Source organism: Plectropomus leopardus, chromosome 16 (genome assembly GCF_026936395.1).
Source record: "Plectropomus leopardus strain MGB_pleo_1.0 chromosome 16, ASM2693639v1, whole genome shotgun sequence".
In the NCBI taxonomy this organism is placed as follows: Eukaryota; Metazoa; Chordata; class Actinopteri; order Perciformes; family Serranidae; genus Plectropomus; species Plectropomus leopardus.
Genome location: NC_142191.1, coordinates 11,410,497 through 11,647,844, shown reverse-complemented (window position 1 = coordinate 11,647,844; position 237,348 = coordinate 11,410,497). Strand labels below are relative to the sequence as shown.

Here is a 237,348-nt window from a genome sequence, read left to right as displayed (position 1 = left end):
GCCTGAAGTTAGTGGTCGCCTGACTTAGTGTTTACTTTTTGTTTGGGCAGAAGCTAATGGCACTTTAATCACTTAAAGACTGCTTTAAAGTGTTAACAAGGGACAACATTGGTCTCACTAAAATCCTACGAGCAGCTGATTATTGTACTAGTTTGATCTTATGATAACATGTTTATAACTGTATTACATTATTCTGATTGCTTTCTTTGAATAATTTGGCAACTCGCTAACAATTGATAGATATAACCCTATAAAAGTCAGCTATCACTTCTGGAGTATACAGATTTATTACTTATTTTTCTTTTTTTGCAGAAATGAAAATACACTGCCAGTCTGAATGATGAGCAAAAAAATCTGTATTCCTCAGCGAGCTAAAATGTCATTATAATCTCTGCCAAGGAGGTTCATTTTGTTTGTTTGTTTGTTTGTTTGTCAGCAGGATTACGGAAAAACCACTGGCCTGATATTCCTGAAACTTGGTGGAAGAGTGTAGCATGGGCCAAGTAAGTACCCATTCAATTTTGGAGTGGATCCCAATCATGGAGCGGATACTCAAACTATTTTTAACTTTTGTTCCCATTGTGGGATCATTTGGCCTTGGCGGAGGTCTGCGCTCTCTGAGAGCCCTTCTCAGTTTCATTTTGAGGAGTAATTTAAGTTTTTTTCAGAAACACAAGTGTCATTATATTGTTTCACAGCGCAGTCCGCAGAAGGAAAGGTTGGCATTGTACGCTTCTGCAAACCATGAATACCTTGCATTCATCATACCAACATTTCTAAAGTAAGGTAATATATAAGGTGATCTGTCATTGGGAGATGGAGATGGGTTGCGTATCATCTGGGCGAAACAACTGCCAAGCTGCAAACCACCATTGGAGGCCAACGAACAACAAAACCTGTTGTTTTTTGGCAACCCTCCATCAGTGTTTTCAACAGCACATGACAGCATTTCCACAGGTGTTTGAGCCATCGAAAATAGGTATCTTAAGCTAACCATGATCTTTTCTTAACCAAAACCAACTCATTTTTGCCTAAACCTAACCACACGTAAACCACAGCATTGTTGAGAACGTAAAGTTTCAACGTATCTGTTATAAAATAAAGTGCAAATGTAATGTATCAGTGGTTTACAGAAACATTCAATGCAACTTTTTCCTGGTGATTTAAACCTGTAGTCATCTGTGATTTATCCAAATAGATTTAAACGCTGCTGTCTTACCCAACTTGCCCTGAAACTGGTGAAAGTAATAAAAAGGAAGCATCATCTGTCAAGCTTAAGCTGGTGCAGTAGTGTGTACTTGCATGTGAAAACATCTTTATTTAATGAGTATTTATGGGTTTTGGAGTTGCAAATGCAATTTTAACTTGTTTTAGGGGATGTCAGTTTAGAGTGATTTTGCTTTCAGTAGACCGACACCCAAAAACCTCTAACTAATCGGAAAGTTTTTCAAGAGAGATAAAAAAAACAAACAGAAAATGATGCGAAATGCAAGAGGCCTTTAATCTTATTTCTGCGCTCCACTGACTCATTGAGCTTTAGTGCTGCATTTCAAAGCACTATGGTGGTGGTTAAAATTGAATGTTTTGTAACATAAATATTTTGCCTTTTTTACATTTTCTGTTGGCTTTGCTGACAGATGGCCTGCTTATTGCATTAACATGCTGAAACATGGGGCCCATCCTCTGGTCTGCACTGGTTAGTTGAAATTAGCCTCGGCCACTCTGCACTACGCACCAACCAGAGCTAGCTAGCTGCAATGCTTATTCTGCGATTATAGCAGAAGCGATACTAGCTAGCTCCCACTCAACTTGGGTGGTGCGCAAGAGTAGTAGCAGCGAGCTTAACAGTGCAGCATCATTATGAGTTTTGAGACAGCAAATCCTGATCCCTCCAGGGAGGAAAACAATCCACTGTTCTCCAATGACTTTGTATTACATGAAGGTGACTCCCTGACATTTATGTCTGCTAGAAAACAACAAAAAATTGTCTAAAAGCTTTTGTGTGGTGGAACAAAACATTACCATCAGTGCAAATAACTCAGAACTAAGTTTTGTAAGCTGCTGAACTCAAAAAAAATTTTTTTTAAGAAGACAAAAGTGGATACAGAAGTGAGGGATCAGCAGTGACAACAGGGGGGGAACTGTGGGATCCTGACACTTAGTGAACCTTGAGCAGCAATTATTTTGCGAGTCTGACCGGGCAAACTGCGGAGGTTAAAGCTAACTATTACTTTTTACCTCTCTGGGAGACCATAATTTGCTAAATCAACCTTTTGACATGGTTATATCTAATGTTTTTAGCTATAGCTTCAGGCATTTTTTTAGCGTTTCAGTCCTTGTTTGTATATTGTGGCACCGATAGTTTCCCCTGGTGGGTGTAGCTTCCAGAGTATGACTGGCTGCACTCTGTCTCTATAGTGCTAAAAGCATACTACTGCTTAGAGTAGCAAACTTAACCTATAGCCCGACATGCCTAACAATTAAAAAATATTCTTAGTAGTTTGCTGATTAACAGTTGACCATTAACATCCCTAACTGGAGTCAAGTTTCCTCTCTGTGAGTCACACTATCTAACCTTTTGTCCACACTGAGAACAAACTACAGGAGATGTTTAAAGTTAAGATGAATCTAGCAAGCAGACTTTGGTATCACACAGGACTTTGACCAAAAACAAACTAATGTGATTAACTGTGGAAATAATGCGATCAATATAGTGACACTTGTTGTTTGAGCAAACTCAACAAAGGGGGCTGGATAAAAGAAAAAGCAAAACCTACACAATATAATGCAATCTAATATGCCACCATTGCAAACTTAAAAATGAGCAGAGAGCCAAATCAGCACCTATGTGACACAAACTGAACATTTTGAACTAGGGATGCATGATAACATCAGCACAAAGACTTTAAAATGAAATATTGACATCTGCCGGAAATAAATGTTTGTGCCGATCTGACAGGCCGATAAGATGACTCTTTATTTGTGCACCATTAGTTCGACAAAATTGGTCAAAATCGCCCTGATTGTGGCTATTTTCAGGACAGTCTCAGAGAGAGCATTATCCAAGCCTGTTTAAGTAGGAGGAATTTAAAATTTTTATTTAAAATGTTATATAAAAATAAATATGACATATTCTACATAAAACTTAAGTTGGAGTAGTTTTCATATTTTGACCAATGAATGTACCTGCATCTGCCCGTGCGCCATCACGACAAGGGTAGGCATGATATGTAAATTGCACTTCAGGAGAATATTGATTTTCTCTGTAGTTAGGAGGGAAAAAAGTGCATATATTGGTTTCGGCATCGGTAACTAGCCAAAATGAGTTGGAAAATATCGGCATATCAGATATCGGCAAAATATCGTGCATCCCTACTATAAAATTCACAACGGTAGTATTTGTTGTAGGCTGTATTACGGAGTAAATTAGATTGCATTAAATTGCATAGATGTTGCTGTTATTGTACCTGCGTTCAAATATTATAAACCTTTTTTTAATTCGTCACAGTTTAAAATTATCAGCACAGACTGTAGCTTATTGTGTATCCTTCACAGTTTGTATAGTTGCCAATATTTGCTGAACACAGACAGAAGTGAAGAGTGAGTTTAGTGTCTATGAGCAGAAACCACTCACTGAGACTCTGAGCTCGCTTGTTCAACACCCATTATTGCCACGTTATTCATAGATGCTTAGTGCAAACTCTTGTGAACTATGATCTCCAGCCAACCATTGTCCTTCGGTAAGCACCAAGTTGACTATAACCGCTGAGTCGATGAAGCTACTACGAGGTAAATATAGTACGAGGAAATCGAGAATCTTACAGACCCGTGGTGGGCGCCACTTTCTTTGATGACGAATATAAGAATATGTCGAACAATTCTCCCCTCCCGCCCAGTGCAATTTCACACAATATACAGTACACATATTATATGTAGACCAGTTAGAGACTATTGCTTTAACAACTGAGATTAGAAAATATGAAAGAAAGAAATACATAATGTGGCTACGTAGCCGTACGGCTCTTTAGGACATTTATATTAACACACTTTGATTTTGAGATGAAAATAAGATAAGAAACAAATTCACAGAAGCCTCAGGTGATATAGAGCAACGGGTCTCTGGTTATAACAAGACCGCGGCTGCCTGATTTCTGTACACAACATCTTTATATACATCATCATGATCCCGTGTGACTCAGGTTGATATTCACCCTTTTTTAAAACCATTTCAAGTCCCTTTTTTATGTTTATTACTGTTTAAAAGTTAAAATGACTCAGTAGTCCAAGCTTCATCCTTTTACTGTCAATTGGCACACCACCTTTATCTTTTATGGGCTGTCCCTCGCCTCCCGTTGGGTGATGCAGCTGTCTGTCAAACATCTGGCCCGGGTGTCAAGCCTTGGCCTCCAGCATCTCGAGGAATAGTTTGTGCATGGGGACTTTGCCCTGCATTTTGATGCTGTAGAAGTGCTGAACGGCCTTGGTGGCGGTCTGACGGAGCAGCGGCAGGGTCATTAGCAGCTTGCCCGCCCGCCGAGGGTCCTCTGGATGCTGGGAGCCCTCAAAGTCCTGCAGGGCCTCGTGGAGAGAATCCTGGAGCCTTTGGACGGCCTCGATGTTCTCTATGTGCATGGAGTCTGGAGCAAGAAGAGTGGTGGGGAGAGAAGAGAAGAGAAGATTTGAAGTGTTAGGACTGAATGTCCCTCAAACTGAGGTTATTCAACAGCACACTCCAAATCGAGTGTTATGAGAAATCAGCAGCAAGATGGCTGCGCAAGCAACAAAAGAAACCCACAAATGCATTTTCTCTGTTAATAAAGATTTGAAAATTCCAATAACCCATGTATAATCTTAGTTTAAACGTGTTGTATGTAACTCTGGAGAAAGACAAATTCAACAATTGGGGTAGTTGACGATACAAAGTCAGTATCTGACGACCTGTGAATCTGTCTCCAGTTATGTGCAGCACTTTCAGTGTTGTTTTAATGTATAACGGTCCTTTTTTTATAATTAGTGTAACTTACTTTACTTTACTTAGAGTAAGTAAAAAATTGCTTGTATGCAGATTACTTGATAGAGGTAGCTTTCTAGTTAAGACTGCATTATAATTGCTGATGTGTTCATGACAGTCCCTCATTTTGACAAATTCTCATGTTAAATTCCCTGGCTTTGATGGCTTACGATGCCTGAAATTTAGACCAGCAGTAAAGTTGCTGCACTTGTTACTGCTCCTCTTATTTAAGTGCGGACTGTAAGGGTCAGAATACGGATTGCTAACGTTAGCCTACAAATGAGTGATCTGAAAATAAAGCTGTGTTCTTTTTTATCTGATGACTTGTTTTATCCACTGATAGCATTAAACTTAACGGGAAACTTCAGTATTTCTTCAATTTGGACCATTTTCCCTGTTTTTGTGTCCAAGTGACTAATGAGAACAACAGCTTTTGAAATTGGTCCACGATTGAGAGAGACTAGACTGCTAAGTTATCCCTACGGGCAATTGTGCACTGTCAATGTTACAGCCACTGTAAGTGCTGGTTTTTGCCACTGACAGGTCCAGATTGTCACTGTAAGTGTCTGACCACATTTAGAAAAGGCCCTGCAGAGAAATAAAAAGTTTTTCTGTACACTGTTCACTGATCCTGTCTATTATGGCCAAGTCTCATTAAAGGAGAAGTCTTGTTCTGAAACCTCACAGACTTTTCCACATTGTCCAAATCGGCAAAAAATTCAAGCCATGACCCTGAAAATGTTTCAGATAACGCTGAGCTCTGCTTTCTGTACTCCAACACAACTTCTTGACACTCCTCTTTCTGACTCTCACTAACGCTTTTAACATTGTTTTCCTACAACAAATCACTTCTCCCAAGATTTCAGAACGAGACTTCTCCTTGAGCGAGACTCAAAAAAAAAGGTCAAAAAAACAAACATTTTTTTCTCTCTGGGGTCCTTTCCAAAATATTGTCAGACACTAATGTCAATTTGAACATATTAGTGGCAAAAACCAGCACTTTAATGGATGTACATTGATGAGGGAAAATTACTAAGATGTTATGTTGTAACCTGTTTCGCTGCTGGAGCTGGAGATGTCTCTCTCAATACTGGACAAGCTCCAGTAATACCATAATACCACAAACCTTGCCACATTTACTTCTGTTTATGTAAAAGCCATCAATGACTGCTGATGACGTATCAGGGTCTTAACTCTGTTCAGAGGGGCAAATGGGCACTCAAAAACAAAGGGTAAAAAAAAACAAGAAATGAGACTGGACCTTGGTGTTTTGAAGCAGCATTGGCTGGCTTTAAATTCTGCAGCTTGTCTTTGCAAACATGCAATTTTGGAGAGAGGTTTTCTCTTGGTAGTAGTTAATGACGCTCCTTAAATAAATGCCTGTGCGTGGCCAGGACTCTAGGGAGAGAGCGGGAGAAGGTACTGTAGGTCCGTATAAATATACGGTGGGACAGGAAAAAGATTCATTTCTTTTGGTATCATGGACCACATACATCCCCCCTGCTAATGAATTCAGATGGCTGCATTACTAGGATATCGTTCAGCTGAATGATGGCGGCAGATGGCCTTCATTTCCATAAGAAAGAGCAGTTGGCCCCCTTATGTATAGGCTCTAAAATAAAACCAGTTGAGACTTATTAAAAACTGCTCTCTATGTATAAGTCTACAAGTCAGAGGAGAAAAAAAACACAGGCTTGTCCTCCAAAAGGACAAGCTGACAGAGAGCGTTTTAATGGACAAGCAGTGGTTTGCTTTCAGCCAATTTCACCACACAGACTCACAGTGTCGGGTCTAATCTGTGTACGCATCATATCCACAATTCATTAACTGATAGATACAAATGTGCGAATTCAATTCTGCATTATAATTGAATCGAAACAATTCATCTTGGTATATCTGACAGAACGAGAGCGTCTCGTCTCATCCTAAACACGCCGCATTACCGAGGCTAAACCGAACGTGGCTGCTGATTGAAGTGTGTGAGTGAATTAGATCGGCCCTGCAATGTGTCATGAAAGTTGTGGAGTGAAGTAAGGCCGTGTATAAACATGTAAATGAGGCAGAAAAAAGGAAAGTACAAGGCTAATTATGTTCCTAACTGACTGATTAAGTCTCTTTTACCAGTCGCCTTCTGTGTAAATTGCGTTTCTATCTTGGGAAATTAACTAGGCTATGTGGACCGCACATGTGTTCCAGCTCTCTTCATTTGAAACCTTCATGTTAATACTGATCTGATCCTCGTTTGGCTGTGCGAGCATATGTGTGTGTGTGTTAGGCGGAGAGAGGAGGGGAAAGAAAGATTTTCAAATGTGTGTCAGTGTGTGTAAACGCACAGGGGGAGTGTGTTTTTTTTTTTTTAAATGTGTGTGTGTGTTGAAGGAGGTTAGGGGCGGAATGCAAAACTAACTTTGAAGAAACAATTTCCATGTAATCCGTCAGCAGCCTGGCGTCAATCCCGTCGATACTCCGCTAATTACAAAATCAATGGCCATGAATTTCCACAGCTGTCACACCCACAGGACCCCTGGAGCCGAAGCTCTCCGAGACTGTGTTCAAACGAGCCGAAGCTGCCCTTTCGCCCTCCCTGAGCCTCCCTCTCAACCCCTGCCTTCCTCTCTCACACTTCTCCCTTACCTTTACATCCCTGTCTTTCCATCACCCCCCCCTCTCCTCCCCCTTCCCTTTAGCTCTCCCCTCCCATTTATCCTCCCCCCTCTCTCTCCCATGGAGAGTTTGTCATCAGAAGACTAAAGCTCTGGGCTCAGCATTTTTCATTTTTCAGTCAGGCAGGAGAAAAGACTCCTAACAGGCATTGATTAGTCGGGGACAGGCCCGGCCTCATGAAAAGCAAACTGTCGATATGGGCGCAGCATCTTCACATTGGAACAAACGAGGCCCGTCGCTCCCCAACGCTCATTCCACTCCACTTAACACATTTTATTGACAGCCCCTGTTTTCCTAATGAAATGCTAAATATATCTCCCTCGGCTGCGGCGCGCTGGCAGCCACTGTTATGGAGATGGAGAGAATGAGAGCGCAATGTGACAGTCACACACACACGCAAGCAAGCATGCACGCACACACACACACACGCACGCACACATACGTGCACATAGATTAAAATATAGATGCACGCACGCTCTCGCACATATAGGGAGTGCTGAATTAAACAACTGTTCTCCTGACCTTTATGTCCTCTTATCAGGTTTCCTTCAGCGTGGAAGTGATCGGCTCACCAGATATAGACGACCACTTAACATTTTTTTTGTTCTATTTCTTTGTTTACTTTAATTAAATGCCGACTATCTAGATTTATTTAAGGTTTAACATAGAGATGTGGCTTTATGTCAAGCTCCTGATGCCTTAATGTTTTTAGAGAAAAATTATATGATATGAATTACTGAAATTTACAATAAACCATGAATTCAATTCATCGTTTTAAAAGTGATCTTACACATACATATTCATTACAATGTAAGCTCTGACATATTTTTTACTGTATTTTTCCTTTAATGTTCACTCTAAAGCTGGGGTAGGCAGTTTTATTTTGGCTTCATTTGACGGAAATTGTATAATAAATTTTGAGCATCTTGTAATTCAAGAGGACTGAGGGAAAACTGGACTTCTCCACCTCCTCTTGTTTTCAGTCTTTAGAAAATCAACTCTTGTGATGACAATTCTGTCCAATCACAGGTCATTTCAGAGAAAGGGCTTTCCTATTAGCCGTTCTACCTCTGCAAAAGAGTATAGACGTCCCTTCAGATGGTAAAAGCCTGATTCAACGGCTGAGAACGCTGCAGAGAAAGTTGCTGTTCCAGCATTGGCAACAACCTACACTGCAGAGCATCCCAGAGAAGGAAGACGGACCTATTAAAAAGAGTCTGACAACAAACAAATATATATGTTGCAACAACCTCCTCCACCGTCACCGTCACCTAGTCAACTTTTGACTGCGCCCTCTAGTGCCATCTATTGGCTGTATTAATGCCATAATAAAGATTGCATGAAAGTGTGACGTTTACATTGTTTAAAACAGACATATCTTGTTTTTTTACGTAAAGGGAGCATAAATAAGCCTTGTGAATCAGCTGCGTTCAAATAAATCAACATAAAGGAAACTAGAGCTGCCCCTTTAAAGTCGCAGATTCTAATCATCAATTCGAGACTCCTCAGTTGATGGAGACAGCTTTTTTGTTGTTGTTTTTTTGCTACTTAGCATGCTGTGCAGTGCACTTCTGGAGACATTTTGGTCTCCAGATTTTGTTGCAGAGTGAACGCTCTTGACTTTAAAACACTCTATGATTGCCTGACATAATTCTGAATTAGGTACAGGCCTAAAGGAAACAATAGGATGCTGGGAAATAACCCAATAACAGTGGGAAGCAACAAGCAGTCATAGCATCTTGCTAGAAAAGAGGCTAATACTGTGCACCCAGGTGTCATGTTTCCATCAATGCTGACTGGAGCTGGAGCTAATAAATAGCTGTTAAATAGAGTATTTTTTACTGGGAATGAACACTGATTGTAAACCTTCCTTTTTAAGACTACAGCCAGGTATTAGTTGTTAGCGGGTTATTCGTTCAGTGGGGAGGGGGCTCAAGACTGCGTCAAATGAAAGTATTCTTGGTGTGTTCCCATGTTTCCCCAAAGCTGCCTAAAATATTTGGTATTTTTGGAAACGCTGGTGTCACTGCTGGAATTCAGAATAAAGTTCTGTGGGTTTGAGCAATGTTTGGCTGCACTGTATCAGTTTATGAACCCCAACAGCAGGATCCTGGAGGTCAACTATACCAGAGTTGGCGAGGGCGATGGCTTTGAGCGTGACAAACTCCTCCTTTTCCATGCGCAGCTTCTTGTAGCGTCGGACCAGCGGCAGGATGGCGACATGCAGGTCCAGCAGGCCTGAGATCCTCGCCTGCTCCTCGTCCACCACGTAGTCCTCTGCGTACACGATCTCGTCCTCGCAGGGCAGCGAGCGAAACACAATGCTCAGCACCAGAATCTCCATCCAGGCGCTCTGCAGTAGACTCATCTGGTCTGCCAGCGAGAGAGTGGAAAAACCTGCAGAATTAAAAAGAAAATGTTATTTTGGGGGATTTTCTTTCCAGGTGTCGCTGCACACACACACACACTGTTTAACCACATGACAAATCATGAGATCAACCCATTAACCTCGCCGCATTGTAATTGGCCGACTCAAGTCCTCCATGTGTTTTACGGGCTGTGTATACAACCCTGTATAATCCCCAGAGAAGTCCAACTTGAAACAGAGGCCGATGACTGTATGCGGTGGCTTAAGAGAAGAATATAAATCTGTCAAGTACGGAGGCCTTTGAAACATGAGCCGGCTGCTTCAACCATCAACCGTCGACAGTCGGTCCTGCTGCAACCCACCACATAAGCACACGAGACACCGCTTAGTGAGGACAAATCCACTCTTAAACCCAACCACCTCTTATTCTTGTCATGGTACACAAGAGAGAATACAAAATTAATTCTTTTCAAAGCAAAAAACTGAAGCCTGGATTTAAAAATTGACAAAACGTCCCGATTCATCATTATTTCTGATATGTGTCACCATTTGTCATTATACTATAAAATTATTGATCAAATAAGGTGCAAAACTTCTCTCCAATGTAGCAGGTATCATTTCTTATCAGTGTTGTTTCTTAAAATAAAGGTTATAAATTAGTCATGTGAACTTTCAAGGAATTTTGGATTTATATAAAGCCACTTTCAGCACGAAACAAGAAAAAAAAGTGAGAATAACAAAATATATTACACCTGATAGACACCTTCTTGATCCTTTTGTCTCTCGTGTTCAACCTTCTAACATTTCTTCCAAGATCTCGAGGTCGACCCATCAACTCTCTTCTCTAACATTCACACACACCACATCAAACAGACGGACATCTGAAAGGACCTCCAGCGCCACAATACCTTTCACTGCTCTACAGTGAATAGGAAGGTGATTGGGGGGTATTGACCAGGGCCTTGAACCCAACACACTGCTTACTTAAATCTGAGGCTGTATGGATGGGAGTGGGGCAGGCTGACTTAAAAGGAGGTCCTCCCGATGGTTCTTATCAAGCAAATAGAGAAACGACGGGGAGAGAGAGAATGAGGGAGAGAGAAAAGAGTGCTGGGGGTGTCATTGATTAGTAGATTGTAATCAGTCCACCAAATGCGAAAGGGGGATCGATCCAAGCCTCAGATCTGACAAACAGACAGTTGATGGAGGACATCCGGTACACGTTTAGTGGGGGGATGGAGGAACTACGGGATCACTGAACGTAGATACTGTAGGCTGCATCGGGAATTCATGAATTTACTCTCCATCCCCAAAAGACGAGAAAATTAATGGCTTTAATCCCATAAGGTGTATTTAGAATAATGAGGGAGGATCAATGACTGCAGCATGTTACATGTGTGGACAAAGTGAGTTAGAAAAACCGATGTGAAGGAGCAATGATTCAGACAAGACTAATGCTTATTATTATGTTTCATACATCAAACCTCTCATTCAGTTCAGAATAAAAGCGTTAATAAATCAGTAGTACACCACCTTTTGGGGCATCGTCTCTTTTATATGCTCCGCCTTTTCTTTCTACATTTATTTTTACACATTTTCTGAAGGAAGCGTCACCCTCTTCAGCTGCCTCCTCCTTCTCTTCATCTTTCTTTTCCCCAGCCTGTGTTTTTTTCCCTTTCCACTCAATTTACTGAAGCGATGGAGTGACTTCCCGGCTCCCTGGGGGTTGCCCCGGAGCTTCAGGTGTGTCGCCCGGAGGTGGCTGAGTTAAGTGTCGCTGTGGAGGGTGATTCCCACTGATGAAATATCAATATTTCACCCCACTGATTTACTGCCGTTTGACCAAACATGACACAATATTGAGCAAACTGGGTAATGTTTATGTCTCCGTCTCTGCAGTTTTCTCCCCTATTGATGACAAAAAGCATGAGGAGACAGGAGGAACGACAGGTTTTCACTGCACTATATGAACAGGAATTATCTGTCACTCCACCCAACAAAAACGGAGAGCAGTAAAATAGAAATTAAGGAAAAGGAGTTAACCAGCACAACACAGAAGGGGTTGAATGCCTTCATTTGCTACCTTTAAGACTTATCATAATACCTAAATACCTAAAGATGCACTTGAAACAAAATGCAAACCTATCTACAGTTATATGCATTTAAATATGTGATTAATAAGGAACTTAAATACACCAAATTGAGAGAATTTTACTATAGTCAAAAGCTGAGATGGCAGAACTAAAACTCAGCTAAGCTTGGCGAGTTACCTTTTTAGTCAAACTAGCTCAGGTACGCTGTAGAGCTACTGTCATAGTAAGTAAGATAACAAACTAAATATCTCAAAATAATGAAAAAAATTTCTCAAAGTATTGGTTCAGAATCAGTAAGGGAGAGAGCGGGGTAAGTAAATTTAGCTTTAGCTAAATCAAACCAGAGTTCATCTACTGTGGTTTGGTTTTAAGATCTGTTTTGTAGTTCTGTAATACTAACATGCTGTTTTGGGATATGGGATTGTGCAGCATTGCACATATCTAATTTTTATTGGATGGAAAAAGGAACAAACTGGTTTTAGGATGTAAGAATGACTGTGCCCTGATCATTTTCTAGCTCTAATTTGTCACAAATTTGAGATTCATCATAATTAAGTGGGGTGGCATATGGGGGAAATAATGTGTGGAAAATGAACTAATGTTTATTTAATCAAATTCTTTCATTAATTTATTTGCTCCAAATACCTGCCCAGGGACTATGGGCGGAAAATAGAAGGTTGCTAAGACCTGTTACAATGCATCTCTCCTTATTTTATATAAGGTTAATGTTTTATTGTGCACTGTCCCTGTCTAAATAAAATAAAAATGCATTATATATAAAGATAAGAAGCCACTGAAAAAATTTCAGGGACCTCTGGTCTGTCCGTGACATCACACGGGCACATCAACAAAACACACACACACATACAAAAGCTAACAGAAAGTCAGACTTGTGTGCTGCAGTGGTGTGTTCACTGGCCGGGGAATGCAGTCTATCACCGATATTTAGTGGGTTTACCCGTGTTTGAAAAACCTGTGTGCATGCGCTAATTTTGGTGGGAAAGGGAGATTTGTTAGCATCAAAATCAAAATGTTCCCCCACCAAGTGTTATGTTGCCTAAACAATTTAACCACACGAGTCCATTCTGCCTTTGTAATGCTCTTTTGAATGATGGTGAATCCAATTTGGAAATTAATTCTTTATCCGTAACACTCCATGATATAATAGGACATACTGAACCATATGATTTAACACCATAGCATGTGTCTATTTCTATACGGTGCCCAGTCCTCAGCAGACTGTGGGCTGTTAGTGATTGTTTACAGAGAAGAAGAGTGCTCTGGCTATGCAACAGTACAGTACAGGTACAGATCAGATAAGTAGTTGAATCCCTATTCAGTACAATGAAGAGACTGAGTGGTTGGCAGTGAAGCTTGAAGCTGTCATTGAGAGCTGGGTCTAAAACAGACAGCAGTTCACTCTCTATTCATTTAGTATCATTACAGGCCTCCTAAGAGCCCTAATGGGCCTAATAAAAAGACAGAGGTAATAATGAGACTAGAGGGCCCTATATGAGCAGGAGGAGTAGGAGGGGGGAGAGCCAGGGGAACAAGAGAACAAGGAAGCCAGAGAGTGTGTGTGAGAGATATGATGAGTGTGTGTGTGTGTGTGTGTGTGCGTGTGTGTGTGTGTGGCAGAGGAAAAGCGAGGAAAGAGGAAGAAAGTGGTGCTGAACGGTAAATACAAGAGGGTGGTGAATGCTGTTGCCTCGAATATAAATCTACACATGTTGTTTGCATTTCCATGTCGGTGACGGCGTGTGTGTTAACAGCTGTGCGCAAATTAGCGGCCACCTCTGACCTCCTGGCAATCGTGCTGCGATTCTGTTTCCATTTTCATGACAGTGCATGTAACATCCAATCAATGGCTGCCTCGTGATGAGTTACAGCCTTCCTCGCAAACATGTCGGCTTCACAGAAAAACGTCTCGATGCAAATATTTTGCTTCTATATTTAAAGTAAACTCGGGCAGATTATAGTGGGAATATTCAAGCCTTTAAAATGACAACATGTAACAGAAATACGTTGCATGCTTCCTCCACATCTGTATGTTGAAGGACTTTTACATTAATGGAGCGATCTGCAGTAATGACTCTTATTACCTCATCGTTAAGGCCATTTGCGCAGTGGGCTATGAGTGTAATGGTGGGAGTGGACTGTTAAACTGTAGGGACCCCTTTTGTCTTAATCGTTACTTGGTGACACTCTGACCCGCTGGCCCCGGGTAAAATGTCCCCAGAGTGTCACATGCCCCTTTAATAACTCTGTCAAGTCTGGATTTAGATCTACTGCATAGCATTCAAGATCAATAGTTATGCATAGAAAATGTAACAGAGATTGAGGTCCAAAAAAATGATGGTGAATTTCATAAATTAATTTCTGCACCCCTGTAGCTGTGATTAAAATAGAAGAGTTTGATTGTGGATCACTCTCAGGAATTTAATTTTTTAATAAGCTATTTATAATATAGTTGCATTCTCAAGATGGAAAAACTCTCTTTGTTCCCATGAAAGCGTCTTCCCAGTGGTCCCAGTGTCCCTCGAAAAGCCAAATCTGCTGATCAGACCTCACAGCTCCCCTGAGACTTTTGTTAAGTCAATCCTCGAAAGGTTCCCAGGGCAGGTTTGGTAACGAAACACTTTTTAACCACTCCAAACTGCATTCATTAAGGCACAAAATGGAAATTTGATGATGAATGAGTGATTAGGGCTAACCATGGACAGACCAGACAAATGCTGCTGGTTTGTATTTTGCCAGCTGGGAAACGAGTGAATAAATCTCCAAACTAGCCATGTATAACTATGTAACATTACATTACGGCTTATATTATTTTGACAATTGATTAATTATTTCTAAAAAAACAACAACCATCAAGTGCTCTTTGATTCCAGATTCTTAAATGTGAGCATTTTTCTTTGTTTTACATCATTTTAAATGAAATATCTTTGGTTTTTGTACATACATAGACTGTATAAGGTCACACATGAACAAAATCAAAATAGTTCACTTCCATTCAGTGTGAGCAAAGAGGAAAATAATATATTCGCTTCTGGCGGCAAAGCAAATTTGCATCTTTGCATCACACCAAGTTCAACTTTAGTGAACTTTGACCAGCGAAGTCGCAGCCTCAACCAATAGCAGAGAAGTATATGTGGAGGAAACAAGGATTGTGGATTTGTCTAACAAGACAATTTTGTACAATATTTGTTTTTTACATTATTTTATTGGTTTTAACTCAGGTAAAACCATGACTCAGTTATTTTACTGTTTTTAGGGTTATCTATTATTTTATTTTATTTTGTTGGTTTTACACATGCTATAATCTTTTTTGGCCTATTTATCTTATTTTATTCTGTTTTTGTCCTTCAATTTATTTTAATTCATACATATTATACTTTAAATGGTCTACTTATAGTATTCTTATTTTATTAAATTTTAATATATTAATATAATATATATTAATAGTTCTGACTCACATCATTTTATCTTTTATTGGCTTATTCTCCATCCTGCTTATTACTTTATGATGTTTTGTTGATATTTTTAATGGATTTGATTAATTCATATTGTTGGTTGCTGGCTTTTGTTTTGCACCTGTAACTACTATCTCACACTTTGTGCAGCACATTGTGCTTCCACCTGAAATGAAATGTGCTAGAAAGTTTTTCTTGCTTGCTTTTCTTGTGCTCTGAGAAACTGTGATGAACATTTAATTGATCAGTAAAGAAAACAATTGGCAGTTAATTCATAATGACACTTGTTTGCTGCAGCGAATGAAAAAATTGTGGAATAGCCGCATGTGCAATTTTGTCAACGTTACATTTAACTGGATCAATGAGGTGTTTTTACTTTGAGTCTGACCTGTGCTCCCTTTAAACATACTGAGCCTAAAAGTGTCTGTTTCAACTGACAGAGATAAAAAGGAAAGAAGATCTTACAACATTTGCATAACAAGTCTTATTTAAGAATTCGTCAACAAGGGCCAGGGAAATCCATCAGTATTTCTCCAAATAAATCAATTTTACTGTGTAGTCTCCTTAAGTAAGTAAGAGGATTGCTTTCTTTAAGTCTGGGATTGAAATGGAATACATTGACATAGGGGCGGATCCCCCCTACAACCCCCCCAGACTCTCCTACCCTACCCAGTCAAATCAAAGGTTTCAGCTGCTCTTTATTGATTAGATTTTAGAATATGGGACTAGCTTCTCCCTTAGGTGCAGATGAGTAGCAGATGTTAATTATCCTGTGTGTGTCTCTCTCTGTGTGTGTGTGTGGTGGTGGGGGGGTGTTTATGTGTGTGCAACAGTCAGTGAACTACTTCAGTAATCTCATACTGTATCATTAAAGCAAATTAATGTTCAAATGCTGCTTTACTTCTTCGCTTTACCAACAGCATATCACCTAATCATTTTACCTTTCATGAATCCAGTTATTAAAACTCACAAATTAATGCATTAGAAATAGATTTTTAAATGTCACGAACCAAAACAACACATCAAATAATCCTAATCTATTTCTTATGTCATACAGTTATTTTTCTATGAGTTAAAAAAATGTATTTTGTTTTCATCTATTTCATCTATCTACAAAAAAAGTTCAAATAAGTGCTTAAAATTGTTAAAATGTTAAAATAAGAGATGGGTCCTAAAACCATAGCCCAGACAACACAGTCATTCATCAGCAGTCACGCCTCTCTACCTGGGATATGTTTCGCCCAGCCGATGATGACCACCAACTCGCGGTCGGCCAAGTCGCACAGCGTGGTCAGGGCCTTGATGTCTCCGTCAGGCATGGTGGGGTCAGGCATGGCATAGATCTTCTCTGGCTCCACGACCAACAGATGGGAAACAATCTTGGTCACTGAAAGAGGGGATGCAGGAATGGAGGGAGAGGAGAGAAATGTGGTGTGAGACAATTTTAGGGGACAGCATGTACAGTTTAAAAATAGAAAACAAAAAAACTGTAGGCTGGATTTAACTAGGGTAACAAAAAATATTATCATTCTTTAAAACATTATTTAACCACATAAAAACCAACAGAGATAAAAAGAAATCATTTTTTTAATGATACCCTGACCAAGAAGGCAGCAAAGTTACACTGAGTACATGTGGATTAAATATAAACAATAAAATACAAAACAACATTAATGTAGTAAAAACTACTGTCTATACATCCAAAGAATATATATTACATTTTCAAAATATTAATTCAAGATATAGTCTGGTACTTCATAATGTATGGTGCAAAGTCAAAAAAAGTTTGCAGGTCAGCCTGATGATGAATCTGACTATAGCATAACTGAAAACAGGTGTTTTTCCCCATCATAGCGAAAATCTACAAAAAATGTCACTGTGCATTATAAAATAAATACATTCTTAGTCCCAATTTTTTAAAAATGCACCAAGTTGTGAAACGACAGCTTTGATATAAACGCTAAATGAAGTCTTTCTGTAATGCTAGGGTTCCAATTAAGTCTGCAACATTCAGCTGACTGAGATAGAAAAACAATCTCTGTGACTCACGTGGCTTTTTGGCTGGAGGGGGGATGCTGAGGCCGAGGTAGGCGCTGTTCTCTGCGTCCAACCTCCGTTTGTACTTCTGTCTCCCCCCTCTCACCCGGTCCAGACGTACACCTGCAAAAAATATCATACATGTATAAATGCAGTGTCAGATGTGCCTAAAGGCGACACAAACCGGTTTTACCACAGCGATCGTGCTAAAGGGCCGCTATGAAGTTTGTTCTTTATGCCTCCTTTGCATTTTTGCACAGAACAATGGTGGTATCCAGTGTGATTTTAGACAGCATGCCGGTATTATGGAATCAAAAGAGGTGTGACGGGCGTGATGATAAACACAACAGTGTTGGGGTCAAGTGTGACATCTACAGCCATGCTTTAAAAATAATAACAATAGCATTAACATACCAATAACACTCATTGTTAATCTCTGTAACATGGCGGCTGATCTCGGAGATATTGAATCTCATTGTTTTCACAATTGGCGGACCTTTAAGGCTGCTGCTCTTCTTTGAAGTAGCCGCTAACTGCCACTGTCTGCTTTTTAAATCTCCTGCAATGGGTCGCATGATAACATGTCATTAAAACGTCACACCCGTCCTACCCATGGTCCTGTGCTGCCAGCTGTCTTGTTTATGTAGACACCAATTTGGCACCGTTACTACCTCTTGTGACAGCTCAAAGGTGAGACAACTTTGCCCCCCCCCCCATTCTGCAACTGTACCTTAAATAGAGAATGGCGAGGTGGCTTAACAGAACTACATTCCCACCATGAACAGGAAGTGTAAAAGTGCCTGTAGGCAAAAGCCATTAGGAATGCAGTACACAAAAAGAAATGAGAACAATAAGAAATTTGCAAATTTACACGTATCGTATTCTGCTATTGCCCTGCTACGTTTTTTGTCTTTATTGTTTGTTTACTTTGTTATGTATTTATGTGGATTTCTGATTATGCTCTTGTTCTTGTTTGGGGGCGTGTCAGGGGTCAGGGGAAGTTTGCCTTGGGCGCAAAATTTGCGAGGTCCAGCACTGTATAAACAGTAGCTAAATCCAAAGCAACTTTGATGCAGATTTTATGCATTTACATCTGCTACTGTAGCAATAACTACCTCTACTGACTAAAGCTATTTGCATATATTTTGCTGAGTCATGAAAAGGATTTCAGTGTTTTTTATTATTTTTAATTTCATGATAAAACTAAGGACTATTTCTTCAGTATCATACAGCTTTGCAAAGAAACATTTTTCTGGTTATATTATATTTCTAACTGGAGTACCAAGTACGTCAAAGAAGCCTTTCTTATAATGTAGTAATTATATATACGCATATACTTTACATTATTTTTTACCTTTAATCTGAAAGAGTCCTTGTTGCAGATGGAAGAGTGTAAGTACCTAGTTAGTATACAAACTGACATATGAGGGATTATCATGAAAGCCATCTCAGAGGACACTGCAGGCTACATCAGGCGCACCTTATGTGCTGGATTTACACCCTCGTATTAAAAGTTGTTTGAGCACTGAGAGAGAGCAAACAGATTTTACATGGTCAAGTGGAATTGAGTCGTGTGAGATTTCCCAGTGACTCGTATAAATTCCTTTGATTCCCCTGGAAACAAAAGAATCCGATTAGGATGGTCTTTCAATTTCCTGACACCGACTATCCACTAACCTAATTACCCAGCGTGCCCAGAGGGAGCTCATTCTTCCCAGCAAACACAGTGAGATCATTTTATGCCTGGCAGATTGAAGCTAAATCGAGAGCCCCTCTCCTAACACAGCTTTCCATTTGTACGCCTTAAAGTAATCAATAAGGCTTGCAAATAGACTTCTTGTTCTTTGAACACATGTGGATGCGGTTTTAATTAGTCAGTTAGGCAGCTAGGAACTGGGTTTTTGCGGCAGATGGAGCTTCAGTGGTTGTTCCTACCATTACTCTTGGTTAAGGTAAATTTAAAATTATAAATTGTGCTTCAGGGAAGTGTGCACATGCACTCCAGATATTTAATCAATTCAATAGCTTCTCTCTATTAAATGACACACATAGGCCTAATAAAGGGATATGCAGTTAGTAAAGGCTTTCACAACAACAAGCTTGTGTGATGCAAAAACTTAAAGGGAGAGTTCAGATTTTTTGGAGCGGAGTTGTATGAGGTACTTCTCCATAGTCACTGTATTACATACAGTAGAGGGCGGTCTGCACACCTCCAGTTTGGAGAAGCAGGCTGGAGTCCGACACGGAAGCAAAGCAATTTACTGCTGTGGATGGGGGTCAGCAATAAAATGTGCATTAGCCACCTTAAACAATGAGTCTCAATTTAATCCTTGAAACTGGCTGGATTTCTTTCAAAAACAAGGGAGGAAGGCAATGAGCAACTTCAGCGGAAATGACCCAGACATGAGCAAGAAATTAGTAAAAAGTACAGGTAAATTAGCTGAAAATCAGCAAAAAAAAAATAAAATAAATAAAAATGCCAAGCCCAACAACATACAACCAATCCATTGATGTAAAAAACAAACAATGGACCCGTGACCCACCATTTGGGAACCACTGATATTAAATACACTTGAACTAATACCCATTCTTTCACTGGAACCGATTTTTAAGTAGCTAAAATATGTTTTATTGCTGTCCCCATCCACAGCAGTACACTCTATAATCTGACAAGTTGATCTTACTTTAAATAATCATGGAATCCAAATGTCTTGAAAAAGGAAAAAAAATACAACTTCAAATCTTACTTTATGTTTACTTTATATCTGAGTGTTAAATTTACCTAAACTTAAGCTGCATTTACTTAATTTTGTGAAGGTGTTGCAACTTAAAAATGACAAGTGAGATTAGCTGTTTTTTTCTGAACGTTAGCAACTTCAGTAAACCAAGTTAATCTGACTTAACTTGATCATGACAAAGAGGATTTTGCCTAATGATGAAGTTAGAGTTCTGTTTCCTAGCATGTTTGAGAATATACAAATATGACTGACTAGTTTGCAGTTCACCAGTAAACTTGGTGAACTGAAGTTGTTAAAACTGTCATTTTTATGTTGCAACAACTCCCCAAAATTAAGTAAATATAAAAAATGTAAATAGTGAACAACCAGATATAAAGAAAACATCAATTAAGAATTAGCATTATATCAAGGCAATCTGTTTCCTAGATGTTTTTTTTTAAAAGTACAATCAACCTGTCAGATTTTACAGTGTACATTGCTTAGCTTCCATGTTGGACTCCTGTCTGCTTCTCCAAACTGGGGCCTGCTGACTGACATCCACTGTATGTTTGCAATTCACTGTAACAAGCAGGTGTATACACTAAATTCACATGCTGTTCAAATTGTTGCTGCTTTTGTCCCTGACACACATGCACACAGAAGCACACACATCCACATCCACATCCACAGACACAGATACACACACACACACACACACACACACACACACACACACACACAGAAGCACACACACACACACACACACACACACACACACACACACACACACACACACACACACACACACACACACAGGTTTCCCTGCTGCAGGCTGCAGGGTCATGTGGCTGCGACAAGCGACAAGTGACCAAACAGCCGGAGTTAGAATTCCAAGATCCGCGGGGGCTGTTTGAACTGGAACATCCAACTGGCCCATAATTAATAGACGCTGACAAGAATTAAGAGCTCAGCGCTAACCAGTTTCAGTTTACAGCTTAGCGGCGCTGCAAACGGCAGAGACCAGAGGCAGGAGGGCAGAGAGACTGACAGAGGGGGTCGGATAATGTTGAAGAACGGGGAGCGAATAAGACAGAACAAGCTGCTGTTTTTGGCTGAATGTATCAGTTTTCTGCAAGATCTCAATTTTTTTCTTCCTCTTCCTTCTGTCTGTCTCTTTTCCTCTCTCCTTTTCAGCATCGGGTGTAACATCTCCCTCCCTGACAGCCCTGCCTGTCCCAGCCAGCGCCTGATCCGACCAGCGCAGGATTATCTCCTCCCCATGTGATACGGCACAGTACTGAGAATCTGACCACAACAAGACAGCTGGATGAGGCCCCTTGTAGAGGGCTGCGGAGGGGAGGGAGGGTTTGTGTCACCGTCAGCACCACATTCCACACCTCAGGCCCAAAACCGCAGCAGCCTCAGTGCTTCAAGACAATCTGGTCCAGAGGAGAGCTCGTGTCTCGGCTGTGGGAGAGCCTGTGACACGGGAGAGGGTGGGGGTGGGTTGGGGGGCACAGATCATCTTAAAAGCATCCAGATCCATTTTTTACGGTTGCTGGCCCTTCATAAAGTGTGGCAGCCAAAATATGGATGCAGGGGTGAGGCTGTGGGGAATGAGTGGTGGTGGAAGTGTGTGTGCTGAATGTTACGAGCGTGGTAAGATCATACAGAGCAGTACAGACGGGCTGAGACACAAAGATACTGGCTGACAGTCGCTCCTTGCTCTGTGTGTGTGTGGAAAGACGATGAGGCATGTTTGCATAGGAGCAATCTTTACGGCCACCTGACCCCCGGCTTCCCTTTCACATTCAATATCTTTATTGACTTGTACAACCTTAAAGCACATTCCCGACTAGAGTGGCCGTGTTTTCCTTTATGTGGCGGCCGCTGTGTGCATGTGTCATGTGGTTTATTTCATTAATTTAATGTGTTTATTATTTATTTGGATCCCTATTCCTTTAAACCAAGCAGCCAATCTTCCTTTTATGTCCACATAAAAATAGTAATAATAATAAAGTCAAAATCTTACAAACACATTTGTAGACAGGTATAATTAATTCTCACCAATGAAAGATTTGACATCAAGTTTTGCTTATGAAAAACGTACGTATTGTGTCTCACATGTTGTGAGACATATTGATGAAAAGATGCATCACTCTAATGAGTCTTACAGCCTAGTACATTGTCAAATCTGATAAGTTGATGTTTTTTGAAAATAAATATATATATTAGTATATTGGGGGATTATTTTGAGCACATTTGAATATTTATACATATTATAATTACAGCTGAGGTCCAAAGATACTGGAATCACCATATATAATACCCACCATCCTAACATTTCAAGTTTTTCTAAAGTGCATATAGTGTATTTACATTTTTTATTATCATTATTTTTGAACATATTTTAAAATGTTTAATTTTTGTCATATCATTATTCATTTAACACCCCCCCCCCTTTTTTCCTCATGCTTCTGACTCTTGAGATGCTATAATGTGTACATTTTGTAAGTGTGAGATTAATTAAGTGTAATCTTAAGTTTTTGTTTAAATTATAGTATGTAACTCTTATGTTGTTTTTTAAAACCCCTTAAAAACATGACTTCTGTGACCTCAGTAGCTGCAGGGTCTGCACACTGATTAGAAAAAAGTAGAACAAATCAAACATAACCAATAGAGACAACGTGGAGAGAAGGGTGGGCAGTAAAAAAACATAAAAAAACAAAAAGTGATTTGGAAGAAAAATAGTTTAAAAGTCAAAACAGTAAGCTTCAGAAATATCTATTAGAGACTAACAGAGGCTCTACAGAGGACAGATTTCATCACGTGCATGTGGCTTATACACTGTGTATCAAGCTTGTGTGTTACTATGAACATGTGCGCGTGTATCTCACGCAACTATTTTCAGCCGCTCACCTGTCAGAGGCGCTTCTTTCTAGAGAATGTGTCAGAATTGGCTGGCTGGCTAACGCTGCCAAAGGGAGATTAGGAGCTCCCTATTTTAGCTGGGAAAAATCAGTGGGATGCAGCGTGCGCCCCCTCCTACACAGCCGCTCAGCCTTTACAAGGCGCAGGGACCTTACCCTTCCAGAGCTCCTTCTGAGGGCCGAGTCTGCGAAGAGCTGCAGACATCGGACAGCTTTTGTTTGATTGTAGCAAGAGAGGGAGGGAAGAGGGAAATGGGTACAGGACAAGGGGGAGGAAGGGGGGCGTTTCAGGATGGCGTCCCACCTGCTCTAACCCCCAGTGGGCTGACAAGACAAAGCAGGAGTTGTTCTCCCATAACCGCGCACACTGGCATCGCTCTCTTTATCATGTTTTACACTTTTCATAAATCTGAGCCGGCGTGTCCGCAAGGGGTATTACTGTGTATTACAGAGCCGCGCTGACCACAAATGTGCCTGTAATCGAAAACATCTGCGCGGCTGGAGATGGCCGGGTCGATTCAGGATCCCCCGGTGTGTTGGCGTAGCAGGCGTTTGGTTTGTGGCGTTCACACAAACTGTTGTGGGAGAAAAAGACAAAGAGGGAGAAGGGTGCCAGCAGGAAACATGGACCTCAAGGTCCGATCCCATGCCACTTGTCATGGGTGATATACATTTGGCATGTGCGTACATGAATATGTGTGTGTCTGTGTGTGTGTGTGTGTGTGTGTCAGAGGGTTGTAAAGAGGTCAGCACATCGCTAAATCCCCCTCTTCAGAGGAACACGTGTTAGCCTCCGTGTCTGATCTATCACCTGCCAGACAGTGAGGACAGGCCAGCGCGGAGCCTCTGGGTGGGCGCTGACTCTCAGCTGCAGTCTGCCAGCTACTCTGACACCCGAAAAAGCAAACAAGGCCCCAAACATGTGCTGTTAGATAGACAAGTTTGCAGTACAAGGAAAAATCAAGTAGCACGGGGTCAGAGGGGTCTCTCTTCGCAGTTTAACTCCTTGAAACCTGAGCAAATCGTCTTGATTTATTAAAAAAAAAAAAAAAAAAAAAAAAGGCAATGGGCAACCACAGACGAAATTAGTAAAAAGTACAAGAAAATTACCGGAAAATTAATTTTCAAAAAAAGGGGAAAAACAAGAAAACACAAGAAAAAGTGCTTAAAAATTATAAGAATTCTGTAACATAATTTTAAAAATGGAATTATGATAATTAGAAATATAGTTTTTCCCTACTTTTTTCTTTTTTCCCTAAACATTTTTCCCTAGCTTTTTAAAATAATTTCTTAAATCTACTAATTTCTTGCAATTTGTGGCACATTGCTGACCAAGTTGCTCATTGCTTTTTCTCCCTTATGTTTTTTAAAGAAATTGCACCAATTGGCTTCAGGTTGAAAGCTTAAAATACTTGTGAAGGGCATCTGAAAGCAGCACAAGAAAAATGATGTCGCTCGAGGTTTCAATGGGTTAACTCCCTTGAATACACAGGTTTTGAGTGCAGTTCAAACGTATCGGCTAAGACTTTAAAGGCATCCATACAGTATAGACTTCTGCTATATCTTTATTTTGATGATGTAATCTTAGTGTATAGATTGGTTTCTGATCTAAGCCTATTGATTGGAAAGGGACCTGACAGTCTGTGATATTGGATATGGCTTTACTAATCTTTTGTGTATGTGGCTGGAGGAAAATAAGGCTGTAACGTTACCCCGGTAGCCACGTTCGCTCAGGAAAGACTGCTGATCCCTATCTGTGGTCGGGCGAGGGCGAGACAGCAGTGTAGGTTGCCAAAATAGTCTGGCAGCTTGTATTTATCCACCACATTACAGTGGTGTCAGAAAAACCTCACAAGCAAAGAATACACCACAGGAACACTGAGCTAACGCTAAAACCGGCGCGCATCGACCTCAGAGGAGGAAAGGCTGAAGTGTCTTTTATTGAAATTGTTCAAAATGTCAGCCAGCAGGGGCTGTACACGTCTTTTTTAACTGGACATACTTTTTAAACATTCTGATTTGTTAACGTGAAGGTGCTATTACTTGACAAAAGCAACTTGTTGCAGCCCTCTGACAACAAAAAAAGCTAAAAAATAAACCTCCCATCTGAAGCAGAAAATACTAGGAGTGAGTCAAATCACAAAGCCAAAAAAATGCTAATTCAGTCCAAAAAAATTCTTGCATCATTTAACACCATACAGTAATGCTATGGGGTTATTAGCGCTGCTATTAGCTGCCGGCTCGGACTCCTGGCAGGAGTGACTGACACCATACCTTCCGCGAGTTGTAATTACGTGAGAGTTTTTCCATTGGACCTGTGACCTTTTATCAGCCTCAGCTGGACATTTAAGGGGTCACTGAGCGAGGCAGGCTTTCTCGAACAGACGCCTGTCGCTACCCTCCACACAGCTCATCCAGCTGCTCTGCTGAGAGGCAAAGCGGGATCTGGACAGAAGCCTCTGATTCGAATATTTTATCCAAGCATTTCTTTGATTTTCCTCTCACAAAAACTGGTCACTCGCAACCACACTCACGCATAACTATCAAACAGACCTAATATATAACAGCTGCAGTTGATGTTTTGGCCGACACCAGACTCCAAACACACCTGAAGCCACCAAAGCCAGTTTAAAAACTGAACTCGGCTGATTAGCGGCAGGTGTTGCAGTGAGGAGGGGCTTCCCATGCCCACCAACGGTGCTGGTCTATAACTGTGGCAGCTGGCACTTTATAATTCAGGATGGCATGCTTAGAGCGGAGCTTAAAGGGGTCCTTGTGGAAATATTAGACACTTTTAGAACGAGTGATCACATAAGTTCTCTCAACATCTTCGGCAGTGTGAGGCATTTCTTGTGATACTGCCGCACTGTGGGAGGTGAAAGCCCAACTTTGGGATAATGTGGGCAACGGTAATAAGAATTCATGAGGAAATAACTGTAAAAAATTAATATTTTGGTCTTTGGAATAGAATTAAAATAGAACAGAGGATAATAATGGCAGCATGTGGTTGTAATGTAATGCATATCTCTTAAAGGATAACTTTGGTATTTTTTTTAAATCTTGACCCTTATTTTAGCACGTGTTGTGTCCAAGTGACTAATGGGAATGGAAGTTTTTGAAATAGGCCCAGTAGTGAGTGAGAAAACTGCAGCCGGCAGTTGAGATTAAAAGCTGCTACTACTTGGGGTAATTGTGCACCGTCAAGTGACAACAGCTTGGACAGGATCCCTGCAGAGATGGACCTTTTGTTTAACCAGAAACAGCCCCAAAATTACTTTTGCCAAAAGTTTTATCTCTGTAGAGATCCTTTCTATAATGTCTTCAAACAATCTGAGCCCGTCTGTAGCAAAAACAGGCACTTTTAATGGACGTTAATTGAGGGTGCACGAAAGCCCAGAGTGGTTACAGTACAGCCTGTTTTGTTGCTGCTGGCTGCAGTGCTCTCGCTCAACGGCAATTTAAAAACATTTAAAAAACAGAGTTATCCTTTAAAACTAGTTTGATTCTTACATGACACCTGCATTCCTGTGACACTATGCGATTATTTCTTTTCCATGACCAGCGCTTGGCCACTTGTTACATGCTGATCTCATTACATGAAGTAGGGCAAGCCGCTGTCCCCCACTGATTCCATGATCAAAGCCCCCCCACGTCTGTGAGAGGCCACGCCACGGCACTACGCCACGATTAAATGTCCTTTTTCCTTTTAATTGAATGCCATCACTTTCAGAGAATCACCTACTGTGCCACATGTCGCTGTGGCTGTGATGCCGCGTCTCAGGAGCAGCAGGCGGTGGAGGCTACAGATTCCCCCTCACACACACACACACATGCTGACTGTCCACATCAACGGCTTAGCTCGGCCCGCCACAGACAATACCCCACCGTTTTTCCTCTAAGCACGCGCTAATAGTTTCAGCTTTATTTCTGAAGCAACTTTGTTTTTTCTGGCCGAGAGTCAAAGCCTCGGTGTGAGATATTTGGGCCGGGATGAAGACATCAAGAGTGGGCGCATGTATAAATAGTGTTGTAATGGCAATACAATGGATGACCCTTCATTGTGGGATGAACAAACACAGCTACGTCAGTACGTAGTGAAGTTGTATTAGTGGCAGTGGACCAAGAGGCTGACATACAATCTTGTGTTACCAGCACAGATTGCAGTTAACTGCTGCTGGCTTCTATTATGAGTTGTGTTTGGAGTTGGCAGAACACAACAAAACTGTGACTACGGGTTATTTTAGGAAATTAATGATGTTGTGTCTCTAAGATAAGTCTAGAAACAAATTCTTTAAACACCTCTTTTTATAGCAGGATATACAGGATATCTATAAATCATACAATCAGTGCTGATGGCAGTGGATTAAACTCCAGAACTTAACCTGCTGTGATCTGTCCTAAAACTGGGATACAACGTCGGACAAAACGGAGACATTTATGCCCCCTCACTGTGTTACTTTTATACTCAAGAAAACTTAAAAACCTCATGGTTCTCAGGCAAGTTTTTTGAGGGAATGTCTTTTTTTTGCTATGAATTTAAGCTTCTTTATGGACATTTATTTGGGGTGGAATGACATAAAGATTAATCTAAATATTTGTATATTAAATCTGCATTCAGATTTGACTGAATTATGACTTTTGGAAGGAGCATGAAATTTGAGGTTTTAAAAATTTGAGGCTTTAAAACCTAAGCAAATTGGCTTCATTTTCTTCAAAAAAAAAAAAAAAAACCCAAGAAATGGCTCCAAACATGAGCAAGAAACTAGTAAAGAGTTACTGTGCCACGTAGATGAAAAATATGAAGCTCAGGTCGGTTAAGCTTTAGGATCACTCCTCCTTTCACGACTGATATGAATGAGAGAAATGCTGGCAAAAATGCATTACTGTTAACTATACTGGTGAAACATTGCAGATTTCTGTTAGCAAACAAACCTCTTCCTGTCTTGGGGCTTTCAAACAAATCTTTATTGACAATTGTCAGTGGCCAGAGCAGACCGCAGGGGCTGCCAGACCGTTTTATTTTCTATTTATACTTGCAGGGTGAGCACTCAGGTGGCTTGACGATTGCAAAATACAGCGTGAGCGCATAAAATATTTGGTTTGGCTTCACATCACAGATGATTTCATTGTACAGTAGGAGTTGGAATTAAAACAACATTTCTAAAATTGCACAGTGTATCCAGCTTAACTTCCTGTTGCTTTCAGAACACCTGCATTCACCTGTCCCCTTCACCTCACACAGTGTCTTTGCCTCGCATATCTCTCTCTGTGCCTCACAAATAAATGACACACATAATACCTTCTTACACTCTTGCATAAGACTTATACTGCCACAATAACAAAGTGTATAAAAGTTGATAACACTTCTAAATATTTAATTTAAGCACCAATCCAACACAGTGAATAGAGAGGTACTGTCCATAATAATAATAGCTACATTTCTATAGAATTACCTTTTGTTTTTTGTGTCGTTACCTAACAATTGTCCATAGTGTGTTGGGACTTTTCTTATATTTAGTGCCACAGACAAACATGGAAAAGCTCCTTTAAGCTAAACACACAAATGTAAAAAAAAAAACAAACACAAAAAACCCTCTTTCCTTTGAAAAAAAAAATCCATCAGCTAGATTTTCCCTCACTACTCCCAAAGGTCTCTCTCTGGAGGAGAAACAACACATGCAGGAAGTGAGGTGGGATGTTCGGAAAGCATTTAGCGGATCAATACGCCAGGCAAGAGAGGGGAAGGCAGACAGACAGAGAGGGAGAGGAGGGTGAGGGAGAGAGACACCCAGAGCCCAGGGGAGAGGGAAGTCTTGGGGGAACAGCCTGTGCTTTTCAAGAGTAATGTTACACTTCTCAGTCAGTCTTGATAGGAACATCCAACTCAGTAGCTTTTTGAACGCGGCGAGAGGTTCGGCGGTGCGAGGAGAGGTGAGTAAGGTTTGTGGGTGATGTCACCAGTGTCTCCGACTGTAATATCTGATCACCGACCCCTCGTCTAGCTCCCACAGACACTGTTAGACTGTATTGGATTCACTGGCACGAGACAACCGACGATATTTAAAAAAATAATAATAGGAAGAAAACTGAATATATATATATACATACATATATATATATATATATATATATATATATATATACTCCTAAGATAAAGATGGAATGGATGTAGATTAGCTTGGATGTAGCTTTTATCATGTGTTTTGTTTTAGGCTTTTTCATATAACTGCCTTCTCTGCTTTATTGTTTTATTGTATTACATTATATATAACCTTTTACGCAGCTTTTACTTTTTCAATCATGTAAACTTGTGTTGAGGCAGATCCAACCCCATCTGCTTTGACTGGAAAGCCCTTTGGTTAAACCCCTGTTGTTTAAAAATGCGGCATATATACATGTAAAAGTGACTTGACTGTTGAAAATCTCACCAGGGCTGCAGCAAACAGTTATTCTAATTATTGAATGATTCATCTTTAAAGTGTCCTGAAATAGTAAAAAAGGCCGCCCAATTTTTCAGGGTTGCCAAGGTGAACTGTGTTTGTTTAAATTTTATGACATGACAAAGAGAAAAGCAACTACACTTTAACTTTGAGAAGCTAGAACGAGCATTTTTTATACATTTTAAATTATATCTATATATCTATCTATATCTATATAAGTGGTATTAAAGTCAGAAATCGTCATATGTTAACCTATTAAATCAGAGTGTGTCCTCTAAGTAGCCTCATGATACATGGGTCAAACACTGAATGCAAAAAGAAGGATTATTTGCTGCACTGCATCTACTTTTCATAATGTATGATTTGATGCGTAGCATTTGTAGAATGGTTTTGTTGTTTGGTTAAATATTTTTTTATTTTATTTAAGACAAATAGAATTTTTTTCAATAATAAAGTCAAATCAAACAAAAATGACCAGGTAATTAAATCAGCACTCACCTTCTTTCAACATGCCCACTTTAAGACATTTCATGAAGCGACAGGCCTGGCACGACTTGCGTCTCCTTTTGGTGATCTCACATTCATTGGTGGCTGGACAGCTGTACTCAATATTCCCTGCAGAAGGTTAGAAAACATGGTTTTATTAATTCTGTGAGCACAAAATGTAACATTTAATTTAAAATGTAATTTAAAATATTCTTAATTTGTACAAGTTTAACTATATTGTGTGCCGTTTTACCTTAATGTTGTTTGTCTTAACCATTTTACATACTGTATCTACATATTGTATTTTAAAAAAAATAAAAATTAGGATGCCTTTTAACATCAGGCCACCGATGAAAATTAGCTTCCCAGCTAACTTGGATGCATTTACATTTGTTCAAATGTGGATTAATGACAATTTCCCTTTTTAAATTAATAAATTAAAAAAGCCTGCACATCAGCAAATCAGAAACGGTAAACAACAGGCACACAAAGATGGTAAAACACACACACGCGCACACACGCATACACACATGCACACACACATACACACACACGCACACACCTGTCCCAAGGTGACCCCGTGTGACACTCCTGAAGGAGAGGAGGGTTTAGTGGCATTTTGATGGGACATGTAAAAAGCACCTCTCCGCCCCGGAGTCCCACCCCCATTTTGATTCACGGATAAATTAGCTTCATTAATGCAGAGCGTCCTCTCAGCAACGCTCACCACGACCCCGTGCAGCCCATCCTTCTTCACCTAAAGGATGATGGGAAAGCTGCCCTCCCTCAACAACACAAGGGCTAGGAGATGGACGCGCAGCAGCCGAGTGCTCTACATAATGCTCTCCGGTAAAGACCGAGAGCTGCAGTTAAGATTCGCCAATCTAAGGCTGCCATATCATGTAGCAAAGCTCGATGTATTATTCAAGTCCGTCTCGACGGTTGTTGGCTCACTATGGAAATATTTCCTATGCAATTTAATCACTCTGAGTCCAAAAAAAGCCAGAAAATGCAGACATATTGAATCTACTGCTGTCTGTTTTTACCACCAGTTTCCGGTTAACAATTTTTTTTCAGGGTTTATTACGCAGTCACATCAAAAGTTGACATGTCCCAAAGAATCCAATGACAAATCCTCATTCCCAGGTATCCAAATCCCTTGATTGAGTGTTTAAACAATTCCCCGTAAGTCCAGAGATGTATTAATGGTACCTAAAAACAGCAAACCAGGTGTTATCTGTTACAGTTCTGCCAGAGCGGCCCCTCACAACACACACACACACACACACACACACACACACACACACAGACACACACACACACACACACACACACACACAATCCCCTGTTGGTCAAGGAGAAGGTGCCAACATTTGTCAGGATCCCTGGCATCGATGGTGCCAGCAGGGTCACATGCACAGTGAGGGGCCCGGGGCACCACGCCAGCATGTTGGCAGAGGCTGCTGCTGGTTTCAGGGTGGGTGAAGTCTTTTAAACTGAGCTGCGTTAGCAGAGGGAACACAGAGTGGAGTGCAGAGCTCATGTGTAGAGACACATGCTGTGCACCACGTCTACACTACAGACTTTGCTTCATTTGCTGACCTTTCAGCGTCATCACAGGTTCATATAGACAACCGTTGTTAAATAGACTCAGTTATTTTGCTGTCATAATATCAACATGACGTCATGACTAAAAAGATGCCAACATTTAGAATAGACTGAAATGCAGCTGGTAGTATTAAATGTCAATCATAAGTAAACCACAACATTTAAAATGGGCTCAGAGTAACGAATAGACCCAAATTTAAAATATCAAAGCTAAAAACAAATAACTCTTATGACAAACTTATTGTATGCAGCATGTACTACTGTATATCTTTCATATTTTACTGTTTGTGCAGTTAAAATACTACAGTTGAATCAGTTAGTCCCAATTTAAGACTACGACAGGATTTGAATATGTGCTGTGTTTACATTAAAGTGAGAAATGAAGTATGCAAAAGTATGCATAATAACAGAGCACTTTTCTTAAGATCCTGTCGATGAACACTAATTTCCCACAATACACACAAGTAGTTCACACAAGAGATGTTGGAAGACAAAAGATGTATATGATTTCCTTAAAAAATGTTATTAGTGGTGGTATTTTATGATCATAGTTTGACTGATGGCACATTTTGGAAACCTGTATAAGTTTTTCTTTTATATTACAAAAAAATATGCACTTATGTCACAGTATACTGTAAAAACAGTACTATGACAATCTGCAGTACATAGTGTATATGAGAAGTATGTAGTATAAAATTTGGGCACACCTAATGTATTATTTTCTACAAGCAGAGAGTGATGCAATACATGTGCTGACAGGCAGTAAATCTGTCTTTCAAATGCCAATGTCAATTAACTTCACAAAAGCAAATGTTTTCTATTTATTGATTCTTTTTTTTTTTTGTTTTTAATACTTAGCAGTGCACATCAGTGTTACTGCTGTGTCCTCCTGTCACACTGCGGTACACTTTATCTAATGTCCATTTGCTTGAATTCTGAGTATGAAATTAGTAGTAGTACATACTGCATGTACACTACTTTCTTCTAACAGTCCCAAAGTGCAATGCATCACATTTTAGTGTTGTTGTCCATCTGTTAATCGCACTGAAAAGTGCTGATGATCCCTAAGCGCCCCAAAATCTCAATTCACCACTCACAAAGAAACTACAGAGTGCCTATTACCAGGGTTCCTACATCTTTTCCATAGCCTAGTTCAAGCACTTTTCAAGCTTTTTTAGGGAGCATTTTCAAGCGTTTCAGGGACCTTACAGCAGTGGTACATTACATATTTCTGAAATAGAGCTCTTTATTGTAAATGTTGGTAGTTTCTTGTTTGAGCTGTTCATTTGGGATTTTCTTTTTTATTCATTTTCTTGTCTTTGTCCACATGTTAGACAGGAAGATGGTTTCAAAGTAACAATGTGTTGTAATTCCATGTGAGATGGGCCAAAAAAAGCCATTACCTTTAAATGAAAATCAATTAATGGATGCATATACAGTGCTGTAAATACTAATGATTTCCCCTCTTCATCACATTAAATTAGATATTTTTGTTTGATAAATGATCAAAATAATGATTTGTGCCATTAATGTACTTTTCGTTTTTACGCCAATGCTCATTGAAACTGCAACCTATTGGCATGTTATTGTCTGTTCGCCTACCAACGCTCCTTAAGAGGAAACACCAAAAAACACTGACAGGTCACACATGCACAGAGTGGCGAGCGTGGCGCGAGCGGAGTCATCTTCATCTTGTGTGAAAGGCAAAAGAGAATTCCTACTTGTTTTACTTCTAAAACAGGAAATACTCAGTCAGATAGTGAATTATTATAAATGTAATGCCATTGCAATTATAAGCAGTTTCAAGCACTTCAAAAATTGAAAACGCATGTTTTCAAGGATTTCATACGAATCCTGTACTAGAGTAAACCTTGATAACGATTTCTCCTTTTATTTTTCTTTTATTCATAAACATAATAAAAAAAAACACAACTAAAAAAAGAATACAGAAGATTTTTCATCGTGTTAGAGAAGGTCACATTGATTTAATATTTTTCAGATTATTAAAGGAAACATTTTATTCCTGAACGGATCAAAAATAACCTGTGTGTGTGTGTTCATGATTATGTGTGTATGTGAAGGGTGCATTAGGGGTCCACAATAGTCTTAAATTGCCTACCTCTAAAAGCTCACTGTCGGCATACCCTCTTAGTTAATCAGGTCTTGTGTCCACCTTTATTTCTCAAAGGACATTTCAGCCACTCTAATATCCTTCCTTAACCTCTCTTATTTTCCCTCTAAATTTTGATATATTATTATGCCATGCTATTATCCACGCACTCATCTCCACTCAGGATGGACCTCTCCTTGTCCTCCTCCTTTACCGGGGCCGGGACCCCCCTTCCTGATTACCATTCCATTAAAGCGGCTTCTCCTTTCAGTGAATGACCATGTCCCCTGTCCCTTGTCCCTCTGCCTTTTATTTGGAGGACTCCTCGGCGTCTCTCTCCTCTCTCCCCGTCCTCTGTTATTGCCCTGATAACACGTGCCTGAGCTTCTAATTGGCCCCCCCATCTCCTCCCTCATGGGTGTGGGCTGGAGGGGCCCGGGGGCAAAGAACAGATCCACACCTCCCACCCTCCTTTCTCGACTTTCTCCCAATGAAATGCCTGGTTCTTAATTACAGTCACCCAACACTGATTGTTATTGACTGAAACTCCCGCGGCTCAGGACGAATGACGGACAGATTAGGTTCATTATGGGGCTGTCCTCCACGAAGGAGAGCGAGAAGAAGAAGAAGAGAGAGGGGGGGATCTTTGCAAGGCAACACAAAGTCACGCATGAGCGCTATTTACAGTCCGTCACTGTGTTGCTGGTCAGATTTAGACACATGGAGACTGTAAATGATCACATGGAGTGAAAATGACAAAGTTAGGCAGAGAGGAAGTCTCTGCTTTTTATTTAACCCTCTGAAACCTTTCAGATTCCTTTCACAATATTTATACCTTTTAACCCGGAGGAAAGTGATGTGATTTCATTAAAAAAACGTGGGGAAAAAACTTGGCAAGAAATGATTCACAAACTGCAAGAAATTAGTAGATTTAGAAAATAATTTCTAAAAAACAGAAAAAAATGTCTAGGGAAAAACTACTTATGATAATAATTATATATTTAAAATTATGTTATGAAATTACTGTATTTTTAAAGCACTTGTTATTATTACTTTATTTTCTTTCTCTAAAAAAAATCATAATTTTCTTGTACGTTTAACTAATTTCTAGCTAATTTTTGGAGTCATTTCGTCTTTTTTCGTCAAACTTTAATTTCAACTAATTCTATAGCTAAACAGTTCACAAATGTTATATGTTTCTGAAGAAAACATTTTAGGCAAAAAGCAGGAAATGCAGTAACAGAATCTTAAGTCATATTTGATCAGCGCTGCCTAGTTTGACCAAAGTTCACAAGCAGTGATCGACATGATTGAGTTAGAGACTCCTCGACTCTGGTTATTTTTGTTTATATGCAAACACCATTAAAAGCACTAAGAGGAGGATTTTTTTCCAACAGATTATCTGTTTCATGTATTGCTGTGTGGATGTGGTGACAATTTCAGCAAATATGCCAAAAAGTCTTTTTTATAAAAGTTATCAACTACAGCTTAAGAAAATGTTATTGTATGCAGTCCGTTTCATAAATGCCCATCTAGCAGCATTGTTTGAAGACTAACTGTTGTTGTCTCCACTTTTCTTTGTGATTGCTTATTCTGTACGTCAGTAAAGGCGGTCACACATCATCTTGTTGTCACTGAGATTGATTTTGTGTTTTTTGCAAAACCACAAATCAGTGAGTTTATCAAGAGTATCTGTGCAGAGGGAAAAAGAGATGAGTGGTTGCTCTGTACAATCAGACGTAGATCAAAAAAGTTTGTTGGGCACTATGAGAAGTTTGTCATGAAGATGCAAGTATGATTGATATTTTGTTACTTGATATTTCTTCTTCATTTAGGAGTATCTGGGTAACCTTCCAGTGTATTACTGTTTGAGTAGTCTAATAGGATACATGTCGACTGAGTCAATATTTTATACTTGTGCTGTATATCAGCAGAAATAGGAAGATTAGAAACACCTGTAACCAGCTACATTTTTTTAAATCAGCTATATTTCTCAACTTTTGCTGCCTATGATGCACTATAAATAAAATTAAAAAGGGAATGCAAAAGATTTTTGTGTTACTTCAGTGATTCAGAAGAGTCTAGACAGATCAAATTTACCCAGACCTCACTAACCTGCTGTCCAGCTCAATGTCTACAGACAAACAAATCCTGCAGATAAAATACAAAATTCTGCATTTCACTTTGCAGCACATTATCTCTGTCCAAGTGATTATTCTGGAGCGGCTCCCACACATGGCAGAGTCGATGCCAGACGTACGATTCACATGCAGACGCATCAAAAAAAAAAATCACAACCCAGAGCAGATTTACAGTCTGGGCCTAATGCCTGCTGTGGACTCTCGTAATCACTATCTCGTATTAGTCCCATATGAGCAGACGGTTGGATACCAGCACTGAGGAGCACGTGGAGCACATAACAATCAGGTCAATATGTTTTCCTGGCAATCACAACTGTCGTGGTAAAGCTAATAAAAAGTATTTAGAATCATCACGAAAAGGTGTGATAGTACAGCTCGGTTAAAGGATGAACACTTTCTTTGCAGAATATTCAACCACCTGGGAAATTACAGAAAATTTGATTATTCTCAGGTTTAACTGGGAGCGACTCAGGTGAGCCAGTGAAAGCAGTAAGAAGAAGTGGGAAATACCTTGTATCGTCCTTTTGAAAAAGGCTTTGCAGGCCTCACAGGAGGCCACCCCGTAGTGGTAGCCCGAGGCAATGTCACCACACACCAGGCACAGCCTCTTGGGAATGGCATTGAGCATGTACTCGCACTTGATCGGCGAGTCGTCCGCCACGACTCCGGAGCACTCTTCATAGCGGCGTAGGCAGGCAGCGCCTCCTCCGAGCATGCCTGGGTTGAACATTGGCGGGGAGTCCAGGGCGTGCGAGTGTCTGCTGCTGCCGTTCACGTAGCCGCCGCTGGCGTCAGAGTTGCCGCTGGGACTGTGGTGACTGCCGGTGTCTACTAGTGAGGAGGATGGACTGGAAGGCTCGGTTTTGACGTATGAACCACAGCTGGAGGATAGGTGTCTGTCCTCAGAGGGCATTCTGGTTAGCAACCTGGAGAAACACACACAAGGCGAGAACTGTGGTCAGTTTTGGGGGCTGAATTTGCAAAAAATATTGTGCAAAGTGGGGAACAACTGAGCAAGTTCAGGAATTGAGAATTATTTTTTGTAAGGACTCTGCAAGCCCAAGAAGTTTCCTAAATTTCTTAACTCGTCATGGATCTTTCAATTAGCCCTTTTTTTTACTTGAGCTTGATGTTTTTCAAAAACATAGGAAGGAGACAAGCAACTTAACAAGAAATGGCCCAAAAATTAGCAAAAAAAAATAGTAAAACGTTACATTAAATGGAAAATTACCTGAAAATATGCACAAAAAAGAGAAAGAAATAAAAAATAAAGTAAATAAAATAAACAAAAAAAAAGCTAGAAAATTACCTGTGCTGAAAATGTATGCACAATCTTTTTTGTCACATACTTTTAAGTATATAATTAAGAGAACCATAAATATAGTTTTTCCATCATTTGTTGATCATATCTAATAATCCCTGGGATATTTCTTACCAAGTTGCTCATTATGTTTTTTTCTGTATTTCTCAAAGAAATAAAACACATTTTCTCGGGTTTAAGTGTTTTAAATGGTAGTGAACGGCGTCTGAACGCAGTACAAGAAAACTGATGTGGATCGAGATGTAAAGGGTTAAAGTAAAAAAACTGGAGGGACTAGAATTTCAGACATCAGCCATATTGAAATGGCCCATGTTTTCTGCACATGCAAATAAGGACTGATTTTCTACAGACACAAAGAACCTCACATTAAAGTAAATGCACATCAGAAAACCCCGGTATCAGTGAAATTATCACCACTAACAAGTCTGACAAGATGCACTGAGCGTTGCTTTCTTCCATCATCTCCTGATCATTCTGCGAGAGATTCATCAGCTGTGATGGAGCGCGCCGCTCCGTCCCGGTTTGATAGATTATGTTACAGACACAACCATTTATGTGTTGGAATGCCAAGTGATATACTACAGCAGCTTATTTCTCTCAGGCAAAATGGTAACTAACGACCATGTCAACAGATGCCCCATACATCTTGCAAACAATGCCCACAATTGGTCGGCTGCCAGGAGTAAATGAATGAATGAAACTTCAGAAGGCTGTTAATGGACGGAGAGAGGTGTTACACTCAGCATATGGAGGATCATGGGTAATACATGACCCAATCAATAGTCCCGGTTAGTTTGCCAAAGGACGGTGCCGGGTTACGGTGGATTTAAGAGAGAGGTTAGAGAGGCTGAGGAAGAGGCGTTGACCCGGGATTAAATTACTTGATCCCAAATTTCATCATAAAATTTGGGAAAAGACAGAATTAATGGAAACAGTGCTTATGTACACAAGACAGATGACAAACTAATGGGCAAAAAGCAACTGTTTTGGTTGCAAGATAATTATTAAATATGATCAGATGTGATCAAAAACAGACGGGTCCTGGAGGACTTCTTGCAGTGCTGCTTAAAAGCAGATTTTATTTGTAAAGCTAAAAGATAAACATCAGGATTTTTCAACCTGGACCATATTAGCCCATTTTTGTGCCTACATGACTAATGGAAATGACAACTTTAAAAACTGGCCCAGTTTTGAATGAAACCACTGCAGCATTTAAACAAGCTGCAATGTAACAACTTGGCGCAATGTCAGTCATCAATTAACGTCAACTAAATATATGTTAAATATTCAGCCATGACAGTGAAAATCTTTTAGAAAGCATTCGGCTACCTTTTCTCTCTACCAAACCTCATTAATTCTACCATAGTTGTTTTTCCTGCATTTAGTCAACTCTCAGATTTCAATGCGAGATTTCTCCTTGAGCAAACAGACAGGTTAAAGAAAAAACTTTTAATTTTTATGTCCGCAATGTTGTCAGCCTGTCACTAGCAAAAACAAGCACTTTTTAGTGGATAAAAATTGACAGTGCCGCAGAGATTACATTGCAGCCTGTTACACCACTGTCGCCTGCAATGGTCTTTATCAATGCTGGACCAATTTCAAAAAGTGTTTTTTCCACTCTTTCTACTCAAATTAATACATTTGTGGGTTTTTAAACGCCAAAAATCTGTTTAAAATAGACTGTAGATTCTCTTACCATTGCCAGTGGACCAGAATCATATACACAGCTCTGTAGCAGATGAGTATGACTTTCTGTTTTTTTTCTGGTGTCAAGTTCGATATCATGGACGGGATAAAAAAAAACATTGTGTAGTGTATGTTGTATTTCCATCACTGCCAGTTGGAGCTGATAGGAGCTCGAAACAATAAATACTGTGACTACAGCATAGTCCAGTCACTGCCCAGTGGGAAAGGGGCTTTAGACACAAAAACATGGGAAAATAAGAAAAATAGTTTCCCTTTGAAGAGGACACATTTCTTTATTTGCCGTATTACATTTTGTGTAAGAAGTTATGACTGGCTGGGCATTAATCACAGCAACTGCTAATACTGCTTTTGTTGGCCAATATTTTTTTAAGGCAGTATAGCCTCTGTGCTGCATGCTGTTTAACTTGCAGTAGCTTCAATAACATCCTCTCAAACACAGCATGAAATGAGGCCTGGATCGGTGTTAGAACCGCTGACTCTGTCCGTCAGAGTTGGTGCTGATCTTACACAACTTGAGCCCTACGTGCTTGTGAGCTGTGAACGTGGGGTGAGAACAGTGGAAAACCATGTTAAGAATGTCTGAAACTAACAGGAAGCTGCTGCCGACCAGATTCCCCTGAACTTGTTGCCTTTTGGCTGCCCCCTGTTTTTTCAATTTTGGCGTTGTGGTTTGTATTTTCTCTCTGCTGCCTCTTTGCATAAGTGTTTAAATAAAGCCATGAAGTCATCAGGCCCCGACAACATGAAACCTCTCTTTTAACTGCTAACGGGTAGCCGGTGGAGGGAGGAGGAGGAGATAGCCTCTACCCCTGGGCCCAGATCAGATCTATTGATCCTCTGCTTCCTTCCTGTTCCAGATGAGGCATGAAAAAATAAACCCTCCTCTTACGGGTCCCAGACATTCCTTATGCATTTTTAATCAGTCAGGACTGTTAACATAGTGCGAGATGGAGCGATACATTATGTTAGTCTTCATTCTGACTCTATCGCGGTTTATAAAAGATTCACATGGCTCATGTTAAATCTTGTTAGCGATCAGCATGCACCTATAGTCAATCAGAAGGTATATTTTCTCCCATCTGAGGGAATTGCAGAGAGCGGCGTGGTAACAGTTAATACATCATCGCAGCCAGATAGGGGGATTCCCTATGGAATAGTACATTGTGGCATATGTAAAAAGTAGTTCATTCCCCACTTAGCACACAGTAACGCTGGGGAGATGTTTTTTGTTAGGTTTAATGGAAATTTCTAATGGGTCCTTTCAAATCTGTCGAAATGAAATAATGGCACGAACCACCAATTCGTGCCGACAGAAATAGCTTCATAGTTTCATAATTTGGTTTCTTCCTCTTATTATAAAGACAGTTTTCTCAGGCTGACTCTCCTGAAACCCGCCCCGCTCCCCTGGCAACACACACACTCAAACACGCATTGCACCTAATATCTAATGGGGTGGTGTTTGCTCTGCCGCGCAGAAAAATGGTACAAACCGAGCAGACAAGCAAGACTCATCAGACAGACGTGAAGGTCACCTGCCTTCTCTGCTCGGCTGTTGTTAGAGGCCCAGACGGTCCCGCAATGGACGCCTCAGAGCAGCAGCAGGCACAGGTTTCAGTGTGTCCACCACGCTGGAAGAACGAGGGCAGTGCCGTGTAAAAAAACAAAAACAAAAAAAAGAGCTGTCCATAATGTTTAATATGATCGAGACGCTGCCTGACTGGCTGAACACGCTCAGACCAGTGACCACTGTGTTTTATTTTCATTTTATTTTGGAGCCAAAGTGTGATGGGTGTGAAAACGTCCCAACAGAGCGGCTTAAAATCTCAAATGTTTGTGTGTGTGTGTGTGTGTGTGTTTGTGTGTGTGTGTTTTGGCATGCTTCCTCCTGCTGGCAGTGTTGCAGATCCCCTGCTTCCCTACATAAATCCTGAATCCATCCACCTCTTCCCTAAACCATGAAATACGTTTTCAAGCTTCCACATTTCTGCGCTATAAATTTTTACCAGCAGTCACAAAAATAAAATAAAAAATATATTTTAAAAATGCATATTCAAAGCAATTCTCCACAATGACCTCATGCTATTCTTGGCTCTACGAGTGAAGGGTTAAACTCTCCATATTTTACTATGCATTTTCCCACTGAGGGGAAATATTATTGTTAAGCTTGGGGTTAAGCTTGTAGCAAGGAACACAGCGTAAATCATGGTGCTGAACACACAGCCGAACATGGAAGCCGCAGAAGGACAGAGGCAAGGAGCCATGCATGAAATTAGTTCATTAATCTTTCTATGATAGGCTGTCCTTGTTTGGGGCAAACTCTATCAGCTTTAAACTGAGTGCCCCCTTCCTGCCTGACACATAGATTACACTGTTAGTCCGCAGCCGGGGTGTCTGGGAAATGAATGGTCATGCGAGCGGGAAAATGGGGTAGCGTGTGTTGCCCAAGTGTTAAGTAGTAACAACAACATGTGCGTGACATAGTGTTGGCACAAATGAAGGTCATCAAAAAAAAAAAAGTGTGCAAATTTAAATGCATTTATGCGCTGCTGTAGGTCGGGTTTTAGAGAGAAGACATTAGTCTAAATACATTTTTTCAAAGCATATTTTAAGGTTATTTGTTACAATGGAAACAGACATGTTTATTAAAATGTGCAGCCTGTGCATGTCTTCATCATCTTTAACTGTCCGCTCAAGCCTTGCAGCTTCAGTTAACACACCTAAATCACAGCCTCTCAGCCATAAAATATATATTACATATAAAAATCTAGTTACTACCTATCAAGTCTGGATTGTTGTGTCCATATACCACCTTAATGTCTGCTAATCAACGTCTGCTGGATTAGATGATGCAGTTGCTGCCTTTGCCTTTAAACTGTGGAAGAGTTTACCTCAATCAGTATGCATTTAAACAAAAACACTAGACAAACACTTATTTACCTGGCTGTTTTGGACTGAGGTCATTTCTCTTTTCTTAAATGTTATTCCAGGTCTGCCCTCATTTGGTTTGTTGTTTTTCTGATTTAACTTTGTCAGCTCTGAGCTGGTTGTCACAGCTATTTTATTTTTATTTTTATATAGCTTTTATTGTGTATCTGTCTTTTATGTAACGCACTTTAGGATTTTTTTTATACGTAAAAGGTGCTATGCAAATTACTTTACTTACCAATTTAGATTTTATTGTAATTTTTTGTACCTTTACATCTTGCCTCTTGGTGGTAGGTTGTGCCTGCTTTACATGTATATATATAATAGGTATATGTATGGTATTTATGTGTATTTATGTATGATATAAGCCTTTCTCTTACGAGAAATTGGAGAAATTAATAAATGAGTGAATGAATGAATTATCTTTGTCATTATACTCAAGTAGGCTACAATGATAGTAGTTTAAAATAGAATACAATAAAATAAAAGCAGTAAGAAAGCATTTAATTTTATTAATTTTATTTTGATTAAATTTACATGTTCAAGTGTGTGTGCATTTAGTGTTTCACCTCGCTTCAAGACAGGGAAAATAAAGTTTAGGGCTGGAGCTGATGATTATTTTCATTATTGATTAATCTGCTGATTATTTTGAAAAACAAACAAAAAAAAAAACTGAAAGAGAATCATCACAAGTTCATAGAGACCTAACGGACGCCTGTCTTGTTCTGTCTAATGCACAGTCCAAAACTCAAAGATAAGTAATCTATTATTATAGTAGAATAAAAAAAAACCATCATATATTCAAAACCGAGATGCTGGAACCAGTAAATGTTTGCCATCATTGCTTTAAAAAAATAATTCAATGATCAACTGATTTACAAAAAAGCCGCCACCTAATTTTGTAACTGTTTTAGCTCTAAAGATTCAAAGCTGAAGTTTGTATTTTGTGCTCTAATTGTGAAGGACTAAGTCAATTTTTCGGCAGTAATCAATTTAAGCATGCTTACTTTGCTGCCAGATCAGGTTCGAAAGCTTAAGAAGCATGGGCGTATATTTCAGGAGGGACGCGTCCCCTTCTATATTCACAACATGTGAATTTGTCGCCCACCAATAAAAACATGAAAATAGCAGAATACTTTAATTTTGACGAAAATGAAGAAATTTCCACCCAGCATTGATGCAGAAAAGGCACAAATTGGTGCATAAAAATTTAACAAATCCAAGTGTTTGATGCTCACGATTCCCTAATCCCCAACCCCTCGTTTTTACATGTGCCGCCCCCCCACAATAATAAAATGAAACTTATGCCCTTAGAAGAAGGTCAGGGGATATGGTTGAAAGCTCTGGGAAGAAGTAAGTTGACTTTAGAATATTTACGATAGGTTTATGTCAGAGTTGAATGAATAAATCTCCACAATCTTTGTCATTTTGCTGTACGGTTAAAATATTACTTTAAAGTTGTCACTTCTGACCAAGTTCAAGTACTCCATTTGTACTGCATGGCAGATTTACTTTGTTTCTGTGCCTCTGTCTCTCTAGCATGCACTCATGCACTCACGCGCACACACACACACACACACACACACACACACACACACACACACACACACACACACACACACACACACACACACACACAGAACTTCCAGCATATGGCCTCTTCAATGTCACTGCCACGAGGAGAGATTGCATAGATTTCCCACATGGATGATGTCTCCTTACCTGGAGTATCAACCCCCATCTACATACGCGTCCACCACCTCCAGGAAATTGCTCTCCCTGCAAAGTCAAACACACCCCTAACTGCCTTTTAAAAAGAGACAGAAGAAGGAGGTTATGGGGGAGAGAAGAATAAACGAGTGGAGACTTAAGCCGTCATTGGGAATCAGAGGGGGACTCATGAGGGACAGTTACGATATTGATTTCATAAATAAACAGAGATGGCCATCGATCCTAATGTTATTTTGCATTTCAATTACTGCCCAGAAACATAACCTTCAAACGTCTGCTCCTCCACAGTAATAACATCCACTGATAATCACAAGCGAGTCTTGTCCGGCGCAAATTGGCTTTTCTCTCTCTCTCTCCCTCTCTCCCTCTCTCGTTTTTTTTCCAAATGTGTAAATGACACAACTTTGCATTTGCCTAATGGTATTAGGGCATGGGCTGAATTTCAAGTGAGACTCAAGCTGATACAGTAAGCGCTCCGGTCAATTGACACAATGCAAATTAACGTGGTGAAGAGGAATTAAGTTCACAATGTGAGACCTCGTGAAGCTACGATGAGGCCCATTAAATTAAACATGCTGGCTGACCCACACTCGATGATTAGACGCACCGCTTCTTCTTCTTCTGTGTTAATTTCATTTGATCAATAAAACAAACTAAGAAGTCCTCTCTGCTGCTCACATTCGGCCTGTGAAAGCCACATACACGTTTTGATTGAATAGCGGCTGCAGAAAAGAAAAAAAAGGAAAAAAAAGGCGTCCATCTACATCCTGATGAATTCAGAGTCCTTGACGGGCTGCCTAAAGGATATATCTATATCAAGAGAGGGTCATGACATGTAATGAAGTTATTTCTCCTCTCATGCCGTCACACAGAGCTGGACCGTCCGCATGCAGCAGCCATTAATAAACACGTCAGGCTGAACACTTTTGAGTTATTTTTCTTGAACTTCTTTACGAAAACTTAAAGCTGGCGTTAAAAAGAAAAGTTGGTCGTAAAGAGCATTTTTTTCCCCAAAACTGTGAACACACAACTACTGTCTCACCAACTGCTCCATCCTTTCATCGACTTTCCGTTGACTCGATTTTTGTTACTTTTTGTATTTTGTGTGGATGTACTTCTGTGTCTTTATTTTTGGACGTATCTTAGTGTATTACTAGTAGATGTATTTGTAATATTTGTGCATAGATTTGCTGATATTTCTTTTGTGTACATACTTACGGATGCATTTTCTTTCCTTTTTAGCATTTTAATTTTTAACAGACACCTCCTGTGGAAGGGAGTTGCAAATCAGTGTTATGCTACAAACACTAAGCACAGCGCATCTGGTTCTTGTGCATAACTGAACAACTGTAATGTGACGGTGTACTGTAAAAAATAAACTTTTTGTTTAAACTTAAAAAAGTTAGTCTCAAGACTTCCTTTTTAAATTGACTGAATTTGAGAAGACAAATTGAATCACTGCAAAATTATCTCAACTTGTCTGCTCAAATTTAGTCAAATTTTTAAGGCAGTCCAGACACTATACCATCAGCCAACTATCATACTTAAAGATGTTTTTTTATTTACTTATTTCATTATTTAGTTTTCATAATTTTGGTACCAGTGACTGTGTCACTTTAAAGACAGTGAATTTCTGTTTCCATGCAGAGCAGAAAGGTGTGCTGGAAGCAGCCAAAACTGTCCACTCACTGCAGTGATGAAGCAGAGTGTAAAACACTGGGCCAACATCAGCAGTAATGTTACCAAGACTTAAAATTCAATTTACTGTTTCTGACGTGCACTTAAAGGCTTTTAAGGAACACAAAGATGCAGCGATAAGCCCCAAATATATCAGTGAACATATTAAATCTGTTCCACAACACTACGTGGCAGAAATTTCAATGTGGTCTGTCTGTGTCAGATATTTTTTTAGGGGGGGGAGTTTTATAAGATGGCAGATGCAGGTTAAAAGCCTTAACCTCGGCCCAACACATTACAACATAGCACACTATAACACTCCATGATCCACTCCCTTTGAAACCTGAGCAAATAAGCAACTTATCAAAATTGAAGCAAAATGTTACAAGAAAATTACCCTAACATTATTTTAACAAAAGAAACGTAAAACAAAAAACAAAACAAACAAGAAAATTACCAAATTGCTGAAAATAGAAAAAAAGTATATATTTTTTGAATTCTTATTATTCAAAATATACATATTATCATAATAATTTTAAACATGTTTTTTGTTTTCTTTTTTAGTTTTTTCTAAACTAATTTCATTTCATTTAAGGTAATTTATTTGTCACCTTTTACCAATTTCTTGCAATTTGTGGGAGATTTTCTTTCCAAGTTGCTTTGCATTGCCTTTTCCCACATGTTTTCAAAAGAAATCAAACCAATTTGTTCAGATCTCAAAGGGTTAAATAGGCATCTGAATATGATGTAGATCCAGGTCTTAAAGGGTTTAACCCCCCCCATTCCACATAATAAAAAATATTTTATTTCAATATTACAATTACTAAAGGAGTGAGTCTGATTAGGATATTCACCCACACATATAAGGGTAATATTGACAGAAAACCTATTGCTAGGATTTAATAATCTTTCCATAATGCACATTAAAATACGGTGGAAGAAAAAAAGGCAACTACAAGTTAACCGAAGATGACTGGTTAAACATATATAGGACACATTCCACCACCTCATGTGGCTCTTTATAACTTAAAAAATAAATAAAAATAATCACAGAGCAAAAACTGGTCAGTGTTGATATGTGCTAATATGTCTTATGGTCATTTTCAAATTTTTTGCATGTGTCTTAAAAATGTCCTCTTATTGGGCAGACGTGGTTACCCGGTGACAAAAATATTTTCTTTTGATTCAATGTTTAATATGTGAATAATTAGTCAAGAAAAACAAATATTTTTTTTTTTTTTACATATATATTAAATACCAACTTTCTTTATGATCTGGAATTATGAAGCCAAGTTAACACTTTTGACAAGACTGTGGTGCTTTTATCTATTTATTTTTCTGAATATTTATGACGCCAACTAATGTAAACGTTACATTTTAAACACATTATGACCATAACTCCTGTAATAAATGCAGAAAGCATGATGAGATCTGTTTCTCTTAACAGACACGGTCAGGTGTTTCCATGATATGGCACCGCTAAAATTAGATCCCAGGTCAGTGTGTGATTCTTTGCTCTCATCTGTATGTGCACGGACATATGTGTGTATGTGTCGATGATGTGTGTGTGTTTGTGTGTGAGTGTGTGTGTATGCATACATTTGAGCTTACGTGTTCCTGTTGGTTTGCTTGTGAAGGGCACGTGTAGGAAAAGCAGGCGGAACAAGAAAGAAATAAGCCAAAGTGAACATAAACAGCATTTAAACTGAAAGTGTTAATGATGCAGTTGTGAAAACGGCCGCGGCTAATTACAGACATAATAACGGTGAGCATTTTAAATTGGCAATAACTTGGCAAACATTTAAAATGTAAAATAACGTGTCTTTGTTTCATAATGAAGATATAAAATCCTATCACCTCTGTAAAAAGAAGTGTCCACCATGAAAAAACTAAGCAAAAATCAAAAGACATGTTTCTCCACAGAATTTTAAAATCATGTTGTCTGATTGAAAAAGTGAAGGAGTTACTGAGAAGGTTAATTTAACAATTTTAACGGACTCTGGTCCAGTTTGTGTTTATTAATCTACACTGCATCTGCAGGTAATTTAGGTTATGGTTACACACAAATCCGCTTAAAATTTGGTTGAAGAAGCCCCAAGATGGCCCTCATGAAAATATTTTATATAAAAATTAAAATAATAAATTCTAAACACACGTTTTAACATATTATGGTATCTACATGCATGTACAATTTTTTCTCTTTTTTTGTGCACAGAAGAAACACTGTGACATACAACATCTCTGATACACGAGTCACTTTCTGTTATCCTTTAAAAGGATAAAATAAATAAATAAATGTAATTTTTGTTTGCATATATTGATTAAATATCTCTAGTGAGACACTGCTAAGCTAATAAAAGTTTGTTGGTGGGGGGGGGGCATGTTAGCCTCCTCAGCAGAGTCGTGTCGAGGGTGAGAGTAGTCGTGGGACCTCTCACCTCTGGACAGTACGATCTTCGTCAGACCAAAAGTCCTCAAGGGGATTATAATAGCCAGACCTTACTAAGCACAGCTTTATGTCACACTGAAAGCACAGATTTCCAAGAACACATTCAACTACAATTACTTCTAGGTGGAGTGACAGAAGGGTTAACTTTTTGTATCCTCTGTTACGATGCTCTTTTGCAAAAGAGAGTTTTTGAAACTTTAAACCGCAAGTTTCCTACAGTAACAGGCTGTTTTATTTAAAAGCTTTATCACGTTTTTCTATCATAAAATAAACCTAAATCAACATACTGTAGCAAGTTAAACTTGCTCCCTTAGAAAATACAGCATTAATCTCAGGAAGATCTCAAATATAAGTAGTTCAAATATGTAAAGAGGCCACTTTATGGGGTTTTTGGGTGATGCCAGAGTGTCATAAAAAGTACTGTCCCATCAAATGTGACCCAAAGATCCTGCTGATATCAGATGAGGCAATCTGAAAGCAGCGATGATACGCATACATTCACTTATGTACATGTGTGTGCACATGCATGCACAAACCAGCTCCAGACTTGCCAAAACACACATGCTTATTTTTTGTGTGCGAACATATCTGCAGGATTTACATGCAGATACACACAAACACACAGTCCCACTAACACAATAAAACACACACACACACACACATACACAAACACAATGTACAACACATAACTAAGACCTGGCCGAGGATCACTATCATCACATTTTTTGTAATTCAGATTCAGCTCTGAAAATGTTTTTAATGTGAAATATATACTAAGTTGAGGCTCACAAATAAATGGATGTGTACAAAATGCAGTTTTACAGATTCTGAAAATTGATGATTGTGCAAAAAAGAAGAGCTCAGAGGTTTTTTCAACTGCAGCGCAATGTGCACAAGAATTACAATACTGAATGCTAAAAACTTATAAGACAACACATAAAACTGATATATATTTAAATTTACATTGAAACATTGAAAAAAGAAATGTAACCCAGATGTGTTACTTTTATATGCGATATCAAAACAATTCTCTTAAACACTTGTGGTTAAACGTTACACTCCTGAAACAATTTCCATCTGTCCACTGAGAAATTACAGCAATTAATTTGATCATAGTAATTCAATTAAATTAAATTGATGTAATTCATGTAATGTATGTTACATTATGAGTGCTACACATTTCACTGCACCGTTGAAACAGTTTGAATTGTCAATCTTACACTATATCTGTTACCTAAGTGCCATTTTGTTAGTACAGCTCTAAAATGCATCATAAAAAGTTCATGTTAAAACATTTTAAATAGCATCACATCACTGCAAAGTGTATAAAAGCTACATATACTTTTAAATAATTGTTACCAATCCCTTTGAAAGGAAGCAGTTACTTTTGAATGCTCAAAAGGCTATATAATTTATCTTGCTTTACAAATACAGGCTGATTTTAACTTTTTAACACCACAGGAGATTGTTTCTTTTTAACTTGTAAAGAGTCTCGTGTGGAGTTGGAAATATTCCTAATCAGGGTCCTGTAAAAAGTGCTAAACAGGTTAAACCTTTCCAATCCAATCTACAGCTTAACATTAAGAGGATCCCAGGAAAGGGTCTCCCCGTCCACTCATATCTGCTCAAGAGGAGAGCGTCTTTCCAGGCATGCAACGAGTGAGGTAATGACGAGGGCTGGTGATCATTAGAGATCTGAGAGTTTCTTTTCGTAAAACAAGCTGCACTTATGAGCTAAATTCACAATGAAAATATGTATATGCAAAGCTGGCAGCACTTTCATTTCCGTTAAATAGAATAAACTGTATTTGCTTTACTTAAAGTGCAACTTCAAATCCCTGTGATTTAATCATAAGCAGCTAAATTAAGTGAAAAATCACACAAAAAGTGATCAAAGCTTTAACTGAACAGAGAGCACGCAGGCAGATACTCTTATCTGTCTCTCAAGAACACACGCACACATACACACAAACACACACACATGCACACACACTGGGCGACAGTACAGTCACAGTTCTCTGTCCCTGGGACGCCGCCGGACAGCGGCTGCTGCCAGAGGATAGCCGTCTGGATATCGTCTGCATTAATCTGCCTCTGGCTCTTCCCTGTGGCTGAGGTTAAACCCTGGATCCTGAGGCAGAGCTAGACAGCTGTAGGGCAACCGTCCGACCTGGACTCCCCGCGGGCTACCACTACCGCAGCCTCGCTGACACTACTGAGCTCTGCTGTCCCGTACAAGGGGAGGTGGAGCTGAGATAGGAATAGGAAGCGAGGAACTCCCTAGTTTCGAAATACTTAACTTCCCGCATTAGATTTTTTTTCCACAAATGACTTAAACTGAGATTTTTGATTCTCTCCTTTTTAGCTTAAATTAGTGATGAAAATCAAACAAAGAATAGGACAAAGTGTAAATCGATGCACCTACTGGTTGTGGTAGCAGAGAGGGTCAGGGATGCACAGTTCGGAAACATCCATCAGTCCACGTTAAGCATTCCAGGTGTTGCAATAAAAAAAGCGGATAAACAAACAGCTGGGGTGGGGTGGGGGGGGGAGCTGGAGGAGGAGATCAGTTCCTAAGTCTCCACATATCTTGCTGAAATGTTGGTCAGGTGTCCCTGGGTGTTGTCTCCCCTCCCTCCCCTGTTCAACACACACTCACACAATATTAAAAAAAAAAAAGCCAAAAAAAAAAAAAAACCTCTTGCCTCGGCCCGACAAACTCCAGTCTGCACAGGTGCTGCACACTCAAGCTCAGGAGTGCGTGTGGAGAGAGGAAGAGGTGATAAAGAGAGGAGAGGAGGAAAAAACCTGAGGTAGAGATGAAGAGAGGAAGTAAGCGTAAAGAAGAAAGATGAGGGGAGTGATGGAGAGAGAAAGAGAGAATAAAAGACAGACACAGATGGATGGAGAGCAGCAGCGGTGAGAGCGCACTCAGGCTGAGTAAGTCAGTGAGGGGATTGAGTCTCCATTGAAGTCATGGGGGCTCTTTAAGAGCAGGAGGGAGTGGCTTGGTGCCTGTGGAGCTGCTGCCATTGGTCACATTCAGGAAGGCTGTCCTGGGAGCAGCCAATGGGGGTGACAGATTACTGAGCTGGGACGAGCTAATGAGGGACCAGTCTGTGTCCAGTCATTCACAAGGGAGCACTGCAAAACACATGTAGACCCCCTCAGACAGATAAATAGTGAATATGGTTATAAAGATGAGCTTCTTGGGAGTCACAGCTGGTGTTTATAGCTGCAGAAGTAAACTGAAGTGGGCAGAAGTAATTGATAAGCATCAGAAGTAGAAACACGCTCACTGAAAGCAGTTTAAAGAGGTCTGTTTACAGTGCTTTAAAAGGCTCAGTGCCAGCTTACAGAGCTAAACAGCTCCCTTTACTCTTTTATCCTCTCCTCTGCCTCTCCACAGCCTGCTCTCCTTTAAAGTAACGGCAGCTGCTTCCCACCACATATCACCAATCACCCTCTACAGAGAGGGGGATCCACCAATCCCGGAGGAGGCAGGATGAGCGAAACCGAGAGTGATAATGACCTCGGCAGGAATGATAATAATGATGACGACGACAGACAACTTTGAGTGGATCTTTACCGCGTCGGTGTAATGTGGCAGAGGAAACCCAAAGCCCCCACCCCAACCCTCCCTCCCCTTCAACCCACTTCATCAACCCACATTTTCCTGATCGATACAAAACCCATCACACGCTCTTATTGATCACAGCGTTGCTGTGTCGCCAGAAGCCTCGGGACAGACTCTGTTTCCCCAACTGTCTTTTAAATAAAGAGGAATTATAAATTTGAATCTTTTCATGTCAGTCCGTATCAAAGTCACGGGAGCGAGGGCTGATTGCTTTCATAAAAGCAGCTGTGCATTCTCAATTAAATTTTTGATCAATATTTTGGCATTTAATGTACTTTCCCGTGGAGGGAAAACCAGGATATTCCCACTGATCTGATTAAGACATCCAGACATAATCAATAGAGGAGATATGTTTATGTTTTTAATGAGGCAGAGAGAGAGAGAGAGAGAAAAGAAAAGAAAAGACACTAATGTTTAGATGGTATGTATGATTTCACATTAGGGATGAATAGAGGGGATGAAGTTAATTAAATAAAAATGAATAAATGTTTAAGTGAGATGCAAATTTAGAAGGCATGTGAAAACATCAGCTATAGCAAATTTTATAAAAGGTAATTAAACTCTTTTTAATTGAATAAAGATGATCAAATTGACATTCTTATCTATCATGGTGGATTCATTTCGTTTTATCAATCAAAAAACAGTTATTTTGTGTTGCCAGTTTTTTGATGTGGGCCATATTGTGAGTCCAAGGCTCATCTGCCTCCTTCCCACTCAGCCAGCCAGCTTACACAGCGAGGGGACACCAGGGCTTCATGGCATCTGACAGGAAATCTATTGAGCGCACAGTCTGTAATCCCACTATCACGCTATCGCCAAACGAAGAAACAGTAATCCAATCATTAGGTTTGTATTTAAGCAAAACAGATTTTCAGCTCTACAACCAAGACTGTGTGTCTTTAAGCAGATCACAGCGAGTCTGCACGCAGCACATTTTTCAGGCAGCAGTTTGTGTTTTTCATAATAGTTTTGCTCTCATTTGCTGTTTTTCATTCTCAGCGATGTATTCCCCATCTGAATGCAGGAATATGGCCTTAATTTAACAGAGAACAGATGGAATGAAAAGGGAATTGGGTTTATTTTTGGAGATTTAAATACAGTGTGCACAATTGAAAATGTGTGCACTCGTGAAGAAAACGCATAAAACCTGAACAAAACGTTTCTGAAAGCTGATCTGAGATTTAACCGTCTGTGTGCAATCAGGAGCTTGTTTCTGAAAAGTGAAACAGAACCAATCGTTATCTGTCAATAAATAGTAATTACATATTGCGGTGAGTTGAGGGACACAATCTCCCCGTCACACTGGCTGCATGTAATTAAATTCCTGATTCATGAGCAAACTGGTCTTTTATGTTTGACCTTCTGACCTCTCTGAACAGACACTGTTTGTGCGGCCGATGGCTCAGCAGGAAGCTCACTCTGTGCTGTGGACAGGGCTGCAACTTATCATCACTTTTATTGTCCATTAATTATTTTCACAATTAATCAATTAGTTCTTTGTTCTATAAAATGTCAGAAAATGCTGAAATACATTTAAAACTGTTTTCAAAAGGCCAAGATAACATCTTTAAATGTCTTGTTTTGTCCACAACCCAAATATGTTCAGTTTAATGTCAAAGAAAAAAAAAAAACACATTTAAGAGGCTGGAATCTGAGACATGAGACTTTTATGCTCTATAAAATTACTCAGATTGATTAACTGATTCTAAACTTAGTTGTACATTAATTTAATAATCGACAGCTAATCAATTAGTTAATTAAGTGATTATTCTTTTAGTCTATATAATGTCAGAAAATGCTAAAATATGTCGATCAGTGTTATTCAAAACCCAACATGATGTCCTGAAATGTCTTGTTTTGTCCACAACTCAAAGATATTCATTCAGTTTACTGTCACAGAGGAGTAAAGACACAAGAAAATAATCACATTCAAGGAGCTGGAATCAGACAATTTGGAGGTTTTTTTTTCTTAAAAATGACTCAAATCAATTAATCTATTATTAATGAATTCATAATCAACTGATACATTGTTTCAGCTCTGGCTGTGGATATGACTTTTAACAGGATTAAACTTTTTGTTAACTGATTTGTTTCTGGAATATATTCTGAAATATATACACATATATATATATATATATATATATATATATATATAAGAATAATTGAATGAAATGCAAGACAACAGAATGTTATGTTTAATGTAATATTAAAGTAGCTCCCTTACAAAGAATTATTGAGGAGCTTCTCTCTCTTCTCTTTTTTTTTTAATGAAGTCATTACATGACCTTCTGCTGCTTTAATCAAAGTACTGTTAGTTCAATAAAGAAATCTAGAAAATATACGAGTCAAACAGTCTTTTTCCCCAAACATATTTCGTCAGTGATGTTTCACTTTTGAAATGATTAGTTATCAAATACAATTTTGTTTTTAATTGTAGCAAGTTGATCAAATCAGTTTCATCTCAGAGAAAATTAGGACTGAAAAAACTGTTTTCATTCAAATTAGATTTTTTCTGCTCAACTCAGAACAAGAGAAGAAAACCAGCTGATGATTCATGTTCATCATACGTCTTGTCTTATGAGAGCCAAAAAATGAAAAATAAAGAAATATCATTATTAGCTTGAGATAGAAATTTATGTTATTTAACTAACAATTTATTCGTACTGAGGAAACTAAAGTCATGTGAGGTGTACAACTTCATCTCTGCCAGAAGTACTGGCACACTGTGGAAACATGGTTAGAATAAAAAGAAAGAAAAAAGATATGAGGAGTCCGATGTTTCTGCTGTGCACATTTCTGAAAGTAATTATTTATGGAGGTGTATGTTTTGTTTTTTTCTCTCTAGTTAACTTTGCAATGATGTAGTTTTTTTGTTTCAAGATGCTTTTGCTCATATTAAATGTTTTAACATCTTGGGACCATGTCGGATGTAAATGCTCTCACTCTAATACTGAAACAAAATATTTTGAAGATACAAATCACAGTTACAACAATTAATGGATTGAGCAATTCGTTGTCAACTACTAAATTAATCACCAACTAATTTGATAATAAAAAAAGTAAAAATGATCTGATTCCAGCTTTTAAATGTGTATATTTTCTGGTTTCTATTGTTTTTTTTGTGTGTGTTTGTCCTAATAAATAATCTGTTTAATAAAATGATGCAGAAACAAATGAGTAAAATCAGTTCCTTGTTAAAAGTTGACACATCGCATTTGTCACAAGTCATATCCACAGCTACAGCTGAAACGATGAATTAATTGATAAGTTTTCAACTATCGAATTAATCACCAGCTAATTTGATAATCCATTAATCAGTTGGAGTCATTTTAAAGGACAAAAAAAACACCTAAATTCCTCCAAAGATTCCACCTTTCTTAATGTGATATTTTATTTTACTTCTCTGTGCCAATAAACTGATTATCTTTGGGTTTTGGACAAAACAAGACATTTGCAGATGTCATTTTGTGCTTTGGCAAACACTGATCAACATTTTTTACAATTTTCTGACATTTTGTAGACCCAAGAACTAATACATTAACTGAGAAAACAACCAACAGATTAATCAACAGTGAAAATAATGCAGCCCCAATACGAATTAAGTTTTCATCTACACGTATAAAATTTGAGCCCTCACCCTAAAAACAAACACATTGTACACAGATATTGAGATAAAACTTTTAAAATGTGAGTGTAAAATCTTCAACTCCACCTCCAGAAACAACCAAATCAACAAAAAAAGTGTCTTTATCAATCGACTAACACGCAGCTCACTAAAAACACCCTGAACCCCACAGATCCATCACTTCCACAATCCCCTCTCACTGCCACACACTCGTTTGGCTCGTCTGCCGGAGGAGTGTGGAGAGGGATAATTACTATAGCCACAGGGCTGCATTAATCAGCTGGGTGCATTTGTTGGTTTTTATTATGTTCCACTCCCCCTCTCTGGGCTGCGCTGCCTGAGCCACCAGGACTAGACGGTGCTGGTGGAGGACTGCGGTCGCCCCGCTGCCCGTTCACGCTGGGTTAATAAATGCTATTAGCCTCTATCTCTTGCCTCTTAATTTCTCATTTAACTGAGGACAGTTAAAACAAAACTACGAGAGCGGCGGTGTTAATCAGGGACTCGTAGCAGGACTCAGATATCTTGATTGAGGGAGCTGGACACACAGGATGAGGGACAGAAATGTATGCTGGGATGTGTCTTGCATTGAGAGTGGACCTAATTTTGCTGTCAAACTGAGATATCCATAATGGCAGTTGGTCATTTCTTATAGTGGTGGTGGGATTTGATATCTCTGACAGTAACCAACAGGCAGAGGATGCCTAAAAATGTTAAATGAAATGTAAAATAAATGCATATTTTAGCTTCTCCTAAACTGTCCGTCTGCACTTGCACTGCAGCTTCTTATATTAAGGATACACTGTATTATAGTTATTTAGAGATAAGATCCCTTTGATTACTCATAACAGTGCAAAATCTCAATATTTTACTTTTATCATGATTTTAAAGAAAAATCAGTCTTTATAAACTCTTAAATTACTTGCACTGGTGCTTTCCTGCATTGTTGCACCAACACTATCACTGCACCACTCATTATTAAAATGCCCTCAATCATGATAAGACACTTTGGTTAAATGCAATCGCCAAATGGCATACATTATCCTGAGGACATTTTTCTAACCTGCAACTGTGCTCCAGTGAAAGCCGTGATTGTGATTCCAGCGACAGCGAATGGTCTCCACTGTGTTTAATCACATTAAATATAAACAAAATCAATTGCGCCACCATGCTCTAATTTTAAACAGCTCCTTGACACCAGGCGAATCCTCGGCGACTCGTCTACGTCACCTGCATAACACAGGAGGGTCTGGATGGAGTCACCTCTAAAGAGAAGCCAGGTTGTGTCATTGCCATCCAGAAACAGGATCAATACATTCCTCTCAAGTTCATTCCAATAAGGCAGCTGGCAAAAACGGCCCTCGTGGTGTCAGCTTTTTACAGCTTTATGACGCTTCTGCGTACGAAGCAAGCCTGCTGTGTTCAGAGAAAACAGCTAGCGCCAAGAGAAGTGGGTAACTTTACATGGACGCTTTGAGTGTCTTCTGGACAAACAGATTAAAGAAAAAATAAAAATATGTTCAGATCTCTTAATATTAAAGGGCCAGTTCAAACTAAAATAAAAGTACATATTTTTCCTCTTACTTACACCATATCAGTCTAGACTGTTTTAGTGTGAGTTGCCGAGTGTTGGAGATATCGGCTGTAGAGATGTCTGCTTTCTCTCCAATATAATGGTATTAAATGGCACTCGGCTTGTGGTGCTCAAAGGGCCAAAAAAATACATTTGAAAAACTCAACAGCAATGTCTCTTTTCAGAAATCATGACCCAGATACTCAAGATAATCCACAGATCTTGTTGTGAGCAGTTTCGTGTAGAAACTATATTCTTTCAGCCGAACTACACCAGCCAACTGTGTCACCACGCAGAAGGACGTGTACGTCTACTAACTTCACTACGGCACAGCTAAGTCAAGGTGGACACCAATGATGTTTACGTCTCACACTGTCATGAGCACAATCCTCCTATCCATGAGTAGATGCAAAAATGTCTTTTTAATTTGGAAGTGAACTGTCCCTTTAAAAAACAGGGTGCAGCATGTTCTTTAACACAACAGCTAGCTTGTGCTTAAAAAGGCATGCAGCTAGGGGTGTCAACTGTTAACTGTTAGTAATTGACTGCAGAGAACTTTTTTTTGACCGGTTATACATGTCAGCCTATCAGCTAATTTTGTTATTCTTTAGTTTACTGCACTGCACGCCATCCAGGTCAGGTGGGAGCTAGCCTGAGCGCCCCTTATTTGGCGATTACTTGTTCCGACCCAACAACATTGCTTTGGAAACATTGTACCCATCCTCTGGTCTCACACCAGGTCACCCCTGCAGTAAGCCCTTCAATTTTCGGCTGCAAAACCTTTTCAGCACTAACTATATTATATCTGTTAGTTCTGTAAGCAGTATCAACACAGCCAGTGGTGCTAACACAGTTAACAAAGCTAAAGGGGTTTTGCGGCTCAAAATGAAAGCAGCTTACTTACCAGGGCGACCTGGGGTGAGACCAGAGGGTGTCGCAGTGTTTTATGCAGCAACACCGTCCCACCACTCGTGCACCATTACCGGCACTATGTGTACATCGTGTGGCTGTCAGAGGCCCAAAATTAAAAACATCTAAAAAGGACATCATTGTGTGCCGACGGTCAGTTTTGTTGACAATCTATCCACCTCCAACACAAAATGTTGTTTAAAAGCCTTTAGCAAATCAAAACTGAACCTTTCAACATAGTATACAGCAAGTTTTTTAAATTTCTACTGCTATAATTTAAATTAAAAGATGAATTAATAACAATAGCTCCCTGAGGTTTTACAAAGTAAAAGTTCCTCCTATGCTGACACTTTCTTTTGCAGACTGCATTCCCTGGTGTTGGCTGAGTGTAATACGCACACTTTTTCACTAATTAATTTTATCGGCGATCATTAAAATAAACCGCTGATACTAGATCTGCAAAATATCGGCTCTGATAATTGGCCAGGCTAATATTAGTCAGCAAGCCAACAGAAAATAAAAGTCAAGAAATTAACAAGACAAAACATTAAAATCCCTAAATGGATAGGGCTTTGAAATGCTAAGGACTAAAAAGAAAGGCCCTTTTTATTGTTTTGTTTTTTTTTTTCTTAAGAATTAACTGGTTAGTCGCAGTACTGATAGCAAAATTAACCAAAACTGCCCTACACTCACAGAAAATGCACTTGGAAATATGTGCGTGCAATACTATGTGTTGCTCTACTAATCTGTGCAATAGAATAACAGTTTTAACAAACTTGTGAATCACTAAATCTCACCAAAAACTGTTTAAGAAAAGGGAAAAAAAACTGTATGTTCATTGAATTCGTGTCACGGAGCTACCGTTTGGGCTCATACCGACTTCAACGTCTCAGAACACCCACAGGGCACTAGTAACTCTTCAATTACCAGCTTCACTCTGAGGAACAGTTAACTTAAGTACAAAACTTTCTGTTTCAAATGACTTATAGCGTGTTTGATAAGGAAATTATCCGCTTTGCTCGTCCCAATCCCACGACAAAAGACACTGTTTCTGTATAAATTATCTTCATAGATAAGAGCATTGTGAAAATACTTAGAGAGTCAGTGGCGTATCCTGTGAAACAATAATCACATGAGCATGATTTCGAGGAATAATCAACTTATTCCACTGCATAATTTTAACATCTACTGAGTGTACACACATGCACTTGAAAGCATCATGCAAAGGAGGAAAAAAAAACATGCGGAGGATTTTAAACTGAAGGAGTTGCAGCCTGTTTACACACTGCTGATGAATATAGTACTAAAAACAAACATTTATGTAAAGCAGCCTCCGTTTGGCAGTAAATCTCATTTTGAAGAGCGGCTCGGTATTCCAGACTTGGCTCCCCTAAGATCCAGGGATGACTTTCATTTAGTCTCACCTCTCCATCCAACTGGGGTCACCCCTGTTGGTATAGCAAGCACAGCAGTCACATTGCTCCACCATGCGCGCAGATTGCTTACTAGAACCGCCTGGAACCTTTCATATTTCTCAGTCAGCATTTTTACAGGATAATTTTGGCAGCCTTTAAGGATATCGCTGCCTTAATAGAGGATAAAAATAAACGGGTGGTGGAAGGGCTATATCAGGCCGGTATAATCTTGTATTCTATACTGTGTGGAGCTAAACGTCTGCCTTTGGCTCCATTCAATGAGATTAAACTTCTCCCCGGTTGATTCCAAAAGACCATTTGTCCTATTTTTAAAACTAGAAAGAGCGTTTTGAGCCAAGTAAATCCAAAAAGGCCAGTTAAATTGATTAAAATACTATGGTGTAAATGGCATTATAGAGCAGATTCTTTGCTCTATATCCCATTGAGCGATTCTGGTCAGCAGATTTCTATAGATAGTCAGATTCAGTTTGTGTTTGTACGTGTGTGTGTGTGTGCACGCTTGCATACATATACAAGCATTGTGCGTGTGTGAGCGCTGTGTGAGCATATTGGTATGGCTGTGTGTAGACTGAGTTCTGTTTAAGAAAGCTTGTCAAAATGTCTCAAAGAAGGAAACAGCTTAATTCAATCAGCGCTGCCGCTTTCAAGACCACAAGGGAGCCGGCTAATGGTGTTAGAAACTTGAAAAGTTGGAAAAAATAAGCTTGAGGAAGTTCTCACTACCTGGGAAAGAAGTCTGTTCCTTGAGGCTTTCCTATACTGTATGATAGTAAAAGCTCCACTCTTCTGGGCCTTGTTGCTTCTCTGTGAGCTCAAATGCTGGATTTTAGTTTGTGCTCCTCCCATGAGGGGCAAAGCTTTGCAGAAGTTAGAGGAGGGTTATATGAAGTTCAGTGGAAATGTGTTTTTTTTCCCACTACTCAGCCAACTTTTTTAATAAAAGACAAGAATATGGATCGCGATGTTCTGCAGAAGCATGTTTGGAAGTGAGTGGATGGGGAGTTGGAGAATATACAGGTTTAGTTAAAATGGGAAAAAAGAAACCCCTCTTCTAAATAGGCATCCTGTGGGCATTCCCTTTCAGAAATTATGAGAAAGAGACAAATGTTATGCCAGAATCTGGAGAAAACATGACAGTGTCTACGGCTGTGCTGTGCTGTGAAAAACTGTGGGTCTATAAGGCATGCACCTCGTTTGTTTTATGCGCCCTTCCCCCTTCTCCGACATTCACCCCCATTAATTCCGTGATTGTGTCTTCCTCTCATTTTCTCCCTCGTTATGCATTTAATGTTTCCAATTTGCCGTCATCACAGAAAAACGCCACAAGAAGCTATAAATTCTTTTCTAATTCCAAATAATTAGGATTACACGGACCAGTGGTTTTCAATCAGCGAGATCATCTCAATGATAGATGGTAGGATAACTGGTCATTGCCGAGACATAAATATTGTGTCGTTCAATTAATCTGGTCTAATGAGGTGTCAAAGCTGCCACTCATCCATCAAATACAATTAGGAATAAACACATATGCATCGAGATGGGTAATTAATAATTAGCAAAGCAAAGAAAACAGTATTGGTTTCAGCAACCACATTCACAGAGCAATTTACCACAGCTCTTTCTTCATTCGATTTTTCAAGTGAGTGAGACAATGCCACATCAAAGGAATTTCAATCAATTTTTACCCGTTTTTTGTGTCTGATGTTTGATACGCTTGCTGCTTCTGCCAAGACACGTGTCATTTTAGAAATGAACCTTAAAGAGGCAGCTCCGAATCACGTTAAATGACAGTTTAACCTTAAAAAACCCTAATCTGGGTGCCTTTCACCTAAAGGAACTACAGCTACACCTGGAAACAAAGAGCGCTCCTAAAACGTGATGGATAGAGGACTTTTCTGGACCAAGAAAGAGCCAAACATTTATTCTAGATCTTGGGAATTGGGGACTGTCATCAACAGTTTGTCTTCATCTCTCTCTAAAGCCCACAAGGCTCATTGTCCTAAAAAAAGACATTTCGTACAGAGTGTTCATTGTCTTCCATTTTCAGAGGGCAGTCAAGCATCCTGACAGAATACAAAATTGCAGTGCTGGGACGAGACCTCCAGTATGAAAATAATAATTTATTCTGTCAGGTTCAAAACATTATGTTCCAGTTGTCAAAAGCTTCCATCAGAATCTGTCACACAAAGGTAGACATGTTTGAGACACAATCGTATCAAACTCTGACTAAGGTCCAGCTTATTAAAACCCTCTGTGACACCAAAGTTGACATCTGTCAAACAGACATGCAAACAATTACAAAGCCTCACCTCCAGAGTTTTTGTCATGTTTGGAACGAGGCTCGGTACCATTCACGTTCAAGCCTATATCTAGAATTCGGCATCACCACCGAACCGTACCGTTTTTTGGCACTTTACTACCTCTGTAATGGTAGAGATGTAAGTTCAGTTGTAAAAAGTCTAAACTTTCAGCAAAAGTAAAGGGAGAATCTGTGGGACTGCAAACTGGAGCAGAGTGTGCTGCTCCATGGCTCTGTCCAAAGACAGCACACTCTGCAAATTGTACACACACACACATATAATTTTTTTTTTCCAGTGCATTTTTATTGGCCATCAGCCTCATGTTTACACATGAATTATCAAAAAATAGACTGGAACTGTACATAAATGCTCCAGGTTGCAGCTACCTCTGTGAGACACAGCTGAGCCTGCACAGAGCTGCTGCAGAATGCTGCATGAGTGAGACATGCAACTCAAAAATGCATCATACAGCTTGTGGTATAGACACGTGCAAGATTTCCACCTGGCCTTGCTGTGCAGCCTTCCAACAGCAAGCTTTAGAAATAAAACTAAATAAAAATCGCTCAATCAATGTAGTAGTAGTAGTAAGTATGCAGTAAGCATGGTTGCATGTAAACAGGAATATAAGTGAAATATTTTAATTATCCACATAAACGGCTTAGATTAAATAATGTCTTTTCAGCCAAAAATGAAATATTTTGCACGAGTAAACATAGTGACTGATGCAGTGTAAGTGTCCAATGCTTCCTCCTAAAAAAGTGAATGTAGAGTGTGGCCCTGCAGTGTCCCAGCTGATGGTGGTGGAGACACGTGATGCAACAGAAGTCAGTGGTGTTGTCTTCCTGATGCAAGTCTACATAACAGGCTATAGACACCGAGACACCCCGACGGTTCAGTTCAGCTACAGCAGCAGCAAAAAGGCAATTACCCAGAGGCATCGGGGCGAAAGACAGGAGGAAAATCAATACATAATTTCAGCATTTCAGAGGGTATTTCCTTCAACTGAGTCAATGTCTCAATTTACCGCCATGAGTTGGTTGTTTTTTGAGTTAATCTCCTTTTGTATTTCATATTGTACAATGAAAATGTTAATAAATAATGATTTACCTATAAATCCCTTACCTGTTGTTGGTTATATAAGACAGCTTCAAGAGGCTGAATGCTAATACAGTTAGAATTTGAATCCGCTGAATGTGAGTTCTAGCATTAATAGGAATTGACAGCACACTGCTATGAATTTTGAGTCTGAAAAAGCTGATTCTTAATTCACTAAAAAAAGGTTATGCAGACGCCTTGCTGCATCCTGTGAGTGGCATATTTGGGAGAAATTCACTTCACCTGACCCCGGGTTAAGTGTCTGAGAGGAATTTCATCTCGTCCTAATGGCACAGGAGTGTGTGGTGTAAGTTCACACAAAGTTTACCACACAATGCCATTTTGTACCTTGTCGCACTCCCTTATGGAAGCGGGCAGATGGGCAACCCCTGCGTACCCGGCACCAAGATGCCATGGTGAAGTGACAGCAGCCAGACACAAAAATGAAACAAATCAATAGTGGCGTCTCTTATGGAGAAGACTGAACCACGGCACAACATGATAATGACCACAAATGCACTCATGCGTTGAGGCTACCCCCAGAGAGGCGCTTCTTTAAATGAATGTAGGTTAGTATGATTGACTAATCGCCTACTAAATTAGAAAGGACAATATCATACGGCTTTGTGCTGCTTCTAAGAGTCTGCTCTGGCTCACAGGAGCACCTATTGCCCATGATGATTGTTAAACATAATGGTACACCTTCTTCCATAACCTGGCAATTATACCGGCTGCAAAAACTTCAGGCATTATCTCCTTACAAAATAGTAAAAGACCCATTTTTAGGATTAGATATAGCGAACTTTTATGTTTTGGATTTGAATATGAAAAGGAGACTGGTGGGGAGTGCAGGGAGCCCAAGGGACCCAAACACAGACTTCCTCTAAAATGTTAATCGTTTGGCTAATTGAAGGTATGTTCTTTGTCGGCTCTGCGTTTTGGAGGGTCCCTTCTATGGACCGAGCGAGCACAAGGTAGCAGGGCTTTCAGATGTTATTGTATTTGACTGCTGCTGCACCGGGGCGCCAGTGGATTTAGGTGCTTTTAAGATAAGTTACGGGGACACGCACGCACAACCGCAGACGTGCGTGGAGAGACACACGCCAGCCTGCATGTATACCCACCCCACACAGCGAAACACACACACACACACACACACACACACACACACACACACACACACACACACACACACACACACACACACACACACACACACTAACACATGTACATGGCATCTATTTGCATTTCAAAAGAGCATAATTGCCCAGGGCGGTGGCAGGGGGAGTGTGGCCTCAGGATTCCCCGAGAGCGCCTGTGAAGTTAACGAATCACGAGTCTAGACTCAACCGAAGCTCCTCTTTCATACGAGCATATTCACACCAACATCCTCCTGAGTAATAGGCAGGTAGAGTAGTCACACACTGAAACACAGACAACTCATTTGCTTCTGTTGCAGTCCACGCAAAAAAAACCCTGAAATGATCCTTTTTGTGAAAGATTTTCAGGAGGATAGTTTCTAATTGTTGAAAAATGTTGAGCTCAGTCATTAGCTATTTTACAGCTGACCAGCTCTAGGATGAGTCACAAAACAAATTGGGATAAATCAGGCATTTACATGCACTGCACATTAACATGCAGTTAGTCAGTGATCAGATTTCACCTCACAATATTTAAGAGGGGCCTTAAAATACCATTAATATGAATCCTGAATTTAAAAAAATGTATAATACTCAGTCATCAAAACAGACTTAATTATTTTGCTTTCCTTCTGGAGACAACAACACAAGTACAGGTATCAATTTACATCCCTTCGCACTGCCATCAAAGTGATACTTTTCTGTTTCTTTGTCACAGACTTTATAAAAACCAGTCTGAGCTGCACTTCAAACTATGAAGCTCTAGGTACCCCTCTAGAATCAGTTTTGGACGTGTCAGTTTTCATGTAAATTCCCTATTACATGCTTCAATGTCTTTCAAAATAAACTTCTGTGTTCACAGGAAACATAGGTAACCAGCATCAAAACTACTTTGTTAGTTTTAGGAAAAGATCATGGTTTGGTTTAAAGATAAATTTGTAGCGTAACATCAAGATCAAAGTATGTCATGTGACATAAGCCACCTTTGTTACATAATGTCAACCAAGTTATGTGCAGGGATGTACCCAACCCAGAATTATGCCAGTCGAATCAGATTTTTTCCATATAATGTCCAGTATAAAGTGTGAATGGGTGTGACAGCCGCATTCATGTAATATAGTAAACAAACTAACAGCACTAACAGACCGGCAATGTCGAGCAACATTGTTTCCCAACACTAGATACCAAACAAAAGCCAGAGACTGTGTCGTATTGAGTTGCTGTAAACTGTGATTTCACCACTTCTAACTAGAAGAGAGAAGATAATATTTTCTCAGAGCCTTACAAGGCAAAGCCTCTCTTCCTCTACATCCCGTCTCCTGCAGCCTCTACCAAAGAGTAGCACAACAGTTAAGAATGCTCACTCTGTAGCAAAGTCTGAGCACCAAAATGTCCTCAGAAACACACTACACAGCACAATGACTATCAAAAAAAACAACAACAGACTGCTCAACTTGAAGCAATTTCAGTCAGCTGAGGGGTCTCCCACTGATGATTGCCATATTTGCTGCCCCAGGAATAAGGACTGTTAAACAAGAGATATTTGCGGTAGCAGAGGAAACAGTTTTACTAATCAGGAGCTCTAGTGAGTGATTCTGCAGAGTCAACAGTTTGTTGAATAAGAATTTGCATTAAAACAATATTTAGCAAATTTTTCCCTGTATCCATCTTTCATATCATGGTTTAGATTTTATTACTTGATGAAAAACGTGACACATTTTGTCATAGGTCTCATTCTCAGACATCATTTAGTTTTAGTCTTTTTGTTGTGAAAAATAGGAGGTCAACAAATATTTTTAATCATAGCTTACAGGGACAAAATAAATACTGCACTGTGTTAATGCAAAGGGCTAAAGAAAGCACATCACTGTAACAAAATAAAAAAACAAAAGGTAAAGACTGCGTGTAAAAATGGCCAAAACCAGACAGCATGCTGAGCTTTGTATCAGTGTATAGAGATATTTATACACATCAGACAGCCTTGCACACTCAGACTCATGGCAGTCCAGTGGGGACGGTCAGGGAGTGATAGAGGAAGCTGAGGCGATGCTGAGTCTGGTACTACGTGGACTACAGTCAACTGAAAGGTAAGCTACCTCGTTGCAGGAAAGACTGATGGCCTGGCAGAAGTGTTATTTGTCTTGTATTGCCGGGTGAGCCCTCACGTCCACTCAGGAAGAGATGAAAGAGGGACGGACGGTCTGTCTGGGAGAAGTGCTAGCAATGTGGTGGAGGACATCTGTCACCAGCAGTCATCACTTAACTGAGCCCAGAGCTGCACCACTCACTCAATGAGAACCTCACCAGACTTAAATGGGAGCGCTGGGCAGAGCCAGAAAGAGACATGATTAAAAATATGCATGAAATGAAATGAAATGCAAATCCTTCACCCTTTTACTTTAATACTGAGCTCAAAAAATGGACACTATTTGACAAAAAAGAATCTAGTGTACAAAATTAGAACAAAGAATATTCGAGATCATAAACAACAATTGGCTCTTCTTCAACCTTTTTAAAAACAGTTATATTTTCTAAGTTTTCCATCCCATGTTAACAACCACGCAGACTAACACACAAACACACTTCAGTATCTAATAGGAGCTGGCGCTGCACGTGGAGGTGAAGGACGTGCGGAGGGGCCGCCCTGTCTCATGACACAATAAATGACTGTGATCCAGGTTCCAGCAAAAACAAGGCCTGCTTTTCAATTCCACCTCTTTTACCCGGATGAATGATGAACCCTAGGTAAGAGGTGCAGTGTTGTGGTATTAATATACATCAGGGGCCAGAGCGCCACACTAAATCAGGAACCCCAGTGCATTTGTTATTCTAATGACAAGCAATAGCCGTGTTGGGGCTATGTGGAGTCGGGAGATCTTAAACTGGGAGAGGACCAAAGTAAAAAAAAGACTAAAAGTAAAAAAACAAGGAAAGGACTTGAGGAGGAATGACTTGGACACTAAGACTTTACTGTGTGGTGTTTGATGTTTTTAGAAGGTTTTCTTTTATTTTCAGTATTAACAGTCAACTAAAAATGGAAAGGATGAGAGAAGCAATAATCAATTAGTTGAAGATCTTTATTGGCCGATAGTTGTCTTTATTTTAAGACTTTCTGAGGATTGGCAGGAACCCTGCTTCCATCGGCCTAATGGCAAATAAGATGATATTAACTGACAGCAGTGGCAATGTTTTTCTGTTGTGTCTGGGAATGTTAATAATAAACTGTGAGACCATAACCAACAATAAGAATTTGGACTGATTAATACAATTGATTAAACAGTTACAAATACATATTAAATATAATGTACTGGTGTTAGAGGGACGCATTAAACTCACTAACAGTGCATCAGGGGATGCACCCTGTTTCTCTGATAATGCTACATCGTGAGCCATGAATCTGTGTCGAAATGTGCAGGAGGAGAGCTATTTGAACTTTTCTGTTAGCAGCCAGCTGTTGAAACTAACCGCTTACGGACGTCGCAATAAGCTACATTATGATGCAATCAAGCTCGAGCATTGGGCGAAGGTAAATTATATCGTTATTATGACTTTAAATGTAATGTAAAATGTAGTTTTTGGTGAGAAACTTGAATAAAGACGTGTTTGATGGAGGAATTTGCTGATGTTTCCATAGATATTAAAGAGATAATTCTGATATATTTTGCAAGGCGTTTTTTAAGCATTCTTAAGAAGATGATGTGAAAGTTTTTATTGAAGGTTGTTTCAATGTTTATGATTGAATTTGTGCTTCTTCATAGGTAGTGTAATGACGGGCTGGATTCACAATCATTTCAGCGCATTCTTAAATGGCCCATAAACCATGTAAAAATACAATGTTGCATTAATCCACACAAATGGTAGACAAAAGCAATCTCTCTGAGTGCTAAAATTAGAAAATATAACCCAGATAAAGCCACATTTCAATCAATGCAAGCCACTTTTTAAAATCACATTAAAGGCTCTCTACTTCAAATCACTTTTATTCATTTCGGAGGTGTTTTAACCAACAGCTGCTCATCTGACCCGACGGATCATAAATCAGCTTTCAGGAGAAGATCGAGTGAAAAGGAGAAGAGAAGACGGACGATTCTGGTGAACTCTCCGGATTGAATAATCAATACTGACAAAAATAAATGGCTCGACTATTTATCAAAGTCTGTGGTCAGCGCTATAGCAGAATTCCTGTAATGTATATTTCATACACTTTTATGCTCATTGATTACCTGCCCTGTAGTTTGTAAATTACGTGTATATTGATCTGCTCATCATACAGTTGTGGCTTTTACTGTCGGCCATTTGTGCCACTGATAAAGAGATCAGGATTGAACTCAGTAATATAAATCTTAAGCCACTTTCTGCTAATATATAAAGGTATTACTGGGTAAAATAAGACATTAATACAGCACATTACATCACACTATCATTTGAAAAAAAGCTGCTTTTATTTTGATAAGCAATAAAAAAAAAGCTGACAAATTTCAGAAAAAAAGTTACTGTATGGGAAAAACTAATCAAGACTTTTGCGAATGATAATAAAAATATTTAGGTTTCACCAGACCACTGTTTGAATATTGGTTATCTTTAAATTGTTACTTACTTAACTGACAAAAAAGGGCACTTTCTGCAGCATTACAAGGTGATTCCTGCTCCTGAAGTCAAAAATATTGATTTAAAAGTGATAAATCAAACACGAAAAAGAGAATACCCTTCAGAAGTACCATTTATTCTCATTATCCGAGCTTATGTGTATATTCCACGGGGAGATTGAAGTCAAAAGATGACCAGGAGTGTCACCGTGAATCCGAACAGATTACACGAGAGGGAGAGAGTTAGGGTGGGAGGAAAAGAGGCAAGGTTTGGATCGATGGCGCCAGATCAATGATCAATAGGCCGCTCTCACCAATACACTTCCTGCTGACGCTCGGAGCTCTGGTTACACAGATGAAAATGGGTGGGCAGGGCCAGAGTGTGATGATGATTTATGTTAGCGGGGCAGATGTTTCATTTTGGAGAGAGACTATCTGATAGACGTGCCTGAATGTCACCGCCTGGACAGTGAGTGAGTATTTTCATACCAATGGACTGCTGCTGGTCTGCGGGTGATATTAAGAACAACTAGCACAAATCTTGACTTACGGGAAGTGGAAGAAACTCTTAAAGTAGTCAACAGTAAAGAACAAAGGGAAAAAAAAACCTTGCCAAAATGAAATAAAATAAATAAAGAAAGAAAATTTGTCATCCAAATTCCAACACAATTCATCACTTTGGTGTAGAATTGGGCACCAGGGAGGTTGGAAATCTGACAAAGAGGAAGAGGAAGTATTTAAAAGGCTTAGTTTAGTCTGTCTCATAAGTAATGGCAAGTCATTTTTTATATTTAAGACAAAGTGTGCTGTTTGCAGACCTTCTCTGCAGACACTCAGTGAGAAGGATGCAGTAACTAAAGGGGGAAGATAGCAAAAAAGATCTAAATCAATATCAAACTGGCCAGGCAACCAAGAACAAGGCAATAGATCATTTCCCTGCAGTAACGTGGATGATATTTTATCATTATGGATTACAAATAAACTATATTCATCACAGTTTTTGTTATAAAACTGCTCCACTGTAGAAGCTTTTTCTCATAGAAGAAATGAAAATGTGACTATATTGGACAAGATTTCAGATGAAACAAATCAATCTGAAGTTGACCTAATAGAACTTTAATAGGACTGTATTAACACTAACTGAGTTTCATATCAAATTTTCTTTTGATGAACTCGATTGGGGTTTAAAGAAGTACAGAAAAATAAGTTGCCTTTTGATTTGATCCATTTTTTGTTGTCATGACCCGTAAAATCACACATTTCACAAAAACTAAAAGCAGGTCCAGGGGCCCAAAGTGTCAGGGTCCACCTAGCCTTCGTTTGTAAAACATCACTTAAATCCGCACAAACCAACCAAGAAAAGACTTAAAAAGATCAAAAAGAGACACAAAAAGAGATTCAAAGGAACTACAAAGAGACATAATGACTAAAAAGATCGCAAATCCAAAAAAGTCTTATAAAGTCTCATAAGTCAGAGAGGTGGTAGGGCCTTTACATATCTGTGCCCAGGGGCCAAATCTCTTATAATCCGCCAATGGCTAAAAGTGTGCACTGTATGCTCCCAAACCGAAGAAAAAAAGTGACATTTCACTTTGTTTGAAAGCCGTTAAGTGATTTGGGTGCTCCGTGAACAAACTTAAAAAAACACAATTTGCAAAAGCGCATTACTCCAGAACCGCTCAGTTCATTTTCGGTTTCCAAGGGGAGTTTTCAACAACTGTAGATCAAAACGCCTCTGGACACAATAAGAGAGACCTACAAACAATCAGTGCAAAAACACATGTGACATAGTATTGAGAGATGGACAAATGTAAACAGACTACAGGGTGCAGATATTAGCTGTGATGGTGTAACTTCTAGATTTATGTGGATGAATGTTTGGCCCTTTTTCCCATTAGAATTTAAAAATAATCCTTCAGCAGAAAGTTTCAATTGACGTTCCAACTAAGATTGCTGCAGTCATCTTTCAAGACTGACTTAACTGTGCTTTTTTTTTACTAGCTAGGTTGATGCAAGCCATAGTGTATGACGCAAGGGTGTATGAGCCAAAAATGATGTCACTGTGCATTTTGCATAAAAAGCAACGGCTCCAAAAGTTGTCAGTCACCGTCTGAAGGACGCCCCATTAACTAGATAAACGATTATGATTGAACCAGTCTGGCCAAGTTGGCTGGAAATCTGTTCAATGGGAGTGGGACCAGACGAATATGCCAGAGCAAAACAAAACAAAACAAAACAACAAAAAAAAAAAACAGGTAGATGTGTCTGGTTCCCAGGTTAGTATTTTGCAGGAGTGATGTTATTTGTGTCACTACAGCAAGTGCATGACACCAAATCAAACAAGTGTAGCTTATGTCACCTAATGTCTCCAACAACACACTTTGTTTGCTGGTTTACAAGGTCACAGAAACAGAATGACAAAAGATACAGTGACAACATTCACAACAACACTTCCCATACTTTTCTCACATCACTTCAAACACACACTCCTGTGCACACACACAAAGGTGAACACGTATCAAATGTGCACACACCCAGACACACACAGACGAGGGCCACGTTTCGACCTGTCAGTCACCCATGCCTCTCACAGCCAAGGTCTAGTGACAACTGTTAAATCAGAGCATGCCTTCATCCCTGCCATGGCTAATGCTGTTAACTGTAGAGCAGCATCTCGGCTAACACATCCTGGGTTTCTCTAATTACCCCCGAATAAGTCCCGCTCCTCCCTCTGCCCACATGGTGCCCAACTCTACATCGAGGTGGCAGAACAGGCCTGACAAGAGTGTACAGGACCACACAGCATCACTGAACCGCTTATATTTCTTGTCAGTTTCATAGTAAAGTGCTAATCGCTCTATTCTTTAACTTCTGTGCATCTGTGACGAGGATGCAGCTCAATAAAGATGTGTCCCCCCCGCCTCCTCCAGATCCCACCTTAAGTTACCCCTTGCAACTGTGTCCACCCGGCTCTTAGCCGTGGTAAATTGGGTTAACGCTCACTAAGTGTCCCATCGTTAGCGTTGTTAATTGACTACTGCGTGTGATAATTAACAGGGAGCGGACTGCCTACCTCGCTAATCTTATTTAGGTCATTTGCATTTAAAATGGTTTTGGTCTCTCTGGCAAGTTAAAAAAAAAAAAAAAACAAGCTCTTGGAAATCATGCTTGATGGGCGAGTCGGGCTGAACAGCCACTTCACATAAAAGCCTGTGAAATTGGGGGTGATGCATTCTTTGTGAAATGTCCAAGCCTGTACTATTTGAACTACTTCATATATATAAAAGATGCCTGTAATTTTAAAGGGATAGTTCAGTTTTTCTTTAAGTGGGGTTGTATGGACAGTAGACAGTATATTACATACAGTAGATGTCAGTTTGGAGAAGCAGGCTGAAGTCCAACATGGAAGCTAATCAATATGCTGCTGTGGAGGGGTCAGCAATAAAACAAATTTTAGCCACATAAAAAGTCCCTCCTAAATAAAAATGAATGCTTGTTAAAGTGTACCCTATATCAAGTGTCTTTTTTGCTTGTTTTGTAGATTTTTACGATGATTATGTTTCCTTTTTGGTTTTATTACACCTCTTTGAAGTAAACTGGTATCTTATTTGCTTGTTTTGGGTCTTTTTAAGGTAATTGTGTTTCTTTTTAGCTCATTCCATCCGGTTTGGAGCAGGGTTCGGACCGTATGTAGGGCCCTTCTGTGTGGAGTTTGCATGTTCTCCCTGTGTCAGCGTGGGTTTTTTTCCAGGTTCTCCAGTTAGATTGATTGGTGACAGTAAATTGACTGTAGGAGTGAATGGTTGACCTGTCCAGGGTGTACGGAGTGGGCTGTCTGCAGCACGGTAAAGCAGTGACAACACTCAATATAGCAAACACTTAAACTGATATTGTTTTTTTTTAGGTGGGACTTTTTTAGGGCTGGCCCTTGAAAGTTGGACATTCGAATCATCAGTAAGAGACCCAAAAGTCGACTAAGACTGCATCAAGTCAAGCAGTCGTTCTTTCTCCTTGTTTTTGCAAATCTGCTGAGCTTCTAGGGGCATTTTGGTTGTCTGATTTTGCTGTGGAGTGAGTACTCTTAACTTTCACTCTACTCTTTGGTACAAGCAGCTGCGGACATGCAGGAAGCGGCACGGAGGATGAGAGACAGACTGCACTGTAAGTCTCTGAGATTTTAGAAGAACATTATCATCTCTCTTCTTGAAAGTGGTGAATTTACAGCTCACAGCTATTTTTGTTTCATATCTAGTGACAGTAAAAAATGTTGCAGATTTGCAATCTGCTGTTAGCACCATTAGCTTATTTACCATATTACATGAATACTGCTGTCACAATGAATGTCCTGCTGAGCTCATTCAAACTTTATACTTTATTGGAAAACAAAAAGGAATCGTCAAAAACTTACATTAAATGGCCAAGTCCCACTCAACTGACATAATTCTGTGTCAGGTACAGCCCTGGACCTTTTTTAAGGTGGCTCAAATACATTTCATACTGACACCCATTGCAGTATGTTGCTAAGCTTCTGTGTCAGGCTGCTATTTCAAATTTTGGATATGTCGAGTGACATCTACAGTATGTAATACACTGACCATGGATAAGTATCTCATACAACCATACTTAAAAAAAAAAAACTGAACTATTCCTTTAATATAAAAGACAAGAATGAATACAGCATCAAAGTTCTGTGAACTGGACCTGTAGGACCGTGTTTACCAAAGGCATGCTGTCCCATAAAAGTTCATCACATCCCCATTTCTCTCACTAACTCGTGTTGTGAACTCTTAATGTATGAAGGTTGATTTTGTTGTCGTGCTGTGATACCTCCAGATAAATGTTTCCTTTGTTGAAGCACCTTCTGTCCTATTTTGGCAATGACACGAGCGCTCGGTAGCTACAGGGGAGACACACGACTGAGCACTCCTCCTGATTCACAGAAGCATTAACACAGCACATTAGCTCTGCGGAGTAGTGGGAATGAAAGATGGGCTAACACCGCTGCCCCAGGCAAAGTGAAGACGTACACTAAAGCCAGCTGCCATCTATTATGGATAGCCAGTGCCGACCCCCACTGTTGGTGTTACGGGGGTGACAGTGCTGTCCTTGCCGAGGCGTTGACCTTCCTTAGTGGGGAGAGGGCGCTGGGCAGATTAAAAGTGGACTGGCTCACCGTGCAGTCCAGGCGTGCCCCTGATGTTCTGCCCAGATGGTAACCACACACACTCTTGAACACACACAAGTAAATACATACACACACATTCTGCTGCATCCTGGGATGGCAGATGTGGGGTACGAACACAGCCGCTCCTCAGGGTGCTCAGCCTTCGGAGTCTACACAGTTTTTTTCCACCCACTCACAGTGCAACACGTGCGTGCACACACACATACACACACACCCCACATGCAGTCCTCAGAGGTCTAACCAACCCTCACCTCCTCCACCCTCCTTCTGAGTGTTTCTCCATCACTTAATTCTGGCTGTATGTATGTGAATCATCCATCACTCACTCAATCAGTCCATTGAATTTCATTTAGTGCGGTGTTACACAGGGCATGTGATTGATTCACTGGTACCTTTTCACTGAAGCTTGAATGACACACAATGCTGGTTTGTAGACGTGCGCACACACACAGCCACACACACACACACACATATATTGCTTGCTTATACGCTGCTGCACTGGGTCTCCATTGCCGGGGGGGGGGGTTGGGTGCCCATGCTGCCAAAGAAGACCCCTGTGAGATTTACTCAAGGTCGCCATGTCCAGCTGGCTGTGCCAACATCTGTTCAGAATGGCCTCAAGACTGGCATGAGAGAGGCCGGTCTACGCTGCTTGACCTTGGATCAACTGCCACATTTGGAAAAATAAATGTTGCCGCAGTTACGACGGGCTGGCTGATGTTGTATGAAGTCCAAAAATATTGCTTATTATTAAATTAGTCTCATCAAAGCCTAAGTTTCGTGACTTGGTAAAATCAACAGTAGCTTCATTCGTAGTAGAGCTTTAATGCAAATATGTCTGTATTGGTGTAAACTAAAGGGAGCGATATAGCCAAAATCTTCCATCACAGTATATTTTACAGCACAGTAATTGTTCATTCCTATGGGTTGGTCTGTGGCACATGAAGCCAAAATGGCTCAACTGCTGTGAAAAACATTACCCGGACGACCCGGGGATGATCAGTATTATCTTTTCAGTGTGGGGCCCACAGAGCAGGCGCACTAAAGACTTACAACTGCTGAGTGTGGCCAAGTGGCTGACCTCTGCCACCCAAATGACGAACTTCTGGTTTAGCGCTCTGCTAACATGAATGGGGATAAAACATAGACTGTATATAAAGATGGACAGCATGACAGCCCCCAAAAGTGAAGCTTAAATATCTCGATCGCCCCCTGGTGGCTGGCTGCAGTATAAGCTATATAGGTTATAAAGCCCACAGCCCTGCATGTTAGTGAATCGTGAATTTTTTTCTGTCATTTAAAGTAGTTCTCATCACCCTGATAAATGTTCAAGTGATCGTTTATCTGATAAGTTTGGTTTTAATGAGAATTTAATTCAACAAACAGCTGACAGCTGTGTGTGCCAATCCATGCTCTTGCGTTCAATGGTGCTGCTTGTGACTGGTCGGACGGGTGTTTCAGCAGGAACTCCCCCTCTGCAGAGATCGCTACTGTGCAAAATCTGGATGAACAAGACTGCAGAAGCTATATTTGGGATATGTTGGCTTCACTTGGCTTCACTTAAGCATAGTGGGTGTAAGTGTTATTCAATCGTACAACTCCTCTAGATTTTTGAAATGTTATTGGATGAAATGGATATAAAATTCTGACAGTGAAATGAGTCATTTTGCAGGGGCTGTGACATTCATTTATAGACTACGCTGTTGCCATGTATTTCAATGGGAAAAAGTCTACAGTACCATCACTAACCTTGAGATGGTTAACAGGTTGGCTTCTACTAATGCTGGCTTGATAACTAGCATTGATGACAGTAAAGTAGGACCGTTCCAGAGCAACATGCATCTGAAATATAGGGTGCACTAGTAGCTACAGTGTGAGCTGGCAACAGCAATGAAAAACAGTGTAGGTGTTACCAGATCTGAAAGTGGTCTTCAATGAACACATTATGCAGGACAGATAATCCAAGGATTTGTTTCTCAGATTTCTTAAACAAGGTTTGATCAGGATAATTCAAAGCTTTGGATAGAAGATACAAGGTTGTACTATGAAGCTATTCTAAAAATATGAAGTGATTTTTTAAAATTCACTGTTCAACATTTAAAACAATTACAACATATTTCACAACCAAAATGTCCTTATGCTGCTGCCAAAGGTCTTTTTGAAAAATCTTAAATACAAGCTACCTTACCTTCCTGCATCATCATCTGTATGTTTGATTTTTGTCTCTCGTCACTCTTCACGATGACAGCAAGTTTCTGAGAGGCGAACAGCATTTATTTGTCACTGCATCAGTAAGTGAAGTGTTAGTGGACAGAAAAATGATTGACCGCTACCAACACTTTCCTTGTTTTAATTCTTCATGGAGGTTGTTCTCTGCCAGCAAGGCTATCGATTTTTCTATCAAATACGAAAACCAGCATTGTGGAGAGGCTGCAGAGGTCAGTGTGAATTAGAGCAGAGGTGTGTGTGTGTGTGTGTGTGTGTGTGTGTGTGTGTGTGTGTGTGTGTGTGTGTGTGTGTGTGTGTGTGTGTGTGTGTGAGGGCGTCCCCTCCTCCTCCCCTACATCCTCATTGTCACTCCCCAAAGGCCTCTCTGTTAAATTGGCTGACAGATAATAAGATCATACGGGAAAGTACAGACACAGAGACCTTTGTCCCACAATCCAACAGTCTTACTTCTGGTAAGGCTGCATCATATTTGTAATGAGACTTCCCCGAGATTAACTTCTTTTCTTTTGAACTAGCAGAGGAACTTAGAAGTCTGGTTGAAAAACATTTTGTCAAAACACAATTTGAAAATGTTCAGGGGACAATAACTTGGATTTGATATAACAAATTATCCTAAAAACAACAGATTGGTGTGAATATATGGCAAACACATATAGTGCAGGACAAAATTTTCACTAACCAAAAAAACCTCCCTTTGTCATAGGAGGTTTGGACAATTTAGCTCGTTTTTATTCCCAGGTTGTCAACGTACCGACAGTTTGTCACACAGCATTCCCTTGGCTTGTGATACCAGCGCAAAAAGCAGCGTTTTACATGTTTATAAGATGCACCAGGCTTTCAGCCATTTACCATGTAAACCCATCCGCAGCAATACTTGATGCTGAGAACCGACGCAGTATAAAGAGCGACAAAGTCTGCATAGTGATGGGAGGGAGGAAGGTTGACTTTTACCCAGATCACTGCTGTTTGTGCCCAGTGTGAAATCAAAAGTCAATGTAAGTTTAATGTAAAATTACACAATTTAGGTATGGTGGTTGCACACTGAGATCACTCATGTATGTAATAAATTAGCATGATCTTTTATCCAAACTTAACTGTGACCATGTCCAAAAATTAATCACGTGTAACAATCAGACTGTACATCACTCATTGGTTTGTGGATTTCTATTTTGAAACCTCGATTTCGTTATTTCAGCCATCACCATCTTGTTTTTTGAAACCAGAAGTGACCAAATTTAGAGAGAGGGTGGATCTTATATAAAAAATAAACCCCCCATACAGTCGTCATGGATGTTCAAATAAACTAAAGAGACCAAAACCATTTTTTCTTTGGTACCAGGCTGTAAACGTTTATTTTTCTGTTAAGTTGGGCATTTTAACATGGAGGTCTATGGAGATTTACTTGCCTCCCGACCCAGCATCAAGTGGACATTCAAGGAACTGTCGTTAGTTGCCACTTGATTACAATGTGTTGCAGCTGTGCGTCAGACGCAAAAGGACGTCCTGTCTTCAAAATCACCAACCGAGAGCCGTGACAAAGCTTTGGTTTGTGACAACTTGGAAATGAAAATAAATTGGGCTATTCTTATAAGCTGAAGAATGCTATCCATATGGTGAATATGACACATACCAAAAAATTAAATGTGTAAAAAAAGTCTCTTCCACTCTACACAGTTACACATTATGGTGGTAGTAGTATACTTTGCCATATAACATTAAATTAAAAGGACTATTTTATAATATTTTGACACTGTTTTCAGTGTCGATAGCAAGTGTTAGAATGAATATTTGAAATCCCCGTGTGGAAAAAAGCTATTTGACATGTAAACAGTATTTTCAAATGTGTCTGCATTAGTCAGACTCTTACTCATCTGTTTTTGTTCCCAGTATTTATTCGTACGAGCTGCCTCTCTCATTATCTCTAAATCTCTGCTAAAATCCCAAATGGGCTGATTCTATTCAACTGCTATCTGCTTTACATTTATCTATAGTATTCATATTGAGATGTGCGTCTCTGCTCTTCCCCACGACATCCCTCAATACATCCCCATAGCGTGTCCTCGGGCCTTCTGCCCCAAGGGCTCATGGGATACGAATACTCCCTGGGGCTGCTGTTTTCACAGCCTGTGAGAGAAGCACTCGAGAGAGAGAAGGAGAGAGAACAGGAGAGAGGCGGCAGCAGCATTTCTCTGTTTGCTTGATGTCACTATAATGGAAATATGCATAAGTGAGAAAAGGCATAGTGGGCCTTTGGGGCCCAAGAAGTACAAATATTTTAATAACAAACACTTTCAGTGTTTGCCTCCTGTAACGGCACCTGGGTATTATTTCACATTGAATGCAGTCAGTCAGAGCAGAATTCTGTATGCATAAAGATATAGATGTTTTCTTCTTTTACTGGAAGTGATTTTCATGCTGCGGAAAGTTTTCCCGGTGATATGTCCTTTGGAGAACTGTCATTAATCAAAAGTCAAAGTCACCTCAGATCTCACATTAGAATAGACCAGTTTAGCTACGGCTGAAATTGCAGCTGACCCCTCGTGCCCTGAGCACTTATTCAAAATCAGCAACACGGCCATAGGGGGCTAAAACAACTAAATTGAGTGAGGTTGCAAGAAGCTGGTAAGACTACTGAGGGAAAATACCCAATAAAGCAATGCCAACTGGCACTCTCAAGGGTTTCCTTGAGCTTTCTAATGTCCTGATGGGTGACTTATAGCTTTTTATACGCTATAAATGTAAATGACAAAGGTTATTCTGCAGAGAATAACAAAAAATGAACAAAACGATGGGGCTCATGCCAAAATATAGTAAACTATGCACAGTGCAAAAGTGCCTGTAGTCAAAAAATAAAAGTGAAAACCAACTGACAAAAGGTTATAACCTGCAGTTTCAAAATTACACTACAAAACTGTTCCACATATACTGGGCTTCAAAAGTCTGGAACCACATTGAAAATCTCTAGTATTTTCACGTAAAAACTGTAAATAATCAGAAAACTTGAGCATTCCTAAACATTTAAAAACCAAAGAAGTTATGACATGTAAAATGAAAAAGAAATATTTAAGATAAAGCACCATCAAAAGGTCAGAGTTGTATTTCTTCTATTTGAGCATGCATTCAGATGACACCGATCGGCTCATCTGAGGCTCAGTCAAGCACCTCAACTTGCACTCATTAAAGCAAAAGGGGTTTGTATAAAATACTAAGTTATTCTGAAATTCATGCACACAAAATAGAAGTGTCGTGGCTGGTGGTGTCAGACTTTTGGACCACGCATAAAATATTAATAATAAGGGACCTCTACTTTATGATCTTTTGTCTGATCAGAACTCCTTCATATCTGCACACCCTCCCGTACTCTCAGAGCCTCTTCTGCGGCTCACTTTACAAATTTACCCTTTGACTTCCGTTGGGTTTACAGCCATCAGCCGTTTACCTCTTGCTTTTGTAACTCTCTCACACAACACATCCACAATACTGAATCTCACCTCACTTCAAATCTCATCTGAAAACACACCTTTTTTTTAGCTGGCATACGCAGTCTGATGTCGACTCTAATAGTGAAACAAATGTTTTAGATTTGCCTTGCTGATGAATTTAGGATAATGATTTTACACCTAGTTTTTATGATAAGGACTTTTACATGGTTATTTTATTAAGTTGTTATTGTATATTTCTGTTTTGCTTTATTTTATGATGTATGTGGGGGGGTGGAAATTGAAACAGCACACTATAATAATATTTTGCATCGAAATAGTGTTGCAATATACTGACACAAAGAATCGACTTTTTAAAATTTTAGAAATTATTTTTCAAATGATGTAAAATATTTAATGGGACATCTTCAGTGGATATATGTGAAGACACTGATGATTTGTTATGGTACACTTGTGAGTGCCTGGCACATTACTGTGACTAATATCTGCCTTTCTTGTTTCAGTGCCTGTTAGTATACCTTCCTGTTGTTTTGTTTTAGTTTTTATTTGTTTTTTTATTTGTCATTGTCTCATTCTGTTACTGATTTTCTTGCTTAAAAAGTTAATAAATTTTTTTTTAATTATTAATATGGCAAATACAAACTTTTGATTGCCTTCTTTTCATCCCACTAGAATTTTTTTTTTGCTGCAATAAAAAAATGATTTGAGATAAACAGACTGGCAACTTTATCTCATTAGATTAAACAGATATTGACAAAGTTTTACTTTGAAGGCGTTATCTGCAGTTAAAAAAAGCTAATAAATTGCAACGTATGTAATACTCAGCACATCACACAACATTTAAAATGCAATAATATTGTGTTGTGACCTGATTACAGTGATAATAACATATTGTGGGGTGTCTGATGACTCCCACTCCCACTTGTTTTTTTTAACCGTGTCTTGCAAGAAATACTTTTTTGATCCCCGGGGGTAAACTGTGGCTGGTAGCAAGCGCTCTGATTCTGAGCACAGAGAATTGTAAAAAGGAGAGGTAAGTACCCGCACAAAGTATGTAAAAGTATAAAACTGAAATACAGTAAAAAATAAAAGATATTAGCACTAGTATTTAAATATTTAAAAATTACAAATATGTGTAATGTGTCCTTAAGCACTTTTAAAGGTGCCTATATATAAAATGCATTATTATATTTCATCTATTATTATAATTGTGTAACTTCAATCTGCTCTGCAACTACTACTTAAGTTAAGAGTGAAATAACAGGAAGGTTTGATATCCGTTGACTAATTTATAATAATCAATGTTATTTGTTTTAAATTTAGCCAAAACATCCTTTCAACAGCCAACAGTGTCTCTGTAATGTATGGAGCAAATGTGCTGTCAGCTATTTAAATAGCAGATTATACAAAAATGGGGCCAAAAAAAGCTTCAATGGACCCACGGCATCTAGTAACAGTGAATATTTGCAGCCTGTTTAAGTGGATTTGCATTTTTTTTGTTATCATTGTCTTGAATCTTCCTGAATATTTTTTATTCTTGCATTAGAATTTTTCTTTCAACCACAAACTATTAAAGGCCTCAGTATTAGTGGACATTTGTGTCTGTATTCAGTGTATTTGGTAAAAAAAGAAAAGGAAAAAACAGAGACTGGTTTGGCTGAACAAGTTGGACTCCCTTCTCGGATTTTCATAATGAGCTGTCAGTCATTTCTCAGTGCCCAACAACTTTCATCTGCCCTGATTCCTCCCAACCTCCCCCATTTATCACTCCTTTCTCTCTTCTGCGACGCACTCCTCCGACGCCCAGTGTCGTTTATCACGTCCGGTGGAATAGAGTTTCTCCAGCTGTCAATTTAGGAAATGGAGTGACGAGCGAGACCCCTGGGACCCCGCACTAATCTCAGACTGCAACGTTACGGAAAATGATGTACATCTCCCGTAGCCAGTCGCACTTGCGTCCACGGCAGCACGTGTGCACATCAATTTTCTGTCCTCACCCAAAATTCAACCTGTCAGTAAACAAACAACTAATCAGATGCTACAGTGGGGCAAAACTCAACTTATTAATCTCCTTTACTGTATTACACTTTTACCACCTGTGAAGAACTCTTACATTTATCCTAAAATTACACCCTAAGGCTGGAAATATCAACTCTTTCACTCAACTGCTCCTTCACCTCAGTGGCGTTCGATAAACTGCTACCTGCCCCGGGGTTTTAACGGTCAGTACTGCTGTTGCTGTCAGAGCCTGCGGTGAAAAATGCCAGTGTCGCACAGTTATGCGTCCCATGGGGAACAGATATCATAGTCGGTTACATGACAGGTGTGGCGGAGGAGCAGTGAGTGAGACCCCTGCTCATCACTCTGCTGACCGCTTAAGACGGCAGCAGACAGTGTGCGATGCATGCTACTCTACTGCTGATGCATAAACACCTCAACTTATATTAGAAATCATGTCTTGTTATTAAGGCTGTCAAAAATATTATTCGATACCTTATCGATACTCCATAATCTGAAATATTTCAATGCCCTTTTTCTGCACTATCGATATACCAGAACCAGCTGTGCTCTCTCACTCTCTGTTAGGGCTGCATAATTAATTGAAAATTAATCAAGATCACAGTTTGGGCTTCCCACAATTACATGAACATGATCGATTGCAATATTGATGTTTTAAATTTGTTCTCTGATCAAACTCGGCTGCATATCAAATTCAACTACAGATGGGCAATACAAAATGCGTCTGTTCATCAACCATGTGTGTTTTTGGTGCCACAGTGCCGATCTGTGTGACATCAGTGTGAGAAGTTATCAGTAAACAATTTAATAAAATTAGATATTGCCAATTATTATGAGATTTTATAATGCAACAATTAATTAAATTATACCTCATAAAATATTATTCTGTCCACGTTAGGAATTCCTGCGTTCAAGTCAATTTTATTTTATTTATATATCACTAAAACACAACAGAAGTTACCTCAGGGTTGTGACAACACTACTTAGGATGGTTTGACCATGTTTGTCTTTTTACTGTCTGCAAACTGTTGTTGTACATCATGGATTTATTTTATGCATTTAAATATAATGCACTAGTTTGTCTTCTATTTTCGGTTGATGAAACAAATACTATAATTCAGTACGTAGTATTTACCGGCTCCACCGCAGTGAGAGGTTGTGTGTAACAGTAGGACAGCAGTTATTTCATTGGCCACTTGTAATCACCCTTGTGGTTTAAAAGGTCAGGGGGTCAGGGGTTATGGGAGATAAGGACCCTAGGGACCGTCATAAAACACTTGCGACACTTCAGCCCTCGTTTGTCATGCCAGAGCTCGATATCACTCATTCATCTTGGTTAGGGAAGTCTTTTCCTTTAATAGACATCTTACGTCATAATCCTGCATTGTGACCACAGTCTGCACCTTAAGGCCAGCTTGCAGATTTTATTTTTATAGTTTAGAGCATGATGGGGTATTTTTGAACGGTAAAAAAAAAAGAAAAAGAATCCGTGACTTGCCACAGTTTCAATCTGTGTGTTTATATGATCCTGTATAAATGTACAGAAGCTTTATTTAAAATACTTTTCCCTCCTGTGTGTCTGACATCAACATAAGTTTGAGGTTTTCAAAGTCAAAACACTCTTCCCCAGATCGGGTGGTAACAGCAGATCGCTCGCCCTCGTCCACATCTGCATCGTATTTTCCTGAATTTGCCAGCGCAGAAAGGAACAATCAAACGGCCGACAAAACAAATGAGATTCCCTTACATTAGGCAACCGTGTAATCACATTTCCCATGTTGTCTCTTTCCCTATATGCTACGTCCTGTCGAAATTGGAGCCAGAATAAAGGAGCTGCATCAGGAGGGTCACGGTGCAGCCCGCTGCAGGCCTCCCTGCGTTAGCTGTGCATACAGAGACGCTGGCTCCTGCTGAGACATCTCATTTAGTGCATCTGCAAACAACATTACAGGTGGAAACGCTTTAGGAGATGTCTTGCAAGCATTAATCCCATTTGTGTCCTAACCCATTTCAAATGTGCATGCCGCTGCACTCATGAAATGAGAGAGATGCTGCGGCGATCAAATGGATGCAACACAAACATTTCCAAGGACTTCAGTGGACACACAAAGGAAATGTCATCACTAAGAGGATCTGCATTCAGCGACAGAAAAGAAACTGCTGCTTTTAGATGTTGAGCAATGAGTGGCTGATTTAATAAACTAAATATGTGGGAATAAAATTGAGGAAGGTATTCAGGTGTCAGAGGACAAAAATTGTGTCTATTAAATCATAAAGTATGGAGTATTTTGTACAAAATGCAGAAAGAAACAAGGAGCATATCGGCAGTTACATCTTTCCAAAAGTGTAACCACATCATGTCAAAAATTTTGTCCAAGAACAGCAGCAGGTGGTGACACTAATTGTTGGATCATGCTTTTTAAAATATTTAAAAGAAATTGCTCCTCCTAATTAAATAAATCTTTTTAAAAATCAAGCGGTTAATTTGAAATGGCAGCAATCTACTAAAATTAGTTACCACAACATTTTCAGTACAGCAAATTTATGTAGGAGAGTTAACAAAAAACATGGCTGAGATGTAACGTAAAAACACGATTTGGAGAAAAACAAAAATCATCACAAACAACAGAAGAGAAGATGCACATCCCTCAGGAGGTGGTGGTTTGAGGATTGAAATAATACCGTCTGCTTGCCACTTGTTTATCTTTTTGAGCTTTGATGCAAAAATCTCAGAAGCACTACACAGTAAATTTATTTGTCTCATGAAATTATCAAAATAAGGTACAATCTCAGTGAAAAAGTAGAGGTTCTTCGGTTTATCACATCATTTAGACTACAGAAAGGTCTTTAAATCCAGGTGCAAGTGCTTAAAATGACTCATGGAGGCAAAAATTAACAAAACCATAAAGACAGCCATGCAAGCAATGGATATAGCAGAAAGCATGTATAAATACTAAGTGCTGCCTGTAGTTAAATACTACCCTCTAGTGGGCGTTACATAATTGCAGTTACGTTGCTGGATGTCTGGTCATGACCAACAAGAGGAAGCAGAGGGGCTGCGTTTCATTACGTGAAAGTCAGGACGGTTCTTTACAGAGTTCCCTAACTTCCTTCTCTTTTAAATCCCACATAAGGTCATTCAGATAATTTAGAACAAATAGAATTCAGAAATATGATCATTGCTAAAGTTTATGAGTGAGTCTTCAATCGAAATATCTGACTGCAGTTTTCAACATAAAACAGATATTTTGCAGGAGGGCCAAACATGACCCCGAGTCTACCTGCTCCAGGGATGTCTGGAAACTACGGCAGCACATTTCTAGAGCTGCAATGATAGAAAATTATTCAGCCAATATTTTGAAAATCAAATGATCATTTCTGTCACTTTTAAAGCCAAAATGCCAAACATTTTTGGGTTTCAGCTTCTGTGTGTGTGATAATTTGCTTTTTTTTCTGTAAATATATTGGCAATTTAATCATCTTCAAGCTTTTTAGACAAAACAAGCAAACTGAGGTCATTTTTTTAAAAAAACAACTATTTAACATTTCATTTGTATTACTCAAGACTGAAAGAGTCATCTTGGACTTGGACTTATTTTTCCAAGACCAGTCAAGATCACAACTGCTGGGATATCAATAAATTACCTGTGCATGAAAGGCGTGTTGAATGAAGACGGTTACGCTGATTTCATCTCCATAGTGTTTGCATTTGTTTACTTGTTTGCTTGCTTATATTACTTTGTATTGTATTATGCACTGTATCTTTTTTACTATTTTTATATATTGTATCTTTTTTCAATATCATTATATGTGTAAATAAAAAAACAAGAAAAAAAACGTATAATATCATACAGAAAATTCCCCTCTGCAATAATAATATCTGCCGTGGTACACCTAAACATACACACATAAGTACAGGATGGAAATTAACGAAGTAAATGAGGATGAATCTTTGTTTTTTTCTGTGGGTGTTTTTATGGGAATGTGGATCTGTCAGATCCATTTGAGGGGTGCTTGTGGTTTGCATATTGTACATTTTATCGTAGGTGTGTCATGTAGACTTTGACTCGCACTGGTCTGGTCTTGACTCGGCCTTAACCCCTCAAAGTCTGTCTAAGTCTTGATAAACTCTGATTTCAGTCATAACTTGGTCACACCTATTAGGTGGTATTTACTACAACACAGTCATAGGCTGAACAAAACAAATCCACAGATTAATCCATATTGAAAAAACAATCACTAGCTACACCTGTACTCCTCTTCCCTCCCACTCCCACTTCACTCTTTTACTTCAACGCTCTGAGTTAAACTGTTGTCAACTGAATGACATACGCCACCCAATCGCCACGGCCTGCTCTTAGCATTCTCCTCCTTGGTCACGTCCAATTAGCTATCCCCTAAACACTCTCTCTCATTAGGCCAGCCATAATCCACTCATCGTGCCTTGATTTGGCGAATAAATCACACCGAGTTTTTTCACACTATTTTCCCTCCCTTGCTCCGCCACTGCTGCTGTCTTTTTAAGCTCCGTCTCTCCCTCAGCCTCGTTAACCCTGTCCAGAGTTTCTACGGTGACAATCTACGCCGGGCCTCCTCATTGGATATGGCAGCCGGCAATTTGCATGCCAGACTATTTCTCTTCATCATTGGGCCTCTTTCTCGCTCTCCCTCTCTCATTCTGCCTCTCTCTCTCTCTATGCTAGAAGAATAGAGAATAACTCAGCAACTGACGGCAGACGGCATGCACGTCCTTGTCCTACAAGGTTACGAATCCATTTCATCTGTGCAAGAGGGGAGTGAATTAAAATAAATGATGGCCGGACATTTATTGCATTCTGGGGGTGAAGGAGGGATTGGGGAGGAGAGGCACAAGTTGCAGAGTGAGACTTGTGTCTCATACTGAGCCAGACTGGCAGACAGTTTGATGTTGACTGGCATACAGCGCTGGCAAAAAGAGCCAAGACAATACACAGACAGTAGAATTATCCTCCACAGAGCTGAGTCTGAATTTGATCGTCTCTGAGCTGATCGTGCTTTAGTCTGAACTGTTGCTCCACGATCATACAACTCTTCACGTCCATGTTACACACTGCACATTGAATTTCAATAGTCCAAACTGAGCTGTGGTACACACTCCAAATATATTGGCTTTCAAATATTTCTGAGCCAAATTCATGTTTTACAGTCAAATATTACTGATGTGTTGACACTTTCATCATATTTGTTTCTATTCTTCAAATATCATATTTAAAACAGGTCCACTCTCAGAGAGTACAATGATATTTTACTTCTGTGTGTTACTGGTAATAAATCATATGCGTGTCCCTTTGAGGCAATTTTACAACGTTTAATAACACTTTAGTTTGAGTGGGCCGCAGAGTTTTATGAACCTGTTGTAAAGATTTTTGGAATAAACAGTGAAAGGCATAATTTTTTATTGGAATATATTTTGTTAAGTTTATTTTGTGATAAGGGACAGTGGATTAACAAACCCTTATTTGCTCTAATCTACAATGTAGGATTCGATTTAAGATGAAAACAAATGTCAACTTCAAGTTCCCCTCAAGACAAGTCTTAAAGTATATAAAAAGACTCTGCTATTATTAATATGTTTCACATTAACATCTATTTTAAGTTGGCACAGTGCTAAAGTGAAGTGTGGAGCTACGTGGGTCTGGCTGGGAGACTGGCGATAAGTTGACCGTTGAAGGAGCAGTGTGCATCAATGTGACGAGCGTTTGCATTTAAGGAAACATCAGAAAGACTCACCCATACAAGTTTGAGCCTCAGTCAGACTCAGGCTCAGAGGAAGACTCCTTTTACACAAGAATCTGCAACCTGCAGATGTATCAGGATTTTTGCTAGCTTGTAGGCTAACTGGCAGTGGCTGACACAGCCTTACTGGTTATGGCAAATACCATAATATTTCCTACAAGAAGGGATGCAAGATATATATTGGGCCAATAAATTATTGGCCGTTCGTGGAAATTTATATTATTATGTATTGTTCCAACATTGAAATTATAGCTGATAAATAGTTACTATGAATCCAGACTGCTCTTATTGATTGAACAAGCATCTACACACACAAGGTGATTTGCTAATGACCAATAAACACAGAAAAGAAGTTCAACAATTTTGATCTTATAGGCAAACTGAATGTTGGACAAGGGTTTCTTCACTGTTTGGCAAGATGAGTGAAGTCTGTTATTTACAAAAGTTAATACTTGTTATTGTGTTAGTGGCAATAATGCTGGTGCAGAGAAGGACTACAAGCAGCCAAAAATGATCCGTCTGCGTCAACACACTCTTGTAAAAGGACGGGGATAGTGTTTATAGATGTCACTGGAGAACCACTGTGCATCACTCCAAACTGCTCCTTGTTTCCATCTGCGTGTTCCAGAAATACATCCTCGGACCCAAAGGATCCCTCGCTAAGTGACTTTTTTTCCTGTTGACCACAAAGCTATCAATATGTCTGCCTCTTGACACTGCCCTATCTCTCTCTGGACACGGAGGCCGGACTCTGAATGCTGACTACTGCTCGCTGCACAACTCTCCTGGACCTCTTCCAGGACACTCTATTGTAATACAGTTATTTTTAGACAAGCCGACGCAAATAAATATTTATAGTTGTTTGCAGGTCAGGGGTCTCAATGAACCGCAGGGTAGATGGCAGTGAATAAACTACAGTATGTAACTATGTAAGCAGGAATAAGAGTTCAATACAGCAGGGCAGGAATAACATATCTGAAGGGACAGTTGACCCCCAAATCAAAAACACTCATTTTTCCTCTTACCTGTAGTGTTATTTATCAATCTAGATTTTTCTTGTTTTTATCTGAGCTGCCGATTGTCAGAGATATCTGCTGGAGAGATGTCTGCCTTCTTAGGAATATAAGGGAAATAGATGGTACTCCGTTGTGGTGCTCAAAGTACCAAACTGAAACAAACCAAACCAAAACCAAAAACATTTTAAAAAACTCAACAGCAATGTCTCTTTGCAGTAATCATGATCTGGTTCATCAAGATGATCCACAGAACTTGTTGTGAGTAGTTTGATGGGGGAACTATTTTCTTTCTACCGAGCTTCTTGCTAACCATGTCACTGCACAGAAGTAAGTCTTCAAAAGTATTTTTGCAGAATGATATATTTTAGTGGAAATGACCTTTGACCTTTCTCATTTTATCCTATGAGACATCTTTGTTATATCTCATAATTATTTAATGCATTTTTTAGTAATGACCAAAAACATGTTTCCTGAGGTCACAGTGACCTTACATTTTGACCTTTGGTCACAAGTGTCTGTTCAGTTTATTCTCGAGTCTGAGTGGGTGTTTGTGCCAAATTTGAGGGAATTCCCTCTAGGTATTCCCGAGATACTTCCAGCAGTAATCTTGACCTTTGATCACCAAAATCTATTCAGCTGACAGTAGAGTTTAAGTGGACATTTGTGCCAATTGTTTTTTAAAAAGTCCTTTAAGGTATTTTTTAAAATAGACTTTTCAAGGTCACAGTGACCTTGACCTTTGACCTATGACCACCAAAATCGAATCAGTTCATTGTTGAGTCCAAGTGGACATTTGTGCCAAATTTGAAGAAGTTCCCTTGAAGCATTCTTGAGATTTCACAAGAATAAGATAAACATACATATGGACAGAAAGCTCAATAGAAAATGCCTCCGGTCACAGCTATAGCTATAGCTGGTGTGGAGACATAAAAAAAATAATTAAAATGTCTGGAGCAAAATCAAGGTTGAGACCATATCTATCATTAATACTGGTTAGGTTTTAAAACAACTTAATTGGAGAACTTCTTGGTGCATTATAGGGTTATTCATTGCAATGTGGTGTTAGATTTTTACTCATACTTTCCTTGAATGCAGCTTTCTCATTTTCCCTGACATCTGGATGCCTGTGATAATAGCCCTGGCACTGATCACTTTTATATTAAACTTCAGTCTGAATGGAGATGTGTGTCACTGGAAATTATTACACTTGTCACTTCAATCCACTTCCTATCAAATTTATACTTCAGAGAGGATATTTCTATGCAAAGAGACCGGAATGACCTAGACAAAGCCTTGGCTCGGGTGATGAAGGAGTAGCACAAGAAGGGAAAATTTAAGTTCAAGGAAGAAATGCTGAAGAAGCCAAAATGGTGATTAAATGGTAACATTTTCCTGTGGTCTCCCCACTGACCAGAATTTGGAGAGAATATGGGGGAATATTGTGTTTCTGTCATTGTTCGTCTAGCATAACTCTGAGTCTAAATATAGGTTATGCAAGAGGGGCACGGGCCACGCACGCAAGTGTACACGCACGGAAACACAAACACACACACACACATACACACACACAAAACACAGTGAGTGACTAACTGAGTGTTTTTACTTTGCAATGGTGTTTCTATTTCTAATCCCTCTACCTTTCAAAATAGTTCAAATATTTTTGATGAATCGACTTAAAGGGCCAGTTCACCCCAAAATCAGAAGTACATATTTTTCATCTTACCTGTAGTGATATTTATTAATCTAGCCTGTGTTGCTGTACAGTGACAAGTTTTGGAGATATTATCCATTTGTACATGAAGCTGCTCACAACAAGGTCTGTGGACTATCTTGAGTAAACGAGTCGTGATCATCAAAGGAGTTTGTTTAACTATTTGAGCACCACAAGCCAGGTGCCCTCTAAGTCCATTATATTAGAGAGAATACAGACGTCTCAACTGCCGATATCTCCAACACTCTGCAACTCACACAGAAAAAAAACCTAAATTGATAAATAGCACTACAGGTAAGAAGAAAAATATGCATTTTTGCTCTGGGGGTGAACTGTGCCTTTAATATGCTCTTAAAATGAAGAATCAGTGCAGTTAGTCCTGCATTCATAATTTTCTGTTTTGTTATTTGTTTTTGTTTTTTATATTTTTAAAATGTATATATAGAAACTCCATCTTAGCATTAGTTCTGTGTTAACCTACACTTCAATAATGTGTACCGTTGCATGTCTGTATAAAAACTATGAGATATATACAGTATGAATGACTCTGAAAGATGGATAATTCAGTGTAAATACAAATAAAACGTTTGTGTAAAATCAAAGCCTACCATGAGCAGACGATACAAATCAGTCTTCTGTAAAAATGTCCAGAAGTCGAGTCGTTCTGTTTCTTTCTCAGTTATTCATCATACGAGAGACTGTCGTCAGAGTGCAAGCGGTCAGACAATACAGAGAATACAAAGAAGTCGATTTTAATTTCTGAAAGTGATGGTGTACACCTCCCTTTCTGGGACCACATGTACCCATAATGGATCAGATTCCGCCCGAACATTTTGTCCTGTGCCTTTCTCGATTTTCTGACCGTCTCAGTAAAGAAAACATAAATACATAATAATATGGTGGACTGCCCAATGTGCTTCACAAAACCACATCAATATTTGCAATTGCAGTCTAACGGCTCACAACAATTAGTGATCTCTAATTTCAACAGCACAAACAGAGGCACATTTTGACCTTCCTACCGACCACCCGACCAGGCGTCTGTCAGTCACGGCTGCACAAACAACCGAGCTACTCAAACACTTGTCATCATCCCTCATCAGCATCCTGATTGTTGAGGAGGACAGATTAGAGGGAATGTCCACATACATCCAGCGGCCTCTGAAGTGACAGCAAGGGTTTATGGGACAGCAATGCGAGAGCCCCGCCCGCTTCACCTTGACCCCGCCGGCCCGCTTCAGCCGCCGCTACTCCTCTCGTCTCAGGCTCTCCGGTCTGACCTCGTCATCCCGGGGCCTCTGGCCTCGCCTCTGACGGCTGAGTTATTACCATAATTACCCAAGAGGCAATGCAGGGAGCGGCCACATGGCAGAGGCCGCCCATGTTTAACAGAATATTTGGGTGTTTTATCGACTTTAACTCAGCCCCTGGGGCAGAAGAGAGGGGGCCAGGATGATAAGAAAACCACTCATGTGGGAAATGAAGAGGACCATTTCACAGACGGAACCAAGAAGGGGATGAAATATACTGTTAATGCAGCAGTGGCCAGTGCACATATGTCATATATTCTCTAAGACAAGGTGTAAATATGCTCATATATTCAGGTGGTGTCGTACAGAAGGACTTGGGTGGAGATGACTACCTTCTAAAAATAGCACTTTGAACCTTATATAATGAAAAAGTATTTGGATTGCTTTATGTCAACATTAAATATTTCATGTCCTGAGGTGGAGTGAAGGTGGAATAAAAAAACAATATATTATGTATATAATTCATTTTTCACAGCAGGTATCTTCCAAACTGACAGACTGAAAAGGTTCAATTTCTGGGAAAATTTTAATTCTTTTTCTTTTTTTTTTTTTTTTACTGTTTTGCTTCTTACTTCGCCGTAACTTACAGAGACTTTCCATGTCTGTGTGACTATGCTCATTTGAATTCATAGAGGCCTATGGGATCAAAAAGCACCTCCTCTTAAAAACAGCAGTTCAACATATATTCAAGCTGAGCACAAGGTCATAAAAAGGTATCTAGGAAAAACAATAAAATTCACCCCAAACTGAACTAATTCTTAAAGTGTGTAATATGTTTACTGAAACTATGATTTTGTTTCAATAAAAAGAAGTCGTCAGCACTCACCGAGAAGCATTTAACAAAAACTGACGTGTTTCAGCCGTAAGTCTCTTCAGCGTTTTGTTTGAACTATAATTTTGTTTACCATGGTTTACACACATAATACTTAGAAAAAAAAACAAAACTGCATTAGATAGCAATTGGTGACTAGTTTAGCTGCCTGGAATACATTTTTAATCTCAGATTTTAGTACACAGACATCCCCTCATTCAGTAGAGGAATGTGACAACACCTCTCTATTAACAAACTTTGTACAGACACAAGTCAGTTTTGTCAAGGTCAGACATTTAAGGGGACATAAACTTGAAAAAAACACATTTTTGAGATTACAGAGACTTCACCTCTTCTCCTTACTTTTCTTCCTATGACAAATTTAAAAAAAAAAATTGAAGGCCAGGTGGATATTTTTCCCAAAACAAACTATCTTTCAGCTATATGTAACATTTTTAAGAAAGCTCTTAATAATCCATGTCTATACTGCCATGTCTAACCAGCCAGGAGGCCATGCATATTCATACAGTTAGAGTGAAAAGCAGAGCCGAGCTTGCCGTACACAGGGCACAGGGCCATTGGCCTCAGGCCAACAACGCACACAGAGACAAAGGTTGTGTATAGTAAGCACACACTTCTTTTAGTATCTGTATTTACACTTGAAAGCTCAGTCAATCCCACACAAAGAAATATAGAAACACACACACATTCACACACGCCCTCACCTGCTCAGAAAGGTCAACACATTAGCATTCCAATACATCCAGTATTCAGACTTTCCTGGTCCTATAGAGCTACCCATCAAACATGTCCAAGATGGCACTTAGCCGTGTGTGCCCGTGTCTTATTATGCAGACCCATCTGTGTGGGTTCAAAGGTCATGGCCGGGCCTGGCAGGGGCTACAGGTGAGCAGATGAGAACAGTAGGGGCTCGGTTTAATTTAGCTAAGCACTACAGGATGCAGTGCGCCCCTGTACCTGGGAAGGACAAGTTGAACTTTTCACACTGCGCCTCAGACTCATCATTTCGATGGGTGGAAAGTCGAGGAAAAATGAGTAATAGAGTAACAAAAAAAGCTTTTGACATGGAACTGGTTTCTTTGTGGCTGAGGTGTTTTTTTTATTTTGTGTGAGACTTGTTCAAACAAACACAGACAAGCAGATAAACACACATACACACACGGCTCTGTCACCAAGTCTCTGTTTTTACCTCCCTTTCTTTCTTTTTCTCCCTCTGACACACATCCAAGCACACAATACACACAGACATATTGAAAGAAGATGACTGTCAGCAGTGTAACCATGTGTGTGTGTGTTTGTGTGTGTGTGTTGGTGTGAGGGTGTGAGGGAGAAAATCCCTAATCTGGCATGGACCAGCTTCCTGTCTAGACTCTGCATGAGGAGGCCAGCGCTAACCTGGCCAGTGCTGTGAGTGTGTGTGTGTGTGTGTGTGTATATGAGAGAGCATACATGCACATTACCATTGTGTCTGCGTGCATGCTACTTATGTATGTGTGAGCACAGACCTACATTATGTCTGTGTCTTAGTTGCACACTATCACTGTACTCGTCCAAACCAGAAACAGACATTAACCTCTGGCCTTCCATATCTACTGCCCAATGCTTGTTTTCAAACTGGACAGTTTCCAGTAAAAGCTCCTTTTTGTTTTCTGTTATTTTGACACTTTTTCTGCCACGCGTGCCAATGCTGCTGCGATTCCAAAAGCCAATTTCCTCATTATCCCACTTGCACTTACGGGAATAGAGAGGTGGGGGTGTGGAGGGTTAAAGTTGGAGGGAAATGGAAAAAGGCCTGATGTGGTTTTCTCTGAAATTCCACACAAAGAGCGAGGATGAGCTAGAGAGGGACTGAAAGCCTCTCGTTCTCCTTCCTTATTCTCTGTCCTTCCTAAATAAAGCTGTTCAGCTTAACAACAGTAAATACAGTGGTGAAAGATTTATACTTTTGCTCCAACAGCATTTAAACAACACTGACAATGAAAAAGTTAGGAGCAGCGTGTACGATTTAGTGGCATCTAGTGGTGTGGATAGCAGATTGCAACCAGCTGAACCTTTCCATGGTTCAAATTCCTTCAGTGTTCACTGTTCAGGAAGTTTTTACCAGGAGACAAATTATCTGCAGAGATCTTTAAAAGAGACAGTCTAGGTGATTTGAAGAAAAATGCTAAGTAAAGCAGTTTCTGTTTGGTGAATATTTCTCGTACCTCTTTGTCTTTTTGTAATTTTGTCCTCTGCTTAAGCAACTCTCAAGTCTCTTAAAAATCCTAGAAGTGTCCTAAAATCCTAAAAAATGTCCCAAGAAGTGTCTGAAAATCCTAGAACCATGTGTGGGGGTGCTGCATCTGGCCCCTGGCCTCCTGTCATTTTGCAAAAATGCCCCCCTGGAAATGCAAGGTCAGTATCCCTGTTTTACCCCATACCTTTACCATAATCCTTACCTTAACTGCCTCACTTTTAAGCTCATACTTAATAGCTAGCTAAATGATAACTCTGCATTTTTTAAGGGTTTCCACTTCTGGACCAAGAAGCAGAGCAGGCGGATCGTAGACTGACAGTAGGCGAGTCATGTGGCTGCTCCAGTTGCAGCTTTACCTACTCGAGAAGAGGACCCGCTCCCTATGCAGCTATAAACTCCTGTTCTAAGGTAACAAAAACATAATTGTTGTTTTCAGGTGATTATACACTAAAGAAAACATACTTATTATATTACATTTCTGCCGATATATGCTCCTAAATCGAACACACTTGACCTTTCAGTCACTGAAAAAGAATCCCTCGCAGTTTGGTAACATGACCAAACTTGAGCTGAATCATAACTGGAATCGCTGACAGCCTCTTGCCATCAATCATGTGCAGAAACTCTGCCATTAGTAATCACAACAAACACCACTGAGCACAGCAGCTTTCTGCTGTCCTACTCACACTGAGTGCTAATCAAAAAATGCTAAGTGTGTTTAGCCTTAGCTTTGACAGTATTTGTCTGGAGTGTGAATCAACATCATGGACGTCGCTATTTCATATTCATGCAGGGGCCCAATGACACCTTGTCCTCTGCTTTCTAAAAGGCCTTAACTCAGCAGATCACCAACCCCCGCAGACCCAGATGTAAAGTGAACAGTCTTCACCTCTGTGACATCAGACCGCTACAATATGCAGTCTTATGGAAGCAAGCCGTCACAGAGGCCTGCCAAAGACCACGGCCAAGACCACAGCAGCCAAAAAAGCCACAAAGAACAAATGACAAAGGTGATTTTAAGGAGGCAAAACAAACAACTAAATGTAAGTATTTGGAGTCTCCTTTTTAAACGCAATTAATATATTTATATAATTAAATGACAATGTGAAGGGTATTTATGTAGTGAGGAGAATACTGTTGTAGTTATATAGAATCATTTGTTTTTGTTTTTTTTTCATTTTACTGCAAACACATCTAGTGTTTTTTTGGCAGTTTTTTTTTTTTTTTTTTTTTTACAAAGTTTACAACCTCTGATTACAACAGCAGACAGACAAATTTAGCGAATACAGTCAAACAACTAGCAAACCAAGACAAATTTAACGCAGAAGTGAATAGTGGACTTACATTCATCAGGTAGCCAGAAACACGACTCCAGTGGGATGTCGATATCCCTCAATGTCTCCTGCAAGCGAGCATCTGTTTGCTAACACGTTAGCCATGTCAGGGATGTGCCTCTCTCCTCTGGTTTGAAGATCTTCTGCCTCCTGGTGACTGAAATCAGATTTTAAATGAATTAAAAACATAAAATGAATGAAATGACATTTCTTTCCCTTCATTTAACAGATGATTTTGTCAAGTTACACTTACAATAAGTGCATTTAACCATCACAGGAACAAGAGCCAGGTGTTGTCAAAAATTTTAAGTACTTCTGTGTTGAAGTACAATTACTTAAGCAGTAGTAGTAACGCCACATGATTACAGCACGGAGCAGCTGTGACAAGCTAGAAAGTGGTACACAGTCACAGGGACGCACATGCACTAACATGCAAATGTGGATGGACCGTCTACCATAACACACGACAAAGAAGCCCAGATAACAACACAGAGACAGAATAAAAAAAGGATGCTAAAACATGACTAATGATAAAACTTAGTGAAACAGTGGCAGAAATGGAGAGTCATGAAGTCAACAAACTGGCTAATAAAGTCTGTGAAAGAGTTTGCTAACTTTAGCTAATCGTCATAAGAGAACAAGTAAAGCTGGTGAAGAATTGAACAGTGGTCATTTTATTGCTTGTGAGTGAGACTTTCCGTTTGTCAGAGGAACAGTATGTCATTTCTTCTTTCGAAAGTTACATAGTCTTGCTTTAGTGTTATTGAGGTTTTTTTTTTAATGAGGTCAATAATTGCTAGCATTTCTACGTGTGGTCTAAAAAGGTTGGTTTTCATCATGCAGTGGTTATTCAGACTTTTGTGGGGAGTTAAAAAAAAAAGCCTGACAAGAGAGAAGCCTTGATGGACACAATCAACCACAGAGATAAATCAACAAACTGAAGGGACAGTCAACTTTCACGAGGCAGAGGAGCGCAACGATCACACAGAAGTGTAAGATCTGACCATAATTTAAGATTAAGAATAAGCCATCTGCTTCTCTAGCCTGTAGTAAACAGAGAAGCAAGTCTCACTCTAAACAAATCTTAGCCTAAAACACAACCTGAGCACACCTGTGAGGAGATCAACACAGAGATAAGGCTGTAACTCTGCAGATTATTTCTGTACTCAATTCAAGCATTGCAGCAAGATGAGGACGTAAACCTCAGGCACAACAACGACGAAGCGACAGACAAGCTTTTGCTGACTCCACGTGATCTCACCTTAAGTCATCGTCTAGCCGGCGTGGTATTCCTTTCCTATGTACATGTATTAAGAAAGCCGATGACTAACACAGATGGTGGACAAATCAAATGAGTCATCCGAGTTGTATGGCTATGACATATACACATCATTGTCTCCGCTGGTGTGGGTTTAAGGGGTCTCCTGTTGGCATTCCTATCCAACTGACTCCCCAAGTATGACTCATAGGCTTGTTACCCCCAGACGGAGCAGACTTTACTGTGCTGGCTTGTCAGTGTGCTGTAGTGGGGAAATCTGGCGGGATGCTGCTCAGTATTTGGGGTTTGTCTGACTCTGTCTCGCCAGTCTAAACTGTCTGACTGTGTGTTTGTGGTCAGACGGTGAACTTTGTCTACTCCATAGGAACCACGCTGAAATATCAAAATATACATGTTCTGTAGAGACACAGTTGCCCGATCGCTGCTCTGCTAGAAGAGGTTAAGCACTACGGCAGCAGTTGCCACTCGACAAGCACAGTCAGCAGGAATGTAACCTACATTACAGCGAAAAGAAGACATATTCCTCCGTATTGCTACCAGCATGTGTTTTTGTTTTCATCCTCCGGTCTGTAGCTGCATTCCTTTCCTGTGTGTTGTGCGAGACGGAGAGATTGCCGGAGAATGACTCACTAAAACCTGACCCAGCAGTGAGGTAATCACTGGAGGACGCTCGGAGTAAAAGTGAACTTTGATGGTGATGGCTGGGATCATGTCTAGGAATCCCCAGACAGTTTGGAATAGTACAGTGTGTATGTGTGTGCGTGTGTGTGCGTGTGTGTGTGTGTGTGTGTGTGTGTGTGTGTGTGAGATGACATAATTTCTGTGCACCAGTCCAGTCCATTAGATGGTGTGTTTAAGGCCTCCTGATGAAGGCCCATGACCCATTACAAAATCTCTCCACACAAACTTGATAAGACCAATGGAAATAGATGCTCAACCCTAAATTACAGCTGCTAGTTGACCATTTATAATTCTGCCTTATTATTTTCTTATTTTCTGCCTTATACTAACTTTTTTCTTTTTTGACCCAACCAGAGGAAAAGAGTGAGTCGTGTACAGTGTGCAACTGTGCTGTTGATGATGATGATAAAGGAGTTTTCAGATAAGGATTTTTTTACTTCATTAATTTTGCAGAAATACTATCCCAACTAAATGTGGCGTTTCAAAGTTAAAGAAAAATCTTATAAATTATGTAACTGCAAATTTGGTTCACGTGTAGATTTTCTGGACTCTTTCTTTGCATGTTAAACATACATTTCCTGGCATGAATGTAGGTTGCAGGGGGATGCAGGGGACACCTCCCCCTCAAATTTTAGAACATTCTTACTTCCAATTAAGACATGACAGTAGGAGAGGACTTTCACAATGATAAAATTAAAGACATAACATAAGTTAATGGTGAAAAGGCACACATTGGTGCATGAAAAAATCACAGGAATGAAGTAAATTAAACATGTGATGCTCAGGCTCCTAAATCCCCCATTTCATATGTGTCCTCCCCACTGAAACGAGACCTATGCCCTCGCTCCATAGTCACTAGCAGTCCACTTCAACACTACATAAAGCTACATCCTCCTTTAAAGTAACACCTCTCTGACAATGTCAATCAAAGCTGAACACTTTGCAAAGTTTGAATTGAAGGCTGAGCTGTTGTATTTGATTTTACAGGTGTCCTTTATAAGTGTCCATTGAGCGTACGTTGTAAAATAACATGACCCTATGTAAATGTACAAAATGTTGAGTTTTTCTGCTCTCTCGTGTCTGTACACAGACACAGTCAGCAGATATTGTTTGTTAAGCAGCATCACCTGCTGGCTTAATGGAGAACTGCCAACATTACAGTAATTGCCAAAGGATGAGACAAAAAGCCACAACATACTATAAACCAGGGATAGATGCTGATATTTTCAAGCACTGGCCCCACAGACCACCCAGCCCCTATATTTGGTGGCCACAGTGCATTTTTTTGTGGCACAAATGTAAACTTTGGTAAAAACAGTACAGAAAAGACAATTCAACCCAACTTAACAAAGCTTCCTTAAAGGTATACTATATAGGATTGTCCGTTATTGTTTATAAACACGCAAACCAATGAAAAAGAAAGTAAAAGCTGACCACAGATTCCTTTTTTTGCATTTCTTCTCTCTATGTTTGTATCTTGTTTTTATTTTTTCTGGCACTGCGTCTCTTGGATGCCTGCTGCTTACAGTCTGGCACCTGGTTGCTACCTTTTTATAAATCCCCAACCTCACCCGAGTATTTTGGAGGAATATGCCAATAAACCTCCCAAACACAGAAAATATGAATAAAATAAGAAAATACAGGCAGAGGGCGGAGTCTCTGCAAAAAAATACATCGCCACACACTTTCAGTGAGTCACAAGTGATGACTGAGAGGGATTACTTCTGTATGAGTCTATACATGTTTTTTAGGAAAATCCTGCATAGTAAGCTCTATCATTAACTGTGACACTTTGACAAATGAAAAGACACTACCAGTATGAAAATATGTCATTATTTAAATTGAAAACTCAAGTTATTTGTACACAATAGGCACAGATGAATCTGGATGTTTGTGGAACTGTAATGTTGCGTTTCCAAAGATGTGCAGTGCATGGGATTTTTTTTTTTTTAATGTAATTTTTATTTAGTAGTCTCACTGAGACACGCAGTCTCAATCTCAAGAAAGACCTGATGAAATTTAGCGGCCACAGAGAAAGTTTTTGTGACCACAGTTAAAGTTGAACCCTGAATACAGAACAAGAATCCTTCTAATGATATCAGAACAACCAAATGTTAACACTGGAATGTAAAAACTTAACATAAGCCACATTAAATTAAGCTCTATTCACTGAGGTGTGACACAAACTGGAAAATGATTTAGTGTAAGAGGATCCTTCTTTAGAACAAGAATCACAAAACAAAAGACAAAAGTGTTACACACTTGGCAAGACAGAAAAATCATGAATGACTTTACACTGTGTCACAGTTTCCTTTAACTTTGCTCTTGAGAGCAAGCACAATGCAACAAAGAGGACCAAAGGACTGTGGAAACAGGCCAGATGGAGGATTGTGTGGAGTGTCTGAGGGATAACCAAGGACCAGGGTTCTTGTCTCAAAATAGTTTCACAATGGCTATGAAGACATCCCATCCCCTGCTCATTCTTGGATCATGCAAAAAGCCAAGACACTCATTTTGGGTTTGGATCACTTAAACATCACTCAGCCAAAGTTATGAATGAAGATTTTTCAGCCAGAACTCAGAGCGACATTACGGGAAACCAATATCTGAAAAACAAACAGAAAAGCAAGACTGTTCCTACCTCCTGACCAAAGCACTACACAACAGATACCAAAGAGCTCAGTCATTAACTGACAACATAGTTTGCTTTGCACTGCTGATTCAAACCCCATTTTTATTCAACTGTCAATGAAGCAGCAAAAGGAAAACCTTGACATTCCTAAAATGCTCAATAGATAATGAAAATGCGTCAAAGTTAGTCTCTACATCATGCACTGTTCACAGACACAGTGATGTTCAAAGAGAAAAATAACAGACTAGCAAGAAAGAGTATGAGATCTATGAAAGTTTCATTTTCATTCAAGTATTACGGTGAGTTGAGGAAGAAATGACCTTGTTCTGGCAAAATATGTAAATATAAAAGTCATATTCATCTTCAACTCCATGGAGCCAGAAAGTTTGCATATAGTACAGAAAGGCACCTGGGCATCTGATTCAAAGCAAAAATATTTACCAAGTTTGGACATTCTACAAAATCATTCTTGCTATGCAAACTGGTGGGCAAAAGAAACATAGTGAAATACCAGACCCCATGTTTGGGTACGGGGCCTCCAGTGGTTGAGTGAGCTTTGACCTAAAATAGGTCTGAGAATGTGGATATGCTCTATGAATAGAGATAAAACAGACTGTGGACGGGGGGAAAAAAATCAGAAAGATAAAATAACTAAGGGGCCTGCAAATAAACCGTCAGACATCAGAACATAAAAATGAATTTTGTGCGGATGGTGGTTTGCAGAGGGCATGGGAAAATCTGCACCCACAGAAGAGAAACTTTGGTTCTTTTGAACAGTAATGCAATCATGTCGCCAGACAGTGTCTGAAAGGATCTCTGTAATTTGAGAGCTTGTCCTGTATTGTGCGGGTCTTTGTGAGAGGGCTCCAGCCAAAGAAGAGCGGAGAAAAAAGCCAACAGTGGATTTCAGACATGATCTTTACGGAAATGTATATGTTAAGTCTATAAACCCAGTTATTGTCATTTTATGGTTAGTACAACACGTGTGCATAAAAAACTTAAAATAAACTACGTAATAATTAAGTAAGTAGTAAGTATAATTAACTAAAAAATCAGTTTTTGTCCAGCACTGTTCACCACAGAGGGGTTGGTACCCAGCTGGGCATAAATGTTGTTAGACTTTGATATTTGGTTGAATTTCGATCATGACATCAGGGTACTAAAATTCAAAGTAAGGACAACTGCTAATGCCAACATCAATTATGAATAGAATACTATTGGCCGATGACGTTTATATTTTGTTGGTTTTAAGTTATCCTGTTAAGTAACCAAAATCCAAATATTCTGATTGTCTGATGCCAACATCATCTTGACGTAAAATAAAGACATTTAGTCATAAGGCATGGATACCAAAACCCAATGCCTGCAAAATGTCATAATGTTAACATGCACACAATGGCGAATTCTAACATCTTGGGACATTCAAAGTATTTTCAACCCAATTTTAATTCCAACCAAAATTGAATGTCTATGCAATGTAAGAGTCCACTGTCTTCGTGATATCATACTGACATCCAGTACCAGCTGGGTGACTACAGTGTCCAATGCAAAAACATGAATGTCCCTAGAGCCAGTGTTTGCTTTGTGGCAATCTCCATAGATGATGACCGGCTCCCTTTATAATATAACTGGCTCATTATAAGGTAACGAAAAATGAAAATGCAGTTATTCTTATTTTCAGGTGATTATACACTAAAGAACATTATATGATACTTCATTTCTGCCAATGTATCCCCCTAAATCCTACACACTTCACCTTTTAAATTCCCTCTTGTTTTTTCCTATTAAACCTAATTAACACACGGACAATGTATAAACTTTAGGCTTAATATTTGAAGTCCTAAACTTAGTTTTGACAGTTGCGTTAGTCTACATTTGCCTTTTAACAACTTGAATCAGCCTGTGGGAGGAAAATCAAAAGCAAACATGGGAGTTGTATGTTTCTGAAGGCAATAAACATTATGCTAAAGGTGTATGAATATGCATTCATCAACTCTGATGATGTCGGATGAAAAAAAAGTCAACTGCAAGTACCACAATTTACCACTAGAGGTTGCACGACCCGGGATACAGTATGACAGACAACCAGAGGAAACATCAACTGAGCTGAGATCTGTATAAGATCACTATTTACATACAAAAACATTTAAAAACAAAACAAAACACCAATTATGGATTACAGGACTACACATTTACTACACTCCAAATGCCTCAATAAAAAAATGGCGACAATATTAACTCAAAACTTTCCAACTCCATATAACTGTTTGTTAACGTTGTCGAAAATAAAACTCAAAGCTGTTCATGTTTTTGTGTCTCAGTCGGAGTGCGGTGCAGCGGCCTGTTATGATTCGGGCTCTCCTTTCGGTCCCTCCTCCATCAAACGTCAGAAAGTAGCGGTATAAAAAACGTGAGGCCATGCAGACCGCTCAAAGTTGCATATACCTCCTTAACCTGACAGCCAGCGGTCTGCCTCCGCACAGACAACACAGAGCCAACATCACACTTTAATGACAGAAAAGAGGAGAAATATGCCAAGCGGCGGGACGACTTAAATCGACTGGACTGAGCACAAGAATGCAAAAGAAAAGTTTGTTTCTACAGATCTGTTTGTGCCGGATAAATGTCACACATGCGGAATAGTTTCTGTTCGGGACTTTTGAATTGAGTAATGTCTAATGGGCGAACACATACTTGGATTTCTGCTGATAACAAAAGGGACTGCCACGATAAAACGAACTAAGTGCGGAGTTTTTCATCATTAGTTCCCAAAGGAAGTAAAAAGAAACAACAGTTATCAGTTTGACTTCAGTGACACTGACCTGCACATTTCAACTACAGAGCGAACCAAATGCAGAGAGAAAGATGCATTTGGGTAAAGCTTTGCTGTTTGTCCTCCTCCTCAACTGCGCAACTCTGAGCTCATCTCTGTCAACTTGTGCCACCGTGGATATCGATCATGTGAAGAGGAAGAGGGTCGAGGCGATACGGGGTCAGATTTTGAGTAAACTCCGACTGACAAGTCCTCCGCAGTCTCTCGGACCGAATAAGATCCCGTATCAGATCCAGGCTCTGTACAACAGCACCAAGGAGCTACTGGAGGAGCTCAGGAGGGATCGGCAGCAGAGTTGCGGCCAGGACAACACAGAGACAGAGTACTATGCCAAAGAGATATACAAATTCAACATGGTCTACGGACCGCCAGAAAGCAGTAAGTATCGCCATTTATTGGGTAGCTATCGCGTTCCCGTTTCAGTGCCAGCAATTAACGGGTCCGTAGTGCGTAATTACGCACCAAATGCCCCAAACCAGTGCCAGCCTGACGCACCAAAACTCTGCAGGATTCCAGTGTCATTGATGAATATCTGTCAGGTTTTTAACCTATTGTTCAGCAACTCTCACTGTGTTTTAGGTCTGCTGCAGGGCTGTAACTATAATATATTTTGAGGGGGGCACACCCCCCCTTTAATATTCAAGTATGTCATAAATGCACCCCGAATTTATTGATAAAAAAATCTTAAAAATACTTTGCTACACAGGTAACCATGCAGTGCTGTCTAAAATGATAATAATTTGTTAATGTAATCAGAAATAAATGTAACAAATTACCATCATTTTTACTACCAGTTCTAGTATTACAGTTAATGTATAGCTGTACTTGCTTATGATACATCAGTATTTCCCACAGAGTTATACTGTATTTGTAACAGTAGGGGCAGGGGGGCAACAACAGCAAACCCCTCTCTAAGTTTGGCAGTTTTTGTTGCAGGTCAGAAAACACAAAGCAAAGGAGTTCTTAATTAGTTTTTTCACCCTCATCAGTAGCTTTGTGACTTGCAGGGTGGATAACTAATCAGTCGATCTGCTCAGAACTAATTGGATCAGACTGATGGATAGGAGGAGCAGCTGCTGTGAGTGAATTCAAACTTCTAGACCCAGCAGAATGAACTGTTAAGTTTCACTTTCACTGCACCTGATGTTCTGCTGCTCCGTCTGTGCCCAGAGTATGCTCTGCACCCCGAGAGTGGTGCAATGAACAGTATATATATATATATATATATATATATATATATATATATATATATATATATATATATATATATATATCTTCCAATAGCGCTGCTAATGAACAATCCAGTTCCTAAAGTAGAAAATGTATTTGCGGCAACAGATGCCTGATAATAGGAGAGTAGTTTTCAAATTTGATTTTTTTCCTGGGTGAAAGATTTGGTCCCCCTCAGCCTCCATCCACCGTGTTGACTCAGTAGCTACAGCCGTGGTCTGCTGCATCCCCTTCAAGTAAGTTTAAAACACGTGCTTGGAATAATTATTTGCGTCATATCTATGGTTTAACTACCAAAACATTTTTAATTACTTCTTGAAAAACTCTACAATTAAAAGTAGAAATCCAGAACCTATAAATATGCAATTTGCTTCTATTTCAAAAGTTGACCTGCTGGACCCAAGATGCTTGCAACTTCAATGAGAAGTCTTGTTAAGTTTCATTATGGAGCTCAACTGAATCCAAGACAAGTCGTGATGTCACATCATCATCCTGTAGGTACACATGTAAACTCAGACTTGATGGATGTGAAAACAGCACATATTCTTGCACTTTCAAGGAAAAAAAACACAAGCAAAACACATTTTTGAGGCTGAGGGAGGCCTTAAATATAAATACTGTGAACCAGCATTTTCCTTAAAGAGTGTCAGAGCTCTTTTAGGATTTGTAAAATTGAAAGGTAAACTTCCTACCAACCTGTTTTAACCCTGCATCAGTGTTCCAGGAAAGTCACTCTCCTCCTACTCCTGACTCCACTCTTCCTCCTCTTGTTATTTTCCTCCATGGATTCTGTCCTTCTCCCCAGATGTTCCCACTTCCTTTCCAGTCAGGCCCAAATGAGAGGGACATCTGCCCAGGCGGATGGGGATGCCTTTAGGAGAAAAGTAGGAAAGTAGGAAAAGTTAACAGAGGTGGACAGGAAAAGTTAGATGATGGAAGGACCTCCCCGTTAGTCTGGATAGAGGCATCACTCTCTCTGCCCTGGAGTCTGTCTGGACAGGAGTAGGGTCCCACACATCACTACCAACCACCTCCCCACTGACATGGCGCTTAGAGTGACCCCACTTCCTGTCTTGGCCGGTGAATTACCCACACGGGTGGCCCATGAGCATGAGATCACTTACTGCACTGCTCAGGTTGCTAAATTGAGTGTGAAACTGAGCCGACATCCATCCCTTTAAAGCTGAATGATTCTACTGTGCCGTCATTTCATTGCCTCTAGGCCAGTGGTTCCCAACTGGTCCAGCCACTGGGTCCAGATTTCTCTGGGTCCACACATAAGAAAAACTGCCACATATTCAATTTTATTTGACAAAATGTAAATAACACATGAGCTTAATACACAATGAAATAAATCATATTCCAAGAATAAAGTGCAGTCAGTTAAAACCAGGGGTGTTTCTAGGACTTAAAGGACACTGGGGGCTTAGCCTGGGAAGAAAAATCGCAAGTTGGGAAGGCGTGTTTTCGTTAACAAATTTTTTTTTCTTTTAAAATTTTGGGTAATATTTACAAACTTTTTTTGGCAATTTTTAAAGAAAACATGCCTTTCAAACTGCAGGCCAGTCACAATAAAAAAAAAAATCACCAAAATGACATCATTTATCACAGTCGGAAACTTTAAAAACAGAAATTAGAGTTGGATTTTTAAATTTCCAGTGGTCCTTGAACATATTACGAGGGACAGACACTTCAGGCATTTTCCCCGAGTCACTCAAGGAGGCTCAAGGAAAAATATTTGTAGCTTTAGGGAGGGTCCAAAACAAACATACAAGCAAACAAAAAACAAAACTCCCAAAAACAGCCAGCCAGTTTTTCACAAACTTGACATGTTTGTAAGTCACTTACAGTCCATTCAGAATGGACTCACGACCTTCTTTTGGACCGCAATCCACCAGTTGGGAATCACTGCTCTAGGTAACATTAATTTCACCGCTCAGTTAATAATGAGCTTTATTTTGCTTGTGAAATATTAAAGATTACCAGTAAAGGCCTGTTGGTGATTTGTGCTAAACCTTCATTTGGCACAACTATTTCCTCTATAGAAATAAAAAGCTCTGAACTGGAAGTGGAAAACCTGTGCTGAGAGGGACATGTGTCAGCACTTGAGGGAGATTCATGCAGCATGTGGTCCGGCTGAGTTTGGATTACCGAGAAAGTAGAATAGGATAAATGCTGTGCGTGTGTAAGAGCCAGAGAGGGCCTCATGGTCTAGAGCAAAGCCAAGACCATTGCATCACAGTCCCTTTGAAATCAACAGGTGTTTCTCAAAAGACCTATTTTCCTTCAGCAATGTTCTGTTTTGAATCTCGCAAAAATGGTTTTGACAAAAAACGCCAGGCAGTAGGTGCCTGGACTTGGTGTGGTTCAGAGCCACAGATGGGCTTCATGATGCAAGACTTATAAACATAAATGTGTTTTTTTCTAGCAACTAGGTGAAGGCAATAGTTTCATAATAATAGGAAATGTTATGGTCTTAATGCCCTTTATTTTGATGTGATTAGCTGAAAAACAAAGAAGGAAAAAGGCAGAATATAACAGCATCATAAGTACTGAACTGACATATATGCACTAGTCAACATCTCTACTTCTCAGATACTTAAAATGTCAACAAGCCAATAATATTCTTCAAATTTTACCCTTTACTAAATCCTAAAACTGTGGTATTGGCATTGTAGAGTGTTTTTCTTATGTGTCCAAAATGATGTCATACTTGGAAATATGCATTTTGTCAATACTCTGTATATCCACATGCATACACCGAGCCTGCTCTCTGAGGCTGACTAATGTGATTTTCATATGCCAGAGCAGGCAAGGTGAATAATTTTATAGATTCAATGAGCTCAACTCTCACCCTACTTTGGCAGGAACATTTTTTCAGTTAAATGACAAAAAAAGGCACAGATTTACACAATATGTTATGACACAATACAGAAATTATGATAACATTTATTCAGACGATTGGGTTTTGTCTTGTTGACCCATCCATCCACCCCAACTTCTTCACTAAACAAACTTTGTCACTATTATACCATCACATTATTTCCTCCTTTGCTCCTGTCATAAATACTACGACTGCTAGAGTGCTTTGTCACTTAAACATTAACTGTTTTGGGGCACTTGCTGCATGGCTGATGTTGTCAGTTATTACATAAGTAGCAGTATGCTTTTTCACCTTTAAAACTAACGCTCTGTTAACAGGCAAATGCAACAACATTCTTTGACTAACACTCAAAGGCATGTGTCCCCATCAGGTGCTGGTAGGCCGATTTTATTAGCTTTGGACTGAGAGGGTTGGCTGCTTCCCCCTCTGCCTGTCTTTGCACTAAGCTAAGCTAAACAATAGCTCTAACTTCATATTTATAAAGCTGATATGAATATGAATTTGATATCAATATTCTCATCTCAAGAAAGCAAAAAGTGCTTTTCCCAAAAGTAGAAACAGTTAAGTGTATTGCCCCTTTGTGATATAACAGGACCAGAGGTGTAGCTTTTTGGAATAAAATTTTGAATCTTAGCCAGTGACATCACTCTTTCCCTATGTTAATGTGGGCAAACACACTCTCACTTTTTGATGATTTTGAAGGTAAACTGTTGACCTTTGGTGGATCTGAGGCAGCTCTGTGAACCAACACAAATCCGTGACAGGTGCAAATGAAGCAGAAAGCTGCTGGAAGACTGGCAAATTACTACATTGAGAGGCCGGGCTGCAATCATCGGAAAGATTTCCTTTTATAGCATGGTACGCATACAGAATCTGGCATATGTCAATGACTGAGGTTGGGTTGTGGAGAAGTCATCATGGTCAGAAAGGGGGTCTGGGTCCAAAAAGTTGTCAGTGGGACCAAGGATAGCAGGGTTTTTGATACACAGATACCAGAGGAGTGAAGTCATACTAAGCTCAATAATATTGCCATTTCAATTACAGCATTTTCATTTCCACCAAATATAGACAAAATGTGTTGGAGAAACACTGAGGAATTTAGATAAGGCAGGAAACCACACCAATCATCCACTGTGAGCTGATAAACTTAGTGCCAGCCACTAAAGAGTCAGGCAAACCAAGATCAGATTTTAGGTGTGAATGGGTTTATGAGCATATAACAAAAAATACTGTAAATCCATGCCAATGTTTTTATATTAAAGTATCGCTTAAAAGGCAAAAAAGGACACACTGCATCGCCACCTAGAATTTAGAATTATTACATTTGCTGCCAACACAGTTAATATAGTGCTGTAACTCTTTGCACACCTGAAAGTACTCTGGCATCAAGTGGATACAAGTTTGATTCAAATGATCACATACCTCATTGAGGTAGGGAAGTATTTTCCAAAACTATGTTGTGGATGGAAATAGGCTTGAACGGTTTGTTATTAAATGGAGTTGAAATCAATGGTCAATTAATCATTAAACTGATCAAGAGAAAAATAATCAAAATATTCAAATATTAATCAAAAAGCAAATATTTTTCAAGTATAACCGCCCAAAATTCACAAGTTTCAGCTCTTTACTTATAAGGATTTGCAGCTTGTCTTTGCCTCGTTTGCTAGAACAATTAATTATGGTTTTGGATAGGGATGCAAGATAATACTGGCACGTCACTGGTATCAGTCAATACTGGCTTTAAAAGGAAATATCAGAATCTGTATACATGCTGATTTCTACTGATATCACAAACAGATTTTTTTATTGACAAAGTGAACATGTACAAAACATCAACCCCAAGTTGAAGTATTTTTCTTACTTGCACAATGAATGGATATTACATACAAAAGCATTGTACTTTATGTCTCCATCTGCTGGTGGGTCATCAGGATAAGAGTATGCATAATATGATGTTAATGCCACGACAGAAGACACTTCATTATTACTAAAATTGGAAAACAAAAGTGGATATATCAATATTCGCATCAGTTATTATCCAAATTGTTATAAATCAGGATATTGGCACAAAAAAAAATCCAATATTGTGCATCTCCAGTTTTAGAGTGTAGGTCAGACAAAACCAACTGGTTTCTCTTCCAACGCCATGTCAGTGGCCCTCAGCTTCAGACACCGATGCACCAAGAAACCCTTTAGTGGCGACAACTTTTGATGCCCAAGTATAAAGAGCATTAAGATTGGCAGGGGGTGGGAGGGGAGTGGAGGCAGATTGGTCAAATAAACTCCCGACTTTCACCCAGAAAATAAATGCTCCTGTCCCATGTGAAACCAAACGTCAGTGAAGTAATTTCAATAACCACATGATGTGTTTTTATGTATTGCATACTAAGCAAGAGGTGTAAATCACATGAGTTTACGTTACATTAGTAACAAACGTTCTTATTTTAAGCCAAACCGTGGTGTTTTCTTATAAACTTAACCAAAAGCTTTTGTTGTGTAAACCAAAGGAAGTAAATCTTAAAGTGAAGTGTTTTACCTAAGTTCTAATTTTATTTTGAATAGAGACTGTATGCATTTAAATGAGTAGAAACTGTCCATTTTCTCTGAAAATTTAGTTTGTTTTTTAAATACAAAATACATGTTAGAAGCATAAATTGACACACCATTCCTGAGTGTCCAAAACTGATGCTGCAGGTGTATCTAGAGCTTTATAGTTTGGTGTGTAGGGCCACTGACCAAGCGTCAATATTTGACAAGTTGGGAGTAAGAATGTCTTGATAAAAAATGCAATTGATAAAGCCATCTCTAGCTTTGAAAAATTTTGAAAAGACTTTCTGTCCCTACGTTCTGACTGTGGCTAAGGAGGTAGAGGTCCGCCTGTCGAATACTCAGCTGTGTTGCAGCTGTGTCATCAGTGTGTGATTTCATATGAATGTCTTATGAATAGCAGTAATGTGTGTGAATAGTTGAATGTGACAAGTAGTGTAAAAGCACTCAGAAAGGTGGCATACAAGTGTTGGTCCATAATAAATAAAATGTTATTTAGTAGATTAATTAATAATAAAAAAAAACTTTAGTTGTGAACCTATTATTAAATAATTTAATATTGTACATTCACTTTTTTGGTCAACTGCAGACACATATTTAAGGATAGAATTTTCCTTGTTTCATGATGGCAACACCTTGTTTCTAAGGTTTTAAAGTTGTTTTTGTACGACTTATTACCAAAGGAGAAAATGTTACTAGTAACACCTGTGCTTGCTGATGTGAAAAAGGGCTACCTGAGAACTCATTTAAACTGGTACACTCATATAAAGAGGATAATAATGTAAGTGTCTGTAATAATGTGTTCCACAGGTCATGTAGCATTTGAGGTCTGTGTTTCAGACAAGAACTGCTTTTATTGCATCAGACCACGATAAGAATTTCCAAGCCTGTTCTCTTTTAAAATCTTTATTTTATTCTCTCTGTTCCAGACGATCTGCTCTACTGCCCAAAAGGCATCACCTCTAAGGTTTTCCGCTTCAACGTCTCCGCCATGGAAAGGAACGCAACCAACCTCTTCAGAGCAGAGTTTCGAGCTCTGAGGGTGCCAAACTCAAGTTCCAAGAGGAATGAACAGCGGATTGAGCTCTACCAGGTGCGTAAAGGTACCGTTTTCTTGTCCCTTCTACTGAAATCAAAGGCAAAGCTCACAGTCAAAGCAACAAGGAGCTTCACAGCCTTTTTCTAAATATTAATCTTTGTTACTAGATAGTTTAATTATAGACTGTCAGTAACGTTTCTTACATAAGATGGTTAGTTGTTCTCCACCACATGATGTTGTGCCTAACTGACAAAGAGAGCCAACAATAACCAGATTGTGGTTGCAGGAAATGGTAACAGCCACAGCTCAACAGGCCTGCAGAATGTTAATAGAAGCAGGACAGAGTTTCTGTTAGTGTAGCGCTGGCAACCCAGAACTAATAGAGTTCTCATTTTGGTTATGAAGAGGTCATTCCTCAAAACAGTAGGCAAAGTTTATAAAGCTGTTAAAAAGCTCTGGTCTGTGGAGCTTAATGTGCAGATTAATGGGATCTGTTGTATGTTTCTGTGGCATATTGTTTGTGCTTTATGTGTTTTTACTATGTTTTTACATTTGCTGCAACACAAATTGCCCTCTAGGACCAATGATGAACTGAACTGTACTGAACTGAACTGAACTGAATTGACTTGAATTGAATTGAATTGAATTGAACTGAATTGCACTGAACTGAATTACATACACTGTAGTCAACATCATCATGCCCATTATTGGCTTGTAATGTCCTTGGCATTAAGAATTCAATACGAAAATAATGACTGAAGTAAATAAATAAAAAATAACACTATATACAGATACTCTGATAAGAAAACCCAAATGGACAGTATTGTCATTCTGAATAATACTATAAATACTGTATATAATGAATATATCATATATATTATATATGCATCACATTTAATGGTCCCTTGTTAGCATTTGCTCTCAAATGTAGTGTTTTTCTATCAATGTATCAGCCGTGTAATGACAGAATTCACTGCTAAGACACTGTAGGCAGCTTTGTTCCTGTAACAGTTTTCTGCAGGGTGTTTTATTTAAGCTGAATGTGACTGAATGCAATCTGCATGTGCCAGCAGTGTCTCCTCCTTTGACAACTGATGACTTAAGTTCACCAAGCCTATCATGTATTCCATTGTATTTATTTTGTGGCTTGGACGGTCTTACCGTGGCAAAATTACAGCCCATCAAAAACACTCATTTATTTCTGTTCACATCAAATCTGTCTAAACAGTTGTTTGCACAAGCACCAATCATTAAAATGTGATTAACTTCACATGTAGGCTATGTAACTGCAAGCACCCCTTTTGCAAGGCTGAGCGGCGGCGCCATATCCAGAACACAGTTTGCTTGTTCACAAAGCCCAACGGCATGATATGATCAACACTACACTACAACACACTAGAATAAACAGACCAGGGGAAATGTAAAAAGGGTCTCTTTCAGTTACAAACCCACAGAGTTAGCATTCAACTCTGCAGCTTTACAAGACTTTCTTAGCTTTTAGCTTATTGTTTTGGTCTTAGTGCACACACATTTATTGTAAAACTATATTTTACTAACAGCATGCAGCTATTTTCAGCAAACAAGCTTTGATAAACTGGCATTGCCCTACCTGACCAAGAAACAGCATACAGTATAGACAAGGCTAGCAACTAGTTAGCTAACATTAGCTTGTTAAGAAAGTAGAACAACCTGCAAGCTAAAGAGACAGATATTGGACTTTCATTTATCCACTGGACACAAACAGGCTGTCTGTGAACTTGCTGTGGGATTCCTGCATACAAGGTGTTTTGCGTTATCTTGGCTAATTAGTCCTCCCCTCAGGCTGAAGGTGGGTGGACTATGTGATGTCACCTGACTTCATAAACCAATCAGAAGCATAAAAGCGTAATTTAAATGAATCTAATTAAAAATTCCACCTAAACGGTTTACGTGGACGCTAAACAAAATGATCCGAAAAGATAAAGCGTCTTATGTGCCGGAAATAAAACTAAAGTTTTCATGAATTCAATGTATTCAATGTATAAAGTACAGAAGGAGAAAAAATGATTTTGCCCGTTAAATCAGTTTAGCAGTAGGCTTAGTAACATGTGTAATCAAGGTTATTTTCTGTAGCTACAAATTACAGATGTCCCTTGAACAGCTCACAAGCAGACCATCTGTGGATGTTAAAATTTACCAATGTTCCCTGAATGTCTTTTATGCAGGTTACAACAGTGGAAAATGATTTTTATGTCCAGCAACTAGTGGCAGACAACTTTGTTCAAAAGAAATTTGACAAAATAATGAATGTAATGTATGAGACTAAATCTGGTATGAATCACTTTGATTTGGAGTACTTGCCGGATAGTGTTCCTGGACGAGTACGGCAGTATATGTCCCTAAACAGCTACTGAGTAAGAACTGTTGAAAGTTTGGGCATAGTGTGGTAGATGTGGGGAGAATGAATGTGAGGGATAGTGTGAGAAAGAAGTGCCTTCCTTGCAAAGGGAATCATGCAGCATGGGAAGCTAACTGTCCAAAAAGATACAGAAATAATCTGGGTTAGATCTAAGAAAAGACACAAGCATAGGGGAAGCAGGTCAGGTATGGCATGAGGAATTTAGGTTTTGTAATGATCCGGTGAAGTTTTGGGCCTTCGTGGCAATGGTAATTAAGAGTATTGCTGGAGAAAGGAAATCTGAGAAAATTGACATAATTATAGATGCAGCAAGGAGATTTCTGGGTGTTGTGGGAGTTTCTGGAGAAGGTGTGCAGCAGCAGTGTAGAAAAGCTTTTAGGCTCTTTCTCGCACCTGGAAAATAGAGAATTTATAGCGAAGTGGGAAATGAGTGGGAAGGGGTTGTTACTTTATTTAATAAGTGGAGACTTTGGTTTAGATCCAGTAGTTGGTGGTAAAGCAACATTATTGATGCAAGCCGCCATTAAAAACTAAAGAAAAATAATCTGTTTTGTGTGATGCGCCAAGCACTACATGAAAATATCAATAATATATGAAAGACACAACAATGTCTGTTAGTTGGTTGCTAGGCTACAGTAAGATGATGAATGTGATAAATCAGTGATACTAAGCTTGAGGTCCGCAGGCCAAATTCACAATAAAAAATAAAGTGATTCATACTCGGAATTGTTTTTGTACTTTTAGTATACCATAAGGTGCCAGAGTGCATAAAACAGCATCAAAATAGAGCTTGTTTATCAAAAAAAAAAGTGCCAGTGGAGTATCCCCTGAATCCTGAGAACATCTTAAAATCCTAGAAACATCCTGAAATCCTAGAAACATCCTGAAATCCTAGAATTGTCCTAAAATTCTAAAAACATCCTATAATCCTAGAAATGTCCTTAAAATCCTAGAAATGTCCTTAAGTCCTTGGAACATCTTTAAAATCCCTTAAATTGGGGTAAAATACAGACTTTGCTTTAATAATTTCAAAATCACATGATGTCTAATGTCAAATACATGTGCTGCAATCTTATTTATTTCATCTGCTTGCATGCATCCAGTAATCACATTATCTTAGCTCCTAACATGATTCATTACGGGTTATTGGTGGCACGGTTCAGACCGACAGCATCTGGTCAGTCTGCTTTCTCAATCACAGTGGTGGGAAGTGGAACTTCATACCCACAAACATTAGAGACTCTGGAAGTTTGCGGTTTATAAATCCAGGCTCAGGTTTTGGCTAAAATCTGTGCAAAAGATCACCTTGAACACTGGCTGTTAAAGTGATTTTATTCTGATGGACTTTTATGCACTGTGTTGTTTTATGTGACGTTACGTTCATATCAGTGGTCCTTATGTATTGTGATGTTTTATGAATTCAAATGTTCATATTTATTTTAGGTAGTGTAGGCTACTTGCTGTTTTGTGCATTTTTATCTATTTTTGTCTGCCCAGTGAAAATAGATAGAAATTAGCTGCTAGCTAACTCTGGTGCAATTACTTTTAAATGTGCACTGTCCCTGTAAAAAAAAAAAAAAAGTATTGTATGTATTGTATGTATTAGACAATTACAACAATTACCACAACAATCATGATTGGATGAAGGAGAGCTGCTTCTTGTACCAGTGTCCTTTCCACTCTATTCTACATGTTATAGGAGAAAAAATGTTTCAGAGTGACCGTTATTATTATTATTATTGCTTTGTAGATTGTGAGGCCAAACGAACACATTAGAAAACAACGCTACCTTGCAGCCAAGAACGTGCTGACCAAAGGAACTCCAGAGTGGGTCTCCTTCGATGTGACTGAAACTGTGAGGGAGTGGCTGATGAACAGAGGTGAGATACCATTAATCCAAATGATCAGCCCATGTTTGAAAATGTATTTTGCTTTAGTATTTAATTTCGAAGGGAGAGAAAGTTGACTTGGACTTCTTTGTAGAAATCCTCGCATTTGTCTTTTGTCATCAGGAAGTAATCTGGGTTTGGAGATCAGTGTGCACTGTCCCTGCCACACGTTCAACCCAAACGGTGACATCATTGACAACGAGAACGAGGTGCTGGAGGTGAAGTTTAAAGGTGAGTTTCAACAGCTTTCTGTCATATAGTTACTTCTGCAAGGTGTCGTTTGCTCTTTCAATTTAATATCTCTAAATATTAGTCTTTTTGCCATTTTTTTTTCATTTGATCATCCCTCTTATCAGTTTAGATGCAATTGATTGTGTTGCATGTATTATCAGTGTAGTAATGTAACAAGTAAAGTATAGATATTGCCAAAAAATACTTAAAATGTAACTGTGAATTATTACTTTAAGTATTTATATTTCTTTTAACCTTCAGTTATGCTTCACTACATTTCCCCAAAGCATATTAGTTACTTAATATAAAATAAGGGAGGAAAGGAGGAAGGGATGGATGGGCGAATAAAGGAATGGGAGGGAAGGAAAAACTTGATTTTGTTCTTTTAATCCTTTAAGTTGTAAAAAGACCTAGTTTTTCTTCCAGTGTAATGTACGCTTCATTTTTAAGGTGGTATATGTTACTATTGCTACTGGAGTAATATCATGACTTTAACTTCTACCAAAGTCATTTTCTGGTAAAATACCTGTACTTTTACAGAAGTATGGCTTTCAGGTACTTCATCCATCATTGTGTGTTATGTGGTCCTTAGTGCTACAATTTACAAGGTTTACTCTTTAATAATTCCATCAAATATGTCTTTATCCTGGTAAATAACAATAATAATAATATACAAATAATAAAAGATTATTTGTATATTTCTTCTCAATTATAGGAAGTGCTAATGATTGTCTTTATGTCGCTGTCTGAGTTAACTTTTGCCTTGTCTTGCGATGAAAATATTTTATTGTGCTTTTAGAACAAAGTGTCTGACATAAAGGCAGTTTTTTCAGTTCTGCATTTTGTAAAAGAATAACAGGGATGACAGCTTCATAGTCAACAATTTTGCAAATTGTATACTTGGTTGAGAGAAATTACGAAAGGAAAAAAAGCCACTAAATAGTTGGTTTAAATGCATCTTGTCTATAATTAAGGCGTGGATGGAGATGAGGAGCACAGTCGCTGGGATCTGGATCACCTGAAGAAGAGAAAGGACCAGTACCTGCCTCACCTTATCCTCATGATGATCCCACCCCACCGCCTGGAAACTCAGTCTACACGCCGACGCAAGAGAGCTCTGGACACAAACTACTGTTTCTCGTAAGGGATACACAAATCATCTCTAGCAGAAGTGTGCAGTGCTAGTAAATTTAGTCAGTTAATCAAATCCTCCAAATGCATTAACTGCAAAACTATGAAAAGCTTATGCTATGCTAAATATATCTGTTATTTTACACATATGGCCGGAAAGATATTAAATGTTAGGATCACAACTACAAAAAATAAGAGGTCTAAGTACGCTATTATTGTGCATCCTCATCACAGAAACACGGAGGAGAGCTGCTGTGTTCGCAAGCTCCACATCGATTTCAGGCGTGATTTGGACTGGAAGTGGATCCATGAGCCCAGTGGTTACGATGCCAACTACTGCTCCGGGCCATGCCCTTACCTGAGGAGCTCAGATACAACACACAGCTCGGTAAGAAGCACCGATCAGAGTTACAAAACAGGAAAGCTTGTGAGAGTAACAATTTTCCCACCAACTCAAAACATAGTCTCTCATTTACTTCTAGTGGTAAGTAGCCGTGCAAATAGTAACAGTTTTATTTACCCAGATTTTGAGATATCCCCCTCTGAGACCTCTGACTCCACCATCCAACTGTGGAAGTACTTTCTACTGAAGAAATGAACCCTATGAAAACTGCTGACAGTGTTGAGTCCAAAGTTGTGACCGTAAACAGATTATCAGCCTGGCCAATTATTGGGGCTGATATTTGGCATTTTTCCATTTATCTGTGTCTGCCTTCTATTTTAATAATTGCCCATAAAATTAATTGATTAAAAAGTGCAAAGAACGCAACTTTTACTTTGTAAAACCTTAGGGAGCTATTTTTATTCATCTATTTTTTATTTAAATTTTCACTTGACTATAAAAGAGTTGCAGGTAACTTGCTAAATTTGATGTTGAAAGTTTAACTTTTGATTAAACGCTTTGCTAAAGGCATTCAAACGTTTTCTGTTGGAGTTTGTTACATTTCAAATTCCAAATATTGACAGAAAGATTTTAAATTTTATTGTAAATGTATATCGGTTCCAATTATTATTATTCCAATTATTCCGATTATCAGTATCATTAACTACTAATAATCAGTACTGGTATTGGCCCTGAAAAACCAATTAGGTCGACCCCTAGTTTGAAAACTACTGTATGTCTAGTAAATACTATGAGAAGTGTTTATTTGGTTATTAATATGTTTCCATGATGAATTCATAATGATATGTCTTAATAATAGTCAAGCTATTAGAGTGACTACATTTACATGTACAAAGTACTCTGGGTTTGGTCCAAAAAGATGAAGTTCTCATAAAGCTGTCAACTAATGAAAATGAAAATTCCTCTAATATTCCTGTTTACATACAACCGTGCATACTCAATTAAAGTGCCCTAGCAAGTCATTTATAATGTCAAAATATTTTGAAGTAACGGTTGGAGCCGCTTGTTCCATTTTGCTTCTTGCATCGAAATAGGATTTTTTCTAAATTTTCCACCCTTAGCAAACTTGTTTGACTATGCGAAAACCACCTCCCTCTTTCATTCCTGAAACTACCCTCTTGAGTAGACTGAAGTTGCAAAATTTGCGCATATCCCAAAACCTGTTGAGTCTCTAAAAGTAGGTTTGTTTCTCCTACCAACTGCAAATGTGAGCTTTTCTTTTGGGCATGCATCTCTACCCAATGGCCTTGTAAATTGTTGGCAAGTTGGTTTGTGTATAATGTATCCACGACAACACACAGAGCTGACCATAAACAGACAAGAAGCTATGTATCGCAAACTGTGGTATAAACCCCGATCAAGACGCATGTTACAAACGCGCTTTATACATGTCCAAAGAAAGCTCCTAAAATCCGAACAATATCTGCATGTCCCACATCTTACTTTGACAATGCATCATTCAGAAAAAGGCCTTATTCTGAATATCCAGACAAATCTAGAATATTGTCATATTCGGAATAAAAGTGAAATATTAGTGTACGTGTAAGAGTGGTCACTGATTTAAAGTAGTCAGCATATTATTAACTCTTAATTGCTCACAAGACACATAATATAATGTAATCTTTCCCGTGTGCTTTCCAACAGCTGCTGAGCCTGTACAACACTCTGAATCCGGAGGCATCAGCCTCCCCCTGCTGCGTCCCTCAAGACCTGGAACCCCTCACTATACTCTACTACTCTGGACGGACCCCCAAAGTGGAGCAGCTCTCCAACATGATCGTCAAGTCCTGCAAATGTAGCTGAGAAGATGTGAACGGCAAGGCAGCACGGCAGGATTTTACTAGGTACTGACAAAAAACCCATGCTCGTTGACTTTTGGACTCTTAGCTGTGACAAATACTTAAACTGACCCTGTGGCCTCGTGGCTTAGATCTGAACACCACTTCTGGAGGTCACACATTTTTGTAAGGATGCAGATTGTCTGAAAAACTTGAGATCATCATTTTTTGTTTTGATTTTTCCCGTTCCCACTCTGGATGACAGGTAGTTATTTTCATTAAAAAATCCAAGCCAAACATCATCTTGCAATCAAAGTATGATATTAAAATATTCCCTTGTAGATTTGTGGAGGTGAACACATTCCTAAAGATTGCAGAAAGCCCTGTACAAATCGATCTGTGACAAAGCGGGAGCTGCTTCATGGACCATGAATGAACTCATTTTGTGGAATATTTTCTGCTTCAGAGTTGAAGAAAATATTCCACAAAGTTTAAGTCTCTACATTGTCAGTGGAGCAGCTTTCCTGTCTCTACCCTTGATGATAACATTGTTTATAGTCATAAATATAGATTGTGCCCTACTGAGTGGTCGAAGAGTCCTTTCAGGCTGGATTTTACCTTTGCCTTAAGTTCCCTTCCCTTCAAACAGTGGACATTATCTTCAAACACAAAAGGAGAAAGGACAGACTCGCTGCTGTATCCAAAGCCATAGCTGTGGTCAGGGAAAAGGAGAGCTGAGAGAATGCCTGCTGGATTTGCAATGGAAAGTGAATGAACAAAGAAGTTGAGCCAAGCTTTTCTCTTTTTGGCCAGCCAGCAGCAATGGCCTTTTTTTTTTTTTTTTTTTTTTTTGCGGTGCATCTATTAGAATGGATGGAGGAAGAAGAAGAAGAGGAGGAGGAGGAGGAATAGAAGGAGGAGGGGACCTGTATGGAAGCAAAGGACTGTGATGGAAACAAGCCATGAGCACACTGCCATTCACTGGAAGTTCTCATCTCTAACAGGTTCAAATTATTTCTGGGACATCAAAGAATATACTGGAAAAAAAACATGTGTTATGCAACAGGTTTTTATGGGATTTCTTTTACATTAATAGCAGATTTGGTCTGTTATGCAACTTGTCATATAGAGATTGTTTCACTTACTGGGACAAAAATTGACATGTATCTCCATTGGTGGAAACACTTTTATATTGAACTAAGGGTACTGTTACATTTTCTTGTGATTTAGAAAGAATGCAGCTTTTTGTCCATGTACAAATGACTTTGACCTGTTGTATGTGATCCAGTGTATGTTTGACTAAAGTGTATTAAAAGGGGAGTATTCCCAGAAAGTTCAATCAGAGCAATTTTCTCCAGCAATTACAGATGTCAGTTTTGGTTAATTTTGCTTTGGATAGCCCTGCACCCATTAACCTTTAACAACCTTTCTAATTTTTTAAGAAAAAAACAACCCTCATAACATGAAATACAAGAAGCCTTTCCTTTTAGTCAGGCGCTCCATTCACTCAGTGAGCATTAGCGCCACATTTAAAAGCCCTATCCATTTAAAGGAAGTGAAATTTTAATGTTTTGTGATGTAAATGTATTGCCTTTAATTTTATTTTATTTCATTTTATTTTATTCAGACAGCTAGTCAGGTTTTTCTAGACACAGATAAACCCATTAAAATAGGCTATAAACTCCTTTTCCTTTGCCAATAGAGCAGAGTTTTGTACACAATGCTGCGGCAGACAAGGGGGGGGGGTATTGTAACAGACATGTCAGCAAACAGGTAAACAGTAAAGAGCAGCATGAAAAGAGTACAAACTTTACGGCGGTTACTTCTCTTTATATATCTCTTATTTATTCAGTCTTTTATTCAGTCTCCTTTTCAAACTCAGACTTATTGGATCAGTGTTTTAGCACTGCTTAGGTGGAGACGGACGGTAATTAGTGGCTGCGTGTCACTGCATCTTGCTGGTTAAGGAGCTGAAATTAGCATGTAGCTGGAGGTGATAAATAGCCGTGACTAGGCCTACTCCAGAGTCAACCTGAAGAGCAACAAAATTAAACTGAAGATCAACACGCATAACCGATAAAAAAATGAACTTATTGACATCCTTCCCGGCAACAACAGGAAATGCCTTGTTATGTTAGCACCACCAGCTTTGCTGACACACAAAGCTAACAGAGCTGGTTTACTGTGCTAAATTGGGTTTTCTGCTCAAAATTAAGCCACTTATTCACAGGAGAAACCTGGGTGAGCTCAGATTTTTTTTATAGCAATACTGTTGGGTTGGGACTGTGTTAGTGGTGGTATTCGCCGAATGAGTGTTGCCACTAGCAAGCTCCCACGCACAGAGGTAAGAACAAAATCACCTGGTATGCTTGTGTCATGAATCCGATTTTGCGGCCGCGCTTATTTTATACGCAAAGTAAGAGTGTTTTCTACGCACATATTAGTGAATGGGGCCCAATGTTTCCATAACAACGTTGATGGGTCTGGATGGCGTTACTAGCAGTAATCACCAAAGAGATGCTGCCATGAGCGAGCTTCCACCAGACCCTGGTGGTTAGTAGCGCAATAAGCTGAAGAGCAGCGACATTAACCCACAGACCGATGTGCAGGACTGATAAACCATGTAACTGTAGGCATCCCTGCCAGCAATAACAGGAAAAGTCATGTCATTTAAAATGCAGTTATTCACTTCTCCAAAAATCACACTCTCCTATCAACTCACCTGTCACCCCTCACTCCAGCCAGCTGACAAAGAATCACATGTGTCGTCAGGTCTCTGTTGTTCACCAAAACACTGCAGTCTTCCCTCCACTCCGTCTCTGTTTGTCTTGGTGCTTTTTGACAGTGTGAAGCACTAATGGAACAAAAAAAGAAAGAGGGAGGGGAAAAAGTCGTTACATGATAGCGACTGGATGTACAGTTAGACCAAATTTTCCTCAAAGTCAGGAGAACAATTCTGAATCCCTGTACAATTGTAGTCAGAGCCTTTAGACGATATTTAGGTGACATTTTTGTAAGTAATATTGTTTGATTGACTTGATCACGATTGGTATTAAATACTCAACATGTAGACGGACCCTTTTAAATCTCAAGAAAAGCTCCAGCTTTTCATTTACTACATGTATTAAATAATCAAATGTAATATATCAGTAAGAACACTTAGCTCCAAATTAGGAGATGATGCATTTACCCACTGGTCCTCCTGTCTGCCATGTTGAAATGCCATTTAAAATGTTCTCATAATGTTTTGGTTCCATACGAACATAATTTTTCTTACTTGAATCTCACCAGTCCCACCTGTTTCCTGCAGGCGCATGCCGAGGCCTTTTTTTCTACCAGAGTAATAAATTAAACTTCTCTTTCTCTGGGATTTTCGCTTAACAGCTTTCCCAGGCAAAAAGCAATTACTCTTATATTCAGTGCATATTAATGTGCAGACATCTCGTTATTTTCTTATTGTTCATAAAATGGTTAGTATAAATCACAAACTTATTTTACATTTAGTGCCGCTTTCATGACAATCTTTATTTCATCAGGAAGACCACTTTAATGGACCGTTTCACCTTTGGAAAAATGCTGAAGAGCATCTGGACCAAAGTAAATGTATTATTTCTTAACTTAATAAAATTTGAAACCGAACTGATGGTTTCTTACAAAATTAAACCCATTGCATGTTTACTCATGATATACTAACATACAAACTGCAAACTTATTGACCGATTTTCAAAGTGCAGAATTGATTGCTTATGTTAGACACATTAACCTTGTTAAAAGGATAATATACGTATTTTCCAACCTGGTCCCTACTTTCCAATGTTTTTGTGTCTAAGTGACTAATGGGAGCAACAATTTCTGATAGTGGTCCAGTATTGAGCGAGAGCAGTGCAGCTTCCTGCAGCAAAACAGGCTGCAATGTAACATGGGCCATTATGCACCATCAATGTTTGCCCACTAAGAGTGCTTGTTTTTTGCTACTGACAGGCTCAGATTGGTATTATAAGTGTCTTGCATTATTAAAAGGATCCCTACATAGGTTAATCTTTTTTGTTTAACCAGAAATCACCAGCCAGTTCGACCAGACTCCATGTAAATAAAAAGTTTTAGTGTGTATACAGCCAGCATACTTTTCCTTCTAACTGGGTGACTTAAGGGGTTGTTTCACTCAAACCAGACTGTTGGAACAGTGAAAAGATGAACCAAGATGGGTTTTGTGAGTTTTATTTTGTTCTGTTGACTTTGAATAAAGTGTGTTTTACAACAATAAAATTACTGCTTCTTTAAATGGAGTCTATTGGGCTTGGGAATAGTGATTTCAGGGCTGACTGTAGTGAAACAAAATATGGATCTTACTCTAACTAAAATGTTTATCCCTAGGGACCCTTTCAATAATGCTGTCAGACACTTAATATTCTGAGCCTGTCAGTGGTAAGAACAAGCACTTTCAGGGGACATAAATTCAAGGCAAACATGCCAAAAAAAATGGTTACATTGCAGCCTTTTGTTGTGGCTGCAACCTGCAGTCCTCCCCTTCCAGAAGCTGGAACAATTTCAAAAATTGTTGTTGTTCTCATTAGTCACTTGGACAGAAAAAACATTGGAAAACAGACGCCTGGTTAAAAAGTAGCAAACTTACCCTTTCATGAAAGGGAGAAACAACCTGGTCCTGTCTAACCCAACACCAGATGTTGCTTTTATTAATGGCTTATTAATAATCTATATAGCATTACTAAATGTTTTATTAAAAATAAATAAATCCAGTAAAAGCCTTTACTGAGGGTGGCTGGTAGCATGCATTTTTATGTCATCTTCTCCACTGCACTGGCGAGCAGTCGCACAGATTTGGGAGGGCGCTGATTTGAGCTAATATGGACTGACAAGTAGCCAGAGAGAATTCCCTTTCTGTGTGTGCCCGTTATTGTTCCCTGTCACAACCAATCAGAGATGAACCATGATGGAAACACAAAGACCAGAGGGCATGACGAGGTCTACAAACAGGGGTCGGGGCTTTAATGGCTTTGCAGACAGCCCTGTACTAACAAACACACATTGCCGGTAAAGAGCAGCCGTGCCACATGCATGATTGACTTTGAACTTTTGGTAAAAGCCAGAAAGTCATGCCACTTACTAACTTTTAAGTCCACCATTTGTCCCTGTTACAAATGCTCAGTAATAAAACCCAGCAAGGCTCTCACAAGTTTCACATAACATGGTCTGCAACTACAATGTTTACTTCTTCAAGTCAGTAAATACAACGAAAACTGGGTTTTTACTCTTTGTAAAAGTAAATAATACAACTGATTCTCCCAGAGCATCTTTTCCCATATTGCTGTAATGGAAGCAGGCTGAGGGGTTTGCTATGGCAAGGCTTTTCTAACAGAGGCACTAGCTCGGCCTGGTTCTTTGTACTCGTGCAAAGAGTCATTTTGGCTCACATAGCAGCTAGCCACATTGTTCTGTAAAACACCACAAAGGCCGTGAAACGCTCACAGTGCTCAGAGTGGTTGTCTTAATATTCATTAGAGAAGAGCAGTGTTGTTTGTGACATTTTCGTATAGACATGAAATAACCTTCCATGAATCATATTACTTGTAAAATGTACAAGGAGTGCAAATCCAGCCTTCCTGAGACAGTTTGGACACCCTCATCTGGGCAAAATAATAATCATAATAATATTTGCAGTCTAAATGTGAATACCTTGTGTCACTTGTTCACATATTTCTTTCAGCAGAAGAAAACATTGTTATAAAATCAAAATAAAAAAATGTTATATAAATTAATGAGATGTGGAGTTTCTCTGTCTTCCAAGTCTTAATTTCAGTGGCACCTAATAGCTCGACGTGGTTCCCATAGACTACACGTTGACGAGGGCCAACTGTGCATGAAAACCCCACCGCAACTAGGACTACAGATGCTCACGGATGGCTCAACAATGACTGACCACCGACAGCTTGGTCCGTCTCCTCTGCTGACTGTGTCCCAGACAAACACAAATCTGGTTTTAACAGATGACATCTCATCACCCCAATTCTGGCCTCCCTCCTTTGGTTCCATGTTCATTTTAGAATTGATTTTAGATTTTACTGATCACTTTTAAAGCTTGTTTGGGTCTGGCCCAAAGCTATATAGCAGAAATGCTGACCCCGTATGAGCCAGTTTACGGCCTTAGATCCTCACGTGGGGCCCTTCTGGATGTCCCAAAGTCGCAGATTAGATCTAAAGGTGACCGTACTTTTGCCATCAGGGCCCCCTCGGCTTTGGAACAACCTGCCCGAGGAGATAAGGCTGGCAGAATCAGTGACCTCTTTTAAATCACATTTTTATAGACTTGCTTTTATGTGATGTCATGTATTTTAATTCATCTCTTTTAACTTATTTTGTTTTGTTTGTATTTTAATTTATCTTTTAAATTATTATTTTATTCTGTCTCGATTAATTCTATTATTAATGCTATTATTTCTGTGTTTACACCTTTTATTCTTTGTAAATTATATTTAGTCTTATGAGTACGGGTTGTTATTGATATTTCTGTTTTGTAACTGTTTCTCATTTAATTCTACTTTAATTTTTGTCTGGCTGTAATTTGGCATTATTGCTTGGCTCTTATTGTAAGGACTCTGTAAGAAAGCACATGATACTCTGTTTTTAAGGGTGCGATATCAATAAAGTTATTATTATTATTATTATTGTTATCAAGCAACAGCACATTAGCACCATTTGCATTCTTACCTTCACAATAAAAGCCCTAGACAGATACGCTGCATCACTGCTTACCAAAGGAAACACATGCTGAGGCTGCAGTGATGAGCTGTTCAATATATTTAAATAACTATGTTTCGGATTTTGCTCTGGCCTCGTCTTTAAGGTCGCATTCAACATAATACATAATTATCTCAATAAAATGTACTGAAATAAATGTATATGTGAAATAAAAAACAAATTAAAAAATGTATGTTAATTTCAGACACTGGTTCGAACCTACTCCGCTCCCCCCCGTTTGGTTCTGTCAAGGCGACACACTGAGCAACATGACAGGAGTGGTTGTTGAATCATTCATAAGTTGCACCAACTAAATGGATCCAAAAAGAAGCTCAGAGAGCAATTTCATCTCCTCCCACCTCTCTTTTTTCATTAGATTACATCTTTCTGCTGAGTCGGACTTTCACTTGCAGCAGAAGGACACTCAGGGATGGTTTGAAGATGCAGATAAGAACAATGTTTTCTCCTTCTGGGGGAAAGCTGACCACCTCAACCCCAAACCTGCAATAAACCTATTTCCAGCTCCCGGCTACTGGATGAGCGAGCTGTAATCTGATTGGAGTTCAGGGTCCGTTTCTGGGTTGGAGACTGACTTTCTCAGAACTTGTGCTCTTCCAAGACTTACCAATGATGAATTGCATGACACGTAAATGCACAGAGGTTTGGAAAACTGTGTCTGCTGCTATTCCCTGAGCAGATTAACAGATGTGGAGGGAGAGAAAAAATTGAGAGGGGGAAGTGAGAGACAGACAGAGGGAGAGTAAGTGTGTGTGTGAGTGTGTGTGTGTGTGTGTGTGTGAGAGAGAGAGAGAGAGAGAGAGAGTGAGAGAGAGAGAGAGAGAGAGAGAGAGTCCTCAAAAGGACTGTTGCTGCAATAAAATCATCAGGTCACATCAGAGCAGTTCTCAGGCCCCAGGGTGGAAAGAGTTGTGTAATTCAGCAATGAAGAGAACACACACACACACACACACACACACACACACACACACACACACACACACAAAGGCGCACATATATATATATACAAGTCAAGCCAGTGGCCATAGTTACTGGAAAAGAGTGAAGGGGTGAACAAATATGTAAACACGTATCAACTTCATAGACCTTTATAGCTAAACAAATGAATGGGAGGTCTGGATCAAACTACAGCATTATATTACAGCAGAGTGTGTGTTTCCGTGACAATATTCCAATAATAGAGGGATGGTGTGCGCGCGTGTGGGGAGAGAGAGAGGGAAAATAGAGACTGTGTGAGAAAGCCAGAGACAGAGACAGTGTGAGATTATAATTTGCACACTCTTTAAATCAGAATATGACATGTAAAATTTATTACTCTGGGAAGAAACCAGCCAAGTTCACAAATTTGAGTTACATAAAGGACTGCTGGTTTAGAGGTGCAGAGGTGAGAGATGCCAGAAAGGTAAAACTGTGGTATTTACAGTGAGACTATGTAACTTTTAGGCTCAAAACAAATTCTTCAGTTTTAGGAATAAAGAATCAAATCAAAATGTGTACGCAATAAAATTCAGCCTTGTTCAGTCAAAGGTGCTCATGCCTCATTCAGACCAACTTAAACCCTACAAAAAACCCCACAAAACCCCCCACCTATTTGAATACAGCCAATCAGTGGGGGTGCCAATGCAGCAATAACAAATAAACACCTAAGTCCACCAAAAATAGGTTGAACCCAGCTCAGTTTTTTTGCTACAAAGCAGTGTGATGTTATCTAATGATGCACTGCACTGGCCAGTCAAGTACATGCAAACGTACTTCCCTGGTGGATTAGCTTCCTAACATGAACCGTGTATCTCTACTGTTTACTTTTTTGGTGTCTGATACACCTTTCATGCGTTATTCTGTCTCTCAAACTGAATTACCTTTAATCAAGTTTTTTTGGTGGCTAATGTTAGCAAAATTTATACAATTATTTTGCAGTATTACCAGCACAACATTACTGCATTAGATCACTGATTAAATTACTTTTTTACCATTTGTGCTCCTGTTTTATTAACATTTATGATTATCCTATAATTGTCACTTGTGGCCCAACACTTCCTCAGACCTAGTCTTACTCCAAACCTGTTAAACAGGCCCCTGATGCTCAGGCAGTGGACCTTGGCATCAGATCCACACACCAAGGCCCCCCAAACGTCAGTATGAGATGCACCCGGTGCAGATATTTTGGACACTGCAACTAACTGCCAAAGGTTAAAGAGTGAGAAAGTCCACACAGAGTGTTTAGGTCAAACAAACTCCAGACTTTCACCCAGGAGACCATTGTTGATGTGAAACCAAAAGTGACCAAGTTACTTTGTACTATGCTTGTGCCGTGCTACATCAGGTATGTGTCTTATGTCACGTGAGGTTATTTTACAATAGTAGCAAAGGTAAACTTTTTTAAGCCAGACCATTATTTTTTTCTGAGACTAACATGTGCTCTTGTTGCCTAATCCTAAAGAAGTAAACCTAAAAAGTTTTTTTTACCTACATAGGAAGTTTATTTTTGAAAAGAGACTTTGATTATTTTTATAAGCATTTTACAATATTTCCTGTAAAAATCTGAACATCTGAAATTGATGCTGGAGGGGTACCCACAGCCTAATTTTTTAACACATAGGGCCACTAACAAAGCATCTGTATTTGACAAGTTGGCAGAGAGAATGTGTTGCTTTCCCTTAGAAATTACAGTTATTTAGTACTAATTGGCAACAGCAAAACAGTTTTTAATATGCTTTTATAATTTTATCTGCAAAACGATTAACAATATATTTAATTTCATTTTCCCCATAATACGAATACAATGCCTGCTTGCAATTTTTTACGGTTATATTAACGTGTTTAAGGCAAGAAAAGATTGTGATCTAGGTTCAATAACAAAAGAAGTCAAGTCTGACTAACAGGATGTGTACTTTTTCACTATTTAAAAGAAAACACCATCTTTTCCTGACCTTGTGCGGAGTGTTTTTGTGGCCTGAACCTAACCACATATGAACTGTGGACCCTGGCGTTTTGTAAGTTTAGTTGCATATACAGTAAATGTAATATCTGGGTTGAGTAACTGTTCAGCACAGTCTGTCTTTAAGTTTGATCTTTTATGACACTGCATAAAAAAATTCAACATTGTCCTTATCAATCTCTAAATAATAGCTTTATAAAGAATATCGGCTCTCACATCATGTGAGACACAGGAAGACACACACAGTCAAACCGCACAACATCCTGACAGTAAAACGATAAAAAGGGCTCCTTTGTTTAAGGAATCTGTGAAACACTGCCAGCAGTGAGGTTTAGGTTTCCTCTGGCTCATTTATTTTGTCTCTCTCTAAGCTGTAAACACCTTCTCCGTTTACATCAAGTTATAGGCCGCAATGCTTTACCTACTACTATATAAACCCTCCGAGAAACATGAGGACGGGGGATAAAGCCGGCCGGCTGTGTGGCATTTAAAGCATCCTGCGTGTGTGTTCAGCTGGGCTGGTGTGTTACTGCGCTTACACGTGCACACACACACAAAGGGGTCGTGAGAAAAAGAGAATCTTAAATCATGTGGACACCTGAGCGGTAATTCTTGTCCGATTACCCTCTAGGTAACGTTAACGCCGGCTTTCTCCCCGACCCTCATCCCAGAAGAACGAACCAGATTGATGAGGGAAGTCAGATCCTTAACAGCCTCTCGTACAGCTGCCTCCGCTCAAACAGGTAATGGAGACCGTGTCAGCAGGGCGCCTTTCTCCTGCACAAGCTCCAAAATGAGGACTTAAGTGGTTTTGGTAAGTTTATTATCTTTCTGCCTGTCTGGGCATACTGCATGTTCTCACAGTTACTGGGGATCAAACTGGAGAAAACAGCTCTGCAGTGGTTTCTCCACAGAGAAGAAGAGATTTATGCCACTTGGATGAAGGCTAAGGAACACAAAGCGTAAAGTCAATGAGCTGCAAGAGGCCTCTGCAGATGTAAGAAATGCTGAAAACAAAGGCTTTTTTGACCTCACTAGCAACCTTGCCTTAAAAAACCCTAGAAATAGCAACAAGCCAAACACAGGTACATTGTACTGTGTGTAGTTATGTGTCATTAAAATGGATTACACTTAATGCTGGTCTATAGAAAAGAAAGTCTGCAGGTGTTTCATATACTGTAGAGTTTGGAATATAACTGAACAAATGAAAACCAGGTATTTCCTTAAAAATCTTTAAACAGGTGTCTAAAGCAGAGGTTTAACCACCCACGCCTTTATAATAAAACTTAATATAATAAGCATAATATTCTCCAGCTGCTGTTGAGGTTATAGTAAAGACTTTTCCAGCCCAATTGTCATGGTCTGCATTTAAATTTGGATTGTATGCCTTCAGTTACATGGGTTATAAATCTGCAATGGTGTCTTCACAGGTCTTAGTAAAAAATAAAAATAAAATAAAAAAAATCAGACAGCTGCTGGTCGTCCAGAGGCCTTACTAAGAGAAAAAATGTTCCCATTGTACATGTCTGCAAACCATGGATACGTTAAATATGTACATTATTTTGTAACATTTTCTAACAACTCTGTGATGAAGGTATGGTTAGGTTTTAGGCGCAAAAACCACTTGGTTATGGTAAAGAAAAGATCATCTTTTGGCTTAAAACACCCACGTATGGTCACACAATAGCTGCTGGCAAAGCAGGAACAGGTCGGTGAGAATATATATATATTGCCGTGATGTGTTGGAGAAAAACAGGCAGGTTAAAGGGGCTCAAAATTACTAGAGAAATGCAACTGAGAAACGCAGCTGGGGAACACTGATGTGCTGGTATAAAAGCCACTGGGAAACACTGCAACCACACCCCTATCAAACACTTGAGTCCCCTTGTGTCTAAATGGTGCTGTATAAATAAACTCACCTTGTAGTTAGACTGTAGAAGTTGTTTCACCAATAAGGGATTTGGCCTTTAAACAAGGACTGGTGAACAATAAAAGATTGTTCAGGCATCAGTCTACCAGTAATGATGAGCCATCAAAATGCAAACAGAGTATCTTTGCTCTGGTACGGTTTGACAAAAGCAACAAACTCAAATGTGCGCTAAAGTTTCCCAAGTGAAGAAAAGTTTTTAATAATAACTAAACTGTTCAGCTTGTGGAGGAAGACAGAAGAGAAATTGCACTGTTGGACTTTTGTCCGTTAGCAACTTAACGCCAACATTACTCAACAAAAGTGGAAAAAGTCAAATTTGTACATCTCTAATAGCGCTGTAATTACTCTTCTATTAGTAACAAGATATTTCAGCCTCTGTGTTGCTGAGTAACCAGCAGAAGCAAAGACAGGCTGTTCGTCCACAAAGTCAATGAGAAACATGTTTGGTTTGTGCCTCCCCATTAATCTGCACGAGACCTCATGACTCCTCTGGCTGGCAGCGCTCCATAGGCGACAGGCTGTCTCACAATGTGTGTGCGTGTGTGTGTGTGTGTGTGTGTGTTTGAGAGAGTGCTGTAATATACAGCAGGCCTAAAATCCTCCATTTGTGCTTTTGTGAGTGTGTGTGAGTGTGTGTGTGTGTGTGTGTGTGTGTGTGTGTGTGTGTGTGTGTGTGTGTGTGTGAGCTCTATTAGTGTTTGGGCCTTTATACATAAAGGTTCAGTTTCATTTATAGGGCCCACATCCCAAAATGAGGCAGTCCACTTTGCTCCACTAAAATGTCTATTCTACATGTCAAAGGCTGCTTGTATTGGTAACATGCAAGTCTCAAAACACTAGTCTGAAATTAATTACAACACAGGCTTAGGAAAAACTAACATATACTTACCACTTCTGACCTCCACAGTCGGGGGAGCTAATTAAACCTACAGTAGCAGGAATTACTTACTTAATCTATTTAAAGTCAACACACTCACTCCAAATTTGCCAGTTTGACTCTTGGTCAATGGCCCTACATGTCAAACTATAACACAAGGTACTCCTCTAATGTCAGTTTTGGATGGTCAAGAATAGCGTGCCCATTTCTTCTTATTACATGCCTGGCATCTTTCCAAAATAAACTCCTGTGTTTACAGAAAATGTACCGTTTCTGTTACATGCATAAATTCTCTTTTCTGAAAAAATTTTAGTGTATAGGTTTACTGAGATTTTTGGGGTTACTTTGTTAGGTTGAGGCAACAGGACTCCTGGGTTAGGTTTAGATAAAAGATCATGGTCTGGGTTCAAACGTGACATATTCCATGTGGCATACTATTTTACGTAGTAAAAATAACTCAACGGTGACTTTTGGTTTCACACCAGTCTCCCAGATGAAAGTCCTGAGTGTGTTTGATCAAACCAGCCTCCCCCCTACCAATGTAAGTGGACTTAGTTGCTCTTTTTACTGAATTGGCTGACTTCTTCTTTGCTCCCGTAATATTTATTATGACCACTAGAGCTCGCTGTGTAGCATGTAAAATCAGCCTGTTTGGTATTTTCTTGGAGGACAGTCTCAGTTTACATCTTCTCACCAAATCAGTGAGCCTACTGGAGGTTTTTTATACGTCATGCTGTAGCAAAATCAGATAAAATCTCCAGTGTGCGAGTGATCCCTTGACTCGCTAATGTAGGATTCATAATCTGTAACTCACTATGATATTTAAACAAACATTGCATAGTTTTCAAGCCACATCCTGTCGTCACTGTAAACAAAAACTGATATGGGCAGTCCCCTCTCACATTCCCACTACATGCTCCAACACACCACAATAACATTTGGACTTGGCAGGCTGCGCTCAGTATACAGTCGCTGATGTCCTGATGGAAACGGCCTCACAGGGAGCCCAACTATAAGTGATTTTCTGTCTCATGAAGGTGTTTTCAGTGAAACGAATGCCTCTAAACAAACTGTTGCAGGTTCAGTTTCTCTGTTCTCTAACGCTTAGATAATCTAATTTGTCCAGATGGCCAAATCAGATCTGTAAACAAAATAAGATGTCTTCTTCCTCTGTCACTGTTGCTCACCCCTCCATCTGCAGACCCTAGTGCCGTTTCCCTTTGTATTCCCTTCCAAATGAAACAGCGGTTTCACTGTGGCTGTAAACGGAGCCGATCAGCTGTGTTCTGTTATGTTTGCAAGAAGGCAAATAACAAACATCCTTGTAGTCAAGCTGCCGGCCGTCCAACGGTCCACTTCCCCAGCCCAGTGACTAACATGTTTCTTTTATTACATGGATTAACATCTAAATGCAGTTTTATCTTTTCAGCACCGCAAACATAATCAGTGTAATGGGAAGCAGAAACCCACCCTGCGTTAAAAACAATCGATTTACTATTCAGATTTCCAAAGATGGAATAACAAATATCATTTCCACTTGAGAAGCTTTATTGAGTAATTCTGCTATCTTAATTAATTTCTCAAGTCAGTAATTTTATTTTTACGGCATTATGTTTTCACTTACTCTCTGGCATATTTAAATAGGATCCACTGAGCAGTGTTTTGCCAAATAAACACGGAAAACCTCCAAAGCATATTGATGAAAAAGTATTTCATCTCACAGTAACATCATGATCAGACTGATATACCATAGTAAAGATACATGAGGGGCCACGCTGCCATTTGTCCAGCTGCATGACATGTTTGTATCTTTCTGTCCCTTCACGCAGTAACGGTTGTTTGGCCTGTGTACCCAACAGAGACAAGAAATCACTGATACTTGTTGCTGCAATAAAGTCTCCCTTTAAACACGCTTGGTTGTGCAGAACTTCAACCTTAGTGAACCTGAACTTAGAGCTAGAGCTTGAATCCATGTTATAGTTAAAGGCACAAAAACAGTAGGTAGCTCCAAACAGATAACAGTCTCATGTTTTTCAGGTTTTCTTGTCTTGTCTCACTAGTTTTAAAGCTGTCTCGTCCCTGTATCAAAGCTAATTCATCCACCATTTAAATGGTTCGCCCCTTTCAGCAGCCCTGTAGCCACAACATGATGTTGGCTTTGCATGTTTTTGCAAACAACAGATATGTTGCATTTTTACGTTTCATTCATCTGACGTAGTACAGACTATTTGTTTATGAGCTGAGTTTCTCGTCAGGAGGAGGGGATGGTGGATGGTGTCAGAAGGGAGCAGACCACCGAGACAAACAAAAGAGGGTGTTCATAGCCACAAAAGCAGGTGTTTTTTAACGACAGTTCGGAATATGTCCAGCCATGTTTGTGTCTACAGAAGGGTTTATTTTTTAATTTTTAACAACAGTTTGGAGCCAAAAGCTGGCGTTTCTTAATGACAGTTTGTGATTTGTCCATTAGTGTTTGTAGTGTCAGAAGCAAGAGTTTTATATGAGTTCAAGACACGTCCTTTTTTTTTTTTTTTTTTTTTTTTTTTTGTGACAAAAGTACTTTTTTTTTTTTTTTAACCAACAGTTCAGGACATGTCCAGCCAGTATTTGCAGCGACCATATGGGTATTTTGAGCCAAAACGTGTTTTCCTAACCCTTACCAAGTGGTTTTTTACCACGTTTACACAGCGTTGCCAGACCTAAAACTGAAATGTAAAGGAATGTAAAGTTTTAGCGTATCTGCTACATATGAAACGTACAAATGTAGCATAGCTGTGGGCAAATATCCATAGTTTGCAGAAACGTACAATGACAATATTTAATCTTGTGATTGTGTTGCCTTTCATATATGTAGACTACACGGCACACTAATAATTGTGTCGCAACTGTGAGAAAGGAAAGACAATTGGTTTTATGATAATTCTTATCCATCAGCCTCATTAAAATTTAGCGGGTCATGTAATAGTGGAGAGCTATTTGGGCACCAGTTGATTTTCCTATGCTTGTTTTATTTATTTAAATAATTAAGAAGCCACCCACAGTATCGTATTCTACACGTGAAAGGAGAAAAGCCATTATTTAGAACAAATTATTCAGAAAACAATATGTAAATCTTGCAACTAATATCAGCAGCTGTGCATCTTGCCAAACCATGCAGGCACTGTCTTAATGGGCTGCTGTAACAATAGCATTTAGTTGGTTTATTCGAATTTCCAGAATGAAATTGGCTTTCAAGTTACCGGAATACTTTCATTTTGCACGCCAGCAGTGTCTCTGCTCTCTCTCTGCTCTTCTACAGTATATTTATGGTGTCAGCTCTGCTAATTTTAGTTTGTACGCGAGGCGACGAAGAGAAAATATACACCATCACATACACCGCTGGCAACACTTTGTCAAAGAAAGTCAAACAGCAGAGTGAGTTTGTCTACAACGAATTTAAGTTGCAAAGACTTCACTGTGACCACTGGCAGTTTGATGTCAGCAACTTAAAGAAGTAGCAGAGATCTTTGAATATTGTATGCTTACACACTTGGTACATTTAACACTTTGAAAAAAGCTTTCTTAATTACAATGTAATGCAAATATACACACTTTATAGAGCTGAGACTTAGTGTTGATTGCATGTTAAAGTATGGTGTGAATATATATATATATATATATATATATATTTTAACTTCCTGGACTCTGTGCATTTTGAAGTCTGTAATAGTAGAAGTTTACGGTTGTTTAGGATGAGACTTAATCCTCTAATCTCCATGACACACCGTATAACCTAACATTACCCAGCACAGTTTCACATGGCCTCTGTTTTTGTAATTTACTTCCCACTATCATATATGGTTTACTGTACACTTGCAATTAACTTTGCCCAAAGCTTCCTCTTTTGGCTGTTTTTTTGACCGTTTGGGTAATTATGACTGCCACCAGGAAACGTTTCCATGAATGCATTTTAAAGACACCTCCACTTTTCTTTCTCCAGCAACATTTCAGCGATGTTACTTTTGCTTGAGAAGGATTTCTTTTCAGCCTTGACAATTACACCTCGTCTCCCCTGATTACGTCAGATCGGTCATGCAGGCTGGGTTCTTTCATCAGTGCTGTAAATGTAGACAAACACCAGGATTGGACTATTTTAAAGTCCCATGACGACCATCATTTCTACTTCTGGCTTAGATTTCACTCCATCCATTACGATCTGATAAGAAATCAGGGCTACTAAACAAAAGATGGAGACCTAAGAGTGAGGAAATAAAACTATCCAGAGACGCTAAAAAAAATGAGTTTATGGTGAAATGTATCAGGGAATTTCCACAGAAGAATCCCCCTACTCTTTTAGCTTATCCTAAAATCATTAGTAATTTGCCAAGAAATGGTTGCAGATAAGATGTTCACATCTTGTCACTGAAGTCTGTTATTCCTTAAAATAAGTGTTTGTGTGACTTTAATTTGAGGTCTGCATTTAAACCACCGGCCTGAATTACTGTAAGATCTATAGTGTTCAGTGCCCGCTCTCTCGGGGGGGTTGCAAGAACATCTGTTATCATTTTTTACTTTTAATGACATAATGTTTTAATGTGGGGCTCGGCCATACCTCCCGACACACTGCGCTGATTCACCAGCCTTTTTAAATGAACAATTGAGCCAGCAGGTCAACCATCAAACACCAAGAAGATTACAGACGTGCCGTACAGTCAAAAAACTGGTATCTCATTCTGAAATAGATTCTGTCCGTCTGGTCGGCAATCTTAAATCATTCTCTTATTGCATGAATTATAAAGCTGGACCCCTTCTTAAGCCTCTGATACCCACCACTGACCCATTTTTGTCTTTTTTAGGGAGATAGCAGATCTTTGGGGGAGACAGTATATAACACATAGAAGTGGTATGCGTCATCTGAAAGCAGGAAACCTCAAGATTAATATGAGGTGCAAATTAAAAATTCAAATTCAAATTACTAAACAGTGTACAAGTACAGCTGCAACGATTAGTTGATTAATCAATCAGTCGGTTTACAGAAAGTGAATTTCCAACTATTTTTATGTATTTTTTAAAAAATATTTTTGAATTTTAACTATTTTGTAATTATTTGGATGGGTTTTTTTCTTCTTCTTTTTTCAACAATTTTGAATTTGGGGGTGCTTATTACATCTTCCTCTATTTTCAGTTTTTGAGGTGTTTTTCTATTTACTTTTATAATTTTCAATTCTTTAGGTGTGGGTTGTGTTTTTTTAAAGATTTTTCTGGATTGGTCACTTTTACTTTTAGTGCTTCAGTAAAAGTACATTTTCTTGATTACTCACTTTTACTAAAGTAATATTTTCAGTGCAGGACTTTTACTTGTAACGGTTTATTTTTTAAAGTCTAGTATTAGTACTTTTACTTAAGTAAAGGATTTGAATACTTCTTTCACCACTGCCAATCAGATTGATTCAACCTGCTGAATCAGCCCAAAACAAAGCCTACTACAGTAAAGGGACACACCACAAAAACTAGGAAAGACACTCGCTAACAGCCCAATATTTACCCACAGCTGATCATCAACTTGGTGTGTCAGGGACTTTAAATTCAGTAATGTCCGCCAAGATCGCCGGCAGTCCCGCGGGTCTCTCAGAGTTGAAGAAAACCAGTTTATTTTAACTTTTTAATCATTAGAGGCAGAGGCTGCACCCCACCACACACTCTGTAAAGCATGAGTCAGAGAGTAAACAATATCTGTGATGAATTTCCCCGCAGTGGTCGGTGTCCCCTACATGCTGGGTGGCAGTGACATTCAGGCGTCTGCTGGTTCACTGATCGTTTGCTTACTGTTGCTATCAAACATTTATCACATGTATTTGATAAATTAATCCCAGGGCACAGCTTCTCTTCCAATGTTAGGCCTCACACAGAGAGTGCTGTGCTTGGAGGCAATCAAATGCAAACACGTTGTGGTTTTACTGATAGGTTCGAGTCAAAAATGTGTCATCTCGCTAATACGAGCTAAAGTATCAAAGAAAATAAAACCATGGTCTTACATAATCACGGCCCCTCAGCATTGATCAATCACGGCTATTCAAATGCGACTGGGAGTGGATCCCACATAAAGATTGCAGCTTCAGACTGAAACATTGACAATTACGGAGCACAGCGCCAGAGCTGCTGGGAAAAAACTTGGTAGGGAACATAATCTGGCAAAGCTGAGAGAGAGAGTGAATGTGCAGGTTTATCTCTGCCCAGAATAATGGCCCCTGCAGGCTGTCTCACAATGTCACTGTGCTCTCATTAGCGTTGCTGGAAGACGTATTCAGCTCCTTCATTTAAGTAAAAGTATTAATACCAGACTTTGAGAGTACTCTATTACAAGTAAAAGTTCTGCACTGAGAAAGGTACTTCAGTAAAAGTAAGTAGTAAATGTACTTTAAGTATTTAAAGTACCCAATGCAGAAAAATCTTACAAGAAAAATCCACTCGAAAAATCTGTTATATTTTTAAAAAAAAAAATAGGAAAACACCCTAAAAACTCAAAATTAAAAAACATAAAAAAACATTTTTTTTTTTTTTAAAGTCAAAATTATTTTTGTCTAAAAGAAAAAACATTTAAAGAAACCAAACCATCAAAATTATTTTTTTTTTATATTGCAAAAACATTTCCGGAAAATTCAAAATTTGAAAAGAAAAAAAGGAAAAGACTTAAAAATGTTAATCAAAATAGCTGGAAATTAATTTTCTGTGAATCAACTTATTGATTAATCACCTTATTGTTGCAGCTTTGGGAATTTAATTTATAATGAAACATACTCTTTTATAGACTTGTTTTATAAACTATGCTTTTATGCACTTTTTTGATAAAAAGTAACTAAAGTTGTGTAGTGAAGTAAAAAGAAAAATACTTCCCTATAAAATGTAGTAGAGTAAAACTGGATGGAAAAATACCTCGAATTCATAGTGAAGTACTTGAGTAAATGTACTTAATTACATTCCACCACTGCTCAATAGCATGTAGCGGCTCGCCGTGAGCAGAGTTGTCTTACCTCATGGGATCAGGGGTGTGCGGCCCCTCATCTGGCTCTGATTTACGAGAATGAAGGTGGAAAAGTTTTTTTTCCCTCCCCCTGTTTTTAAAGAGGGCAGAAAAAAATAACATCTATTTCGGCACTCGTTCTCATTTCAGCTTCTCAATTAGCTTTCTTGGACTGTCAGCATTTTGGATGCTTTCACTTAAAGGAGATTACATGAACTCAACCATTCAATTGCCAATTTAATCACCCCTTAATGCCAAGAATTTACAACAAAGAAAAGGAGAAGGAATTCAATTTCATGTCCAGCTTTCATTTTCAGAAAAGATCTATTACTGTATATAAAAGTCAACTGTACAGGATTATGTGACAGGACACATGATTAATGTACTGCTTTGAGGAGCTAAGAATAACTCTCTGAGAAATTACTCATTTTCGTCTTATTTTCATCATAATTTGAGCCCCTCACTCAGTATCTGAATTCCTCCCTGTGTGCACCTTTGATAGACAAATAAAAGAGTTTTGCTGGGAGAGTAAACAGAAACTAAAAGTATTTTATTCTAACTACAGACAAGATTTCCTGTTTGCACTCCCATTTCAGAATGGGTCTTATGATCCCAATTCTAAATTGTACCATATGTTCCAAAAATCACTTTTTGCAAAAGCACATCCAGCTAGAGTTAAAAATAGACACCAGGGAAATTTGGAGGTTGTTCAGGTATGTTGTTGGTTAGCTTCAGATGGTAGATCCATTGAAGCCTCTCTATTATGATCAAGTATATCTACAGATGTGGTCGGAGAACAGATTTATAACAGACCTGTGTTAAGATTCTTTGGCTGAAATCAGATTAGATGTTAATCTTAAACTCATAGCCATTACTGAAAAACGTAGGGTGCTTATAACAAAATATTATTGTGAAAAAAAAGTGGGATTGGTTTCATAAATCAAAGTTTAAAACTATGGGAGGACTGAATCCAAGTGGTTATGTAAAGCTTTTTATGCAAATGCATAATAAATACCGACTTTACTATAATGCAGCAAACTATAATTTTACTCTTAAAGGAACAGTGTGACATTATGGAGATGCTTTTTTGTTCCTCTGGTCATATCTGTGCACTAAAGAGGTATTTCACAGAGAGTCCTCACATAAAACTAGGCCGTCTCTGCAGAAAGAAGGAAATACTTTTGAAATTGGTGCTACATGACCAGAGAAAACAGAGAAAACAACGCTTTTGTAAAAGAGGGAGAAAACCTACAACTACCAGAGGGCATTGCGCCACACCTGACCAATAAACATTCCCACTGGGGATCTCAGCGAAACAATAAACTAAAACATTTGAGAAATCAGCAACTCAGTAACAGAATATTGGTTTAAATTTGATCAGCGCAGCTTAATTTGATTGCTTATCAGAATCATATGAGAAAAACTCAAACATATTCCCTTTACACTAACATGCCTGACGAAGCTGTTTCAATCATAATAAATGTGAGGTATCTACAGATGTAGTGTGCAGAGCTCAGTCTGCAAGAACATTCATTGCTGCACAGCCGATGTGCCTTTTTATGAATAGCAGGAATATTGCCCAAACAGCAGATTTGCTATGGGTGTCTTAAACGGCCAACCTGAACAGTTTGAGTCATAAATTTTCCTCTGACACACAGAAAGTGAAGGCTATAAATTCAATAAAGATCTTGAAAAAAATTGTTTTAAGAAAGTGAAAGTCAAAGTTTTGACACATAAAGGTTCTGGGTACAAAAACTGATATTGGACTTATTTATGGGTTTTAATTTCACTGGACCAGTTCCCTCTAACATCTTCCACTGGATTTACTGCAGTATTGTATCTATTAAAATCCTAAATAATTGACAAGGCCGTGCTCTTACTGTCCTGGTTCTACACAGTCTCCTTCCTCTTCCGTTGTTTAATATTCATTTACAGAAATGGGAACAAGTCATTGTTTTGCAAGCGTCAAGTAACTCTCAAGTCTTTGCACTCAAGTCAAAAGTCAAGACGGTCAAGTCCCAAGTCAAACTGCAAGTCAGCATTGGCAATTCCCACTTCAAGTCCCAAGTACTAAACATTGAGTCACAATGTGCTCTTCACCACAATTAAAGCCATTTTTAACATTAGAGTAATAACATTAATTAAACATGAGCTGGTTAACTGTTGCTATTCGACTTACTGTTCTTTGTGCAACTTAAGTTACAAGAGGTACTGATATCAGACAGGCATGTGCCGGTCGAACATTTTAAGTGTATGTAGATTATACGGTTATTGTACAGTGCTCCTGCTTTGGTTAATTCACAGACATGATAGTTTTTTGGGTTTTTTTTTAATTTTCAACATTTAATTGTTTTTTTCTGTTGTTATGTATCCTTCAGGATGGGTAGATTTGTTTGCTTTTTAATGTTTTCATCTTCTTTTGACAGACATTGCAGCTAGTTCTTTGTTTTTATGGAATTTATCATATTATTGCCATGGCTATCATATATTATATATCTTTTTAGCCCACTTATGTGAATTCAGGGCATTGCTGTAAAAGACCTTAATGCTCAGTCAATTTTCCATCATGATGATGATGATATGTCAAACAAAATTGAAAGTTGTTGTTTCTCCGTTTGTAATTTTTAACTCGCACATCTTGCATTCTGCCAAACACTTTTTGTTGACCACCGCATAGCTTTTGTACGTAGTTTTTCCATCTACCATTCAGTTACGTAACATGGGCTTCTGTCCTGCATCTTGATTTGATGCTGTTGGATTGGTGTGAATAAATGGATCTAGAGAATTACGTGTCGACTTGTTGGGAATGAATAAAGCTGATTCAGGAAATAAAGGGAACTGATTTGTGGCTCACTTTTTTTTATAACATACTTTTAAATCTTTGGGCTTTGGGGTAAGGTATCAAGTTATTGTTTTTGGTTTGTTTAATAATGAAGATGATGATAATATTTTGTAATTCTGCACTTTATTCTGTCTTATTCATGTATTTTTGTATGGTTGCTTGCTTCTATGTTTGTATGAAGTATTTGTAAGATACTGAAAGAACCATTTAAATAAAGAATATTAAAAAAGTATTTTCAAGTCGAAAGACTCAACTACAAGTGAAGTCCTGAGTCATTGGTGGTTAAGTCCGAGTTGCATGCCATTTTTGATTTTGTCAAGTCAAGTCTAAAGTCATCAAATTTGAGATGAGTCTGACTTGAGTCCAAGTCATGTGACTCAAGTCCACACCTCTGATAAACACACATATCTGTCATTTTCACAGTCATACTTGCACATATTATGCCTTTACAATATGTTCAACCTGCACTACTGGCTCTATAAAAACTGTAAATACTGGCCGGGGGAGCAGTGAATGGGCTTTAATGTAAGCCATTCGTTCTCAGATGCACAATGAATCGAAACCGCTTAGACACTAAAGTCCTACAGCTTCTGTAAAACTCGACGGTTTAAACACGCTCTATCAGAATACAGTACGGCTTCAGACATACCACAGCATGTATCTGCAGTTAAACGATAATGGAGAGAACAGAAGTACACGCTCCGTCTCTTCCGTTATCAATCTGTCATCCACCTCTCATTGTCCTCCAGCCCAACCGTGTCTTTACCAGTTAGCCATGCAGTCATTTTTTCCCCCAGTGAGTTATCGCTTTACATTTACTGTGTGGTATCGCACAGGCTCTTGAGAGGCAGAAGGCAGTGCGATCTCATGGAAACTCGCAGCCGAAACCAACCGGGAAGAGGGTTCGAGAGAGGGAGACAATTTAACGGCTGGTCAGGGAAGTTTGCATGTAGTAAGACATTTTAAGAACCATGTCTCCTAATCTTATACCCCCAGCCTACAACAGCCAGTCACTCCCAGAACACTGTTTGGATTAGCTCATGAGCTATAAAGATATCTTCTATGTCAGTCGTTCCCTACTGGTCTACTGGTCCAGCCACTGGGTCCAGATTTCTCTTCAGTCATTAGTTCAAAGTTCGCACGTTAGAGAAACTATCAAATATTCAATTTTATTTTAAAAAATGTAAATAACACATGGACTTAAAGCACAATGAGAAAGGGGCGTTTCTAAGATTTGAGGACATTGGAGACTTAGCCTTGACCTTTGTAGGGGAAAGATTTAAAAAAAATGTTAAAAAAAAAAAAAAAAAAACATTTAAGTGTAAAATAAGAAATCACAATTTCTGGATTTTTTTCTGGTTTTTTCCCCTTTACAAATCAAGTGCAATAGGTTTTTTTTATATATATATATATGGATGATTTTTACTTTTTTTGGCTATTTTCTTTTTCTCTATAAATGTTTGCAGATTTTTTTTCTTTTAACATTTTTGGGAGATTTTTCAAGAAAACGCCTTCCAAACAGGCAAGCCTGCCAAAATAAAGATCTCAAAAATGACACATTTATCACAGCCAGAAAGTGTAAAAACAGAACTTAACATGGAATTTTCAAATTTCGGAAAGTCCTTGAACACATCATGTGGGACGAACACTTCATGCATTTTCCCCAAGTCACTCCAGGAGGTTCAAGGAAAAATATTTGTAACCTTGGGGAGGGTCAAAAACAAAACAGAACAAAACAAAAACCCTAGCCAGCCATTTTTTCACAAACTTGACATAATCGCAAGCTACTTGCGGTCCATTCAGAATGGACCCAAGACCCACTTTTGGACAGCGACCCACCAGTTGGGAACCATTGCTCTATGTAAAATGCAGACTTTTAGCTGCAGCGGCATTTCAAGGCTCAAGTATTATAATCTCTTTCTCGGTCTGATCGTATCAGCAGTGGTGGTGAATGCAAACACTGCTCTGCTCTGATGCTGTGAAATGAGTCTTTGGGCTGACAGCCACGATAAGATATGATTCAACACAACGCTGCTCTTATTGATGTCATGTTACTGAAAATATATCTTCTCCGCTCCTTCAGCCAAGCCCGGATCATCACTTGGGCCAATGTTTTCTTTGCTTTTCAGGCTCGCAGCCAACACAGTCTGATGCCAGTGGGTTGCTAGGCAGGCATCTTAATGACCTCCTATAATGCTGTTCACTCTTGAGAAAAGACAGACGGAGCATCAAAGCCTAAAAAAGCCCCTCTTTCTTGTATCTTCTCCATGTGGAGTAAAGTTGAACCTGGGTGTTTTTCGGTGCGTTTGCGGTTATGGCCATAACCCTGTAGCTTCCTGGACTGAAATCGTATCTTTGCAGAGCTAGCCACAATAATGACCTCTCCCAGTGAGCTTTTTTTTTTTTGAGATCTCTATACTCCCGCTGGGACGCCAACATTTAACTGGCAAATTAACAATGTGAAGATCAACTTTCCTTGTAATTAATTTCTGTGGCATTTTTATGGGCACTTGCGTTGGGGTATTGGGTCACGGTTAGTAAAACTTAAAGGTAAGTGTAATAGTCTCAGAGGGGTCTTTAGTGAGGGGAAAGAACTGATATAATCTTTGGAAATGGAAAGTTTTTAAAACGTTGCACAGCTACTTGGTTTTGTTTGTTTTTTCATGAGCTTTTCCCCTCAAAAGAGCTTTTCTATATCCACACTCTGAGCCCATATTTACATTTGCATTTTATGTATTAATCTGGTCATTCAATCTACCACAACTTGCAATGAGCAGTATGAGCTTAAGATTGCAGATTGTAAAGTATTACAGGGAATAAATGGCATGCAGAGCAATACTCAGAGTCACAGGACCTATAATGGATGTAAAACATGTTACATTTTTATAATATGACATACGTGGCAGCATTGAAAGAACTCCCACTCGACTTCAATATCATCTCTTCCAAGAATTAGTAAGCACAAGCTGCACTTAAACACATCTGCATCACACTGAATATAACCACACCGTTCCCCACTTGGCTTGAGAAGTATCACTGTATTACAGTATACCAGGGTATTTAGAAATCCTGACAGCGTGATTTCAAATACCATGAAAAAGTGGACCCTTATCTTTCTTTCAGCTCCATACTGGAGAGGCTATATTGAGGATGTTTTGAATCACGTGTCCTGAAAGGTTACGCCCGGCTGCACTGCATGCGTGACCAGTGTGTGGTCAAATTGACAGCGTTCGTTTTTGCAACACTGCTGCAGAGCTGCCTGCTGTTAAAACTACTGTATTTCCACAATTAAAAAGCACATACTCCACTCATTTATGAAGGTGTGCAAGCTACTGAACTCTCAACAACTTTTTAAAATTTTCACGGTAAAATGTCTTGTGTCAACAACTGAAGGGATTCTATTCACATAAAGGACATCAGAGGGCTTTTATTTTGAAACAGAAACAGAAAAGGTTGAGTAAAACAGATATATTTATATTTCCTGACAATGAAACGGTGGCAAAAGTGGTCTCGGGTCAATATAATAATCCAAAGACCATTTTCACTGTCTGTTTTTGCTGAAAATTGTGCACATCACATGGAGAAAAAAAAAATCTGCAAGACTCCTTTTCTCTGAAAGCGCCCTGAAAAAAATCAACAAAACGGGTTCTGTGACACTGAAATCTTCTGTAAAAGAGGGGAAAATGAATTCAGCGGGTGTATGGTTGTCTTTCTCTGTTTAAAATGCAAGGTGTAAAAATATTACCTTTTGTTGTCATCCCGTAAGTGTATTGAGTAGACTGAAAATGGCAAGTGAGCCTGCAGAACGTGGTGAATTCCTGATACCGTCATATATCGTGTACCCAGAAAAGTATGAAGGTATGAAAAAAAATAGATACCGCCTGAGTCTGTTCACATCTGTCAGCAGGTATTATAAAACTCTGGTAGCATGACGATTACTCCCCGGGCCTATTTACTGGTGAACTGATGGGTGTCTCACAGGTGCAAGCAGTCATCTGGGAGGTATCAGAGAAAAGGAATGCTGAGGAGGAAGCCAACATGGCTCTCTGTTGTCGGGAGGTTAATGTTGGATAAAGAGATTTTAGTGTCCTCCTCTCTTTTTCAGATCAAGATGGAACGTAAGGTAAAGGTGGGGCTGACCTGGCCCCGTAACATCCAGATACTCTTGAATGATCACAGATGCTTTGTAGCATTGGATGATGTAATATCTGTTGATTAATGACATGTAACCTGAATGAAAAGACTCCCTCATTCAATCATTCACTACTCCCTGCAGGATAAACTCTGGTTTACTCTTTAGTGAGTAGTAAATTGAGATTTTGGACATTTATGAATTATTTTGCACTCATCATTATCTTGGGCTGTTGTAATGCTTAATTTCCCTCCTGGGAAGTTTTAACATTATTTAACTCTTGAAAAAATACTGTACACAAAATGGAAACAACTTCTCTTTGCAATGTGCACACAGTTAGAATAAAGTTAAAGTGAATAAAGTGCATTTGGTAGCAGGTGGGGAGTGATTTTGGGTGCAGATTATTTAACTTTTAGAGGAAGTATATATCCTAACCCGACGAATATGGAATCACAGAAGTGCCCAAAAAAAAAAAAAAAAAATGAATAAGTAAATTCAAAAATGTGGAAATGTGCATACAAATAAAAAAAATTATTCTATTCTTTTCAATTTTTTTGCTTGTTTTTTATGCTTATAGTTTGTTATTTGTCTTATATTTCCCTTATTATTTATATACTTGTTCTTTTATTTTCACATTTATCTTATTCTTTTCCAGATCTATTCTTTTTTTTTATGGCACTCTTATGACACATCCACCGACATAAAATACATACATAAGTCATGCTGTAACTTATCTCTGTGGTGAAACCACTTTTATTTAAGGAATGCATAAATCACAACTTGGTAATAATTTATGTTAGGTTCAGCTGGATCTTATACACAGCTGGTGCAACAGGCTGCAAATGAGGAGTACTTAATCTGTACCTAAAATAAAGACACAGCACCATATCACTTAAAACAAGCCAACAGTCAACAATAAAGCCAGCTGGATCTCATATGGCAGTTTTAGGGATCTTTCAGAGCAACATAAAACAGTGAGTAAAGGGGTGTAACAATTTTAAACTGTGATGTAAGAACATCACCTAATAAAGTCATAACTCGTGAGAATACACAGTATTTCTTCTGTTAATATAAAGGCCTCAGCATGCTTAAAGTGAAATGTCTGACATCATCTGCACGCAAAATTGCATTTTCTTTTTAATTATCAGCATGCTCAACCCAGTTTCACACAGACATGTATAATAGCTGCGTTGGTTCACAGCACAAAATCAGGGTTTCCAATACATTTATTAATATGCGGCTGCCTACCACGAGACATCTGCCATCACAAATTTATATTTTTGGAGATAGGCTGTTCATTAGGAGCACAATTGAATATCTATCTACCATTAGATTATGCATCACACCACACTTTTGGAGCACAGAGCTTAGTCTGGGCACAGACGGAGCAGCAGAATGGCAGGCACAGTGAAAGTGAAACTTAGCCATTCAATGTGCTGATTCTAAAGGTGAACTTTCACTCACCTCTGCAGCAGTTGTTCCTGTCATCCATCAATCTGATTGACAGATCAATTATGCCCAGAGACTTAAAGACCTCAAACTGCTGCTGAGAAAAGAAAGACCTCATGACAAGTTCCTTCTGCACTAAATTTTTTGCTGCACTGCAGGTCAATATAAAAGAACAGGCCAAACGAAATGTAGGCATCTCACAATTCTAGAGCTGTTACTGTGACACTAATGCGTTTTGCACCGTGGACTAACGTATTATTACACATTTTAATGTGAGACTGGGTTGGCAAGATACAAACAAAAGAGCTTGTCAGATTGGCAAACAGCTTCTTAAGGTCTGTCCTGCACATTTTCTGCCATAAAACTGCAGTATCTGTATTTTTTTAAAACAGACAATCTGAAACTGGCTTCGATTTTTCATGTGTAATCATTTGTACAATTCTTTGAATTGACACGATAAAGACATGCAAATGACAATAGCGTTGCCACTAAGAGCAGGTAAACACACTTCTTAAGATGTCAGATGACATCTTTCTTGTTTGAAGACGGATGCTTTTTATTGCTTGACAGGTTGTTGTATTATCTGTTGCAGATGTCTGTGCAGTGTTTTTTTTTTTGAGCCTCCAGTCTTACTATTTTGAAGGTGGTGTCTTTCTGATGAGGTGTTATTAAACACTGGGGATGACTGCCATGAGCAATCTGCTCTATTTCTAACCTCGTCCAGGCACCGTGAATTTCCCACCATCTTATCTTCAACTGAAACTGAACAAACAAAGAATGCGCGCCCCTCTGGACTGTGAGAGTCTGTGATTGTGTTATTTGGCATCACTAACACTACCTTGGGAGCTATTATTGTGCTCAAATTTTGCAGTGAAGGGACAATTATCCGACCTTTTTAACCCGTAAGGATGATGTAACTGATTGCAGTTTTCTGTCCGACTGCAGAGTCAGGCAGCAGCAGCATTTGTGTGTCATGGACACATATATTGTATAGGGTGATAAAGACAGAAGACGGTTGGAAAAGTGAGCTTGGAAATAAAAAAGGTAATGGCTGGTTTTCTCAGATTAAACGACCTTGTGGACCACTAATTTCAGGGCTGTAGTGTTGAGAGGAATGAGAGGAATGTGGAGAATACATCCTCCCTGATGGTTATGGCAACCATTGTTTGTTTTTGCACCTGTGTGTAGGGAAAGAACATAAAAATCTTGGTTGGATGCCACCGTAGAGAGAAGATCAGATCAGGAGAAAGGACAGTTGCTCTTAGTGAGTCAAGGCTTTATGTTTCACCTCCAGGTATACATGGCAGTACTTACAGCATGAATTATAAGTTACATACTGTACTGAATTTCAAATGATGTGCTTAAATTTATCTTTTTTTAACAGAATATTCAATTATATCGTATTTTTAAGACAGTGAGTAGAATGAGTTCTGACATTTTAAGTAAATAATTTATGGACAGACAGAAACCCAAAAACATATTGCCTCTGAAACAGAGGCATAATAAATATGTTAAAATGTTTCTAAAAAATTGACAAGTTGATTTGTGGCCATGGAAATATCAGCTAATGAGGTGTCCAATAATAAGAAGAAAAAAACTGATTTCAATTTTCCTACAGCACTGTTCTAGACAGTAACTTTGACCCTAAATGGTGTCCATATAACTGGAAAGGCAATTATCTAACTTAAGTCAAATATGATGGTACTCTTCACATGAAGGCCTGTCCACTCTCGAATAAAACTGTCAAACATCTTTTAAGTCATTCAGAACCGCAAATGCACCAAAAGGAAGTTTCCAGTTTAAGTTTTATGATCAGAAATGAGGGAGCTGTTAAACTGATGTTCGTCCAGTAACTGAGCGACTGATCCGATTTAGCTTGTGTGTGCGACTTCAGTTCTATTCATCCCCGTCAGGCTGTCATCCCTCATACAAAGATAAATTGTGCTTTACAAACACGAACATCTGACAATGCGGGATGACATAAAACGTCCAGCGCTGCACTCATCCAGCTGTTCACTGTCCCGAAGTTGGAATGTGCTGCCATGTGAAGCCCCAGAAGAAGACATTCATTAAAGGATTAGGGCCCACACTTTGTACTGACACAAGAATGAGGGCAGCTGAAAGGACAAGAATGAAATGATCAAAATGATATTCAAGCACCATTTTGCGCATGAGAGGAGATGCTGGCGGTGTAAGTAGCGGCAATCAAAACAAAGTGCAAAGATCCTCCCTTTTCTGAGGCAGCGCCGTGCTGGCAAAGACAACAGCGGAGGTGGAATCCTGCCGTGGCTAAGCCTCTTTGGTGCACTTTTTCACGTCGCGTTTTAAGGTGTCAAAGAGGCTGAGATCAAAGAGGCCGTGGACACTTTAGCGTTTCTTTCAATGGAGCAGTGATCAACAAATTCTCAGTAGCCTGGGAAGACACTTTGGTCTCTGGAGAGCAGCAGCAGGAGCAGCAGCAGCAGCGAGTAATTCAGAAGATGTATTCAAAAAGTAATTCAGTTAGGGAGCATTTCATGGGAATGCTGCTAATCTTCCAGGGCCTTCCAGTAAGAGCTCATATTTTCAATTTGAGATGTCTGCGCTCTCCACAAATACTTCATTCTTCGGTGTCCTAAAAACTAAAGTGTTTCAACTGCAGCTCCAAACCAAACAAAAGCATTACATTTCTTTGCTTGTTTATTGAAAGTTTCAATAATAGGCAATTTGGCAGCGACGGTAGGAATCCTCAGCCGAAAACCATAAAAGTGGCAGTATGTGTGGTCTGGTGCTGCCATTGCAGTGAACTCCAAAGAGGACCAGGGCCAGCGTATTTCCCGTAGCATAACACATGCCGACAGCAGGCAGACATGGCAAACTGGACTCCCCTTGTTCTCACACTCGGTGCCAAATTGGGGGAAATTCTTCCAGTGGCAAGTATCAATTACTCACTTTAAACAAACATGCAAGGCTTTTGAATATCAACATGGTGCGTGCATGTCTCCCTATAGGGCATCTGATATGAGGAGACCACACACACAGAGTCACCTTTCAGCATCACCCCTTCTCCTCTCTGACTTTTCCCTCATTCGTCGCTCTCTGCTCTCTTTGAACAAGTTTTTATCAGATATTAATCGAGGTGAGAGGTGACAGTGTCAGCACATAAACAGAGAAAAAATACTGAACTCTCTAAATTATCCTCTAAAAGTCAAGTGATTCTGTGAGAAATTGTTAGGCTGTGTTCAATCAGTTTTTTTGTGTAAAATAAAGCATCAGCGGGGAAAAACACATCCATCATCCTCATTCTGAAATGTCTCACTTGCAAGTCACATGAGAGTGAATTCGACAGCCATGAAGCCGGCATCGCCTGGCTCGGCCCCATCTGGTACAGATATACGGGTAACTTCAAATGGTCAGCTTCAGCCTTAACACATATCACACAGCACAGAGAGTCACGCAGCCATGTGGTCCTTGTGAAGCCGGGGAGCTACAGATTACATATTAATGTGTGTATAGATGTGGGTAGATCACACCACGCACGCTGTGGAGGAGAAGGTTGCAGCTAATAAGTTGAGTCTGCATGAGGTAAAACCACAAAATGAAGAGGTTTTGTTGGCTCGTGTGTGTGTGTGTGTGTGTGTGTGTGTGTGCCTGTGTGCATACAAATTAAGCATGCTACCATTACAACATGTTTTCACTCCTAAATCAGCAAAGTCGGCAGTTTGGCCAGTGGTTCTATGGTTCAAACTACCCATACTCCTCTATGTCCGTTTTGGACGCTCTAGGATGGCATCTCTATTTCTGTTTGTTACATGCATAGTGACTTTTCAAAATAAACACAGTTTTAAACTACTTTTAGTTTAAGGCAGCAAAACTACTTGGCTAATTTTACAAAATAAGATGATTATTTGGGGTTAAAATAAGTATGTCTGTTCTGCCACTTACATGTTTGGGAAGGTTATTTTTACAATGTAATAGGTTACAGGGATTTCTAGTTACACTTGTAAAAGATTAAAAAGTTATGTAACTCGAATGAAGTCATTAAATTTTAGTACATTTTGATCACTGTTCTAACAAATGTTTTAAACTGAACAATAAAGCTGAAATATGTCCGTAAATAGACAATGCCAAAAGCGGGTATCCCTGCAGAGTAATAAGATGCATAGCAGCAGAATTAATGTTTAATTCTACAAATAAACTTTTCAATGAAGGGAATAGCCAGCCGGCCACGCATAAGATATATTGTGTCAAAGGAAAAGGCTGTGTGACGGCAAGAAAAAGCCGAGAAAATACTCTAAATATACCGTCCGCTTTGACTGAGTTTGATTTTTTAGGTAGGCCTTTTTAAAGTGACTACAATATATTTTGATATCAAACTCTGTGGGGTGCACGCCAGTCTGTTTCTGCAAACTGGGAGCATGCTAACTGCCAGCTACTGTATGTAACTGGCAGTTTTTCTTGCAACACTCCACTTCAAAAATCCTGAACTATCCCTTTAAGCTGGTGCACGTCAGCAGCTCAGTGGGCTAAATGTAGTGCAGGAGGCTTTTTTAAGTGTGAAAGTATTGTGAAAAAGAGTCAAAAGTCCACTGCTCGCTGGGAAACTGACGAGTGAGAAGGACTTGGGGAGGGATTTTAAAACAAACTATTGCAATTTAATCCTGTTGTCTGCAGTGATCTTGTCTGTTTAAAGCACCCCGCCGCAGCTTTGTCGTGTGTCTACTCAACCGTCATTTTTTGCTACAGTAAGTGCATCTTATCTTTTGGTAAAAGTCATTCTAGAAAAGTTTGGAATAACAAACAAAAGTAAAGGATGTAGGTCAAACCAAAGTGGTTATGATAAAATGAGCAAACTTCATAACAGCAGGAAATCCTGGATTTGAACAGAACATTCATTCACACAAACTGAGTACCACAACTTAACCACTGTTTAGTTTCAAGGCAAAAACTATGTATATACAAGACAAAAAAACACTTTTGCTTTCCTCAATAATTTTATATTTTCAAAGACTACACATCGGCCTTTAATTACCGACAAATAACACACCACAGAAATGCTCACCGCAGGCGTCCTTCATCCCTGCTGCTAAAAAATTAGCAGTGATGGCGGGATGACGTTAGCTGTGAAGCTTAAGTTGGTGCACATGTCAGCAGCTCAGTGGGCTTTAACGCAGCGCTTGAGAGTTTTTTTAAGCGTGAAAGTATTGTGAAAAAGAGTCAAAAGTCCACCACTCGCTGAGAAACTGAAAACATGAGGGCGTTTTCACACAGGAAGGGACGGGGAGGCTTTGATTTCTGCAAGTGTTGACAGCACTGGGACACCTTACACGGAAACCTCCCTCCCAGTGGCTCCTTGAGCAGCTCCCAGTATAACAAAGACTTCAAAAGAAGTGCAGTTTAATGGCGGAACTATGAGAAACAAATGCATATGATGTCATTTTTTTAATTATAGCTCTGACCTTGAAGAAAAGAGCAAATGTTTGAATGTAAATGTCCTCGATTTACTGTTGCAATGATGGATAAAAATCTAATCCAGGAGTCACACTGTAACTATCAAACAGGCTTTACTTGAACTTGAGGCTTGTGCAAAAGCGCTCTACTGTACATCCAACACAAATACGTCTTTTTGTGGCCTGCTGGTCAGGGACTGATTCGAGGCAGCAGATGGGAAGTTGAAAATCACACGGAGTGAGAATGGCTCTCGACCATGAGAATAACGACGAAGCCGGGATTTCATATCAAACTAATAAGAGTCATATGGGGAGAAAAAGGCATCCGCAGTCCACACTGGGGATTGATGTGGAGAGTCGAGTGAGAGATCGTGGCAGCACTCTGTTTTTCTTGTGCTGTTGCGAAAACAGACACCGCGACTCTTTGCAAGTAGCAGCCACTCAGTAATGCGCGGTTTTAGAGGCAAATGAGCAATATAACCGCTAGTGACTTCGGACGCTGACACCATGTATCACCATAAACCACAACAATCTGCACCGTGTGATTCACATCAGCTTTGTTGATACATTCAGAAAATAAATTGTCTTAAAATTGATCATGTTCTGATTATTAGGGTTCTCACACATTGTCATGGACAATATTTCTTAACTTTTCTTTTACTTTTCAAAGATCCAAATTATATTTTATTCTTGCCCCCCTTGCGCTGTGTTTTTTAATCATATGAGATTGAAACTCTATTAACATAACTTCAGCATGCCACATGATGTGTTCAAGGGCCATCGGAAATTTCAGAATTCCAACAATAACTTCAGGTTTCACAGTTTCTATTATAAACGGTGTAATTTTGACGATTTTTAAAGAAAACATGGCTTTCAAAAATGTAAGAAAACCCAAAAATAAAAAAATAAATAAAAAATTAAAAAGTTTTTTTTTAAAGAAGACAAAAATCTAAAATATAAAAAAAAACAGCCTTTTAAAGTTGTAAAGCCAAAAGTACTTGCCAAAGGTATGTATTGCAGGGAGAAAATAAACAAATACACAAAAATAACCAAAACCTAGTAACAGGTCAACTTATATTTAAGCTATGTTATGCCATCAGCTACAGAAAATAAATACACTGTTATTTTATATTAATGTCATTTCATTTATTGCACACAACTTTCCATGATTTTTCACAAATTTCCAATTATTTTTACAAGTTCTGTGACTTTTCCAGGATGGGAAAATGTGATTGTGAAATTCCATGATTGTTTTCCACGACTGTGGGAACGCTGTATTATGATGCCATTTTATTTGAGACAAACATTCTTCTTTATAAACGAGTGATCTGCTCCTTGTAGAAAACAAACTCGAGTTCATTATAAAGACGATTGGAGCCTCAAGCAGATCACTTTTCACTGGGAACAGCTTGCTGAAGGGCCCTAAAGGCTTCAAGCAAAACCCTAATTTCCTTGCAAATCCCATACAACAATATTAGTTTTAAACCAGCAAAGCATTTTACGTCATCTCAAGAGAGGAATGGTGGCCAAAAACTGAAGGAAATAGAGTCAAGAAGGATTTAACACTTGTGCCAAAAGAATGAGATGAGTGTATGAATTTAAATTTACAGGCTCAGAAAACCCTGAGAGTGCTTTAAATTTTGTTATGGAAGTATTTTTCACACCTGAATATCCAGTGTGATAGCTACACTATACTATTGTTGGCGTATTGTTATTGTTTACATCTGCACCACCAGCGTTTTAGGGCCTTTGTATGTTAAAAACGTTTTAAAAAATAGGAGCTGAGGGGAGTGGTGTAATTTTCCCAGAAAAAAAATGAATTTTCAAGATTAAAGTCATTAATCTATGACATATATAACTTGGGTACTCTCAGGGATTATAACAACATATATCTTAAAGAAAGAAAAACAAATTCTCAGAGATTTAGGTCTCAAATTTAAGAGAAAATGACTGTAAAATAGTGCTCTTTCAAAGGAAAAAATTATTGAAATGTAATGCAAGACATTTAGCAACTTTATACATTCTAAAAACTAATAATTAATAAGTAAACTAACCTTAAAATTATTAAAGAAGTAAGTGCGTGGAGCACAGAGGAAAAGACACTCTGCACTGTAAGGCTCTGAGACAACATTATCTTCTTTATTCCATTATTATATCACTATTTTTAACATTTTTATCTATTATTTATGTTATCCCTTTATTTACCTTGTATCTACTATTAAGAGTATTTTATTTTAATTATTTTACTTATTATTAACATTACATTTATTTATTTTTTTTACCTTTAATCTAAAGGTTTTTAACCTGCGTCTGGTGTTTCCTCTCTTATGGTAACATTTCCCTAGTTCCTGGTTTTAATGAGTGCTCTTATTTTAGTGCTTTAATTCATTACAAAGTTGCTTTTTTTACCCATGTGCTTGTGTGTGTGTGTGTGTGTGTGTGTGTGTGTGTGTGTGTGTGTGTGTGTGTGTGTGTGCAGGTGTTAGGGAGGGACATCTGGTTTTATGGTACGAAGCACTTTGGGTTACAGTTTTGCTTGTTGAAAAGTGCTATACAAATAAAGTCTGACTGATAGATTGATTCAGAAACGGACCCTTGCAGGACTCTGGTGTAAATACGTGGCACTCCTATTGCAAAGCATTAAAAAATTCACTGGCCTCAAGAAAAAATGCTTTGGTGGACACAGCCTCTTAATTATTGCTTCCTGCCTCCCGCTAGAAATAAGTGCAGAGCATTCGCAATAACTGTTTTCTCTATTATTATATCCTTTTGCTATTTGCTGATAGAGCAACCAAAGTTCCCCTCATGGATCATTAAAGCTTCATTTTAGCTTGTGATTAACTTTAGTTCTGCTTCCAGCAGTGAGTAGGGGGAAAACCCCCGAAAACTGACTGTATGTGATGCATCATCAGCCTGTATTTCTCTGAGAAGGATATCTGTTGCATCACTTTGCATTTCTATGTGATGACAGAGGTTTGAAAGGAATACAAAAAAGCCAAGACAAAAGGCAAGGGCTAATTGCTGTGTGGGATTATGATAATAATGACTTCCCTTACACTGAGGCAGAGGGTGAACTGGGGTAAAGGGGAACTTAAGCAGCATTTTAGCTGCCAGGAGCCTGTTTGACCCTTTGAGCTCTTATTCTGGGTTTAGCGGTGGACTTAAAATGCAACGATGCATGCAGACACACATGTATTCTTACCCAAAAGAAGAAAATATTCACTTGACCAAAGTATAATGCTGTTAAGTGAAACATCCCACTGTGCATGCTAGCTAGCTAGCTAAACACTGGGTGTGTTAGAAATCTGTCTTTTTTGATAAATTCTCAGAGTAAATCCAAGGCTGTTGAGGCGCTGGGTTCGGTAGTTGACTTAACCAAGCCAAAACCAGCTCTTTCTGTTGCTCCACATTCATCGAGCTTTGTGGAAGTCTTAGACTATGACTGATCATAATTCACTAACCTGGCTTATTGGAGGGCTGATGTAACTTCCCTTTTCACTCTCAGTGATCACATTCACAGTTGACCTTTTCTTGCCAAGGGATCATTTCCAGAGGAATGGTGTTTTTTTTTTTTTTACCCGACTAAAATCCAAACATGAAGAGTTTAAATGATATTCAGCCAGAAGGGCAAAAAGGCAAACGGACAGACAGCTGAGGCAGCAAATCAGAGATCATTGTGGTGATTCATACACCTGCTTCGTCCAATGGTGAGACGAACAAATGGGAGCCGGCCAGAGGATCCTGGATCGAGTTTAGCCTGAGGGGGCCAGAAAATGACTCAATAGCAGGTTTTTGACGCAGACTAAATCAAAGAGGACAAAGATTGTGCACCATGGACCATAAGAGCAGGTGCCTGACATTTTTATTTCAGCAGATCTTTCTTGTTCCTTTTGATTTACATAAATTAGCAAAAAACTAAATAAATCAGCAGCTGATTCTTACAGTCCCATACATACATATATTAGATGTATTTTTTTATTTTAGTGATGCTTAAGTCTCCACACAACAAACTAAGTCAAGTTCAAACGTATGAACAGCTGGGGCAACCGACTCACAAATTTCATAAATCTTTTTATTCACTTGAGATGATGTCATTTTTCTTTCAAAGTTCAGTTTCACCATCATAGACTATTTTCAACACATTCAACACCAGCTGGTTAAACATAGCAAGTATCAATGTCTCCTCCACACATAGGCTATATCTTTGCTTTTGGTTGAGCCTTCACAGGTCAAAGTTCACACTCCACATAATGCCAAGATGCACTAGGCTTGCAGTATTTAACAAAGGGGGTGGGTTGTGTGAGTGTCCCTTTGTATTATTCTGTGTTTCCACTCTAAATTCGGAGGTTTTCACAGGTCCATGAATGCAGCACTTGCAAAACTCTTTATGAGTTCTTTTTGTTTTGTTTTTTTTACAGCAGCAGTATGGAGGATAACTGATTACACAATCCGCTTAGAGGTGATCACATCATTTTGCATCAAGTGATCAGAGGAGCCACTGCTTCAGAGACAAGTGAATGCAAACTTTTAAACCTAGTGAAATTAACTGTTAAGTTTCACTTTCATTGTGCCCAATTCTCATCTGCTCTGTCTGTGCCCAGAGTAAGCTCTGCACTCCAAGAGTGTGGTGCAATTTATAACTGAACCGTATATATAATCCAAAAGCGCTCCTAATATGTTGATCAATTTAACTATTGGGCATAAAATTACACGTAAAATGTTTAAGAAAGAAACACCTATTAGTGTTTGTTTTCAGTGGTGAACTTACTGTACTTTGCAACAGGCTGGATTGATGCCTGGATGCTATCGGCCAACAGCAGCTGTGTTTGTTTGGTGAATCACAAACAGGGTGTGTTTTGGATAAAACTCTCTCTGCCATAATTTTCTAACATCTTCATCCAGACGATTGTCAGTTAAAGAATTCAGTTTTCTTGTGATCTCAGAACCTGTTCGGTCGATCAAAGTGGACATTGGAGGTGATGTGGCTACATTTTCTCTTTTTTATGGCAGGTGATTGATCTCAGGGGGATTTGACTTAGACGAGATTCGCTTTGAACACATGTTGGTGGGCGTTGGTGTCCAGCAGCGCTCTGGAACAGTGTGTCATGATGTAGTTGTACAGAGAATAAAAAGAAAAAAGGAATCTGATTGTTGTGGCTTGAATGGATATTTACTGAGGCCAATGTGGAGGAGAGGGCAAAGACATCTATCACGAGCTGTGCATGGACAAAAGCAAAGTAATAAACAGAGGGGTGGCTGAGGCTGGGGGGAGATGTTGTCCTCAGCAAATCAGCATCATCTGTGGAACTGGTAACTAAATGTGCAGTTTTTCTGGTTTTATACAACCCTGATCTTATATTTTTACCTTTTCATCACCTTGTTTTATCGCACAGGTTATGTACCCAGCTAGAATTAGCATTTCACTGCCTGTGCTAGGCCTATGAACTGCTGGCCCACGGCCCAACTCCGCCCCTCGGATCAAGCAAGACCAGTTTGCCTAGCAGAACCACTAACAAATAAAATAATACCTGAAGAAGAAAAAAAATCAAGCAAATAATGGATATTAAACCACAAATATATTCCTCAAACCAGTAGAGTGCACTTGGCCAAATTGCCACTGAACCCCACCACCCACCGGCAGGTTTAAAAGACATGCCCACATTACACAACTTATCTTAGCTAAAACTGTAAAAACAGAAGTCGGCGGATTTTCATATTTGTCACAGTATTGAATGCAATGTTTGTCGAACGGTTCCATCAGGAAACACAACCAAATCTTAGCTTAAAATAGTGCTAAAATAGTACTTTCATCAAAATAGTACTTTCATCAAAATCACTTTGTTTCATCCACATGCACTTGTATCATCCAGGTCACTAACGTCATACATGATGAATACCCATCAAATGGTGCGTTTCCACCACTGAGCTGACTGACGGGAACTTTTAAGGAAGAACGTTTACTTGTAAGGTTACTCAAATGCGTAATATGACGATGTGAATCCATCATCACACCTTAAATTCCAGCATGACAACACTGACCACACTGTCTGTTTTCATTGTCTCTCTTGGATGATGTACATTTTTAGAGATGAGTGGATTTTCAGTTGTTTAAAAATTGTATGTATAGATACTCTGCCAAAAGCCTTTGATGGAAATACTGTAACTGTCAGCAAAGAATGAATCGTGTTGCCAATTATATCAAACCTTTCCTAGATCCAACTCTGCCATCCAAGCATTTCACTGAGAATTTAGGCAGTGAACACACAGAGCAATAACCATCATCCCAACAAAATATCATGTAAATAGCTGTTCTGGGTCCCAGGTGCCGCTCAGATCCTTTTTGACTCTCGTGCAGGCAAAGTGAAAGGAATCAAGCCATGATGGGTGTGTGACACATTCAGTGAAGGACAGAACCAGGCACTCGCTGGTCTTCATTAGGATTGAGGTCATCGTCTCTGGCTCGTAGTCAGGGAGGCAGGCAACCTTGTCTTTTCTGGGCAGAGGACTGAAGGTGGATGATTTGAAGCAGATAGACTTTGCCTGCAGGCAGGGTGTGTGAGAGGATGCTAGCAAACAACAGAAACGGCTTGACAGTGGAGAGTCTGAGGATTTCCTCGGTCAGGCTCCACATTTGTCCACATGTTTTTCTACCAAAAAATGTTATACCAAAGTGATGATGTCATAAAGCATGGAAGTACAAGTCTGTGGAGACGGAGAAGTTGTCATACCAGGTAGAAGTTTTCAGTTGTAAAAATCGTCAAACCTGTGTCAGCTGTACAGCTGATATCATTTTTTTGTACTTCTTCACGACTATTGTTCAAAAATGTGTGCCAACTCTATCAGTGAGGGCCTCAGAAGTCAAAGTGCCTGACTGATCAACACATTGTCAATCCTTACTCATCAAATACTGAGGCTTGGTCAGTGGCCCTAAACTTTAAAGTGTTTAGCTTTAGCATTGTTAGCAGGCTTACAGCAGTGAAAAACTTGGTTGCTATGAACTAGAAGTCACCCCACTCCCTCTTCTTTTTGAGTGTGGGTTTTGATGTAGCTGGATATCCTGCACTAAGAACTATCGACCGCCTGGGTGCATGGGGCCAAAGGAGTCAACAACCGAGCTGTAGTGATCTGTCTCATTGAACCTTAAAGGCCTTTGGGAATTATTGACAGGTTTCAGTGGTATGGATACCATGGAGGTGGGGGTAGAGGTACAATCGTGGTAGTACTAGTCAACTACATTTAATTAAAGTAAAATAACGTGATTTATTTTTGGTTTTACAGAAGCAACAAAGAACAGTCTCCCGGGTTAAAGTCCATAATTTGTTTGACCCACCCGCCCAATGTGGACTTTCTTGTTCCTTATGCTCGGGCAGTTTTTCCATAGTAGTGTCAAAAAGTGCTGCTGCCAAATGTGTGTCATACCACTGATTAAGCATGCCTCTAAGCCTTGGTATCTGACACAAGCATCAGTATTTGATGAGTTAGGAGCGAGACCAAGTTGGTCAGATTAAAAAATCTGATGGTTTCCATCACCAAACAAACCCATAATCCCAACAAAAGCAGCAGATATGGCTCAATGCCATGCGTCCATCTATTGACCTTTTAATTACTGTATATTACCAGCTGTATTGAACTTTATAAAATGTAATGTCCAAGATTTTTGTGTACTGATGAGTACTTTGGCTCTGAGTGAATGCTCTCATATTGGATTGTCCAAAAGCAAATGGGAACAGTGACAGATCCACTGTGACTGAGAGCTTCAATCCATACAGGCCATTTTCACCATTAAACATCCCTCCGGTTCACTGGTTTCAGACCCCAGTTTAACAAGCTCTGCTGCTGTACTTCCCATTCCTTTACTTGAAAGAAATAATGTCAAGATTGAGATTGATTTTTTTTGTCTTTTGTATGATACAGTTCTTCATATACAGTGCAGTAAATATTATGTCAATCTGTGACGCAGTGCATGAATGTGTGTATTATAAATGGCGTGAAGTTAAAGAGGTAGAGCTTTTTTGCCAGAACAAGTGATAGTTTGACAGTTTCTATTAACAGACATCAGTCATTTCTGAAAGCGTGTCCAGAATTAAAATCGAGGGTTAGTCACATAATAGAAAACGTGTCTTTTTAATACGATTGCTGGTGGAGGGATTGAGAGTCACATTGATGTAGATTGATTGTAGCTTTCTCTCTTCAGACTGAGGACAAATGCCGCAGTGGGTGATTAAATCCAGGCCCTTCGCTTGGACGCTTCTGGGGCGGATTTTCCGAGAGCAAGGGACTTGGCGCCGGGGATCCTGTGTATTTTCCACCCTGATCTCTGCTTGGCAGAGGCCTAAATAATAAAGCTCTTTTTACTGAGCAGCCCGGGGTTCCCTGTGTACAAACACAAGCCCTGCAACCCCCCTCCCGCCTCTGCTGTTTTAACGCGACCCGTCGCCATGGGGGTTTACCTCACACCCCACTAAGCTCCCGTCCTGCAGTTGTCTGAAAGTCAGCCCCCACTCTGCCGTGGACTCACACTGGGGTCAAGCCAATTTAGCCTTGAGGTAATTTTACTGGGACCAAAGTGCACAATGCGAGGCTTGATCAGGGAACACGGGAAGCAGCAAACAACTGACAAACATCTAAACCAAATCTAGAGGGAAAAAAGTCACGGAAAAAGCTCCAAAAGTGAAGGAGGTCATTTAGGGAGTTTTCATATAGTGCCCACTATACCCATACCTATACCTCTCTGCCAGGCAACATATATTCCACATATGTTTTAGTGTTTTAAGTGTTATTTTTAATTGCATCATGGAGTGCAGTAGGGTGTGAGACCGGTATGATCACGGAAACGTAGCAAGCGGTGATGAAACGTCCATTCATGCGGCCACGCATGGATGTGTGTTTATTTAACTACTGTGCAGGTTAATCTGGGCCCTCAAAGCCTGGTGCTGTGTGTTAGTGCCAAGGCTCACAAACCTTCCGCGCTCTGATCAGGCTGCCAGCTTTGAAACCCGAGGCTGCCGGGGAGGCCTTCTCTGAAAACTACAGCCCAGGCCTCTCCGACTCTGAAGAAACTTTTGAATAGGTAGAGTAAGGTAAATTAAAGGGATGCTTTGCAGATTTTCAACAAGCTTTTTATCATAACAATGTCGGTATGTGTAAATTAACTGTAAACAAAGGTGTTCAGAAATCCTGAGGGTTTGATTTTTAATTTTTTGCTGCTCTTTCTGTTAAACTATGGTGATGCTGTATTGAGGCTGTATTGTAGTGTATTGCACGAGCCACCAGAGGTCAGTCTCTACTGATGAATCAATCAGCTGAGTTTAGAAAGGTGGTGACTGCGAGTGGTGGGGATAACGTTACAGGACTTAAGCTGGCCAGCAACAGCAAAGACAGACATCTAGGAAAAACACTATATTTGCATATCTAACTGTTGAAATAATGGAGGCAAACTAAGATTGCAAAGCAAGATTGATTATATATACATATATATATATATATAGAGAGAGAGAGAGAGAGAGAGAGATTTTTTTTTTTTTTTTTTTTTTAACACAAATACCATCTTATACCCAGGTGAGATGTCAAAAACTTCTGAAAAAATAGATATCAGCCAAGCCTATTTCCCTATCTTACCAGCACCTGGATCTCCCTGCTTATCTGTCATCTCAAATCCGCTTTCACTGTTAACTTTTCATGTGCCTGCCACCACAGGCACATAGTAAAGGAGTCGATCAAGAGAGAGACGGCCTCTCTCGCTCTCTCTCTCTCTCAAACTCAGACCAAACTCTAATCAAACTGTAAAAATAGACAGCGTTGATCAAATATAAACCAAGATTCTATATCTGTATTGTCCATTTTTTATTTTTTTATATTCAACAACATATTTTAGTGCCATGTTTGGCTGTAATACGAGAATTTATGAACCAGAATGGGCACTGTACTGTAAAAACATATGCTGAAAAACTGAGATCAAACTGTAAAACTAAGCAGTGCTGATAAAATATAAATCAAGATTCTGTTAGTGTGTTGCCTGTTTTTCAACTCAAATTGTTTTCAAAAACAGATTTAAGTGTACTGTTTAGCTGTAAAATTACAAAATTGGTCCATAATGTTTCCTGTGTCAAAATTCCCAAGCCGCATTATGTCAACCGCCACTGGGAGCATTTATTGATCTGGTGTGGTGCAGTGCACTCGGCTAGTTGTAGGTTTTCTACCTCTTGAGCAAAATCAAATGCCACAGCCCTTTTACTCCATTTTTATGTTGCTCCAATTTCAAAAGTTTGTGTGTCTTTTTTCTGTATAGACAGCCCAGTTTTAAGAAAACACCATCTTTCCAGCAGTGAAATACCTCTTTAAGTTTTTTTTCTGCAAACTTCTGCATGAATACCTCACTTTTTAATAAGTGTCTGTACAGTAGAAAAATGTTCCTACAGTACTGCTGGCGGTTAAAATGTGTCACTGACAGGATTTTGTGGCACCTTTACCTCCACATGCCCATAAACATAAACCATTTAATGGAGATCCAGTCTCTGAACAGCTGCGTAGGCGGGGGAGTGCACCTCTAAAAGCCAAAACAGTAGCTCTGCAGTGGAGGATAAATTAAGTGATTTTTCCATTTTTTACCGGCTGAGCTATTTTTCCCCATGAACAATAAAATGAAAACAACACACACGCCTCTGGGAAACACTGGAAGAAATTAGTCCCCAACTGCAGTAGCTAATCAACACAGCCACAACACACGCTGCGCCCTTTTTGTGTGACAGAACTGAAGGCAAATGTTAGTGTGGCACCCAAAGCTTTGGGGCTGTAATCATGGTAAACCACACAAAACTCACCATGACATCAAGTTATTTAAAATCTTAGATAATTAAAGAGGAGGGATGTTTAATGAGATTGTGTCAATGTTGCTGGAAAAAGTGATTGTCAAGTAGTTTTGACAAGGGCAGTCGTCATGAAATTAAATCATTTTTATGAGACTGAGATGTAATATAACAACCGGCACAAGAGATATGACTTCTTCCTGCTCACTGCTGATTTTCACCACAGATTTTTTAGGGATGAGAATTTATAAGATTTTATTGATACCAAAGCCATTATTGACTCTGTTTATTTGTCTGATTCATAAACGATTCCCTACTTGATTCCTGATAAATTTTCCTTCTAAATTAAGGCCTTCTAAATTAAGGGTTAGAAGGCCTTCACAAGTTTCCAGCATCAGTGCAAATGCTTTGTTATCTCTGAGTCTAAGCACAGAGTAGAAAAAAGGCATGCAGGTGTGCAAAAGCTCCACTGAATAACTGTTTTCTTTGACAAAGAAAACCCTGTTAAGACCGCCTGCGTGGTGTCAATGTTATTATACCATAGGATATTTACACTTGCTAACAGATGCGCTGCTCGGTTGAGAAGCAGTGGCACTCGTGCGTAGAGTGTCAAATAAATGACATTGCTGGAATTTAAAGGGATAGTTCGGATCTTTTGACGTGGAGCTGTATGATGAACTTATCCACAGTCAGTATATTACATACGTTAGATGTCAGTCGGCACACTCCCAGTTTGGAAATGTGGCAGGAGTGTTGACATGTAACCTAAGCTATGTAGTGATGTAGATAGGGGCAGCAACAAAATGTATTTTAGCCACCTAAAAAAAGTCCCAACTAAAAAAAAGTCATAACAGCTTATGTTTACACTGTACGTAGAACATTGTTTTTACCATTTTACCTTTTCATCAGACAGACAGCCCACTTTGACAGAGAAGCAGTTAACGCTTCAGTTCCCCATTTATGCTCTCGTCAAAGCCACCAGACTCCATTGACAAAAACAACGATTTTGGCTCGCTGAGTACGGGGGGTGCTGGTCTACCTTTGCTCCCATCAGTTAACTTGTTACTGAGTGACTTTGGTGAATCCAAACTAATCTTCGACAACAAGGAACAGAGATGAAAATTTTCTAAATATAGTACACACTTAAGCTGATATTTCTTTTTTTAGGTGGCTAAAATATGTTTGGCTGTTGTCCTCTTCCAAACCTTGGGTGCTTAGCCTCCATGTCAGACTCCCACCTGTTTCTCCAAACTGGAGGCATGCTGACTGACATCTACTGTATCTAACACTTCGACTAATGATAAGTACCTCATATTATTATAAAATGTATTATCATTAAAATGAACTATATACCACCTCTGAACTCCCTCTAAGCTCATGTTGCGTAGAAAGAGCAGAAACTTTCAGCAAATTGCTGGTGTTTCCATCCTTACTTGAAATGATCATTTTAGACACATTACAAGCTGCATTGCTGTCATCTTTCTTCATGAAATGAAGCCACGCTTCGTACCATTTCTTCCTCTCTGCTATGACTTCTTGTGCTGTGTGTTTCCAGCAGCAAAAGTGCATAAGTTTGGTGCATAGGCTACAAATAATGGACATCGCTACCATGACATCACCCACTGGTTTGTGGACTCCTGTTTTGAATCCTGGAGTTCAGCATTTCAGTCATCGCCATCTTGGCTTTTTGGGGCCAGAAGTGACTAAATGGGCTTAAGGGTGGAGCTGTGACTGACTCATGAACTGTGGTGATGTGTTGCAGACAGCCTGTCACTCAAAGTGGCCCACCCTTAAATATCTGTAACTTTGAGCCTTAATAAATTTTAATTGTGTGAGGTGTATAAAAAGTCAGCCCTGCACAGTTGTCATGAGTGATGAAATTAGCTGTTGAGACCAAAATCACCTTTGTGCCAGACTGTAAACAAGAATATTTCTGCAGTAAAGTTTTGCATTTTAACATGGAAGTCTATGGGAATTTACTGTTTTGGGGCCAGCCTCAAGTGGCCGTGCAAAGAGCTGCAGTTTTTGTTTTGTTTTTTTGGTTGCCGCTTGGTTTAGTGAAGCCCATCTGTCAGAGAAACCTGCTGGCATTGATAAAAGGACCTGGTCAGCACAGAGGCATACAATTCCAATGGACTGGACAGCCTGAAATCGGTTCTTCGCCGGACTAAAATCTCGATTCCCATCCTGAAAATCCTTTTTTCCCCCCATTTTCTGCCCAACCTGCGATCTGCATTCTCAAATTATTATACCAAGAACACCCAACAGGCAAAATCTGTTTTTCTAAGTTCAAAAATAGAAAACCAAAACATAAATTTTCTGTGTTTGGTATTTCAAACATTCATTATCTAACGGCTGGGCGAAGGCCACACACAGACTCAGAAACAGACGTGCGCACACATAAAATTGAAGTCTTTATCTTCCCTGCAGAGTGAGGAAGTAGAGGTACCAAGCACAGCTCCTCTGGCGCCAAGCCATCGCCGAATATCAAGAATCAGTTCACAGTTTGACTTCATAGCAGCACCTCCCTTCTCTGCAGTCCATCTGTGAGTGAGTTAGATCTCTCCAGAATGTGCATGGATGAGGAGCTCGATCAGCAGCCCCTCCAAAATACACCGAGTGGCCATCTGTGCATGACACAGTCTTTACTGCACTTACTTGTGTTACTTCTCTTTCAAGTATTTTTTCTTTGCAGTTGTTTCAACATCCTCCTTGTCAGCTAGACCTCCTGTTTCTGGTTTTCTCATCTCTTGAAAGTGCTATAAGGTTTTATCTTTTTCCCAGCAGCTCACCACAGCTCGCTCTTCTCTTCTGTGAGGTGTTGGACGTGGCAAGTAACATCAATCTCTGTTGCTGTTTGAACAGGTAACACAAACAGGAGGCACTGCATCATGCTACGTTCACCTCCCCCCTCCACGTTTCTCCCTCTAGTTCATGCCTTATGAGTCTGATGACTATCTGCACTGCTAGCCGTGCTTTGGGAAAACTGATGATTAAATTCTACTTTCTACTTAGTAGTGAGAAAACCTACAATCTCTTCCCGAAACCTCATTTGAAATCATGAGTAAACAAGTGTTGCCGTTTTCCTCCCACCTCCCTGAACAAACTAAATATAGTGTTGTAATTTTAGCGTTAGGTTTTGGGTTTGTGGATGCAGGATGGATCGCGGTGTGGATAGCTGATAATATCTGCGAAGCGCCAGCAGGCAGATAGGATCAGCCACCCTCAGGGCAATGACGTACTTTACCATCATGCAGCAGCACTGCAGAATAAACCATCATGCCACAAATCCTCACAAAAGAGTATTCAGTATTTGTGCTTACGGGCTGCACGCCATCAGAATGAGGTACACCATCACCCATCCTGTGGTAATGCTGGTAATCTGTCACATTATCATTCCTTTAAGGCCGCACGTACCCGTGTCTTTGAGGAGGGCATATGATGATATAAACTGTTAGATGATGCTGTAAAATGACACACAGCTTATATAGAGCTAGCTCCTTCAAAAGAATAGCTTGTTATTTTGGAAAATATCCCTGGTTAATTTACTGTCAAGAGTTAGATGCTGTGAGCCATGAGGGGTTAAGTTTTATAGCATAAAGACCGGAGGAGAAACACATTGCATGGCTCTGTCTACAGTTCAAAAATACACCAACCAGCACCTCTAAGGCTCACTAATTATCAAGTTTGTTCAATCTGTACACAAACAGAACAATTTGTGGTTTTGACTCTTTGGGGTTGCCAGGCAACCAGCAGAGACGCTACACAGAGTTGCTGAGCAGACGGTTAAACCAGAGACTGTTTAGAAGCAAGTCAGCGCACTTTAGAGATATTTTGTTTTGTAATTGCTCCGTCCCTTTAGGAGACGGGCAGGGCCTGAGTCAATTCACTTCAATGCAAAGAAGTCACCAAAGTAAATACTGGGCCCAGTTTTCACCTCTCTTTAGAACATCCTGACAATAACGTATCATTTTTTAGATAGATTAATCAGGACAGGATTAACTTTGTTCAGGACCTGTCTCTGTCTCAGCAACACACTGCTGTGAGATCTCATGTCAAGTCTATTTTTATAGCACAAACTTAAAAATCTATTCAACCAGAAAAAGCCTCACTGGGATTAAAAATCTCCTGTCTCAGACAGAAAGCAGCACATTAAACAAAGTTGCAGACGAACAATTTGTAGCAGATGATTAAAAAAAAAAATAATCAGAACCACAGCACAGCAGGAAACAACCTCAACATATCCTGGATCAGACAGAGGCGGACATTCAGTCAAAGCATCTACAACCTGATGCACCCTCCTCCAACAAACACACACAGAGACCAGCTCCTCAAGACCTGAGTCAGTCTGCAGCAGATCCAAGCTGCAGGGGCAGCGCACCTAAAAGCCTTTTTCCCCATTTCAAGACAAACTTTGGGAACAGAAAGCAAGAGAAGATCTTGCAAATATTTCACTGCTTTTTTTCAGATTGATAAAGTTAAATAGATAAGAAGTAAAAAGGTTAATTATTGCCTTATAAAATACAGACATGCCATTTATTAACCCTTTGGAACCTGGAGTGACATCACATCATCATTTTTTTGTGCTGCTTTCAGACACCTTTCACAAGTATTTAAACCTTTAAACCTTGTGCACATTGGTGCAATTTCTTTTTCAAAACATGAAAAAAAAGGTAATGAGCATCTTGGTAAGAAATGCAATAGATAGAAATTTATTTTTAGATTTAGATTATTTTTTTTTAAGCTATAGCAGAAAATGTCTAGGGAAAAAATGAAAAGCCAAGGAAAAACTATATTTATAACTAACATAATTAAATATTTCAAAATTATATTCCAGAATTTTCAAAAAATCATTTTTAAGCCCCATTTACAGATCATTTCCTTTATTTTTATTTATTGATTTATTTCACTAGTTTTCTGGTACTTTTCTTATAGTTTTTACTAATTTTTTGCTTATTTTGGCATTATTTTTTCTTTTGTTGCCTTCTTCCCATGTTTTTGAAAGAAATCAAACCAATTTGCTCAGGTTTCAAAGGGTTAAGTCTATGGATAGACAATGCAGGCCAGCCTAAGACAGACGGAGCAATGGTGTTTGAGGGCCTTGAGATTTATGATGCACCTCAGTGGTCAATGGTATAAAGTATCTCAGGTGTGAAGGCAAAAAAATAGCTTTAAAACTGCATACTGCAAAACTGTATCAGTGATGTCTGCTCTGACCAACGCCACACGTGTGACGTGTGTTTTTGTCTGTGTCAATAAGCATTGAGTACCACGGACCGCGTTAGTGGAACAGCCTGCATGAAGAACTGAGGGCAGCAGAAGGGGGTTGATATTTTTTAAGAGCAAACTCAAGACTTACATTTTTAGTTTGGCTTTTAATTGAACTTAACCTATTTATTCATTTTTTTTTATTTGCTATTTATTTATACATTTTAATCTGCTTTACTATTTTACGCGATGGTAAATTATGTTATTGTTTTTAACATTTTTATCTATTATTATTTGTTCTATTATCCTTTTATTTAGTTTTTATCAACTATTCAAAGTATTTTATTTATTGAACTTATTGTTAATATTATATTTATTTATTTATGTATATCTTTTATCTATAGGTTTTATCCTGCCTCTGGTGTTTCCTCACTTACGGCAGTGTATCCTCAGTTCCTGGTTTTAATGACAACTCTTACTGTATTGATTAAATTGATTACATAGTCTTTTGAGACTTCTGGTCTTACTGTATAAAGCACTTTGTGTTACAGTTTTGCTTGTATGAAAAGTGTTACAATAACAAAGTCTAACTGACTGATTAAATTAGTAGTAAATGGAGCTTGTTGCCTCTCTGTGAGACATCTCCATGTAACCAAACATCAACAAAATCTATTTAACAAGTGTTATTCGAGAAGAAAAAAAAAAAACAGGCTTAGTCTTTCCTCCAACCTTCCTCACACCTGACTTTATCTACACTGAGAGACACGCTTGTTGAGTTTAAATGCAGAAAAAAATCAAGAAACCAAAGAAATGACAACAAACAAGCAAAAGCCCTGCGGGAGTGAGGACCAAGTGACCTAACCGTTTGCATGTACAGTAAATTCTTCCAGCAGTTCTGAAATGTCATATGCATACAAGGGGCCTTATTCAAACATCCATCTGTACGTGTGGGTGGGCAGGAGTTTCCCCAGCGAGCCTGAGCTCACACCCTGCTCGTCCTCATCCCTCTGTGACCTTCCTGTCTGCAGTTCATATATTCCACATTAATAAAGGTCATAAAAAGAAGGAAACTACAGTGTGGCACGCTGTATAAATAGTGTTGACACAACAAATGACGAAAAGGGGCAGTGTTGCATGGGGATGATGTCAACCCTGTGCCTTTGAGAAACAAACAAACAGACAGACAGCTCTTCTTTTTTTTTTTCATTTTTTAATCCTGCTTCAGAGCTAAAATGTTAAAATAATAAAAGCAGCATTTGATTTGTGGTGACTGGCAGCTGCTGTGAAACTAATTTGTTAGAAAGAGTTCGATAAGAGCGCAGAGAGAGGTGTTTTTGTGCCATCCTCGCAGCTGGGTTTTGCATTAATGGATCGTGTTTCCACAGATCTATGTGCAAATGAACCTGTAGTACAGAGAAAAGCTCATGACAGAAACTTTAACAACCAATTTATGCCAAGGATCAGTCATTAGCTAACTAGAGAACAATGAGATCATCAGAGAATCAGTCAAATGGGAGCTGCTCTCTGAGTGCTGGCCTAAAGTCAGGATGATCTCATAACAGAGCTGCTCAGAGGCAACTTTATCTCTGTCAGTGCCAGTGAGAAGTTTAATGTGGTCATTTATTCAGACCGGCACTTTAGATCAGCAGGTCTCTGCTGGACTTAATTTACAAGTTGATTGAATGACAAAAGAAGAAATACTATGGCACTGAGAACAGAAATTATATCCACATTATGTTTTTTTCCTCCTTTTGCCCCTCACTTGAATCCTTCTGGGCCTTATTGTTCATTTGAGGAGTCGTGCTGTTTGTGTGTAACAATGCTACCACCGTGTGGTCAAGAGGGGTACACACAACCCCTTATTTATTTATATTGAGAAAAAAAATGGGACAGGAATAATAAGTTACGGCATCGCTGAAGCTAACAGGTGTGATGCACATTTTGTTAATTTGGTCTATCGATGGCTTTTGGATAAGGAAAAATTTCCACAGACAAAAACCATCAAAGGCTAAAATAAGGACAAACCTAAATTAGAACAGCAGAGGAAGACTTTCTCTTCCAGGACAGACATGTAACACGTCTGTATCAGCGGTGGAAAAATAATTTAGATGCTTTAATTGAGTAAAAATACTCAATTAGGGCTGCAATAAAAGTTCTGCATTCAGAGGCATTATGATGATGAAGGTTTTATTTAATAAAAAAAGCAGTGATGGCACGACTTGAACAGCCTATTTTACCCATCTCAAAGTTGCAGAAGAAAATCTCTGCACACCTGAGTGTGTGACAGATGTGTCAGAGGAGGGAGCGATAAAATAAAAAAGAGAAACTCCTGCACACTGTCCCGCTTACTGCTCACATATTTACTGAGTGACAAAAAACATTTCGCTCTAGCAGACTTTCATCAGGTATGATTGCGGCATCAAAACTATTCAAGATATAGAGACTGCCTCAATTTTTTCATTATCCAAACAGCAAAACACCAAACCTAAGTTAAGTAATTTTCTTATTTTGCACAATAAATTAATATAACATACATCATAAAAGCAATGTATTTTATGTCTCCATCTGCTGGTGGGTCATCACAATAAGAGTATGCATAATATGATGATAAATTCACAACAGAGGAAACGTGATGATCACAAAAATTAGGTGGGAAAAAAAGCAGATATATATCGATATCGGTATGATGTATCGGACGAATTGGTTGTTTTTATATCGTCATATTGAATATCCACAAAAGGTCCAATATTTTGCATCCCTAATAATAGGACATGTAGTCTATTCTGTGTATGTTTATGATGAAGATGGTGATACACACCTTTAGGAAGTTATTATGATGAAACCATCTGACAGACTTAAAGGAAAAAAATCAACCTTTGGTGTTACTGATAACATCTGACATCTAAAACTTATGACAAGAGGCCCAAAGTGCACACTGATTTACCAGATTATTTTTCTCTCCATAAAACAAGAAAAACAGATAAATCAAACTACATATATTCTCCTGCATGTCACACATATTTAGGGTGCAAAAGTGCACCAATATATCCCCTTTCTCTGCAGTCTGAGCGTACAACTGATCATCAGATAACTATACATCAACCTCGCTGTAGCCTTAACCAGAAACAATGACAAAACTCAACAAAAATGACCCATATTAAATCACATGTGACACCACGGCGGGTGCCAGACACGTAGGCCTATAAACAATTAAAAAACAAACTTTACAGCAACTGCAGCCACAAGTTAACAACAAAGTGTAGCTTGTTGTTGTACTCACCTGTTAGCAGCGTTTTGTTAACTTTAAGCGGAGTCCTAAATCTGCTGCAGGTCCAACGTTTCCGGTCGTTCATTCTGCGTAAAAATGTAACCAGTCCACGCGGTTTATCCGTCCCAGTATAGCCAGTCCACTCGGCAGTAACATCCAGAAACAGCAGAAAGTCCTCACACGCTTCCCTGACTGTAAAAGTTTCTCAGTAAACGCAGAAACCCCCGTGAAAAAGCCACTGTTTTTAGCATTTAGCATGTTAGCTGGATCCAGCACACACCTGTTGGTCACGCTCAGGTCGCAGCAGGGGTGTTTGATTTGAGTCACTTAGCTGCTTGAGGGGGCGGTGCATTAAACCAGTGATTAATTACGATTAAAGGAGAACAACGTCCATTTTAAAAGTGTTATTCTTAAAAAATTAACAATCTCACAAATCACAGAAAATAAATAAATACTAATAATAAATAACAGTAATTATAATATCAATACATAAATCAGTTTTGGAAACCTGTAGATTTTTTTTTAATGGACATGGATAGAAACAAAAGCAAGCAAACAAAAATAATTCATATTCATATCACACGGGGGGAGGGGGGGGGGGTCACCAAATAAGTTTTTTTAATATTCTAAAAATCTGTTGCTTTTTACGTTATTTGTGAGAGCGAGAGGAAAGCATCAAGTTGAAATCAATCAAGAAAAGATAGAAAGAGGGGCATAAACCTACATTTATTTGTTTATGGATAAGGAATTTCTCATTAAAATACAAAAATTAACAAAAAAGTTTAAATATTTGTTACTTGTATCATCATAATAACAGATTATATCTTTGAGGGTAAAATCATGACTGATGTTAAAGTTATTTAAAACACAAGAACTTAAATACCACAAACAAAACATTGTTGTCTGTTCTGAGTATGTTTATTATGAAGATGATGATACACACCCTCAGGGAGTAAAGGCCTCAGACAGTTATTTAAATGAAACCATCTGACAGACTTAGAGGAAAAAACAAACTTTGGTGGAGCTGATAACTTAGAAATCTAAAACTTATGACTAGACGCCCAAAGTGCACACTGTTATTTTTCTCTCCATAGGACAAGAAAAACAGATAAGTCAAACTATATATATTCTGCATGTAACCTAAACTTATGATCAACATGTCATGCCGTGATGCCTGGATTTTACCCTCAGCACACTGTGATAACACACAATATGTCCCTGACCCCTGACCTGTTTTGAGTGTGCGGGGTTTAACCGCATCAGTTTTCTTATGCTGCATTCAGACTCCTTTTACCAGCATTTAAACCTCTGAAACCTGAGAAAATGGTTTAATTTCTTTCATAAATACCGGAAAAAAACACAATTAGCAAGTTGGCAAGAAATGTCCTGCGAACAAATCAGAAAAGGTGACAAGGAAATGATATGAAAATAAGCGAGGGAGATCATTTGATACTTGGGGGGGGGGGCAGAATTGAACCCACGGCTGCAACCTTTGTACATGGGACACAGCTCTATCCACTGAGCTACCAGGCACCCCAATATTATACTTAAAATTCTGTAACTAAAAATAAAGAAAAATATGTTCTGTTATTATTATTTGCAATTATAACTAATTGCTTTCACTTTCTTGATGTCATTTTCTTGTATTTTTTGTTTTATTAACTTTTCTTTTTTGCTTATTTTCATGTAATTTCCCCTTAAAAGAAAATTGGGTTTTTTTTTCAAATTTTTGGGCCATTTTTTGTTAAGTTACTCATCGCCCTCGTCCCGTGTTTTTTGGGGAAAAAAATCAAGCCATTTTTTTAGGTTTTACAGGGTTAACTTGGTTTACGATTTGATGGTTTATGATTTATGGCTTTCAGTCAGATAGTTTCCTTTTGAAATACATGCAGGGATTTAAAGCATGACACCAAATGACGAAAAGAAACTTTATGAAACAGTTTTATTTCATGTTAAATAAGTAAACATGAATGGTGTTACAAAAAATATCACACAACTGTGTGTCGTGAATATTTCATCCCTTACTGTGGACTGCCATTAATATGCTGCTGTATAAATTATTGTAATCAAAAAGATCTTCTACCAAAATCACTCAGTAAAACATGAAAGAGGTATTTACAGGGTTAACTTTTTAGTGTCTCGTCATTGCGGAGGCTGTATCTATATAGCTGTACATAATCAACTGTATTCTTAAAAATACTGACGGGCAAAATTGTCAAAGCACAAACAAACATTTCACAGATTTGTCTTGCAGATTTAGTGAGCGCCTTCAATTTACACTTCAAAATAAAACAAAATATTTCTCAAATTGATTTTTTTTAAATTGTGCAATAAACATCAAAATTAAAACATCAAATTTATTTCAGCATTTTTAGCTCTTTTTAAATGTATAAATAGTTAATACCACACTGTACATCTAACTCTTCTTAGAAGGGAAGTGGGTCTAAAGACTTCCTGATTGTGTTGTTCTATCTCAGTATGTTACACTGTAACAGGAAGGAGATCATGGACGTTTTTAAGGCTTTTGTGTGTGTGTATGTGTATGTCCGTGTGTGTGTGTGTGTGTGCGTGTGTGTGTGTGTTGCATCTAAAACTTGGCTTCTTCGATGACAGACGATGCAGCCAGGCTCCCGTTGTGGCAGTCGGAGGGTCCCTATCAACCAAAACAGGCTTGTTAATTCAAGAGTTTTTATGAGCACAAAAGTCATGATTGTCTCAGTAGATGTTATTCTAATTGCTAAATTCATCCTAAAACAGCAACAAACACAGAAACCCAACACATGTTCAGCGAAACATCACAGTAGATTGTTTTCTGATTTTTATGGACCAATTTATAGCATAAATGTATTGAGTTTTGTCAAACTAATAGTCCTCTGTTACATTAATGTGTTTAATGCACGTGTTAACATAACTGCTTTGAATTTTTGCTTTGCACTTACAAACTGCTGCAACTCTTTAAAATGTTGTATTTTCCTTAATTTTATTCTTTTTTTCTACACTATATTTTTAGCTTTATTTCCTATTAATATTGTCTCAACGTGTTTTATTTTTCATCTTATGTTATGCATTCTGTGCATTCTATTTTTATCCTTATTTTACTTTTACCAGTATAATCAAGTGGGTTTTTATCCATGTGAAGATGCGTTCTATTCTATTCTGATCTTATGTTATTTGTACATGTTGGCTTTATTTTGTCTTTATGTTTTCTGTGTCTTTTCATGTGAAGCACTTGGTGCATGTAGTTTCTTTATTGTAAACCACGTTGGGCTGCATTTCTTGTATGAAAGGTGCTATACGAATAAAGTTTATTAATATTATTATGCTGATGTTCTAAACACCAGGAGCTCACCAAAAATTTGCCACCAAAACTCAGGCAGATCTCCACCAGAAGTAAAGTTTCCCTTTAACAGCTGTAGCAACTCAAATTCAGCCAGCAACGTATTAACAGTAGGTAAAGACAAGGGACACATACACATGTAAACAAAAAAAGGATACATAAAGCAGGTAGCCAGTATTCATACTTAATTGACATCATTTTAAAATGGATGTCTAATTTACAAAAAAAACCAGACTCTAGTCTCTGTCTTTGCCTCCTGCACGCACATCTCAGGTGGGAAGGACTGAGACATGAGGGGAGGAGGCAAGGAAATGAATCGAGGATGTACAAACTGAAATATGAAAAGAGGAGCTCATAACATCCTAATCCTTACGGCTTGATTTCAGTTCGGAAACAGAAACACATCTATCCCAGGACACTCAAACTGAAGCAGCTTAATGGAATACAGCCTTCATTCATTATATTATTTACACCTGTGCTTTAGATGCCAGACGTCGTCTTTGAAAAAAGGCTTGGACAAATGGCTACATTACCAAAAACACACAAAAATAAAAGATAAATAAGAATAAATAGAAAATTGTAGTAACAAATAAACTGCAATATTGACACCTAAATGTCTGTATACCAAGAAATATCTAAAATCACAGACTGAAACAGGTTCAGTGAAAAAAAACTCTGATATTTACATGATTGTGTGAATTTTAGTCAGCGTGATGGTAATAAACAGAGTGGGACAGGTGTAACATTGATAAGTGGAAGGATGTGCAGCAGTTGTGGTGATCCAAAACAGTGTGTACTGATTTCTTTGTGCTCCTACCTTTGTGCGTCTGCGTGTTGAGCTAAGATTTGAGATTTTTTTTGTGGAAGCAGAAAGGTTTATGATCAGGCTTGTGCAGGAGGAGTCTGCGTCTGGGAGATTAACGCCGTGGCTCCGTAGTCTTGTCCCGACATCTGCCCCTCCGCCTAAAAACAACAGCTGCTGATCACTTCTCATTCAGTGTTCATGGAGGCGTGAGTCCCCAGTTCGGGATGATGTTATTGCGACAGAATCTGATCTGACAGGCAGTTTTGTAATTCCCCCTTGACTTGAATGAATTCCCTCTTTTATGATTGTGTTATGTAGTTGATTAAAGTCACTTAAAGTTATTCTTAAAATTTTAACTAAAGCCAGCTTATGCTTAAAAGAATAGTTTTTTGGAAATATGCTTTTTTTCTTATTTATTTCTTTTCACATAGCTTGATATGAGGAACTTGACTGCTGTGTTCATGTCAAATGTGACTTCACCACAGAGTTGGAGACTCATCCAGCAACAGTAACAATGATTTTGTCCATGGTCCTGTCGCCACCTTGGGGTAGCATTGCTTCAGTTGCTTAAACATGCTCCTGAAGAAATACTTCAGTCCCTATTTGTATATCAATTACTCACCCCATGTTACATTAAATTCATAAAGAAAATGTTTTTCTCACATGCCTCCAGTAAAAGAAGAATCCCAAAATTGAGATAATTCTTAATGAGTTAAAGTAAAATGGGTCCACATTTAACAACTGCAAAATTATATCAAAACATCAGTTAATAAACTCTCACACAGCCCGTGCAGTATAATCCAAGCTCTTTATCTGGTCATATGCTCAGTACTTCCCTTTCTATAAAGGAACCAAACTAAAGGAAAGACTTTATTATGCACTCTTCAGTTAGACACCATTGACAAAAACAGTATTTCTACCTTTCTGAATACAGGAGCTGTTGGTCTACCGCTGCCTCCATCAGTTAGTTTGTTATTGTCTGACAATGGTCTTTTAAAGGGTTAGTTCAGATTCACCAAAGTCACGCAACAACACAAACTGCTGATCAGGGCAGTGGTAGACCAGCAGTTCTTGTGTTTGATGAGATAAAATCACTGTTTCTGTCAATGGAGTCTGGCTTTAATAAGAGCATAGGTAAGTTTTTACTTTCAGTTTAGTTTCCTGTCACAAAGCACTGTCTGTTTGGCAAGTACTGAGCATACGACTGTATGAATGAGAATTTGTTTATACTCCACAAGTTTTTCGGGAGTTCTTCAACAGATGTTTTTATAAAGTTTTGCTGCTGTTACATGCGGATACCTTTTAATTCATTTGATAAAGATCCTTTTTAGTTTTTCAGATTCTTTGCTCGCCAGAGGCATGTGAAAAAAAATCAAATTTAACATACCAGGGGGTAAGTAACTGAGATACGAATGATCATTTGGGGAGTGAGGCATTCCTTAAATTTTGATCTGCATCTCATTTGAGCAAATTTTTGCACCCTGTTGGTCTTTTTTTTAGACATTGTTTCTTTCCCAAACAACCGAAGCAATCCTACCAAAGGTTGGCAAGTTACACAGTGGCAATACAGAAAGACATGCATTAATACAATGAGGAAAGTCACAATAATAAAGCATCAACTGTTGTACTATCAAAACAATTCATCAAGCTCCTAAGAAACTGTCAGTCAAAACACCTCTTAACATTTAAGCAGATGCATGCTCTGTTTTACAACATGCAGACACCTACCCAGCATGCAACTGAGACCGTGCAGCAGTATCTGGACTTATTCATCAATATTTTATGTCAAATTGCAACAGACATGCAGCCTGACTCAAGACGACAAAAACAGACACAATAGGGAGCACAGGGCAAGTTATTTCTGGAGAAGCACAAGACACACATGTGACTTTGATTGCATGCAAAATTATGATGAGCAAATAAGCATCACATTGGCCTTTTTTTACAGCAAACATGTTGACTCGTCACAGTAAGAGAAGCACAGGACTTAATGATAACATAAATAATTGCTCTGCCCACTCAGATTTGTATAAGCTATGAGAGACCTTAAAACTAACTGGAATCATTCATTTTATTTTTAATTCTTGTGCTTTTCTGGCTGTGAGACGTCAAAATGTCCTCTACGAAACATGTTCCAAATGATACAACCACCAGCATAGTTCCCCAACAACAACCAAACACAGCACCGTGTTTCTCGCTTTAACACTTACTTCTGCTTTTTTGGCCAACAGGTTTGCATTTTGTCTCCGCAGGTCAGACTTAATTAATCCTACAGAGAAATAAAGACACAGAACAATAATGAAACAAAGTGTGACTGAATGACATGACATCCAGCAGGTGGCTCTTGTGCACAGACACACACACACACACACACACACACACACACACACACACACACACACACACACACACACACACACACACACAGCAGCTCTATTGAAGCATAATGCACTTTAAGGATTTCAAAAGACTGTGGGACAACAAATTACAGTATGTATAACTCAAGACATGCCTCCTACCTTATCATCAAACCTGTGTGACTCAATATATGACACAAACTGTACATGCATTCTTATCTGATGGCAACTTCACATAAGACTTTACAGTAATGTTTAAATGTGGTTTTAGAAAAAACAGTGAGTCACTCTGTTGACCTTGGCCAGCAGAAAAGTCTCATTTAATAGTCTTGCAGTGTTTTTCTAGTGTGCACAGTGTTTAGCGCTTCAGTGGCTAATGAATTTTTAAACAGTTTTTGTTGCTCATAAACCTCGCAATGGGCCGTGCAAAAAGACCTTAATTGTTCTGTATTGACTGAGGTGCATTTAATACCTGAAAACAAACTGCTACTGTGTGTTAGGATGTACAGTGTTCCTGACAGTATGTTAATTACCTCCTGAGTGATGCAAAACTTTCCATTACTCAGTCAACTGACAACAAAATGTTTAAAGCTCCACCTTCAAACTTGTTTGTCTAGAAACTTTAGCTTACAGCTATGCTTAATGAAAAACATTTACCATAGTGAGGAGGACAAAGAGAACAACAAAGTTCCTGTGGCTACAGTTTTCCCAAAGTGTTTATTTAAAGGGACAGTTCACCCTCAAATAAAAAATACCCACATTTTTCCTCTTACCTGTGGTGCTATTTATCAATCTGAATTGTTTTAGTGTGAGTTGCAGAGTGTGGGAGATATCGGCTGTAAAGTAGTTTGCGTTCTCTCCTATATAATGGAACTAGATGGCGCTCAGCTTATGGTGCTCAAATCGCCAAATACATACATTTGGAAAACTCAACAACAACGTCTCTTTCCATCGATCATGACCCGGTTACTCAAGATAATCCACAGACCTTGTTGAGTGCAGTCTCATAGGAACTCGTAGGAACTATTTCTTCTTACTGCACTACACCTGTATAACTGTCCAGGTTTGATTGATTTGCGCTGCACCTGCCCCATCAACCACACATATGACCAATTAGATCTGCAACCCGTCCTGACTTGCCGACACAAGATCCGTGGCATGACCCGAAGCAGCAAATCCTAATACAACCATGCAATGTCCAAATAATTTGCTTAGGCAGAATGTTTAAAGTGATTATTTTTGGACATTTTACACATGTGAAACTATTATAATATATTATAAAACAAAAGGTCATGTAGGAAATTCAATTTAAATAAATATTTTATGCTTCTTTTATGGATTTAGTGGATTTATCATTTAACGTCTATGATCTGAATCGCATGTTCTTTTACCCACAAGGGAACTAAGAAATAATAAACTAATAAAATTAAGAAAAAAATACCAGCAGCTCACCTGCTGGGTACCCACAGGTACTTGACTCCGGCGTGCAGAAGGAAGCGTGCATCTACTCATGGACGAGAGGCTCGTGCTCGTGACAGTGCGAGATATATACTTTAATGGCATCTTCCTCAGCTGAGCGGTGATGTTTCCTGGCTCAGTGGTGCTGGGTGAGCGAGAGGTAGACACACGCTTCCCTCTGCACAGCGATACGGATGGTGGGTGTAGATCGGTAGAAAGAAAATAGTTCCTACTGCTCACAATAAGGTCTGTGGATTATCGTGAGTAACTGAGTCATGATTTCAGACATTGCTGTTGAGTTTTATTTATTTAGTTATTTATTTATTTTTGGTGTTTTGAAGGCTACAAGCTGAGTGCCATCTTTGCCTATATTCAATAAAAGGCAGACATCTCTACAGCTGATATCGCCAACACTAAGTAACTCACACCAAAACAATCTAGACTTATAAATAGCACTACAGGTGAGAGAAAAAAAATATGTATTTTGCATTTTGAGGTGAACTGTCCCTTTAACTTGTTGTCAAACAATTAGAATTTCTAAGAACCTGGAGGTGCTCTTCAGGTCAACCCACATTCCAGTAAGTAGGTGACGTATTTCCTTGTTATCTTTATGCAACAATAACAACACATTTGTCATCATGTTATATTCTGTCTGTATCAAAACATTCAACCCTAAAACTGTCCCTCAAGTTCAACAGAAATCATCATCTGCGTTCTTGGAATCAAACATTTTTCCCACAGGAACCTTAGTAAACTCACAACAGAAACTGAGACAAACAAAGACACTTCTCAGGCATTGCTGTGTGTGACCTAAAATCCATAACCTGCTATGACTCTGCACAGCATGTGTTTTACAGTCAGAAAGGTCTCACCTGTCATTATTGTGCCGATTAGAAGAAAAACACAAAGAAAGATGTTTCCTGCCAGTGTGCCAAAGCTGTCGATAATCTTCCCCTGGCAGATGGTGAATATAATGCCAAACACCTGTGTATGCAGAGCATGCAGTGGTTAGGAATGAAGCTGGGGCTCGCTCACACGCACACCAACACCCCCACAACCATAACAAAACAAAGCAAAGAGGCAAACACATGTCCTTAAAGCACCCCATCACTCCATTTTGATCACCCAGCGGCAGAGGCCTATGGACAGTGGTATCAAAATGCTGCACTCAAGGAAAGCCTGTGTATTTTGGCGCTACTACCTGCAGTGGTAGTGTCATGTTTAATAAATTAATGTCACTCTGTAACTTAAGATCAATTTAATACATAGGTTGCAAGAATGATATTTGTTTTGTCTCTGCTATAAATTTCAGCTTGCATGTTTCAAAAACAGGCATGAAAGCATAACTGAATGGGCCTTCACCTGCAAAATGTCCCTTAAAATACCATGTACTGATCAAGAAGAGATTCAGAATGACTTCTTATACTTCTTTTCAACCAAAATTAGCACATGCATGTAGGTTTTTTCAAACATGGGCTAACATGCTAAAAATAGGCTATAGACTCCTTTTCCATTACCAGCAGAGCAGAGCTGTGTACACGGCTCTGCAGCTGACAACTGAGCCTTTGTGTTTTTTATTGTTTTTTTTTTTGTTTTTTTTGGTTTGTCACATTTGACGTCACGGACAAACTGGAGACCAGATAAACCGTTCTTCTCTTTATATATCACTTACTTATTCAGTCTCTCTTTCAAAATCAGTGCAGACTAATTTGGATCGATGTTTGAGCACTGCTTGGGTAGCGACAGATGGTAATTAGTGGTGACGTGTCATTGCATCTCACTGCTTAATGAGTTGAAATAAACACATTCACCCGAGTGTTGTGTTCCCATCAATGCCGATCGAAGCCGGATGCAATGAATATCTGTGACTACTGCTGACCCAGGTGGGCCTGCCATTTGTACACTTTCCGACTTCATTAAAAAGCCAAATGCGGGTGTCTGTGGGATTTTCGTGCAGTGGAAATGAAGCTATAGAGATGAAAAAAAACTTCAAAGAGACCCAAATAACTACAAAAATGCTCAAAACAAATGCAAAGAGACACAAAATGACAAAAAAAATCCACAGAATTACCTCAAAGAAACAGAGAACGACTACAAAGAGAAGCAAAACAACATAAAACAGGACTGAACAACTGTAACTGGTGTGTGTGTGTGTGTGTGTGTGTGTGTGTGTGTGTGTGTGTGTGTGTGTGTGTGTGTGTGTGTGTCTCCTGCTCCTGTGAAGGAGAGGTGTGGGATCTTTTGCATATCTTTTCCCAATGCCCAATGACTTTAAAATGCAAAGTCAATTCAGAATTTTAGCACATTTAACAGGACGGAGTACACTTTTACTATAAGTCACTGAGTTTTTGTTTGAGCTGTAATGTTTTAATATCTGCAGTCTCTTCAGAAAGCTGCTTTAACACTCACTGGTTGTTCTGGTAAAAGAAGGTGAATGACTCACTTTTTTTCTTTATAGGCAGTAAAAACAAACATTTGTTTCACACCATCTCTGTGGGCTTTTCTGCACTATTATGTTTTCAGTGACCCTGAATGTCATTGAGCTGCACCTGTGCCGAACAGTTGAGGAGTCCGGATGATGTTCCCTCTGACTCTGGGTACGTCAGCTCGACAGCAAACTCAAAGCCCAGCGGCAGGTAGCCCGTCATGAAGAACCTGGACACAAACACACACACATCACATGGGAACATAAAGTAAACATAATTCAAATTCAAATCTGAGGCTTTAAAGCTAAACACGAGCTCCGTCAGTCTTTATTTATGTTTGCCTCTCCCTCTTCATTATAACTTGCAAGTGGATGAAAACTTTGTATCTACTGGGTGTTAATGGAATTTAAGATTAACGCCCTTGTCTATAGAGTACATTAATGACAATAATAATGTCATACAGGAAAAACAGGTTTTGAAAGCTGTTCACTGACAGCAGACAGTTTTTTCACTCAATTGCGCCACATCACCACAAATAAACAAGGCTTTTACCTGGCAACATTAGCAAAACACATCAGCCTGCGTCAGTACAAACTGTATATCCAAAAACATCTCTTTCACATTTACATATGCTATTTCTGCTTCTAAGTTTACTTTGATTACAGTTTAGAGAGCATAATACTTAAAAGATAAGCTAATGATGAATGGGGAAACAGAACTTTTTGTTAAAAACAGAAGTTCTTACTACGACAAATCAGAACAATGGTTGTACACTCTGGAAAAAAGACACATTAATCAGTGCTGGGCATATCATTAATAATAAGATCACTTACCCCAGTCACAAAAGTATTGTAAAAAATTACTAATAAAATTTCAGTGATAATATTACAGTTACCCCAAGAATAAATAACTCATTATAACCTCACTTTCTACTTCAACCCCTTACTAATCTGAAATCTGACAATCAATCACGTCGCTCATTTTCTTAATCATCGAACATGCAAGTCACAAAGCAGCAAGGTAGCTTGGAAGATGGAGACATTCGGTGGCTGGAAATATTCACATTACTTTGTTTTTGTGGGGAGGAAAGATGACAAGAACATCGTTGTTCCAGGTGGCGGCACTAAGACTAGCCCCCTGTACACTGCCTGCTCACTGCAGGAATATCGTGCCGTTATGCTACCTCGTCATTCTGAATAAAGACAAAGTGGGGAGACAGAATTGTCTCACCTTTGAGCTGAAAATGCAGTAGTCCCTGCATGTTGTCTAAAATCACACACTAGAGCAGCATGATGCGACTTTTGTTTAGTTCTGTGTTAAAATGCAAAGGCCTAAAAATGGGCTTCGTAGAAGCCCGACAGCATGATCTCTGTGGAAAAAGGGCTACAGTTTCTACTGTAAAAAAAACCAAAAAAAAACATAACCTTAAACCACCTGAAACACCTACTACAATCAACAGCACAACAACGTGAAGCTTGCGGAAATACACCCCACTAAAGAATAAACCCTATGCCACTCCGGAGGATGACTAAAGCCCTAACTGGCTAAACAGTAAAAACTTGTTTTCAATTGTAGACAGCTGCAGGCTATGAGTGATACAGTATCAATGAAGCTTGTGGCTGGACATGTGGTTTATGAAATGTTGCCCATCTTAGTGACTGACTCTGTCTTTCAGACAAATCGTTGGGAAAATACTGGTCACAGACAGCAGAAGACCCTAAATATCATTTGCAAGCTAACAAACCTGAACTCCCTGACATTCACACAGAGGCACAAGACACATTGTGAGGAGAAATGTAACCTAATATATTGAGTAGTGTAATGAATTACTGTTGGCAGGGTGTAATAAGTAAAGTAATAATATTTTATTCAAAAGTGTACTGAGTAATAGGCAATAAATAATTTTTTTGTGTAAAGAGCCAAACACTGCCAAAGACTGCCTTGAAAACACTTATATCACAAAGTGAATTATCAAGATGTAATAAAGTCAATTACATTGACAGCTTAAGCTGAGTGCACAGAATTATGGGCTGTATTCATATGTTTTCCTTTTCCCTGAGCAGGAAGCTGCGTTATCTCTGCTCTATGTATCCTGACTTTGAACACTGGGTCAGTATGTACAGCAGTTAGGCTTTACCATGTGTAGCAGTGTGTGTACGGTGCATGTGTAAATGCTTATCAGGCCTTAGTTGACCTCTAAATAAACACTGCTGTAAATTATTGTTGCAAATGTCAACAGAAATATTGTACTTGGAGAAATTGTAGAAGAGGGTTGCAAAAGTTTTCTGTAAGTTTCCATCTGTGATTCATATTTGACTGAAAACCTGCAGTAGAGGACACACAGCCTCTGTGTGAGGAATGTGCAAATAGTTAGAGTTTACATTTTTTTGTTACTGGGCTCACTTTATCTACTTAAGATACAGTATATCCATCTTGAATCTTAGTTGTAAATATTTCCATCAGTTTGGTGCTCTGTCCCTTGACTGAATGAATTAACTGTATTTAACTTTAAATTAATGTGAGAAAAAACAATCTCTTATCATAGTATTATACCAACAAAAAACAAAGAATGAATGTAAGAGTACCCGAGAGCTCCAGCGGTGATGAAGACCACCCAGAGGTGTCCCAGACTGAGTGTAGCAGCATAGACGATCATCCCCACCAGAGACATGAAGTAGACCGCAAGAGTGGTCTGCCTGGAAATACAAACAAAACAGTGAACATTAATATAATTATAACCATGATATATTCAGAGAACTGCTGCTTTAAATTTATGTGGATAAACTGTTACATGTTACTTTAGTTGCTGCGGCAGACTATGGAGGATAAAAAATGACTTAAGTATCAATAAATAAATGCTTAAAATAATAAAATAATACAGGAATGGATAAATAAACACATATATAAACAAATAAATGCAGATATAAATAAATAAATTGTTAGATAAATGCATATATAAATAAATGAGGAAAAGTTGATGATTAAACAGGAATTAAATATGTTTATTCATTTTTGTACAACTTTATTTATTTCTGTATTTCTGCATTTATGTTAATGAGGTCCTAACCTCTGGATTCATTCATTAATTCATTCATTCTTTTATTAATTACCATATTAATTTGAGCATTTATCTATTCTTTCATTTATTAATTTAATCTAGGATTTACTTATTTATGTCTTTATTTTAAAAAATATATTTAAAAAAATAAATAAAATATATAATATCATTTTTTGTCCCCCATAGGTAGACCACAGTAGCATCTCAAGAGATTTATAAATGAGTTTAGATTTAAAAGTAGTCTGGTATAACACTGCATGCAGCTTCAAAATTTAAAGGTACCCCGTGGAGTTTTTGAGTACTAGTAGCACTACGGCGTACATTGAAGGTTTAAACATGTTCTAGGTATTTACATTGCAGTTTGGCCGCTGCTCTCACTTAATACTAGACCAGTTTCAAACAATGTTGTTTTCATTAGTCTCTGCAAAACATGGGAAACTCTCGATTTTATAGTTTCTTTGACATGCATCACACCAACTCTTGAGCATTATAGCGAATGCACTGTTTTCCCCTCACTGTAAAGGATGTTTTGTGGATGTTCCCATCACACCGACTGTATCTTCAGGATCTAACAGGATTCGTATTAGCATGGAAATGTAAAAAATAACAGATGAATTTCAAAGTATTTATCAATGGGCAATCAGAGTGTAATTACAATATGAATGAAAATACTTAAACCATCTGGAAAAGAAAACACTGCCAGGTTGGACTGAATGCGTCTCTGCATGTAAGCCACAAACACACTCGCACTCCCAAATTTGCAGAACAATACTCTTGTAAATAACACAGAGGGGTGTCGACTGAAGCCCCCCCATAGATTAAACCCTGCTGTCACTATACAGGCAAAAGGCCCACGAGGGTAGAACGACTACAGTGAGAACAGCATGCTGCACCTGGATAAACAGACACTGAGCCCCAACAGCCAACAAATAAACACCAAACAAGAACTGACACGAGACGAAAAGCTAAATGACACTAAACCGAACAGAAAAAAGTTTGTGTCGCTGCAGTGTTGGAGAGGGTCAAGTAAATATATAAACACGTTAGAAAAGCCACATGAAATGCAACTTTAAATCTTTGTTTTTGCATCTTTTTAATTTCAAACACTGGAAACAAAACAGTCATACTTTTCCTCTCTGACATTCCTCTTACTTGTAGGTTTTAGTTTTGTCCAACCAAACGCCACAGATCAGGGAGCCGACCATCCCCGCAATGACAATGGTGAGGCCAATCCTCCCAGCATTCACCTCTTCTCCCTAAAGTGTCGAGCAGGATTCACAGATAAGTGACCTTACGGCCTTACATACCAAAGGAAGGCAAGGCAGTTTAAGACAAAGCAGATATCATGTCAGGAAAGGGAGTGGAGGTGAAACTGTGCGAGTTTCTGTGTCTGGTGTCATATAAATCCTTTGACTACATTTCCTACTGATGGAGAGTGAGATTACATCAGAAGCTTCAGCAACATTATTCCATAAAATTGTACAAATATTTTAGCATCAGTCTGCATCAAAACTTCAGTTGAAAAAGCATCCTGTTCCCAAATAGTTTTGATCACTTTGTCATATTTGAAAAGGTCTCCATATGGACATTACTACACCTCTGTAAACGAAAACTGTACAGTGAAAAGATTTTAAAAAACTGATCAAGTTCTTGATGAACCGCGTTTAACAAAAGCAAAACTACATCAAAACATAACTCTCACACAACTAATGCTGTATAATCAGTCTCATTCACAGTCATATGCTCAGAACTCCCCAAAAAGAAACCCCTATGATAAGTAAACGTATCTATTCTCTCTTGAAAGCCAAACTCTATTGACAAAAAAAGTATTTTTAACTCCCTGAACACGGGAGCAGCTGGTCTACGGCTGCCTCCATCAGTTATTTTGTTTGTGTTGTTTTGTGACTTGGCTGAATCCGAACTAATCCTTAAAAACACAAAGGTCTCACTACAACACAAACAAACTAACTGATCGAGGCAGCAGCTTCTGTGTTCAGTGAAGTAAAATTACTGTTTTTGTCAATGGAGTCCGGCGCTGGGGAAAGGATCAATAAGTTTTACTTTTGATTTAGTTCCCCGTGGGAAAAGGAATACATAAAATGAGTCGTGGATAATACTGCATAAGTTGTGTGAGAGTTTGTAAACTGGTATTTTGATTTAGTTTTCCTGTTGTTTATCACAGCCCCCTGCGACTTCAATTATTTAAGAATTTTCTCAGTTTTTAGATTCTGCCACAAAAGCAAAGTTTTCTTCACACATTCAATGTAACACATGGTGAGCGACTGGCATACAAAAGGTCATTTCGGGGATGAAGTATTCCTTTAATCTATTACTGCAGAGCAGTTCATCGATGTTGTGTTACATTGTTTCTGGGTATAAAAGATTACAGCTGAAGCTGCAAATATGTGAAGCTGTGAAGTTCAAATACTTCAAAATAGAACGTCCAAATCAGCATTTAAAGTCCTGAAATATCAAAATATGGGAAGTGTAACAAGAGCGTTAGTAATAGATATCAGTACAGAGACAACACTCTACTGTATGTCTTTGCTGTGGACTTACAGGGTAATGCTCGATGATCATCCGGTTCAACAGGGTTCCAACAGCATAGAAACAGCCCACGTTCAAACCTATGAGTTGGGAAAAGTTGTCAAACAACGTCTGCACAACAGGACAAATATATCTTTGAGGAAACCCTTCACAAACTTAAGGAAGCAGTGAGCATTGTGACACACTATAGTATTATGACATACTTAAATGTGAGCGGTTGAAGGGTTTCTATTTTCAGCTGTGCCAAATGAACCTAATCAGAAGTTTCCGAAACATAGAGCTGCCCCAAACCAAGCATTTCTATACAAGGGCAGGTCTGTTAAGGGCTGAGTATTTTTTTTCTCTAAACCAAGTTTTTAGATACAGTCGGTCACTCAGACATAAACTACAAAGAAAGAACATACACCTCCTTAAAAACACTTAGTAACATTTGGGGATGCAAAATACAAAAAATACTAGAATAAGATGCTGACATGGTATATTTCTGTAAACATTTGTACTTTTCATACACATCATATCAACATTTCTAAAGTGATGTAGTTCTGATAACGTGTGTATGATTTCAGTTTCTCATCAAATCATCAAACAAAACGTCTTCATTTGTGTTTGTGGCAACAAACTGTTTCTAACAAGACTTTTGAACATCTCCAGCTGCATTTGTGGCAACAGAACTGGGTATTTTTTAAGACAGGTCGGGATATGTCCAGCTGTGTTTATGTGTTAAAGTAGGTGTTTTTTAACAGGACCTTTACATTTGTGTTTGTGGTCACAAAACTGGGTATTTTTAACGAGACTTCAAGGCATTTCTAGTTGTGTTTGTGACGATGGAACTGGGTTTTTTTTTTAACAACACATTAACACATTTTTGTCCATGTTTGTGGTAACAAAACCTGGTATTTTTTTTTTACGTCAGTTTGGGATGTGTCTGTGTTTTGTTGTAGAATGAAAGCGGGTGTTTTTTAGTGACAGTTAAAGAAAGTTCCATTGCTGTTTGTGGCGACAAAACCAGGTATTTTTAACAAGACAAAATTATTTCCAGCCATGTTAGGTTTTTTTCTTTCAAGATTATATTTTGGGCTTTTTTGGCCTTTACTAGATAGGACAGCTATGGTAAGAAAGGCGGAAAGGAGAGGGGGTGAGACACAGCCTTTGTACATGGGGCTAGTGGGCGCCCCAAGACTGGGTATTTTAAAGGACACATCATTCCTTCATGTTTGTGGCGACAAAACTAGGTCTTTATTACAAGACGTCAGGACATTTGTAGTCATTTGTGGCAACAAAAGCAGGATTTTTTATTGGAACATGTCAAGCCATGTTTGTGGCAGCCAAATTGGGAATTTTAAGCCAAAACATTATTGTTTCCTGACCCTAACCAAGTAATTTTTGTGCCTAAACCTAACCACACACTAACCACACTGTTGTCACAACATGGAATTTAAAACTATTAGGAAAATTATTAACAAATAGAGATGTTAAGTTTCAAAATATCCACTGCATATGAAATATACAAATGCAAAATATCTGTGGTTTGCAGAAATGTACATGGTGTAGTTGCCTGTTTATTCATGTGACAACTGCTGTACGGAGCACAATGAATTCCCGAAAGGACAAATAAATATCTGTCTAAAACCAGCATTTATTCTGGTGACCGGGTTACAACTACAGAGAGTGACAATCGCAGGTCAATCAGAGACCAAGTGAACCTTGCATTGTTATCTGGCAACCGAAAAATCATATGTAGAAAGGAAAAAAGGACACAGAGACAAAGGCACAGGGACACTAATAACACACTAACAATAGTCACATGAATTGTGTCACATGTAGTGGTAGGTCGAGCAAGGTCAAAGCGTTTCCTAAAACTGCTCACAGCTGTTGGATGTGGCTGTGACTTGACAAGCTCGAACAATTCGACAATAGAGAAACTAATTTCATATCTCAGTGTCCTTCATCCTTATAAAATGGTTATCTTCAGCACAGATCGATCATTTGTTAAAGATTGCCAGACAATAAACAAACTTTGAACCCCTCTGGGACACACTCGCTCTCGTCTCTATGAGCTTTTGAATAACTAATGACTTGTGTGCATTTTTATGACTTTTAATGACAAGATAAACCTAGTTACACTTTAAAGGCAGAGTACTAAGGCTTTCAGGAAAATCAGTGAGTGGTTTCCGTGCTAATGTAACAGCTATTATCCAGCAGTAACAGTAACTCACGTAACACAGGGAAAGTGTGATGATGTGTTGGGGGAATTCCTGACTAATTTCAACCGGATTGGTTAATTTAAAGCAGCTTTAATCACAATAACTTTATTAAACAATTTGTATTCAGTGATGTGTGTAGTGATTATCACATAAGATTATCACCCAAGTATGTATAATAAATAATAAATATGTATATAATAAATATGTATGCATTTCAGTGAGTTGCAGCTCATAGCTTAGTGTTTTAGTTCACTTTTATCACTTTCGTTGTGTCATTTTCACGTCAAAAAGCTTCACTATGGTCACTATAGTGACCAAAGTGAATCACTTGGCAGCTGAAAAGACAGATATTTCACTGAAGAGATGGTGGAGACCAAAAATGGAGCTAAAACAGAGTGAATATTGGACTTACACTCGTCAGATAACCATAACCATAAACATGACTCAAAATGAATAACGATGTTGATCTGTAACTGTTGGATGTGAAAGTAAGCAACTGTTTGCTCTCAAGTTCGGGTGATTATAGTATGACAATTTCTCATATTTTCTTACAATTCAAACCACACAGATCATAATGTAGTACCACAAAAAAATCTAAGCTCTGGCTGTGGATGTTTTTAAGTAGTCTAAAATAGATTTAATTGAAACAAAATAATAACTACTCATGTGGGGAGTAGTATAGACTAACCATAAGTGACGATGAGGAGGATGAAGGGCCTGTTGCGGAGCAGCCTGAGGATAGAGGCCGTGTAGGAGTACTGCTCCGGTGGGATGGTACGAGCTGTGGCCTGGGCCTGAGTCGGAGGAAGTTTAGGACGCTCCTGGAAGACTGAAATATGGAAAAGAGCAAAATCAATGTTAAAGATTCAGCCATGAGCGAGTGTATCTAGTCGTCAACACAGACTGATGAACAAAATATTATGTGACTCATAAATGTGGAATAACATATATCCTTGGTCCTGGTATGTCACTGTCAAACATGCTGCATATGTATTGTCAGCTTTTAGTAATTTATTGCTGCCCTGTTAACCTCTTCAGTTCTTTGGCATCTTCATCATTACAAGCTCATGTTGTATTCATACCCTCTGCAAAAACATAGTTGAATTGCAGTGTTCACAAATAATTCCAGAGACAAAATGCGACATTCAGCACATAACTATGATTTCGTGTTTGAGCCGCGATTGTTTGCACACGACTGTTAACATGGAGGTGGCTGAGTGGGCTGCTAACAGCACAAATGGTGCTAACAACAGCAGCAGCACTGACAGACCTAAAGGTGTTAACCCTGGGGGAACAGAGGGTGGGTGTTACGCTTCTGCAATGACACCGTTGCACCACTGTAGGTGGGGACGGCATTTATCTGCTGTCACCACCAACACTACGGATGAGAATCATGTACCGAATCCAAATTATCCGATCCATCGAAACCATACACCTCTGAACTTATATGTTCTTTATCTTGATGCTAGCAGGTGTGAAATAAAAAAAAAGGCGTCAAAAAGGATGTCAAACGTATGCATCTACGCTGCTGGAAGCATGCACAAGAAGGAGTCATGCTGGAGAGAAGGAAACAGTCCAAAGTGCGTCTTCTTTTCATGATGAAAGAGTGCTGCTTGTAATGTCTTTTAAAATTATTATTTCACGTAAGGGTGGAAACACCATTAATATGCTGAACATCTTTATATGCAACACGGGCTGCCGTATATTTGACACTGTGCACAGTGCCACCGCAAATTATCAGTAGAATATTGGGTACATAAATAATAAATAATCAAATAAATGTGCTTAAAACAACAGAAAGTAACTGTTGGAAATGTTGTGTTGCCTTTTTATAAAGAAAGAAGGCCACAAACTTTCTAAATGTTTAAGGGGCATGGAGCCTAAATGAGCTGCAGTGAAGGACAGAGTCAAACAAAGTTGAACAGGTCCATATATATATATATATATATATATATATATATATATATATATATATATATAACTCAGTCTGTCTTTTCTCCTGAGAGCACGTGCCCTGAGGCTTCATGGGGAAATGCAGATGTCTGTCTTTGTGGATCTTGGAGCTGAGCCAGCCTTTTCTCCCCCTCAGCGAATCTGACCTGAGGTCTTGTGTTCAGTAATCAGTCTTACTCAGTGGTGGAATGGATCAAAGTACATTTACCCAAGTACTTTACAAGTACTTAAGTATGAATTCAAGGTATTTGTACTTGAGTATTTTAATTTCATGCTACCTTATATTTTTACTCCACTACATTTCAGAAGGTAATAGTGTACTTTTTACTTCACTATATTTATCTGGATGCCTTTGTTACTTTACAAATTAATATTTTTTTAAAATAAAAAACATAAAAAGGCTTTATAAAATATGATGTTTTGATATACATTAAATATTAAATTACAAAACAGTTTATACAAGTACAGCTGTGATAATTAGTTGATAAATTAATCAACTGACTGAAAGGTATAACTGCCAAATATTTTGATTATTAATTATATTATTTGATAATTAATTATTTTGAGTTATGGGGGTGTTATTTTAAATTTTGTTTATAACTCCAAGTTTTTTGCATGTGTTCTCTTCTTTTTCCTGTTAGGTGTTTTTTTTATTTTATAAAGTTCTGGGTGTTTTCTCTATTTATTTTTTTTTATCATTTTGATTTTTTAACATGTTTTTTTAAAAACAATTTTGAGTTTTGAGGCTGTGTTTTTTCTTTTAATAATCTTAAGGTGTGGTTGTATTTTTTTCTATTTTTTTAATAACTTGTGTCCCCCCCCCACCCCCACCCCCCTCTTTTTAATAATTTTGAGGGTTTTTTTGGGCGCATTCTTTTTTTGGAAGATTTTTCTGCATGACTACCTTTACTTAAATACTAAGTACCTTAGTACCTGCGGTACCCACGCTGCAGGAAGGAACGCTACCGCAGGTCCTTCCTTCCATCGGCCATCAGGCTATACAACACCAGCCTGAGCCAACAATAACCTGGACTCACTACAATAAAAGTTGCACTCTCTGACCTCTTGTATTACAACCTGTACATTTTTGTCTTCCTTGACACATGCCTATTTTTTTGCCTATTTTTTGCACTATTGTACATTTAATATTTTATATTTTGTATATATTGATATTTTACATATATTTCTATTTTCTGTACACACGGCTGCTGTGACAAGTGAATTTCCCACAAGTGGGATAAATAAACGTGTCTAAGTCTAAGTCTAAGTACTTAATACTTAAAGTAGATTTTCTTGATTATACTTGCTATATATATGCTATACCTTCACAGTGTGATATTAGTGCTTTTACTTGCATAAAGGATCTGAATACTTCTTCCACAACTGGTCTTATCAATCCTGTGAAAATAACCTGCTAAACTGCTCTGACAATACATGAATTTAGTGATGATTTCAGTTTCAGAAGAAACGCAAAGTTAATACATCTTTAAAAATCATTTGTGCATTGTAACTTTCTTTTTCCGCCTCTGGTGATTCCCCTTTATTCAGTCAACTAGATCCACTCACGCCAAGACTTTCTCTGTGGTTAAATCTGCCAGTTTGTTCAAAGGAAGGCAGCCGCCAAGCTCCTTCTCTCACCTCTCTTTGCACACAGTTTATGCAAATCTCTGAATCCAGGGACTTTGTCTGCCCCGCTGACTCACGGGCCTGTCGCAGGGCTACAGATGGCCCTGCCAGCAGGACAGCCCTCACACATGGCATCTTGCATATATGTGTGAGGGTGTGCTATGTCTGCAAGTGTATGTGTCACATCATGAAACCACTGTGGCCAACTGGTGAGAATTAACTTGCTGGAGTAACCAAGAGAAGCATAAGTCACATTTCTTACTAAATAGAATCTATGCTTTTAATCGGCGGTTAACCGTAGAACAGCTTCACTGCTTACGGATGTCTGTCTACAGGTTAAGTTTGCTTATCAGTTTACTGCACAGCGTATCACTCTGATCTGGTAGGAGACAGACAGCAGGCTAGCTGTGGAAATGTAGTCAGAGACCACTGATAAACTGAAATGGCCCACTTAAGATTCATTTTCTTGTGTCTGTGTCATGTGGGTTTCACCACTGCCTCGCCCCTTCAGGAGACTAGCGGCGGTCCTGAGTCTAATCATTCCTGTGGGAAAAGTTATTAATAATCTCGCAATAATATTGCAGCTCTTTTAGACTTTATAAATGTTATCACACTGAATTGATTAAAACTTTAGGGTGAAATGAGTCGTTTTGCGGAGGTTTTGACACTCACAAAAATCAATCCACTGATTCATAGACGTAAGTCAATTGAAAAAGTCTTTCTGGGCCCTGTGGCATCACATGACAGACCCAGACGGTGTAATTCTACTTTTGGCCACTACATAAAATTTGCTTCAAAGCTTGGTGCACTTCCTGGGGGCTTGGTGGAGACCAGAGGATGGGCAGCGTGTTTCTGCATGTTAACGCGACTAGCCTTCTGTCTGTCAACAGAAAATAAAATAAAAGGCAAGACATTTACATCACAAAACATTAAAAAATCACCACCTTTAAATGAATAATGCATTGAATGTGGTGCTAATGCTCACTTAGTCAATGGAGTGCCAGACCAAAAGGAAAGACCTCTTGCATTGCACATCAATTGATGTTTTTTTTGTTTTTAAAATTGACCATTAAGTTAACGGTCACTGGGTATAAGACTATTGAAAGCAAAACCAACCAAAACTGACACCCCTAATCAGCAGCAAAAGCTTTGTCTAGAGTTACATGATGTGGGTGAATTTCTATTTTTCTACCTTATATCTTTCTTTCTCTTTAAACTAACAACACTGACAGTTCGTCTGAATGTTGTACACGGTGCCACTATGGAATGCCTTCACAAGCATCCTTTTGTGTTTCTGAATGCAGTACGCTTATGAGCGCCCGCCCTCTCCCTGTCCGCACAGGACAACAGCTTTTTCATGCAACTTGTTCCTCCTCTCTTACAACCACCAAGCCCACTGTTCTCTAAAGAGTACTACTATTTACAGCTTGTAGTTTGCTACTCTTTTCTGACTAAACACTTCAGTTATTATTCTACTTTCCTCCCTGAGATTCTAGTTTTCTCCTCAATAAGAAAAGACAAGAAAACAAATGTGATTTCTACATGTGAGGTGCTAAATGTACAATTAAAACTATATACTCTGAGATAATGCATTAGGGAGCGGTAGGAAAAAGACATAGACGGTTAAAATGCATGAGCAGCAGATATAAAGCAGACTACAACTAAGCATTTTTTTCAACAAATGACATCCTGTTAGTCACACTAAGTCACGCCACGCCACTTCCCTCTACCAGAAACCTTTTGTGATTACAAGTCCTCAATTTTTCTTATATATTTCTAACCAAAGGCACAGGGAACATATCCCCTCAATATTTAGAGCATGTGCATTAATGAAAACATAAAACTGAGGATATTTACACCTTAAACTGATGAAGAAAAGGCAAAAACTGGTGCAGAAAAATCACCCAAAAGCAGGAAATCAAGCATTTGATAAAAATGTTTTATGTCTCCCACAAATGCTGAAACAAAACCTATAGCCTTGTCTATAACGTATTGCACTTTACAAAATAATACTGTTTAGTATGCTCAATTGCTTTTGTGCCTGTTCCCGTGACATTTCTCCTGACCTCACTTGCACCACCACAGTATCTTTTTTGTGCATCGCCCCTTCAGGGAGGGCTTTGTGTTGGCCCGAACATGCAGGTCAGCACTTTTCTTGTTCACTGAATGGTGCTTCTTGTCAGAGTTGGAGTCTGCTGTAAATTAAAACCACAATCAGGTACATCCACTGAATTAAAAAATCCCACCGGCCTGAGAGAAAAGAAAAAGTATTTTTTTGAGGGACGGTTTCAAATGAAGTGGAAAAGCTGAGAGACTGAGGTGATGTCACCATTGCCTTCATCCATTTCACTCACTTGAATGCCTCATTGGCCGCATCTTAACCATTCATAAAAGATCATTGGTTACACGGTATAGTAAAATCAGTTTTTAAATAGGATTTAAATCTACATTTTATGTAAATTCGGAAACTGATGAAACTGCACCCTTCATGGTGTCTAGCCAAGCTGAAAGTTTCAGTTTTATCTGTTTTATCTTTACATCTCTGGCTCCATCTGCTTGGCTAGATAAGACTAGAAGTATGTAAAAAAAAAAAAAGGTTGTTTTTTTTGTTTTGTTTTTTACATTGACTGTTGGGCTGCCCCTTGAAAGTCTGAGGCTCGCATAATCAGTCGGAGACCCTCAGTCAAGAGCACCGTGAGGCGATGGACACTCATACTGGCACATTTTGCAATGACAAATATACCCTAAAACCTCCAATAAATGCACTATACAGTGCATCATTGCAGCCCCAAAAAAGCACTAAGTGGAGCACTTTCTAGCTTACATATGATAGCTGGATACAGTTATCAAGGGCAGTCAACTAGTCACCTGTAACTGTCATTAAAACTGTCGGATTCTTGATGAGCTTTTCTGCCTCGGCCCCCCCAGTCTAAGATTGCCACTGAAGATCTTACCAAAGACAACGAGGATGAAGAGTAACGTAGCCACTCCTGCTGTGATGTAGAACATGATTCTGATGTGGTGAGCCAGCTCGTCCAGGTCGTCCACATTAGGCACCAGGATGGGAGGCACCAGGAACCCGATGGCAATACCCAGCTATAAGACAATGAGCACATATAACGCAAATGAATGAAAAACACAGTTCAAGAGTGAACACACATTACTGTATGGTAAGTTATATCAAATTAATGTGGCTCGAAAACAGAAAAAAAAAAAGCTTTTAACTCCACAGTTGCCACGTCATTGTATTATCTCATACATAGCGACTAAATGTTACTAGAACATGTGTATTTAGAAGCTAATGTTTTTTGTTTTGACACACACATAGTTATATTCTATGTGTTGTCTTTTCCTGGTTTTAAGGCCGAATTAGAGTGAAATAAAATTTTTTGAACTTAGTAGACTGCTAAGTTCAGAAAAATTATTATTTCAAATAAATTTTAACCATCAACTTGTTTGTGTCAATTATCTGGAACTTGCATGTGCAGGACAAGGAAAATAACAAATGCTAGCAACTGCCAAACATAAAAAAAAAAAAATTACTCTTAGGGATGCACGATAATGTTGGCACGTCATCAGTATCGAAAGATAAAGGCTTTAAAATGTTAAATCAACATTGGCCTGAAATGAACATTTATGTCAATATGACAGGCAGATGTGATGGTGCTCTAATTATGCAGCTTTAATCAGTTGATTAAACATTATTGAATATGTCCAAGTCCAGCTTGTTGTGCCTATTGTCAGGACTGTATAAGGGAGAGCATCATCCAAGCATGTTAAAGTAGCATACATTTTACAGTTTGTTTGTAATGTTGCATGAAAGTAAATATGGCATGTCTTGCATAGAACGTAAGTTGAAGTAGTTTTCTTATTTTGCCCTATGAATGTGTAAATTTTGAAAAGCACTGCATTTCATGTCTGCAGTGGACATAATAATAAGTTAATTCCACTTCAAGAGAGACTTGATGCTCTCTTCAAAATGGTGGAAAATAAATATGTGCATTTATCGGTGTATACAATTAGCCAAAATGAGTTAGAAAATATTGGCATATTGGCAAAAATCCAACATCATGCATCTCTAGTGATTCTCTTATTACTTACACATCAGGTTGCTCTATGAACATGTTAAGCTGAGCAGACAAAGTACGACAAGGAAGCCTCAGCAAACAGTTAACACAATCTTCTCTGGCCTCTCGCACCAAGACACTAGAAGTCCTATGTGACTTTGGCATCCAGTGCAGCTGCATAATCTACAGACAGCTGCCTCGCTGTGTGGACTCTGCTGCAGTAATAGAAAATAAATGGAAATTAATTCAATATTCAGACAAACCTGGTTTCCCAAAACTCCTATGGAACAAGCCGTGGAAACCTCTTTCTCCCCAAACCACACCGAGGCGAGGTAGGAGGGGATACCGAGGACGAACACAGTGGCTACTGAGCACACAAACTGGCCAAAAAAGGTGACTGGGAACAGATCGGGACCGGCGCTACCAATTTTTATCCAAGCACCAATGCAGTTAAAGGCCGACCCAACAAGCACAACGTCCCGGATTCCCCTGTTGTCCAGGAGCCACAGGACGGGCAGGATGAGTGGGATGTATGTGAGCAGGTAGATCATGGCCAACCAGTCGATGGCCAGAGAGTCAATGTTGTAGAAGCGCATGAATATGTTGCTAATGATGCCGTACTGAAGCCACATGAAGGCATTGCTGGCTGAGACAGCGCTGAAAAGGAACAGCATGACCCAACGGCAGTGGTAAAGTTTGGTCTCAGCTTTGGGGACCAGCTCTGCCCGGTCACTGTGCAAAGCCTCGACGTCTAACCGTGACCCAGTGGAGATGGCTCTGCCTAAAGGTCCTGGAGTCCACTGCAGCGAAGCGAGGCCTGGAGTGGGATTCTTTGCAGCCTTGGACCAAGTCCATTCTTCACCGCCAAATTCAGGATTTGCATGGTTGTCTTTCAAAGTATTGTTTTGTGGCATTTTAACTGTCCTTAAGTGGGGGCCCCTGGAGCGTGCAAGGTGAGAGGTCTTAGGATTTCGGAGCTGGTGTCCTTACAGCTCACTGCCCTGTGTGCAAACTGCCTGTTGCAGAACGATGGTTTTCTCAGAGAAGCCAGAGAGTGAGCACAGCTGGAGTTTCACTAGTGTCCTCAGTCCATTCACATCTGCTGCATGTGATGGTATTGAGCCTCTATACTGCATATTTATCACCTTCAGTCCTGTCATGTGACATTAATACAGGAAATTCAACCTAAACCACTCCTACAGACTCAGAGCCTATATCACCTCTTTAGTTAACTGTCCCAATGACAGTGACCCCAGAAAACAAAAAAACCCACATATTTCTTTGTTGAACTTTAGTCCCTTGTGAAGGATAACTCATTTGAAGCATTTTGCAGTTGCTACAACAAGTTAATGTTTCCAAATCTTTGTTATTGAACACCTACGGATCCCAGGCCTGCACTCTTAAGGACACCTGGAATATCCCTCTCTTTCAGCCACCAAGAATAAAAGTTGGTGTTGTACATTTCTGCAAACCATGGAAAAGCTAAACTGGTATGTTTTAATATATTACATTTGTACATTTCATATGTAGCAGATATGCTGAAACTTTGTTTCTTTACGTTTCAATTGTATGTTGTGAGAACACTCTGGTTAAAGACACAGGTATCTTGCACGAAAATAACTTTGGGTCATACCTGCTGAATCTGTATTCTGAAACAAGTACATGAGACAGACGTCCCTTCTCCTTCCTATTGCCTCTGATGGCATTTGCTAGAATCAGATCTTGGGGAAACAAAACAATTAAATAAAAAAAAAATCAGAGCCACAAAGTCTAATGCAGCGATCAATCATGTCAATCACTGCTTGTGAAGTGTGGTCAAAGTGTCAAATATGAATCAAGATTCTGCTCATTGTCAATTTCTCACCTCTAATGTTTTTACCAACCGTACCAACTTTCTCATTTTACAGATAAACAGTACACTAAAATGTGTTTCTGAAAACATTTGAGGTGAGAAATGGGCAGTCACAGAATCCTGACTCACATTTGATCAGTCCTGGTTTGAAAGTCTGACCACAGTTCACAAGCTGTGATTGACAGTTGCATTAGAGACTCCTCAGCTATGACTGGTTGTTTTCGTTAAGGTGCGGTAAGGCCATTAGAAGCACTATGTAGAAACATGGTAGGCAGAGGAGTATAATGTTAATGTTCTGATATTAGGAGATTATCTGTCTCCGCTGGTGTTGTGTGAATATAGAGACAGTTTCAGCAAATATAAAAAAAGTTAAATTTCATGAAAAATGAATATGCTGTAACACAATTTGCTGTAAAATTATGGTATACTCCTGGCAGCTGTAGTTGCCAGCATCCTGCCGTTATTTTACAGTGTCAGCACTGGAAACTACTTTGATACTAGAATACCATTAAATTTATCACTGAATTTTTTAGGAGACATTTTGGTGTACAGTGTAATATTGGCTCCAAAAAGCATCCAAGTATTTACAGTGTTTTACTGTATTTTGGAAAAACTGCACATAACTTTTAAATTTGGCTGTAATATTATAGCAGTCATTTTGCCTCCAACAAGCATCAAGATAAAAAGAGTTTCACTGTATTTTGGAAGACAAAAACCCACTCTACAGTACTACAAGAATTTGGCTGTATTTTTACAGCAGTTTGTTATAACTTAGATTTCTGCTGAATTACATGTAGTTGCAAGCTTCTTACCATTATTTTGCAGTGTCAAGACCAAAAATTACTTCAACAATACCATTAAATCTATTACAGTATTCTACAGCAGATTGACAGGTTTGCGGTTTATTATTGGCTCCAAAAAGCATTAACATTCACAGTGTCTTACTGTATTTTGAAAAAAATGTAGATTGCTGTTAGAATTTGGCCATATTTTTAAAGCATTTTTTTTACAGTACTTCCTTTGTTTTTTGGTGTTTTGTTTTTTTTTGCTGCAGTTTGCTGTCCATCTTGCCTTGGTGTAACAACATCCATCATTAAAGGGTGTGGTGTAATGAAATGTGCTGATATAGAGGCAGTTTGGATGTAATAAAAATAATCTATGACCCAACTGAACTGAGGCAAAATTTGTATGGACGCAGGATGTCTACTCCAGTAAATTATGAGGTCTGTGAAAGCTGTTTTTCTTGTACAAAAGACAGGGAAAGACTTCTCATGACTCTGTGGAGATGTCAGCTATAACTATATGAAAGACTGTTTGTCAAGGCAAGTTTGGAGTGTTAAACCTGTCTGAAGACCAAAGCGTCCAATATATAAGAACAAATAATCTGTTAGAAGACAATCATTGGGAATCTATCAGAAAGCCGGCAAATGTTTATAAAAACTGTATCCAAAAATCCAGTTCGCACTCAGCAAAATTTTTCAGCAGTAAGTGATGACTTTTCAGTGACATTTTACTTGTAGTCGATGTCCTGTAAGTTGACTCAAGTGTTGCTTGTTCAGAATCTTAAAGTGTTAAATGCTTGCTTGCAAGCTTACATTAACAGCAGCGGCACAATGTTGATCTTTGCTCTCCTGTCTGCTTATTTGGCTGCTCATGTGGATTTTAAAACACCCCCACTGTACTTAATTTAGATGAATGCAACATCTGTGAAGAATTATGTGTGTGTTGTTTTTGTGAAGTGACAGTCAGAGATCCAGAAAACAATTGCTATGTGTAATGTTCCACTGCAGTGTGTTTAACATGAGATATACCATAGTCTGTCTATCACATTCAGAACAATGTGACTGAGTATTAAGTGTGACTGTCTTCTCTCCTCTAACTGAGAGAACTTTGCATAAACTGAAATTACGGCACCAACTACAGAATATACTTTTGTTGACTTCAAGATTCTCCCTGCATTTATTTTCTATCAAACACTGCTGGTAACTCAGTCACCAGAAAAACAGTGGCATTGTACATTCTTGCCAACCATGAATACATTACATTTCTGAATTATTATGTAGCGGATATGCTTAAACTTTATGTTGTAACAACACTGTGAATAACATGTGGTTAGGTTTAGCTACAGAAGCACTTGGTTATGGATAGAAAAAAACATGTTTTGCCTCAGAAACACTGATTTACATGGCACAAACCCAGCAGGAAATGCAAAAATGTCAAAAATGTCGAAAATATAACCGCTTTTCATGGCACAATAACAACTAGAGAAGCTGTTCATATCTCTGTTAAATCAACTGCTTTTTGTGGCACTCTACTGGCAGAAAATGTATTGATGTCTCTCTATAAAACAACCGCTTTTAATGGCACTATCTGGCAGCAAAAACAGCAACGGGTTGCTAAATCACAACTGTTTTTGTTGGTTGTTTGTTTGGTGGTCTCTAACAGTAGTCTGCAGCTTGGCAGGTTTTTTTGCCCATCATGAAATTATCGCCATCCACCATCCCCTTTCCTCAACTACCAGTGTCAGCTCATGTAACACTTTGGAAGCATTGATATGATTCATAAGAAACATACAAATGTAACATATCCAAGGTTTGCAGAAATGTACAATGTCAAATTTTCTTCTGGCAACTGGGCTCTGCTTTAAGACATAATAAACTTGTATACGTATATTACATCTCCTCTAAGTCAAGGCCTTTTCACAAATCTTTCTATGTGTTCCCTGGGCCGGGACCAACATCTGCAAAGCAGCTTTGCCAGAGGACCAGAGGGCATCCAAATCTGCTCACAGCTCCAAGACATACTTTTTCAATCAATTATTGATCGTTCCTTTGCTGCCTTTTTAACTCTCACTATGTTATTGGTGAGTTATACAAATTTGATCATTTCTTAGTTTGTTTCTTTTAGTCATAGTTGCAGATTTTGGAGGGTACGGATTCTCCCAACATGCATGAAAGCATGAAAGCACCAGAGGACTTTTATTTTGACATAATTAAAGACATTTACACCCTAAATGGATGCAGAAATCGCATAAAATTGTGCATAAAATTCACCAGAATGCAGGAAATGTTTTTGATGCTCAAAATTTTCTGGCAGAGGACCCCCAAACCTCTCATGTAAGATATGACCCTCCCAACCTACTCCCACGCTTTCCACTGCTAAAGGCAAGTTTGAAAATAGAGGTTGCCTTTTGTAAAAAAATGAGCATTTGGTGTTTTGGGCTTATTAATACTAAAGGGTTAGTTTTATACATGTGTGGAGATCTGTTAAATAGACATAGAAAATTTGAGAAACAGTTTTGTGTTTTTTTCATTTGTTATTTACAGTGAGCTGCAATGTAATGTTATATATATATTAAGGTACACAGTGGTTGGTTAAACTACTTATGTCCATACAGCGTAAAGTGCAACAGCTGTTGATTTTAAATGGGTTTAATACTTCTGACAACTATGTGACATCAAATGAAATTGATTGTTATCTGGGAACCAAATAGGGTGCAAAAATGCCAATTCAAGATCTTGCCTTAGACTTTGAGTACTTAATGCTCTCTTGTTGTGTCCTGCTTCATTTTATAATCTATCGCTGCACATGTGGCTGTAAGATGTTATTTCATGGTTTATTTGAGCTTTAGGGCCAATGCTTCATCATTCCAAAGGCATATTCTGTCATGTTGCTTCATTAAATCTGGTCCAATAGCATCTACAGTACTGTGCAAAATGTCTTAGGCCCCTTGATTTAGCAAAGTTATAATGGGGATAAATACATATTTATTTCTCATTATCTTTTTTTTTAACATACAAAGAAAGAATATAGAGAACATGTAGAATGCATTGACACACAAAAACGTCAGAACAAAATTGCTTCTTAAGACTTAAGTCAATATTTAGCATAAAAAATGAAATGCTACAACTATAACAAGAGGTAAATAATCAATATTGAGCATGTCTTGAATGCAGCCTGGTGTAAATGCACCAGAAGATTAGTAGTGTAAATGTCATCTTGCCTGCCAAAGAGAGTCCAAGACATGCTAAGTGTAAAGGGAGGTCACGCTAAATACTTCCATCTACAGCAAGTTAAAGTTGTTTGATTCTGAAATATTTGCATTTATAATACTGTATACATATGTCATGTATGTTCTAGTTGTATTTTCGTAAATGCGCTGCTGAGAAATAAATATGTATGATCATTGTAACCTTGATAAAATAACAAGGGTGGCCTAAGACTTTTTCACAATACAGTATAATCATGCTTGGGGCTCTTAAGTTCATCTCCCATTTGTTATGTTTAATCTACGACCTTGAAGTTGTTTAGATCTACTCTATATTTAAATTTCCGAGCAGAGGCCTGAAAAAGAAAGGAGCAGGTGATGAGGTTAAATGTATGTCTCTTCTTGCATGTTTTTTTCTGCCATTCATTCTCTCACAGTCGCAGCAAGTGATGCTGAGCCTTGATCACACAGGAGGAGATGCACTGTGGTCCCTGACCCAGAACGTGCGTAATTACGCAAACGTGCCAAACAGATGTGGGTATGTCCATATGATGGGAGGTTAGTGGAGCTATTGGGCGACATATACATTAAATAAGTGATCAAGTAGGTTAAAGGCAAACTTGTCCCACTCACTGACAGGAGTATAGCATACCTGATTACCGAAGACTCCGATGGAGCAGGCGGTGGACACTTCCTCCGATCCGAACCACACCGACGCGATTCTGGACGGCATCCCGAGGATGAACACCTGCGCGAAGGAGCAGGAGAACTGCCCCAGGAAAGTGACGGCGAACAGGTTGGGTCTGACGCTGGCCACTTTGATCCAGGTGCCTGCACAGTTGAGCGCAGTGGCCACCAGCGCGATGACCCGGAGTCCCTTTTTGTCCAGCAGCCAGGTCACGGGGAAGATGAAGGGAATGTATGTCAGCATGTAGATCATGGACATCCAGTCTATGGTGAAGGCGTCCACGTCGTAAAACTTCATGAAGATGTTGCTGATGATGCCGTACTGTATCCATTGGAAGGAGTTGCACAGAGAATAGGAGCTGAACAGGAGGACGATCATCCAGCGCCGTTTGTACAGGCGGGTGGGTCTCAACGCTTCGTGTCCGTCCAGCGGGCTCGGATCGTCGGCGCGCAGTTCCGCGTCACCCTCCTCCAGTTTGACATGGTTCTCCAAGTCTGCCTTGCTTTGGTCGTCAAGATTACTGTCTCCTAAGGCTTGTTTCTCACTCATATTAAACCAGGCTGCTAAATATACTCATGGAGTATAAAGTTCACGCTCAACTGCTGTCTGTTAATCCACATGCAACTGAAAGTCGCCCTGTTCTAAGCGTTAACACTAAACATTCAGCGCTTTTAACGACACACAGCACTTACAGTTTCATGTTTTCACCTAAAAGTTAAATCAAAAAAATATATGCTTCAAATCAACAGTACAGTTAACACGAAACTAATGAGAGCTTCACAACTTCCAGTTTACGCGGCATTTCCTCCCGAGTTACTCCAACAGGTCGAGTTTACGCCTCAAATATGTAGGCTAAAGTTTCAATAAATTAGTGACAGATAATTTCATGAATGAATTCAAGCTGTTCCGGACGGTTTTCGAGTGTACACACGTGTAGGAGCGCCTGCTGTGACCCTCCACCCGGACCTAAAACCGCGTTGGGATCTTGAAACAAGTCGGTCAACTCAGGCTCAAGGGCGGAGTTTCAATAAACTGTTCTTTGTGGTATCTGAGGAGCCTGTAACACCGAAATATGTCTCTTTTTCTGCAGTTTGTAACGTGTTTAAAGGTCGCAGTTTCCTACCTGCTATCATATATGGTGTGGAGTTGTAAACATGCCTATTTTTTATCACTTTATTACCCCCATTTTTTAAAAAAAGCTGATATTGTGTATTTAGTTTGCCTAATAAAAATGGAGTGATCACAAGAATGTGAATGACATGAATGCCTTAGTTGTGTTCAAGGACAGAGAAAATAATTCATACTCAGTCAAAGCAGGTTATGAATGACTATTTTTGTGCGTTACAACACACTTCAGCTCTTGGTGAACAGCGCCATCTAGGGACTCCCTCCTCACAAGAGACAAAAAAAATGTTTGTCACGTGTCCCCTGTTATCAGCACCACTGGGAATTTCACAGACTCAAAGAAAAACACTGCATGATAGCATAAACAACAACAACTCAGTGTTGGTCAGAGATGATCACCTAAAAGGCATCACATTTAATAAATATCGTTTGCTGGGTCTTTTCACAGCATCATCACCATTACACAAGTCAAGACCCTTGGAATGCCCATTCTTCACCGCCTTTCTGTTTTTTGGTACATTGAAGCCTCTTTTTTTTCATTTTAAAGGATCTCGACTTTATACATTCTGTTTGTCCACAATCAAATCTGTCAAAAATCTCCTGAGCATTGGCAATCTACATTTACACAATGAAACACATTAATAAACACTCAAACATGACAGGATGACATGACACTAAAAATTTACAAAAATACTGTACCATCTGAGTCACCTGATCTTACAGTAGGTTTTTTTCTTTTCTCCCAATGTAAACATAGACTGGTTGATCATTCTACTCATTTAAGAGAGCAGTGTGTAAGACGTAGGGGTATTTAGTGGCAGATTGCAACCAGCTGAAACTTCCCCAGTTAGAATTTTTTCACTGTTCATTGTACAAGAGGTTTTTACCTGGAGCCGAATTATCTGCAAAGGTCTTCTGCTCTCCAAAACAAACAGACCAGGTGATTAAAATGAGTAAAAACACTAAATAAAGCAGTTTCAAGTTAAAAATCAGTGTTTTTCCAGTGCCGTTTGGCGTGTCAGACATGGGCAGTTACCCTAGCACCTGCTAATGTGTGCTTACTTTTCTCTCTAAAAACCTAAAATCCAGACATTTAGGAGCTGAATTGTCTGCACAGGTCGCTTCCTCTCCAAAAGAAACAGACCAGGTGATTCAAAGCAGTATAAACTCTGAGTAAATTTAGTTTCACAAAAATCTGTGTTTCTCCAATGCTGTTTGGCGTCAGCTAATGTAATGTAATGTGTGCTCAACTTTTCTTTTTTTTTTTTTTGATTCAGACATTCAAGAGTTTTTGTCCGGGAGCCAAATTATCCCCAGAGGTCTCCTCATTTCCAAAACAACAGACCCAGTTATTTAAAACAGTTAAAACACAGAATAAAGCAGTTTCACATTAAAAGCCTGTTCAGTCTGCAAGCTTAGCACCTGTTAATGTGCTCACCTTTTATTCTCTGATGACCTAAGATCCCGCCGTTCAGGAGGTTTTCACTGGGAGCCAAATTATCTGCAGAGGTGTCTTCCTCTCCAAAACAAACAGACCAGGCGATTAAAACTGGTAAAAACACTAAATAAAACAGTTTCAGTTTAAAAATCAGTGTTTTTCAGGTGCTGATTGGCTTTTTGCAGAGGGGCAGCTAACCATGGGGGTTCCACATGAAAACGAATGGCCCCAGCAGTAAAAACACCTAATAAAGCCGTTTTACTTTACAAATCAGTATTTTCCCAGTGCTCCTCTATGCAGATGGTCTTCCAACTACCATGTCCGATGTGGAAATGATCTAGAGCCAGTGTTTTGTTTGTCCTTTCTGGGCTACTGTAGAAACATGGCGGTGCAACATGGCAGACTCTGCAGATGAGGACCTCCATCCTATGTAGATATAAACAACTCATTCAAGGAAACGAAAACACAATAACTCTAATTTTCAGGTAACTATACAAGTAAACGTACTTATTATATTATATTCAATTTCTGCCAATATGTCCCCTAAATCCTACACACTGGAGCTTTAAGTTCACATACAGATCACTGATATTAATCAGGTAAAAGCAAAGAGATGAACACAAGCAAAAAATAAATACTTTTCAACACTACTCGTTACAGTTTGGGGTCCATACTGTCATCGTTTGGTAGACATATTGGTCTGTTATACTCCTCAGTTTTGAACAACATTTAAAGACACATATCCAGTCAGTCTTTCTCTCCATTGAGGTCAGTCATCTGTTCGCAGCACGCCTTCGGGCCGCCTCAGTAGTCAGTCAGGTCAGTGCTGGTAGTGTGGTACAGTGATGTGCTGGTGGTGGTAGCTGCTGTGATGAGGAGGGTAGAGGGGGTCGTGGGTCTGAGGAGCCAGGCCGGTGCACAGAGGTTCATGACTGCTCAGCACAGACGACAGAAACTTGGCCTCCTCCGTCAGCTGCTTCACCTCTTTCCTCAGGGCAGCGTTCTCCTTCTCCAGGTTCTCACTCTCCTGGAAGCACACAGCGACAGGACGTTTGAGCAAAAAGGTCTTTTAAGTAATAAAAATAAAAAGTGATTTTACTTGGTGGTTAAGTCAGACTGGATGATATACAAGTGATATCTTTATCAAATCCTTTTTCTATGCAAGTATATTTGCATATTTTACTGCTTTAACTACAAACCAAAGTACATTTTCAGTTTAATTGCCAGAATAAATGTTGGCATTGTACATTTCAGCAAACTATGGATATGTAACATTTGTATGTTATTATGAATGGATATGTTAAAACTTTATGTTTCATTATGTTTCAATAATGCTGCGCTTAATATGTGGTTTGGTTTATGCACGAAAAACACTCGGGTATGGTTAGGAAAAGATGGGGTGAGATGGTGAAAAATACAGCTGGAAATGCTGCTGTTGTTTCGTTATCAAAACTGGAATAACACCAATATTTCGATATTTCCTCACTTTTGGTGGCACTATCACAGTTGTTGAGGCCACCAGTGTCTTGCTTTTGGTGGCATAATTGTCTCACAATGTCTCGCTATATTGGCTGAAAATGCTGCAGATGTATTGCTAAAGCCATCCACTTAGAAATAATGTCACTATCTTACTAAAAAACACCCGCTTTCTGTCACACAATCATGTCTGGAAATGCAGCCGATGTCTTGTTATCACAGCTGAAAATGTTACCTTACTAAAAAAAAGATTTGGTGGTACAATCACAGCTGGAAATGCTGATAGCTCATTGAAAAAACCCTGCTGTTTGTCACGCAATCATGACGCCAATGTCTTGCTAGAAACATCTGGTGGCACAATTGTCTCGCTATGTCTCGGTATAATGGTTGGAAATGCTGCAATGTCTCGCTAAAAAAACCCAGCTTTTTGGTGGCAAAGCTAGAAACGCATCTAACATCTCATTAAAAATATGCTTTTTCACACTATCATGGCTAGCAATGCCAGTAATGTCTTTTCTAAAAACAACTGAACAATTGTATTCTGCAGCTTGGTAACCATCACACCCCAGTGTCACACCGTTCCCTTTATCTCTGATTTTTGATCTCACACCATCATGCTGCTGACATTTGTGGTTGTGAGTGAAATTTCTCCAGAACCACTGACTTGCTAGGAAAATTAACAGACATGTCAGCTTTAGCAAAACAAATGTCTTTCCCATCAGCTTCAGTTAAACATTGTACAAATTAGCAATTATATGTATATTAGCATTATTGCATCAGAATTCACACAAACTAAATATAGTTGTTCATTTTTATGAATTATCTCTTTCAAGCAACACTCTGAATAACAATAACATCTATACGAAGATCTGTCATGTTTTGAAAAAAATATTTAAGAAATCTTTCAATAAATAGATTAAAAATAAAAATAAAAATAATAAATTTAGGTGTGGTACTCTTAGGAAAGTATTTGGCAGTGAAGTAGGCTAAAGTGAAATTTTCAAATATGCCCAAAACTGTACTTAAATGGTGGTATGCTACTTTAACTTTTTTGTCCAGAATTACCTTAGAACCTGTTGCCCAGCTGGCTCTGGACATCTATATGACGCCAGAAAGACATCACACAGACATTAAATTTTGGTTGGACTGAAAATCATGTTGACGATATTTTAAATGTCTAACGATGTGAGAATTTCATGTAGTGTGGATATTAACATTATGATTTTGCAGATGTTGGGTTTTGTCGTCATACCTTACAAATAAATGTTGTTATTTCACGTCAAGATAACGCTGGCATGAGGCGTTTAGAAGATGTTAGATTTAGGTTACTTAACAACACACCTTACAATCAATTAAAATATCAACATCCTCTGTTGTCAGTGGGCTATGTCAAAATTGATGGCATTTGACATTGTCCTGACATTGAATATCAACATCTGATGATGTTGGTGGCTCAGCCTGGTGGTAACATAGCTGAAATTATGTAAGTATTTTAACCCTTTGAAACCTGGATCAACATACGTTTTCTTGTGCTGAGTTTAGATGCCTTGAAACCTGAGAAAATTTGTTTGATTTCTTTCAAAAACACTGGGAAAAAGGCAATGGCCAACTTGGCAAGAAATGTCCCACAAATTGCAAGAAATTAGTTAAATTTGATAAGAAAATTACAAAAAGAAATAGTTTTGAAAAAAAGGGGAATACTAGAAAATAAATAAAATAAATCCTTTTTACCAGCTATTTTTGTTCATATTTGTTTGTTGCTTTCATTATATATTTTCGCTTATTTTCAGGTAATGTCTTTGTTACTTTTTTACTATTCTTTTGCAGATTTTTGTGCCTTGACTTATTAAGTTTCTCATTGAAAACAAACCAATTTGCTCAAGTTTCAAAGGGTTAACTGTCATAGAGGAAATCTATTTAACTTGGGTTTTTTTCATGCTGATATGAATGAAGAAAAAAGGTTGCAACAACAAGGTTGTTAACAACAAAGGTTGTTAACAAAAACTCATCAGATCTACCACATACCTTAGACCACCAACTGTGAGGTAAAAAAATGTAAAAGTACATTGTCTGTCAGCATGAAAACCTACCTATGAATACTGACTCAAACACAACATTTACAGTGCAAGCTGCCTGCAGCTCACTCAGCACCACAATCTCAAAAGCTGCCATTCTAACATTTTGGATGTTATATGTACATTTTCCAAAACAAGCTCTCTGAAGAGTCTTTCCTACTGATCATCAACTTCAGAGATCATAGAAGCAGAGCAAACTCTACACGAGTGGTTGAAAGTCTTTTTGGTGTGGGAATAGTAGGGGAAAAAATCTTCCACTCGGTTAATGAAAAGGTCATCGCACCATGGCCGAGAGATTCTGACACCAAGCCGTAGGTCCTTACTGTCACAGAGGCTCTGGGCAAACCCCTGAACCTGCGTCACTTAGCCAAATACAGCCCACTGCAATCAGCACTTTACAAGAAGTGACGGCCTTTTTCTCCCCTCCTGCCCACGACGTAGAATTTACACAGAAGAAAAAAATACTACTGAAGAAACAGGAAATAAGCCACGGTGTCATAGAGAGGGAAAATTCGCCTTCCTGTTTATCTAGTGAGACGATGACAGAAAAACCACAGTGTGCTCTGTGGTCCACCGGTGTTCTCTGTGACTTTGACAGGCTTTAAAGAGACTGATAACATTCACCATGCTTCACGGGAAAGAGTTTAAATCTCTGGATCTACTACTGCCTACAGTGTGGCCTTTCTGAAGCTCACAACCTCTTCAGTTTATTTGATAAAGTTCACAGGAACAGCTGCTAGAGTACAGTGCAGCACAGATCATCTCGGCTTGAACGAGGAAGTCACATAGATAGTAGATATGTGGTCAGCATGCTGAAATGTGTGCTGATGTTAGTTGTGACAGCATGTAGGGTTATCTGAGGCCCTAACGGATCCACAAGAAAATTACATCATTACTGGAGAAACTAGTGCGTTCATAGATTAGAAGATTTGTAAAGAAATCCAGATGAAGAGCTCTCTGTGATGTTTTAGTCAATGAATAAACAACACGCCTTAAGGCAAACAAGTAAACGCCAAAACGACGCAGATCAGAATGATAGCACGAAATGAACGGCACAAAAGAATAACGGGGGCAACAAAACAAAGCAGTACACCCTTCTGTTATCACATTCAGCGCTGCACTCTCTGGTGCTGGATTCTGCTGCAGAAAGGGAGTGATTGCCCACACGTGCTAATTTATTCCTTAAGCTTCTGCAAACACACAGAGCAGCGTCCAAGTGTGCAGCCCAACAGAAGCCATGACACATCGCCACATGGTCAAGTAGCATTTTGTAAATATAGTACAAACGCAGAGGATGTTGATCAATTGAGCAGTTTTATAAAAATTCATGGCAGAAATATTTAAATAAAACCTATTTTTAAATGTAGAAAGAGGAGGTATGGACTCAAGCCACATGACTTAGACTCAAGTCAGACTCGAGTCACATATTTGAAGACTTTAGACTTGACAAAATACATTAATTTGCAACTTGACTGGGACTTCGACACCAGTGACTCACGACTTCATTTGGACTTAAGTCTTTTGACTTAAAAATACTTGCGAGGCTACTTCCTCCAAACCCAAAGATTAAAAAGTGCGCCAGTCAGTTAATTTCCTTTTCAAGCCAACGTTAGCGTGATTTAATTCCTAGACAGTCAATCCTTAATCCCTTCGATGATCCACTTTATTTGAACCAATCCAACAGCATCCAACCAAGTTCAGAGGAGGACCACAAAGAACAAATGTTTTGTTACTACACGCCAGTTCGGAAAAAATGATACCAAAAACAATTTTGCACAAAGAACGAATTGCAGTTTGCAAAATGTGTAGGTTGAAAATTACCAAAGGAGATGCGACATCTTTGAATTTTGTTCCGATATTTTAAGTTGCACAAAGAGTAAGTGTAACTCGAGGCTGATCCTAACATAGCAAGCTAATGGTTAGCTAACTTAGCTTAACAGCTGGGAACGTTTTTAACAAACTTGTTTCAACAAATAAACACTGATTTGAAAAAGCATGCATTTTTGTTTATTTTGTTTATTTCTATATTATCAAAGATAATTTTGTGTAAGTTTGAAGGGGGTAAACAAAAAAGAAATTGCATTGTTCAAAATGTGCAGGTAGAAAATTACAGATATGCAACAACTTTGAGCTACGCTCGGCATTTGAAACTGCACAAAGAATGTTAAGTTTGGGTTAATATTAACACAGTGAGCTATTGCTTAGTGCAGCGTTAGCTTATCAGCTGAGGAAGTTTTTAGCAAACTTGTTTTCACAAACAAAACACAAATTTTTAAAAACCATAAATTCATTCATGGTTTTTGTAAATTTAATATATCATCGCTCTGTTGCTAAAGTGGCATTACATTTGGTGAAGAGCAAATTATTTCTTGTTTAGGACTTTAAATTCAAAGTTTAGGATTTGGGACTTGACTTGGGATTTGATTGCAAAGACTTTACTTGTGACTTGCAAAACCATAACGAGGTCCTGACTCTGACAGACAGAGTGAATGTCACACTAAACTAATGCTACCACTGCTAAACATCCTTCAGTGGTCACCCAATATATACGATCAGATTTGATGTGCAGTACTGTAAAACTGTACAAAATCGATGTCTTTCAGGGCTAAAAAAATAGTATTGCTTCAGTCTTCCATCTTTTTGCTTGTGTCTCTGGCTCTTAAAAAGTACAAATCAGTGTTAAATTGTGTTGCTCTTGATTGGTGTGTGTGGTCTCCTTACCATATGCAGACTGTCAGCTTTCTGTGTTTGCCTCATCCTGCTCTTCTGAGCAGCAATCCGATTCTTCTCTCTCCGCATCACCTTCTTCGCATCATCTGAGGAGCTCTGACAAAGCACAAACGTTGACTGTTAACGTGCATGCACTGGTATAAACGTTAAACTGGTGGGCACACAGCAGTGTTCCTGACCCTGAGCAGTTATGTCAGCAGCTCTTGGTGGTGGGTTTACGTGTGAATCGGTTTCTCTTTTAGTGACAGTTTGACAGACGATGGGCTTAACTTTGCACCTAATGGTAAGGGCAGGGTCTGGGAGTGGCTGAGTAATCGGTTAGGTATAACTCACACCCTGTTTCGTGTCCTCAACACTCGATTTTCTTGGTATCGTAATAACTAATCCATTTGAAAATGCTGTGTCAGTTGTACTTCAAAGAGACAACAAATTCATGATCTAACATCCTCTGAACTGTCCGTTAACGCATTACTGAAAAGCCCCAAACTAACTGATGGTGCTAGAGATTGCACGAAGGATCCCAGCTTGTGACATTTAAAAAAATGCATTTATTTTTACAATGCTGTAAAGCAAAAAAAGCAAGGTGTAAGAAACTGGCACATGTGAAAGAAGCCTCACATGCAGCACACACTGTGTTTAACACGCTGTCTGTTCCTGACAGCTCTCCAATCATTCGCAGTTTGAGGGACTCGCTAAAACAAAGGATTCCCACAACTTGGACGAGTGATACATTTTTGCAATTCACAAAAGCCTACACTTGAAGCGAGTCATGCCTGCAGCCCATGTGTGCATGTGAAACACTTCTGGAGAAACTGTGAAAAGAGCCAACGAGGACAGAACTCTGTGATAGGCTGCCCTGCTGCCCACTGAAATATGCATCAACACTGCACCCAATCATAGATTTAGGAGAAATATGTGGTGTTTTAATCGCAGGATTTGTACTAAATTTACCGATCTTGAAAGGACGTAAACAAGTATATTGTTCAGAAAGTAGAAGAGCACACTTACCGGCCTGCTTCCAGGTGATGGGGACTTGTAACTTGTGTCATTGCTGTCAGAGCCCTGAGCCATAGCCAACCGCGGCGACTGAAACCGTGTGTCTTTGTCCACTTCTGCTTTGTGTTTTTGAGCGTGTGTTTTTGTGGTGTGTGTGTATGTGTGTGTGAGAGAGAGAGAGTGAGGGAGAGAAAAGAAAGAGACAGAGTCTGTGTAGCAGAACGAGTGCTGAGAGGAACTTGGCTTAATGAGTCTCTTTCTTCCCTCTTTTCTTTCCCTTTCTGTCACTCCTCCTTCTCTTTCACTCGCTTGCTCATGCTCTCTTCCTTTATCTCTCTCTCTCTCTGTCTCTCTCTCTCTTTCTCTTTCTCTCTCTCTCTGTGACACACACTCTGTGAGACTTGCTGTCTGCCTAATTAGCTGTATCTGATGTGGCTTCTGGTAAGAATCTGGGTAAGTTACATTAGACTGGAAGTCACATGTCTGATGGTAAGTTAAAACACGTAATGTCATTTTGTAAAGTCCAGAAAAATAACATATTGGGGGCTTTAAATTGTAATTGAGATAGATATGGGTGGATTTTAGGAGAAATATGGAGTGCTTTTTAACAAGTCCCAGAAAAAGTTTTAAATCCTTAACTACCAGAAAATAAAAAAAAAAAAAATATACATTAATAATAAATAAATAATAAAAATGAAATAATAAGAAGAATAATAATGTAGAAAAATTTATGTAGAAATTAATATTTGGTGGCAGCACAATCAAAATGATCTGTGTGTGTGTTTGTGTGCGTGGCGGGCGAATATGTCTCTGTGCAAGTGTGTTAGGCAGCTATCATGGACATTCCCACTTCCTCTTTTTTTAGCTGCCGCGCACAATACGTTTCGACCAAATCCTCAAGAGACTGCGCATCCTAAAACTCCACGTGGATGACTGAGTTGTGCATATTTACAGAAAACTTTATGGTGATTTCCAGACGTATGCAACGCTTTCTTGTTCGCCACACGACGTACAGCTGCATTAAGGTGACGGCTCGGGGCTCCCCAAATCCCCACCCTCAATGTCTTTTGCTCTAAATGACTCTCTGTAAAGATGTTGAAGTGTGGGGAATGTTTAAGAATGTACAGTTTGAGGAGGCTGAAGGTACACAGTCATGTGATATGACATATGCCGCAGCTTAAACATCCAACAAAATCTGTGTTAAAATTACACGATGGACCACGAAGCCCCGTATGTGACTCCTTGCATTATTTTCTTGTTTACCCCCATCACGAGGTAGCATTTGGTGATGCAAGAACAAGATTTTCTTGTGAGGAAAAAAAAAAGAATCAGGACCAAAACAGCTTTGCTTGGCAGAACAGTCCTCCCACACAAAAACATGTTCTACCATCACAGGAATTTTGAAGAGCTTGGGCAAGGCCAGACATTTCTAATACTTGGCATTTAACGCTGTCCAAAAGAGTTGAGAACTGTAAAAAAGAAAAAAAGAAAGAGGAGGAAAGCTGATTAGTCAAATTCTGCTTTAACCAGGACACAGACACAATACACAAATACACACTACACAAATATAGAAAAACAAAACAAATCTAAGGCTTTGAGTTAATACAGCCATATTTCTGTATTGACCTTGTTTCCGAGCCTTAAATGACCTTAAGGTGCAGGGATAAAGCAAATTCTTAGCTCCTCAGAAAATATATTTAAAGGTCCAGTATGCAGCATTTAGGGAGATATATTGGCAGACATGGAATATAATGCAATAAGTATGTTTCAATACCCCTTTCCCAACAAAATTAGCACATGCACGCAGGTTTCTCAAACACGGGTAAACCCACTAAATATAGGCAACTGAGTTCATTGTCAGTGAACTCACCGCTGCAGCACACGAGTCTGCCTTTCTGTCAGCTTTTGTTTGTGTGTAGGTTGTTTTGTTGGTGTGTCCATGCAATGTCACTTGTGTCTTCACGCTGCTTAGGAGAAGATGGACAGTATTTAGAGGTGTCATTGCATCTTGCCGGTTAAGGAGCTGAAATTAGGGCCATCAGGGCCGATCAGAGCCAGAGGTGATAAAAACCTGTGTTTACTGCAGAGTCATTTAACCTGGGTGTAAATGCTGATTGCACGCATTCTCATTGCATTAAAAAGTCAGATGTTTGGCTTTTTGTGCAGTGGGAATGAGGCTGAAGAATTGTTGTGTTTTCGTTACCTTAGAATGAGCCTTTTATAGCTACATAAGGAGTGGGTCCTCGTCCATGAAGATCGCCATGTTGCACCACCATGTTTCTACAGAACCCCAGAACAGACAAACCAACAACTGGCTCTAGACAGGAACATTCATATTTTTGCATTCCCAAATCAGCCACCGTAGTTAGGAATCTGAAAAACACTGATTTGTAAGGTGAAACTGCTGTTCCGTTTGTTTTGGAAAGAAGGTGACCTCTGCAGATAATTCAGCTCCCAGAAATAAATTCCTGAACATCTGGATATGAAGTTATTAGAGAAAAAAGGTGGGCACACATTAGCAGGTGCTGGGCTATCGTCCCATCTCCGATGTGCTAAACAGCATTGAAAAAACTCGAGCTTATAACACGAAACTGCTTTATTGAGTCCTTTTACTGGTTTTAATCACCAGATCCATTTGTTTTGGAGAGAAAGAGACCTCTGCAGATAATTTGACTCAGTTTAAACCTCCTGAACAATGAACACTAAAGATATTCTAACCAGGAGAAGTTCTAGCTGGTTGCAATCTGCAATTTACAATGCTAGATGCCACAAAATCCTACACTACTTCTTTTTTCAAGCTTTTTATGAAGTAGATTGTGATCTATTGACAAAGTATGCAAAGAATAATTCTTTTTTATTTGTCTGACATTTTAAAAGTCCAATGTGTAAGGTTTCAGTTGATTTAGTGGCATCTAGCAGGGAGGATTGCAGATTGCAACCAGCTGAAACTTCTCCTGATTAGAATTTCTTCAGTGTTGATTGTTCCGGAGGTTTTTACAGGGAGCCAAATGAAGCACAGAGGTCTCTTTCTCTCCAGAAGAAAACCAACTTCATAATTTAAAGCAGTAAAATCACTGAATAATGCAGTTTTATGTTGCAAATCAGACGGACTGCTAGCAACCTACCAATGAAGGCTCACTTTTTTTCTGTAACTTCAGATCAAAACGTTCAAGAGGTTTAAAATAAAATAAAGTGCAGAGGTCTGTTCTTCTCCAAAACAAATGGACTTTGCAATTAAAACCAATAAAAATACTGAGTAAAGCTGTTTCATGTTAAAAATGTTTCATGTGTTTTTTTCAATGCTGATCAGCTAGTTATGGAGGGGCTGCTAACTATGGTGGCCGACACAAGAACACGAAAAAGGTAATGGCCCTGCTTAGAACCATTGTTTGGTTTGACCGTTCTGGGCTACTGTAGAAACATCGCAGTGCAACATCCACAGACGAGGACCTGCTCCCTTCATAAATATTAACAACTCATTCTAACAAAACAAAAACACAGCTAATCCTTTCTTCTTAGTGTACACTAAAGAAAAAAATACTTATATTGTATTCCATTTCTGCCAATATATCCCCCTAAATCCTACACACTGGACCTTTATTGTGACGTTTTCCAGTGAGTTATCAGTGCATTTGTAAGCTATGTCATCTGGTGATTATTAAAACAAAGAAAGCTTTTTACTCTCTTTTAATTCTGGTGCTCAGTAAAGCTCTCAGCAGCACAAAACAGGCTCGATAGCAGCTTATCAAACAAAGTACCAGCTTAACACACTTGCTCACACAACATTTATCCTGAGTAAAATTAAGTGGAAGTGACAGCTGATAGGAACAGTTCAATTAATATTAACAACTGCTGTCAACAAAGTCTCTCATCTTCTTCTACAGGCCTCACTTACTTGGAAAACCCCCTGAAGGGCCATTTATTTAGATAGCAAACTGAGCTGCCCTCATTTGTGGTCTCCTTTCCTTGGAAATGACCGTGGGAGGTTTCTAATAAGCACCGAATTATTGAGGGAAAGCGAAGAATCGTGTAGACGCTGATGACTGTAAAAATAACACAGAGGCACGTATTGTGAATTTAATTATACTGAACAAAGTATTCACTTCAAAACAAAGGCCAGTTATGAGTCACTGCAGCAGAAGTGTAAAGTCCAGTCTGTAAAAAGTTGACTCTTTTTTTGGCTCAGTTTTGATACAGTCAGCATTTAGAAAGCTATAATCAGGATATATACATCTACAGTCTTGAGTAATATGCCGATATGAAGTTATTTAACCACTCAGATACATATAAATAGTTTAGTTACAAACTAATGCTGAAATAATGGCCAGTGTGTTGTTATTTGCATCGATAGTGGTCTGCCACAAATGTCACCTGTCAGACATTTTGAATATGAATATGGATTTCTGGTAATCTGGGAAACAACCTATGCGGTAAATGCCCGCCTCTTCACAGTTGTTAAGTTGAAAAATTTATATTTGTCTGCCCTTGTTTTAAATTTAATTGACTTTTTGAAACCTGAGCAAATTGCTTTGATTTCTTGTAAAAAAACATGGGGAGAAGGCAATGAGCAATGACATGGGCCAGTGATTAGCAGGAAATTAGTTAAAACGTTACAAGAAAATTACTTGAAAAAAAGTGTAAATAATTGTATGATGAACTGTTATCTATCTATTTCTGTTAAATGAAATTAAACACAACAAAAGAAAAAATGAAAGGTAAAAACAAACAAGAACATTCCCCAAAAAGTGCTGAAAAATGAATATATATATATACACACACACACATATATATATATCTTTGATATAATTTTTAATTTATAGTTACAATAATTAAAAAGTACAGTTTTCTGGACATTTTTATTTTTCATTTCCCCCTTTACAAAAACACAAAATCTTTTTATTTCTTGTCACCTTTTACCAATTTCTTGCAATTTGCGGGAGATTCCTTGCCAAGTTGCTCACTGCCTTTAACCCCATATTTTCGAAAGAAATCAGACCAATTTGCTCAGGGTTGAAAGGGTTTAAGACATTCAAGTTATTCCAAAATGTTGCATTGTTTTCATATTGCCTAAGTTTAGTTATGACGCAGCACTTCCTCATCCGCTGAGAACATCTGGAGTGTTTTGGCAGCAAGCAACCTATTTATTATTTTAATACTGTACAAATGACAAGAACAGTCGATGTACTGTGGGACTTCTTGGATTGACCAGAATGAACCTCTTAAAAAAAAAATAAAAAAATAAAAATTAATTTAAATGAAAATTCATTTTAAAAAGTGTAATGGCCATCAGAAATATACGTGATAGTAAGGGACTGTACTTTATTTATTAGAGTGGGGGGTGGCAGGGTGTGTACATGTAAGTACATGTGTGTATACACACACACACACACACACACACACACACACATATATATACAATACAATAGCTGATTATTACTGGTTTATTTACCCAATTTATTCTTATTCCTTTTCCATCACTGACCTTACACCTATTTTTGTATTTGTAGTTGTATTTATGTATTATTGATTACTGTTATTTATTTACATTTTTCTTCTTCTCTCTTGCACATTTCACATCTAACAGATTTGCCATGCAACAGTCTGTAACTATGTTATTTTAAGTGACAGCAAATGCAAAATGCTAACAGCAGAATTATATATATATATATATATATGTAGCTACCCTTTCAAGCTCTGTACATCAGCGTATTTCTTTTTTCTGTCCTTGTGTGCATGTTGTTTTTTTTTGTTTGTTTGTTTTGTACCTGTAAATTCACCAATGTTTAATTTCGCACTAACGATAATAATTAGAATAATAATAAAGTACCAGAAAACTCCCTGAAAATGAATTAACAAAACGTAAAAGAACAAACACACATTATTTTAAATATGTAATAATGATCATTATTAATTTGGTTTTTCCCTTGACATTTTCCCCTAGCTTTTAAAAAAATGGTTTTCTAAATGAACTAATTTCAAGCAATATGTCAAACATTTCGAACCAAGTTGCTCATTGCTTTTTTTCACGTGTTTTTGAAAGAAATTGCATCGATATGCTCAGGTGTCAAAGAGTTAAACACTTGTAAAAGGTGTCTGAGAGCAGCACAAGATACCTGATGTTGCTCCAAGTTTCAAAGGGTTAAAGAAAACATGCAAAAAATGCAACCATTTAAAGTAGAGTGTCCTTCCTCTAAGTCAGGGCTACTTAGCTTAATTTGCCTGGGGGGCACTTTTGCAAAATGCCAGGGGCCAGTCGCAGCTCCCCCAAACAGGTATGAAGGGGCGTTTGATTTGAGGGCATTCAGGTTCAGGTACACTTTTTTGATTACAGTTCTATTTTGGTGCCTTTTAAGCACTCTAACACATTATGTACATTAAAAGTACAAAACAAAACCTCCCAGTGTGTATTATTAAGTTTCCCTGTGAATAAGGAAATAGTGTGAGGGGCCACCTGGCACCGTACCATCAATTTTCAGCACTTTTTGGGAGTCATTTTCTTGTTTTCTTTCAACCTCTCTTTTGTTTCTTCTTATTTTCAAGTAATTTTCTTGTAACTTTTTTTAAACTAATTTCTTAATAATTTTTGGCACAAGTCTTTTAGGGTTGCTCATTGCCTTCTCCCCATGTTTTTGCAAGAAGTTAAACCAATTTGCTCAAGTTTCACAGGGTTAAGACACTTAAGGTATTCCAAAGTGTTGTTTTCAACATAACTCCGTCCCCAGAGCTTAAAAAACGATCTGAAGCACCTCCGGTGTTTTGCATCACTACTTCCCCTCTCATAAATAACGAACAGTCCCTAAATACAATTGTTTTGACACCATTTGTATCACAGTCTTTTGTTTGAATTGAAACAGGATGTTTTGAATGGTTGTGCACCACATCTCTGTGCAGCACATTGAACCAACAACATATAAACAGCGATAAAAGCCTGAAATTTGTCATGTTTTTATCAACAGCACAGTAAACAGATTGAAAGCATTTTACCGTGCATTTTACCGTGGTTTGTTTGCTGCTTTAAATTGGCGCCACCTGCCTCATGTGAGTGTGTAGTGAGTTAGATGTAGTGTGAGGAGTCCTCCAGGTGGAGGCGGTGTAGGAGCTGCAGATGAGCTGCTCTGTTGTTGAGAATGAGAGGATGAAGAGTCAGTGATGAAGCTGTTGTGTGCTGTAAATGTGTCAGGTTTGAGTGTGTGTATAAAGAGCAGTTTAGTGGTGGTAGAAAAAGACTGGGTCCCGCTGTATTACTCAGGCTGCACTACAGCGTCTATTCACAGGCGCGATCCCACTACTGAGCGGCACGGGGGCTTTGACCTGCTCCGTTTCCGACCTGGGCCGGTGCACCCCTCCTTAGGCGACCTGGTGGTCCAGGGCTCCCCCCGGAGCACCATATCGATACCGAACTTAGTGCGGACACCCGATCGGCATAGTCCGCTGCAGCTCAGAGCTCCTGAGCTCAAACGGTCCGCCAGCCTCAGCCTCCCAGTAGCTTGGATTACAGGCGCGCGCCACCGCACCCGGCGTCTAAAAGCTGTGCTCATAGTGGTTTTGAATTTGACTAAAGTGACGTCATCGTGGCGTGAGCGTACGCTGCAGCGGCTTCTAGCGGCGGGAAATAAAACTGCAGCTGCAGAGATGAAGATTGATAAAACCTCAAAATATCACAAACTGATGATAAAGTGCCGATTTGTTAATGTCGGTTTAATCACATATTATATCAAAAAAAGAAATCAACTTAAATTATTGCAGCTACTGTGAGTAATGTGCCTGTTTGAACCGTTTTGATCACTCTCTTTTCAGTCTCTGAAGTGGGCCTACACAGAGCAAATCTATACATTTACCATAATACGCATGTTTTTATTTTAACACAACGGTGTTATCATTACTTTTTAATCAAATTAGTGTTTTTTTTGCTTCTTGCACTCTTCGCAAAAACATACATCATCTCATGGATGTTTGAATCACAGATTTAATCAATAATATTTTAGTTTAATTGACTGTATTTACTGTGTGCAATGTACCCATTTTAACTATTGATATAAATCACTCTCTAGTCCGGTCTCCCTGGTACACAGAGCAAATCTTTCAATTAACCAAAATATACTGATGTTTTGTTTAACCTAACCTCTATAATACATATTTTGCCAGTTTGGGGAAAAATGTTTGGGGTGTTTTTTTGTCATAAAATAGATCAAATAAACATCATCTAAAGACACTCTATACTCTACTTTGACTGGAGGCAACCCTGTACCATAATGGTAAGTAATGAAAAAGTTTTTGTTTCAAATTTGAACCTTTTTTGTTAAACACATCTAAAATACTCAGTAGGTTACAATGCATACCTTTTGAAATGTTAAAACATTAACAAATAACTATTTTCATAAGACTGCATGTCTGAATACCATTGTGGAGCAACCTCTTAGAATTAATGCTTCTAAGAGCCTTAGCATGTTTCATCTAACCTTACATGAACCATTTAACAAACCCATAACCTTCTGCAAAATAAAGTTATGTCAAATTCCAGTGTTTGATCGTTGGTGCTTCATTTGAATGCTGGTTTTCAGATTCATGAGCGTCCGTCAGTCTCCCGTGTCTCTTCTGATACAACTAACATCAAACTTATCCACATTCAACTGTAGCGATAAAAGAAAATTATGATGACTTGAACAGTATATACATATACCTAAATTCACTATTGATAATATGAGTTTTCTGTGACGAATTCTGAAGGACGGAGACACCGGTTGAAGCTTCAAGCAGGAAATGTTTAATACAAGCAAAAGTATAAGTATACAATTATGATTACAATTACACTGATCACTTGGAAAGGCAGTAGTATTTATACAATGCTCTGACGTAGATGGTAGGTATCAGTTACTAACATGTCAGTTACAGGAGTTCCTTGAGAAATAAGGCATGTATTTGTGTTGCTAAATTTACGGGCACTGGTCCAGCTCAGGTATGCATGGTCAAACATAACTTGCAGGCACTAAGACTTTGCCATGGTGCTTACTTACTTGAGGTAGGTGCTTACTTGAGGTAGATACATACTTCTTATGGAGTATACATAATCATAAACAACTATAACAACTTACCAAAATGACATAGTGTCATGGTGAATCCATAATGGTACAGATTTTTATAAGTTTCCATCACTTTATTAGCACAAAAAGCCGGGAAATGACATTTTCCACTATAATACATCCATGGATCCTCATGAGAGTCTGCAAAAAAAGGTATTCAGCATGGCCTCCACAGAGTCACCTGACCAATTTAGACACTATTGGTTCCTTATGGTCCTGCCTCTTTTTCATAGTTTTGTATAACTGGTGATGTATTGTGTTTGTAAAAGGCCAAAAATGGGTGTTGCCTCGAATCATAGAGAGTTAAACGTAACTGTGTCATCATTACTTTTTAATGAAAGTAAATAAGAAGAATGTCTTTTCAAAAATCCCTTTGTAGAAAATGCAAACTAAGACTCTACTCGTCTCCCAGTAACAAGCACCTGACTATTGATTTTCTAATTTCACCTTTACACCTTCATCTTGACATTATAAGGCTATTTCTAACTGGGCGTGTCTGTCGATTAAATACAAATCTGAACTCAAAAATGAAGACAGTCATATATTATATTTATAAAAAAATGTGTCAGCATCTTATTTATGTTAACAGCTTACTAAAAGAAAATAAATTCCATGTGTGTTGTTTTCTTTTTAACGTAACTGAAAATTGTATAGTTCTATGTTTATCATTTGCCTGGTGTCAGAAACAATCACCCTGTAACACCAAGCATCCACTTTGTTAGTTTACATCTGCACCAACCCTCACTATTAAGAACATGAGATAAATGATGAGAGGACCAGAGTTTTAAGTTCATTGTGGAATATTTTAATCTTCTGAGAGCACGAGCAAAAACCTCTTCATCCTACAAAACACGTCTCTTAAAATCAGTCCAAACAATACATTAAAATGTAACAAAACAACATGTAAAGGAAAAGAAGAATGAAAATCAGCAGACGCAGATCGAGAACATCCTCCATAGTTTCACATGTAAACCATCAGCAGACTCCCAGGACTTTATTAGCTGTGAGACACAGAGACAGACAGCATTTAGTGATTGAAAAAATGATTAAGAAACACAAAAATAATGGATTCTATTTTCCATGTTTTACTACATTCTTTTTTGCATTAGATACTTTGATGTCAACCATAAGGAATGTACTATTGTCCTTATCTGTTCACCTGCTCTGTGTTTTTGTCCACTTCAGGGCGTGTCTCGGAGGCACCGTTGTAGTCGGGTGGAAGAAGGTACATCCAGGTCGTTTACACTGCGCCGCAAAGCGACAAGGCTGTAGATAAAAGGAACAATTAAAAAAGTCTCAGGGCTTGTGCAGTACGTTCTGACTGAAAGCGTAAGCACAAATAAAATCTCAAATTTTAAATTTGCACTTCCTGTTTAGCTTAATCCTACATTCATCTAAATTTCAGTTACAGATTCAGAGCTGCACTCTTCAAAGTGAGTCACCTTGGGATGGTAAAACGGACAGTCCATCTTCTTGCACTCTGGGAAGAAGCGGCACACACTTTGGGTTTGCACTGGCTGCACTGCTGTGAACACAAAGGTTGAAGTTAGAGATGCAAACTCAAAGATCTTCACATCCTCTTCATGTCTGTGCTTTATTTCCTGGAATCTAAATGCAATTTTCTGATTCATTTGCATCATAATGGGTTTCCACACTCATTCATTTATTTGTGGTGGCACACCGTGATCAAAACATCTGCTGGCATATACTGATTTTATATTTTTGAAGCTGGACCGTTAATTCAAAGTGCTTTTAGATGTATATATACTGTTCTGTTATTATACTACTGAGGGAAGAAGTCATGTTGAGTTCTACCTGAGCTGCATTCATGGACATGCAAAAATGTTTGAATTCAGAGAGGGGACACAGAATGGTTAAAAAGACAAACACAGACATGAGCAGAGAGAGGGGGAGTGACTGACCAGTGCGTGTTATTGACAGATGTAATAGTCTTTTGGTATCTTTTAGTCATTTTTTTGTGTACCCCATTATATATTGCAATTTATTGTGTTACTTATTAATTGCAATTTATTTCCTTCAGTGAGGTATTTCTATAAGCCCATTTGGCTTTCTGACCTCTCCGGTGCCTGTTTTTTTGTTACTCTTTTTAATGATGCAGAAGAGTACCTGGCCTTTGAGGAGGAGCAGCTGTGCTTCTCCGGCTGACGTGAGTGAAGGGACAGTCTGGCTTGGTGCACCTGGCGTCATATTTACAATTTGGATGCACAAAAAGGCATTTATCTCCAAACTTGCAGGTGGGAAAAGTCCTTCAGAAAAACACAAAGAAAACGTGAATCATGATTTAGTGACCAATAACACCTACATTATCATTTTATTTCATTATATTAACAGAAATACTGACTTGCACTGTGTTGTAGGATGATGGTATAAACACTCGTCTCCACTTTTACAGACCGGCCAGAACTTGCAGCGCTCCATCACCTTCTGTTTCTTTAAAGGGACTGCATCTTCTTCAGCCATCTCATAGTCCATCACATCATCTGCTGAAAAGGGGACAGAATGTAAACTCGGTACTGAAGCAATGAAAGGTTTGAAATGTGCCATAAATACAAGTTATTTAGTAAGGAATTATTCTGATGAGAGCCCACACCTTCTGATGACGGGAGACCTCCTTGTAGTCTTTGAAGGACACTGAGTTTGGGCTCCCTGCTGATGTGGACACTCGCCTCTGTGACCTTTGCGGGTGGTCTCACATCATCCAGCTCCATCTCACAGTCTGTAAGATTCCCCAGCGGGCTCGGTACCCCATCTAACGTCACTATGAACTTGGGGCTGGCAGAGTCTCCCGTCTCCTTACTGGAGTGAGAAAAGAAAGCAGTAAATATGTGACAAATGCTCATGTAAAAAAGGAAAGAGTTGAGAGCACACTCTGATAATGTGTTTAAGTGTGTGTGTGTGTGTGTGTGTGTGTGTGTACCTGGCCTGGACGGTGCGTGGCAAAGCAGACTGGACTTCTCCTTTGACCTGAGGACGCTGCTGGATTCTGGCTGTAGCTTCTTCCAGCTGCGGTCGGCTCATTATGAAGGAGCGGGTGTCGAATGGTTTTGTCACACTGCCTGCAGCGACCTCAACACCTACAGGGACATGACAAGCACATTTATCCCTCTGTAATGCATCACTGAAAACAAACCATCAGGCATCTTCTACGACTATTTTGAGAGAAAAAGATTTGTGAGAGGACACTTTTATTGTTGCGCCTCTCCAAAGTTGCCCCATAAAAGCAAAACTGTGCAAAAAAACACTCACCATATTCACTCTGCTCTCCTCTTTCACTGCTCTCAGCTAAGTCCAACTGGAGGCGGGAGGCTAAGGATCTCGCTGGAGCTGAAAGAAAACATCATAATAGTCATCCTCGGAGTAATACTAATATCTTTTTTTTTTTTTTTTTACAGTCATTTATTAGTTAAAGGAAAACTTCCACATTTCCACATATTGTGTGTCTAAGATACTAATGGGAACAATAATTGGCCTGGTATTGAGTGAGAGCTGCCACAAAATGAGGGAAAGGAATTAGGGATCAGAGTTCTGTAGAATTCCCCCCAGTAATTTATTTTTTCAATATTAAAATTTTAATTTTAATCCCTGTTTTTTTTTTTTTGCATGGGTGGCAGCTAGCAGCAGTTAGCAACTAATGCAAACAAGAAGAACAACAACCAATATGTCTGCAAATTGGGGAGACAATGAGGTAGGGACCTCCTTACGTCTGAGCAGGGAACTAGATCTACCACCATAAAAAAGGTACGATAAATGATTGTTATTGCCATGTTACTGAGTGGCTAACAGGTGGCAGAGTAATGAACACAGTTTAAAGGTGCTGCACATGCTGTTGCAATTCTGCTCTTCATCTACCAGTAGCTCTGGCGGGAGGCAGCTCTGTGGCGGTGTAGGCCTGAACCCTGGGGGCCAGACTGTGGAGGTGCTCCTGGACTAGCTGGATGGCTGCAGTCATCTCTTCACTGCTGGCGATGCGAGTACGAGGTGCAACAGGGACAGTCTGTCTCTGTGGTACTGAGGAGAAACAGAGAGGTCAGTATAAGTACACAGGGCTGAGCGATACAGCTTTTTAATAATATTGCAATACACATTATTTTGAAGTGTCCTTTAAACTAATGTTAACTACTAAAATACAAAATTATTGAATGAACTGCAGTTACAATAAAATAAAAGTATTTATATATTTAAAAAAGTATTGTTATAATTAAACAGATTAAAGCGGGAATCATCATGCTTTTATTCTGAAAGACCTGGCTTATCTCGGGCTGGGAGTGTCCATGTTTTTATTGTGAACTTGAAGCCTCTGCTGAACAGTTATTCATGGTTACATGGTAGTTAACATACTTGTGGGGTAGGCTGTAGTTTTGGTGATTGAGTCCTGAGCCTCAGAGATGGCCTTCAGGATCAGATTCCTGTTGGCTTGTTTGGCTGGAGGGAGAGTCGGCCTGAAACAACAGACACAGCAGGAATGATAAATCTCAGCAGAGACAGTCAGCTGTCTGATCATCCAAGACAAGTCCGTGCTGAACTGTTTTGCTGTTCCTTTTAACCGAAAATATAAAATATGAATTCTTCGTGATTGCAAAGACATAGGATAAATCCTATATGCTGCACAACTTTGATTATTAACAGTGAGTCATAATTCTGGCCGAGCTTCTATTTTGATGATGTAAATTATCTGATTTTTCACAATAAAATACGAGATGTTAACACTGACTTGCGTTCCGGTTTGGAGGGTAGGGACACTCTGCTGGACAGGCCTCTGCCTCCATGGACCGAATCCTCCTCTTCCACTTCATCGCTGTCCTCGTCCGCCGCTCGGTTCACTCGCACCACTGAACTCGCTACCGGTGCCTTACGTTTCCTTGACAACTCCTCCTGCTGAACAAAGACAGCAGATCATTATCATTACTGATCCTCACCTACACTTGTCTGGCAGTTTGTCAACAGAAAATGTCTCTTATCGAATCTCTGTACCTTACTGGCTCCAGGTCTGGAGGTTCTGCTGCTCCTGCTGTCACTCTGCCGGGAGTGAGAGGATCCTTCAGAGGGTCGACACGTGTCTACAGAGGTTAGCGACGTAAACTTGCTCTGACCGGGTCTGTAGATTTCAGCTGTGGGTCTATTAGCTGCGCTGCGTGTTCGACCATGATTAGTGCCTATTTCTACAGGATCCTCGGCAATGAGGTCATCATCCATCTCTGGTTTGATGTCAATCACAGCCTCGAGGGGGAGCGGCTCCATGAGGGGCTTAACAGTGGAGGTGAGTCGAGAGGAATTTTTCTCCAAGCTGCTTCTCCTGATGACAAACAGAGTTATCAGAGGGTTTATTTAAAGAGTGACTAAACCCCCATTTTTTGGCTTCAGTGTCTCCTCTGTGGAATATGAAAAACGTCTCAAAAATGAGCCAAGAGGGGGGCTGACACGCACCCAATCACTAAATTATGCTCTTTTCTTGATCAACAGCACCTTATTGTCCCCGCACACACACAAAGTAGTTGGTTGGTAAGAGGGCGGCGACAGGGAGGCGACGGGGCGGCGACAGGGGGCTCCTGCTACCAGGATCAACCAAGCTAAAGTAAACTGCAATAGCAGATTTCAACCTGTAGAGGGCAGTCACTAGAGCCACTTTTACACAGAGATCGCACTATAGGGCCACAATGAAGTCCCCCCTTTATATTGCCCTTACATTTTTACACAGAACCAAACAACAGCTGCATCAATCTGCTCACATGCGTGATTATACACCGCATTAGCGGTCAAAAGATTATCGGACTGGTCGATTATTGGGGCCGATATTTAGCATTTTGACGATTATTTCCATTGGTATTTTATTTCAGTGATTGCCAATAAAATTAATTAATTAAAAAGTGCAAATAAAGTGTCAGCATGGGAGGAACGGAGATGTTTTTTTTAATTCATGCTTTGTTTAAATTTTCACTTGATTCGTAAAAAAAAGTTGTTGGGAACTTGCTGTAAATGATGTTGAACGTTTCAATTTTGCCTAAACATTTGCTAAAGGCATTTAAACAAAGTTTTATGTTGTATTTTGTTATATTCCCATTATATATTATATATTATATTCCATTCTTAATATTGACAGAAATATTTATTTTTTTATTGTAAATGTATATTGGTTCCAAATTCCAAACATTTTCCGATCTCATTAAATACTAATAATCTGTATTCGTATCAACCCTGAAAAACCAATACTGGTTCACCTGTACGCAGCATCACAGCATCCCATATTCAAAAGAGGCTTGACGGGTGGGACATGTAACACAACAGCACCGGCCTCTAGTGTGACATATAAGCATTGGGGGCGCTCTCTAAAAAATTAAGATGGCATAACACGGCAACAACAATCATTTATCTTCTCCGTAATATGGCGGCTGATCTTTTCCAGTTTGTGAACATTTTTATGACCACTGTTCCTCTTCTTTGAAATAGCCGCTAACTGCTAACAACCCCTTTTCAAATCTACCACAGTGGTTCGCACACATGAAAATGTCATCAAAACATCACACCCGTGCTACTCAGGGTCCTGTCTTTCCAGCTTTACGTTCTGCACAGAGCTCATTATGGCGTGATTACTGCATCCTGCCCCGGCTCAAAGGCGAGACCACCCTGCCCCCCTTTTTTTCCCCGCAACGGGACGTTATATACAGAACGGCGAGACGGCATAATAACGTTACATTCCCACCTTGAACATGTGGTGTAAATGCGGCTTATGCATATTTGTGGCACAAAATACAGAATTTTAATACTTCACACTAAAATGTCAAGAGTTGGACCTGAATCACTCAACAACACTTATATATTGCTTTTAAACTTTGGTTACTCTTAAAGACAACAAACTGTAAACAGTGAAAGTCAACACATGAGGACAAAAAGATTATTTCAGCTTTGGATTAGGTACCTGCTTTCATAAGCGGAGCTGGACACGCGAGCTTCAGTCCTGTCCGAACGCGAGCTGGACACCGTCAGCAGCTTCAGCTCCTCCGCTCTGCTGTCCTCGCTCACAGATGATCGGCTCCTTCCAGCCACAGTACCACCGTCAGACTGCAGCTGATGTCGACTGAGGGATGCAGGCTCTGTAACAACCATGTGAGCAACAGGATGAAGAAAACTGCATTAAAATGTAAGATGTATGCATTCTATGAAAACTAAACAGTTATCTATTCAGCCGGTTAAAAAGAGCAGAACATCTTCATTGCATTCAGCGTCGTCTCACTTACCGACTGCAACAGATCTTAACTTCTCCAGGACGCCCTGCAGCCTAAAATCAATCATCAAAACCACGTTATAGCTAGAGCAGATAGTGTCAAGAATAACTGCAGAGTGTTAACAGAAGAGAGTGCGTGATTCTTTCATACATCACAAAACAAACAGCGATATGAAATCTGATAAGACAGGAAATACACTTCTTGTCTGTTTTCGTCGTACCATGCTGTGAATTTAGTCGTGTTGTTTCCAAGGAAAAGGGAGAGATCGTCAGCCATCTGTTGGGCGGTTTTCTTGTTTGCTACCATCACCATAATATAATCAGGAAGCTCTTCATCTAAAACAGAAAACAGAGGAAACATATACATCACGTGAACACGTGATTGGAGTATGAAACAGATGTCGTCCCTGACTACAACAGCTGCGTTTAATCACTTACCGATATACGCCCCGAGCTCCTGAAGCTTACCCTTGATAGCAGCCTGAAACACAACAAAAGTACCATACAGATGATTAATTACCTACATAAATTATGGAAAGGATCCCTCTATTGATGTCATTCATATGCACAATGAGAGTTACCTAACAACAGACTAAGTAGCAGAGTTATTCATTTGATACCCATCACATGAATGGAAGCTTTCTGTTGGGTAAAAATCCCAGCAGACACCACCGGTGTGTAATATCGCCATATTTTGGAACTGTTGAACTCTGTCAAATTCACTGTGCTTGACTTCACCACAGACTGTATGCGTGTGGCTGCTGCTCTAGTGGGCCAATCACATGTCACATTAAATCGTGTGACATGTGATTCAAAATGATACAGATAGTCAAATGTTGTCAAATGATCAAATGCAAGTACTTATACCCAGTGGTGCAAACTGCAAAGTAACAACGTACATGTACTCAAATACTGTATTTAAGTACAGTTTTGAGGCACTTATACTTCACTTGAGTATTTCTGCACAATTAGTCAAAAGTTAATGATGATCATGATTTTATGTCCCCACCATTAAAAGAACCTGATTCACTCCTATTTTAACTTTTCATTGGTGTGCTGTGCTCATAAAGACTGATTTCATTTGGTCTGATTCTGTAATGAAATGTTATTTTTAGTTAGCCTATATTTTGTGAATAATTTTATTTTTTTAGTTCTAAGAGATGCATTGACTTCAGATGAAGAAGAGCATTATTTTAAGTCTTATTTTGATGCAAAGATTTGTCAGCAGCAATGTAGCACAACATGAAGGCAGTGCTCTATTTAATTAAATTTAAATGTGAAATAAAAATACATTAATGAATTATCATGATTAATAATCATGAACTCAATATTGGTCAAAATAGTCATGATTATCAATTGGCTGTAATCATGCAGCCATACAACTTGGAAGAAAATATTGCACTTTTTACTCCACTACATTTATTTGAAGCTTTAGTAGTAGTTTCAGTACTTTTTACATTAAAACACAAGATAGAACTTTATTTATTTAGGGAAATTATTGTGCACCAATTGTAATTCAAAGAGGAAAAGAATGCAAATAAAAAGTTATAAAAACAATATATGCAATATCAAATGTGAACATCAGAAATGTAAACAGGTTAGCAGTAAGAACCATAAATAACTGAATGACAGAAAAGTTTAATCAGATTATAAACGTGCAAAATAAGTAAAGAGTTACGGTGAGGATCATGGAAAACAAACAGGCCAGTAATAAGATGCAAATTAAAAAAAAACTTAAGAGAAGCTGGAGTTACCTAAGCATCCCATTTCATTTATTTTATTTGTGTTTTTTGTGTTATATGTTTAAATGTGCTTTTTTGATAATCTTTCATGGCCATTAGTGCTAAGCAAATTCCCCTTTGGGAGACAAAGGTTTCATTCATTTCTCTCCATGAGGAAAATTTGGTGTATTTATATGACACTATGCATTTCGATTAGGTTACCCAGTAGTATAGAAAGTATCAATATGCTTAACAATAATAAACAATATTAAAATGCTTTTACATGTTTACAGTAGTGATAAAAACAGTATAATATCATATTATACAATAATTCCACATCGTGGGAAACATGACTACTTCTACTTTTGACACAGTACATACATTTTACTGATAAGAATTTTGTATTTTTACTTAAGTAACAATAAGACAGCAGGACTTTCATTTGTTACTGAGTATTTTTAAGACGTATTTCTAAGTGTAATTGTAAGTGTATTTCTACTTTTACTAATGTGAAGGATCTGAGTACTTCTTCCACCGCTGCTAAGTAGCGCTACGTGTCGTTATTGCAGAATTTGCATTAAAATATACCAAAATGCTGCCAACACTTCTGTAATCCCGCCTGCTGAATACACAGCGATCACAAAAACCTCCTCGGCCTCGTAAATAAAAACCTTGTAACCATTCTGCCCTTAACGCTAGCATGCTAATGTTAGCTAGCAGCGTCTGCGCTTCCCTAACGCTAACTGGGCTTTAAAGTCTGCAGAAAATCACTCATAAGCATCACACAATGCTACTCACTCTTATTTTCTTGCTAATCTCCGTCCCAATCTCCATGTTTGTCGTTTTATTTAAGCAGATAAGTTATAAAAGAAGCGACACTTGTGTGCAGCTTCACCGCTAGCCGACAGTTACGGATGTAACGTAAGATCACGTGGCTAACGAAGGAAGCCGAACAGGGACAAATCAAAGGCATATCGCTCTTTCTGTCTCTCATTTCAATTTAATTCAGTTTGCTTTATTGACATGAATGTTGTAAAACAATATTGTCAAAGCCTCAGATACAATTAAATGATGACATAAATAAAAACAAGAAAAAAAAGATAAAATCAAGAATGATATTACAATCAACAGCAAAAAAAATAGATGCATGAATAAAAAGAGCAAGAACATGTTTATTTTGTGTGTGCGTGTGTGCATGCACACGTGCATGCGTGTGCGTGTGTATGTGTGTATGGTATGATCTATCTATTTATCTATCATCTATCTATCTATATCTATATCTATATCTATAAATATTTACCCATTTTTTGAAAACAAATATTTTGCAATTTATCAGTTTAAGTGTCCAATTAATTTTGCCATTTTCCATTCAAATATTATTATCATTATTATTTTATTATTATTTTCTAGCAATAAAAACATTGGTTTTAAACATTTAAAATAGTTTTTGTGCGGTTACAACTCTTTTACAGGTGGTGTCAGCTAACCGCGCTAACATTTGACCCAACTTTGTTAGGAACTGATGTCATCCAGCTACCATCTATCATCACAGCACTCAATCAAAGATGGAATCAAAACTCCTTTATATTAGACAAGTACATCAACAATTAATAACAATACAATAAATAAAAGACAACCTAATAGGAATATGTTAATGTATTGCGTGCTATGTTTTTCCTAGGTGTCAACAACTATGCTGTATGTATTTAGGTGCTATTTTGTGCCTAATTTCTATGTAAAAGACCAAAGAGCTTCTGACAGTGTTGTTTTCTCAGGACTATAATAACAGTAAAACAAAATCATGCTACAATAATCTTTTTGCTGTATTGGCAGTAATACTGTTCAGTAATAATAAAATGCTTAACAATTCTTCATGGGCAGAGGGGACAGCAAACATAAATAGCATTGTATAGATGTGCTATCACCACAAGATGGCACAATAGACTCTTAAAAACAAACCACTGTGAGGACATGACATATTCCACAAATGGATGACTTACTTCAGTAAACGATGATCAAAACGGATTCAGAAACCAAAATCTGGAATCACTTACAGAAAATTTAAATAATGAATTTAGCCATAATCTGAAAAACAAATTTGTAAACCAAATAAAGACCTAAAGAATTAATGTTTTATAATTCTTCTGCTCAACTGAACTTTGATTCTCATCTTGGACAGTCTGTTAGTCTCAACAAACAAACAAACAAAATACAACAACTGCATTTCAAGTTATAGTGAAAATAAAACAGTGTGACTCATGCTTTGTTAAACACTTCTATCAGTGTTAGAGTTCAAATATAAATCATCACTGAATTGCTTTATTTTACCGCACTGTGTCTTGTGACTTTCTAATGTTCATAGCTGTGTGTTTTTCCCTCTGATATTATTTCCTGTTTTGCAGCCCCTCAATGCCAACCAACAATGACGGGAAGGATCTTGCTCGCCGTCTAGACGTCTAACACACTCTGAGCCGCGGCTGTCTGCTCTGTCTCTCTGTCTGCTTTGTTCACACCGTCTGTGTTAAGCAATTGTTTAATGTGTAGAAACATCAGCTTTGTCTTTTTTTCACAGTCACGTTGGGCCTCAGTTATATAAGAAGTGATGCTGACCTCACTTAACACTCCTCTCTATGCATACTGTATGCTGCTATTATCATTACGAGTATCACTCCTATACCAAGAATTATTATTTTTTTCTTTAAATCTGTGTGGTGAAGTACACTTGTGATAAAGCTGAGTGTTATCTAACATCTGCATGAGAATTTACCTTTTAAATAGAATGACGATGAGTGCGGCACATGCTGTTTGGTCCCCAGTTTTGTGAGTCTTTTGCAGCATTGCTTCAGAAGTTAAAGAGTAGCTTTTGTATTTTTCAACCTGGACCCTGTTTTCACATGTTTTTGTTTTGAAGTGACTAATGGGATAAACAGTTTTTTAAAATTGGTCTAGTATTGAGCAAGAGTGCTGCAGCAAAGCAGACTGCAACATAATCACTAGGGGCAATTATACACATCACTTAACATCCAATAAAAGTGTTTATTTTTGCCACTGACAGGCTCAGATCACAGACTGTATAAGAAGATGGACAACGTGTCCCCACTTATCCTAAAGTGAAGCTAAAACATCCCGGATACGGCCCTTACCATCGTGTGCAGACAACATCATTCGAAGCCAACCAGACTCCATTTAACTCTTTTAAACCTGGTTTGACATCAGTTTTCTTGTGCTGCGTTTAAACACCTCTCACAAGTTATTTAACTCTTAGAAACCTGAGCAAATTGGTTTGATTTTTTTCAAAAACATGGGGAAAAAGGCAAGGACCAACTTGGCAACAAATGTCACACAAATTGCAATCAATCAGTAAAAGCTGACAAAGAAAATAACCCAAAAAATATTTTTTAAAAAAGGGGGGAGAATTTATGATTAAAAAGCAGTTTTCAGGTCATTTTCTTGTGTGTTTTTGTTTTGTAAATTTGATTTGCTTTAGTTTTGGTAATTTTTTGTAACTTTTCACTAATTTGTTGCTGTTTTTTGGGCCTTGTTTTGGTAAGCTGGTCTTTGCCTTAAACCAATGTTTTTTTTTAAAAAAAAAATCAAACCATTTTGCTCAGGTTTAAAAGGGTTAGATAAACCAAAAACAAGCCAAAATATTTTTGCATCTAACTGGGTGAATTAAGAGTTTATGTCATTCAAAATCAAGTTGTTTATTGTGGAAAAAATAATCAAGAACTTTTTTTTTAGTTTTTGTTCCTGTCGATTTTGAATTTATCATGCTTTATGGTAATAAAATTACTGTTTATTTGAATGGAGTTTGATGAGTTTGACAATAGAAATTTCAGGGCTGTTAAAATCGTACTCTTTAACAATAAGACATCCCTTTCGAATATTGTCAGGCACTGACAATAACAATCTGAGTCTGTCAGTACCAAAAACGAGCACTTTTAGTGGACGTAAATTGACGATGCATCCCTCAAGAGATTACATGACAGTTTGTTCCACAGCTGCTGGCTCAGTACTGGACAAAATTCAAAAATTGTTGTTCCCATTAGTCATTTAGACAGAAGTTAAAGAGTAGCTTTGGTGCATCCAGGTTGAGAAAAACTGAAGCTACCTTTTCAAGTCAAATAAGGTAACGGACAGATGCTCTTGAGAATAGCAAAAGTTATTCATGCATACAGAAGTCTTTATCGGTCCCAAAGGTATCTATCAGTATGACAGCAAAACTTTCAGGTCACGTCTTCTCATAGATGATGCATTCATGCATTCATACTTGAGGCTAATGGTCACTTCAGTCATTTCTTACACATGCTGCTCTCTGCTGTGCATTTAGCCTCAAAGGGAAGCAGAAGCAGACTCCTTTTCTTTCTGTTTTCAAAGCGAATGACAGAGAACCTTGAATGGCCCTGACAGAAAGTCTGCAGTATGGCAAATACAGATTCCACTCAGGGAGGAGAGGCGCTCAGTCTCATTGTTGTTCATTTCTGAAGTGCTTAATTGGATCAAGGCAGAGGCAGGACCTCTGCAGTGACCCCAGTAAAAACAATGTTGCAACAACATCCATCAGCAGCCAAAACAGATTTTTACAGCACCGTCACACGCAGCCAATCTGTCCTGCTGCATGTTCTGAGGCATGGTACTGATGTATCTTCATTATCAAATGTGTTCACTCTAATGTTCAATGTGTGATTTTGGTGAAGTGCACACCAGGTGCATGTTGTAATGATAATTACATAGGTAAAAAATATACATAGTACATATCATCACATCACACGATCTTACTGGACTATTTCCGGCAGAGGTGTAGACATGAGGGGGATGAGAGGGGCCACGCCCCCCAAATCTTTTAACATATTCTCATCTCAACCCGTCAGATATTGCTGCTATGTCAGTGCTGCTCACATCTGTATATGATACGGTTGGTATCCTCCTGTATCTGTTGTGGTTGTCTGTTACGCAACGTCAATCCAACACGCTCTCACTACGAACTTGTCACATGGTGCCGCTCTGTCAGGACCTTCCGCGTTAACACGTTTTAGGTATCCTTATACGCCAGCTGTTTACGCTCTAGGACGCGGTTACTGTGATGTCAACAAATGCACATAGTGGGATGACGTCGTTGTGGGATGACGTCATGTTGGGATGATGTCATGGTGGGATGACGCGGCCCATTACCATGATGTCAACAAGTGCACATGTGTTGAGATGAAGCAGCACGGTCCCAGTGTTTACACAACATCAAGGACTGTCACGATGGTAAGGATTACTCACCATAGTCAAATATGGTTGGGTTTAGGCAAAAGATGCACGTGATAAAGTGTAGAAACACACACACACACACACACACACACACACACACACACACACACACATCTCAACTCTGTATGTTATCTATGGGCATAAGACTGTTAACAATCTTTTTTATCATCTTGCAAAAAAAGCAATCAAGTATATTTCTTCTATTGTTAAGTATTCCTTTAAAGTTTCCCTATGCAGGTATGCCAGTTACTGTTTGTACACACATTCGCAAGGGATAATAAAAGTAAAAGCAAACCCCACTGTCATTTGGTGTTTTGCCCTGCTATATTTGAGTTTCTTTAGTCAACCTCACCTGAGCACTGTGGGGGTGCACCCCAATAAATGTCCCAATTACAGAAAAATCAGAAGACTGATGGTAACATTTGACCTGGCTAGCCTGCAGAAGACCGCAGGAGTATATTTTAGAGACTGCTACCACTGTCCAAAGCCAAAAAGCACCACTAACACTTGCAAAATAGACATAATCACACAAATTAGGCTAAGCTGGCAGAGAGGCAACTGCAAACATCCACGCCTACATCATCTGTAAAAAACTCTTAAAAAACCAGTACGTCTAAATTTCAACTGCTATTTTACATCTTGTTTGTTAAAAGGTACAGTATGCAGGCCTTTTGGTTACTGTTTGTGAACACACTTGCCACTGAAAGTGAAAGCCAACCCCAGATTCACTCTCATTTGCTATATTTGCTTTTTTTTTTGATGCTGTCTCTCTTGCACATTAAGCCCCCAAGTGAGCATGTTGGGGCAAAAACCCATAAACACCTTAAACACAGATAATAAGAAAACACAGGCAGAGTCTCTGCAGAAAAGCACATCACCACACACTTCTAGCATCATAAATGATGGCTGAGAGGGATTACTATTTTTATATGAGTCTGTATATTGTTTTATAAGAACATGTCA

At 39.0% G+C, this 237,348-nt stretch overlaps 5 protein-coding genes, 1 long non-coding RNA gene and 1 other non-coding gene across 13 annotated transcripts; 2 read left to right on the top strand and 5 right to left on the bottom strand.

Moving 5' to 3' along the window:
• Positions 1–623: 623 nt before the first annotated feature.
• On the bottom strand, positions 624–171,199 carry LOC121955513 (steroid hormone receptor ERR2-like). 2 transcript variants are annotated; one of them, XM_088089222.1, is made up of 10 exons: positions 170,895–171,199; positions 120,953–121,084; positions 104,627–104,801; positions 95,286–95,432; positions 36,589–37,004; positions 30,232–30,348; positions 17,659–17,769; positions 16,835–16,996; positions 9,803–10,072; positions 624–4,637 (listed from the first exon to the last, which is right to left on the bottom strand). In XM_088089222.1, coding segments are annotated over exons 4-10 (1,323 nt in total). In that variant the 5' UTR covers positions 95,288–95,432; positions 104,627–104,801; positions 120,953–121,084; positions 170,895–171,199; the 3' UTR covers positions 624–4,392. The 2 variants fall into 2 exon arrangements, with proteins under 2 accessions (XP_087945348.1, XP_042359443.1); XM_042503509.2 differs by lacking the exons at positions 95,286–95,432; positions 104,627–104,801; positions 120,953–121,084; positions 170,895–171,199 and adding an exon at positions 50,314–50,464.
• Positions 102,312–119,569, top strand: LOC121955433 (transforming growth factor beta-3 proprotein-like). The gene is made up of 7 exons (XM_042503391.2): positions 102,312–103,078; positions 110,291–110,454; positions 114,549–114,678; positions 114,811–114,918; positions 115,893–116,058; positions 116,284–116,437; positions 118,097–119,569. Exons 1-7 carry the CDS (start codon positions 102,733–102,735, stop codon positions 118,253–118,255), a joined length of 1,227 nt encoding a protein of 408 aa, XP_042359325.1. The 5' UTR covers positions 102,312–102,732; the 3' UTR covers positions 118,256–119,569.
• Positions 171,200–172,807: 1,608 nt separating the features above from the next.
• flvcr2b (FLVCR choline and putative heme transporter 2b) lies at positions 172,808–204,490 on the bottom strand. Of its 2 annotated transcripts, none has more exons than XM_042503681.2 (11): positions 203,213–204,490; positions 195,608–195,749; positions 189,763–189,903; positions 186,883–186,950; positions 185,476–185,579; positions 183,851–183,961; positions 181,389–181,494; positions 179,712–179,823; positions 177,235–177,293; positions 175,037–175,182; positions 172,808–173,535 (listed from the first exon to the last, which is right to left on the bottom strand). In XM_042503681.2, exons 1-10 carry the CDS (start codon positions 203,795–203,797, stop codon positions 175,102–175,104), a joined length of 1,509 nt encoding a protein of 502 aa, XP_042359615.1. In that variant the 5' UTR covers positions 203,798–204,490; the 3' UTR covers positions 172,808–173,535; positions 175,037–175,101. The 2 variants fall into 2 exon arrangements, with proteins under 2 accessions (XP_042359615.1, XP_087945323.1); XM_088089197.1 differs by lacking the exon at positions 203,213–204,490 and adding an exon at positions 196,984–200,496.
• On the top strand, positions 202,189–204,508 carry LOC148186839 (uncharacterized). Its single transcript, XR_015779081.1, has 2 exons — positions 202,189–203,098; positions 203,200–204,508. It is a non-coding gene; the product is annotated as an uncharacterized LOC148186839 (long non-coding RNA).
• A 246-nt stretch (positions 204,509–204,754) lies between these two features.
• Positions 204,755–213,741, bottom strand: batf (basic leucine zipper ATF-like transcription factor). The gene is made up of 3 exons (XM_042503521.2): positions 213,101–213,741; positions 212,084–212,188; positions 204,755–206,838 (listed from the first exon to the last, which is right to left on the bottom strand). The coding sequence occupies exons 1-3, from the start codon at positions 213,599–213,601 to the stop codon at positions 206,632–206,634; spliced, it is 813 nt and encodes a 270-aa protein (XP_042359455.2). The 5' UTR covers positions 213,602–213,741; the 3' UTR covers positions 204,755–206,631.
• A 6,567-nt stretch (positions 213,742–220,308) lies between these two features.
• LOC148186838 (signal recognition particle RNA) lies at positions 220,309–220,607 on the bottom strand. Its single transcript, XR_015779320.1, has one exon.
• A 2,343-nt stretch (positions 220,608–222,950) lies between these two features.
• On the bottom strand, positions 222,951–232,097 carry zc3h14 (zinc finger CCCH-type containing 14). Of its 5 annotated transcripts, none has more exons than XM_042503266.2 (17): positions 231,928–232,097; positions 229,847–229,889; positions 229,630–229,744; positions 229,422–229,462; positions 229,103–229,277; positions 227,161–227,482; positions 226,901–227,064; positions 226,528–226,628; positions 226,039–226,197; positions 225,436–225,513; positions 225,107–225,263; positions 224,780–224,985; positions 224,531–224,672; positions 224,296–224,435; positions 223,611–223,690; positions 223,328–223,434; positions 222,951–223,169 (listed from the first exon to the last, which is right to left on the bottom strand). In XM_042503266.2, the coding sequence occupies exons 1-17, from the start codon at positions 231,961–231,963 to the stop codon at positions 223,166–223,168; spliced, it is 2,070 nt and encodes a 689-aa protein (XP_042359200.2). In that variant the 5' UTR covers positions 231,964–232,097; the 3' UTR covers positions 222,951–223,165. The 5 variants fall into 5 exon arrangements, with proteins under 5 accessions (XP_042359200.2, XP_042359202.2, XP_042359198.2 ...); XM_042503268.2 differs by having other exon boundaries at positions 223,611–223,693; positions 226,901–227,061; XM_042503264.2 differs by having other exon boundaries at positions 223,611–223,693; positions 231,928–232,096.
• Between the last annotated feature and the right edge of the window lie 5,251 nt (positions 232,098–237,348).

Coding starts and splice junctions, on each gene's coding strand:
- LOC121955513 (XM_042503509.2), bottom strand. CDS start 50,363: ATGGATGTTTCCGAACTGTGCATCCCTGACCCTCTCTGCTACCACAAC. Junction 16,997..17,658: donor CCCTCCAGCCAAAAAGCCAC/GTGAGTCACAGA, acceptor CCCCTCTTTCAG/TGACCAAGATTGTTTCCCAT. Junction 10,073..16,834: donor CTGGGCGAAACATATCCCAG/GTAGAGAGGCGT, acceptor TTAATTCTGCAG/GTTTTTCCACTCTCTCGCTG.
- LOC121955433 (XM_042503391.2), top strand. CDS start 102,733: ATGCATTTGGGTAAAGCTTTGCTGTTTGTCCTCCTCCTCAACTGCGCA. Junction 110,455..114,548: donor AGCGGATTGAGCTCTACCAG/GTGCGTAAAGGT, acceptor ATTGCTTTGTAG/ATTGTGAGGCCAAACGAACA. Junction 116,438..118,096: donor CAGATACAACACACAGCTCG/GTAAGAAGCACC, acceptor GCTTTCCAACAG/CTGCTGAGCCTGTACAACAC.
- flvcr2b (XM_088089197.1), bottom strand. CDS start 197,634: ATGCCACAAAACAATACTTTGAAAGACAACCATGCAAATCCTGAATTT. Junction 195,750..196,983: donor TAGGAGTTTTGGGAAACCAG/GTTTGTCTGAAT, acceptor ATTGTCTTATAG/CTGGGTATTGCCATCGGGTT. Junction 175,183..177,234: donor TGTTGGCCAAAAAAGCAGAA/GTAAGTGTTAAA, acceptor TGTTGTTTTTAG/GCGGAGGGGCAGATGTCGGG.
- batf (XM_042503521.2), bottom strand. CDS start 213,601: ATGACATTACGTGTTTTAACTTACCATCAGACATGTGACTTCCAGTCT. Junction 212,189..213,100: donor CATCACCTGGAAGCAGGCCG/GTAAGTGTGCTC, acceptor GTGCTTTGTCAG/AGCTCCTCAGATGATGCGAA. Junction 206,839..212,083: donor AAGCTGACAGTCTGCATATG/GTAAGGAGACCA, acceptor GTGTGCTTCCAG/GAGAGTGAGAACCTGGAGAA.
- zc3h14 (XM_042503264.2), bottom strand. CDS start 231,963: ATGGAGATTGGGACGGAGATTAGCAAGAAAATAAGA. Junction 223,694..224,295: donor TGCTCCTCCTCAAAGGCCAG/GTACTCTTCTGC, acceptor TTGTGTTCACAG/CAGTGCAGCCAGTGCAAACC. Junction 223,435..223,610: donor GTCCGTTTTACCATCCCAAG/GTGACTCACTTT, acceptor TTTTATCTACAG/CCTTGTCGCTTTGCGGCGCA.